Here is a 288,358-nt window from a genome sequence, read left to right on the forward strand (position 1 = left end):
TTTTGCAGAATTCAAATCCAATATGCATTCTGCTGGGCAGATGGAATATACTCACGAGCAGCACAGAGTCAGAAGCACAACTGGCAGCGACGGACCCTAAAAGGGTCGGCATAGCAAAACACCGTAATCACTTTGCCTGGACGCTTCCTAAAAATAAACTAGTTAGAAGAAGGAACAACCCTTTAAAAGGGCATTCTCCTGCATATTTGCGAACTTCCAGGAGGGAAGGAGAATTTTTTTTCCTTGATATCAAGGCATAAGCGACTTAAGTTGCTCGTGGGCTTTAATGGGTTAATTTTACATGTTAGTCAAACTTGCTTTGATTGATTGATCTCTGAGAGAATTAAAATCTTATTCAAAATGCTTGTCTCTTGGGAAAGATGCAATTCTCCAAATTGCATTGCTCACAATATTCAAAGCAGGCTTTGAGCACCCTTGAAAAAATTTATTTTCTGAATAAGGGCTCCTGTGAACTTTGCTAACTACTAGGGCAATGTGCTTCTGTTCTTCTTTTATTAGGGAGAGATGTCAACCGTCTGGGTTGTGAGGTGGCATTATGCAGTGTTAAATTGTGTTAGGGATCATCATCTGGTGTTCTCCCAGTCGGCAGGTCTCTTGCGTAAACACTGTCTCCATTGCTTCCTGTTTCCGGACATTTCTTTGAAATATCTGAATTTTCCCATCCTTTGATTGTCAATTAACTTCAGCCTTCTCATTCTTCTGATCCCTTCCACCAATCCATCCGAGCCTACCTTCAGAATGCCATTACCTCTCATCACATGTCCCAACCAGTTACTCTTCCTTTTATTTATTTTAGCCATCAATGTCCTTATCTACCTTGTTCAACACTAGCTCATTCCTTACTGGATCAGTCCACCGTATTCCCTCCACCTTTCTCCAAACTCACATCTCGAATGCCCAAATCCTGTCCCCTTCTCTCCTCTTGTGTATTAGGAACAGTACACCAAGAAAGGATTCATTGATACCACACTGGAGGGTAGAAACCAAAGCGGTTTAGTCACTAGGTGTGGGTGATGGTGGTTGAAATAATTCTGTGTGATGAAGTTGGTGGAAAGGCTTCCTCGAAGTTGTGTTATAATTGGTAGAATCTTCTCGGGGTCTCAAACCATGTTTGTTGTGTACAATGACAATAGTTTTGTCTGCGTTCGTATGTGCAAAGAAGACACAGCTTGAAAAATATTATATAACTCCTGAACTGAAGGGAATTCTAGCGTAAGCACCTTAGTGAGTGAAATTCATGGTGGGAAAGGGTATCTACAATTACTTAGTGAACAGAAAACCTGTTTAAAGAAGGGTATCTAATGATGGTCTAGAGATTCTTGGACTAAAAACAGTTTACATATTCTGGATGTATTCCTGGCAAGAATCATACAGATTTTTATATACCTGCCAACCTAAGTAGGTGGGAGTTTGTAATAGTTGCGAAATTTTTTGCAAGGTGTCAAATTTTATCAATGCATCTTATCAGTTGTAGATAATAATGTGGCACTCACATCTGCCTGCATGACAGCCAAGCATAGAGTTGGGCAGGTATCATCCCAAATGAAATTGATCTCTTATGCTTGAATGTTGAATTGAAGTAAAAATACTTCATTAATTAATTTAAGGATGATGTCTTCGGCAAAAGAGATGGGTAAGTTTTCTAATTTTATAAACCGACAGTCATTTTCATCTGAGTAACCCCATCATATGTTGATTTATGCCGAATTTTATTGCTCAGAATTTAAGGTATTTAATGACAGTATTCATGGACACATGGAATTGCATCCTTTATGTGTAAAAATTATTGATACACCTGAGTTTCAGCGGCTAAGGAATATTAAGCAGCTTGGGGTAACATACTTAGTGTTCCCCAGTGCATCACATAATCGTTTTGAGCATAGTCTTGGGTGAGTTTCAATGCTTCATTTTCCACTTATATCTGAAACGGATGCATATTAATTGGTTTTATCAGCTAATTTTTTTATTAATTATTACAGTGTGTGCTATTTGGCTGGGGAGATGGTTGAGGCCTTGAGGAAGAATCAACCTGATCTCAATATTAATGAAGTGGACAAACTATGTGTCCAGATTGCCGGACTTTGCCATGACCTAGGACATGGACCTTTCTCACATCTGTGGGAAGCTTTCCTCAAGCAGAAGGGAGTTGTGTGGCATGTATGTTTTCACATTATTTTTACATTAATTTTGATTTCCCTCTCATTAAGCTACTGGCATACCTTACTTGGGGAAAAAGTAGCGTACATCACGGTATGATGTCTCTTACTTGAATATTGGTTGAGAAATAGCCCAAGGGAATTCTGGGGCAACTAGTGGTCTTCAGCTGGGGCTCATGATTGGGCCCTCCTTATTCCTGAATAGTTTAGGAAATTGCATGCCCGGCAATGAATTTTGATGCTATTCTGGAATTTCATAATTACAAAAAAACTTTGGTTCAAGTAATCAGTCTTTTTTTAGTACACCATTCATATACCCTTCGTACAGAAGCGAGCACTGTGAGGTCCCCATAAGCTCAGGGCCCTTGGTGATTGCCAACCAGCTGACCTGGCCATACCGCCCCTGAAATAGCTTATGAATTTTGGCACATCTTTTTTTCATCTATGCAGTGGTCTGCTGTGATCATAGTGCCTGGACCTGTGATTCAGGCCTCTGCTCCCATCTTATACACAGCTCTCTTTGAACTAAGGTCACTTTTAATTGTGGCAATGTAAAGGCCTTATCTATTTCAACTTCATAGATCATTTTTGTTATAATTACTGCATTTGAAGGGGTGAGAAGCCAAGGGGTACAAGTGATTTGTTTTTACTCAGGAGATTGAAGCACAGAAATTTGGTAAATAAAGCAAACGAGATCAACTATGTACTTAACATTAGGTGTGCATTTGATTTTCCACTAGATGTCAGTACAGAACAGATATGTACTCGTTCCTATCTCTTGGCCACCAAGTTTTTACACATTTCTTACATCAATTTTTGTACCTAACTCTGTTTAGAAGTAAAATCACCAATACTATAATGGTACTTCACAAAAACCTTCAATACTTGGGCTAGGAAATGTCCAGGGTAGGAGTGGGGCCACATCATTCCACGGGTAAGAGGCTAGGAAATTCTAGATGAAGCAGAGGAGAAGAATTATTTTTTCCACATGCAAAGGAACCAATTACAACTTCATTAGATGTAAAATTGTTTTCATCATTGGGAAGTGTAAATAATAATGACCACACATCACCGAGTTAGGTTAGATTACGTAGGTTAGGATAGGAGAAGGGTATCTTCCTCCAGTTCCCTATTTCTGCAGATGATCTGCAACGTGAGTCACCAATTGGGCCCAAATGTTTCGAACATTGACTTTCGGCAAATTATTAGTTATCATGATTGGATTGAAATATTTGTATTTTATGCAAAATTCAAGAGAAAATGAGACAAAACACGATTTCTTTTTGGCATTTTTAAGCATGCTAAGCAAGGAAGTTGTTACCATGTGAAAAATTAAAAATGGAAGTGAAATGGGGAGTTGGAAGGGATAGAGCTCGGAGTGCCTTAGCTGGAGAAAAGTTCACCGGCATGGAGCAAATGTTTCAGGTTACCTGAGAATAATGGGAAGTGGTTTATTTGGAGAGTCTCCTTTGCACCTCCCCTTCTCACCAGTTCCCCTCTTTCCATGCAACCTGCTTTCCTGGTCCCCAATTTTTTAAGCAAGCTGATAGCATGAGTCATCTACTTTGTTCTTAGGTGTCAACCAATAACTTCAACTCATATAAGGTCTTTGAAATTATTTTCTCATGTTTCTGATTGTTTTTTTTTGTCTTCATCTAACAGGTTTGACATTATTTTCATTTTTTTTATCTAAAATAAACAAAACCTGTCAAAATGAGAATTCATATCATTTCAAATATGTAAGCTGTTTGCAATAATGATTTCTACCATTTACGCAGTTGCTTTTTTGTGGATCATTGTGTGTGCATACAATTTTTTTGCTCATTGTCATAGTTGTAGTTATTTTGATTTTTCAGCATGAAAAGCAGTCAGTTGAGATGTTTAACCATTTGCTTGAAAAAAATGATCTCATTGGTGAATTTGAAAAATATGGACTGCATGAACGTGAGAGAAGGTTCATCAAAGATCTAATATTAGGGAAAGGAGATTCATGTGATCAAGGAAAGCAGTTCCTTTTTCAGGTAGGTGCGTTTTAGTATTTCTTTGGCGACCCTTTACCAGAGATTAGCCAGATGCCTTTTCCATTCAAATGCATGGGTGCATAAATACCATTGCGAGGAGTACTTTTTGATCTCTAGTCGAGTATAGATATTACACGACTTTCCTTTTCTGAAACCAATCTGATCTTGGCCCAAATACTGGTTAGCCTTCACCTCCATTTGTCTGCTTACTATCCTCATTGCCACTTTTGCTGCATGCAATATTAGGCTAATCTATAAAAGTATATGTATGTACTCTTATAATCTCCCCATTCTACAGCTTTCTTCTTTTTCGGTAGTGGAATTAGAACCGTTTTCACGAAATACTCCTTAATAATAATAATAATCTTTATTGGCCCCGTTGGTTTGGATTACAAACATAAGGCAGGCCAAATTATAAATTAAGATACATACATTCAAAGGTAAAATTGGGTTCATAATCATGTATAAATTTACAGAAAAAAAATAAATAACACGGGTTTTGTACAAAATGGATTAAGGAGATAGTTTACTTACAATAAATATTCTTCTAAAGAGTAGTAGGGGTGTTTCAATAGGTGTTTTTTTACTCTAATTTTGAAAATGTTTAAATTGTTAATATTTTTTAAATCTGATGGCAATTTGTTATAAATGGACATGATTGTATGGTATGGACTATGATCTGAAAGATAGAGGTTATTTCATTTGTAGTGTATATCAGTGTTTTGACGGGTGTAATGATTATGCTCTTGATTATTAAGGGTAAATAGTTTAGGATGTGATTTAGCAAACGTGGCAGATTCTAAAATTAATATACAGGAAAAAGTCAATATTTTAAATTTCTTAAAGTATGGTTTGCAGGAGGTTTTGTTAGAAACTCTGGCTATAGTTCTAACTGCCCTTTTTTGCAGCTTAAAGATTCTGTCACTGTGACAAGATGTCCCCCCAAAATAGAATGCCGTACTTTATCCTTGAATATATATATGCATTATATACTACTAGTAAAATATTGGGAGATACTGTTTAACATAGATTTTTTTAATAAGTAAATGTGTGAATGCAACTGTTTGGATAGGGTTTCGACATGATTTGACCAGTCAAGGATTTCTGTTATGGTTAAACCAAGGAATTTTATCTATTTGCTGTGTCTGATCTGTGAATTATTTAACTGGATTGATGGATATTCCACCCTTTTTTGATAAGGATGGAAAATTACGTACGAAGTTTTAGTGAGATTGAGTAGAAGGTTGAATCCTTCCTCATGGATCCTGCTTACGAATTGGAAACACCATTTCTCACCATCACTCTCTAGATTCTTCAGAAGTTCACATGGGATATTGTCCTCCCCCACTGCTTTACTGGCCTTCATGTCACGAATGGCTCTCTTGATTTCCATGTGTAAGATCCCCAACACAAGATTTTCCTTCTCCACTGCACTTTCATCCAATACATAATTCTGGCCTGATCCTTCCGTCATACAGATCCTCCACTTATTCCTTCCATTACTCTGTACCTCATCTCGCTTGGTAAACACCCCTCCATCTTTAGCCTTAATTTTTTATATGCCTTGCCCTCTTTTGTTGCCTGATAGTGACGTAACCTTGGCGTACAATGTGCCTACCTCTGTTTCCTTCTAAAACTTACCCATTTCCTCACATTGTCTTTTCCACCACAGCCTGAGAGCAAAGCCCAAACTTTGACCACACAGTGGCGGTTGCTCTTGACTGATTTAAGTTTACCAGGACTAGCCGTGGTGTTTACTTTTACGGAGTCACCCTCAATGCACAAATTGTGCAAATAATCCACTGAGAAAAAAATCATTTGCATTGACCAGGATTCAATCTTGGATCCCCCAATTTCCGATGGTTGATTTTTTTGCACAATTTGTGCATTGCGGGTGACTCTGTAAAAGTTTCTCTGTGGTTTGTCCTGGTATACTTAAATCAGTCAAGAGCCACTGCCTCTATGTGGTCAAAGTTCAGTCTCGGACTGTGGTACTGTGAGCATGATTTGGACTGCTTGTGGCATCACATGCTCAGACATCCATACCATCTTGTCTGGTATTGTTCTCAAATTTCCACAGGGGAAAATAATGCCTCGGTAGCTTAACTGGCTAAAGCACTCGACTGGAAATCCGTGGATCCTGGTTTGAATCCGTGTCAAGGCAAATTTTTTTCTAAGTGGATTTTTTGCACAACTTCCACATTGCAGGAGAAAGACTACATAAAAGTCATCAACGAGGCTAGTCCCTGTATACTTAAATTTATTGATTTTTGTTTCAGATTGTTTGCAATGAAGAAAATGGCATTGATGTTGACAAGTGGGACTACTTCCTGCGAGATGGGCTTCACCTAAACATGAATATTATCTTTGATTACCGGCGTATACTCAAATTTTGCCGAGTGAACGAAATATGCGATGAAGAAGGAAACAAGATGCTTCACATTGTATTTAGGGGCAAAGAGGCTTACAATCTATATGAGATGTTTCTTGTCCGCTCCACACTTCATTACAAGGCCTACCAACATCGAGTTGTCCTGTTGTTAGATCAAATGTAAGTAACTTTAGTTATTCTGTCAGAATTTGCATGGGCTGCCAGGAGTTGAAAATTCTTTAATAACACCAATATCTATATGTATAAAAGAAAGTCGAAAATCGTGTTAGTTGGAACGCTCATAACTTGAGAACGGCTGCACCGATTTTAATGATATTATAATAATACCTATAGGTTCTTTGGATTCGTCTCAGCCCCGGATAACATATAGGACATTAAAAAAAGCATAATTAAAAAAAAATTCATCTCTTTCTTAGTGATATGTTTTTAGGAGTTAGTAACGCAACAACAATTGGTAAGTCGGTCAAAACTACAAATTAAATTATATGTTTTGTTTTTACCAATTTAATAACTGAACTTCGTGACAATATATTATTTTAATTATGTACTTAATATATTCAAAATATTGAAATTGTATTTAAAAAATTTAATTCTAGCTAATTGTAAGCCCAGCTCGAGTTGACTCTTCACTACCATGTTTGTAAACAAATCTCCAAGCAATAGGGTGGTTTCCTATTATTTTTTTATTGCCTAAATCGAAAGATTATTACTCCTAGAGTACGTATTTCACGATTTTAGATTTTTAAACGACGATATCTATTTTTCGCGATTAAATGAAAAGTGATAATTTTCAAGCACGCGAAAACGCGACGCGTAAGTAGGAATGATGGGAAAAAGTCTGTGCGACGCATTTCTGGTTCCCCCTCCCGCCTTGTGAGGTGACCTTCATCGAGGCTCTGAGCGCTGATAGGATGCAGGATGCTAGCGGGTAGCTGAGTACCTTGCTGGCTGGTAGCGCTTGGCTTAAAAAAGGTTTATTAATACCTTATCAAACGAAGAAAACTTTCTGACCTTAGCGAGTTTTAATAGGTGATTATTAAGACATGTTTCCCTGAGCTCTATGCCTCATGCATGCATTGGTAACCTCAGACGATGTATAACTCCTATCCTCTCGTGTAGAAACAAGATCCCTGTGACGTCACGTGGAGCGGAATCGCATGGGCGCCAATCTGGCCTTTTTCAAATGAGGATAAAATTTGACCCTTGCCATTCGTCTAAACCGGTATTTCAAAAACCAAATAATTTGTGTATAATGAATACACTAATGGTGGGTAACGAATCGCAATCAATGCCTTTCGTTTTCTTTGATGAAGGAATAAACTACCCTATTGTTGACAAACGGTAATGTCCGTGTTCCTGTCGAGAAATCAAGAAGTTTGATTTATTTTCCTCGGAATATTTGCAAATTAGTTTCATCGGAAGGTATGAGTTCATCAACAAAGTGTTTCAGAATATGATTGATCACCACAAAAATCAAAAATGGTTGATTGAGCGAACAATTTTGACGGCCTAGAACGAAGATGTGGATGACTAAAACGAGGTAAATAAGGATCAAATAGCTGGTACTCTGTATGAATTCAAATCAATTAACTGTGTAACAAACGAAGATGAAATCACCAACTATCTATTTAAATATTTTAAGTCCTTGGACGTACCTGGCTTACAAAGGCATGATTTACAGCTATATGTAGGCTCTGTGTTCATAATCTTTCGAAAGCTAAACCAACCAAAACTATCCTATGGAACGCATTTGGTGATTTAAAAAAATTGATAATGAATGTGATTCACGCAACTTTACTCAAAGGAAAATTCGAAGATGACGAAGTTCTCATTCTGAAGATTCCATGATCTCAACTTATATGCCCTTTTGAGCTTAAACGTATTCAGTTTCCAATTCATGTTGCATTTGTGATAACGATTAACAAATCGCATGGTCAGTCTTTCAGTTTTTGTGATGTTTGTGCTCATGTGCTAATGAAAACCCATGATTTTCTCATGGTCAATTAAACGTGGTATGTTTACTAGTCGGTAAAGCATCTGCTGTATTTCTTCCTTCGCTTTAAGGGCGCAGCTAGGAGCTGCTAATACTACGGGTCTGTAGGATATAGAAAACTTGCTAAGGTAAGCGAGAGGTGTGGGGGCCCTCCCCCAGACATTTTTTAAGATAAATGCTTCAAAATAGTGGGTTTTGCGGCTATGTGAATAGTAAAATATTTTTTGTTTGTTACTTAGCCGTTCCCCTAATATTAGTAACAAAAGTTTTTATAAAAAAATTCTCTGAGCTCTCGGGGGGGATTTAGCCCCCAAAAACCTTTTACTATATTTATTTAGCTTCATCCGCTTTATCTTGCGCCCGATAACGAAACACATACTGTCTTTTATCAGAAGGTGCTTGATGCAAGACATTAAACCCGAATGTGTAGGGCACACCGTGGTGCGTTTACGCATGCAGCACGTTTACGCAGTGCATTTTTTCCAAACAGAGATACTATGACTGGCGCAATTAAAGTCATTTGATACGAACACTGCTTAATTGGGGCTTTTCTTATACGATTTTGAGCATCAGTCAAGCGTCGGTCTGGCGTTGTGTTAACCTGCCCCGTGAACGGGCCAAGTTTATGCAACAGACTTGGGCCTAAAAACATTTTTTTACGGTTAATAATACAAATAGCCAACAGCTGAATTCATATAATTTTTATTTAATTAATTGCTTTATAAAACCACAATGCCCAAAATTTCTTAAGCTAAAATGTAAGAAAATTCATTGAAAAAAATCCACGTAAACAGCTCCGATCCACCCTATGTTGATTCAATAAAGAAAATGTCTTTCTGACAAGCAATTTTGATACTCATTTACGTAGTTTGATTGAATTTGTAACCTTATTTTATTATAATAAATTAAATATGACTAAAAATGATACAGCCGCTCTTGATTTATTAATGGTGTAATTATTATGGTACTGAACTGTAAGTTCATTGATTCTTAGGCGGTACGAAGTTCGCCGGGTCAGCTAGTAATAATATAATATGTAACATATAAATCCTTTCATTCAATGATAGCACTACAAATAATCAACTTCTTGTGGTTGTTATTTCCACTTTCGTTTGGGAAAGAATCTTGTAGTGGTGGAAAGGGGATCTTTATCCAAGATAAGATTAACAGGTGGGATTAATTCCCTCAATGAAGACTAAACGATTGTAAATTTTGAAATTCATGTAAATTTTGGTGTAAAAATTGGACGCAAAATCATTGGAATTACTGCATTAATGCAAGGATACATCAGACTTATTATTTCCGTTAGAATCCTCTTCCTAAAACGGAAGCGATAGCTGCATTTTACGGGAGCACCGTGATCCTATTTTCCAAGCCTCACAGTGTGCGACCTCGCTCCGTGATCACAGATACACGCGGTACAGATGTGCAAGATGCGACTACATGGTGTGGTGCCTGACAGTGTAGCTTCCGACGTCAAGCAGTGGTTTTGGACCATTTTTTTGGGCAAACCACTTTTCTGGATTTTGGGATGGGGAAAGGCTGGATTGTTTTTTTATTAAGTGCCAATATAATGCTTTGCTTTATAGGTTTGTGGAGGCATTTATGGAAGCAGATAAGCATTTTACCCTAAAGAAGTTGGATGGGAGTGGAGAGTAAGTAATCCGATAGACATATGTATTTATATTATAGAGATAAATATCTATCATTTAATGTAGTTAAACCGTAACTTAAGGTGTTAGAAGCTCCATATGAGATAATCAATGTCTGTCAGCCAACAACACCTAGTGCTAAGCATACACCGTCGGGAGAGCTACAGACAGGTGATTTGGAGTAAGATAACGAAAAATGCTAGTAGGATTGATTTGCAAGGGAAGAATGCATTTAATATTGACTAAAAATAGCCTGACATATGGGGTATTTCAAAGGGAATTTGGATAGTTCAGGAGTTGGTAGGGGAGATAATTTTAAGCATTTTTTTTCTGTAAACATGGGGTTGCAACTCCTTAGTTACTGAGCTATTACAACGCAAACATTTTTTAAATGCACTTTGCAGTTACCATGAAAACTGCTTTTCTTGGGTATCAAGCCTTTTCGGTGTTTTATTTATTGCTATCTGAATTTTTTAGGACATTAGATAAATTAGGTTGGATGAAATTGTGTTATTATAATTGTCTGAAACAATCTCAAAATGGCACATATTACGCAATTATATTTTTGATACTTCCTCAAAGCAAAGCAAACTAGTCTGTGCTTCTATTGTTATCCTAAAATTACCTTATGTTTATATATTTATGACCCTAGGTTTAGTTTTTTTACAAGTAACACTTATGAGTGAATTTTATCTCAGTATGATCTCTGCGAATGTAGATGTCATGCTAAGTACTTTTGGCTTGTTAGTTTGTTTTTAATGTGCCATATTATTTAATTAAATCAAATCTTTACAGGATTAAGCTATCAGAAGCTCATAAATACCCAGAGACATGGACCAACTTAACAGATAATATATTTTATGATATTGTCGGAAGTCACTTGAATGGTCTTGATAATGCTAAAGATATTTGTAAAAAAATTCTCAGCAGAAAATTTCATCATTTTATAGTGAAATCAAAATATTGTTTTCCTGTAAGTAATATGTGAAATATTTAGAATATATTTACTTCTTGAAAATGCTTTTGGTTTACATATTCGACAAACAATATAATTTCTCACATCCCCTTTTTTATAGGAAGATGTTGAAGAAAAGAAAGCTAAAGAAGAACTTAAGAAGAAAGCTAAGGAAATTGAGAAGAAACTGGATTCTAAACACAGCAGTAGATACTTGGTGTTATTTTCACACATTCAATTCGGAGGAAGTTGTCCTGATCCTTTCGAAAATATTTATTTTTTCTCTAAAGAGAATCCATCGAGGAGTGAAAAAGTAGACTTGAAAGAAATTGGTCTCTTTCCCATTAGCCTGTAAGATTTTGTCATTCTCGTCCTTGCATTTATTCATTTCTGATTTATTAACTTCTTTCAGCATTTAAGCCTATCATAAAAAGTTGTGGAAAAAATATACATACGTAGCTAAAAAGATGATAAAGAGAAACGTTCATTTCAAGTAAAGATATAATTAAAATACTTAGTGAGGTACGGTTAGTCGAAGGAAATTTTTTTTGTTAATATACATATTGATATATTCCACTTCACGTAAAGTATTGATTTCACGGATATAATGTAATGCAATTAATTTCATGCTATAATACTTTACCTAATACATGTATTATCTGTAATTATGATGGTGATAATTAATTTTTAATTTTACATGTTTCAGGGAATCTGCTCGCCATGCTGAGTTTTTCCTTTTTGACAAAAATAAAGATGGGAAAAAAGAAGAAAGAGATGAGGCCAAGTCATTGTTCTTGAGATATCTGGATAACAAGAATTAAGTCTCATGCAGGGTACAATGGGTGTGGAAAGTGTGGGGAGTGTGGTGAGTTAGCCACTCGTGTTGTCTTTCCCCAGAGGGACTGTGTGAAGTCCCTCTGGGGAAGGAATGGTAAGTCCTTTAAGTTGAGGGCTGATGAAGACCATCATTTGGATGGAGACAGAAGTATTTTGGAGGAAGTGCCCGGCCTAAAAATGGTTGAGCGCTTTCCATTTGAATTCATGCACCTTGCATGTTTGGGGGTTTATGAAGAAGCTGTTGCTCCTATGGTTGCGTGGCAGTTTATTCCATCAAAATTATTACAGAGGCTTCTGCGGTGAGTTGTTTGGTTTGTTTTTCGGGATTGGTGACAGTTTCGGGCGCGTTCCTGGGACCCGAAGACGGGAGCTGGAGCGCGCCCGAAATGTTCATCCGCAAAATGTGAGTCAACGCGGAATGAACCCGAAAAACAATCACCAGTTTATCCCAAGCGTATGGATAAGGAAGGTGAGAGGGCAAAGTTCTGGAGCTTAAATCAGTTGGACATATGTTTATCATGTAAAATTGTCAGTCTCTGAACTCTTTTAAAGCACTTTTTAATTCTTAGGAATTGTTACATTTTCAGTCAATTCAGATAGTAGTGGAGAGAGTGACGATGAAAGAAGAACCCAGCATTAAAGACAGGGCAGTAAAGACGTACGGCAAGAGAGATGTAGTGGAGTATAAGGGATTGAACGAACTACGGCCGTTAAACAGTTGAAAGAATGAACATTGTTGAACATTTCTTTCAATTGTAGTGGAGTTATTAAGTTAGCTTGGCCTGAGCCTACCATCCAGTTCACTGTGCAGCAAGGGAGTAGCAGTTCCACTTCGTGAGGGAGGGAGGGAATACCCAAATGCTGCAGCAGCACTGTGGCAGGGCAGTAAAGACATTCGTAAAGAGAGATGCAGTGGAGTTATAAAGTTGGCCTGGCCTGAGCCAACTGTCCAGTTCAGCGTCAGTGGAGCACACATGCAGCATGGGAGAAGCAGTTCAAATGCAATGGACTTGCAAGGGAGAATGGAATGAGAGTTTCAGTTGAGTGCCCTTTTTCTTGTTGAGGACAAGGCAGTGAAGTGCAGTGACAAGGTTGTTTCAAGACAGTTTTCAAACATTCAGTGGAGTTTCAACCCAGAATCAGTTCTGTTTCAAGGGAAAAATTTTCACTTGATATATGTCCCAATTTAGTCCATGGCTTTTTTCTTCACATTTTCTTCGAAACTTCTTTTCATCAAATTTGGGGGTTGGGATTAATTAAAAAATGTGGTTGGTAACTTTTATTTGTGATTTTTAAAGATTAGCAGTGTTGACACTGCTTGTCAGGTTATACAGGATGTCCCATTTATCTTGACCACCCGAAATAACTTTTTGTCATGATGCAAATTCAAAAATGTGTCAACCATGTGTTCATTAGCCGTCAGGGGGACATTAATCAGCATGATTGCCTTCCTTGTAGCTTTGTTATTGACAGCTAATGAACATTTGCTTGACACATTTTTGAATTCGCATCATGACAAAAAGTTATTTCGGGTGGTCATGATAAATGGGACACCCTGTATAATGTATGTAGAAAAGCCATTTTGTGGCCCCATTGTGTTAGCTGTGAATGTAAAATAACTGGATAAATATTGACTATGATTTGAATGGTATATAAACTCCTTGTACTCCTTCACAAGGATACAAAAGCTGTTAAGCTAATGAAAATGTAAAAAATTTGATAAAATTTTGATTTTTGGTGAAAACTTACAAAAACCCCTGTGGCCCCCTCCCCTGAATCTGCCACTAAAATAAATAGTATATTTCGTACAGTAATTGCGCACTGTTTTTAATCTCAAATATGAGAAGAAGGTTTACCTGTCAGACCCTTGTGCCCCCCCAGAAAAAAATCCTGGATCCGCCCTTGCGTAGGTGAACTGCGGCATTTTGATGAGTTCACTTCATATTAAGGAGAGGCCAGTAAGCTGACCTGCATTCATGGCTGTTCTTTCAACTAGTGGAATGCTCCATTCCTATTTTCATTTTTTCAATTTTGTCATGCTGATTAGCATCATGAAGGGAGGTTGAATTGAAATCGATTAATCATAGTATTTCAGTACCCATGAGAAGCCAATTGTGAAAGTTGTGAAAATTCCTCTGAGGAAAAATCATTCCACTTCACCCTGGGATTCAAAGCCAGGTCTCCTGAATTCACGCCAGGTGTTCTACCCCCAGAAGTATTGAGGCATCTAATCCCTAGAGTTGGTTATTTGGGAAGCAGGAGGAGTAATGACTCTGGCCCATTGGGTTCTGAGCCCGTGAGGATTTTTGTGACCGAATGGGTGTATCAAGTGCGGTGCCAAATAAATGTTCATGGGGGCGGTGCAACCTTAGGGCCCTGGATTATCAGGGGAAGGGAGTTTCTAAAGAAAAAATAGGCAAACTCAACTTGAAGTCCCCGTGGGGTACCTATGGTCCGAAATCCATATTGGGGATACATAGGCTGCTGCCTACTTGGTACTCCGTACTCATGTCAGTGCATAATGATTTGGCAATCAAATACCTATGTATAATTAACCTGTCAACGCCCACGGGTGCCATATGGCACCCAGTGCATTGCTGAGCCAATACTCCTGCAATGCATTTAGCATGTGAATTTTAGTGTACATTTCGGTGCACATACTTAGTAGAAGGTTCCTCTTTTTCCTCTAATGTTTCTTTATTCACAGTCACAGCTCAGCTCATTTTAGGGATATCCTCCTCGTCTGTCCCCTTTTCAGATGGTTTCTATCTTTCTATTTAGATTACATAGAAGAAGAAATGTGGTTTATCATTTGAACCCCTTGTTGACCATCTTATTTTTGGATATCACCCAGTTTTGCGATTCCTCAACACTGTTTCTGTTAACAGCATTTATTAATTTCTTTACTCCATTCCATGGATAAAGCAGTGTTGTTGGTCCTGGTGTCGACCCAGGTCTTTCATTATTTGGTTTTTAAAAAATTCATAGTGGAATATGTGTATGGTATTGAATATGTTCAACCGTACCATAATAAGAAGTTTGTATCTATCCCTGGAATGAAGTGTCTAGCAAGGGATACGAAGCTGGTGGCTAAGGCACAAAAACCAGGGAGGAGGCTAAAAGAATGATTCATTTTTTCAATATACTCTTCAATTCCCAAAGCTCCCATGTTCTTGGGTTTTTAAGCATCTAAAAGTGAGTAACACTATAATTAAGTTCAGGCACTACAAGCAAGCAAAATAACTTTTTTTAATTCTTCTTATGTTTAGGGTACATATAGTTATTTTATATAATTTTACATTTTATTTTTATATTGTCCTCAGAATTCCTGAACAGCTTCACCGAAAATAGATGGCATTGAGTTGATCATTCTTCTTGTTTTGATTATAGTTTCTGTAGTCTTGCAAAAATATATTAATATTTTATTGTGCAACTTCGTTTGAATTATTGACTTTAACTGTTACTGCCCCATCATCGTTTAACTACCCCTGAGGGTGAAAAGGGAAATTGTAGTTACCTCAATTTCTCTCTCGCCCCTTAGGTATTTCTTTTAGGTATATCTTATCCATCTAGCATGAGTACCTACAATACCTCAATTTATCTCCTGATCATTTACCATTCTGTACCACATGTGTCTATCTTCCATGCGGTGATGTTTAGCCATGCATTGATAGCTTAAGTTATTAATGCAAAGGTGTGTTTTTCTTTCTGCAATCAGGATAACTACCCTGTTTTGAACCAGATAAACCCAATCATTCACAGACTTCTATCTGTGAGTCTTTTGTTTATTTTGTGATCCTTGGGCTGATTACATGATTCTCCATTTGTGCCCTGTTGGAAAGGCGGTACTCCTCGTGATCATAGATCAAGGTTAGTTAGTGTTCTGTCATCAGCTACTTGATTGACTAGGTGGTGTGTCGTTCTTTAGTTGCTGGGAAATTATTCATGACGATACGGTTTTTATGTGGCTCTACATATTCAAAGGGTGGCTAGTCCTAGTGATCAGTCTTAAAGGTTTGCAAACAATCACTCATTTGGTTACATGGCATCTTGGACAGAATCTTTTGCCGTATAGTTTTCTTGGCTCTTAAGCTTCAAAGGATGGTTATTCCTCAAGATCATAGGTTAAGTTATGATAACCGTCATGCATTAAGTGTTAATTTTGTAAAGTAGCACTTCTGAAATAAGTCTCTTGGAAGCTCATCTCTACCACACGGTCTTCCTGTGGCTCCTTAACGTGGATCTCTGGAGGCAGCCGCGCTGCAAGTATACCGGCATCACTGAGGTATCCCTGGTCCTCTGGCAGTGGGGCGGGCCGCAATCCTTGACGCGAACTTGTTCTGCCTGATCCACTCCACGATTCACGGCGATCAAGTCGCTGAAGTTCCACAAGGCCTCATCCTGGGACATACCTTTATGAGAAAGGGAAGATATGTTTAATCTGGAGCAGGTTTAGAAGAGAAAGAGGGTGTATCCAGCACCCTGGCCATGTGTGTCTATACTACTCTTTTCAACGAGCTTGTTTTTCGATGGTAGCAATTTTCGCGTGATGTTGCACCATTGGTAGACGTCCCTATCTTCTTCGCTAAAGGTGACAAGTGCATCGTCTAAATTCAGGACCAAGGGAAGAAAAGGTGGTCCTAGAACACGTCATCTTGGATTTAGCCATTGTATTGCACTGCCATATTGGCCAAATTGGAGCGAAATGACAGAGAACACATGGGTTAAACTCAGGCAACTCAGAACGGACACCCCTGATATTTTACATTTAAATGTAAACAATGCATTATATATCTGATTTGTCGTGCATGCTCTCGCATATGAATCATTAACACTAAATAAGGCTACAGTATGTACATTGTTTATTATTTCCCTCATTCCCCCCATTCACGGCCCTGTTTCATCATTATCACACGCTGCTATGTCCATATCCTTAATTCTGGTTTACAAGTCCAAGTTGGCTGCTGTAGCAAAGCTCAAAAATGACATCTTGCAACAATTTTTATTACATAGATGCCCCATGAGCGTCAAATACGCTTCGTGATGGTAGGCGTAGAAAAAGAAGAAATTATGGAGGCGAGTGGGAAATAATGCCATCCCTTTGCCTTTGCGAGATAATCAAATTAAATGTTGGCTTGGTATTAATCCGTTATTCGCTGCAATAGGTATATTGTAAAAATAAAGTTGTTGCTAAATTCATTGCATGTGTTGTTAAATCAAGGTTTTCCGCTATCGATATTTCTAAAATAATCGGTTTCAACAAGGGGCGCAGCTAGGAATTAAGGCTAGGAGGGTTATAGGCGCAAATAGACCTGGGGTGTGTGGTATAACCAACAGGATAAGCGGGAGGTGTGAGGGCCCTCCCCCAGAAATGTTTTTAGATAAATGGTTCAAAATGTTGAGTTTTATGGCTTTCTGAGGGATATTTAATTCATCCTTACACTCTCCTATAAGTATATTAATCAAATGAAGTAAAATGGATTAAACTTAAAAGTTTCTCTGAGCTCTGGAGGGAGGTTTATCCCCCAAGCCCACCCCCCGCCCCCTCGCTGCGCCATGGTTTCAACTACATTCAAAGTTGAACTTCTTCCACTACGCTAAAAGATAGAATCAAGATCGACGACGTCCTTTATCAGTCATGCGTCAATGAATTATTCCCCAGAGCTTCGCAGCCACTGTCCGCACGCACGAGGAGAGCTGAACAGTCGACTGCTATATTGCAGTCAAATGGGACATATAATCAAAGTTTTGAATGTGGTAAGTTCCAATGTGTCCTCGCAGGGCTTGTTTCTTTGTACAGTCACTTTCAAAAGTCGGTCCCCACGGCCAGAGGCGCAGCCAGGAATTAAGGCTGGGGTGGGAGGAGCTTAGGTGCAACTGATACCGGGGTGTGTGGTGGTATGGAATACCCACCAGGATAAGCGGTAGGTGCGAGATTATTAAATTGCGGAATTTTAAGATAAACGGTTCAAAATGGTGAGTTTTACGGCTTTCTGAGGGATATTTCATTAATCCTTATACTATTCTATTTGTAATATCAATACAATTAAGTAAAATGGATTAAACTTAAATATTTCTCTGAGCTCTGGAGGGGATTTTAACCCCCAAAACCGCCCCCTCGCTGCGCCACTGCCCACGGCCAGCGCGAGCAACTACGTTTTCCGCTGAGCTCGAACTTCGGATATTGCCGATGCCTTCAGTGCCTTGAAAGGGCCAGTTTGACTTACTCTCACCATCCGCGTAAGTCCTACCGAGGCATTCTTCAATATTCCTAAATTCTTCGCGACTTCCCCGACTCCCAGTGCCTGAACCCAAGGGGAAGCCCAAGTTCTCATTGTCAGTCTCGCGATTTTCACTCTAATAGTATTCCGAGTAGTCTGGCTTTTACACAAAAATACCGAGCCGTATCTGCATTGTAATGCGGAAATTATCTCGGAGGCCACTTTCAGTTAAACAACTTTAGTCGTTTAAAAATTCGGTACTAACTTTTCCTTGAGTCATCTGCATAGAATATGTTGATTTTCAGGATGTCTCTTTTAAAAAGTGAAAAAAGTAGGTATAATAAATTAGGATTCGAATCCTCCAAAACTTGACCGCAACTACCGCGTACATTATAGACCGACTCGGCCAAGGACACATGTTGATGAGAGAGAAACGGTGAGTGCAAATATGAATATAAACATAGGAAAAACCTCGCCACGGAGCCCAAAAGAAAACACTCCGATGGCCCAACGTGAGTGTGGACGTGAGTTGCCTCAGTACATTCCATTCGCTGATCTTAATTCTAATTGGGTTTATGCTCCTGGAGTTTGACTCCAGCGACTCCAGCTTCGGTGGCTAGGTCGCGTCTGCCTCCGTCTTCGTCGGCTCTTGGTGGAATACGAGTGAGGGATGCAGGTCGCTTGTGAGCCAACCTCGCAAGTTTTTACGGACCCGGCCCCATAAGTTAAGTGGGACCCTGGGGTGTCTACATACTTTTGAAAACGATAGTACATAATAAATTGATTAATGAAACATGTGAGATGACACGCCCGTCATGCGCTAGGTTCTAGCCATCAGGGCGACCTTGATCCAGTCCCTTCTACTGTTAAGGATTGGAATGATCGCATCCTAGCGACTAGGGCTGAGTAAATGTTCGTCGAGCAGCGTAATATGAAAGACTGAATTATTTAGTCTAATGATTTTTTATCGATATATGATTTAATGAACTATTCTGAATTTAATGAACGATTCCGGCACCTATCGTTTGGGCTACGATTGGGTAAGTGAATTAATCAGTTATTTAACCGAACCGTTTGGGATAGAATTTGGAGGCGATACAAGGCTGAAACTTTACTAATGTTATAGAATAAAAATATTAGGAAATACGATATCTGCAAAGTATCTAAGTAACGAATATTTTAAGGAAGTTATAATGACTAAGAGGATTAAGTGTGAGTCTACGACTCCCAGCAAGAAGCAATTTAAATTACCAAAATCTGTCTGAGGAATTATGCCTCCTGATTCAGCCTCGCAGCAAGGCGGGAAAGATTCCAATAGTTGCGAAGTTAGTCACATTTTTCATCCAAAATGCCATGCCTTTAAGTAATAGTTTCAGTTTCTTGGATATGAACCATGTGTGGGATAGGGTTTCCCGTTATAAGTCAAGAAAACGTCAATATACTGCCAATTACTTGCCTGGTGCTATGTAATCACTCCGGTAAATTGTAGTCTCCGACGGCCTCCTCCTAATTGGTACCTTCTTCTTATCTTCGCGTTGTTTCCTCTGCAGTAAAAAAGAGAATTGAATCGCCATTCATTAGCATCAATTACGAGTCGTCACTTTTAGGTTGTAGATGCTATCATACCTAGACTTTCCCTTGCGCTAAAACCATGTTGCGGCAGAAAGGTGTCCAAATACCGCCGCACAGTGTACAAGTACAAGCATGCACAAATATAGGAGGATTAATATCATTACACCAACTTAAAATTTTTATTTTATTCCATTGTTTCTGAACTATGCAAAGAATTATTACATTTAAGTTTCTCCTTCACACAAACATGACTTTACACCGGCAACGATAAAAATGCGACAATTTAAATTTCTCTAGTTAACTGGCTGGTAAGGTTGAGTTTTGGACTCGTCGGTACAGCTTCTGAAACGCACCTCAGGCGCGGACATTGCGGTGAGCCTCATATAGGAGGGCAAATCTTCTGAATATTCATGCTCTGGGGACATTTTTGTTAGCTTTTCCCGTACAATGTCATCGCCTTGAAATAAAAACCTGATTCTGTTGCGTATTTACTCCTAAATCCGTTTCGTTTGTTAATCCGTTAAATTTAACTCCAATCCATCTGGTGACTCCACGAAAAAATCCCGCGCCCAAGCAGTGAATGATTCATTGATTAATTATCTATTATTTACTAATCCCGTGGAAACCCTGGAAGCATAGTCCAGTTTTTTGACAATTCAATTGCATAACTTCGAGGGTGAGTCAATAAATAAATCGCAAACGTGTATGTGCCTTCTATCGCTTGAAATTACGCACGTATCTTCTGCCAGCAGATCCATCCGGCGTACAGTCCTGATTTGTCCCCAGCAGTAGCGGATACAGAAAAAAAACTAGAGGGGGAGGGTCGCAAAAGATATCTGGAGTTACCTTTACTTTTATCCTAACAAAAAATAATTAAGTCACATGCAGAGATTTAGAAAGTTTTAGTTAAATTTATTACACACATATACAAGTCAATGCCATTTTATGATATAAAAAAGTTATAATTGTGGTTGTGTAATGTTTGGCAATACGGGCGGGCCCGTAAGGGGGGGGGGGGCGACAGCAGCCAAAGGACTTCTTTGCTGTTGGCTTTCAAGGACATGTAAAGGGGTGGGATAAGTGCCTGAATGTACAGAATGGCTATGTGGGAAAGTGAAATATATATATCAGAAAGTTAATTTGATCATTTTTGCCACAATTGAGTTTTGCGAGTTATTCATTGATTCACCCTCGTATTTTAAAAGGGAGGCAAAGGCATACCTACCTTTGCCACTTCACATATCGATGGCTAAGGTCTAACAACACGTCTCTGAAATTCGGCCGGTTTGAGACGGGTATCTTAAACAAAGTGTAATAGCATTAAAAAATAAAATACAAGCAAAAAATAACTCATCCCATGATTGGATGCTGAATCCGACCTAGTGAGAAAGTATGGAAGATTCGCGGAATGCTCAACGTAAACTTACTTTAACCTTAAATGTACATTTAAAAATATGCACTTCTCGAGCAGCGGACGATATCCATCGGGTATCTAATCGAGGTTGATATATTCAAGCACGTTGTTATTACACGATGGATATTTTTACAACGTTACATAGATACCGTATTTGTAACATCCACGACTTAGTCGTAATTAAATTTATTTGCAAACGAATGCTTCTTTTTCAGTTTTAAGAACTTTTGGATTTTAATTTCAGTGTTCAAGTAAAAGAAATTAATCGTTTTTTTGCTCTCCTAAAAAGTTGCTATTGTTAAGATACGTGTTGTTAGAACTTAGCCATCGATATGGGGTTCTCATCGCCATCGGATGCATGAATGGTTGATAAGCATTTCTTTGCTCTTTGTAGAAAAATTTGTGACTTCGAATGACACTAGAAATTTTATTCCTTATGGAATTTTTGAAATGATTTAGTAAAAGTGACAATAAAATGATGGTGAAGAGTTTGAATAAACCGCGTAATAAGGTATAATGTAAGGCAAGTGGGGACGGGGCAGGACTTTAATTGAATTTATAAGTAGGATGAAAGGGAATAGGGCTTACTGAGAATTGAATATCGAAGCTCAATATGAGAATGGGAAGTATGCAGGAGCGGATTTAATGGTGGATTACAAGGGTCATGACCCCCCAAAATTTTAGCAAAAATTGTTTATTTTATTAATTTAATAGTTTCTGTGTCCCTTAAAAAAGTAAATGGAGTGTATATGCAAATGCAGGGCAACAAGTCCGAAACGTGAGAGAAGTTTGAGTTGTATTCATAGTAGAGCGTAGTACTCCCTACTGTAATAAAGCCCCTATCTCCCGGAGGGATATTCCACACTCCCCGGACAAAGGTAATGGCCCCCATCCCATGATTGAATGCTGAATCCGACCTAGGGGGAAATTATGGAAGATTCACGGTATGCTCAACGTAAACTTACTTTAACCTTAAATGTACATTTAAAAATATGCACTTCTCGAGCAGCGGACGATATCCATCGGGTATCTTATAGAGGTTGATATATTCAAGCACGTTGTTATTACACGATGGATATTTTTACAACGTTACATAGATACCGTATTTGTAACATCCACGACTTAGTTGTGAAATAACGTTAAGTAGATATCCAAGTTGTGGTATCCGTGATATTCGGTGCGTACCGGGGTACTTAAATGTAGAAGAACGACGTAATTGAGTAGTGGTGCTGAGATTGAGAGTATGTGCAAATGTGGGGAAACTGCCTTTGGTTTAAACATGCTTAAAAAGCTGATGTTTAAAATGCAAATTTAAGTAATCAAACGTTGCGATACTTCCGTTCATAATGAGTTGCAAACAATGACTGAAAAATTGCTACCAAAAGCATATACTATGCATGCTTTAAAACTGTTTTAGTTGACGCGACCAAATGACGAGTCTTCGTCATCCGCATGGAATGTTCGGGAAAAAAATTACGAGAATAGGGTGGTTTCCTATTATTTTTTTATTGCCTGAAACGAAAGATTATTACTCCTGGAGTACGCATTACACGCTTTTAGATTTTTAAATGACGATATCTATTTTTCGCGATTAAGTGAAAACTGAAAATTTTCAAGCGCGCGAAAACGCGACGCCTAGGTATGAATGCTGGGAAAAGCCCGTGTGACGTATTTCTGGTTCCCGCTGCCGCCGTGTGAGGCCACCTTGGTGCGAGGCTATGAGCACCGCTACGATGCAGGCTGCTAGCAGGTAGCAGAGTAACCAGCTAGCAGGTAGCGCTTGGCTTAATTAAGGATTATTAATGCCCTATCAAACGAAGGAAACTTTCCGACCTTAAGCAATTTTAATAGGTGATTATTAAGAAATGTTTCCCTGAGCTCTGTGCCTCATACATGCATTGGTAATCTCAGACGATGTAAAACTCCTATCCAGTGGCGTAACTAGGAATATGCTTTGGGGGGGGGGGGGGGGGGGGGGGGGGGGGGAAGGGAGGAACGAGATGGCCTGAGGTGGCCCCCAAGCGACACAATTTCTGGGAAAACTTTTGAAACATGACTTACCTAGAAATACATTTTACATCATTTTGTCACTTAAAATTTAACTTAAAGCAGATGCAGTTATTATATGTCAAAACAATATCTTTAAACGTTTTTCATAAATTTTCTCGGACCCCGGGGGGGAATTGCTCGGGGGGGAGGGGAGTAAGGAGTCACCTCCTACGCCCCTCATCTCCCCCAAACATATTCCTAGTTACGCCACTGATAGGTAGCATGTGTTCTGAAGAGAATTGAAGGGCAAGTATGTATTTTTTGTATGCCTGGGGATTAGCAAAAACTATAATAAGCACACTCATTATTATCTACTCATTAGATGTTGTGAAGATATCTAATTGTAAGAGATGTTGCCATCAGGGGTGGTCTGGGCAGGTCAGCCGGTCGGCGACCGGCGAGTGCCCCGAGCTTAGGGAGGCCCCGACAACGCTCACGTCTATCGTGAAGCGAATATGAAAGGAGCGAAAAATAGACTCAGATTAGTTGAACCAAAGTTTTTTTTTTTTGAAAGTATTAAATTCTACTTTGTCATTTGTTGCTTTATTTACAACATACTCAGTATAAAAAGATGATATAAAAAATAAAGGTATCGGAGGATTAAAAAACAACGATGCTTTTTTTTGAAAGGGTTATTCGAAAAGATTGTTTTCGAGAATTTTAAGATTTCGGCGAAGCTTCAAGGAAAATATTCTCCAAATACATAATAGAACCATCAAGGGAGCACCCAGGATCAAAACTATGAAAGTGGGAGCCATGGTTGTTCGAGTTGAAGGTAAGATTTAAGCATGGAAAAGGTGAATGAAATCAACATTTTAAGGAAACTGTAACAGCTCTTTATAATTTTTAAAAATTATTTGCTTAAAAAATATTATTTTCGTAGAAGATATTTGCGATTTTTGATTCTAGGAGGGGGCAGCTTCCCCCTCTTGCCCCTCGCTGGGTACGCTCATGAGAACTATGAGTCATATTTATTGTATAAGATGTCAAATTCTCACTATTTATAATATTTTTCTTATGAAACTACTATTTTTTACTAACTTTTGTCTGGTTTTTAAGAGCTAGAATATCGTCAAAATCCATTTCCGGGCATGCAATTTCCTTAAATTTTCCGGTGGGTGGAGAAGGGGGCGCGAATCCTCCGCTGAGGGGGGGGCATCATGAGCCCCAGCCGAGGGCCCCCAATCAACCCAGACCGCCCCTGATTGCAAAATTGACCTCAATGTCCACTGTTTGATATCGCTGGAATGTTTTTTGGCGGGTCCTATGGATAGCTGACAGATATCCATGCAAGGTTAATTGGATTAACATGGATATGGCAAGGATGTCATATTTTAACGCCGACAATGTTTTCTTGATGTTGTTGAGACATTGATTGACGCTTGGCTTAATGACAAATATAATTGAGTATTTTTTTTCAAAAAGAGAAAAGAGAAGGTTTTTTGCCTGTTAGAACGACACACACACACGCACTCACAAACGGATTCAGCGGAAGATGAATGTTCTCGTGATTCACGAGAGGAAATTGATTTTCTTACGTGATGTTTCGTGACTTCTCACTACAGGTGGATTAAACTGTTCATTTTGATGAACCGTTCACTTTGAACCTGTTCAGTAAAAATAACAGTTCAAAATATCTGCTCATGGCGAACAGACACGGTCATTAAAGTATCAAATACTCTTTTTGGGATGTTTAGAGCAAATGAAAGCTTAGTGTGATATCATATGGTTTGTGCAGCTTGTCATAGTAATTTGAGGTAAATTCTGTCCCGGGCCTTTACTTGGTTATCCGTGTGCAGGACAATATCTGCTGTCCACTGGTAGATTAAGTCAGAATTAATATTTATCAACCCAACGCCTGATATTATTAGCGTATTTAGCCGCTTTTAGGTGTATTTATGTGCAATGAAACTAAGTGGTCACAATATAGTTCATAAAATATCGCGACGTGAAAAAACTTTGTCATCAAATGAAATCGCCGAAGAAAACATATTTTTTTCATTCCTTCGAAAATGATGCATATATGCCTCCTTAGACTCCCTCCGGAAGAGTATGAAGTCCATCCCCTTCAATGTCTAATTACACTACAAACAAGTAATTTGAGGAAAGTTGAAGCCAAATTGTAGTTTCCAAAAATCATCAGTTCAGACCTCTTAAAGCAACGCGTTGCAACGCAGGGAAAAATAGAGATTAACCCAATTAAAGGTTGATTCTATTACGAGTAATTTAATAGCAAAATATAAAATGGATATGACATAGTTAAACAATTTATGTTTAACTTTTCCGTTTGCTGAAATAGATTTTTGCATTAATATAACTAATCAAAATAAAGTTTAAATGTTTAAATTAAATTTGAAACATAGCACAAATTACAAACAGATAACCGACCCGTAAATTGACCGCAAACCAGAACTATCGCATCCTGTTCATCGAATGCAAGTGTTCAAATGAACAAGAAGTCAAAATGAACGCGAGACCCCAAATGAACAGTCAGAGGAAACGAACGCGCTCCAAAAAAAGAACGCCCTCCGTAGAATGAATACCCTCCGAAAAAGAACGCCATCCGAAAAAGAACGCCCTCCAAGAAAAGAATACCCTCCGCAATAAGAACGCCGTTGGGAAAAGAACGGTCTCCGCAAGATGAATACCCTGAGAAAAAGAACGGCTATAACGAACCTAATATTTTGAACACCCATTCGAACCGTTCAGCAATTATCCTGTTCTTTTTCGTGGACGGAGGCGAGAAAGAAGAGGAGGGGCTCGGTCGTCTATTGGCCTTGGATGGTCTACATCTTACCCACCATCTGTTGTAGCCAGCACGCACTTGATAGATTAATCTGCTGTTAAAAATACCTCACGCACTTGATGGAGTAAGCTGCAGTTCAAAATACCTCGCATACCTGGTGTACCGAATACGCCGCACGAGTGCAGTGCAGTCATGAACAGTGAACTGGGTGTTTTAGGGAACTGTTCATTTTATAACCAGTTCATAACAGTGAACAGTTCGTTTTGGCAGTTTGGTTCTTTTTTACCCATCTCTACTTCTCACCTCATCCGTCATCACCTGCGAGGAGGAAATTCCACCGTGAAACGGAGGATATGAATACGTGAATTATAATGCCATTCAGTAGTCCACTCAGAGTGGTCACAGTCTCTTAACAATACTTTTCAGAGCTATTATGCCCAACACTTCGACTTTACATCATGAATTGCCCCAGAATGAAATTTTACAAAATGCAATATCCATTCAACGAGAAAATAAGTAACTACGGCTTTAGCAGTCCTTTAATAGCATGGGAAATGTACATATCAAATTATTACTTGGTGGAATTGTACTGTATTGGAATAATTGGGTTAAAATGTAACTGTCTTAAAAATGCCTAAATATGCTTCATTATTTGAAAATCATGCAGACTGGAGATGAAAAAAATTAAGCTTTGCGTGCTATACTTTCCTGAAATTACGTTTGAGAATCGAAAGCTCCAGCAGGGCTTTTAAGTATATGTGTATCCAACGAAACTTGTAACGATCAGTGTTGGGGTGCGTTCGAGGAGCTCGCTCTCGCACTATCAACGCTACACGCTACTCCTTGCGGTGAAAGAGAAATAGTTACTCTCTTTGCTATCGTTCTTCGCTCGCAATCGATGATTACTTTACCAATTTGACAGGTTTACCGAGGCCAGCTGATAACTTCGAATTCCCGAGTACCATAATTTGCTTGTTTAGGTTCAACCATCCTTATGTTTAAGCTTACTTATAATGGATTAATTAATATGACTCCGCTTGTGTTGTTACAGCAATCGTAATTGTATGTATCGCAAGTGAAATTGCAATTAGCAATTTATATGCCTCAATTCACGTTATGCATTTTACGGCACCATTCAACAGTTCCCAGGTGGTCTCTAGAATGGACGGTATTACAAGAAGTAATTGGAAATGTAGCTGTAATTTTACTGATTAATGTAATTAAAGATGTAATTACTTTTTAAAATCTGTAATCTGTTCTCGTAGTTGATTACTTTTTATGCGAAGTAACTGTAATTGAGCCCAGTTACTTTTTCTCAGTATTTTTACCAACACTGGTAACGACAAAGTATATGTTTTGTATGGGTTGCTAGATATCACCGCCAAGTCCTCGAATAAGAAATTTTATGCCTCAATAGAGCTTGATACTTGGAGAGAAATACCTACTGTTATGATGTAACGAAGACCAGGGGCGCACCTAGGAATCAAGGCTGGGGGGGTTTAGGTGCAACTAATACCGGTGTGTGTGGAGGTATGGCATACCCACCAGGATAAGCGGTAGTTGCGAGATTAATAAATTGCGGAATTTTAAGATAAATGGTTCAAAATGGTGAGTTTTACGGCTTTCTGAGGGATATTTTATTGATCCTTGTACTATTCTATTAGTAATGTCAATCCAATTAAGTAAAATGGATTAAACTTAAGAATTTCTCTGAGCTCTGGGGGGGTTTCATCCCCCACACCCCCTCTCGCTGCGCCACTGACGAAGACAGCAGCTTTTTCCTTCCGTATTTTTTAAAAGTTTTCGAGAGCTTTCCACCGCCACTCATCACGCAATCATTTTCAAGACTGGCCATCAACATCACGCTCACAGAATTGCCTCGAGCACTCTCTCCATCGCTGTTGATTATTGGGGAAACCGTCGAATTAAAAATTATCCTCGGTGAATTACTTTGATTAATTGCTCCATAAAATCAAACATTCCGTCGCTCTATGTAGAGTTTAAGTCTTCTAATTGCGTGTTTAACAACAAGATTGAGCTTACTAAATTATCAATGGCTTTTTTTGTGGTTTAGTTTAAAATTGAATGCGCTATTTCTGAAACTGAAAAATCTCATGGCGCCCTTGTGCTATTTTTCGATTGGTAATGTAAATATATTTTTTTCGTATTCGAATCAAACCTGATAATGTATGCTGAATTGCATATCCATGCCTACGAGGTAACTGTGCCCTCTATTTTGAAGCGTATCGTATTTGAAGATTGTCCACGAATTGTGTTGCTGGCTAATTGATCTAAGGAAATGAGTGAATTACATGCTAAGAATCTGAAATAGTCGACAAAATTTGGAAAGCGTTGAACTATTCGTAGCATTTATGAAGTAAAATTATCGTTTCTCTCATTATTTTTTGGTGAACTTTTTTATGATGACAAATTTATGCTCTAAGTCTCGCAATGGACCTTCTTTCGTGAAAGCGGGCAGGTATGATGAGATAAGAACTTATGATCAAAAAATAATGCTCGTAACGCGGCCTCCGGAAATTTTTTGTACGTTTTGTGGTATAGACGCAGGTATATAATCGGGAACATGAAAACAACATGCAGTAATTATTAGTTTAATTTGGATTCTATTCGTTACATTTTATCATCTCTTCGAGGAGTGGTAACTCTTGTCAAGAAATGAAAAAAATATAATATACACGGTCATAATACAACCAGTTCTCTTGTATGGGGCGGAGATATCGACACTAAAAACACAGACCCAGAAGAAGTTAGATGGAATTGGGAGGGAAAATTGGGCTAATATTTGAGTAAGGATAATGAAGAATACTGAAAAACAGAGAGCTCAGAAACCAGTGCAGCATGGGCGTACCTAGGAACAAAACTAGGGGGAGGGCAAGCCTTGGTCGTTCAAGTTGTAATATTTTAGCAAAGAAAAGGTTCAAGAGCGAAATAAGAACAAAATTTTAAGAAATTTATATCAACGCATTATTAGTTTATAAAGTCATGTGCTTGAAAACAATAATGATTTTTATTTTAGTTACATGTCCTTCTGCTGATATAATTTTTATCTGATGCTGATATTTTTTCTCAGGGAGAGCAGCTGCTCCCTCCTACCCCCCCACTGGGTACGTCCATGCTGTAAAGAAGACCAGATATTGTGGCTGTGATAAGAAGCAGGAGAATTAAGTGACTTGGTCATGGGAAGGAGGAGATGCGATGCAATACATGCAATGATAAAGGCTGTTTTAGACGGGGCACGGAATAGCGCAGGTTAGAACTGCATTAATTAGAACAGGGGCTATTCTCACTCCCACGCATTCTCGCATATGTTCTAGCAATTCACCGTTTTACACGAGGCAATTTTGACTGCGCCTTCGGTAACACTTCAGATTTTGCAAGTACGTACCCCGTGTAAAACGGCTTTAAGAAGTGTAAGGAGAGGTCATCCAGAAGAAAGGCGGCCTCGGGGAAGACCAAGACTAAGATGGAATGACCAAGTGGTCGAAAGCATTAGAATACTTGGGGGAGAGGTTGACATGGCGGAGGACAGAGGAATCTGGAGGCTACTTATTGGCTAGGTCAACAGTCTGCTTCGATTTGAGTGGCCACAGTAAGTAAGTAAGTAAGTTAGAAGAGTGGTATGGGGTAAAAAAACGAAGGAAGGAGAATCGATCCTGGAATCTTGATACGCTGAACGATAAAACCTGATAATTTTCCTTTCAGTTTCATTTTGCCAACCGGTTTCCATACTCTACATGTATTATCTTCAGATTTAATCCCACAAGTCTGGCATTTAGTTTAGCGAGATAAGCTCTGATTGCAGTGTGTATGTTTGTTTAACCTTTGATAATAATGTGTACATGCTGCCGCTTGCGGATATTTTTAGGAGGTTGCTTGGTCCGTTCTCGGTTGCTTTAGTGCAGTGGGCTTTGTGGTGCGTCGTTTTGTCACTTTTTCCTTGGGGCGAATCACGATGCCCAGAAAAAGTTGCCAATCTGAATCCATGTTAAAGATGCGGTTTTTCCCAGCCGCGTTCTATGTCTTTCATCAAAGCTCTTGCCTCGAAATAAAATACGCAATTGCAGCAAAATCATAAGTTATTTCCACCGACCAGTGAGGCCATATTGTTTGGTAAAGAGACGATTATGTTATACTTATGGTGATTTCTGACTGTAAAGCTTCAATATTTGGGGTTTCATTGTGCAGTGTAGTTTGCATAGAAGTTGTGCTTGATAATGACGTAGATCAAGTTGAAACAGGTTTGACGAGTATTAAAAGCAATGTGGGAAGTACACTGTGCCTTTTATTATTACTATGCATAACTTCCACAAAGTGGATTCACAACATAGTCATCAACTTCATTACAGAGTTCCCCATGACAAGGTTCTTTGGATGGTCATTCTCAACACTAATGCCACGCCAAGTCTATAAGGCAACCTAGAAGACTCCTCCTCAAAATGTGGGCCGATTAATACCGCTTGTTATCTAAGAGCAGGGGTATCAAACGACCTTTCCCCTATTATTATATTGGTTAGGCAACACGCAAATCATAATCGAATTTGAAATAACTCTGCAGTAACTAACCAAATAAAGGATTGTTTTCATGGGCGTACCCAGCGAGGGGCAGGAGGGGCAGGAGGGGCCAGCTACCCCCTCCTGCCCTAAAATCGCAAATGTCTTTAAGGAAAATAATATTTTTTCAAGCTAATAATTAAACTAATAAAGAGCTGTTACAGTTTCCTTAAAATGTTGATTTCATTCATCTTTTCCATGCTTCAATGTTACCTACTACTTGAACAACCATGGCTTTCCCCCTCCCTCTAGTTTTGATCCTGGGTACGCCCTTGATTGTTTTTCTGTTGATAGGGTGAGGTCATTGCAAGGAATTGCTGAGATAACTAGTCAAAGTGGCGGTAAATTTAATTGATGATGGGATAGCTGGGCATGAAATGAGAGGGAGTATAAAACTATAGGTAAGATTTAGCAATTATTTTATCGGCCGTGAGTCACCAGTTCGTTACACCCACTCTCTGATGCTGTCAGTAACCTCCTTTCGCTCTCAGTAATGTTCTTGCTAAACTCAGAGGTGCTTATTCTACGAATAAATACATCCAATCAAAAGCTTTCGTTCTCTTCATTCTCAGAATAATGGCGCGATTCGTTAAAAACAAACATAGGCCATGGCTTGCCTCCCCCTAGACCATTGCTTGCCCCCCCTCCCCCCTAGATCATGGCTTGCCCCCCCTTAGTTATGATCCTGGGTACGCCCTTGTCGCACAAAAATGTACAAACATGGCTAAGTGAATGAGGATGTTGGCGGAAGGTGGGAGTGTAAGCAGAGGGCGGAGAATGGTTGCTAGATGGCGCTGAGCCACGACCTCCGAGAGAATGGCGCCCAGTTTAAAAAAGGAAGTTCTGTTGCCGCACCTTTTATTAAAGAGATGCCTGTCCGCTATACGTTTCCATAGGGCTGCACGGATTGGAAGTGAGGACATAGTCTCTCTCGGTGGTCGTGGCTGAGCGCACTTGCGTGGTTCGGTAATGAGAAAACGATCCAAAGGACGCGTCGGACGCCATCGAAAGTAGCACTACGGGGTTCGCGAGCATGAGATGCACCTACGAGGGTTGTACCAAAAGTAAGGTTCCCATATTTTTTACAAATACAAAACTAATTATATTGATATTGATTTTCACATCATTAAAAAGCTTACACTTTTGCCTATTTTTCCACGTAGTCTCCATTTTTTCGACACACTTTTAAAGACAGTGCTCCAGCTTTTTTATCCCAACTTGAAGAAGTCTCCCGCCAACCCGTTGAGGAAGTGTGTGACCTCTTCTCGGACTTCATCGTCGCTCTTGAAGCATTTGCCACCTAACAGTTTTGTTTTGAGGATATAATGAAATACCCACGCTTCATCTCCGGTGACATTAGAGACCAACAACGTCTCCTTGTTGCCCCCATCTAAAAAGTTGTTGAAGAAATTTGCGAGCAGTGTCAAGACGTTGCTCCATGAGTCCGTCAGTCAGCATCCGGGGGGACCCAGCAAGCACAAATCTTGCGATAACCCAGTTTGTACAACTCGTTTGTAACACTCGTTTTTCCTCAGTTTCAATCCGTGCAGCCTAATGGAAACCCATAGCGGACAGACAAACAGACATCCTCTTAAATAAAGGGTGCGGAAACAGAACTTCCTTTTTTAAACTGGGCGCCATTTTGTCGTTGATGTATTACTGGAGCGCTTGTGATCTCTTTCGAGAGGCGTGACTTTAAAGTTTTGTTTCTGCAAAATTTAGTCGCTATCATGCGTCGCACAGTGGGCTGAAATCGAAAAAAGCTGGCCGAAAATGATGGTGGTATTGGAATAGTTCGCCCTCGACCATCAATAAAGCATCTCAATTAGGTGATCTTTCTTAAAATTTTTGGGAACCCTAATTGCCCCAAGCGGCGATTCCAAAAGTTTAATGTTCCAGTAGCATTTGCAAGTTTTTACTAATAATAATTCAAGAATGTATCATAAGTAGATCCTTTTCTACTTCTGTGTGTTATGTGTTTTTTGAATGATTTTAGAATGAATAATGAGCGTGCTTTGGTACTGTTTTCTTATTAAGATCCATTTATTTTTTGGTTAATCGATCTCTTGGTTAAAATATCGATTTTTGTTCAAAAGACGAGATTTTCATTTCGATTAAAAATCGATTGATCGAGAAATCGATTTCGAGCGACAGTTCTCTATCACTACTTTCGTGAGGCGGGTTGTGCTGTATATTCTTGAATATTACGGAAGAGGATCCTTATGACGGCCTCTAAGTGTGATGTCACACACCGCGCATTAGAATGGGTTCAACAAAGTCACCACTCGCGTCGCTGACGCACAAAGTGATCCGAATCCCACGAGGAAATAACGTCTATTAGGGTTTTTAACCGAAATTTATGTACATGATACTGTGATCTATCAAATTCATAACTTTCCAATGCTATTCCTCGCAATTACAAACATAATACTAACTTTTTTTAAACAAGTGGATCGCATTGAACCCAACACCGCTCTGCGAACATTTTTGAAAGCCGATTAAAATGCAACCGAAGTGGCAACAGAAATCAACCTTCAATGATTGGAATTGGTCCTCCTTCTTATGGTTCCCTTGTGTATATTAATGACTGGCCTGGATATTTTCGATTGTTCGATTTTTTCGGTATAATTTTCGATTTTTGTTCGAGAGTAGACCTTTTCATTTCGATTACATTTCGATTTCGACCGACATTTTTCCATCATGCCTCGTTCAGATTACGATTGTCCGAGCGATCGTCCTAACGATTGTTGGCCGAACTAGCAGTGTGAATGCATGTCCTGACAATATTTCACGTAGTTCCGAACGTTGCCACTTTACGACCATAGAGGTTACTGGAGTGGGCGCGAGCTAAACTCTGTAACGGCGGGGAGTGAAGCCAGGGGGGCGTGGTCAAATTGCGCATTCAACCATGTTACCGGGCCTCGCTAGTCTTACGAGGCAACGACCAATTTTTGCTCTTTACTCATAAAATAACGACTTAGGGCATTTTTAGCGAAAGGTGCGATGAAATTAAATAGTAATACATGCCCAAGGAATTAATTCATGCTGGATTAGAGCCGTTGTGACCCGCAGGAAGATAATTAACAACGGACAATGAGGTGTTCAGTCAAACATATTTGACTCAAAGTTACTCGGAAAACAATGGTTGGCAATTCGAAAATTGTATTATTTCAACTTTCTGAATCTCAACCCGGAAATGAAAGATCGATTTAACATGTTGCTATGCAGCTGTCGTGAGCACTTAGATGTGAGCACTAGAGGGCAGCACAGGTTTTAACCATCGATGTGTGAATGCTCGATAGTTCCAACGATTACCGACACAATCGTAATCTCAACGAGGCATAACTACTTACGTGGGAGTGGGTTTTACTGTGTACAGGGGCGGTCTGGGGTGATTGGGGCACTCGGCTAGGGCTCAAGACCCCCTCAGCGGAGGAATCGCGCCCCCTTCTCCACCCACCGGAAAATTTTAGGAAATTGCACGCCTGGAAATGCATTTTAACGCTATTCTAGATCTTAAAAACCAGATAGAAATTAATAAAAAATAGTAATTTCAAAGAAAAATATTATAAATAGTGAGAATTTCCCATTTTATACAATTAAATATGCCTCATGGTTCTCATGGGCGTACCTAGCGAGGGGCTGGAGGGGGCAGGGTCCCCCCTCTAGAAGCAAAAATCCCAATGTCTTTAAGGAAAATAATATTTTCTTAAGCAAATAATTTTTAAAACTTATAAAGAGCTGACGATTTTCAAAGCACTTAAGGAACAAGTGACTTTGTACGCAGTCACGCGCACGGGTGCAAAGTTAAATACACCAAAGGATGAAGTTCGCCATGAAAAAATATTTGACCTGACCGGAAATCGGGAGATCCGGGTTCGAATCCCGGCTAAGTCAAATATTTTTTCATGGCGAACTTCATCCTTTGGTGTATTTATAAATAGCTGTTACAGTTTCCTTAAAATGTTGATTTCATTCATCTTTTCCATGCTTAAATCTTACCTTAAACTCGAACAACCATGGCTTGCCCCCCCCCCTCATACTTTTGATCCTGGATACGCCCTTGATGGTTCTATTATCTATTTAGTGAATATTTTCCTTGAAACTGCTCCGAAATCTTAAAATCCTCTAAAATAATCTTTTCGAATAAATCTTTCAAAAAAGCATCGGGTTTTTTGCATCCTATGATACCATTATTTTTTATATCATCTTTTTCTACTGAGTATGTTGTAAACAAAGCAACTAATCACAACGCAAAATTTTATACTTTCAAAAAAAAAAACTTTGGTGCAACTAATCTGAGCCTTTTCTCGCTCCTTTCATATTTGCTTCACGATAGACGCGAGCGTTGTCGGGGCCCCCCTAAGCTCGGGGCCCTCGGCGGTTGCCGACCGGCCGACCTGGCCAGACCGCCCCTTACTGTGTATTATTTGACTGGCCTGGATCATGAGCGCCATCAGTTTGGCGTCGGCAATGCGTTCCCTCTCTCGGGAGGTGCAGGCCCCTTCGCAGTCCTTGCGCCTCGGATACCGGCTCAGCTCCTCCGCCTGCCGCAGCCACTCCGAGCCCACCTCAGCCTCGTGGTCGCCCGTCCAAGCCGCCGAGCAAACGCCCTCCGCCTTCTCCCACGTCTCCATGGCGGCGCGAGAGGACGCCGGGTCCGGTGGAGGTCTTGGCCTTCAAGCAGGTCCGACCGAGAAAAGAAGGAACCCTCAAATAATTGGTTGGTTTTAGCGATAAGGGCGCATTCATTAATTACGTGAGGTGCTCAGGGGGTGAGGGGTCAAGCCAATTCTCACCCAGGCTCACTTGAGTGAGAGGGGGTTCTAGCAAGTGTCACATTTTTTTTTTTCGCAAGAAACAGCAATTGCGATCTTAGTAATCTTATATACTTGCATTAACTAATCTTCAATAAAATCAATTGAAGAAATTGTAACGGACACAGTAGCAAGGACACCAGGAAGCGAATTGCACTGGCAAAGGAGGCGTTCATGAACAGGACGGATCTTCTGAGAGGCTCGTAATGAAAGACTTTAAAGGAAAGGTTAGTGGAGAGTTTGATCTGGATTGCAGCTCTCTACCGTGCGGAAACGTGGACACTGAGGAAAGGAGACGAGGGAAGATCGAAGAGAAGGCATTCGAGATGTGGGTATGGAGAAGAATGGAGAAGGTGAAATGGACGGAGAGGGAAAGGAACGACGAAGTGATGGATATGGTTGGCGAGGAGAGGCAGCTTTTAGATGAGATACGGAGGAGACAGAAGGTATGGATGGGAGGAGTACTTAGCGGGGAGGGAATGTTAAAAATGGTGTTAGAGGGTAGAATGTAAGGGAAACGAGGGAGGGGAAGGAAAAGATAAGGATTTTTAGATAGATAGAATGGGAGTAGGCCTTACAGTGAATTGAAGAAGGCAGTGCTGGGAGGAAAGGGAGGATCCCAGATCACTTCTTTAGAAATCCATAGAAACCAACCTTAATCGGTAGAATACTATAATAATAGCAATAAAAAGAAATTATTTTTATATAAATCCAACCCAATCAAGCATAGATTACCGTATTTACACTGAAAATTCGCATTTTGAACAATCCAAGACGAGAATAGAGGGGGGAGTCGAACTATATCTCACTAAGGGGGTCGGGGAGGGTCCAAAATTCGCCAAAGTCGCCACATGTCAATGGACGCTCCCTTACCAGGGCCGGTTCAAGACGACGTTCATCTCGTGCAAGCATTCCACCCCCCCTCTCAAAAAAGACCTTCGAGGTAGTTGGGATTCTCTCTGGAGACATTTTAAAATGAATACAAATAATTTAGGAATAGGGTTTGAGACTCAAATATCAGCGTAGGTAAGCTTTAATTCAACGCAAGTAGACTTTCAAGTAATAAATAGACCCTAGTAGGTAGTGGAGTAAATAAACCCTCAACCTTTAGTATCCTTGATTTATTTGCACTGAGCATGAATGAGCACTTAGGCGTCGCTTTTTGTTTGGCACCCTACGGAGCCACATACTTTGCATACCGCTTAAATCGGCCTAGGCCATAACCATGTGAAAATCTATGAAATATAAAATATGTACCTGCGGTTGCTCTTCTCAATTACATTACATTTTCCATTGAATAGTCTGCAGAAATGGAGGGCCTAACGTCGGTAGTCCGAGTCGGAAGTTGGTTTTAGGAATCCCAGTTTAGACGAATGTTAACGGTCAATTTTAACCTCATTTGAAAAAGGCCAATTTGGCGCCCATGCGATGCCAATCCACGTGACGTCATAGGGTTCTAGATGCTATGCGAGTAGTCGAGAGTTTTACATCGTCTGAGATTACCAATTACCAATTACGCATGAGGCACAGAGCTCAGGGAAACATCTTTTAATAATCACCTATTAAAATTGCCCATGGTCGGAAAGTTTCCTTCGTTTGATAGGGTATTAATAATCCTAATTTAAGCCCAGCGCTACATGCTAGCAGGGTACTCTATGCTACCGCCATGCTCGGAAGCAAGCAGCCTGCATCGTAGTGGCGTTCCTTGCTTCGCAACCAGGTGGCCTCACACAGCAGAAGCCAGACGTCGCATGGGCTTTTCCCAGCATTCATACTCAGGCGTCGCGTTTTCGCGCGCTTGAAATTTTTCACTTTTCATTTAATCGCGAAAAATAAACATCGTCATTTAAAAATCTAAAAGCGTGAAATACGTGCTCCAGGGGTAATAATCTTTCGATTTTGGCAAAAAAAAATAAAAAGAAACCACCCTATCAAATCGATCGATTCGGTTTTTAAGTGGCGAAAATGAATGCTGAATGAAGGTGCACAAACCTTTTAAATTTTCACAGATTTTTATTGGGTACGACGCGTTTCGACGCTAAGGCGTCATTTTTCAGGCTGTGTAACGCAGAACTTGATGGTCATGGAGGTGTGACGCATGACCTCTACACATGGCATCCTCCTCCATAACCGCTAACCTCTCAACTGTCGTGTGCTGTGAATCTTTTTGGTGCTAATGCACCGTCACAAGAGTCATATGAAAATAGGTCAGAGGTGAATCGGGGGTCTTAAAATTCATGGCTCTGGTTTATGATTCATTTCCTCGTCCGGTGGCTCAGAACACGCAATACTTGCATGTCTAAATTCATGCACACAGCCCTCCGTAATTAATGAAAACGTAAAAATTTTTGAAAAAAAGCGTCCATTATTAATTTTCTGTGTCCCATAAATGAGAAAAAGCATCTAAAATATACACTTTCATCTTTTTTTTACCTTCATGCGGACGACACGCACGCCGTTCTCTCCAGCATTCTGCATGCGGGCCATTTAAAGGGTGCACTTACCTGCGGCCCGAAACTACTAGATAATGTTCAAACATATTAGTTAATTAAAAACAAATGATGCGTTCTAAAAATACGCTAAAGCCATTTTATTTATATTAACTTTATCTTTTATTTACTTAACTTAATGCTTGCAACTTATTGTGGAAGATGAATACTTTTACTTTATAAAGTTGACGTACTACGTAATACTTTTCCTTTTTCAAAGTTGAGTTACGAAGTTCATGAAGTTGACAAAACGGCCAATGTTACGGTGCCCGGAGTTATTTATTGCTCCGGCGTGTCTATATTTTTTTGAACTTTTGGTAAAACAAAAAAATCCGAATTTAGAGTAGGTAATATTTTCTTTAAAATGACGTATTATTCATTACTACAGCATGCACTTAAGCCCAGACATAAATTTGCAAAGTGCAGCGGCGCATCATTTTGACGCCGACGGGGCACTTGCGCCGGGCGGCCGATTTCGGAGAAAAGGTCAATTATATATGCACACACGAACATAATTATAAACAGAAACAAAGAGACAGATACATAAACACAGGGCGATGACACAGCGTGGCGTGGAGATGGAATGAAAGTCGGAAACACATGGAAAAATTTCACCTCGACCGGGAATCGAACCACGGACGGACCTTTTGCTTTCCGGACAGATGCTCAGACCACCGAGCTATCCAGGCTACTCAAAGGGTGGGGGCGGATCAGTGTAAGCCGAAGTGGCAAACTGATCTTTGCCTCCCTGACAAAATACCTTGTTCCGGCCCCGACTTACCCTATAGTATCTTACATATTGGATTTGGTTTCATTTGGCATTTCAAGAGAATGCGTGTTTTATTTTCTACGTTTAGGATACACGGATTATAACCTTTTATTGTTATTACAGTATTCTACCGATTAAGGTAGGTTTCCATGGAGTACTAAAGAAGTGGTCTGGGATCCTCCCTTTCCTTCCAGCGCTACCTTTTTCAATTCACTATAAGGTCTCCTCCCTTTCAATCTATCTAATAATCCTATTCTTTTCCTTCCTCTCCCTCGTTTCCCTTACATTCTACCCTCTGACACCATTTTCAACATCCCCTCCCCGCTAAGGATTCGCTCCATCCATACATTCTGTCTCCGCCGTACCTCATCTAAAAGCTAGATTAGGACCTTAGAAAGGAAAAAGTAAGTCTTCTTAAATTTTAGCCGATTAACTGCCGAATATCCCTTGTAATCAATGGGGAACTTGCATGAATTTTTTTTATTTCACAGGCGGACAGAAAATTATTTTCTGAATACAACAAAGAAAACCGCATGTTTATCTGAGTTTTCCTTCGCGAGATATTTAATGATAAATATTACGAATTTTAAAGCGCGGGAAAAACTACCTCACCCCCCAAGCCACTGCCGACGAAGCCTCGATGACGTCAAAGGTGCCTAAACATCACGCGAAGCTATTGTTGTGATTGTTTGTAATAGTTGCCAGCAGTTGTGAAAGCTTCGATTGTTAGACGTGTTGATTATTTTATATTTAAAGATAAATATCCGACGATAGAGGCTTGGAAGCCCTCATATTTTGCATTATTTATAATATTAATATCTGAGTACGGGCATAAAATATAAAACTGGTGCAGTTAAACCAAAAATTATATAATACCTAAATAACATCGTTGTAGGAGTCTGAGCCACGGCCATTGGAAGGGGGATACGTTAATTGTAAGTTGATGTTATCGACGGTATATCATTCATTTAAGTATGCAATTAGAACGATTTTGATGTTTACTGATGTCCGCTTAGCTTTTATATACAATAACTTCATCCGTTTATTCGTAGGTACCGGAGAATTCGTCGTTTAGGACTGTCTGTGCTTGTATTATGGGGTGAATTCCAGTCAATGCAACTTTTGCTCGCTGATTGGAGATCTCTAGGAACATTTTTGTGCCAAAATAGTATTATTTTCAACGTGACGTCTCCCGTTAAACTACTGCTAATAATCACAGTGTCAGTGGTTGAAATGCACAAAGTTTGACAAGGTTGAAAAATATCGGCCAAGAGTTGTCAGTGTTCCATCGTGATTGAATTGTAAAAAGTGCTATTACGCTATCGATAAATGTCTAACAGTAGTGTAAAAGTTGTCAGTGGCGTGCTAATCTCCGTTGTCACAGTAGATATGACATTTCACGATCACGCTATTGAAATAAAAACTGTGTGTGAAGTTTGTTATTCCATTATTTCAACGAATAGTAGTGAGAAATGTCACCTGTGTCACTTGTGTGGGCTAATTTAAGGGTGAATCAGTGAATAAATAGTTGTATTCATCATAACGAGTTCTGTTATTGTAAGTTGTATGTGATGAATATAAGAATGTGTCAGTGACATCCAGTTTTTGATAAGAGTATTTGCCTATTTCCCGCTATATTTTTATGGTATATGCTAGTATATTGTTTATGGATTTACCTATATTATTGAAATAGGTTGTAGCTTGTGTGTGTGTTGGCAGCGGAACCGATCGCGATATCACATGTGGATTGTGTGCAGACTGTTTTGCTGTGAATTCGTACCGTAGGACGGATAGGACTACCTTCTCCGCTAATCGGGCGTTGCCAAATTCAACAGCACAGCTTACGATCGTTATCCTCCAGTATTACAAGTTTCTTTTACAACTCGATTTGCCGCCAACGTATAGCAATAATTTGTCTTAGCAAATTCCATGAGGGTCATGGCATCAATTTTTGGTGTCCTAAAAAAAGGCTGGTGTCCTAACATCCCATGCCACACGCCTTAAAGGCGGCTTGCGGGGTATTATGTAGACGTAGATGAATTTCAGGTGTACTATTCGAACGAGTGGCAACGTTATCATCCATTTTTCTGATAACTAAAACACACGAAGTGAAACGCTTGTACTTCATCATCCCGATGCCGCGTTATTAATATCCCAAGTAATAATCTAGGCACAATAGCAATAGGAAAACTTGCCCAAGAATAACAGAACAAAATAAAGTGATGATGAGCGGCTAAATACTCCCTCAAAACAAATTTTACACCAAGCGCTTAGCGTATTTTCCAACTCCCTGCGGTTGTTTAGGCACCTATGACGTCACGCCTGGCCTCGGCAACGCTCGGGTGTCTTCGCGCAGTGGTCGGCTCAGAGAAATTTTTCTCGATTTTAAATGCAATTTTTTTATTTCTTTTGATGTTGAATGGAGAAACTGAAGGTATTTTTGCGAGCTAATGTATCCATTTGACCTATTCAAAATAGTTTTTAGAGCAATCTACGACCCATGCAAGTTCCTCATTGAAAATTTTTCTTTCAAACGAGTACCAAAATTTCAAGATCCTAGCATGGGCGTACCCAGGATCAAAAATTTCACAGCAGTAAGGGCATCAGGAAGATAATTATGCTTGCAAAGAAGGCGTTCATGTACAGGAAGGAGCTTTTTAAAAGGCTGCTATGCAAGAATATAACGAAAAAGATAGAGAAGACTCTGCTCTGGAGGGTAGCGCTTTCATCATCACTGGTCAACAATCCTAGGATTGGTTTTACGCAGCTCTCCACTCTATTCTCCTATCAGCTAATCTTTTCACACCTACGTAATTCTTCTCTTTCACATCTCTCTTTACTTGTTCCATATATTTTGTTCGAGGTCTTCCTTTTCCATTCTTGCCTTCCACTTGTCCTTCGACGATTGTCTTCATCAGGCCATCATGTCTCAAGATGTGGCCTATAAGGTTGTCCCGTCTTCTTATTAAGGTTTTCATGAGGCTTCTCTTCTCTTCTACCCTTCTTAGGACTTTCTCGTTACTAACTCGGTCGATCCATTTGATTTTCGTCATTCTTCTGTAGCACCACATTTCAAAGGCCTCTATCCTTGCTTTCTCCGCTGCGGTCATTGTCCATGCCTCACTTCCGTATAGGAGCATACTCTAGATATAGGTTCTTATAAATTGTTTCTTTACTTCCATATTTAAGTTTCCCGCTGTAAGCAGGTCTCTCTTTTGGTGGAATGCTCTCTTCGCCTGGGCTATTCTGCTGATAATTCCTTTCTTGCTTCTCCCGTCACTAGTTATCTTGCTTCCCAAATAACAGAATTCATCCACCTCTATCACTTTTTGCTTCCCTATTTTAATGTTAGTCTTGACTTCTTCTCTTCTGCATACTAAGATCTTGGTTTTCTTCGTGCTTATTTTCAGTTGATATCTACCCATTACCCTACCCATATTTACCAGAATATTTTTCAAATCCGTCTCTCTTTCTGCTATAACGGCTATGTCATCGGAAAATCTTAGCATGCTAAATTTTTCTCCATGGATATTCACTCCCAATGCCTTTGATTTCATTAATGGCTTTCTCAATGTAAACGTTGAAAATTACGGTTGACAATGTACAGCCTTGTCGCACTCCTTTCTTAATTCTTGCTTCTACACAGCTGGGCCCTGATTTTATCACGGCTACTTGGTTTTTGTACAAACTGTGGATGATTCTTCTGTCATTATAAAGAACCCCAATTTCTTTTAGGATTCCAAGCATTGTGCTCCAATCCACGTTGTCAAATGCTTTCTCTAGGTCCACAAACGCAACGAACGTTGGCTTGTTCTTTTCCATTCTATTCTCTATGAGCAGTCTTAGGGCCAATATTGCTTCTCTTGTGCCTTTATTTTCTCTGAATCCAAATTGGTCCTCATCCAAGTACTCTTCTGCTTTTCGTTCTATTCTTCTATAGATGATCCTTGTCAGTATCTTCGACGCATATGTAGTAAGACTTATGGTCCTAAAATCTTCGCAGTTCTCCGCTCTTTTCTTCTTAGGAATAGGGATTATAATGTTCCCCTCGAAGTCCTTTAGTATCTCACCTGTCGAATACATTTCACTAATGATTTTGTACAGCTGGTTCAACGTCTTCTCTCCTGAATTTTTTATTAGTTCTGCAGGAATGTCATCAATGCCAGACGCTTTATTTATCCTGAGGTCTCTTACAGCTGCATCAAATTCCGATCTTAAAATTGGGGCTCCCATGTCATAGGCATCTACTTCCCTCTCGTTTTCGATAGCATTCGTTTTGAGGCGACTTCCTTTGTACAAATCTTCCAGATATTCCTTCCATCTCTTCCCTTTTTCTTCGTTTTCAGTCATTAGTTCTCCGTTTTTGTCCCTAAGGGTATTACATCTTACGCCCCTTTCCTTAAAGTGGTTCCTCACTATCCTATAAGCGGCCTCCACTTTTCCATGTTTAAGATTTTTTCGCACGTCTTCACAAATACTTCTCATCCACGTTTCTCTAACCTTCCGCGCTTTACGACATATTTCGTTCCTTATTCTCTTGTAACGATTCTGTCCTTCCTCTGTTTTCGCAGCCTTGTATTTTCTTCTTTCTTCAATGAGATCTAATACTTCCTGCGTGATCCATGGCTTTTTCATAACGACTCCTCTTTTACCAAGAACTTCCTCAGCGTCTGCCTGCAGACCACTTCTGATGGTTTTCCAACTCTCTTCCATTGGTTTGTTGGTCGTATCCTCTCCCATTTTATTTTCTACAGCCTCTTTAAAAGCCAGCTGATGCTGAGCCTCCCTCAATTTTTCAACCTGCCGTTTGTTTTTCACGGCCTTCTTCAACCTTTTAAATTTAAGGTGGCATTTCATCATAACTAAATTATGGTCACTATCGATATCTGCCCCTGGATAACTTTTGCAGTCCTTGACCTGGTTCCTGAATCTTTGTTTCACTAGAATGTAGTCGATTTGGAATCTTCTAAGGTCTCCTGGCATCTTCCACGTGCATCTTCTCCGCAGGGGATTTTTGAATAAAGTGTTGGCAACCACTAGCCTGTGCTCCGTGCAGAATTCAAGTAGCCTTTCTCCTCTTCCATTTCGGTTACCTAACCCATATTTCCCAATTAATATTCCGTCTTGACCTTCGCCGACGACGGCGTTCCAGTCACCTAAAATAATAAGATTTTCTTCCCCTCTTACCTGCTTGATAACTTCCGCTATATCTTGGTAGACATCTTCTACTTCTTCATCTTCATAATCTGACGTAGGCATGTAAATCTGTACCACTACAGTAGCTACGGGTTTAGTATCTATCTTCACCATTACTAACCTTTCATTAAACTGCAGGTAGCTTTTAACACGCATCCCGGCGCTCTTTCTGAGCATTATGCCTACTCCAGCATTACCATTTAGCGATCCTGTGTGTATCATTCTATAGCTTCCACTCCAAAAGTCTCCTTCCTGGGGCCACTTCATTTCGCCGATGCCTAATACGTCGAGTTTCATTCTTCGCATCTCCACCTTCAAGTTCTCTAGCTTACCGCAGGTACGAAGTGATCTGACGTTCCATGTTCCTATCTGTAACATTCTATTACCTTTGACTGATGTACCCTATCGAGTAGTCCCCGCCCGGAGATCCGAATGGGGGACTAATTTACCTCCGGAATATTTTACCCGAGAGAATTCTATCATGTTATTATATAAATTGAGTGGAGTAGCTACGACTCCTCGGGATGATAATGTGGTGGTTTCCCCTTGCCTTCCACATCGCAGAACTACAGCCATTAAAGTAAATGTTACCACGCCCGTAGTGGAATGTGTGTCGCTGTACCGACCAGTATGGTCTCCACCTTCGCACATGTGAAGTAGAGCTGCTGCCCTCTCCCCCGGGTGATGAGAGGAATAATTGTTGGCGGCCCCTAGTCGCCAAGTCTTCACGGTATCTTCACAGGTTTTGGTATCATTTAAATGGCCTACCTTACCTAAGGGTAGCCCAATACCCCCTCAGAACACCGCCGCTTTTTGTTCACGACTGCTTATTCCACGAGAGAACTCGCTTATCTCGCAGCTAACCTCTATATCTAAAGGTCGACTCACCATCCGCAACCCAGTGGACGCACTCGGTGGTTTAAGCTCAGCCGCGAGGGTAGCGCTTTATGGAGCGGAAACATAGACACTTAAGGAGGAGGACGAGAAAAACCAGAGGAAAGAAAATGACACAGCACCAAGGACATCAGGAATATAATTATGCTTGCAAACAAGGCGTTCATGAACAGGAAGGATCTTATTAAAAGGTTGCTATGCAAGAATATAACGAAAAAGATAGAGAAGTGTCTGATCTGGAGGGTAGCGCTTCGTGAAGTGGAAACATGGACACTTTGGAAGGAGGGCGAGAAAAACCAGAGGAAAGAAAATGGCACAGTAGTAAGGGCATCAGGAAGATAATTATGCTCGCAAAGAGGGCGTTCATGTACATGATTATTAGCTTATTACATGTAGCTTATTAAATGTTGCTATGTAAGAATTAAACGAAAAGGATAGAGAAGTGTCTGATCTGGAGGGTAGCGCTTTATGGAGCGGAAACATGGACACTTGGTAAGGAGGACGAGAGAAGATGGGAGGCTTTCGAGATGTGGGTAAGGCGCGGAACTGGGAAGGTGAAGTGGAAGGAGGGAAAGAGGAACGATGAAGTGCTGCGCATGGTGAGCGAGGAAAGGAAACTATGTATCGATGGTCAAGTTCTAAAAACACGTATCTAAAAATTTGGCCGCTCACACACAGGTATCTTAAACAAAGTGTGATGACATTAAAATATAAAATTCAAGCAAAAAAACAACTCTCTTTGGCAAGTGTGTGATTCCTTTTCCGTTTTATGAATTTTTGGTCTTTAATTTTTGCGTATAATTAGAAAAAATTAATCGTATTTTTGCTCTCCTGGAAAGTTTCTATTTTTGAGATACGTGTTGTTAGAACTTAGCCATCGATATGTCTATATGGGGTCCTTGGGAGACAGAGGGTTTGGATGGAGCAACTAATGAGCGGAAAGGGGATGATAAAACCGTGTTGGGAGGGAGGAATTAGGAAGAGGAGCTGGAAAAAAGAAAGGATGTCAGCTGGTCCTTCTGCTATGCGTTTCCATACGGCTGCAACGGATTGCAGCCATAGTTTGGCCTCGAGTTTTCCCTGTTGCCGGATGCGTTGGATACATCACGATCTCCGGCAGGCAAAGATTTAGAAGTCATGAGTCGTCCAGACCAACCGGCAACAGAGCAAACTCGTGGCCAATCGGAGCGTTTGGCTCAGTATCTGTAGATAGTCTAAAAATTGTGCGTTTTCGGCTTGAACATCTGAAGTAACTTCTGACTCCTACTAGCATCAGCTATCCAGGGTTAAAATATCGTGACACAATTTTTCTCCAACCTGTATATAGCGGACCAATACTGACATCGGTAGCGTCAGCCCTGAAGATGTTGGGAAAGTCTCCCAACGAAACGTCGGCCTACAACACGCAGATCCTAACCCGATTTAAAACCCGAAAAGAGTTCATTCCCGTCTCTCACTGGGAAAAACTCTGATTCTTCGTCACTGTGAAGAAGCTTACTGAAGAAGCCGTACCATGTACTTCCATTACGATAAAACATACTTGAGGCTTTCTCCACAAATTTCAGAGGAGATAATTTTTCTATGATGTTCCTTACCCTCTGACCAGTCTCCTTCCAGTCGCCGGCCACATGTAATATTGCCTGTAGATCGTGAGGAAGTCGTCCATTGCGGAGGTCAGTCGGTATCACCTATGATGAAAGAAGTTGGCTTTAGGGCCAGTGCGATGGTAGAAATAATATGGGAGCAGAGGTTTCCGAACAGAACTCATACGAACGTTATGATTCCTTTCACTGCTTGAGGTAGGGCTCAAGTCACCGCAGAAGACATTGAAATCTAGTATCCATATTTTATTTTTAGTTTCATCGAATCGGGGGGAGGACCTTTTCGACCAACTATTGTGGACTCTCGTTGTCACCTGTAATTTGTAAAATGGGAATCGAGTTTTAAACTTATCTGCAATAGATGGTTTACGAAGATAAAATACGTAATAATTAATTTATCTCCATGGGGCTGGTACAGTTGTGTGAAGTCGCACCCAAAGGCCTGTTCACACGGTACAATAACACGCACAAGTTAATGCGTGAATGCATTTACGATTTTGGCGGACTGGAACGGAACATATACGAATGCATGAACCAAATTAGAACAGGTTCTATTTTCTGTCCATGCGTTGGTACAAGTTGTATGGTCACGCAGCGCAATTTCGTGTTAATTCACGCGTTCATGCATTTAGAATTTAACTCGTACGCGTTAATGGACGTATAACCGACCAAAGGGGAACACAATTCAAAACAGATTTTTTCAAAATTTCTCTCTTAAGTCATTGAAAATCAGTAGTCGTAAGGGCGGATTCCAGCCCACCCAATAAAAACTTGATTTATGCTGCAAATTCACTCGCTCTTTAATATGTTTTCAAAAATATCCACAGGGCGGCGATATGCGTAGTGCGATCCATTTATGACAATTTCTTGCAGTGGTGTGTTTACACTCGCGAGAAATATCATTGAAAAGTTATGAATTCGATTAATTACACCATCCCGTATATGGGAATTAATATCTCTAATTATATCTCACTTTCCAGTGATATTTCGGATCGCTCAGTCGTTGTCGCGCTGCGAGAAGCGACGTTGGTAAAGCCGATAAAATCTGCGTTGAGTGACAGCACACCCCCACCTCCGCAGAAGACATCAACATTCAACAGTTCCGTCTCACTCTTAGAGAGTGGTGGGTCACCCGACCGAAATGTCTGAAAAACATTTTGTAAGCGCCCCTTTTTCTGTATTTACCACAGAAATTTTCACGGGGGGAATGATGCCTCAGTAGCTTAATAGGATAAACGAATCGAATTAGACACGGGGGATCCGAGCTCGAATCCCGGACAAGGCGAATAATTTTTCTCTGTGGAATTTTCGAACATTTCTCAAAGTTCTCAGGAGACGTTGTACCATTGTAATATTTTACATAAACACCCCAGGGTAAGGGATTTGGGTACGGAACGGTATATAAGGGTTTGGGAAAGACTGGCAAGGGAGGCCATTGAAATTCGTCTCAACACCATCATGAACCGTGACACTGGCTACACTCTGAGCGCCTCGTTCAAACCAGTGCTGAGGAGCATTCTTGAGGAACGAGAAAAAAGGCGGGAAGCTGTCGACCAATCACACAACACCTGCCCCGGTTGATACCGCCGTCATCCATATATAAGGAGGACGATTTTCAAGTTCATCAGCGACCACCTTCACCTATTCCTGCCCGACGTCAAACTGCCTCCGTCGTCATCCATTTTACCAGTGATCCCCGCCCCCGCGACGATGACCATCATACCAGGGCTCCCTCTGTGACCCAAGAAACGGAGGCAAAAGAAGCAGAAGACCAAACCGCCGAACCCCCATCCCTACGAGGACGATACCGTCCTACAGCCCCCACTCCCCCCCGTGATCCCCCAGTGATACCAGTGCGACCAAACCAGTGACAGAGTAGAGACAATCTACCTCTCTATTTATTTATTTATTTATTAAATATTTATTATTATTTATTTGGACATCCAGTGAAATCAGACCAAAGACTATTTGTTAAACATGTATATATTCTATTATTGTTATCATATTGGCGTATTTTATCCTTGGCACGTTAATGATTCATAGTTTTTTTGTACCGTGGTGGCCTGACGGCGGTTTTACGGGTTTCCCGCCGTCCTTAGGGCAAATGCCGGGCCGATACCACTCCCGTACCAGTGTTCAACCCCAGTAGTGCTGAAGAGGCGTGAGCCTAAACAGCTCCACGAGATATTGTTGTATATATTATTACTGTTATTGTTATTGTTCATATTTTATGTATGTTGTCTCGTGGAATAAACTTTGTTGAACTGAACTGAACAAGACTCGACATGCTCAGAAGACGATGGACAACTCGCCCATCGAAACGTCGGCCGAGATGGAGTCGGAGAACCTGACCCGGTGGAAATCCCGTGTAACCTTCCACAACCCCAGGGTAGTCTAGATATGTTTTCGTCTGGCAATTAATTTAAGTTTTCCCAATGTTTTCAAGCTGGCCTTGAATCTCAATCTTCCGCGCCCTCTGAATACTCCCTTAATTCATGATCGTCACCCTTTCTCTGCATCCATGTCGTAGTAGATCTTCCCCGTACATTTCTCCGTTCCGCCCACTTCACCATTTTAATTCCATTTCCTAATCCACGCCAGAGGCGGTCGGAAACATATTGGCTCCCTGGGCTGATGAACACCCCTGGAGCGCGTCCCCCTACGAAGAATTTCTTCCTCATCAATTCTTGGAGGACATTCAGCCCCGAAAGTTTCTCTTTCCGCGTGACTCCATGAGAGGTCCATGCTCCTGATCGTTTGTGATCAATACAAGTTCCTATTACAATTGATTTGTGCCTGCTGGTTCCCAATGTCGCTTATGATCCTATCCATCTTTCATCATCTAGTTTCAGTCGTTCCAATTGAGTCATTTGGGCGAACGTTTGTGATTGAGATGCCTTAAGTTTTCTGCAGTGGTCTTATTTTCTTCTTGTTTTCGCCAAAGTCCCTTAAAAAGGTCATGTATGCTGGCGACTTAATTGATCCCTTGTCACTTGAATTTTTGCCACTACAAATATAACCTGAGTAAAATTTTAAAGATAAACGCAATGAGAATAGGAGATAATTCGGCAATTCGATAATTTTACGTGCATTCCTTATTAGCTTCGCGGTGTCTCCATCTGAAACGATATAACTAACGAAATACTTCGTCGAGACGGCCGTGGCATGATATATTAATAAATGTTGCTAGTATACGTTGATTTATATCGATGAAGTAACTTGAGTTACTTACGATACTTTGAAGAGCATTTTAAAATCGACTGTATATTTTAGGTTTGGAAATAGAATAGCAAATGAGTCGGCACAAACTAACGGAAAATGAAAATATTTGCTTTGAAAACATTTCCCTAAGTATTCGTATCCTATACTGTTTATATTAATTTTTTCGTAAAGATTTCATAAAATTTCATGATGACTTTATTCAAAACCATTGATGATTAACCAGAGGGAGGAAAAGAAGAAAATACCTCTGCCTCAATCCAGGATATGAAGTTTCTTTTTATGAAGGCAATGATTCAAAACTTTAAAACCGAATATCACTTATGTATAACTCAACAGATTTATAACAGGTCTCAAAATAAGCAACCAGGATAAAATATTAACTTGTCCAGCCAGCAGTTCTAAAATACTAATTTGCTGCTTATGTGAGTTTACTAATTTCAAAATTAACTGTGTTCAAAATCTGGGCATTCATATCCTTCTGAGTACACTAGATGATTATTTACTTCTCATTTCCTGTTGCCGTATAATACAAATTTTACTCGAAGTATGGAATACATTTGAATCGTAAGTCAAAGTAAATATGAGTGCAACAAAATCAAATCAATTTTTATACGTAAATCTGAAAGAATATTTTCCTGTAAAAATGTTCCGAAATAGAAGTTAAAACGAACATACCTATCAAAAGAAGATAAGGGAGACTGCGAAAAGATTATTAGAGTCATAATGTTTTTCTGTTAGAGAAATCCGTACTCAAGTCATCCTTTAGATCAGTATAATTATAAAAAGCTTACTAACCTTATAAAACAGCCAAAGCCATCAAACTGCAGTGCGGTACTAATTACTTGTTAATTTTCATTTTGGACTAAATAATTTCCCTCCAATCTCTCGCGAAAGATCTTCAATTTTTATTTACAAAATAAATAAACAATGATGATGACGTCGCACCCTGGTAGCACTACGATACCCCCCCGGGCGGTGATGACATCGACATTATCTTCGGTTCCTTCAGTAATCTGCTATCGGGATTCATATCTTTACCTCCACTTTTTGGGGAAAGTATGGTTGGGGAAGCTTGGGAGTGCTCGGTACTTTGTCGATCTAGGACTTCATATCAAAATCCCTTCGTTTAAAGACAACCACACAATATTACACACAAATTTGAAAATGAAAGTACTTGATGCATCGGCTGATGGTATTTGTGTAGGAATATACCGCAGTTTGGTCCCCGAACATTCAATACAAACTGAAAGGCCTATGAAAAATTCTTAGTTGGTTATCAAGGTGACTTTAAGGACCTACGAGAACTGGCTTACAAAATAGACGGATGTTTGGTGTCATTATGTAGTTATGAGTTAGTCATACTTTAGGGCCAGATTATACTGTTGATAAATCACTCTCCATAGGAGTGGATGGAGAAAAAAATAACTTATGGGCCTCTATGGAACAACTCGAACAAGTTTATGTGAGAAGTAGCTAAAGCCATTCCATTAATAATTTTTTTGGCTTCGTAATTGGTTACAAATTATGAAAAGAAATTGTGACTCAGTCCCGTAATTTTATTTTACGAATTAACCCAAACTTGCTTATCATTCAATGGATTTCGGTTAGTGGAGCTGTTTTTGAGCATAATTAATATAATTTGAGCATAATAATAGCTTTTTTCAGTCCAGAAAAATTTTCAGTTAGATATTTTTTCTCTTAATATCCTTCATCTTTAAAACTCTGGATTTTTTAAGCATCCATATGATTCCAGTCCCTCACCCACACTCGAGTATCTCATCGTTTTAGCGCCAGATCCTTATCTTCTGAGAAATCGTTTGCCACGCCAGTGAAAGGAGTAACAAAACCATTTACCAACCAACCCCCGTGGAACTGGCCGCTTCTTCCCGCAGCGGTCACGCATCGTGCGCTTTTTATAAACATATTTCCTCTTCGCCCGGTTCAAAAAAAAACAGAAAGGAGAAAAAAATGTCAACACTAGGGTAGGGCTTTGTAGTCGGTCCTGCTGGCCGCACCGCAGCGCTACTCTCGCCCGAGCGGGCAGCGGACGCGACTCTTTGTGAGACCGGTCTGGCACACCTCTGGGTTTGTGGTCGCTGCTCGGTTGGGATACCTTACGCCAGGCCAGGACAAGGTGTAGCTCGTCGTTGCAAACTCGGAAGAGCATCTTCTCAAGTTTGAAAGGTCAGAATTTTTAAATAATTCCTCCTCCTTTTGTATTTGCGCTCTCGTTCAACAAACCCTTTCTGGTGTCTGACGATCTATTATGGTTCCCGAAGGCTTCGAATCCTTCTTTAAGTTTTTTATTTTGTTCTATTAGATTTACATCGTGATCATCAAGTAGCCTCATCTTGCCCGCTAGACTGGACATATTTTGTCTCTCTTGCTGAACTAACCCTTGTTTAACACATAAGCTGTTTATACTTGTATTCCTGGATATAAACAATTACTACTTGTATTTTATAAGTAATTGTTTTATGTCCAGGAATACTTATAATGGAATACCACAAAGTAAAGCGAGAGTCAGTGAATTTTGTTTATACTTGCTTAACACATATTTAGGGATTTGGTCGAAGAGGGTACATTTTTTAGTCTCAACCTCGCCCGAATAAAGACATCTGTTTTTATTATTACGCTATCACCAGTGGCGGCTTGCCCATAAGGACTCTCGGACGCCGCCCCTCCCAAATATTTGAAAAAGTAAAAAAAATAAATATCCATTAATTTATAATTAAACATCTAATTAATCAAAGTGTTTTTTCAGTCCCATACATCGAAAGTATTGGAAAAACACGAAAAGAAATGGCGCGAGAAGTTCGTATTTGTAGCCGTGGGGCGCTGGCCAGAACGTCCCAATCCATCCCCATGCAGTTATATGGAGAGTGGTAGTGGTGGGGGCCGCTGGTGCTATGACGCGTCTAACGTTGTGTCTTATGGAGGTCTTGGGACGTCGTCCGAGAATGCGCAGAGCGACGTGTGAGTTGATATCGCTGCGCAGGCCGGCGGGCGTATAAACTGGCGTCTACTTGGTGCTGCCACAGAAAAGGGACGTACGGAATCAGAATGGTCACTGTACTGGGTGTAGTTATACGATTTTAATTTTTAATTACTGATAAGTATTGATACAGAAAATAAATTATCTCATTATACTTGCGTTTTTGGGTGTTTGAATTCCGGAACACATAAAATCCAACCAGTTAAAGGCCGTATTGACGTAGGAAAACTATTCTCGAGTATTTGCCACAGTTCTGTTATGATTACGAATTTCAAGAACCTTGGGGAAACTAATGTTATAATGTTTAGGCCTGAACAATGTATTCATATCTTCCCGATGATTAGAAATGCGGTACCTATTTTTCAGATAAATTTATCAAAAGACCTGCAGTATTAGGAAAAATCAGTTAACATTCCCCACTGATTTATAATTTAAGAAATAGGTGCGTGCGTGATAGGGTGAAGGATTAAACATGATTTAACCCGTAAAACGTGACTTTAAATAGAGTCATTCAATGAATGTCAAGAAGTTTCGCGTACAATGCACCTTTTGTGTGTAGGTTCATCATTTTTCTAGCCGTCCTTGTTGTATTAGTTCATGTTCACCTAATTCCTCAGTGGCAGAGCGGTAGCTGTCTGACGGAAAATGTCCACTTGGGTCTGATTTAAGTGGCTTCGAAGAGTTCATATCAGTGCGGAGATCCTTACAGCTCTTATTTGTGGTTCAGAGCCGTCTTCTTTTACGATCTAGAATTTATTTTCTATTATATCATGGCAATGATTTCGAAGACATGGTTATTCCAAGTGCGACCCGTTGGCGTTTCGTGTGTTTGCCACATATGAATCTTAGACTCAAGGAGATGGTGCGTGACGTCTTTTGTTTGCTTGAGTGCCTTTGCTGACCTTAAATTCGTCCCTCAGCTGAATCATCATTTGTGGACCACGACTTCTATCTCCCTTGAGTCTTCCTTATAGTAACGCAAGACTCTCCTTAAGAACGGAGTGAAATGAGTTCAGACATCATTTTTGAGGAGTTAACTGTGCTTAATTGCCGATTAAGAAGTTTCTTAGTGCTAAGTGTACATTCAAGAAGACAATTTTGAATTAATCAACAGTGCTCGTTTTTGTTTTAGGGAAATATAGGGAAAAATTGTCCCCAAATCTGTGTCCTGGCACCTTGTTCTTTTTGGTCGTATTTTTCGTCGGCTCATTTTGTGTCGTCCCTTGTTTATTTATAGACTAGCGCCCTTGCTATGTGTTCAATCGGAAAGAAATGGTTGTCCGGCGCTGATTTCAACGAACGTGTAATTGATCACTTTGCTGGACAAAAGGAAAGAAGGATGGACTTGTGCAATATAACTAAAGGCATGTGAGTATTTCAGATTTTGTTAAAAATGTGTGAGAAATATTTAATTATTGATTTTAAATCATACTGTATTCAAGAAGCAACGCGAACACCGCAATCAAAGTTTACATCTACAATAGCAAAGCGCGCGCATTCTAGTAGTGTTTGTTGCCTAGTGGAAGTCAGTGACACTCCCCTCCCTCCTCAGGTGTTACAAGTGTCATTGCTACCTAAATCTTTGCAAATGTCGAATAGATTTGACAAATAACGCATTATGATTGCAAAACGAACAACATAAGTGTATTGCGGGCATATCCGCACGAAGAATGTAGGCGCTAAAACCTAAAGTTACGTATTTTCGTTTGTATTTGCAAAATATCGCAGCAATTATATTTTTATTCTTCAAGATCATTGATCAGTATAATCGAGAGTCCGGACTAAGCGGATCCGCATGAACGAGAGTCTACCGCATTTAGTATTTATTAATCAAGCTTTATTAGGAAAACTAGGTATTTTTGTTGAAAAAAACGGAACATATGGCATTACTAAATTTTATTCCTAGATTGCCGTAAAAACTTAATAAAATACACGAAATATTAAAAAAGTGGAGTGGTGCCCGGTGGAGTGCGCCCCCCCAGGCATTTGACTCACGAGCCGCCACTGGCTATCACAATGAAATTTTCAGCAAATGTGTCCAGTGAACCCTTTTCAAGATTTACCTTTTTCTCAATTATAAAATGTATACCTGTGAGAAAACACTGAGATAAACGGTTCATGTTTAGGATGTAGGCAAATGTTAACAAGGGCATTGTGTGGGTGAAATATGGTGATAATAGCTTGAGTTTCCAGACAGGGAGAAGGGCCGATTGAGGGGAATTGATACGTTCTCTCAACACGTTGAAAAATCAAACATTGGAAGGTGGTCCATTACGGTGGTGCTTACCTTGCTTCTGCTGAGGGAATGTTTTTTTGTGACCAGAAAATATTTCATGCGATGGTATCCGAAATGAATTTTGTGCAGAGTGTATTGTGGAGTAAATCTAATTGTGTTCAGAAATAGTTCTTGGTTTTCCCACGGGCTAATGGGTACATGGTCCCAACGTTTCAAGGAACGACTGCCATCGTCGTTAGGGATGGAATCTACCTGAAGACGATGTCAGACTTGGCTGTTGAAACATTAAGACCATCTCCCCGAAGCAATAACCGGTGGGAAATCCGAGAACTAATTTCTGAAGATCATACGCCAGGTAAAACTTAAAGTTTTCACCTAACTGTGTAATTCTGAATATCTTTACCGCTTAAAAAGAGATTGTTATTTCTGAGGAGCACCTACTTTCTTTGGGACGGATAATTTTACAAACAAAAGGATGGAGCAGCTATGGGGACCCCCCTCTCGCCTGTTGTTGCCAACTTATACATGGAGCATTTTGAAGAAGACGCCTTGGCCTCGAGCAAGCTTCGACCATCTTGCTGGATTAGATATGTCGACGACACGTTTGTCATATGGCCACATGGAAAAGACACGCGAAAAGAATTCGCCGATAATCTAAACAGCATCCACCCATCCATCCAATTCACCATGGAGATAGAGATGAATGGAGAACTACCCTTTTTAGACGTACTGGTGCAGAGAGGCAATGAACGAATCGCTGAGACACGCGGTGTACAGAAAAGCAACACACACGGACCGTTACCTCCACGCGCATTCCCACCATCATCCTCAACAGAAAGCATCGGTCATGAAAACACTCCTTCATAGGGCCAGAGTGCTTTCTGACGATGGCGCTCTGAAGAAAGAAGAGGATCGCGAGAAAGAAGAAAGCGTGAAGATGAATATTCTGTCTGAAGGTTTCTTTCACGCGAATTTCACGCGATCGCTATTCCAGGATTTTATTTATCAAAATACTACCATGTGTGGCTCCACTAGTCATCAGGAAATAAAATAAGGAGTGAATTTGCATCAAGTCTAGCATGGTACCTACGAGCATACGAAATTAGTGGACGTGAGGGAAGAATGTTCGTTATGTGATCGATGCGAACCATTTTTCTATATCGACGCCTATTGAGGCTGCTCTTGGGGTAGTATATATATATTAGGGGTAGTATATAAGCTCGAATTCAAAAAGCCTTTATGGATAGTTATCGTTCTATTGTCGTTAAAGTACTCTTGCTTGCTCGCAAGGGATTTCTTTTGTCTTATTTGTTCCCAATTCACAGACTTACATCTGTCTTTTGGGTGATTCTGCACTGATGGTTTCTGTCAAACAATTACGGTTATGCCACGATACAGTATCAGGTAGGTATTATGGGGAAAGCATATGGCTGGGGCAATTTTTGCAACCTTGTGTTTATGGATTGGTTTTGGGTCATAGTTTCAGAGATTAGGGAGCATTTCATCGCAGGCTTTAGCGAATGATTTTGCGAATTTATAAATTCCGCATTTAAGATTGTGCAAAAGTGGAGTTTGCTTATGTTTTTTTTCAAATTTGCTTATTTCTAACAGACTACGATTCTCCGAGGTTTGTCTGTTATGATAATTTACTACTCTTATATCAAATCACTGTGGTATAGAGATTCTCATTTCGGGGGGAGGGTGTGGGAAGGGTTTGGTCTCTTCCCTTATACTCTGTCATGAGAAGACTTCCATAAGCAACTCAGAACGTAGGTTTTCCCCAAATTCAGAGCTTAGCATCGGTGACGAGAGGCGAACGCGTTTATCAAGACAACCCTTTGCGGTCCAATATTTAAAATCAAAATAGTCCGCTCCAAATTATATTTTAGGAAAGAAGAAATAATAAACTGGATCGATTGTTGACTTTTTAATTGTTCTTATTTTATTATTTGTATGTATAAATTAAAAATCCGTTGGTTGTAATATTATGCATGTTCAGTCAAAGATTTTATTCTTTGAAAAGTTTCAATGTGCCATATCTCCTAGAACATTGCCCTCGTATTATCGCAGCGCCTTGACATGTTGAGCTCAATTCGACGATGGACGGCAAAGGGCTCAAGAATATCCATCATATTCCTTTTGAGGAATCAGCGGCCAACTCATCTGGTTCAAATACCTAGAAATATAAGCGATCGTCGCTAGATCTGGCAAAGCGCCAGATGTTGCATTAAAAATTGATTTAAAGATACATAAAGAGAACTCACTCATGATAACAACGATGTATTGTCCTTTAGCACACCTTACAAAGGTCAAAATGTACCATGCATATTGATTCCTGAAAAATCCGTTCGACACAACGTTATCGTTAGGCAATTTGATTAATTTTGTACTGCCGGTGTTGAAATTAGAAAAATTTCTATGGAAAAATTGCCATATACCGGAATCGAACTGAGTGCCTTTGAATTCTTGAGCCACTGTGCATACCAGTAAGATAATATGGTTCATTCATTTTCTCTACAATCAACCAAATTTTGTCATTAAAGTAGTAATTCAATCGTGGTCCATCAAGGATGGGAATGCAAGGGAGAAAGAAATTATGGTTGTTTCACAATGAATAGCGGGGTTTTAACGCTTTATAAAATTTATTACTTTTCTGCTTTTACTTTATTTACTTTTACTACTACTTAATTACTCAACATACAGTTATAATCATTCATCAAGTGTTTGTGCACGCAATGCTTCCGCCGCCATTCGTTAGAGAGCGCTAGTAGCGAATACGGCGGCTAGTGAACAGAAAGCTTTATTATGTTTTACAGTTTACAAAGACGGAATCTCAAGGAACTTTGCTGAAACGTAAAGCTTAAAAGTCCCCGGTTCTATTTCCGATAAAGGGAAAAAATTTCGCAAGCCAATTAATGCGAGGAACTCGTAATTCTTACAGAATCATCGTTTCCACCTTAAGCGTGCCTGGGTCTATTTCTGAAGTGTGTCCGACATGGCGATTATTGTTATAATTTAATTATTGCTAGTAGGCCATTGGCCTAGTGGTAACATGAAAATACGAGTAAAACAATTGACAACTTCATAACAAACTCGTGAAGCCTCATTCTTTCACCGATTGGTGAAAATACACAACTTTTTCGGGAAGGGCTCAAGTATTTTTGTTTGTACGTCGTTCCAGTTCTGTACTAGAAGGAGAACCGCCTTAGTTTGTCCTTTGTGATTGGGAAATAATTCCCGAGGGGTCACACATTCTCGTTGCTCTCTCCATCACATTATAGTCACAGCCACGTTGAGTTCCGAGAAATAAAAAAATAAATAAAAAACAAAACTGGTGAGGCCGAGCGTGCGAACACACAAATACCATCTCGGAGATGCTATAGGGATGATGAAATTCCTCCCTCCTCGCGACACCTCACCTCTAGCAGTGTATCCGTTGGCTGATACTTACTCTTGCCCGGAAACTTGTTTATACCACGTTGTCATGGCTTCTCCAAGGTCGAGGTGAGAGGCTCCATCCGCGAATTATCTCGGGAAGGTATGCGAAATCTCTCAACGGGCGAGAGCCTCCATCCGTTCTGGAAGAGGTGGTGTCCATTATTTCCTGTGGGAAAACACTGGCGGTTTGTGTTATTATACTATGGTTATAGTATTCTACCTACGTATTGAAAGTATTGAAAAGTAAGGTCTCCTATTTTTTTAAAATGGAAACTAAATTTATTCTCAACTTTGCGTATATCATTGAAAAGGCTGTAATTTTGCTATATTTCTACATAGACGCCTTGATGATCAATTACTTTTTGTATCCTTTTAACTAGCTTTTAATACCGGCGTCGTACCATTCTCCCGCCGCGTCTCGCAGCCAACTGTCGACTGCGTCTTGTATATCCTCGTCTGACTTGAATCTCTGTCCTCCAAGGAGTTTTTTGAAAGCGGAATAAAGGTATTAGTCACTCGGGGCAACGTTTGGGCTGTAAGGAGTGCGATCGATGATATCCCAGCCAAATGCATTGAGTATGGCGATTGTTTGATGTGACACATGTGGACGTACTTTTTCTTGTGTTCATCGGTGAGCTGCTTAGGGAGCCACCTGGCAGACACTATGTTGTAACGGAGGACCTCCGACACAATATTCTGCATGGAGAAGTTGCCACACCCTTCATTAAGACCTTCCTTTATCTCATGAAGGGTTATTTTTCGGTTATTGTGCATCATCTCGTTAATGCGAGCCGAAGTTGATTCCGGCAAACTCCTTCTCCCCGAACGCTGCTCATCATGGACGTTTTCCCGCCCATCAGAAAACTCCCGACACCATTTCCGCACGTTTTTGATGCCCCTACACTTCTCGTCATATACTTCAACTAACTAGTGACGAATTTCTATCGAAAAACACTTTTTCTCATTCAAAATTCGAATGACTTATCGTAGTTCGCACCTGGCCGGCACACTTAGCCTGGTCCTATTAGCCCAAAAAATAGGGGTACCCTTGCATAAAATGCCAACAAGCTGAAAATTTGCATGAACCTCAAGGATACCACTCTAATGAAATCCTGAAAAATCCCCATCGATCCCGTGTGTGCAAAAAATTTTATTCAAGGTCAAAGGTCACAAAAATGAGTTTTTTGCATTTTTTGGCCAAACGGTTAGTTTTATGATAAAAATTGCTCCAACCAAATTTGTAGATCAGAAATTTATCTACAAAATTGTCATTTCATTTTTTCTCTAAGATTTACCGTTTCTGAGAAAAAGCCATTCCAATGTATGCGATTTACGCGTCCAATAATGTTCGGAGAGCGCAACAATATAGTCATGCATATTACGAAGAATACAGCTCCAGCCTACATCCGAATGGCTTTTTCTCAGAAACGGTAAATCTTAGAGAAAAAAGTGAAATGACAATTTTGTAGATAATTTTCTGATCTACAAATTTTGTTAGAGCAATTTTTGTCATAAAACTAACCGTTTGGCCAAAAAATGCAAAAAACTCATTTTTGTGACCTTTGACCTTGAATAAAATTTTTTGCACACACGGGATCGATGGGGATTTTTCAGGATTTCATTAGAGTGGTATCCTTGAGGTTCATGCAGATTTTCAGCTTGTTGGAAATTCATGCAGGGGTCAATGTCTATTTTGACCGGGCTATAAGCGGGAGCTTCATCCTTTATGACTACTACACGGCGACTAAGGTAACGCGAGTGGTTCCAAATTTTATCGTGGGAACCAGAGAATGCAATGCTGTAGTCAAATTTCGCCAAGCGGCTCGCGTTCGGAAATGGCGTCGTTGGAGACCTTACTTTTCAATACAACCTCGTATTAAGGTAGGTATCCATGGGGTAGGTAGGCATTCTGGCAGCCTTCCCTTTCTTCATGCGCTTCCCTCTTCAATTCACAATTAGGCCTGCTCCTTTATATCTATCTAAAAACCATATTCTATTCCTTCTTCTTCCTCGTTTACCCAACAATCTACCCTCTAGCACTGTTTTCAACATTCTCTCCCCGCTAAGTACTCGCTCCATCCATACCTTCTGTCTCCTCCGTATCTTATCTAGAAGCTGCGTGTTAATATATATTAAAGGGAATGAGGTTGCTATGGTAGCTTATTTGTTGTTTTCTCAACCCGTTGGCCTGGGTTCAAATCCAGATCCAACAAGGCGTCTTCGAATGATTTTGTGAGATAATCCGACCCCAGCCCCACTGCTTTGTGAAGGAGGTTACAAGTGCAACACTGGTGCGGGTACCCGGGTTCCTCTACATCTTTCATTCCGTAACCATCCATATGGTGCAAATGGCTTAAGCTTTCCGTCGCCTCCTCCGAATAGGTACTTACCCACCTACCTGATTTATGAAATCTCAAGTTCTTGTCTTCGGCTTGTAAAACGCTTATGTCGAAGTGTTGGCACTGTGTCGAATTTTCGCGTTTTTTTAAACTATTTGCATGGCCTAGAATTTATCGTGACATTATGACGGTCGACATTTTTCGTTGAAAACACTGTACTGTTAAAGCCAGCCAATCATACCAAATCCAATCGCTATTGGCTCGATTATTAATTGGTCCAGCCTGAGACTTTGAATGAAATTTTTTTCAGATAGGTTTTTGATGGATATGATCCATATCTGTGCATGGTTTGAATCCCAAATTGTTTTTTTCGTTAGACTTTTGAATTTTGAAATCGGCAACACTATCAATAACTCGAGAAGTATTCAGTAGTAATCGAAATACTCTGGGAAATGGTTCGCATCGCATCTCAGATGAGAAAAAACGTGCTAAGTACGGAATTCTCCGTTGTCGGCGTTTGAATAGCATATTTCAATGTGTTTGCCTCAGAGCTTGCTGATTTTCATGTGTTAAATGCCGGATAAAACAAGCCTATCATTTTAATTACTTTTGATGACTTTTATCCTGTCTAAAACTTTGGTTAAAATGATGTTCAGTTACGTTTTTGGTCGCCGCCATGGGATTCATAGGCGGGTTTACGGGTGGAGCACAGGGGAACGTGCCCCCCAGACGCTTAAAAAAAAGACAAAATTTTTGATACGGTTATCAATATCTTCGCTTTGTTTTGTGTATTACGGAGTCTCAATCTCGTAGTACAATTATAATAACTTTCATATTAAAATAAAGAGAATATTTGGTACAGTAATTGTTGTATCTTGTCTTAAATCTCAAGTATGAGAAGATCGTTTGCCTGTCAGACCCTTTCCTCCCCCAGAAAAATCCTGGATCCGACCCTGATTAAATTTGTAGGGCCAGTGAGAATACAAATTGTATTTTCATTAAAAGTATTTGTTTTGAAACCTTAAAATAGATTCTGAAAAACCAGGTTCACGGCGTCGTTCATCCAGCCTAAGACTTTGACTACATTTCCAATCCCTCCACCAGCTCTTCACGGAGTTGAATTGTTCACCCTGGGTCCAGAGCTCCATTTTTTTGCTAAGACAAATGTTGCCGATTCTGCTTGCCATGAGTTCACTTTCTCCTTCGTTCCTTCTCTAATTCCGTTCCCTCGTTCCTTAGTACCTTCGACCAATGTTTTTCCCTAACCTTCATTGAAGTTTTGCCAGAGAGGGCTACTATCATCGAGGTGAGGACGAGGGAGATGGCCCACATCTGGGTTGAAAAGGCGTTTGAAACGCCCGGGCTAAACATCGCCCACTAAAAGCCAAAACAAACCCTACCCTCCCTTTTCCCCCCCTCTCCCCTTCCCCTTCTTCCACCCCCACTACCTCACCAAGGAGGGCGACTGGAGGAACTTACCCTGCCTGCAGCAGTTCACCTTCAGCATTGAGGATAGCGGATCAATCCGCTGAAACGTCTGAACGTTTTTTTGTGAGTGTCCCTTTTTTTACGTGTGTCTATGTTTTAGTAGTACAATTTTTGTTCGTTCGCCTCGATCGGCCACATATTTATATTATCGCTTAGTGCGCTTTCATCAAGATTTTATATAAAATCTTGATGAAAGCGCACTAAGCGATAATATAAATATGTGGCCGATCGAGGCGAACGAACAAAAATTGTACTACTAAAACATAGACACACGTAAAAAAAGGGACACACAAATAAACGTTCAGACGTTTCAGCGGATTGATCCGCTATCCTCAATGCTGAAGGTGAACTGCTGCAGGCAGGGTAAGTTCCTCCAGTCGCCCTCCTTGGTGAGGTAGTGGGGGTGGAAGAAGGGGAAGGGGAGAGGGGGGTATATATATATATATATATATACCCCCCTATATATATATATATATATATATAAATGCCATGATAGGCCACAAAAAACATAGACACAAATAAAAGAGAACTCACACGTTAGTTTCAAATTTTCGACCCCTTAGGGTCTTCGTCGGGAAGGAGCCAAGGAGAGACTGAGGACTGTAGTGATGGGTCGGTCATGAACGATCGAATCATGTGACCAGGGTCATCTCCGAGATTGATCGGTGAACGGGATCATTCAGATGACCGAGAGGGTCATTTTCTCCCGTCAGTCGTTCGTGACCGTGGACGTTCTCCATCAGTCGCGATCGTCGGTCACTCATGATTGTTCTAGACGCAGGTCATTCGTGATCGTGGTCGTTCTCCGTCAATCGCCAGCCATTAGGTCATTCGTGATTGTTCATTGCATAGGTCATTCTCAAACACAATCCAATCGCTATCATTCTTCGAAGATGTCGCGGTTGATGAACGTCACTCGCGACCTGAATTGAACGTTTTTGACTGCTCTTTCACTCGTGGTGATGAATGGCATGGTATTGTAATCACTTTTAGAGACAATGTTCGTAATAATTGTAAAGTTTTCTATAATCGACCATTCAGGGTACCTATGGCCTTCATATCTCAGGTGATATGCCGAAAATCTTCAGAGAGCCCAGTTTCTCTTTTGCCTTTCAATCAGGTCCATTATTTATATTGACTTTCCATAATAAAATATTGATCACTAACCCTATGCGTCACGAATGATTGGAAATTATCGTTGATTCTGTATCTTGAAAAACAATAAAAGGAGTGTAATAAACAACATTTAAGGCACATTCTGTATTTGTAAATGTTTTGGAAGTAATTAAGATAAACATTAACTAGTTTCTGGTTTTATCAAATGAAAAAACTTTATATAATATATTAATAATAATAACAACTCATCTCTCGTTTAACAAGCTACATTGATATTGCCCTTAAGTAGAGAGCGATCAGCGGGTCATGATTGACAACAGGGTAGTGAATGCCTCCTCGGTCGTGATTGTCCATGCGGTCGTGATTGCCTACGCGGTCGTGATTGCCTACTCGGTCGTGATTGCCTACTCGGTCGTGATTGCCGTCCACTTTCCACAATCATGACCCATTCAATCATGACCTCCCGTTCATGACAGAGTCACTCAAATGAATGGTCACCGTGATTGGGATCACGAGAATGACCGACTAAGTCCATCCCTACTGAGGAGGACAGAGGATGCCCAAAGGCTGAGGGGATCAGGATAAGATAGGGGAAGGGAGAGGGTGGGGAATGGGGGATGGGAAAGAGGAGAAGGCTATAGAGATCAGTGGGCCCTGTTGAGGCCAGGCGGGTTGAATGCTTGGTGTAGCCAAATGGAAGACTGCTCAAAGAGATTTCAATCTAGCGGTGAGGCGGAGGGTGGGAGAGAGGCAAGTATTCCTATGTGAAAGCAATCATCATATTCTAAATTGTGGGAAAAGGCGTGGGTAGGGACAGGAAGCGAAGCAGATTGGGAAGTGGGTTTACAAGAAGCTCGATGGTTGTTAATCCGTAGGTTGAGTGAGGTGGTGGTTAAACCAATGTAGAAGGCGGGGCAGGAATTGCGTAAAAGGATATAAATTACATTACTAGTTGTATAGGTGGGGGATGGAGTGGAAGGAAGCGGAAAAGTGAGAAATTTGTTAGGAAGTGACTGGGTAATGAGGATAGCACACGTTTTGCACCGGGGTCGTTGGCAAGGGATAGGTAAAGAGCTAGTACGGGTGGTGAACCTTGAGAGTGGTTTAGTCGTTTTGAAAATGGAAGATAGATTTGGCGGCCGACGGAAGGATAAGGATGGACAGCTAGAGAAGATTTTTCCAGTAGTGACATTGTTAGAAAGAATCGGAAAAAGGCTTTTGATGATTCTGTTCAAAGCCTGCACGCCCGGGAAGTATGTGGTGGAAAGGGAGAGATGTGTGGGTTGTTTCTTGGTATGAATTTTGGGTTTGTAAGTATTGCGTAGGATTTTCTTACGCAGGAGGTTCTCAGGATATCCTCTACGAAGAAGGGAGTGGTGAAGATTATTAAGAAAAATGTCCAAGGATTCGGGATTATTGCAAATTCTGTGGCCTCTTACTGAGAGAGAGTAAGGAAGGGATTGTTTAGTATGTGAGGGGTGACAGCTGTTGAAGTGAAGATATTGTTGTTTGTTAGTAGGTTTAATGTGGACTGAAGTGATGAAACTTTTATTTTCTAGGGAAATGGTAACATCGAGAAAAGTTATTCGGGAGGGGGAGTGGTTAGAGGTAAAGGATAGCTCGGAGAATTCATTGAGTGCTGAAATGAAAGAGCTCAGTGAGTCTTCTCCATGAGGCCAGAGAAGGAAAATATCATCTATATAGCGAAGCCAAAGTGAGGGTTGAAGTGGGTAGGATGATAGGAAGGATTCTTCAAGGAGACCAAGAAATAAATTTGCGTATGAAGGGCTGAATCTGCTTCCCATGGCGCAACCTTTGATCTGCAGATAATGTTTATCGTTGAAGGAGAAGACGTTTTTAGTGAGGATTAGGTGAAAGAGATCGACTAAAAAGTCAGTGCTGGGTATCTGAGGTGTAGGTCGATTGTCAAGAAAGTGTCGAAGGGAGGCAAGGCCTTCTACATGAGGTATAGAGGTGTATAGTGAGGTCACGTCGATAGTGACCATAATGATGTCTTTATCAACCGGGAGAAAGGTAGAATGGAGGCGATTGAGGAAATCGTACGTATCTTTAATGTAGGAAGGAAGGGAGTGTACACTGTACAAGAGGCTGAAGATAATAGTCAACAAAGGAAGAGATTCGTTCTGTGGGGGAATTTAAAGAGGAGACGATTGGGCGACCAGGATTGTTGGCCTTGTGAATTTTCGGTAGAATGTAGAAGTGAGGGGTTCGCGGATGGGGTGGAGATAATAAAGAAATGTCACCACTAGAAAGGCCCTCTTTTGGTGCTTTCCTTTTTAAAAAGGATTGGATGTTTCGGTGAAAGGCAGGGTTGAGATCATGCGAGGTATGTGTGTAGGAAGAGGTGTCAGAGAGTTGTCTTTGGGCTTCGGTTAGATAGTCGGTGGAGTTGAGCACAACAATAGTAGATCCTTTGTCTGAGGAAGTAACGATAATATCAGAATTTTTTCTCAGATTGCTAAGTGCTCTTTTTTCGGTAGTGGAGAGGTTTGTTGGAGGATGAAGAGAGTTAAGAAGAGCGGGGTCCGAAACTTTGGAAAGAAGAAGATTGGTGAATATTTCTACAGGGTGATTGGCGGGAAGAGGTTTCGGTTCGTGAGGCGAAGGAGGTTTGAATTTAGCTAGTTTTTCAAAAGGGCTGTCTCCTCATAAAAATTTTTTGGACGGGGATTGAGATTTAGTAATTCTCTTAAGGCGGTTCGATAGAACATGATTGTGGCATCCATGTCCCTCCGCCACTCATATGTTGAGCGTCGTAAAAAGGATTTAATCTTTGGTTTAAAAGTAAATTCCCACCAGGTTAGAGCATCGGTGCCCGGACGACGCATGGAGATAAGATCCGCCACCCGTCGCCGGACAGCGCAACGAAAATCCTCGTCTTGAAAGGGTCTAGTGTCCATCCTCCACATGGTTGTTTCAGGGCGGTGGGAGTGAGGGCCGGAAGGGAGCGAGAGGTCAAGAAGGAGGGCACAATGATCAGAAGGAGAAACCGGTATGGTATGAGTGGTGTAAGGGATTTGTTTAAGTGATCGGGAGAGAAATATAAAGTCAATGCGTGTTCTAGAACTTGGACCAACACGCGTGAAAGGGGCGGGGCCCAAAGTGCTGCGTAAAACAGCGTCAGTTGCACAAAGCGCATCAATTAGAAAAGATAAGGCTCGGCTCGGTCGGTATGAAATTCTTTGATTGTTGGATTCCGAGTCCTCCCTTCTATAAATTGCATTGAAATCTTCTCAAAGTTAAAATTGCTTTCCCAGTGAAAGAAGTCACGTAAGGTAAAACAGTTTCCGAATAAAATGTTTCCCTGTCTACTCTATTTCTCTCACCCGGCGGCGCATATATGTTGATAATATTAATTTCGCCATAAATAGTTAGGCTAGTTATCCTACCTGAGGCGTGAAATCGTACATTACGCACGCACGCAACGAGTTTCTTTTTGGTTTTGGCGCCTAGTTCCCAGCTGGCGTGCTGTCTACCAGGAGTTTCAACTTGAGGTTTTTTCTACTGTGAAGTATTTAAGAAGTCATGGCACTGACGGTATCAAATCAGGGGGAAGGGATGTGGGAGGAATTTAAGGCGGTTTTGGGTTGTTTGTGACGGAGGTTAGTGTAATCATAGTCCCAGATTTTGTCGAGCATTTCATTATTTAAATTGCCAAGCGTTTTCGAGAATTTAATTATTTGCGATTTCAGGTCGGTTAATATTGGGCAGATTTTTAGGTCTTTCCTGATGCTGGCGTTACTCAAGAACCATGGTGCGCCGATGATCCTTCTGATTATTTTGTTTTCGGCCGTTTGTATCTTCTTTAGATGACTTGGCGCTGCATGAAGCCATGCCGGAGATGCGTAGCTTAGGAGCGGTTTGATGGTGCTATTGTATAGAAGTAATTTTGTCTTCAATGATAGCGGGGCCGATGGCCGAAGTAAAGGATTTAAGGCAGCTGCAACGCCTTTTGCTTTGTTGATGGTAGAAGTGATGTGGTGTGACCATGTTAGACGCTTATCGAGTTCCACGCCGAGGTATTTTGCAACTTCTTGCTTCGGAATGGTTTTGTTTTTGAAGTAAATTCGTGGTCCTTCACCGGCTCTTGGGCGTCTGGAAAATACCACATGTAAGCATTTGTTCGGATTTATGGAGAGTTTCCAATCTTGCGACCAGTCTTCATATTCATCAATGTGTTCTTGAAGGCGATCCGCTGTAGATTCCGGGTCTGAACCCTGAGCCAGAATCGTGGTGTCGTCTGCGTAAAGGAGAAGGTGGGTTTCGGGATTGGTTGGAGTATCGTTAACATAAATATTAAATAGGGTAGGGGAGAGGATGGCTCCTTGGGGAACACCAGAGGTTATTGGGCGGAAAAAGGATTGAGCGGAATTAACTTGGACGAAGAATGTACGGTCGGATGCAAAGGACTGGATTATTTTGAGTAGGTATGATGGAGTTCCGATAGCAGACAGTTTGTAGATTAGGCCCAGGGTCCAGACACGGTCGAACGCCGCTTCCAGGTCTAAGAAAACGCAGTGGGTGATCCATTTGCTATTGAATCCGGAAGTGATGGCTTCGGTCAGGCGTACAATTTGGTGCGTAGTGGATATTTTCTGCCGGAATCCTGCTTGCTCTGGTCGCAGAACGTCGTTTTTTCTGACGAATTCTTTCAGCCGGCGGTGAATGAGAATTTCGAAAAGTTTGCCAAGAGTGTCTAGAAGACTGATTGGCCTATAGGAGGAGGAATTGGTTGGAGGTTTGTGTGGTTTCGGGATCATAATGATCTTGGCTTTCTTCCAGGAAGTGGGAAAGTAGGAAATTTGCAAAAGGAAGTTGAATAGTTTGGTTAAGAGGTTTATGGTGGGTGAAGGTAAATTTTTAAGGAGACGGTTGGGAATGTTATCAGGGCCGGGAGCAGATTTGGGTTTTAGGGTTCGGATTATTGATGTTATTTCGGAAGAGGATATAGGCGAAGGTTCAGAGATTGGGTAGTAGTTTAGGGCTAGCCAGGATGTGGTACAGTCTTCCTCTAACTCGGATGGCAAGTCGTTTGAAAAACGTTTTTCAAGCATTTCGCTGAAAATTTCAGCTTTTTGATGATCCGTGGTTGCCCGGCCGTTGACGGTTTTCAATGAAGGAATGTCTCGGCGCGGTTTGCGTAGAGCTTTCGACACTGGCCAGATGCTGCCGTGATGTAATTCAATATTCTTCAATTTATCGTGCCAGGATTTCTTACGATGATTTGCAAGAAGTCGTTGTACGCGATTTCTCAGCGCGTTGAATTTCATGCGATCTTCTCGCAGTCTTGATTGCTGCCACGCCTTCCTGGCTGAATTCCTGTGCCGGATAGTTGTCAGAATTTCAATAGGAATTGCGTCAGGATGCGATGTCGGAGGAGGAATGAATTTCGCCTGTGCAGCAGAATCGTTGATCAGGTCCGTGAGTTTTCCTATGAAAACGTCTGCATCAGACCGGGTTTGCAGCGGAAGATCTTCAAGCTTGAATGAATTATCTCCGATGAGTCTTGTGAATTTGTTGTAATTAATTCTGGGCTTTGAGGGATTGATTCGGTCGGAGGGTGAGCAAGGAATGGTGTACAGGATGGGAAGATGATCAGAGGCGGATGAGTCTAGGATAATGGGTTGATTTGGCAAAGGGATATTGTAGGTTAAAACGATATCCAGTATGTCGCTGGAACCGCGGGAAGAAAAGTGAGTAGGAGATAAGGGAGCCAGAATCTCGAAGTTCTTCTCTTGCTGCAAGCGGTGGAGTAAGATGCCAGGACGATTAGTTGCGTTGCATCCCCAGGTTGTATTTTTAGCGTTGAAGTCGCCTCCTAAAACGGCCATTCCGTGCAGAAGTGCTGCAATTGCTGCAAATTCTTCTTTTTTAGGGCAGTTGTTTGGTGGCCGGTAGATGGACCAGATGGCAACGTTTCCAATCCTTGTTCTAATCGATGCGCCAACAGCTTCAACAGAAGAAGATTGATTATAAGGGAGTCTTGACGCTGCAATCGAATTTTTGACAAGTAGTAAGACTCCTCCGCCAGTTTCCTCGCGATCTTGCCGGAAGCGTTGATAGCCCGGGATGAAGATATTCTTTTCTGGCTTTAATTTGGTTTCTTGAATTAAGGCAATGTCAACAAGTTGTTCATTGAGGAGATGACGTAGTTCTTCTTGTTTATGTTGCAGTCCACAGATATTCCACTGCAGGATCCGTAACTGAGTAATGTTCTGATTAGCCATCGGACAGCAGACTAAGAGCTCCTTGGATTATGGCATTAAAAAGGATTTCGGATTTGGGAGTGGTAGAGGGAGTAATTAGTTGCCTGACTAAGTTAGAAATCCAGGAAGTGATTTTTTGCCGAAGGGATGGGGTGAATAAGGTTGATAGGAAGGATTGTAGATCGGAGGCAGGAGAAGGTTGTTGACTGGCGGAATCTGCAGTGGAATTGGTACGTGCGTCTGATAGTGGAGGATAATGCTCGTTGTTGTTTTCAGGGACGGTGCTTGTAGCAGTTCGTCCAGCTCGCATTTTTTCTGCAAAAGTCTTGTAATGAGGGCACTGCTTGTAGTTAGCTGGGTGCGGTCCTTGGCAGTTTGCACACTTAGCAGGTTCTGGGCGGAATACTGTGCAATCGGTATGAGAGTGTTGGCCTCCGCATCGAACACATCTTGCTTGCAATCCACAGGATTTGTGAGTGTGACCAAATCGCTGACACTTGACGCATTGAGGTGGCCCTGGTGAGGGACGAAATGGTTCTATTTTGACGCCGAGTCCACAGAGATTGGTGATTTTTTCAAACTTTTCCTTATCCGCTGCGGATGACAGCTTTAGTTGAAAAAGCGGTAGCAAGCGTGTAGGCAGAGGTGCTAATGCTGCGCCTGGATCATCGGCAAGAATACGCTCTCGGCGTTCGCGTTCAGATTTCAGGGGACGAGTAGTCCGAAGCTGTACAATGTCGTCCACGTTCAGTCCAATGGCTTCTAGTCCTTCCTGAATTTCTTCGATGGTAGTGTCAGCCTGCAAGCCGCGGAGGAGAAGAAATATCTTCTTATCTTCTTGAAGCTGGTACGTGAAATATTCCCAATTTCTTTCTTTAAACAGGCGAATAATAGAGCGAAAATCGTCGGAATTGTGGCATTGGATGCGAATGTTGGATCCAGTGGAGTGGCAGACTGGTGGGTTGCTAGTTGCAGCAACGATTGCTCTGTTTTTAGTTGACCATTGGCTGCCGTCTTTCAGGAAAATTGGTGGTATTTTGACTCTTGGTGGATTAACGCGAGCGTTCGAAGGTCCTGCTGCCGTGGATGATGACGCGGCGTCCACTGGGCGGACTACCTGTGGTCTGGGAGGCGTAGCGGCGCTAGTACTTTGATGAGGGTCCTTAAGAGGGCCGTTGCTTGAAGCAGAGCTGGAGTGCTTGTGGTTAAGGCCCTTAAGAGGACCATTGCTGGTGTGCTTGTGGCTAAGGTCCTGAAGAGGGCCAAAATGGTCCTCATTAGGGCCGTTTTCAGAGTCTACACTGGCAAATACATCAAAACGGTTGCTGGTAACGATTGGAGGTGGTGACATCGGAGGCGAAGATGACATACGCTGTCGTTTGCGATATAAGGTGAAGGCACTATCGCCGGATTGAGTGACGTTAGGCGTCAGCGGCGGAAGGCCGAGTAAATCGCGAACACTTGGATCGTTAAGCTTGGCTTTAGGCAAAGAAATGCTAATGAATGTTTCATCGGAGACACTGGGATCACTATGATTAACACTAGGGGGAGGGTCAGTGCCATGACTCACCGAGTCTCGAACGGGGATGGCCGACGGAGACTGGTTGGCTGCTGTCTCGGATGATTCCTCAGGAACGGGGCTGACTGATGGCCGCCGGAGAGGCTGGCGTGATGCTTTCTCAAATTCCCATGCAATCTCCGGATTCGGAGACTCTGGGGACTCGAGATCCATGGCGCCCAAAGGCGCGCAGATGCTGGAGAGCTCCTTGTTGTCAGTTGTCGTGATAACGAAGCACAATAATAATAATACTGGCGCAAGGCGCAAGAAGATCAGCCGCACTTGAATAAACTGCCTGCAGGGAACAGCTACTCCGTGTCCGACGGGGCGAGAATCAATCGTACATTAGGGACTGGGATGCCTTTCTTTACGAGTATAGTGGTGCCCGCACGCGACCCTCCGCAATTTGCAAAGGCTCGATAAATAGAAGTAGGCCAAATGATTCCCTCTGTTGTTTCTTGAAGGCAGACGACATCTGCCCCGTAATTTCTAAAAAGTGCCAAAAATAGGTTAATCTTAAGTGGGCTAGAAGACCCGGCAATATTTAAAGAAAACAGGATCATAATTGAAGTAGTGGGATAGGGCTTAACTTGAGTCTTTCCTCTTGCATGCTCCACCGTGGCTCTTCTTCCTGTGTCCGCCCCTTTGTTTACCCGATCGACTGCCCCGGCGTTGAGACCCCCGGACTGCCATGACCGGTTGCCAGTCGTCGTCTTTGGCGTCCAAATGGCTGGAATGGTTATCAGATGACTCTCCGTCTTCGTCACTCTCTGATTGTGGAATCGATAAGGTGAAGGTGCTGGGGATTACCTCCATGAGGCGAGGGGAGGGAGGGGAGAGTGTTTCAGGGGAAACTTTTGACTCGGAGACGGACGGAGTGATGTTTCTTTGACGTCGCAGGTAGGAGGTTTCGGAGTCAGGGAGGGGATAAGTGCGAGGGCCTCGGGGGGCAAACACTCCGTATCCATAGCCGCAGAAACATCCCCTTCCCCGAATTCACTCTCGTCTTCGCCAGTCAAAATAGCTCTCGTTTCCTCTCTCTTTCCCTGCTTAGGCGTCACCTCCTCTCGCCTTCGCTGATTTTCTATCTCCTCTGCGACCTTCACTATGGGATTCTCCATGTCCTCGGTGCTTCCGGCGATGAAAGTGTCTACTGCAGTTCTCTCAGCCTTTCCTTTTTTCTTAGGAGTTTCCTCTTCTCCACTAGAATGGCGGCGTGCTTTCTCTTGATGGCCAAGGGTGTTTGGTAGAGTTGGGAGGGGTGGGGATGATGGCGGGGGCGGTGGTCGGGGGATGGTAGGGGAGGTTCCGGGGTATACCCCTCCCAGGGAAATATGCTGCTCAGGGGCGGTCGCGGACTGCGTGGTTCCTTCGAGTCCAAGAGGAGTGAGGCCACACTCCTCATCCACGGCCTCGCTCAATTCGACTGTTTCTACTGAGGTCGCCTGGGCGTAACTCCTACCAGCGTAATTACGTGGGCACAAACGTCTTTCATGACCCTCCTCTCCACAACGGGCACAGGTTCTTCGTTGTCCGTCATAAATAACAACGGCCCTATTCCCTGCTATATTTACATAGCTAGGTATATTTTTCTCAACCACCATTCGGGCAATTCTCGTGCCGGTTAGTACGCCGAACAACTGATCTCCTGACCACTTGTCGTCTGACATTCTTATAACTTTCCCATAGCGGGATAAATGATCACGGATGTCCTCTTTACTAACCTCAGGTGGTAGACATGAAATTTTCACATTCATAGGGGAGCCGGAGGTCCTTTCTAAAGTTATGTATCCCCTTTTCGTGTCCTCAGATGGGAAGGGGAGACGTTTCGGGTGTTTCTCGATAATTTTTTCCACAAGGCTTTCATGCGTCAGCTTCACGAAGATGTCCTTCCGGTTCAAGCCAAACTGAATGGCAACGACATCCTCTGCCGCGAGGCCCAACAATCCAATAAACGAGTGGACTTCGAGCGGCGTTGCGTTTTTCACTTCTTCTTCTAGTTGAATCAGTAGGGTATTAATCCTTTGCACCGCCATTTTAGGTGAACGGTAAGATCAATACAAAAGGATGGAGATATAGGAGCCAGGGGTCACTTTGTTCTCGGAACCGCCTACAGACCACTAAATAAACACCGGTGGAACAGCTAAAAAAGTAAATTAACGGCCGCATAGTGGCCGCTAACTAAGTCAGACAACTAGAAAACTGCCTCTCCACCTGTGCAAGATTTCACTTCACATACACGAAAAATAAACACGGGACTCCGTCGTCCCAACTCCCGGCAAGGAGAGGCTTCTCCGGCCGGCAACAATTCAGCCTTGGGGCTCACTCGCAGTGATCGAGAAACACGTCCGCCCAGTTAAGCTACCGAGGCGTCATTCTTCCCTGTGGAAATTTGTGGACTATACCGGACATGGTGGTATGGACTTCCGAGCATATTATGCGACTAGCAGTCCAGGTCGTGCGCATTGCGCCACAGCCGGAGAGTAAAGCCCGAACTTTGAACACATAGAGGTGTTCTCTCTTGACGAGTCCACATCAAGTCGAGAAAATATAAAATATGAGTTTCTTATATATAAATATTTTCATGAACTATCTGAAATAGAAAACTTCCAATGTGTGTGGACTGATTAGCAGGAAATTTTCTACTGTTTTATTTTACCAAATGCTTATTTGATTTTAAGATTTACTCTCAGCTTGGCCTTGGATTGAATTCGTATTCGTATTTTCTTATTTATGTAGTCGTTGAGTAAGTATTAATTTGATGACTGTGTATACGCTACATTATACTAAAAAATAGACTTGATATTTGTAAGTAATAACGATGAGCTGCGTCAATGACTTGGTTCGAGTTCTTCCCAGCGTAGAGAGGTGCATTTAAAAACTTCCACTGGGTGGATTGAGCACATGGATCTAACTCAATAGTAAGCTATTTCTTTTAATTGTGACTTGGATGATACCCACGTCGTCTAAACGTGATGTTGAAGTACATTGAACTGGTTTTTATCTTCATGCCGGCTCGGAAATCTGCGGCGGCTCCTAAAGCGAAGGAAAGCCATACGCTTTGCGCATTTTAGCGGCGAAGGAAATGAAGCAAGGCAGACATGAGGATTAAGGCTGCAGTTCCGTATTTATAAAAATTGTGTTTTTCGAGAGTGAGAACGCAAGCGAAATGGCGTTTTATGCTGTGAATGCATCGAAGGATACGACTTCACGACGTGATTTGGGCCACATGTCTCGTACGCTACCTGAATTTGAGATCCAACGAGGATGAACTGAAATTCGTGAATTGAATCAAATGCAAAAGAAAATCTCGCGTTTTGCAAGAAACCTATTCTTGTTCGTGGAAAGCTTTTCGCGACATCTGTCTTAGGGCACTCCAAGGTTGCTCAATAGATGATCAGGTTGCCCGAAAAAATTAGATCAGCTTACTGGCAACTTAGCAAAAAATTCTAGCTTCTTAGTATACATGCAGGCCTGATGAGCGTGACTGAATAAGGAAAACAGAATGACGTGCCTGTTCTACATTTTTTCTTCTCTAGCACAATTAAAATGGAGATAGAGCAAAAACTGATGCATCGTAGAACGCGTTGGCTGTTTTTTTGCCATCCGTGGCTCCATTTTCCCAGTGTCACAAATGTTCATGGACGGTAATCCCCGGTGGTTCCATTTTTGTTGGTATCCTTCTTGTACTTGAGAGGTTTGAGGTAGTTTTTAGTACCATTGGTATTGTTCTAGATGAGAGGATTTCATCAAAACCGGGAAATGAACAAAGAAGAAAACAGGTTTGGTGGAGTTCGGTATGCATCGTCCCTTTACGTCAAAGACTGACCCTCGGTGAAGGCCTAGATAAGCGTAAGGAATGGCCCCGATTGTATTTTCCTGACCCTTTTAATCCTTATCCACTACTACTAAACTTGAATTAACTTGAAGTTATCATGGAGAGGAAAAACGTGAGTAACTTAATCACGTGACTGTTTTTTTTTTCTCAGCCTCTGTTTTTATCTCGCATAACTCGGATGAAATTGCCACTCAAAATATTAATTACTATGATCGCATACGACAGCTTTTTCACCAGAAAATTCACGATCCTTACTTTCAGTTTCTGCGCACTCACCCTTTTAAAATAAATGGTTAAAGGGCATGTTTGGAAGTCTGGCACTGGCGTCAGGCTGGCTCTAACTGATCTAAGACCAGATCAAATGAAGTCGTGAAGTTCTTCGTTATTTGAATTAAACACGCCAGCCGTTATTAGGCAATAGTTTATTGCTACAAACCAACATATCATAGCAAGAAATAACGAAATGTAATGTAATTAAATTTATGCGGTTGAAATTTTACAAGATGAGCGCCATTGTTCATCATAATGTCAGCCTTGGTGGCGAAGGGGTAACGTCCTCACCTGTGAAACAAGAGGTCGCGGGTTCGAGTCCCGCGTGGGTTGGTTTCCTCGGTCCAGGGCGTGATTGTTCGTGTACGTTTACTTGTTATATATGTTGAATTAAAAATGGCCAATATGAGCTGTATTCGGTGGTTTGAAAATAAAATAAAAATTATCTGGCATGAAAAATGATTTATTCGGTGGTAATGTTCCATTTAGGCATTTGATACTTCAACATTAAAACATACGAAGGGATCCTGAACTTGACAGCGAGTGTCTTCATAAATTAATCCCTATTAATGTCGATGAATAAAAAATACGTCAAAAAATATCTGAAAAAATATGATTTGTCCGAGTTTAAAATTATCTTTGAGATAAAGTAGCAGTTCATTTTTTAAATGTAGCTCTCACGTTTTTTCCTTCAGCTTCATGTTATTATCCATTCTCTTGATATTTCATGGCTTAGCACTGAGTTATTTCTTTTCCTCGTAATAATGCATTTTTTAGTTCTCAATTTTATTACTAATGACGTCTACGGGTACGTTTCAAATAAATTTCTTTGTACGTAGGACGCTGCAATTGAGTCAATCGCTAAAATTTTTAAATCTTTGAAATATTCATAATCTGTTCACTCCGTCGCTCCTTGATGTGATAGTCGTTCTTTGGCGGCTAGATCAAGAGCATTATCAGATGAAGGTCATTTACATAATAAGAAACTGTGGAAATAAAAATGGGTATGATGCCTCGTGGTGGATTTTAAGTCACAAAGTAATTTGACAAATTGCGTAAAAATTGGGTGGAGAATACCCGTCATTGAGTGCTTATTGGGTATTATTTATTTAAAAAATGAACCTTCATCGTGACTGACTCATTCTTTCTCAGGAGCCTGACACTTTTGGAGTGATGGATTATACGTGGTGTTTCTAAGGCTAGGATTCTTCTCATGTGACCGAATAGCTCATCGTAGCGCTGAGTTGCGTGCTTTTGGATTGCTTCGCTGGTAAGGGGAGGTAAAACTTAATACAGGGATGGTTATTGGGTAAGAAAGGGAAGAGAGGGAAGGACAACAATATAATATGGACATAAAGAAGAGTAATTGGTCTCAAGCGAAACTGAACATGGATATTGAACGTGGGAGGGAGAAATTTTCTGGGTGATTGGTAATATGTTCCATGTAAGCCTACGTTCTATTCCACGCAGATACTGAAAATAAAAAAAAGGCTAGCTTATTCCTCGATGTTAATAAGAGTCACCACTTCAGTTCTAAGTTCCTTTTGGTTACGTATTTATCGTTAAGACCTTATGCCATTATCTCGAAAATTTTCAGTTTATTGAGTTAACTCTTTTCAAACTTTTTCTTAATCTAAAATTTGAAAATTTTACATACGTATTTCCTAGTATTTAAAATTGTTATATTTGAGATAGAGGAAAATTTCACAGTCGGCGATGAGATTTCCTTAATTCATTATTTTAAAGCCTTTACGCTTTTACGCCTTCATTTGTTTCACCCCAGGTTGTCTTTTTAGTAACGATGCGAGTTCCGTAGATCGATGGCCTAGAACAATAAATAATGAATGTTTAGACCTTGTTATAGCTAACGAATGCCGAAAATTTTTCCTTATCCGCAATTAGGCGTTCTTATTTTCTATTCGTTATGGCTTTCGGCTTTCAAGGATGAAACTGGCTATCGCGAAAAATATGTATCGCTGATTTCACAACGTATCATGTGCGCTTGATTTGAAAAATTTGTCATTTTTGAAAAATTGATTTTTTTGTCTCCCTAATTGCCCCAAAAATAAAGGAATGGAGGCAGCTGGATACACTGAAATAAATAAAAAAATTAGGGTTTCGACAAGTTTTGCTTGATTTTCAGATGATTTTAGATGAGGTCGTTTCTATGTCTTTTTGTTGTATCTCGTCGCGTTCACCCCTAAACATTTTTATGAATCTATTAGTAAGCGGTTGAAAGTGGGTTCTATAGTATTTGGACGAGTTCCGGGAAATAGCCTTAGCCGGTTATGGCTTTGGGTAAATGCGGAGAGAGGGTTCCAGCACCTTATCGGATATGATGGCATTGGAAAGAAATCCCATGCTCACTCGAGCCTCGGTGTTTGTTCGCATGACAATGTTGACCTCTTCAACGAATTCGATACGCAATTTCGCACCATCACCAGCGGATAGGATAGGGTTGTGCCCCATGTACTTTTTGTACTCACGAAAACTTACAAATATCTTCCTTGATTGTCCTGATTCCCTTCGAAAAAGTGACCAGCAACGGCCACGAAACGTCGGGAAACAAACTCAATAAGTACGTGGGGCGCCCCCGAAAAACGTAACCAACAGCTTAGATCGCTGTGTTGGGCAGCTAACGGCGAAAAAGAGTTGTCCCAGGACCTAGAATCGCTGATTCGTTTTGTTGCGTATTGTGCGCACTTTTCAAAAGCTTAGATAATGATCTGTGGATAACCTAGAATTACGGGGCACACGGTTTACAAACAAGTCATTCTTGAAAAACAAATTATAGCACTGATGTTTGAGACTTTGTTAGTTTAAAATTTAGGAACAATTAGGGGAAAACATTTATCGCTGATTAATTTAGGGCAAATGATTTATCGCTCTTCAATTATTTAAAAAATGGCTTTTAAATATCAATGTCCTTAATGCTCTTTGCCGAGGAATCCATATGGTGTCGCTCAGGACCTAATGGAAATATTCGCTTACAATTAGTAGAAATTCTATGGTGAAAATGCACCAAAGAAAGCAAAAGAATTACATTCTAATTTTACAGAAACTTTCACGACAAAAATATTTGCATGGTACTTCCAGTGAACTACGTTAACTAAATTTCCCATTTTTTTTCTGCAGCCATGGGGGACCATCACGTGCCTCCCTCTGTGAACTGGAGGCGGCGGGCCGCGGCCGCGCTCCTGATGATCTTGGCTTCGTCGACAATCGCGCTCGCCTCTCCCCGTCCGGGGGACACTCCCTGCCCAGCCTGGATGAGGTTGGACGTTCCCCTGCTCGAGCCCATGATCAACGGCAGCGCCTGGGACCCAAAGAATAGAGTTCTGTGGCCCCGAGAGGCTTACTTCGAGGTCGAGGGCGAGACGGTGCTCAAGGAGGACTCTCCGCAGGCCTACGTCGTGTGCCCCTGCAACGCGGCCGGCCCTGGTTCCCGGCCCTGCCTCCGAAAGTGTTGTCCCTTGCACCAGGCGATAAGCCGGTCGAGCCGGGGGTGCGTCTCGCACAAGGCGGAGCCGGGGAAGCCGTGGCTGCTGCCGGTCAAGCGCGACATCGGCGAAGGCGTCCAGAAGCCCTTCTTCATCTTTCACGGAGCAGAGGACAAGTGTGAGAGTGGGTGAGAAAAATTACTTACGGGGCACACTAGATCACCAGAGAGTTTTAAACTCGAAAAGTAACAGTAGCTTACGCTGTTATTTTCTCTCGTGCTGTTTTCAAGTATTGAAATAAATACTTGCGATTTTCCACAATTATAGAATTCATTAGAACGTAGTTTGCACTGTTTCTACATCATCAACTTCAAGGATGTAGTAACGTTAAAACCCAGGTCGTAATAAAATTTATAATCGTGGAAAATTGCAGGAATTAATTGCAATAAGGAAAACTTCCGCTCCATCATGCTTGAATATTCGGTTTTTATTCTATTTTTAAGCTTTTTACTGTTTATGGTATATTTTCCTCCATACATTCAAGTAGCAAAGGAATCTTTCAGATTAAGAATGCACATTATGTACCAAACATTCTCTTAGGCGGATTACAATCATTTCCTGCCAAACTGAAGGCCGCGGGTTCTAGTCCCGCCTGAATGTTACCTCAATCTAGAGAAAAGAAGTAAATGATTGTCTATTGTTATTTGTGCAAGCCGTCGATGCATAGGAACATTTTTGTTGTTTTTGGGGTCATGAATGCAAGTAAACGAGAAAAAAATCACTATTTAATGTAAAAAATACAAAGTATGCCCAGAAAGCTGCGGAAGCTCTCCTGCGCCTCCCTGACCCCCATTTGTTTCTTCTAGCCTCCATAGACTAGAGCACCGCCCCCAGGGGTCGGTATTGTCCACTTTGGGAACCACTGTCATTGAATTATCGGAAAAGGAACAACAGCTCAAACGCTTTCCGCCCCTACTGTGTTTTTAATTTTCCAACACAGTGCATTGAATGGCTCTAGTTCTGCAGGGTGCCTGTTGAGCGTTTACCACCCTCTATGGCGGGGCTTGGCTGCGTTATCACATCGGCGCCAACTCAGGACAAAAGTATTTTTCTAAAATACGAGTGTACATTTTTTTAATTGATAGGCATCTCCGCTAGAGCACATATTTAAAGCCATTTTTAGGGCATCTGAATTGTATATTTCTTTGAAGCAATGTATTCCAATCTTCCTAGGAGAAGAGCATAAACAGCCCTATTATGCGCAGCCTGATGCACTCAAAAAAGAGCTGTATTGCCATATTGCGGCCAGGTTTGGGGATTTTTTCCTTCTCCGTGTGTGCTTAAGAGCACACAATATCGGTGAGTCTACTCCCTTATGTTTGTCTATCACAGACTAATTTCTAGACCTGGAGCGCCGATTTGTGCGATAGCCATTTTTGAAAACACTGACGGTTACTTATCCCGATGAGAAGTCTTCAATACCGAATACCATCAGTTCATTATTCTTTAGTCATACTATCGAGGAAATAACCCATTTAGCGCGTGTGAAGAGACTACTTGTTTGCTTTTTACATCATAGCCATCGAAAGCCTTGTTTGCCGCAGCACTCTCAACCTGACCGATTGTTTAAAAGGTCGTCTTCTAGGCGCTCATCAGTTGGATGGTCAATCTTTTTTGAGTGCATTCCTCTGAGGCCTTGCCAGTGAAGGGCAACCCTGAGCGAACAACGCTTTCTTTTGTATCCACCCTGAAAAGTTCTCACTCCACGGACGCAATTCTATTTACTTACTTAATCGGAAAGGGAACGCCTTTAGAAGGTTAAATGTCACAGTAGTGCGTTTCAGTGGCGTAGCCAGGGGGAGATCCGCGGGGTCCGGACCCACCCCCAGAAATATAAAAATACAGTTACTCCACATCGTAAAAGTAAACAAAATATTGAAAATTCGTGAATTTACAAAAGATTCCTTTGAAAAATGATTTTCAAGTTTTTTGAAAGTTTGAAGATATCGATAAAAACTTTGAAAAGTTTTTATCGATTATGATAAGCGTTAAAATTAGTTTAAAACCCATTTCTTCGTACCCTGTTTTTCAAACATTTGGTTTTGGACGAAATTCTCGAAATTCCTGGATACGCCACTGATGCGTTTCCGTTTCAATTCCCGTCGGGCATTCTAGCTTGAAAATGACATAGTGCACGTCGAAACCGGTCGCTAAATATTACAAAATTGTGTGAAAAGTACAAAGTGATTTTATTTTATTTTATCAAAGGAAGTCTCTATAGTGCAAGGAGGTTGTAAATATCTGGAGGCACTGTTTCCGAGTTTTTAGCGTGGTCAAAGTTCCTCCATCTTGGTTTGACAACTTTTGGACTTAGTCTCCGACTGATTGTTTGAGGTGGCTAAGTTTTGTCCTGAAAATGCTATGTAAGTATTTAGTGAAAAAAGCTAACGTAATCTCTTAGCGTTTCGCCGGTGATTATCAACGGATTTTTCCAATAATTCGCAATACTTCTATTAATGAATGAATTCTGTGTCTGTTAGCCACTTTACTGGTGGGGATATCCTTGAAAACATACTTTTGTACTGTAATTGTTAGATTTCCATTGGCTGTAATAAAATTAAATACCAGTATAAGCGCAGGGAAATGGTTAGTTTATTCTCGTAAAATTTTATTTTCAGTTGAGCTGGTTGTAGAACGTAACCGTGGTGATTGATAATAATTTTTTCTTGGGAAAAGATGTTTGAGACGTAACTTCGCGAAGCCTACCCGTGAAGTAAGAAAAAAAGATTTACAGTGTGTGTTCCATAGTTTATTTTAAAGGAATGACGAGTTAAGACCAAAATTTCACCAAATAGTAAGCATCGACCCTTACGTGATCGTCAATGTTTTGGTCATAGTGGGCGTGGCTAATTCTACCCAAGCTCCCCCATTCGTGCCACACTGCGCTCCACGCTCGGAAGCATTGGTGCTCCCTCCAGTATATTTCCAACCTCCTGGCTCCAGTGTTACCACCAGATGTCGTTCAAATTTAGCTAGGTGATGGGAAATGGATAGCCATAAGGTGTTGTTTTTGTTTCAGCCGCCAACGCTCAACACGTCTAGATATTGGTGACGGAAAGTAACAGGAAAATGCCTAAATTCATGCAACCCAAATATATGCAGCGCAACCACACTCCTTTCTACTCCGTTTCTTGCAAAACGAATAAAAACGTTCCCGCACTCTAATTTTAAGTTATAAATTATTTTTCACGCATGTACAAGAATGTTTATACGAAGACCCTTCAAAATTGATGATTCGATCAATCTTTTGCCGGAGATTTCAATGGGTGAATAGAAGGGTGGGCCGAAAATATCTTTTTTTCGAGATTTAATATGGCCTGCGCGGAAGTTGTCGGTCCTATATGCGAATTTTTTTTCAAAACCGGACTGTATTAACCCATTATAACCCAATGTTGTCCTTAGCAGCATCAAAAATGTATACATTTTCAGCTCTACTAGGGAAATATCTAAACTACGCATTATTTTGTGTCGTAAATTTTAATAAAAAATGTTTAGCTGCCACGATTATTATGATTGAGCGCAAAATTTTCACGCTTTCGAAATGAAAAATCGTGAAATTTGATTTCTGCCAGAAGTAGGTCTAGGTTAGAAAGGGTTGACCACTGCCGCCATAACTCTTAACTTCAGGAGATATTGGCATCTGCGGTCTATATCCTTGATTGGGGATCCCGCCCACTGGAACCCAAACAGAAATAATATTCGCGGTGGCTAAATTTTGTTCTGAAAATGCACTGTATTAAGAGAAAAATACTATCACAATCTCCAGTGTTTCGCCGGTGATTGTCAGCAGATTTTTCCTATCATTCGCGATACTTCTACTAATGAATAAATTTTGTCTTACTCCTTTATGTTTTACCACCAGGTATCATTTAAGCTTGGCTAGGTGATAGGAAATAGATAGCCAAGAGGTGTAATATTTGTTTCACCCGCAATCCCTCAATAATTCTCGAGATGCTTACGACGGAAAGTAACATAAAATGCCTAAATGTTGCAACCCATATGTATGCAGCGAAATAACACCCCCTTACACTGTCTTGATAGGATAAAGAGCACCGGCTGTGAATTATTTTGCTGTGGATTGCATATATTTAAGCGTTTTCCTGTTATTTTCCGTCGCCAATATCTCGAAAAATATTGAGAGGGAGAGAGAATTATGATAGGACATTGGTAGTACATCTCACTCCAAACTGCATACTTGTGCCTCAGCACCCATTTCCCCTTGATTGCCAAGGAGTAAGTATTCCTCCGCCGTACTACCTATATAAGTCTTGATCTCCAGGTATGGCTGGTTTGGTTGGCTGGTTCGGTTGGCTGATTCGGTTGGCAGATTCGGTTGGCAGATTTCGGAGCGCAGAGTTTCGGTGACAAGAGTTCCGAGACTTAGAGTCTCCAAGCTTTTGAGTCGAAGGGCCTTTGCGCGAAAAACCTTAGCGCGAAAAGTCCTTAGCGGGTGAAGTTCTGCGGATAAGTTCGGAGAAAGTTCGGAGGAATTTCTGGGGGGGTACACTAAAAAATGCCACACTTTATTAAAATTCTTTATTGTCCACGAAGATACAAAATTCATGCTCTCATCCTCTCGGTAAAGTATCAGTCTTATTTTATTGTTTCTGGCGTAACAGCCTGGAACATGGACATAAAGAGCAATTCTGTAAGATGCTCACCTCTGTGTCACTCTGACATTTAAATAGCCGCAGAAAACTTTAAAATGAATGAAAACTATGGATTCCAAAATATATCTACTTATTTGGGATGTGAAAATATACTTACTAATTAGAGTAAATAAATAGGTGGTTGATACATGTCCTGTGTTGTTTTAGCTAGGAAACGATGTTATTCTATTCCTCTTAAGATCGGAGATATCTTTTGCCGTCCTCAAGTTTCAATACTTCCGATTCAGTAATTAAGGATGCGATGAATATTGAAATGCTTGCAATTCATTGAAAATAAGGATAGAGAAGGTAAAAAAATGAAACAATAGGGAGTTTGAAACAAGAAAGTTTGAAACGAGTGTTTTGTGTTGGTCAGCACGGACCGATGGTTCGACGGAGAGGCACAAGTGAAACCCCTCTTACCTCAAAAAACCCCATCCCTTGTGCATCATTCCCCTCCACATGAGTATAAATCCGCGGAGAGAGAGAGCCTAAAGGCGAGAAATCCTAGCCCGGTCGACGGGGAGAGAACGAGAGTGGTGACGTGCCTGATGGTCGTCATTTCTGGGGGTGACCAGAGAGTGCTGTTAGAGGACGAGATTGTTCTACGGAGATAGCCAGAAGCGGAGCGAGATTGCAGACGAGCGACAGACGGGACCAACGGCCAGAGGTCGGGAGGAAGACAGCCCTCGATCCCGCGGACACTTGGGTCCAACTCGTCGCATCATTGACGGCTCCTACTACTCAGGCTCCGATGAAACCGTAAGAACGTCGCAGTTAGCGACCCGTCCTCGTGCTTGTTCGCCCAGACCCGAATTACTTCCCAAATTGTTTAGCCAGGATATTGGTTCTCTCTCTCTGTCCCGGTGCGCCGTATCTATCAACAAACTGTTGACTCATTGTCAGAAATCTGATTCAGTGTGATCACGAAAGCAGCCTAAAGACTTGATTTGGGCATATTGTAAACTCAGCCCACATATTCTATAAATCACGAATTGTTCTTTTTGTTTTTGGAGGGGGGGTAATTGAATCATATCATATTGTGCATTTTTCGTTCACCTCATCTTCATCAGGGTAATTAATTTCGATAAATGCGTGTGTATGTTATGCAAGTGGAAAATATATTTTTTTGTGTCTCAAAGTAATCAACAATGGTTCGATCATTCCGTACTCGGGACTATTGATGCCCTCACCACCCTATAAAATATGTGGCGTTTCATGTTCCGTCACAATATATATTTTGTATATTCCTTAAAGGCCGTTTTACACGGTACACGGAATTGCGCAGTCTGACGTACGTGTGAAGGCGCAATCAAAATTGCATCGTGTAAAGCGGTGAATTGCTAGAACACATGCGAGAATTCGTGGATGCGAGACGGCAAAATAGCCCCTGTTCTAATTTCGTTCATGCATTCGCGCAATTCCACGCCATTTTAGAAATTAGTTCAACTCTAACCTGCGCAATTCCGTGTACCGTATAAAACGGCCTTTAGAGCTAGCATATCGCCAGTAGAGCATCCATGAGTTATCGAAGCAAAGATGATGAGTTCGTGGCGAAAATAATAAATGAGGTGACAACAACCATTCTCTCTAGAGCGCGGCGAGTGTTATCAAAATGGAGAGCCAAGGATGTGAGGCAAAGTAAAATCTCCCAGGAAGAAGCCCTTTCCATGATTGTTTCTGGTAATTTCACGAAACATCGGTACTTGCTCCTCCGACGGACATCTAAAGAAGCTACCCTTCCTATTGTCCACTTGTCCGAGGAGGCAATGGAGGCGAGGAATAAGGACATAAGAAGATTCAGGGAGCACCATGCAAGGAAATTTTCCTGGATAGCAACGAATGAAGACCTGTTTAAAAGATTACTCCTAACTTCAAATGCAATGATATCAAGTATTTCTAAGGCTCAAAGAAGGAAATTAGTTCAATTACCAGTCGAGGTAAAGAGTTTATTAATCCTGGAAGAATTGAGTGGATGACGACAGTGATGAGGATTTGTCGGATAGTGATTATGAATGTATTTAAACTTTTTTCGTAACAATGACTGAGAAAGATAAGGAGAAATGTTAACTTATTTTTTTGATAGTTAAAAAAGGCCAAATGAATGGAAAATCTCATTTAATTTTTCGTACCAAATCCTGTGGTCGTTAAATTGATGCCTCACTGCGTAAAGAGCTTATTGCAAGCGTATCAATAAATTTGGCGTTTAGCTTGAGTTATAGGAGTTATGAAATATTGTTTATAACATTTCAATGATTGTGATAATGCCTCCGTTGAAACTTGTGAAATAAGGAACCCCGTTTAAAATTGATTCCAAATCCATTGGCACGTTACAAGGAACTATAAAATGTCTACTTAATTAGAATTAATTATTATAATTTTTAAAAAATTAATGCAGTACAATAATATTAATAAAATACTTATAATATAAATTTCCAATTAATATTAACTTATTTTTCGTATCAAATACGATCAAACATATGAGAAAGTAGAAAATGTTCTCTTGGTTCATTCAAAGTCAGTTGTTCAAAGATTGTCCAAAAATAAACAATGCAGTCATTTTATATGCATATATGTATGTTTTAAATAACTAATTCAGTTTTATGATATGTATATAATTTTTTATTTACTATCACAAGTATAATCTCAAATTCCAATGTTAAAAAAATTAATTGTTTAGATAAAATGTGAAATAACAATAAAATTATAGCAAATACATAAAAAATAGTTATAAATTTAGAATAAGCGGATCAAAAACAGTAAGAATAGACCTTTAGGTGAAATATATACATAATAACATCGGCGTAATTAATTTTGGCCAGTTTTTTTCGATTTGGGACCACAGTGCAGCCCCGGTAGGATGTGTTATGAAGTGATGGCCTTGTATCCGTTGTTTCACTGACAACAGTGGCGCAGCGAGGGGGGAGGGGTTAGGGGGATGAAACCCCCTCCCAGAGGTCAGAGAAATTTTTAAGTTTAACCTATTTTACTTAATTGGATTGATATTGCTAATAAAATAGTGTAAAGATTGATGAAGTATCCCTCATAAAGCCGTAAAGATCGCCATTTTGAACCATTTATCTTAAAATTCCGCATTTATTAATCTCGCACCTACCGATTATCCTGGTGGGTATACCATACCACACATCCCGGTGGCACTAATAATAATTTGTTGCCCCTGACTGACAGTGCCTACTTAACTCCGTTTTTGCTCATGACTACAAATTGATTAATATATATCCTCTATTTCTTACACATTTAGCAGAAGAATACTTCTCGAAGATTTCTTTTTGAGTTCCGAAAATGCATCCCTTTTAACTAAGAACGGCACCAAGATGGACAAACCGGGAAGCTTCTGCATTGATTACTTCATCGACAAGGACAAGTATATCCCGATACTTTGCGACGTGAAGGAGACTGTGGATGCTGCTGTAGACGGGGGGACGATGGATCCGACGGTGCGTACAATTCTCCCCAAATATTTATGTCCCAAAGCATATACATATATACAAATTATATGTATGTGCATAAGCATAAGGAGCGAGCCAATGAAAAAAAGAGTAAATTAAAAGTTCATACTCATTGTCAGTGGCGGTTTTGGATGATTCGTATGATCGGGCCCCTCTTCTGGGGCTTATGAAGGGACCCATGTTACCAGGAGGTTCAGGAATAATTTAGGAAATTGCAGGACCGGAATTGGTTTTTCCACTATTCTGGCTCTTAAAACCTATGTAAAATTTAATTAAAAAACAGCAATTTTGCAAGAAAAAAATACTACGAAAAATAAGAATTGCACAGCTTATAAAAGTTCTGGTTATATTATGGTTCTATTACATATTTAGTGAATTTTTTCTTTGAAACTGCGCTGAAATAATAAAAAAAACCTCTAAAATAACCTTGTTGAATAACTTTTCAAAAAAGTATCAGGTTCTCTTATTTCCAGGCACCTTTATTTTAGTTATTTTTTATATAATCTTTTTTACGCTCAGTATGATGTGATTAAATCAAATTAATGAAAATGTAGTATTTTATAATAGCAAAAAAACTTTGGTCCAAGTAATGTGAAATACAACTCAAACCATTCTCACGTTTGAAACTTGTTGCCATGCATTTGCATATATATTCCATTGACTCCCTTACAAGGATAAAAAAAACTTTGATAAAATCTTCTTGGGTTTCAACCAGGTTAACTCAGTCATATAGGCTAATGTTTTGGAAGACGAATTGTCTCCAATTTTTCTCCCATTAGACTTTCATTGAGTAACACGCCTTGAAAATGGGAGACAAGTCGTCTTCCAAAACGTCGGCTTATACGACTGAGTTAACCTGGATGAGAACCCGAGTAGAATTCATCAATACAATTCACCAGAAGAAATTAAGATCATTTATAAAAATAAACTGTTTAAAAAATAAAAATCATAATTTTTTATAAAATAATGGGAGGGGGGTCATTACCCCTGTGACTCCCTGGCACCTTTATTTTAGTTATTAAAGGGGGAGAGTGAAAACATGTTATCGTGCAGCTTACAGTAGGCACTGTCAGGACAATATATTAGTTTCCGATTCGACGTTGAGGTATACATTAAGTGCAGAGCCAAAGAAGGGATGCGGATGTTCCCGAATATCTCGGCCACTGTTAAGATTTGAACTCTGGATATCAGGATGGGAAATAAAGTTTTAAATTGGCCTGATTTGAATTTTCCTGATCAATTATTCTTGGTGAAGAAAATGATTTGGCTATTTTCTCTCATAATTGGTGATTTTCATGAAAAAAAACTTTCCATTTTAGGTCTTAAATCGAGAATATAGGTAACTCTGATTCATATTTTATTGCTGAATTGCATAATTTGATCCAAATTTGTTTATTCATCAATGGAATATTAAATAAATTCACTCTCTTGATAAAAACATCTGCTATTGTAGCATTGCAATTTCTCTCGTCATTGCCATGGCTTCAGGCCAAGGGTCTCGGGTTCAAACCCCGGGTGAAGCCATCAGACCTCCCAATAAATTATAACCTCGAAGTGCAAGATGGCCCAGGAAAAGGAACTGGCCCTTGTACACGAAAATTTTATTGTGGCTTGGGCCAAGTTGAGCTCTAGCAGTGGCGGATACAGAAAAAACTCATGGGGGGGGGGGGTGCAACATATCTTGAGTTGTCTTTACTTTTATCGTAATAAAAGATGATCAAGTCGCAGGCAAAGTATATGAAAATTGTATTTAAAGTGATTATAAAGATGTAAAAGACAATGCCATCTTATGATATAAAAAAGTTACAATTGTGGTTTTGCAATGTTCGGCAATACAAGCGGACCCGCAAGGGAGGGGCGCGCGCCCCCTGCGCCCCCCATCTGTATCCGCCACTGAGCTCTAGTCTTACATGATATTCACCTGTACTTAGGTTGAACCGTTAAGTGACAATGATGTAAGAAATGGCATTATACAATAATCACCTACCAGCTAATTCTGTGCCAGTTTCGCTACGATTAATCTAACGTCATTTTTTTTTCGTTAGACTTTTCACCTGTTTTTTGGAACTCCAATGAGATCGTGAGACTTTATTCAGGCCTTTTTAATGATGGAATAATTTTCAAAAACCCTGTTGAATCCCCAATTTACTCATTTACTCATGGATAGGTCAGAATAGAGATCAACCTAGACTAAGTCAACAGTTTATGAAAGTTACATTAGATATAAGGTTAGGGATTCTAAGCCACCTTGAAGTTTGAACTGAAGGATTTTTGATGCACTGAATAGTAGAGGCCGTCACGTTGTAGAAATCCATCTTGCTGATTTGTGAATGAAAAACTTTGCAGTTTCTACAATTTGGAACTTTATTTTCCTGACTAGTTTCGATACACTGTATCATATTCATAGGACTAACAGTACAAGTAGCGTCGATGTGGGTTATATACTAAAAAGGGGGAAGAGTGGAAGGGGTAGGGAGGGGAAAGGGGTGGGGAGGGGAAAGGGGTGGAGAGGAGATGTCTGTAGAGCGCTACATTGTTGCGCTTCACGTAGGAGGGGGGGGAGAGGAAAGGGAAAGGAAGCGTACTTAGGGAAGGTGGCGTGGGTTAGCATCATGGGGATTTTTTGGGTGCAAAATTGGGATGTCCGAGAGGGGGGAGTGGAATGGGAAAAGGTGGTCATTAGTGATGGACTCTTTCTTCTTGACTATTCCTAAAATTTCCAGTTGCTCCCTGATGTCCATTTTTGACCCTTTCTTCACACGGTGCAGCAACTCCGGGGTGAAATCCGCCTGATGTCCTTCTTCAAGGAGGTGGGAGGCAAACTGGGACATCCCCGTTTACTTGATGTAGTCTCGTCTGTGTTCTTTACTCCTCCTTTTTTTATTTATTTTTTTATTTTTTCTCCTCAACCACAAATGACAAAGGATCGTGGCGACGCCTCAAGTATGTAGGACAACCCTCTATTAAAATATGAAATTTTCTCAAAGAAATGAACATTCATCCGGCTTACTACAATAAAAGGAATCTAAAAAGCTTGCTTCCACCCATCAAAGACTCCATAAACCCAGCCCTCCATAGTGGGGATTACCAACTAAAATGCAGTGATTGTGACGCCAAATATGTACGTGGGACAAACGGGGAGGAACCTAGCCATTAGAGGCGAAGGACACAGACGAGACTACATCAAGAAAATGGGGATGTACCAGTTTGCCTCCTACCTCCTTGAAGAAGGACATCAGGCGGATTTCACCCCGGAGTTGCTGCTCCGTGTGAAGAAAGGGTCAAAAATGGACATCAGGGAGCAACTGGAAATTTTAAGAATAGTCAAGAAGAAAGAGTCCATCACTAATGACCACCTTTTCCCATTCCACTCCCCCCTCTCGGACATCCCAATTTTGCACCCGAAAAATCCCCATGATGCTAACCCACGCCACCTTCCCTAAGTACGCTTCCTTTCCCTTTCCTCTCCCCCCCCCTCCTACGCGAAGCGCAACAATGTAGGGCTCCACAGACATCTCCTCTCCACCCCTTTCCCCTCCCCACCCCTTTCCCCTCCCTACCCCTTCCACTCTTCCCCCTTTTTAGTATATAACCCACATCGACGCTACTTGTACTGTTAGTCCTATGAATATGATACAGTGTATCGAAACTAGTCAGGAAAATAAAGTTCAAAATTGTAGAAACAGCAAAGTTTTTCATTCACAAATCAATGAAGGATTTTTATTTGGGAGTTTCCAGAAGCTTCTCCTCAGATTTGAATTCAGGACCCTTTGATTTCTAGCTACTTATATTAGTTTTTCTTCCATGTTAACATTGCCTTGCACCAGAGGATGAGTCAGTGAATTGAAAAATGTTTTGTGTCAAATAAGTTTGTAAAAACTCCTGGAGTATTTCAATCTTGTTCTTTTGTCTTACCATGCACAGGCTGTGACAGGGGCAACAAACTCATCAGCAGAGCAAGAGAAGGACACGTGCAAGGAAGTAATGTACATCCTGTATCCGATGGGGATGATCATAAGCATAATTTTTCTCTCAATCTCCCTCTTCGTCCATGCCTACATCCGTGAGTTGAGGAACCTCCACGGCAAATGCCTCATGTGCCACATATCCAGTCTTCTCATAGCCTATGTCTTCCTCTCAACCGTGCAGATTTTCGGGAACTACTTCGGTGAAAAGTTCTGCACAGCCGCAGGTGAGTTGGTGCAGTATCTACTACACTGGCTGACCAGAGAAATATATTGGACTCTTTTTGCATAGCTTCCAAGAGTGCTAAAGAGTTCCCTCCACGCTCTCAATAAATTAATCTCTTTTATGAGCAATTCTGATGCAAGTGTGCCAATTAATATCAATGAACCCATTTTTCCTGTTGTTTTTCTTCAGTCAAACCTTTTATCACTACCTTATCTTCGGTTTTCAAGCTTATAGTTTTATTTAAATTTGAGCTTGTTTGGGTTTAGAAGGTTTTTGCAACCATTGGAGATCATGTGTGAGTGCCGAAACACCCACTGTAGATTTACCTGTGCGGCTAAAACAACATTTGTTGCATGCAACATAATAAGCATTTCACATGCATTCTGCTTTCTAGAAACTAATATTATATTGAAAAGTTGCCTCCGCATCATATTTTTGTGTAAGTATGTCCTTTTAAGTATTAAACACTTTGAAAAGGAATTCTTAAGTGACCCAAAAGCTATTTCTGCCACTTTAATAGAAGTTCAGCAAAAAAGATTTAGAATTTATATACTGAGGCCAATGGGATCGTTCAACAACATGAGGCTGTTGCTAGTAACAAGCTGATTTTTGTTGGAACAAGGTTAGCTTTTAGGTTTATTCAGATATTCATACAACAAAAAAGTTCCATTATCAAAGTGAATACACGATATAATAATTCCTGTTTAAGCCAGCATAATTTTTAACTATTAATGGCTAGCCTACATCATAAAACTTGTGCCAGCGTAATTATGGGTGTTCTTGAGAATCCGTGTAAAAACTGATCCTTTACTCATTTGTTTCCAGGATTAATTGTGTACTTCTCATTTCTCTCCACGTTCTTGTGGCTGAACATCATGTGTATTGACATGTATATTACATTCAGGTAAGTGACTGGAATTCTTTGGGAAGGACTTTAAAATTTCTTGATAACTACAAACTATGCATTATGAATAATATCTCGATTTTCCACATTCACATCAATGCTTTTAACTAGGTCATGGTGTAACAACCTTTTCTCTGTGAATGACCTCAAGGGCATTTACTCAGTTATGTAATTCTAAACTATGCATATATGGAATGGCTTTAATTCAAAGAGATCTTTTAATAATATTTGCAAATATTTTTAAGATCTTGTCATCATTGGATTGTGGCAGTGTATATTTTTTGTATGTATTGTAAAAACTAAATGAGTGAACATTGGAGCTATAGGCATTTCACTATCGCCTGAATGCATCTCCATGTCTTTGATCCACTCACTCAGATAATTGAATTATACCAATTGTAATTAAATTTCTCAGTGTCTTTGCACATCATGCATGAGGTTGTTTTTAATATGCTGTTCACTTATGTATTGAGATTCTTTTTGGATACTGGGTAAATGAATTGCTTTAAAAGAAGGCAGGCAGTGAACTTCATTAGTGGAAAGAGAAAGGAATTGCTGGAAGGTATTTCTTCATTAAAATTTTTGAGGGTGCCTGCCATGGTATATGGTTAAAAACTTTATGGGCTATGTTGTCATGTCAATGTTCGGGTGGCCCCAACTTTCCCGAGTGATGCTGATTGTTTTATTAAGGGAATCTGATGAAGTAGGAAATTTTATTTATGTAATACATGGGAATATTTGTCAAGGCATGGGGAGATAGGGAACCTCCTATATTCTCTTTCATCAGATTCCCATGATAAAGTAACACACATCAGTCGGGAAACATTGGGACCACCCGAACTTCCACACCACAACATAGCCCAAAAAGTTTTTACCTACCATAATAGTTATATTCTACTTACACATGCTGGTTCAGTGGTGGATACATATGGGGGGCGCACGCCCTCCCCTTAGCGGGGCCATCTGCATTGTCTAACTCTTCACAACAACAATTGTAACTTTTTTAAATCATAAGATGGGATTGTCTTGTATATGTGTATTATAAATTTAAGTAAAAAGATCTTGCACTTAGCATGTGACTCAATTATTAGCCATTACGACGAAAGTAAAGGTAGTTCAAGATATATTTTGTGCCCCCCCCCCCCCTTGAGTTTTTTCTGCATCTGCTACTATGTTGGTTTGCATAGTAAATGTTGTTAATCACCCCAGCCTGTCCCCCTTCAGAAAAGTTCGCAGGATTATTCCAAAAATGAAGACCAAGTGACGAAAATTTATAGATAAATAGTTGAACATTTTGACACTGGCATAATCCCCTCTCCCTGATGCTGGTACATAACTACCAGTCCACCCACATTGCCTAACATTGCAGAACCATAGTTTTACCTTTTTTATATCATTATGTGACACTGTCTTGTACATGCATCTATGGAAAATCGTAGAAATTTTCTTCCTCATAGGAAAGTTTTTCCTTTCTATAGAAGCATTGATTTATGGTTTCGCTAGCAGTAGGACCCGCCCGCCTCTGTGATAGTGTGGGATTCCTCTTCACTTCCCTTCTAACCCTATCCTATCCCAGGAAGCGTAGTCGGGCTCTCATCACGGTGGCGCTTCCTTCCTTTCTCCTTCCTTGTCCTCCCCCTTCTGCGGTGCAGAGGTGAAAAGCGAAGGCTTATAGTCCCTCCCCCGGGAGTGTAACCCCGTGAGCCTGCCCTTGAGTCTCGTTTCACTTGTCATGTACATTCGTATTACCAGTTTTAATGAAACTTTCTTAAACTTTGTGTGTGACTTAATTATTTGTCATTACCAGTGGCGCCGACTCCATGGGGCCTGAGGGGGCCCGAGCCCCCTCAAAGAATCGTTTGGGGGGGCGGAGCCCCCTCAATATTTCAAGAAAATAATTAAGTTATATTATGCTTTGTAAAATCACAAAAATATATTGGTAATTATTATTTCCCATGTTTGACGATAGTTACCTTTTAAAATAAATTCAACAATGTGTTAAAACAAATAATTATAAGGTGAGGCAGGTTGACTGAATCAGGTGGTGTGAATCATGATAGTGTTTCGGTGCTGCGACACACTTTGAATTTAACCTCTTCCCGGGGCAAGACCTCGGATATGGGCACCCCCAATATTTTTTATAAGTCGGCGCCCCTGGTCATTACGACAAAATTAAAGGTAGTGCAAGACAGGGGCACAGCTAGGAATTTAGGCTAGGGGGGTTTTAGGCACAACTAATACTTACGGGTGTGGGGGTATTGCATACCTACCAGGGTATGCAGGAGTTGTGGGGGCCCCTCCTCCAGAAAAATTTGAAGGATAATGGTTCAAAATGGCGAGTTTTATGGCTTTCTGATGGATATTTGATAAATCCTAACACTATTCTATAATTAATACTGATCCAAATAAGTAAAATGGATTAAACTTAAAACTTTCTCTGAGCTCTGGGGGGGAGGGGTTTATCCCCCAAAACCCCCCCTCCCTGCGCCACTGGTGCAAGATATCTTTTACACCCTGAGTTTTATCTGTATCCGCTACTGGTGATTTCCCCCTTTCTACAAAATTTTCTCCTTATGTGCATGGAAGAAACAATAAAGAATCGTATTGCTCATTCAATAATTAAAAATATCCCTCAAAGATGTTTTTCTGGTGAAAATTTTGATGCCCTTTGTTTTTTTAACTCGCTTCTTTGCCTCAACAGTGGTATGCGGTCTATGGCTGGCAGCAACCAGGAGACAGAAAATAGAAAGTTTGCCATGTATGCTGTGTACTCCTGGGGTATCCCATCCATCATCTTGATGATCACCTGCATTATGGAGTTTGGTCCCGTTCCAGATTACTTCCTGAAGCCAGAATTCAAACACGACTGCTGGGTTAAAAGTGAGTTTCCTTGCACTGTAAATGCGTCATGATGACAACATTCTTTAAAGAGGAAACTGAAGGTCCTTACACAAATCATAGCTAAACAAGTAGAATTAGGAGATAGTCTCTGCTAAAGGTGGAAAAAGAAGTGCCTCACACCACCGTCATACAGAACAAAGCACTTGCTGCAATTGGTGTCTACCACAGATTAGTGTCCAAGAATATATTTTAAATTGAACCAAAATAAACACCATAAGTCAAGTATTATTTGCAATGAAAGTTATGTGTGCTATAATTCATTTAGGTTAGCAGGTTATGATAGCAAGAAGACTTGACTTTGATTATCAAATAAATCACATGGTGTGAGGCAGTAACTCCAGATGTGCTTTATAGAGTGTGGGGGAGAAGTTCGATGACATGTAGCTGGACATCATTCCTGTAGCTCATATAGGAAATATTGACCATTTATGATTAAAAAAATGAAATTTGAGAATGTACAGATAATTTTTTGAAGTTATATTGCTCCTTTGCTGGAACTTTTTGTGAAATGCAGGTATTTTTAACTGACGTATCCTTACATAATCACCCAGTACTTAGAGAACTTTTTCATTACATGTATTTGTCAATTTTATGAAAATTGATTTTCCTTCCATTACATATTATATCAGGTGGCAGCAGCTTAATTGTCTACTTCGTTGCCCCTGTGGGTTTAATTATTGCCTGCAACATTCTTCTATTCATGCTGACGGCCCGCAAAATCTATATTCTGAAGCGTGACACAACGGTGCTCAAGAAAGGTGAAAGCAGACGACATCAGTCAGATGGAGATGACAGCAATCAAAGGTATGAGAAATGGTATTTATGTAGGTACTCATTTTTCAATGAATATCTTGCAGCTGGAGGAAACTTGCTCATGATTAAATACAATTATTCTCTATTTCAGAGGAAAGAACAATTAAAAACAAAATTTCATTTGCTTCAGCTTAAAGGGTTTGTGATTAGATATTCTAAAATTCAAGTTTGGTTTTTTCTACCCATCCATACAAGATGGACAAATTTCAGAAGTCCAAAGTTAAATTTTATTTTATAAAATTATATATATATATATATATTGCATATATATAATTTTATAAAATAAAATTAATATATATATATATATATAATACACACACACAAAATATATATATATACAATATATATATATATTTTGTGACGGAACATGAAACACCACATATTTTATAGGGTGGTGAGGGCATCAATAGTCCCGAGTACGGAATTATCGAACCATTGTTGATTACTTTGACAAGGGGAGACCACGAAAGTTGCTCCGCCTTTTTCGATGCCGTATTTTTTATGGCCTTCGGAATGGTGAACACATCCCTGATCTAGTAGTGGTTCCGTTGAATGGGCCTTAGTTTGGCTGTAATTAATTAATTTTCATGCGGTACTTTTCACAATCCGGAAATAGTCCCATGATATCACGTACATTACAAGCGGGTCGGGTGGGGTAGTGGTTAGCATTTACGGCTACCACCCCGGGGGACCAGGGTTCAAGGCTCCGGCTTTTTATTTTCTTGCCTCCATTGTGATCATACGGCGTCAACTTTTTTATTAATTTTAATTGCAACAAGCATAGACATGAGACTATTTTTTTATCACCATAATGGCGTTAGGTATTTAAGCAGTGTCATTTCAAACACGGAGATACGACGACTACACTAGCATGGGGTTGGTGTGCGCCAAATTGTTAATTTTTTCATTGCTTATACTGATCAACTTCCACATTAAAAATGGAAACCACTCTTGCTAGAGCACATGCCATTAAAGGCTCGCTGCGACCAACAACATCCGTACAGACATAATTAATAAGAACAAAAAACGATTATAAAATGCCATATTTCTCGAACACTTGTAATTCACTTTACTCCAAAGGGAGTTTACTTACACAGTACCTATGTGCTAAAATAACCATTCCGAAATATAATTTCCATTAATAAATAGGATGAAATAAAAGTTTATGACCCTGGACCGGACGTGGTAGCGTATAAAATACGTCAATCTTCGAAAGCCAAGGATTTCAACATCGTACGTACATTCTGGGCTAGAATGGTCTCGTGTATTCCTACAATGTACTTTGACTGTCTATATTGCGAGTTTTCAAAGTTCGAGGTATTGTAGCTAATTTTTTTTAGATCAGCAAGAGGAACCCGTCACACGTGGAGTATAAATTACGCCGGGAGACCGGCCGTATACCACCTCTGTACCTTTATATCTGTATCACCTATAAATGTACAAGATTTTACTAATTTCTACAAGTAAATATTAATTTTAACAAAAATCGAGTATTATCATATATGCACATAACATAGGCAAAGTACGCCATTCGCCCGGTTGTGAAGCAATAACAATCGCGCCCGATAGAGGGTTAAAAGCAACAATTACACCAAATGTGTCTTGTGCTCGCCGCTTCCCAAAATCTTCCGTAGCCCTTCCAATATAATAACAAGATATGCACCAACAAATGTCATTTCTACCAAAAAAAGCCACTGTTTTAGCCCCCCGTTAATCTTTCGTTATGTTTTTGAGTAGAAAGTGGAGCCTTCACTTCTCCGCGTTGAAAATGACACTGCTTAAATACCTAAACGTCATTATGGTGATAAAAAAATAGTCTCATGTCAATGCTTGTCGCAATTAATATTAATAAAAAAGTTGACGCCGTATGATCACAATGGAGGCAAGAAAATAAAAAGCCATTACGGAGCCTTGAACCCTGGTCTCCCGGGTGGCAACCGTAAACGCTAACCACTACCCCTCCCGACCCGCTTGAGATGTACGCGATATCATGGGACTATATGCGGATTGTGAAAAGTACCGCATGAAAATTAATTAGTTACAGCGAAACTAAGGCCCATTCAACGGAACCACTACTAGTTCAGGGATGTGTTCACCATTCCAAAGGCCATAAAAAATACGGCATTGAAAAAGGCGGAGCAACTTTCGTGGTCTCCCCTTGTGAGACACAAAAAAATATATTTTCCACTTGCATAACATACACACACATTTATCGAAATTAATTACCCTGATGAAGATGAGGTGAACGAAAAATGCACAATAAGATATGATTCAATTACCCCCCCTCCAAAAACAAAAAGAACAATTCGTGATTTATAGAATATGTGGGCTGAGTTTACAATATGCCCAAATCAAGTCTTTAGGCTGCTTTCGTGATCACACTGAATCAGATTTCTGACAATGAGTCAACAGTTTGTTGATAGATACGGCGCACCGGGACAGAGAGAGAGAACCAATATCCTGGCTACACAATTTGGGAAGTAATTCGGGTCTGGGCGAACAAGCACGAGGACGGGTCGCTAACTGCGACGTTCTTACGGTTTCGTCGGAGCCTGAGTAGTAGGAGCCGTCAATGATGCGACGAGTTGGACCCAAGTGTCCGCGGGATCGAGGGCTGTCTTCCTCCCGACCTCTGGCCGTTGGTCCCGTCTGTCGCTCGTCTGCAATCTCGCTCCGCTTCTGGCTATCTCCGTAGAACAATCTCGTCCTCTAACAGCACTCTCTGGTCACCCCCAGAAATGACGACCATCAGGCACGTCACCACTCTCGTTCTCTCCCCGTCGACCGGGCTAGGATTTCTCGCCTTTAGGCTCTCTCTCTCCGCGGATTTATACTCATGTGGAGGGGAATGATGCACAAGGGATGGGGTTTTTTGAGGTAAGAGGGGTTTCACTTGTGCCTCTCCGTCGAACCATCGGTCAGTGCTGACCAACACAAAACACTCGTGAATCACATATACCTCATGCCCGGGGCATGACAATCTATCCACACACACACAGTCATAGGCACGCTCACCCACACATATGCGATCATCCCCTGCTCGGGTTATAGCTCAGCGAAAGAAATACTGGACATATGGTCGGTATGTCACAATATATATATTTATATAAATAGGTATGTGGCCGATCGAGGAGAACGGACAAAAATGACAGTTAGAAAAACACAGAAACACAGCGGGTCCACTCGCTGAAACGTCTGCAAAGTTTTTTGTGAGTGTCTTTCTTTATGTATTTCTGTGTTTTTCTAAGTGTCATTTTTGTCCATTCTCCTCGATCGGCCACATACTTATATTATCGCTTAGTGCGCTTTCCTCAAGACTTTATATTCATATAAATAAATATATATATATATTATTTTATTGATACATAGTACAGTTATAGGCTTATGGAAAACCACTCTGTTAATTTGCTAAACAATTTTGTATTGCCCATATTAACTTTGCAAAATAAAACAAATATGTACAATTGAAGTGGATTTTGTGATGACGAAAGCCTACCCATTTTATAATCTGGCCCACCAACGTTACACATGCTAAAGCTATTGCTGGTCAAATGGAAAGTATTCCTATTTTTAAATATGTGATTCCTTTACAGGTGCATGCTTTATCTGAAACTCTTCATCGTCATGGGCGTAAACTGGGCCTTAGAGATCATTTCCTCTCTTGTCGGCGGTGAGTGCATCTGGCTTCCATTTGATCTCCTGAACACCTTGCAGGGAGTTTTTGTGTTCTACATCTTCGTATGGAAGATTAAAATACTCCGGAAGCTCACCAAGACTTTGTGTCCCAGGTTGGCAGCCAAGCTGAAGTTCGTGGTGCCAAATACCACCCTCAACTTGGACCCTGGCACATCTGCCTCCAATGTCTCTTCTAACTTGGTCAGCTCATGTATTGATGACAGCAAATTCAAGCTGGACACTGTGTCTTCTAGGGTTTCTGAGACGGCACCGTCGGGAGAGGTGACCACAGTCACTTGAGCCTCAGTTTTGGTGGACAGCCTGGAAAATTGAGTCCTGCCACTCAGGTGGCCTTTCTGTGTACAATCCTTTGGGATGGGTGACATATCCTCCCAATATATGTATTTTTTGTGGCCAAAAGATACTTCAGTCAACAGAATGAGTCTGTCAGCCCTGAAGGACCATAATTTGCATTCACCGCATTTAATTTTCCCATGACCTTGGTCAAGAAATATTCTAGCTAAATCTTTGAGTCTAGCAAGAATCTTGAAAGTTGTGTATGGCTCAAGTGGATGGAAATTTGTCTTGCTAGTTATATTGTGGGGTTCATTGTGGTGGCAATATTTTTAAATTTACTCTTCCTTTTAGTTTCTAAAGGGGGGATGATTCTAGAGCCTGTAAATCATTGCACCATTGGAACTGTCTGAAAGGTAGCTGAAATGAGGGCAGCTTCATAACTGGGGAGGATCAGATTGCATTGCTCTTCTAGTTTTCTAAACTGTAAAATTTCTATGGTGAATATTTGAATGAAAAATGTCAGCTTGTTTCTTCAGTATCTCAGGTAATTTATTGTTTCATTAATAACATTTGTTTCAAGCAAAACTGAAAATTGTTTTCATGCTTTCACATCAGCTTCACTCATCAGATTGTGTTAACAGTGATCCCTTTCTTGACGGTTGCTGAAGTGAAACTCAGCAATGGCTGCTTTTAACTATGTAATTCTGGACTTCTTATAACATTCCATCCTGATTCTGGTGGAAGCTGATGTTCATGCATCATGTCTTTCATCTGACAAACAATCCACTTGTAATGTTGAACACTGTGCCTGTTGAAGGTGGTTAGCATTTCAGAGGGGTTAGTGATGAGCAAGTGCCTGGGAAACCTCCTGTTGTAGGTTTAAGTCCTTTCAGCTTAGAAGGTGTTTCCTGTTTATATATTGTGATAAGTGAATAATGAATTCAGTATTTTTTATTGTATTGACAATGTTATACCAAGAATATCTTAATCACTGCTTGCCAGTAAAATTCTTGTATACATCACTCCTCCCCAACACACACAAAAAAAAGCTTTTTTTCCTGGATTTGGCTGGTCATCCTCCCTTGAAGTCCATGGGATCAAATGTCTCCTAAGTAGCCCATGGGTCCTATTAGTGACATGAGAGAGCAGAATGGAGAACCCATAAGTACACATTTTTTTCCCACAAATAATAAAAAAAACTGCTTAATAGTCCAATATGTCACTGAAATAGTAGGATTAAAAATGTCAGCATAGATTAAAAGGACAGAAAAAAAACAAATGAAAGGGAAAAAAGTGAGAACTGGCAGGAGACAGGAGGGGAAGAATAGGAGGAAGCACATTTCACTTTTCTTTTTTTTTTGTTCTCTCTGGAGCACTATTGAACTTCACAAATTCAGTCGCTCCAGTGGCTTTCGTTGTCTCCCACTCCTCCTGTACACCAGGGTTGGCTGCTGGGCTTGCAATAGGGAAGTCTCATTTGCCCGGTTCGGTTGCTCGTCTGGTAGTTCTCCTGACCTGCTCAAATTTGGAGTGGGTGTGGGATCTGGTTCAGGACAGGGGGATGGGCACCAAAAGGGCGCGGGGTCACTTGAAACCCCATATGGTAATCTATGAACCCTATACAGACCAAATATAGTGTTCACCACCAATGCCCCCTTACACTCTTCCGATAGTGGGAGCTGCATAAATGCCCTGCTGAGGTCAAGAGTTACAAACACTCTCCCCCCTGAGAGCCCACTTAGTATGTCATCCAATCGTGGGAGTGGGTACTGATCCCTTTCGATCACAGTGTTAATGGTACTCTTGTAACCGATGCACAGTCGGAGTTCCCCATTTTTCTTTGGGACAACAACTAGGGGGCTTGCCCATTCAGAGTGTCTTACAGGCTCAAAGATCCCACATTCTACCAGCTTATCTAATTCCTGCTTTACCCGATCCCTAATTTTAAAAGGCACATCATACGCTTTTAGAAAAATTGGGGTCGCATTGGGCTTCAAAACTATGTGTGCCTTAAAATAGTTAATCTTTGCCTGCCTGTTGCCATCAAATACATTTGGGTAGCAGACTGCCAGTTTGGAAGCCGACGCATCCAATTGATTGATTGACAAGAGGTTTTTCCAATTTGGCTTTAATACATCTAGCCATGCCCTGCCTAAAAGTGGGAATCTTAGGTCTGAATCAATAACTATTAACGTTAACTGGACCCGGTTTTCAGTCCCCTTATTATCAGAGATACGTTTGACGGAAACAATCGTCTGACCCTTGATACCCAGTGCAGATCCCGAAGCTGACTTCAGTCTTAATGCACACCTCCTTAGCGTTAATCCCCGGAGGAGCCGTTCAAATTGCTTTACGCCCATGACTGTTACAGATGCTCCGCTATCGATTTCGAAAGTTATTTCAGTTCCCTCCACGTCAAGAGTGCATTTACAAACCTCTGGGCCCAAAAACTCACCCACTTCACCAGCCGAATGTATACCATGGCACCGTTCATACTCGGGGTGCACGCTGGCGGCTGCTGCTGCTTCTTCATCCAGGTTGACGACGCCCTCGACCTCATGAATTTGTGCGTGTCCTCCTGGTCTGCACTGTTTGGCGATGTGGCCCCTCTTCCCGCAACGGCGACATTCCCAAGTCCGCACCGCACATGTATCAGGGCTGTGTGCTCGGCCGCAGCGCCAGCAGCGGGGTATGGTCCGTGGTCCGCCTGATCTTGGTGGTCGGCTCCTTCCCGAATTTGGACCATGGTCCAGCTTACAAATGCCCTCATTAAGCGCAGAGGCGCCCGTGATTGCAGGGCGCAACAACGCTGCCTGGCTTTCCGCCTGCACCAACTCTTGTCCTAGGGAGCAAGCTCTCTCGAAAGTCAGCTGTGGTTCCATAATGAGCCTTCGTTGCACTAGCTCGGACGACAATCCACATATGAGCCTATCTCTAAGCGCCTCATCCAGAAAAGTTTTAAACTCACACGTTGATGCCAACCTCCTCAGCTCCACGATGTACGATGAGAGGGGATCGTTTGGCAATTGATTCCTCTTGTAGAACCTTACGCGCTCAGCAATCACCAGTCTTTTTGGGCTAAAGTGTTCTGAGAGCGTAGATATTAGTACCGAGAGGGATTTACTCACAGGTTTGACCGGGTCGAGTAAGCTTTTCAACACCGCGTACGTGTCTGACCCGATCAGCGTAATAAATAGTGGCACTTTTTTTTCCTCCCCGATATCGTTCACAATGAAAAACTGCTCTAGTCTTTCAACATAGGCCCCAAACTCTTCCTTCGCGGGGTTGAATTCGGTAACGTGGCCGATCATTTCGGTGGCGCGCGAATTCACGAAAACACTTATACTTGTCTGCCAATGTTTTCCTCGTCGCCAGATTTGTAGTAACTTTGCGGCACAATAAAACAAGTACAAACGGGACAGAGACGTTTATTGATGGCTAGGAGTGTACACGGCCTTCACGGATTTAAAACACTTTCCAGCACAGTCCCGTTTCCGTCCATCTTCACCATGTGCTCGACTCTCACTCCCCGGGTACCCCCATCCCCTCAAGGTCTCCGATCCACCCGGTTCGATATAATCGATATTGGTGGATCATGGCGGGCCTTCAAAATAGTTCCCTCACATCAAGTTTAGCGAGATAAGCTCTGATTTCAGTGTGTATGTTTGTTTAACCTTTGATAATAATTAGTGTTGCCGCGAGACTCGAGACTTTCTCGTCTCGTCTCGAGTCTCGTCTCGTTTTCGAGACGAGACTCGAGACGAGACCGTAGGGTAGAATTCGAGACGAGACTCGAGACGAGACCACCTTTTGACGAGACGAGACGATACCACTTCCACGAGACTCTCGAAAGTCTCGAAATTTAGATGGACGTCCTCAATTGATATTTGGTATAGTTTTATGCCTATAGGTTTATAGGTTTATGCTTAAAACTATATCCTTCAGTTAGGACGAAACACATTTTACGTTATTCTTAAGCATTATATTTTAAATACAGCTGAATAATAACTTTTCGATAGATGATCAAATTATAAACTAGAATATTTGCTGAAAAACCAATTTCTGAATGCATGAGCCAAGTAAGGGAGTGTTAATGGCTGACTACTTTTCCTTGTTTCCTGGGATAATTAATTTGGAAAATTGGAGCCTTATTTTAATGTAAAAAAGTTCTAGCTAAACTTTCGAGAGCCACAGCATTGTGTTACAAAAATGTGTTACGTTGGGTGGTCAGCCCCTCGCTCGGTATCTTTTGCTTTGGGTATTTCCTGCATTTATTTCCTCTTGATTTCTTCAGGGTTCCAAGGTCTTTCTTCATTCTGCACTTGTGAAAGCATCGAAGTATCGTAAACAAAAGACTGCATTATACAAATATAAAATTAGGACGCATGACGAGACTTATTCCGCGTCGGTAAGCAATACTGTACAACATAATAGATCGTTACGAGAACGCCAGAAATCGTGTATGACTTTCGCAAATTGCTGTTTCCTTTTTCTTTCTACCGTTTTTTTTAGCAATCCATCAGAAAATTCACGTTAATATTACTTCAGTAATACATATTACTGCGCCCTTCATTTCTAAATTTTTCCTAAAATGGCAACGACAATATAATTTTTATTGCAGCTGAGAGGAATTCTAAATTACCTCTATTTCGATCGCTTCAACTCCATTGGTGAAAGGTTTTCACACGCCGTGCTAACTCCAAGTTATGCATTGAGTAAGAAAAATATATTAAAATTCTAAAATTTTTACAATTAGTGAATTTCATGAGAGACATAAACGTGTTTATAATTATATTCATTAAAATTCATATATAGTTATTCAAGCTGAACTCCTCTGAGATCCTGCCAACTTCATTTTTTTCTTAACTATGAAGTCTGTGGTGCTGTCATCGGCACTAAAATCTCAGTAAGCTGAAGAGTCATGGTATCCTCAATTTTTCATCTCACTCATTTGAAGATACTCGGAGAAAATGAAAGTCGTGCCTCAGCATTTTATCTTTTCTGGGAGAAAAAATTCGAATCGGTTCATAATTGGTAGAGGGTATTTCGAGGTGGTATTAGTATCTTCGTGTATTGCTATCTCATTACCCTATTGTAGTCCCATCTCTAAGGCCATGTCCGGAAACATTTGATCCGCATGTAATTGCAAAACAATGTGGCTAGCGCGGCTGTTAGCTAATAATTATTTCAATGTATTGCATATTGTAAGGACTTATGGAGAGAAAGTCGTACTTAAATTTTTTACAATTTTAATAAATTTTTAAAATTGGCGGTGGAAAAATGTGTCGTACACAGTTATGCCACACTTGCCGGGAAAAGCCTGTGGCGGGGGGCAGGAGGCTGCTGTTGGCCGCGCCGCGATGTACAGGGATAAATATAGTATCAATTATAAATGAAAATATTCGAATTAAATATGACTTGCAAAGTAATTTTACGGGAATTTCAGCCAAATATCCTGTTCAAAATTATTACGTGTTTTGACTATGGCAACATGCTTGACTCTTAATCACTATGGCCATAAAAGATTTTTTTAGCCACAGACGGCAAGAAAATCAATGTTATTGAACCGTACAATGTATATATATTTTTCTAACCTAAATAGAAATGTGACCTACACATCTAATTTTATTCGATCGCAGTATTTTAGGCATAACTAATTCCGATTCTAGAAATGTAAAAACTACTATGTCTTTACATGAGACAAGTGTAAAAATATTTTTACACACATAAATACAGCAGAAATTAAAATGACAAAAGCTTTCTCGGGCACCAAGTGAGTGGTTGTTGTATAAGTAGCCAAAGTTTGTGTCGGATTGCCACCGTCGGGTGTTTGAATAAGAAGACGTTCTGCTGACAGTGTCTTTTTCTTGTCTGAGAGATCTTCAAATTTATCATTCGCTAGGAAAACACCAAAAATTAAAACGTATGCCCCGAAATCGTTTGTATGACGTTGCCTTTGACAACTATATCGTTATCACCGATCAACAATTCAATAATTGAGCCTCTGATGAAGTTTTCCGTTGGGTTTTCGTATAAATGCCTGTGAATGACTTATTCAGTGTAATTGTCCTGTATAATAATCTAATTTTCGGAAACACCGGATAATTTTAATAGATTAATACGAACGTTTATTTTCAACTTATTAACAAATTTTATAAATTATGAATGTACCAGTATACAGGTATTTTTTCGCCGGTACAAACGAGGGAGTACTATTATTGCTATTTAACCCCTCAAGCGTGACTTTAAATTCCCGTGGTCGTTCCCTTGCGTGGTCGTTCCTAAGCGTGAAAGACACACTGTATGAGTTTGAAAGTTTCATTAGGTATTCCTATCTCTTAATCTTCCATATATGTACTTTCAGTGAGTATATATGTGAGACATATCTGTCTGATTTCGTTCTGTGCCTCTTAATTGCCTCTGTTTGTGTGGTCGACTTTTTTAGAATATTTTTTCCAGCTGATGCCAGGATGCTTCCTCTAGGAGCGGCGACTGGTGGACGCCCATGGAAGATAATCTACCACTTACGCTCCGATTTATGTGCTTTCTTAGCGATTGTATGTTCAATGTGGGGACGCTGAATGCCTTCCTCTGTGGTTCATTATCATCTCATCTTCTGTCTCATCTTTTCCTTTCTCTTTCATCGTGGCAATGATAGTGAAGGCTTGGACCGTCCAGGCATTGTCACTCAATAGTTCTCGGAACCTCGAAGACCTGCCAGCATCTGGTATCTTATTTATGACGTTGGAAGCTGAGGGTTGGAGTTTTTTTCGCGCTTGCGTTTGCTTTGGTGGTTTTATTTTTTTCGGCCTTGGGCCCCTTCCGTATCTGAACCCCTTCTTAGTTGACCATGCCTTCTAGCTGTCGTGAGTGGTGCGATCACAGTGTGCTTGACTTTCTGGAATAAAAGAGTGCAGAATGTTCTGATACGATTTCGTAAATTACAATTGGATACTCCCTTGAGTCCAGGTTCGAAGATTTATAGCATCTAATTTTTCCGTGAAATTTCAAGAAAATAATTGGGAAGAGATCGGCCGTGAAGACGCGCCTCTAACCTTTGCGTGTGATTTAGTTGAAAAGAAATATCGCCTATTCGTGTAAAAAGGATCCTTGGAATTGGAGTTATTTTTCGATGATGAAATAATTACAATTATAGTGACTGAGACAAACCGCTACGTGGCATAGTTTCTTTAAAATTTACAAAGAAAATTCCAAAAAAATGCGCTTTCACTATAACCTTTCGCCCATTAGTGAATATTTGAATCTTAGTGAACAAAATTATAGCAGGACAGAATTTAGAACAGCACAAAGGACGGTTCTAGAATATCGATACGGAATGTGCTCGATCGACCAGACGGCATATTTTGTTCAACAAAACCCATAAATTGAAACATATAGGGTTGAAAGAAGAAAGTGTGCAGTGAGTGACATAAACATAAAGAGATACGAGACAAGATACAGATGTAAAACTGCCCAGGAACCTGTGTTTTGAGAAACCCCACAGACTTTTGAACTACTAGACACGGCATACAGGGAGCAGGCAAAAGTAAACGGCGCTGAAAATTGTAAGTACGTATTAATAATATTCAAGTTCAAACAATGTTTAAGATAATATAATTTTTTGAATTTTTTTCGGTGATCGATTAGGATTATGTCTACATTCCATTTTTAGACATTTTTCGTTTTATGTTATTATTTTATTCATTGATTATCAATAAAATCAATGATTTTAGCACCAGTTTGATGCAATTGGTGTCCGGATAAATATGTGCTTGCAATTTATATTAATGGCTCTCCTATTTTTAAGACTATCGATTAAGCGATTCAGCACGCTTACGCATGGAAACGACGCTAAATTTAGTGTGGGGGAAACGAGACGAGACGAGAGTCTCGTCCGAGACTCGAGACCGAGACGAGACTAGGGTTCACGAGACAAGACTCGAGACGATACCAGAGGTCAGGAAACGAGACTGAGACGAGACTGGCGAAAGTCTCGTCTCGTCTCGTCTCGCGGCAACACTAATAATAATGTGTACATACTGCCGTTTGCGGATATTTTTAGGAGGCTGCTTGGTCCGTTCTCGGTTGCTTTAGTGCAGTGGGCTTTGCGGTGCGTCGTTTTGTCACTTCTTCCTTGGGGCGAATCACGATGCCCAGAAAAAGTTGCCAATCTGAATCCATGCTAATGATGCGGTTTTTCCCAGCCGCTTGCTATGTCTTTCATCAAAGCTTTTGCCTCGAAATAAAAGACGCAATTGCAGCAAAATCATAAGTTATTTCCATCGACCAGTGAGTCCATATTGTTCGGTAAAGAGACAATATGTTATAGTTATGGTGTTATCTGACTTTAAAGCTTCAATATTTGTGGTTTCATTGTGCAGTGTAGTTTGCATAGAAGTTGTGCTTGATAATGACGTAGAGTAAGTTGAAACAGGTTTGCCGAGTATTAAAAGCAATGTGGAAAGTACACTGTGCCTTTTATTATTGCTATGCATAACTTCCACAAAGTGAATTCACAACATAGTCATCAACTTCATTACAGAGTTCCCCAAGACAAGGTTCTTTGGATGGTCATTCTCAGCACTAATGGCACGCCAAGCGTATAAGGCAACCTAGAAGACTCCTCCCCAAAATATGGGCCGATTAATACCGCTTGTTATCTAAGAGCAGGGGTATCAAACGACCTTTCCCCTATTATGATATTGGTTAGGAAACACGCAAATCATAATCGAATTTGAAATAACTGCAGTAACTAACCAAATAAAGGATTGTTTTCATGGGCGTACCCAGCGAGGGGCAGGAGGAAGCAAAAATCGTAAATTTCTATAGGAAAATAATATTTTTTCAAGCAAATAATTTAAAAAAACTAATAAAGAGCTGTCACAGTTTCCTTAAAATGTTGATTTCATTCATCTTTTCCATGCTTAAATGTTACCTACTACTTGAATAACCATGGCTAGCATTTGATCCTGGGTACGCCCTTGATTGTTTTTCTGTTGATCCAGTGAGGTTATTGTAAGGAATTGCTGAGATAACTAATCAAAGTGACGTAAACTTTAATTGATGATGGGATAGCTGGGCCCGAAATGAGGGGGAGTATAAAACTATCGGTGAGATTTTGCAATACAGTATTGTATAGGCCGTGAGTCACCAGTTTGTTACACGCACTCTCTGATGCTGTCAGTAACCTCCTTTCACTCTCAGTAATGTTCTTGCTAAACTCAGAGGTGCTTTATCCACGAATAAGCACCTCTGAGTTTTCAAAAGCTTTCGTTCTCTTCATTCTCAAAATATTGGCGCCATTCGTTAAAAACAAACCTACACAATGGCTTGACCCCCCTAGTTATGATCCTGGGTACGCCCTTGTCGCACAAAGATGTACAAACATGGCAAAGTGAATGAGGATGTTGTCGGAAGGTGGGAATGTAAGCAGAGGGCGGAGAATGGTTGCTAGATGGCGCTGAGCCACGACCACCGAGAGAATGGCGCCCAGTTTAAAAAAGGAAGTTCTGTTGTCGCTCCCTTTATTAAAAGATGTCTGTTTGTCTATCCGCTGTGATTTGATCGATGGATTTTTCTTCCTCATAGGAAAATCCTCTAAAATCGCCGGCATATTAATGGCTTTGCCTGGTTTCGCTAATTAGTAGGGCCCTCTTCGCTTTTATAGCGTTGGGGTGTTTTTCCCTCTCCCGTCCCTTCCGCACCTTTACTCTCCCAGAGGCGTCGTCGGGCTCCTATCGCGGCGGCTCCTTTTTACTTTTCCCTTCCCCTCCTCCCCCTCCCCGAGTGATCGGGCGTATAAGCCACTAGCTAGGTTCCCGACCCCGTTGTGTTGTATCCTCGAAGGGCTCCCCTTGAGCCCTCATTCTCTCTGTCTATCCGCTATTCGTTTCCATAAGGCTGCACGGATTGAAAGTGAGGACACAGTGTCTCTCGGTGACTGAGCGCACTTGCGGGGTTCGGTAATAAGAAAACGATCCAAAGGACTCGTCGGACCCAATCGAAAGTAGCACTACGGGGTTCGCGAGCATCGGATGCACCTATGCCCTCACTTTCAATCCGTGCAGCCTTATGGAAACCCATAGCGGACAGACAAACAGGCATCCTCTTAAATAAAGGGTGCGGCAACAGAACTTCCTTTTTTAAACTGGGCGCCATTCTGTCGGTTGATGTAGTAGCGTAGCGCTTGTGATCTCTTTCGAGAGGCGTGACTTTAAAGTTTTGTTTCTGCAAAATTTAGTCGCTATCATTCGTCGCAGAGTGGGCTGAAATCGAAAAAAGCTGGCCGAAAATGATTTTTTTCATTTTTAAATTTGGACAAATAGATCAGTGACCAAAATACTACAATAATTTCATTTCAAATTGTTAGTAATTTTTTGAACAAGGAGACGTCTGTCAATTTAACATAAGATAATGTCAAAAATCTTTTCCCATATTAAAATAAGTAAATTTAATGATAAACTCCTTACTTTTTTAACTGCTAAATATTATTTTCAATGAATGGCTCTACCTATACTGAAGCGGTCCGAATAGTCGATTTTTGGATTTGTTCAGTCTCCGCGAATTTGTTAAAAAAAACTCCCGAGGTCAAATTTTCGGCAAATGTCATTAGATTCATGTTTATACAGCGAAAACAAAAATAGTTGGAAATATTTCATCGAGCTGCTTATAAAAATATGGAAGATATGATTATTGGCCAGCTTTTTTTCGATTTCACCCCACTGTGCGTCGTTCAGTCGGCGTAATACTCTTCAAAAGCATAGATGGCTGTTTCAAAGGAACACTTCCCCGAGTGCTTCATCTCAACTAGGGTCGATTTGAAGTGGCCGCCCCTCTCTCCTGATTTGGCCCCTTTTGATTTTTTCTATGGGATTTTTTTGATATCTCATGTTTGTGCGTACAGTCCAAGGACTCTGCAAGCTTTGAGTACCAAAATCCTGGATGAATTTGCCAGCATAACCTCTGATATGCTGGTAACAGCCATGACTAACGCCAGAAAACGGTTTCCTTAGCGCCTGGAGAATGGGGGACGTCATCTACATTGATTGGTTCTTGGTCCCCTTCCCCACCCACTGGAAAATTTTAGGAAGTTGCATCCCCGGAATTTGATTTTGACGCTATTCGGGGTCTTAAAAGCCAGATATAATAAAAAAAATAGTAATTTCATCAGAAAAAATATTATAAAAAGTGAGAAATTCACATATTATAGAATTACATATGTCTCATGGTTCTCATGGGCGTACCCAGCGAGGTGCAGGAGGGGGCAGCTGCCCTCTCTAGAAGCAAAAATCGCAAATATCTTTAAGGAAAATAATATTTTTTTAAGCAAATAATTTTTAAAACTTATAAAGCTGTTGCTGTTTCCTTAAAATGTTGAAGCATTCATCTTTTCTATGCTTAAATCTCACCTTCAACTTGAACATCCATGACTCCCACCCCCGTAGTTTTGATCCAGGGTACTCTCTTGATGGTTCTATTATGTATTTAGGGAATATTTTCCTTAAAACTGCGCCGAAATCTTAAAATCCTCGAAAACAATCTTTTCGAATGAACCTTTCAAAAAAGCATCGGTTTTTTTATCCTCCGATACCTTTATTTTTTATATCATCTTTTTATACTAAGTATGTAGTAAATAAAGCAACTAATGAAGACGTGGAATTTTATACTCTCAAAAAAACTTTGGTTCAACTAATCTGAGTCTTTTTTTCACACCTTTTATGCATGCTTCACAATAGTCGCGGGCGTTGTGGCCCTCGGCAGTTGCCGACCGGCCGACCTGGCCAGACCGCCCCTTACTGTGTATTATTTGACTGGCCTGGATCATGAGCGCCATCAGTTTGGCGTCGGCAATGCGTTCCCTCTCTCGGGAGGTGCAGGCCCCTTCGCAGTCCTTGCGCCTCGGATACCGGCTCAGCTCCTCCGCCTGCCGCAGCCACTCCGAGCCCACCTCAGCCTCGTGGTCGCCCGTCCAAGCCGCCGAGCAAACGCCCTCCGCCTTCTCCCACGTCTCCATGGCTGCGCGAGAGGACGCCGGGTCCGGTGGAGGTCTTGGCCTTCAAGCAGGTCCGACCGAGAAAAGAAGGAACCCTCAAATAATTGGTTGGTTTCAGCGATAAGGGTGCATTCATTAATTACGTGAGGTGCTCAGGGGGTGAGGGGTCAAGCCAATTCTCACCCAGGCTCACTTGAGGGAGAGGGGGTTCTGGCAAGTGTCACATAATTTTTTTTCGCAAGAAACAGCAATTGCGATCTTAGTAGTCTTATATGCTTGCATTTACTAATCTTCAATAAAATTAATTAAAGAAATTGTAACGGACACAGTAGTAAGGACACAAGGAAGCGAATTGCACTGGCAAAGGAGGCGTTCATGAACAGGACGGATCTTCTGAGAGGCTCGTTATGTAAGAGTTTATAGGAAAGGTCAGTGAAGAGTTTGATCTGGAGTGTAGCTCCCTACGGTGCGGATAATGAGGAAAGAAGACGAGAGAAGATCGAAGAGAAGGCATTCGAGAAGTGGGTATGGAGAAGAATGGAGAAGGTGAAATGGACGGATAGGAAAAGGAACGACGAAGTCCTGGATATGGTTGGCGAGGCAGCTTTTAGATGAGGTACAGAGGAGACAGAAGGTAGGGATGGGAGGAGTACTTATCGGGGAGGGAATGTTGAAAATGGTGTTAGAGGGTAGAATGTAAGGGAAACGAGGGAGGGGAAGGAAAAGAATAGGATTTTTAGATGGATTGAAAGGGAGTAGGCCTTACAGTGAATTGAAGAAGGCAGTGCTGGGAGGAAAGTGAGCATCCCAGATCACTTCTTTAGAAATCCATAGAAACCAACCTTAATCGGTAGAATACTATAATAATAGCAATTAAAAGAAATTGTTTTTTATATAAATCCAACCCAATGAAGCATAGATTACCGTATTTTCACTGAAAATTCGCATTTTGAACAATCCAAGGCAAGAATAGAGGGGGAGTCGAACTATATCTCGCTATGGGGGTCGGGGAGGGTCCGAAATTCGCCAAAGTCGCCACATATCAATGGAAGCTCCCTAACCAGGTCCGGTTCAAGACATTCATCTCGTGCAAGCACTCCATCCCCCCCTCTCAAAAAAGACCTGCGAGGTAGTTGGGATTCTCTCTGGTGACATTTTAAAATGAATACAAATAATTTAGGAATAGGGTTTGAGACTCAAATATCAGCATAGGTAAGCTTTAATTCAACGCAAGTAGACTTTCAAGTAATAAATAAACCCTAGTAGGTAGTGGAGTAAATAAACCCTCAACCTTTAGTATCCTTGATTTATTAGCACTGAGCATGCACTGAGCGCTTAGGCGTCGCTTTTTGTTTGGCACCCTACGGAGCCACATACTTTGCATGCCGCTTAAATCGGCCTAGGCCATAACCATGTGAAAATCTATGAAATATAAAATATGTACCTTCGGTTGCTCTTCTCAATTACATTACATTTTCCATAGAATAGTCTGCAGAAATGGAGGGCCTAACGTCGGTAGTCCGAGTCGGAAGTTGGTTTTAGGAATCCCAGTTTAGACGAATGTTAACGGTCAATTTTAACCTCATTTGAAAAAGGCCAGATTGACGCCCATGCGATGCCAATCCACGTGACGTCATAGGGTTCTAGATGCTATGCGAGTAGTCGAGAGTTTTACATCGTCTGAGATTACCAATGCATGCATGAGGCACAGAGCTCAGGGAAACATCTTTTAATAATCACCTATTAAAATTGCCCATGGTCGGAAAGTTTCCGTCGTTTGATAGGGTATTAATAATCCTAATTTAAGCCCAGCGCTACATGCTAGCAGAGTACTCTATGCTACCGCCATGCTCGGAAGCAAGCAGCCTGCATCGTAGTGGCGTTCCTAGCTCCGCAACCAGGTGGCCTCACACAGCAGAAGCCAGACGTCGCATGGGCTTTTCCCAGCATTCATACTCAGGCGTCGCGTTTTCGCGCGCTTGAAAATTTTCACTTTTCATTTAATCGCGAAAAATAAACATCGTCATTTAAAAATCTAAAAGCGTGAAATACGTGCTCCAGGGGTAATAATCTTTCGATTTAGGTAAAAAAAATAAAAGGAAACCACCCTATCAAATCGATCGATTCGGTTTTTAAGTGGCGAAAATGTATGCTGAATGAAGGTGCACAAACCTTTTAAATTTCAACAGATTTTTATTGGGTAAGACGCGTTTCGACGTTAAGGCGTAATTTTTCAGCTTGTGTAACGCAGAACTTGATGGTCATGGAGATGTGACGCATGACCTCTACCCATGGCACCCTCCTCCATAACCGCTAACCTCTCAACTGTCGTGTGCTGTGAATCTTTTTGGTGCTAATGCACCGTCACAAGAGTCATATGAAAATAGGTCAGAGGTGACTCGGGGGTCTTAAAATTCATGGCTCTGGTTTATGATTCATTGCCTCGTCCTGTGGCTCAGAACACGCAATACTTGCATGTCTAATTTCATGCACACAGCTGTCCGTAATTAATGAAAACGTAAAAATTTTTGAAAAAAAGCGTCCATTATTAATTTTCTGTGTCCCATAAATGAGAAAAAGCATCTAAAATATACACTTTCATCTTTTTTTACCTTCGTGCGGACGACACGCACGTCGCTCTCTCCAGAATTCTGCATGAGGGTCATTTAAAGGGTGCACTTACCTGCGGCCCGAAACAACTAGACAATGTTTAAACATATTAGTTAATTTAAAAAAATTATGCGTTCTAAAAATACGCCAAAGCCATTTTATTTACATTAGCTTTATCTTTTATTTATTTAACTAAATGCTTGCAACTTATTGTGGAAGATGAATACTTTTCCTTTACAAAGTTGACGGACCACGTAATACTTTTCCTTTTTCAAAGTTGGATTACGAAGTTCATGAAGTTGACAAAACGGCTAATGTTACGGTGCGCGGAGTTATTTATTGCTCCGGCGTGTCTATATTTTTTTGAACTTTTCGTAAAACAAAAAAATCCGAATTTAGAGTAATATTGTCTTTAAAATGACGTATTGTTCATTACTACAGCATGCACTTAAGGCCAGACATAAATTTGCAAAGTGCAGCGGCGCATCATTTTGACGCCGACAGTAGGACAGGGCACTTGCACCGGGCGGCCGATTTCGGAGAAAAAGTCAATTATATATGTACACGCAAACATAATTATAAATAGAAACAAAGAGACGAATAAATAAACACAGGGCGATGACACAGCGTGGCGTGGAGATGGAATGAAAGTCGGAAACACATGGAAAAATTTCACCTCGACCGGGAATCGAACCACGGACGGACCTTTTGCTTTCCGGACAGATGCTCAGACCACCGAGCTATCCAGGCTACTCAAAGGGTGGGGGCGGATCAGTGTAAGCCGAAGTGGCAAACTGATCTTTGCCTCCATGACAAAATACCTTGTTCCGGCCCCGACTTACCCTATAGTATCTTACATATTGGATTTGTTTTCATTTGGCATTTCAAGAGAATGCGTGTTTTATTTTCTACGTTTAGGATACACGGATTATGACCTTTTATTATTATTACAGTATTCTACCGATTAATGTAGGTATCCATGGAGTACTAAAGAAGTAATCTGGGAGCCTTCCAATGCTTCCAGCACTGCTTTCTTCAATTCACTTTAAGTACTGCTCCCTTTTAATCTGTCTAAAAATCCTATTCTCTTCCTTCCCCTCCCTCAATTGCCTAACATTCTACCCTCTAACACCATTTTCAACATCCCCTACCCGCTAAGGATTCGCTCCATCCATACATTCTGTCTCCGCCGTACCTCATCTAAAAGCTACATTAGCACTTAAAAAGGAAAAAGTAAGTCTTCTTAAATTTTAGCCGATTAACTGCCGAATATCCCTTGTAATCAATTGAAAATTTTTCTTTCAAACGAGTACCAAAATTTCAAGATCCTAGCATTGGCGTACCCAGGATCAAAACTGGGGGGGGGGGGAGGGCAATCCATGGTTGTTCAGTAAGTTATCGGTAAGATTTAAGCATCGAAAAGGTGATTGAAACCAACATTTTAAGGGAACTCTACCAGCTCTTTATTAGTTTTGAAAATTATTTGCTTGAAGAAAATAATGTTTTCCTTAAAGACATCTGCGATTTTCGCTTCTAAGGGGGGGAAATGGGAGGGCAGCTGCCCCTCGCTGGGTACGCCAATGGATCCTAGAGATTATTTTACGAGCCATTTAGCCGCCCCGAAATTTTCATGATTTCAAGGAATGCGTTTTTATTGATTTATATTTTCCCACATATCTACATGTTTTTGGCGAGTGTAACATTATAACGTCAACGTTGACACTTCATACGGTTATTGATGAATTAAAGACTGCCGTATGTTACGGTTTGTTTAGGCCCAAGCTTACCCACATTACTACACTTTTTATAGTTTGTAATAATAAACGTCTCTAATTAAACTATCCGGACGTTGGTTAATGCTCGCTGTGTCTCGCTTAGAGTAATACACTTCTAAACTGCCTGTTTCCAATCATTTTAGCTTCACTCAAATATGAAAATCCTATGATCGCGAAAGAGTACTACTTAAGAGGGGTGTTCTGGTCCATACAGTTACCTTTTTTACTATTCCATATTACTTACTATTTTTACTGAACTTAAAAAGTTTTTTCATTTTAAACATGATATATTTGAATTGAACCGATGTTTCGATGACGAGGTATGTCATCGTCATACTTGATGCACTCAGAAGATGGTTGAATGGCCATTTTTAGATAACAGTCTTCAGCTCCCTTCGTCCTCTCTGTACTATCGAGTATAGATAGGATAAGTACCGTTTCAAAAGTTTCAGTGAGTTTTGTACAATTACAATACAATTTTTTTCATCTTGTAGTTACGAGTGATAGTGCCTAATTTCTGGGTTATGATTCAATGATATCCTCCAGTGGTTATTAGCACGCAATACTTGCACAACTCACTTCATACACTCAGCTCTCTGAATTTATGAAAACGTAGAAATTTGGTAAAAAAGCGTCAATTATTAATTTTTTATGTCTACTCTTACATTCCGTCAATTCGGTTAACCAGTAAAATTTACAATTTTGAAAGGAAGACTGTGCTCTTAAAGTTATTTTCCTAAAAACATTTTGAAAAATAACCTAGTCGAGTAAATTCATTGTATATTAATTGCGGATAACTTCCTCATAAAAATTTTAGCTCGCTAACGAAGCTGTTTAAGTGTACAGAAAGTATCGTTGACTTCCAAAAACAATGAGTGGATAACAGATATATGAGAGACAGCTATTATTGTACTTGATTTCAGAAAATGTATCAATAACTTGTGAAATTACCCTCAATCTAAACTTCAATTGTAACTCTGTTTCCTTTACACGATTAGGTACTCCCTAGCGCTAGTCTTAATCTGTGTCCAAAAGTCGGCTTTAATCCGTTCCATTCATATAAATGTAATTTCAAATCAAATAAGAGACTGATTTGAAGAAATAATAAAAGAATTGTCAAATTAGGTCACTTATACCATGAGGGCTGTCTTGTTTCATGTCAAAGGAAACTTTTAGACTGCGCATTCTCTCTGCGCACTTTCGTGACCGGTTTTCATTAATGCTGTGAATATAAACCAGGATCCTTACATCGTGATTCAATTAGTAAATGTGCCGAGTGAATGACCAACCTCACTCAGCTGATGGCATTCCCGAAAACTTCCATTGCCTTCACTCCAGCACTGAATGATAAAATCGGTCGATCAACGCCTGGGGAATGTCCATTTTTGTGTACTTATCCTTCGTTTAAATTGATAAAGGCCTTTGTATTTCTAGTACTGGTTAAATTACGTTCCCGGGTTCGTCGACGGCTCCATTTATTTTTCACCTCTCTATTCTTCAAGTAAAGACTGATGAAGCGTCTTACTTGGATAATAACGCTTTACGGTAGAGGTTGAGGAAGGAGGACGAGAAAAACCAGAGGAAAGAAAATGACACAGCACCAAGGACATCAAGAAGATAATTATGCTCGAAAAGAAGGCGTTCATGTACATGAAGGAGCTTATTAAAAGGTTGCTACGTAGGAGTTAAACGAAAAGGATAGAGAAGTGTCTGATCTGGAGGGTAACGCGCTATGGAGCGGAAACATGGACACTTAGGAAGGAGGACGAGAAAAAACAGAGGAAAGAAAATTTCACAACAGTAAGGGCATCAGGAATATAATTATGCTTGCAAAGAATGCGTTCATGTAGAGGAAGGAGCTTATGAAAAGATTGCTATGCAAGAATATAACAAAAAAGATAGAGAGGACTCTGCTCTAGAGGGTAGCGCTTTATGGAGCGGAAACATGGACACTTGGGAAGGAGAACGAGAGAAGACAGGAGGCGTTCGAGATGTGGGTAAGGCGATGAACTGGGAAGGCGAAGTGGAAGGAGGGAAAGAGGAACGATGAAGTGCTGCGCATGGTGAGCGAGGAAAAAGAATTATACATCGATGGTTAAGTTCTAGCAACACGCATTTCAAAATTTGGCCGGTCTCACACAGGTACCTTAAACAAAGTGTAATGACATTAAAAAATAAAATTCAAGCAAAAAAAACAACTCTCTTTGGCAAGTGTGTGCTTTCTTTTCCGTTTTATGGATTTTTGGTCTTTAATTTTAGCGTAAAATTAGAAAAAATTAATAGTTTTTTGCTCCTGGAAATTTTCTATTTTTGAGATACGTGTTGTTGGAACTTAGCTATCAATATGTCTATATGAGGTACTTGGGAGACAGAGGGTTTGGATGGAGGAACTAATGAGCGGAGAGGGGATGATAAAACCGTGTTGGGAGGGATGAACTAGGAAGAGGAGCTGGAAAAAGGAAAGGATGTCAGTTTGTCTGTCCACTATGCGTTTCCATACGGCTGCAACGGATTGCAACCATAGTTTGGCCTCGAGTTTTACCTGTTGCCGGATGAGTTAGATACATCTCGATCTCCGGCAGGCTTAGCATTCGAAGTCATGAGTCGTCCAGAGGAACCGGAAACAGGGCAAACCCGCGGCCAGTCGGAGCGTTTGGCTCAGTTTCTATAGGTAGTCTAAAAATTGTGCGTTTTCGGCTTAAACATCTATAGTAATTTTTGCTCCTACTAGCATCAGCTATCCAGGGTTAAAATATCGTGACACAAATTTTCTCCACCCTGTATATAGCGGACCAATACTGATATCGGTAGCGTCAGCCCTGAAGATGTTGGTAAAGTCTCCCAACGAAACGTCGGCCTACAACATGCAGACCCTAACCCGATTTAAAACCCGAGAAGAATTCATTCCCGTCTGTCACTGGGAAAAACTCAGATTCTTCATCACTGTGAAGAAGCTTACTGGAGAAGCCGTATCATGTTCTTCCATCGCGATAAAACATAATTGAGGCTTTCTCCACAAATTTCAGAAGAGATAATTTTTCTGTCTCCTTCCAGTCGCCGGCCACATGTAATTATGCCTGTAGATCGTGAGGAAGTCGTCCATTGCGGAGGTCAGTCGGTATCACCTATGATGAATGAAGTTGGCTTTAGGGCCAGTGTGATGGTGGAAATAATATGGGAGCAGAGGTTTCCAAACAGAACTCATACGAAAGTTATGATTCCTTTCACTGCTTGAGGTACGGCTCAAGTCACCGCAGAAGACATTGAAATCTAGTATCCATCTTCCATTTTTGGTTTCATCCAATCGGAGGGAGGACCTTTTCGACCAACTATTGTGGACTCTCGTTGCCACCTGTAATTTGGAAAATGGGAATCGAGTTTTAAACTTATCTGCAATAGATGTTATACGAAGATAAAATACGTAATAATTAATTTATCTCCATGGGGCTGGTACAGTTGTGTGAAGTCGCACCCAAAGGCCTGTTCACAAGGTACAATAACACGCACGAGTTAATGCGTGAATGCATTTACGATTTTGGCAGACTGGAATGGAACATATACGAATGCATGAACCAAATTAGCACAGGTTCTATTTTCTGTCCATGCGTTGGTACAAGTTGCATAGCCACGCAGCGCAATTTCGTGTTAATTCACGCGTTCATGCATTTAGACATTAACTCGTACGGGTTAATATACCTTGTAACCGACATAAGGGAACACAATGCAATACATTTTTTTTCAATTTCTCTCTTAAGTAATTGAAAATCAGTAATCGTAAGGGCGGATTCCAGTCCACCCAATAAAAACTTGATTTATGCTGCTAATTCACTCGCTCTTTAATATGTATTCAAAAATGTCCACAGGGCGGCGATGTGCGTAGTGCGATCAATTTATGACTATTGTTTGCAGTGGTGTGTTTGCACTCGCGAGAAATATCATTGAAAAGTTATGAATTCGATTAATTACACCATCCCGCTTTTGGGAATTAATATCTCTAATTATATCTCACTTTCCAGTGATATTCGGATCGCTCAGTCGTCGTCGCGCTGCGAGAGGCGACTTTGGTAAAGCCGATAAAATCTGCGTTGAGTGACAGCACACCCCCACCTCCGCAGAAGACATCAACATTCAACAGTTCCGTCTCACTCTTTGAGAGTTGTGGGTCACCCCACCGAAACGTCTGAGAAACATTTTGTAAGTGTCCCTTTTTCTGTGTTTACCACAGAAATAATCACAGGGGGAATGATGCCTCTGTAGCTTAACAGGATAAACGAATCGACCTAGACACGGGGGATCCGAGCTCGAATTCCAGTCAAGGCGAATAATTTTTCTATGTGGAATTTATGAGCATTTCTCAAAGTTCTCAGGAGATGATATACCATTGTAATACTTTACATAAACACCCCAGGGTCGTCTAGAAATGTTTTCGTCTAGAATTAATTTAAGTTTTCCCAATTTTTTAAAACTGGCCTTGAATCTCAAATTTCCGCGCCCACTGAAAACTCCCTTAATTCATGTTCATCACCCCTTCTCTGCATCCATGTCGTAGTAGATCTTCCCCGTACATTTCTCCGTTCCGCCCACTTAACCATCTTAATTCCATCTCCTAATCCACGCAAGAGGCGGTCGGAAACATATTGGCTCCCAGGGCTAATGAACACCCCTGGAGCGCGTCCCCCTACGAAGAATTTCTTCCTCATCAACTCTTTAGGACATTTGGCCCCAAAAGTTTCTCTTTCCGCGTGACTCCTGATCGTTTGTGATCAATAAAAGTTCCTATTACAATTGATTTGTGCCTGCTGGTTCCCAATATCGCTTATGATCCTTTCCTTCTTTCATCGTCTAGTGTCAGTCGTTCCAATTGAGTAATTTCGGCGAACGTTTGTGATTGAGATGCCTAAAGTTTTTCTGCAGTGATCTTATTTTCTTCTTGTTTTCGCCAAAGTCCCTTAAAAAGGTCATGTATGCTGGCGACTTAATTGATCCCTTGTCACTTGAATGTTTTCTACTACAAATATAACCTGAGTAAAATTTTAATGATAAACGCAATGAGATTAGGAGATAATTCGGCTATTTGATAATTTTACGTGCAATCCTTATTAGCTTCGTGGTGGCTCCATCTGAAACGAGACAACTAACGAAATACTTCGTCGAGACGGCCGTGGCATTATATATTAATTTAATGTTGCTATTAAACGTTGATTTATATCTATGAAGTAACTTGAGCTACTCACGATACTTTGACGAGCATTTTAAAATCGACTGTATATTTTAGGTTTGGAAATAGAATAGCAAATGAGTCGGCACAAACTAACGGAAAATGAAAATATTTGCTTTGAAAACATTTCCCTAAGTATTCGTATCCTGTACTGTTTATATTAATTTTTTCGTAAAGATTTCATAAAATTTCATGATGACTTTATTCAAAACCATTGATGATTAACCAGAGGGAGGAAAAGAAGAAAATCCCTATGCCTCAATCCAGGATATGAAGTTTCTTTTTATGAAGCCAATGTTTTAAAACTTTAAAACCGAATATCACTTATGTATGACTCAACAGATTTATAACAGGTCTCAAAATAAGCAACCAGGATAAAATATGTAACTTGTCCAGCCAGCAGTTCTAAAATACTAATTTGCTGCTTATGTGAGTTTACTAATTTAAAAATTAACTGTATTCAAAATCTGGGCATTCATATCCTTCTGAGTACACTAGATGATTATTTACTTCTCATTTCCTGTTGCCGTATAATACAAATTTTACTCGAAGTATGGAATACATTTGAATCGTAAGTCAAAGTAAATATGAGTGCAACAAAATCAAATCAATTTTTGTAAGTAAATCTGAAATAATATTTTCCTGTAAAAATGTTCCGAAATAGAAGTTAAAACGAACATACCTATTAGAAAGAAGGTAAGGGAGGCTGCGAAAAGATTATTAGAGTCATAATGTTTTTCTGTCAGGGAAATCCGTACTCAAGTTATCCTTTAGATCAGTATAATTATAAAAAGCTTACTAACCTTTGAAAACAGCCAAAGCCATCAAACTGCAGTGCTGTACCAATTACTTGTTAATTTTCATTTTGGACTAAATAATTTCCCTCCAATCTCTCGCGAAAGATCTTCAATTTTTATTTACAAAATAAATAAACAATGATGATGACGTCACTACGATACCCCCCCAGGCGGTGATGACATCGACATTATCTTCAGTTCCTTCAGTAATCTCCAATCGGGCTTCATATCTTTACCTCCACTTTTTGGGGAAAGTATGGTTGGGGAAGCTTGGGAGTGCTCGGTACTTTGTCGATCTAGGACTTCATATTCAAAATCCCTTCCTTGAAAGACAACCACACAAAATTACACACAAAATTGAAAATGAAAGTACTTGATGCATCGGCTGATGGTATTTTTGTAGGAATATACCGCGGTTTGGCCCCCGAACATTCAATACAAACTGAAAGGCCTATGAAAAATTCTTAGTTGGTTATCAAGGTGACTTTAAGGACCTACGAGAACTGGCTTACAAAATAGACGGATGTTTGGTGTCATTATGTAGTTATGTGTTAGTCATACTTTAGGGCCAGATTATACTGTTGATAATTCACTCTCCATAGGAGTGGATGGAGAAAAAAATAACTTATTGGGCCTCTTTGGAACAACTCGAACAAGTTTATGTGAGAAGTAGCTGAAGCCATTCCATTAATAACTTTTTTTGGCTTTGTAATTGGTGACGAAAAGAAAATGTGACTCAGTCCCGTATTTTTTTTTACAAATTAACCCATATTTGCTTATCATTCAATAGATTTCGGTTAGTGGAGCTGTTTTTGAGCATAATTATAGCTTTTTTCAGTCCTGAAAAATTTTCAGTCATATTTTTTCTCTTAATTTCCTCCATCTTTAAAACTCTGGATTTTTTAAGCAGCCATATGATACCAGTCCCTCACCCACACTCGAGTATCTCATCATTTTAGCGCCAGATCCTTATCTTCTGAAATCGTTTGCCACGCCAGTGAAAGGAGGGCCATTTCATCTCAAATCAGGGAGATAGTGCAAAATCATGTCAGGTGACCATCACCGATTTCTCTGAAATTTATTTATGTGAAAGCAGTATCCTTATGATGAATAACGATGATTTTATCTCTGCTCAGAACTGAACCGTCATAAAGTTACCGCCCCTTGAACATTGCAGTGTCAGGCCTCAGAGTAAAAAATGAAAAATCACATAAATGCTGATTACTAGGGAACCATGGCCCATAAAGCAGTGGTTTCTGTTTCATTTTGAAGAGAATTTATAAATGCACATTATGGCATAACTTACAAGTCATTTGAAGCAATAACAAACAAATAGGACTTGTTTAAACAATAAAAATTAGTCATTATTTAACAATTTATTACTAAAAAAGGCCACCTTTTATTTTCTTTAAAATTTCTCAGCGGCTATTTTAAATGTTCAGCTTCCAATTAAAAAAAGAAAAAAAGGTAGTATTTTTATACTTTTTGTTTTAAGGCATGTCAAAGTTAGGCATGTTTACGACTATTTTACACCAATATTGCATACCTTCAAGGGGGGGAAAAATGCTGTTTCATTCTACTTAGCATTCATAACAGTGAAAAGTTCATATCTGAATGATTGGTTACATCTATTGACTGAAAGCAAGTCCAATCTTGTTTACTTCCATGGCATCCCATGTGTGCAAACACCCACTGCTACTGTGAGATTACATGGTGAGAACTACATGGTGAGATTTTGAGTACTGTACGTCATTATATCTGAATTTGTTAGTGTCACAGCCTGTTTGATTGTGTGGATTACAGAGCGAGCTTTAGTTGTCCCGTGTCTGTTAACTACCAAGCATGAAACTGTTGATGCCATGTATAGGTGCACCTTTCACCCAATCATTTTTTTTGTCTACATAGGGTGGTTTCCTATTATTGTTCATTGCCTAAATCGAAAGATTATTACTCCTGGAGAACATATATCTCGCTTTTAGATTTTGAAATGATGATATCTGTTATTTGTGATTAAATGATAAGTGAAATTTTTCAAGCGTACGAAAACGCGACGGCTAAGTATGAATGCTGCGAGAAGCCCGTGTGACCTCTGGCTGCTTGCTGCCGAGCATGGCGGTAGTGTAGAGTTCCTTGCTAGCAGGTAGTGCTTGGTTTAAATAAGGATTATTAATACCCTATCAAACAAAGAAAATTCTCTGACCAAAGGCAATTTTAAGGGGGGATTATTAAGGGATGTTTCCCGGAGCTCTGTGCCTCATGTATACATTGGTAATCTCAGGTGATGTAAAACTTCTATCTACTCGTATAGCATGTAGGTCCCTGTGACGTCATGTGGAGTGGGATCGCATCGTTGCCAATCTATCCTTTTTCAAATGAGGTTAAAATTGACCATTAACATTCGTCTAAACAGGGATTTCTAAAAATCAAATAATTTGTATATTATGAACACACTGAAGGTGGGTAACGAATCGCAATCAATGCCTTTCGTTTTCTTTGATGAAAGAAAATGAGAGGAATGAACCCTATTTGGCTAGTTTAACATGTGTAAAATGCAAAAGTTTGATATTAGGCAAGGATATACTCACATGTTGTACAAAGGACTTGTTTGAATTTACTTGCCACAATTGAAATATCTCAGGTTTCAGTTTGTGTCATAATTTTTGACCAATTCTTGCAACTCTATCATATGGACCCTATTCATATCCTGTTTCATTGAACAACCACCAATGACTTTCTTCCTGTTTAAGACTTTTCTCCAAGTCAAATATCTGAAATGTTTTTTTAATCAGCGGCTGACTTTACTAAAATATATGATTTATTTCTCCATATGATATCTTTTTACTCTATTGTTCTTCTATTTGATTCATCCTAAGAAAGGCATGTGCAGTGTCCTGTGAGAAATCATATGTAGTGCCTGCATACCTTAGCTATTATATTCCACACAGGTTAATATTGATATCTGTACTTTTTGCCAGTCATACGGTTGTACTTAATCTGGAAGAATCACACTCCAATTCTCGGAAAAGTTGAAATGAAGCACCAACTCCACACCAATTAGTGTTACCAACTTCTCTTTTTGAATAGCTTCCCTTTCTTTTTTCCAGATATGGTGATGATAAACACCTTTCTTGGTTCAATCCTAAACTTCAGCAATGAATTTCTCTGAATGAATGTTTTGTCTGAATGATTCTCAATGGCAGTGAACACATCTTGCTGATTAGGAGTTACACAAGAAAAATCTTTATCATCATCCAAGTAAAATGAAAGCACAATGTTGATTGATCCCGCATCGAACTAAGTCATAAGTGATTGAAATTTACACGTTCAGGCTAGTTGACCAATTCCATACCCTGGACTACCTTGCTTTTCGAAGATGTTTGTTTGTGGCGTACAAGTTTCCCTTGGAATAATCTAACTCTCATTCATCCTGAATGTGGCATTGATAGTAATGGCAATGTTTGCATTAAAAAAGAAAATCCAGGCGTGAGAGTGCAGTTAAAAATTACTAAACTACGGATTATTAACTGCCAATCGTAGTGAAATAATTTCAGTGCATGATTCGTTGATCCATAAGTATAGAAACATTAAAAATTTTAGTTGTAAAAATATTAACGTCGTTTACCTTCATAAAAGTTTGCTGTTGATTCCGTATTGTTGCCATAATTTTTATGTATACATTATATTAGGTATAATAAATTTGAAGTAGAGCTTTACCTGTGCTCCTTAACAATTTCACTACCAATGATTTGAACGTAGATTAATTTCATGCTGTAAGATGGAGTAAAAACCTTCCTATCAACAAAGAAAAGCTGTATTTTAATATTTCGACTGATTTCCACCCTTTTTGTCGATTTCATAGCAGCTGATTATACACTTCTTTCAAAAAACATTTGCTTCACCATAGCTCGGTAATTAGAATGTTGAGACCCCACACTTATTCAAAAATAAAATGCATTATATCTTCTGTTTATCAGCAATAAGGAGTAAAAATTAATTTGACTCAACCTAAATTTCTTTTGCTTCCACGCACTGCTTAAATACAACTTACGAATCTACTACCCTTTCAAATATTTTGAAGCCCAAACAGCCACTTAAAAATTACAACTCTCTCAGCAGTGAGTAACAAAACCATTTACCAACCAACCCATGTGGAACTGGCCGCTTCTTCCCGCAGCGGTCACGCATCATGCGCTTTTTATAAACATATTTCCTCTTCGCCCGGTTCAAAAAAAAAACAGAAAGGAGAAAAAAATGTTAACACTAGGGTAGGGCTTTGTAGTCGGTCCTGCTGGCCGCACCGCAGCGCTACTCTCGCCCGAGCGGGCAGCGGACGCGACACTTTGTGAGACCGGTCTGGCACACCTCTGGGTTTGTGGTCGCTGCTCGGTTGGGATACCTTACGCCAGGCCAGGACAAGGTGTAGCTCGTCGTTGCAAACTCGGAAGAGCATCTTCTCAAGTTTGAAAGGTCAGAATTTTGAAAGAATTCCTCCTCCTTTTGTATTTGCGCTCTCGTTCAACAAACCCTTTATGGTGTCTGACGATCCATTATGGTTCCCTGAGGCTTCGAATCCTTCTTTAAGTTTTTTATTTTGTTCTATTAGATTTACATCGTGATCATCAAGTAGCCTCATCTTGCCCGCTAGACTGGACATATTTTGTCTCTCTTGCTGAACTAACCCTTGTTTAACACATAAGCAGTTTATACTCGTATTCCTGGATATAAACAATTACTACTTGTATTTTATAAGTAATTGTTTTATGTCCAGGAATACTTATAATGGAATATCACAAAGTAAAGCAATAGGGAAGTGCACTAATTTTTTTTATTGCTGAATATGAAAGTTTAGCCTAAAAAAGAAACATTAGTATAGTCACTTTTATTTTCTGCATCTGGGGTATGCACTTTAAAACGTTTTGAAAGTCGGAAAATTTCATGTTGCACTGAAACACAGTGCCTCCATCTTGATTGAGATGTGACGTCACAAGGCAGTAGTCACAAGTGGAGTATCGCTGTATTCCGTCGCCTTCTTTAGCGCGGCGAGAGTTTCCGGGAATCGGTGGAGTTTGCGTCCTAAAAATGTCGTCTTGTACCGAAAACATGAATTCAAAATAGAATTATAAATGATTTTTTGTTCCAAATTTCATCTCGACGTCGAAACAAAAGCCTGGAGAAGATATTCATTCCCGTGCCTTAAGCACAAGCTATACGGAATAAATGGTTCAAGGCTGCTCCTGACTCTTACCTATAGATGATATTCTGTTTTGAAGATCATTTGAAGGTATTGTAAGATCAAATTGATATTTATATTATAATAATTTACTTAATAGGTACCTCAGTCATATCAGAAAGTGTGTTGAGTCAAAATATAGCATCTTCCGCGTAGACCTACGTAATTTATAAACTGAAAGTAGTTTGGTTAAAGAATTTTGGCGCGTCTGTTTTTTTACACGACCGGGCAAAATGCGTACTTTGCCCATGATATGTGCATATATGATAACAAACGATTTTTGTTAAAGTTAATCTTTATTTGTTGAAATTAGTACATTTATAGGTGATACAGATATAAAGGTACACGGCAGGTCGCGCGGCGTAATTTGTACTCCACTGGTGACGGGTTCATCTTGCTGATCTAAAAAATTCGCTACAATACCTCGAACTTTGAAAACTCGCAATATAGGCAGTCAAAGTACATTGTAAGAATACACGAGACCATTGTAGCCCAGAATGTACGTACAATGTCGAAATCCTTGGTTTTCAAAGATTGACGTATTTTATATGCCAGCGCGCCCGGTCCAGGGTTATCAACTTTTATTTCATCCTATTTGTAAGTTGAAATTATATTTCAGAATGGTTCTTTTAGCAATGCTACTGAGGTAAACTGGTAGGTACTGAGTACAAGGTACTGAGGTATGTACTGAGTAAGTAAACTCCCTTTGGAGTAATGTGAATGACAAGTGTTCGAGATATATGGCATTTTATATTCGCTTTGTGTTCTTATTAATTATGCCTGTACGCATATTGTTGCTTGCCGCGAGCCTTTAATGGTATGTGCTCTTGCAAGAGTGGTTTTCATTTTTAATGTGGAAGTTGGTCAGTATAAGCAAAGAAAAAATTAACATTTTAGCGCACACCAACCCTTGTAGTCATCGTATCTCTGCGTTTGTAATGACACTGCTAAAATACCTAAACGCCATTATGATGATAAAAAAATTGTCTCATGTCAATGATTACTGCAATTATAATTAATGACTCGCTTTGCTCGCTGGGGGGGCTCTGCCCCCCCTAGGCCCCCCCGAAAAAGGTATACGGCCTGTTATGCTCACTATGGGAGGTCTTACACTTTTTGTTTGCTACTTATTACTTAAGGATCGTTTACTTTTAAGCTGGCTAGCTTAGGTATAAGCAATATTTCCACTTTCACGTAAAACGAGCGCATGGTACGTAGGCTACAATATGAATGTAAATATTTATAAAGAGAAACGTTTTTCTGAGGGGCTAAAAAAGTAAAATGAATTTCTACGAGTTTCTCTAGCTTATTCAGTTCAAATACAAAAAACGTTGAGACCACGTTCCACTGTAACACCCAATGCATACGTAATATCATAACATAACGACTTTACGTATTGCAATGAAAAACACTATTAATTATTTTCCACACAACTCAACCAAATTCTTGATATACGAATAAGATGTAACAGCTGTTCCCCTTCGTAAGCGAATTGCGTAGGGACTGAATATCAATATCTAGAACAAATGTGCCTTAGCATGAATTGGGGCTAGTATGACGAATTTTATCGAAATATAGTTCATCCTGATCGCGAATGATTTCCCTTCAGAAATACCTCTATTTAAAGTTTTAATGAATCGGGATACACAAATATCTCAGCTTTAGTATCCAACGCAATGCGCAATAAATCTGGTTAGTAACGGATCACAGCCTTTGGTGTACAAGACATTGTGAATGTCAAGATTTCGATAATTTTCACAGTTGAATAACTTAGTCACTCAAGGAAACGTGATTTTCGCAAGACAAATAATTGAATAAGAAATACCTTTATTTGCACTTATCTTCCATATTGTATTATTCACTGCCTATTCACTCCTGCAGGGCTATTCTACTAAACGGGGCCATACGTATGGCCGGCCGTAACTTTCTTATGGTCTGACCCGAAATTACGGCCTAAACCGATTCCACTCTCGAGGGGCCATATCGTATGGCCCGGCCAAAAGTCTTAACGCCCTTTCTGCAGGCGAGTATGAGAATTATAATTGGTACTATAAGTTTGGTTCACTTTTTTATATACTAGTCTTTTTTTTGAGAAGGAAGTTTGTTCCAACGTGAATAAAATATTAATTATATGTTACTTAACCGAAATGGACTCTTATTAAAGGATAAATTTGGATTTTCTTTAAACACTAATCTAGCGGCAGACGCTGAAGATCTTTTAAACAAGTGAAGAACGAAAATCACGGGCGAGAAGAAGCAGAAGAAATTTTTACCGTGCAGTATTATAATATTCGTGAATTGTGCATGTAATGGATATAGTTAGAACATGACATCCTATTGTAGTTCTAACCCCCTTCCTCTCCTTCCAATGGTGTAACTATTGTCTCATGGCTGCAATCATATGCCCCCAAAAGCCTTATAAATCCAGCCAATGCACGAAATCTAAAGATGAAATTGAAACTTTAAGTTTCATTACTTTTATTATCAGAGGCTTATGTTTCGGTAGCTGTGTGAAGTTAAAACATCAATATGAGACTATCATTCTTTCCTTGATTTGTGGACGACATTTGTCCTTTACGCATCGACTTACTGAAGATTGCCTTACAGCAAAAAAAAATTTCTTGCCATATGTTTCTTAGATATCCTCCCTCATGAACCGTTATGCTACGAGAATCTTAAAATATAAAACATTTAATAGCGGATATTTCAAACTACCTACAGCTTTTCGAAACAAGTAAGGAATCTGCTAGCAAATGTAGCACAGAAAGCAAATAAAAGCCGGCTCCGGGAAGAGGAACGGGCCCGTTCCTCCGTTCACTTTAGCAGAGCATCCGTTAAAAGTATTCCTAACTTTTTAACTACAAGCGAACTTTTAGCTCATCCGCTATATCTACTTAAAAATTAAGTAACAACTTTTGACGCACGGAAATAGTTAATGAAAATATCGTCATCGTATGCGAACGGATTACCTACACGTATCCCGTATCCTCCTTATGATATCGACGTCTTTTTTAAATATATCTAGCCAATGCCCGTTGAATCCGTATGTGCTCACCCACAATATTCATATATTTCTTGAAAGAATCGCTATGTAATCGATGACACTTCGTAAGTTTCTTTTATAACACCTTAGGCGAGCAATGTTATTTCGTATGGCCCGTGTTATGACCGCCTCCTAGGCAGGCCATAATATTACGGCCTTTAGGCCATAGCTACCGCCCGACTTATGGCCTTTCGCTCAGAGTAGAATCGCTCGAAGCCATACGTATGTCTCGAGGCCGTAGTTATGGTCGATTTCGACTTATGGCCCGGCCATACGATTAGTGGAATAACCCTGCTGGAGCTCACGGATAATATTGTACATTAAAAAGGACATTAACGGAAAAAAGAACGTAAACAAAAATAAAAAGTTATCACCATCACAAAAAATGAAAATATAATCATTTTTACCTACCTATATTATGTAAGACTTGTTTAAAAGTCTTTCTACTACAATCGTGTATCGCCAACAAGATACGAATTATAGTCAACAGCACGAATCATATTTCTAAAATGGCATTTAGTGCACTTGTTAACTTTGAAATTAATAACCACCACACTTTCTATGTAATATGCCAAAAACAACAACTAATTTCCTACCTTATATTTCTCCGCTTTCATTTGAATGCGCTTTGATTTGAAAGATGTTTGTTCTTGCGGAAAGAAGACGCAAAGAAATAGACACTTCAAATATTATTTTCCTTATTTCCTTCCTTATATTTATCAGTTTTTCATTTTAATTCCTTTATCTTCTTTCCCAATTTAGCTCCTCTTGTTTGCATAAACAAATATGTTGCTATGATTGTTCGTTTGTATGACTGCCGCGCCGCCATTGGAATTTGGTGGCCATTTTTTGAACTAATCCCCATACTCAATTTTATATGAATAGACAGATAAATAATTGTAAATTTAGTGTTTTCATAATTTTTCCTGGGGTTTCAGACAATTTTAGAGGGGGTCTTCATTAGACTTTTTGCCGTATCTCGTGTCGTTCACCCCAAACATTTGTATGAGTGAGTGAATGAATGAATGAATGAATGAGTGAGTGAGTGAGTGGTCGTTAGGGGACTTTATAGAATATAGATAAACTTGATGCCGTATGATCACAATGAAGACAACAAAAAATAATGCCATGACGTAGTCTTGAACCACGGTCCTTCGGGTGAGATAATTCCTTTAGTATCGTGCACACTACCACTACCCCAACCGACGCATTGTGGATATTAGGATATTTTGGATTTATATATATAACTTGTAAAAAGTAACGCATGAAAATGAATTAATTACAGTCTAACTAACGCCCTAATTGAAAAAGATGCAGCAAGTTACGCGGTCTCCCCTTGTTAGCCTTAACGTCTCGCATTTCTATGGAGCGTTGACCCTGTCCTCCTTTTTCAAAAATTCAGTTACAATAAATACATCAAAGTTTGGTATACCATTTATAAATCGTTGGAATTTACCTTCTCCCAACCAAGATTATCTTTTCTTGAACCCATCCTGGACAGCGAACCATTGCAACAACCAGCCAGCTCGGAAATAAGGCTAACATCCCATGATTCTAGTTGCGAAGGGCGAACGTTCTGGCCGGCGCGGCGTGAATACATACGCAACGAATAAGTCTTGCAGGAAACGTCTGAAATAGGTTTATTAGTTTGACTCGGTTCTTACAAAAAAAGTTTTGGCATGATAAACGGCATTGTGCCAAAATATACCCAGCGAAAAATAAATGCCATCATGCATTTATTAAAGATTCAATGTGCTATTCGTACTACTCTTTCCAAACTTGAAGTTGACACGTAAATGAATATTAATATATTACGCAATGATGAAGTCGTTTACTCTAAAGAGAAACAGCCTCATATATATTCTGAAGATATTTTATGACAGCAAAAAACGGATACCCTCAAATTCTGTAATTTTTCTATGCAATAATAGTGGTAGAACTAAACGGTGTAGAAGCTGCCTTCTGCTACTGCCTTGTGACGTCACGGCCAATATTCAACATGGACACCCGTTTTAGCGGCCTTTGAATTTTTCCATATTTCAGACGGTCATCTCGAATCAAGTATTCACTATTAGGATTTAAACTGTGGTTTTACGACATTATGTTATTCTGAACTCTAATTTAAAAAATGTGTTTGGTGCATTTGAAACACTAGTGCACTTCCCTATAGTCAGTGAATTTTGTTTATACTTGCTTAACACATATTTAGGGATTTGGTCGAAGAGGGGACATTTTTTAGTCTCAACCTCGCCCGAATAAAGACATCTGTTTTTATTATTACGCTATCACAATGAAATTTTCAGCAAATGTGTCCAGTGAACCCTTTTCAAGATTTACCTGTTTCTCAATTATAAAATTTATACCTGTGAGAAAATACTGAGATAAACGGTTCATGTTTAGTATGCAGGCAAATGTTAACAAGGGCATTGTGTCGGTGAAATATCGTGATAATAGCTTGAGTTTCTAGACAGGGAGAAAGGCCGATTGAGGGGAAATGATACGTTCTCTCAACACGTGGAAAAATCAAACATTGGAAGGTGGTCCATTACGGTGGTGCTTACCTTGCTTCTGCTGAGGGACTGGTTTTTTGTGACCAGAAAATATTTCATGCGATGGTATCCGAAATGAATTTTGTGCAGAGTGTATTGTGGAGTAAATCTAATTTTGTTCAGAAATAGTTCTTGGTTTTCCCACGGGCTAATGGGTACATGGTCCCAACGTTTCAAGGGACGACTGCCATCGTCGTCAGGGATGGAATCTACCTGAAGACATCATACGCCAGGTAAAACTTAAAGTTTTCACCTAACTGTGTAATTCTGAATATCTTTACCGCTTAAAAAGAAATTGTTATTTCTGAGGAGCACCTACTTTCTTTGGGATGGAGAATTTTACAAACAAAAGGATGGAGCAGCTATGGGGAGCCCCCTCTCGCCTGTTGTTGCCAACTTATACATGGAGCATTTTGAAGAAGACGCCTTGGCCTCGAGCAAGCTTCGACCATCTTGCTGGATTAGATATGTCGACGACACGTTTGTCATATGGCCACATGGAAAAGACACGCGAAAAGAATTCGCCGATAATCTAAACAGCATCCACCCATCCATCCAATTCACCATGGAGATAGAGATGAATGGAGAACTACCCTTTTTAGACGTACTGGTGCAGAGAGGCATGAACGGATCGCTGAGACACGCGGTGTACAGAAAAGCAACACACACGGACCGTTACCTCCACGCGCACTCCCACCATCATCCTCAACAGAAAGCATCGGTCATGAAAACACTCCTTCATAGGGCCAGAGTGGTTTCTGACGATGGCGCTCTGAAGAAAGAAGAGGATCGCGTGAAAGAAACCTTCAGACAGAATGGATATTCTGTCTGAAGGTTTCTTTCACGCGAATTTCACGCGATCGCTATTCCAGGATTTTATTTATCAAAATACTACCATGTGTGGCTCCACTAGTCATCAGGAAATAAAATAAGGAGTGAATTTGCATCAAGTCTAGCATGGTACCTACGAGCAGACGAAATTAGTGGACGTGTGGGAAGAATGTTCGTTATGTGATCGATGCGAACCATTTTTCTATATCGACGCCTATTGAGGCTGCTCTTGGGGTAGTATATATATATTAGGGGTAGTATATAAGCTCGAATTCAAAAAGCCTTTATGGATAGTTATCGTTCTATTGTCGCTAAATTACTCTTGCTTGCTCGCAAGGGATTTATTTTGTCTTATTTGTTCCCAATTCACAGACTTACAGCTGTCTTTTGGGTGATTCTGCACTGATGGTTTCTGTCCAACAATTACGGTTATGCCACGATACAGTATCAGGTAGAGGTATTATGGGGAAAGCATATGGCTGGGGCAATTTTTGGAACCTTGTGTTTATGGTTTGGTTTGAGGTCATAGTCTCAGAGATTAGAGAGCATTTCATCGCCGGTTTTAGCGTATGATTTTGCGAATTTTTAATTCCGCATTTAAGATGGTGCAAAAGTGGAGTTAGCTCTGTTTTTTTTTCAAATTTGCCTATTTCTGACAGACTACGATTCTCCGAGGTTTATTCTGTTATGATAATTTACTACTCTTATATCAAATCACTGTGGTATAGAGATTCTCATTTCGGGGGGAGGGTGTGGGAAGGGTTTGGTCTCTTCCCTTATACTCTGTCATGAGAAGACTTCCATAAGCAACTCAGAATGTAGGTTTTTCCCAAATTCAGAGCTTAGCATCGGTGACGAGAGGCGAACGCGTTTATCAAGACAACCCTTTGCGGTCCAATATTTAAAATCAAAATAGTCCGCTCCAAATTATATTGTAGGGAAGAAGAAATAATAAACTGGATCGATTGTTGACTTTTTAATTGTTCTTATTTTATTATTTGTATGTATAAAGTAAAAATCCGTTGGTTGTAATATTATGCATGTTCAGTCAAAGATTTTATTCTTTGAAAAGTTTCAATGTGCCATATCTCCTAGAACATTTCCCTCGTATTATTGCAGCGCCTTGATGTGTCGAGCTCAATTCGACGATGGACGGCAAAGGGCTCAAGAATATCCATCATATTCCTTTTGTACTAGAAGGAGAACCGCCTTACGTTTGTCCTTTGTGATTGGGAAATAATTCCAGATGGGTCACACATTCTATTTGCTCTCTCCATCACATTATAGCCACAGCCACGTTGAGTTCCGAGAAATAAAAAAATAAATAAAAAACAAAACTGGTGAGGCCGAGCGTGCGAACACACAAATACCCTCTCGGAGATGCTATAGGGATGATGAAGTTCCTCCCTCCTCCCGACACCTCACCTCTATCAGTGTATCCGTTGGCTGATACTTACTCTTACCCGGAAACTTGTTTATACCACGTTGTCATGGCTGCTCCAAGGTCGATGTGAGAGGCTCCATCCGCAAATCATCTCGGGAAGGTATGCGATAATCTCTCAACGGGCGAGAGCCCACCATCCATCGTTCTGGAGGAGGTGGTGTCCATTATTTCCTGTGGGAAAACACTGGCGGTTCGTGTTATTATACTATGGTTATAGTCTTCTACCTACGTAATGAAAGTATTGAAAAGTAAGGTCTCCTATTTTTTTTTAATGGAAACTAAATTTATTCTCAACTTTGCGTATATCATTGAAAAGGCTAGCATTTTGCTATATTTCTACATAGACGCCTTGATGATCAATTACTTTTTGTATTCTCTTAACTAGCTTTTTCATACCGGCGTCGTACCATTCTCCCGCCGCGTCTGGAAGCTGGAGCTGCGCTCTCCGAACATTATTGGACGCGTAACTCGCATACATTCGAATGGCTTTTTCTCAGAAACGGTAAATCTTAGAGAAAAAATGAAATGACAATTTTGTAGATAATTTTCTGATCTATAAATTTGGTTCGAGCAATTTTTATCATAAAACTAACCGTTTGGCCAAAAAATGCAAAAAACTCATTTTTGTGACCTTTGACCTTGAATAAAATTTTTTGCACACACGGGATCGATGGGGACTTTTCAAGATTTCATTAGAGTGGTATCCTTGAGGTTCATGCAAATTTTCAGCTTGTTGGCAATTTATGCAGGGGTCAATGTCTATTTTGACCGGGCTATAAGCGGGAGCTTCATCCTTTATGACTACTACACGGCGACTAAGGTAACGTGAGTGGTTCCAAATTTTATCGTGGGAACCAAAGAATGCAATGCTGTAGTCAAATTTCGCCAAGCGGCTCGCGTTCGGAAATGGCGTCGTTGGAGACCTTACTTTTCAATACAACCTCGTATTAAGGTAGGTATCCATGGAGTAGGTAGGCAGCCTCCCCTTCCTTCATGCGCTTCCCTCTTCAATTCACAATTAGGCCTACTCCTTTATATCTATCTAAAAACCATATTCTATTCCTTCCTCTTCCTCGTTTACCCAACAATCTACTCTCTAGCACTGTTTTCAACATTCTCTCCCCGCTAAGTACTCGCTCCATCCATACCTTCTGTCTCCTCCGTATCTTATCTAGAAGCTGCGTGTTAATATATATTAAAGGGAATGGGGTTGCTATGGTAGCTTATTTGTTGTTTTCTCAACCCGTTGGCCTGGGATCAAATCCAGATCCAACAAGGCGTCTTCGAATGATTTTGTGAGATATTCCGACCCCAGCCCCACTGCTTTGTGAAGGAGGTTACAAGTGCAACACTGGTGCGGCATTAGCCTGATGGAGCAGGCTAATGCCGTACCCGGGTTCCTCTACATCTTTCATTCCGTAACCATCCATATGGTGCAAATGGCTTAAGCTTTCCGTCGCCTCCTCCGAATAGGTACTTATCCACCTACCTGATTTATGAAATCTCAAGTTCTTGTCTTCGGCTTGTAAAACGCTTATGTCGAAGTGTTGGCACTGTGTCGAATTTTCGCCTTTTTTAAACTATTTGCATGGCCTAAAATTATCGTGACATTATGACGGTCGACATTTTTCGTTGAAAACACTGTACTGTTAAAACCAGCCAATCATACCAAATCCAATCGCTATTGGCTCGATTATTAATTGGTCCAGCCAGAGACTTTGAATGAAATTTTTTCAGATAGGTTTTTGATGGATATGATCCATATCTGTGCATGGTTTGAATCCCAAATTGTTTTTTTCGTTAGACTTTTGAATTTTGAAATCGGCTACACTATCAATAACTCGAGAAGTATTCAGTAGGAATCGAAATACTCTGGGAAATGGTTCGCATCGCATCTCAGATGAGAAAAAACGTGCCAAGTTCGGAATTCTCCGGTGTCGGCGTTTAAATAGCATATTTCAATGTGTTTGCCTCAGAGCTTGCTGATTTTCATGTATTAAATGCCGGATAAAACTAGCCTTTCATTCCAATTACTTTTGATGACTTATATCCTTTCTATAACTTTGGTTAAAATGTTGTTCAGTTACGTTTTTGGTCGCCGCCATGGGATTCATAGGCGGGTTTACGGGTGGAGCACTGGGGAACGTGCCCCCCAGACGCTTAAAAAAAAGACAAAATTTTTGATACGGTTATCAATATCTTCGTTTTGTTTTGTGTATTACGGAGCCTCAATCTTGTAATATAATTATAATAACTTTCATATTAAAATAAAGAGAATATTTCGTACAGTAATTGTTGTATCTTGTCTTAAATCTCAAGTATGAGAAGGTCGTTTGCCTGTCAGACCCTTTTCCCCCCAGGAAAATCCTGGATCCGACTCTGATTAAATTTGTAGGGCAAGTGAGAATACAAATTGAATTTAATTAAACTTATTTGCTTTGAAACCCTAAAATAGATTCTGAAAAACCATGTTCACGGCGTCGTTCATCCAGCCTAAGACTTTGACTAAATTTCCTACTCCTCCACCAGCTCTTCACGGAGTTGAGTCGTTCACCCTGGGTCCAGAGCTCTATTTTTTTGCTAAGACAAATGCTGCCGATTCTGCTTGCCATGAGTTCACTTTCTCCTTCGTTCCATCTCTAATTCCGTTCCCTGGTACATATTTCATTCCCTCAATTCCGCTCTTCCTGAGGGTTGTACCAATCATTTTCTTTTAGGGTCTTAAGGCCTGTTTACTCGATAAATAACTCGTACGTTTTGATGTATCGTGTGAACAGGCCTTTAGACCCTTAAAGAAAATGTTTGGTACATTAACACGTACGAGTTAATGTCTGTTTGCATGAAAGGTTTGAATGATAATGAATGAAAAAATCTGGCATCTATCGATGAGCCGTTTTATTTTTCCGCGATACATTAGTAAAGCACCAATGTCACAATCTAAGTAAGATTTTTTTTAGTCGACTCAACAACGAGAAATTTTCTTAGCAATGAAAATAGCTTTTAAGCACGTTTTCTCGACCGAAAATAGGTAATTACCTTTCTTTTCTGATGAAGGAACCCGGAATAAAGAGACGGAGTTGTCATAGAATGGGAGGAACTGAATATTGTCTTTAATTTCATAAAGTTTCTTCGTGTATTGCCAGGTGGATTTCAAGCAATTTGCAAGTATTTGGATGACTCGATCTATTTTTACGCCAGAGATATTTCGGCAGATCGAGGGGAAGTGATTTGATGCATGATGTTATTATTATTTAGTATTTGGTTTTACGGAAGTCACCCGCATACGTCATTAAATTGTGCGAAAAATCCACAGAGAAAAAATCATTCGCCTTGACCGGGATTCGAACCCGGATCCCTCGATTTCCGGCCGAGTGCTTTAGCCAATTAAGCTACGTTTAAAAAGCATTTATTGCTTACTTTGGCACAGTACAATATATAAAAATTTACATATTTACATATTTTTTAAATATGCTTTAAAATCACTTACAGTTATACAAATATTTAGAATAGTTATATGGCACACCTTTATACATGCATTTTTATAAATATTTATATAAAAAAGAGAGTGAAGATATACATAGTCAGCACTATATAATAAGAAAAAGAAAGAGAGAAATGAGCCAAAGCAGAGATCACTTACTTTTTTTTTTAATTAAAAAACATTTTGCAACCACTCCTTCTGTTCCTTTGTAATATTTACAGTTTTGTTTAGAAATCTCACTTTTTCAATTAAACTATACCTGATGTCTCCTCTATAGTGTTTGCTAAAAACATAAGCAGCCACAAGTTCAGTTAAAATCTTTTTCTTCGTGCATGGGAAGAGTTGGAAATTCAATTTTAATAGATCCTCATCGTTAATTCTTCCCGTGCCGAAAGCATCGAATTCTTTATATACCGTATTTTCCGGCGTATAAGACGACTGGGCGTATAAGACGACCCCCAACTTTTTTGTTAAAATATATAATTCGTGCTATACTCTCCGTATAAGACTACCCCTTTTCCAACGCACACTACCGGTAAATAAAAAACATCAGATTTGATTTCAATATAGAAATTTTTAATTAATATGCTTATGACATCATGGCATGACATGATAGCATGAAAACGGTCACTAATAAACATAAGTCAGTTCCTCATAAAACATATAAAACTAAAACAGTGCAAGTGGATTAAACTTTTCCTAAAGCAGTCTGATACAAGGAAGTTAACAAACGATAGAGAGAGCTCGCAAGTCACTGCGAGTCAGCAACGCAGTTACCATTTAAAAACCTTTAAAATCCTCCTGTTCGTCATTTGATATCATCAGTACATCAATAACGTCTTGTTCTACATTTGTAAGGCAATCATCATATGGATCAAATTCCGTATCAGATGGTGTGGTCTCAGCTTCGACTTCCTCTTCATTTTGCCACAAGTAGTCGTCCTCCATACCATCTAACGAATTTGATATGCCACACTTTTTGAAAGACTTGATTACTGTTTTTGCATCAATGTCATTCCAGGCTTTTATAACAAATTTGCACAAAACATCCAACTGTGGAGCACGCATGTTTCCTCCTTTTGTGAATGACTTCTCACCGCTAACCATCCACTCATTCCACTGTTCTCGAATGCGATCTTTAAACGGCTTGTTTAGGCACACATCCAGTGGCTGTACCAATGATGTCAATCCTGCAGGAATAACTGCTGAATCTGTATTTAGTCTCGCAAGCCTTTCCTTGGTGCTGGGAGTTAAATGAGCCCTGAACATATCCCACACCAGTAGGCTACGTTTTTTAATAAGCCCACCTGGTCGCCTGCTCCATACGTTATCAAGCCATAGCTTTACCCCTTCTTCATCCATCCAGCCTTTTTCATTCACATGTACAAAACAACCAACAGGGAACTTGAGTTTCGGCATTGTTTTTCTTTTAAAAATAACCATTGGTCTCAGTTTGGCGCCATCAGCTGTGCAAGCTAGTACCACTGTAAAACTGGACTTCTCATGTCCTGTTGTTTTAATTAAAATAGTTTTTTCACCTTTTAGATGGAACAACTGTCCTCTGCTGATTGTGTTGAAGTGCCTCCGACCGTTGGTTTAATTGTCTTGCTTGGTTCTCCCTTGGCCTCCTTTTAACATGGAAGTTCACAAAGCCTGGTATATTAGATCTCAGCACTGGGTTAGGGTTAGGGTTCTGCAAATGTGTGAAGTGTTTGTTCAGTGCGGCCACCCCTCCTCCTTGCTGCCACATTCCCGGCGTATAAGACGACCCCGACTTTTTAAAAAAGATTTTAGGTGCTAGAAAGTCGTCTTATACGCCGGAAAATACGGTATGTTTTTCAACGTTTGCCAAAATACATCGTGCTTTTCTTGACAACCAAGAACAGTGTGCGGTATGTCGTCATGCCTCCCACAATCCGGACACTCGTCCTCTGCTCGTAGACCTAGTCTCTTTCTCATGGCATTAGTCACCAGGCAGTCCGAACATATGCTGAACATTATGCCCGCCTCCCTCGCACCACTTCCCAGCCTGGAGTAATTTTCCCAGGTTCTGCTTGACCTTGTGTAAGGAGTCGCTTCCAGCTCCTCCTTTAGCACGCGCTCGTATATTTGTTTAGTGGACTGCAGAGTATTGTTAAATGCATATTTGTCCCCGAAATTATTTGCTTCGTGCACGATTTTCTTAAAGTACCTCAGCCCCCTTGTTTTTTCCATGGAGTTAACCAATAAACGTTTTCTTTCGTTATCATCTGCGTGTAAGATCTAAGCGATATTTTTAATAGCTATTATCCGTGCCTTTATTGCTGTGTTGATTAGGTTTAGACCACCCAGTTTTGGGGGCGCGTATAGCCTTTTCCTTGCAACTTTTTGAAGGAAGCCGCTCCAAATAAATTTGTTCGTCATATTTATAACGCTAGCGTTTACTCTTTCAGGCATTGGCCAGACGTGAGCCACATACCATAGGTTTGGGAATAGAACTTCGTTGAGTAGTTTTATTTTTGATGTAATCTGCGTGTTGTATTCCGCATAGCCAAATATGGTTTTCCGAATTTTTGCGGTTGCCATGTCCCAATTTTTATTAATGGTGGCGGCAAGGTCTTTCTCCCACCATAGCCCTAATATATTTTGGCCATCGACTTTGTTCCAACCTTTTGTATCAGAAAATTCTATCCCTTTAACATGGATGAGAGCGGATTTGGACATGTTAATTCTCATGCCTATTGAGGTGTATTTTTTCATTATTCCACTTATTCTGTCTAGTTCTAAATTATTTTTTACAAAGACAGTGATATCATCGGCATATATACAGGATGCGTAACTTTTTCCACACCTCCTGATTCCGATGCTGTGTTTCAAGTCTATTATAAGTGGCTCCATTGCCAAAGAAAACGGCAACATAGACAACGGACACCCCTGCCGGACTGAGTTTTTAATCATAAAATGATCGGATAATTTGTTTCCTATTTTAATTTGAGATGTAATCTCATGATAAAGCGTTTTAATCATGCTTATAATTCCTTCTGGAAAATGTTTTTCTCTCATAATCTTAAAAATCCATTCTGTTCTGATGTTGTCAAAAGCCTTTTCTAGGTCAATAGTTAAAATATATAGTGAGTTTTCCTCTTCTGGCATGCTTCTTAGAATAATGTCCCGGATTAAAATACAAGCGTCAATTGAGGATTTCCCTTCTCCCACTCCAAACTGATTCTCTAGGCCTGCGCCATTCATTATCATGGTCATTTTTTGGACGACAATATGGGCTAATATCTTATAGTCTGTATTTAACAGAGAGATTGGCCGAAATTCAGTAAGGTGCTTCGCGTTTCTCTTTTTGGGAACCAGTGTGATTAATGCATTTTTCATCCGCTCACACATTTCCCCATTTTTTAAGATGGCGTTAAAGACTGCACATAGAATAGGTTTCATTTGTTCCCACAATGTGAGATAGAACTCATTAGGCAGACCGTCCTCCCCTGGAGCCTTTCCCTTTTTCATCTTTAGCTTCACATCGTCTATTTCGTTTACTGTGATCGTTGCCTCGAAGCTCTTCGTGTTTTCGGGGTTGAGCTTGGGGATAGGCGGCCCATCTCCGTCTTCCCATACCCCGTACTGATTATAAAGTCGACTGTAAAAGCTCGTCGCCTCCTCGAGCCGCTTTTCGGAGTCAACTAGCCCTCCCACTTCACCTCCACTCGCATTTTTGATTAATATCCGTATTTGTTCCAAAGTCAGAGCTTCTGATTCACTCGTATCGTACCCTCTCTCCCATTCCCTCGGGGCAAGCTTTTCCACCTCCCGTCTGTAAATTTCTTTTTTTAGTTCTTTAATTTCGAAATTTACACTGGGTGTCCTGCAATTTGAATCTATCAGCTGTTGAAGCACCTCTCTATAAAATGCTATTCCTTCATTTTTCTCTCTATAATAATCACTAGTTAGTATTTTAAGTTTTTTTATAATACCTGCTTTAAATATCTGTTCCCACCAGGTTAAAATGTCTTTTTCGCTAAGAGCGTGGTTTGAGAGCCTTAATATTTCATATTCAACCTTTTTACAGAATGTTACATCTTTTAGTAAGTTGGTATTTACGCGCCAAATTTGTTCCTTCTTATTGTATGTCCTCTGTGTAACAAGGTCCAGTTTAATTTTAATGTGAATTGCGTGGTGATCTGAAATGGCAATAGGGGTCGTACTATATTGAATTAAATCATTTTTTAGTTTCTTTGATATAAATATGTAGTCGATACTGGTTTTCGAGTGTGTACCTATTCTGGTAAATTGTAATCTGTTTTGAGCTGTATTTTTACCGGTGTCTATTGCGTCCATATTGCTGACTAGAATTTTAAATGTCTTGTTTATTGGGTATCGTATTTGCGTATTGTTTGCCGAGCTGTCCTCCCTCCTATATATAGCGTTGAAATCTCCCCCCATTATAGCCTTGTCCTTGAAAAGGCATGCGTAAGGCAGAATTTCGCTTGCCAGGAACTCTCGCATGTCCTTCCACATCCCACCTCCTGCAGGGGCATATACGTTAATAAAGTGCGTGTCCCCGATTTGCAGTGCAGTTATCCTCCCGGAGGCATGACGACGCACATTCGTTACCTCTAAAGACTTTTTAGTTAAAATTGCTGTACCTAGAGAGGAGCCATCAGTATTGCCAAATATACAGTAATGTTTGCTCTGCCAAGCAGTCGATTCTTTGTATTCTTGGATGAAGATGACGTCTGCTTTTAGATCATTGTACATAAAATTCTTAATAACATTGATTTTTAAGTTATTCGTAATACTGGCCACATTCAGTGACGCCACCGTTATCTCTCGTTTACTTGGAGAGGTACTCATTGTTGTATTTGAAAAAAGTTCTTTCTAATGTTGGGGAAACAAATAGAAACCGTTTGCATGACAGCTTCGGTATTTAAAGAAAAATATTCAAGAGAAAAAAATGTTCAAATTTATAAAGTAAGGAATGAAAGTAAAGTCTGGCCCTCGGCATGGTTCATATAAAACAACTCTGATTATCAAAGCAAGGGTTATTTGACAATTTACATGCATAGTTATAATCAAAGCAAAGCAAGAGCTATTTAAATTAATTAACGTTAGATTTACAAAGACTTTGGAGGAATTATTATCCATAATGTTTTATTTTTTTTTTATTGGACGATTTTTTTTTATTCCTTTTTGTGCTCACCACCCTGGATTCTGATGCCTCGTTTTCTAAGCCTGTCATTCCACTTCTTTTTCTTTTTCTGTGTGAGGTCCTTCCCAAATAGTTTTTTCGCGACTGCGGCTGCAGTTCTATTCGTTTCGTCATCCTCTGAGGGGGTGAGGGCCGCGTTATCACTAGAGCCCATCTCCTCGTCGTCTCGCTGCGACCACAGCCTGCTTGGACCTGGTTGTGTAAGAAAGGAAGAAAACACTCCCTCCCCTCCCACCCCCCCAACGGGCGAGGACGTTTTTTCTTCTTCCAGCACTTTCATATTGTCATCACAACCTCCCTCCCTCAAATCCATGATTTCGGTCGAAACCACAGTGCCTGAGGCATTCATTAAAACATTTCCTCCCTCCCCTTCACTTATGATTTCCACAATTTTACTATCGGGTTTTCCCCCCTTCACTACAACATTTCTCTCCAACACTACTGCTTCTTCCGTGTCCGTCTCGGTTGAGGAAACAAGCACATTGCTGTCGTAGTTTATGCCGTTGGATATATTTTTCTTACGTTGCCTATTTCTCTTTTTCTCCTTTTTCTTCACTTCCACCCCCTCTGTTGCACTCACAGCACTTTCGCCGTTATTTTGCGAAACATTGCCCCCACTTTCAACCGATTTGGGCGTCTCCTCCGCCACTTGTACTACCCCCCCGTCTTCTACTGGGATGTCCATCCTCACCTCGTCGTTCTCATCTTCTCCCCCCCCAGAATTTTTAAGTGCATTAGCGTATGACGGTCCCGCCTTCGTTTTGGGGAACTGTAGCCTCAAATGATCTTCACTCCCGCATCTTGAGCACGTTAACTTTTGCCCGTCGTAATGAATGACAGCGCGTTCACCTTCAATACTAATGACACTTGGTATATTTTCAGTGAGGGACATCTTAACGGTCCTAGTGCCCGTCAAAGTGCCCTGGTGTAACCCATCGCCGGCCCACCTATTTTCCACATACGCGAATATTTTTCCATATTTGGACAATGCAGCTTCCACTTGCTCACGTGACACCTCGAAGGGTAGTTGACACACTTTAACGTATGTTTATCTCTCGGAAATAGACTCGCACCACCAAGAGAACCTTTGGGGGCCCTTGGTCGGGAACTGGAATTTTGCACCCGCTTTCACCATAATCCTTTCGAAGGTAGTCTCTTGCTTGACTTTAACGAAGATCGACTTCCTTGCCGGACCCAGCCTGATTCCGTATATTTCCTCTGTCTTCAGCCCGAGGTCTCCACCGAGCAGTTGGTGGACCTCAAGGACTGATGGCGCCTCACTCACACTCTCTATGTTGACACGGAGAGTGTTCTTCTTCTCAACTGGCATTGTGACGGCTCGCTCTGCGTACACCGACACGAAACACTGTCCGCATACCCCTGGTACAGGGGTGCGAACCCACAAAAAACAAAGCTTTTGCCTTCAACCGAAAGGCAAACCACTCCACCGGGAACGCAAAAACCACGTTCCCGGCGATCAAGGGCTCGATCGCCGGGAAAAAAAACCTCGGTCGCTGACTCACAGATAGCTCCGAAACACGTCCACTCCGTCCGAGCTACCGAGGCGTCATTCTTCCCTGTGGAAATTTGTGGACTATACCGGACATGGTGGTATGGACTTCCGAGCATATTATGCGACTAGCAGTCCAGGTCGTGCGCATTGCGCCACAGCCGGAGAGTAAAGCCCGAACTTTGAACACATAGAGGTGTTCTCTCTTGACGAGTCCACATCAAGTCGAGAAAATATAAAATATGAGTTTCTTATATATAAATATTTTCATGAACTATCTGAAATAGAAAACTTCCAATGTGTGTGGACTGATTAGCAGGAAATTTTCTACTGTTTTATTTTACCAAATGCTTATTTGATTTTAAGATTTACTCTCAGCTTGGCCTTGGATTGAATTCGTATTCGTATTTTCTTATTTATGTAGTCGTTGAGTAAGTATTAATTTGATGACTGTGTATACGCTAAATTTTACTAAAAAATAGACTTGATATTTGTAAGTAATAACGATGAGCTGCGTCAATGACTTGGTTCGAGTTCTTCCCAGCGTAGAGAGGTGCATTTAAAAACTTCCACTGGGTGGATTGAGCACATGGATCTAACTCAATAGTAAGCTATGTATTTCTTTTAATTGTGACTTGGCTGATACCCACGTTGTCTAAACGTGATGCTGAAGCACGTTGAACTGATTTTTATCTCCATCTCGCCGGCTCGGAAATCTGCGGCGACTCCTAAAGCGAAGGAAAACCATACGCTTTGCGCATTTTAGCGGCAAAGGAAATGAAGCAAGGCAGACATGAGGATTAAGGCTGCAGTTCAGTATTTATAAAAATTGTGTTTTTCGAGAGTGAGAACGCAAGCGAAATGGCGTTTTATGCTGTGAATGCATCGAAGGATACGACTTCACGACGTGATTTGGGCCACATGTCTCGTACGCTACCTGAATTTGAGATCCAACGAGGATGAACTGAAATTCGTGAATTGAATCAAATGCAAAAGAAAATCTCGCGTTTTGCAAGAAACCTATCCTTGTTCGTGGAAAGCTTTTCGCGACATCTGTCTTAGGGCACTCCAAGGTTGCTCAATAGATGATCAGGTTGCCGGAAAAAATTAGATCAGCTTACTGGCAACTTAGCAAAAAATTCTAGCTTCTTAGTATACATGCAGGCCTGATGAGCGTGACTGAATAAGGAAAACAGAATGACGTGCCTGTTCTACATTTTTTCTTCTCTAGCACAATTAAAATGGAGATAGAGCAAAAACTGATGCATCGTAGAACGCGGTGGCTGGTTTTCTTCTATCCGTGGCTCCATTTTCCCAGGTTCACAAATATTCATGGACGGTAATCCGCTGTGGCTCCATTTTTGTTGGTGTCCTTCTTGTACTTGAGAGGTTTGAGGTAGTTTTTAGTACCATTGGCATTGTTCTAGATGAGAGGATTTCATCAAAAGCGGGAAAAGAACAAAGATGAAAGCAGGTTTGGTGGAGTTCGGTATGCATCGTCCCTATACGTCAAAGACTGACCCTCGGTGAAGGCCTAGATAAGCGTAAGGAATGGCCCCGATTGTATTTTCCTAACCCTTTAAATCCTTATCCACTACTACTAAACTTGAAGTTATCATGGAGAGGAAAAACGTGAGTAACTTAATCACGTGACTGTTTTTTTTTTCAGCCTCTGTTTTTATCTCGCACAACTCGGATGAGATTGCCACTCGAAATATTAATTACTATGATCGCATAGGTCATCTTTTTCACCACAGAATTCACGATCCTTACTTTCAGTTTCTGCGCACTCACCCTTTTAAAATACATGGTTAAACGGCATGTTTGGAAGTCTGGCACTGGCGTCAGGCTGGCTCTAACTGATCTAAGACGTGATCAAATGAAGTCGTGAAGTTCTTCGTTATTTGAATGAAACTCGCCAGCCGTTATTAGGCAATAGTTTATTGCTACAAACCAACATATCATAGCAAGAAATAACGAAATGTAATGTAATTAAATTTATGCGGTTGAAATTTTACAAGATGAGCGCCATTGTACATCATAATGTCAGCCTAGGTGGCGAAGGGGTAACGTCCTCGCCTGTGAAACAAGAGGTCGCGGGTTCGAGTCCCGCCTGGGTAGGTTTCCTCGGTCCAGGGCGTGATTGTTCGTCTACGTTTACTTATTAAAGAGGTTGAATTTAAAATGGCCAATATGAGCTGTATTCGGTGGTTTGAAAATAAAATAAAAATAAAAATTATCTGGCATGAAAAATGATTTATTCGGTGGTAATGTTCCATTTAGGCATTTTATATATCAACATTAAAACATACGAAGGGATCCTGAGCTTGACAGCGGGTGTCTTCATAAATTAATCCCTATTAATGTTGATGAATAAAACATACGTAAAAAAATATCGGAAAAAATATGATTTGTCCGAGTTTAAAATTATCTTTGAGATAACGTAGCAGTTCATTTTTTAAATGTAGCTCTCACGTTTTTTCCTTCAGCTTCACTACATTATCTTTTCTCTTGATATTTCATGGCTTAGCACTGAGTAATTCTTTTCCTCGTAATAATGCATTATTTAGTTCTCAATTTTATTACTAATGACGTCTACGGGTACGTTTCAAATAAATTTCTTTGTACGTACGACGCTGCAATTGAGTCGATCGCTAAAAATTTTAAATCTTTGAAATATTCATAATCTGTTCACTCCGTCGCTCCTTGATGTGATAGTCGTTCTTTGGCGGCTAGATCAAGACCATTATCAGTTGAAGGTCATTTACGTAATAAGAAACTGTGGAAATAAAAATGGGTATGATGCCTTGTGGTGGATTTTAGGTCACAAAGTAATTTGACAAATTTCGTAAAAATTGGGTGGAGAATACCCGTCATTGAGTGCTTATTGGGTATTATTTATTTTAAAAATGAACCTTAATCGTGACTGACTCATTCTTTCTCAGGGGCCTGACACTTTTGGCGTGATGGATTATACGTGGCGTTTCTAAGGCTAGGATTCTCCTCATGGGACCAAATAGCTCATCGTAGCACTGAGTTGCGTGCTTTTGGATTGCTTCGCTGGTAAGGAGAGGTATAACTTAATACAGGGATGGTTATTGGGTAAGAAAGGGAAGAGAGGGAAGGACAACAATATAATATGGACATAAAGAAGAGTAATCGGTCTCAAGCGAAACTGAACATGGATATTGAACGTGGGAGGGAGAAATTTGCTGGGTGATTGGTTATATGTTCCATGTAAGCCTACGTTCTATTCCACGCAGTGACTGAAAATAAAAAAAGGCTAGCTTATTCCTCGATGTTAATAAGAGTTACCGCTTCAGTTCTAAGTTCCTTTTGGTTACGTATTTATCGTTAAGACCTTATGCCATTATCTCGAAAATTTTCAGTTTATTGAGTTAACTCTTTTCAAACTTTTTCTTAATCTAAAATTTGAAAATTTTACATCCGTATTTCCTAGTATTTAAAATTGTTATATTTGAGATAGAGGAAAATTTCACAGTCGGCGATGAGATTTCCCTAATTCATTATTTTAAAGACTTTACGCTTTTACGCCTTCATTTGTTTCACCCCAGGTTGTCTTTTTAGTAACGATGCGAGTTCCGTAGATCGATGGCCTAGAACAATAAATATATTCTCGTCAGCCTTAAATCTGCGTGTTGCAGATTGGTATACATTTCGGCACGGGATCATTTACAAGTGCGATCATTTACATCCTATTTAGTCGATTTTATTTCGAAGTGCTTGCACAGCTATTCAAATTCTACCATTTCCACTGAATGTTTAGACCTTGTTATAGCTAACGCATGCCAAAAAATTTTCCTTATCCGCAATTAGGTGTTCTTATTTTCTATTCGTTATGGCTTACGTCTTTCAAGGATGAAACTGGCTATCGCGGAAAATATGTATCGCTGATTTCACAACGTATCATGTGCGCTTGATTTGAAAAATGTCATTTTTGAAAAATTGATTTTTTGACTCCCTAATTGCCCCAAAAATAAAGGAATGGAGGCAGCTGGAAACACTGAAATAAATAAAAAATTTAGGGTTTCGACAAGTTTTGCTTGATTTTCAGACGATTTTAGATGAGGTCGTTTCTATGTCTTTTTGTTGTATCTCGTCGCGTTCACCCCTAAACATTTTTATGAATCTATTAGTAAGCGGTTGAAAGTGGGTTCTATAGTTTCCCGGTCGAGTTCCGGGAAATAGACATAGCTGGTTGTGGCTTTGGGTAACTGCGGAGAGAGGGTTCCAGCACCTTATCGGACATGATGACATTGGAAAGAAATCCCATGCTCACTCGAGCCTCGGTGTTTGTTCGCATGACAATGTTGACCTCTTCAACGAATTCGATACGCAATTTCGCACCATCACCAGCGGATAGGAATCTCGAATGTTCGCTTTCCCCTACTGTATATTTTTCCCCTCATTCGTTCTTCCTTGCTTTTCATTGATTGATCGATGCATTGATTTCAATTGACGTTTCCCTCAGAGTTTTACCCGTGATTTTTCTTTTATTTCATACAGTGATCTTATTTTGAGCTTCACCCTGACAGCCACCCTAATGGGATGTTAGACTGATGTATTTCTTCGTTGAGGTCTTCGCGAGTCATTGCAGCTGTTGATAATGTTGTTCGGTTGTGCCCCATGTACTTTCTGTACTCACGAAACCTTACAAATATATTCCTTGATTGTCCTGATTCCTTTCGAAAAAGTGACCACCAACGGCCACGAAACGTCGTGAAACAAACTCAATAAGTACGTGGGGCGCCCCCGAAAAACGTAACCAACAGCTTAGATCGCTGTGTTGGGCAGCTAACGGCGAAAAAGAGTTGTCCCAGGACCTAGAATCGCTGATTCGTTTTGTTGCGTATTGTGCGCACTTTTCAAAAGCTTAGATAATGATCTGTGGATAACCTAGAATTACGGGGCACACGGTTTACAAACAAGTCATTCTTGAAAAACAAATTATAGCACTGATGTTAGAGACTTAGTTAGTTTAAAATCTAGGAACAATTAGGGGAAAACATTTATCGCTGATTAATTTAGGGCAAATGATTTATCGCTCTTCAATTATTTAAAAAATGCCTTTTAAACATCAATGTCCTTAATGCTCTTTGCCGAGGAATCCCTATGGTGTCGCTCAGGACCTAATGGAAATATTCGCTTACAATTAGTAGAAATTCGATGGTGAAAATGCACCAAAGAAAGCAAAAGAATTACATTCTAATTTTACAGAAACTTTCACGACAAAAATATTTGCATAGTACTTCCAGTGAACTACGTTAACTAAATTTTCCAATTTTTTTCTGCAGCCATGGGGGACCATCACGTGCCTCCCTCTGTACACTGGAGGCGGCGGGCCGCGGTCGCGCTCCTGATGATCTTGGCTTCGTCGACAATCGCGCTCGCCTCTCCCCGTCCGGGGGACACTCCCTGCCCAGCCTGGATGAGGTTGGACGTTCCCCTGCTCGAGCCCATGATCAACGGCAGCGCCTGGGACCCAAAGAATAGAGTTCTGTGGCCCCGAGAGGCTTACTTCGAGGTCGAGGGCGAGACGGTGCTCAAGGAGGACTCTCCGCAGGCCTACGTCGTGTGCCCCTGCAACGCGGCCGGCCCTGGTTCCCAGCCCTGCCTCCGAAAGTGCTGTCCATTGCACCAAGCGATGAGCAGGTCGAGCCGGGGGTGCGTCTCGCACAAGGCGGAGCCGGGGGAGCCGTGGCTGCTGCCGGTCAAGCGCGACATCGGCGAAGGCGTCCAGAAGCCCTTCTTCATCTTTCACGGAGCAGAGGACAAGTGTGAGAGTGGGTGAGAAAAATTACTTACGGGGCACACTAGATCACCAGAGAGTTTTAAACTCGAAAAGTAACAGTAGCTTACGCTGTTATTTTCTCTCGTGCTGTTTTCAAGTATTGAAATAAATACTTGCGATTTTCCACAATTATAGAATTCATTAGGACGTAGTTTGCACTGTTTCTACATCATCAACTTCAAGGATGTAGTAACGTTAAAGCCCAGGTCGTAATAAAATTTATAATCGTGGAAAATTGCAAGTATTTATTGCAGTAAGGAAAACTTCCGCTCCATCATGCTTGAATATTCGGTTTTTATTCTATTTTTAAGCTTTTTACTGTCTTTTTTGTATATTTTCCTCCATATATTCAAGTAGCAAAGGAATCTTTCAGATTAAGAATGCACATAATGTACCAAACATTCTCTTAGGCGGATTACAATCATTTCCTTCCAAACTGAAGGCCGCGGGTTCGAGTCCCGCCTGAATGTTACCTCAATCTAGAGAAAAGAAGTAAATGATTGTCTATGGTTATTTGTGCAAGCCCGCGATGCATAGGAAAATTTTTGTTGTGTTTTGGGGTCATGAATGCAAGTAAACGAGAAAAAAATCACTATTTAATGTAAAAAATACAAAGTATGCCCAGAAAGCTGCGGAAGCTCTCCTGCGCCTCCCTGACCCCCATTTGTTTCTTCTAGCCTCCATAGACTAGAGCACCGCCCCCAGGGGTCGGTATTGTCCACTTTGGGAATCACTGTCATTGAATTATCGGAAAAGGAACTTCGCTTCGCAAATTCCACTCTCCACCACCTCCATACCATGGCTCTGACCCCCTTTGAATTGCTTGAATGCTAGTGAATTAGAGAAGAAGGTTAATGATTGCTAAGCTATGCATTCAATTGGTCAAAAAATGGCTGATTGGGAGTATTGTGTCCCCTTGAGACCAGGGTATGGAAATCGACGCCGCCGACAGTAGAAATTACACAGGGGAGACGCGCAGGGAGCTTACTCTGAAGAAACCAGGCCAAAAATCTTTGTAGCCGTATTCATGGGTAAATGATTTCAACTATTAACGCAATATCTATGTTAAAAATGCCGGGATACTTATTAAGGGCGGACTGAGGAATGAAACCAAAATTAGAGCTGAAAATATGAAACAAGTATGGGGGTTATTTAGATCTCAGGGGAATTATTTTTTCTGACTGGAAAATCGGTGTAAAGATACGATTACTTACATTAATTGAAAGAGGAAAAATGAAAATTAAGAAAAACAACTCGGTGTGCCTGTATGTAAATCCACTTTTAGAAGATTCGACTTTTTTTCCGCGCCCATCGCCGTAAATCCCGAATGGTTGAAATTGGAACGGACGAAGAATTATGAAAAATATTCAGCGCGGCTCGGAGTCATGTGAATGCTGAAGTTTAAACGTATTTTAATTCGATGAATTCTAGGTATTTCCGGTATGTAAAATCTCATCTCATAATTGCCATCGACATTAACAGTTCTACTGGCGAAACTCATGTCTGATTGACGCAAGGGGTAAAATCGAATTGTCAAAAAATGCTGCAAAAATACTGACTCTGATGACGTATAACTAGTTTTAGAATGCATCTTCGTCTTATTCGGATTTGTAATGGAAATATAAAGTCGATAGTTAATCGGGAAGAGGGTTACATTTGAATAGCAAGATGCAACGTGGGCTTTTACTTTTTAATCTATTGTAGTTTTATTTCTAAACTCGATTTTATGCATTCGTTTAGCATCGAATAGCTGGAAGACAGTGGAAGGTTACTCGGGAATTCCACCGGGTGAGGTTCTTCAACTCCATCTCGGCCTACGTTTCGATGTACGAGTTGTATATCGTAATCAGGGCATGATGGACGACTCATACATCGAAACGTCGGTTGAGATGGAGTTGGAAAACCTGACCCGGTGGAGTTTCCGAGTAACCTTCCTCGATTCTCTACGCCGGGAAGCCTGCCATCATTCTTCAGCTTGGAGACAGTTATGAATCATTGCAATGTATATGGTTAAAATCCTGGTCCGCGCTTAGCAAGCATCAAATGGAACATTATAGGTTGGATAGAACCAAAACCAAAGGACGATGTTCCTTTTCATTCTGCAGAGGCTTGCTTTGAGTGTTAGTAGCTAGCTGTTGCAAGGGCGTTCCCAGGATCATAACTAGGGGGAGGGGCAAGCCATGGTCTAGGGAGGGGCAAGCCCAGTTGTGATATTTTAGCATGGAAAAGGTGGCTGGAAATTTTTCTTTCGAATAGGTTTACAAATTATTTTAAATTCATTTTCGCATTATTTTTATTATATTATTTAAATTTACTTCGAATATTATTTTCGAATAGGTTTTTCAACATTACTTTAATTTTTTTCTGTGAAGGCTAAAAGATGGAATTTTTTGGTTATTTCAAGTGATTATTAATTCTTATTCCCTACAAGTACAATAATAAAAAATATTGGGTTTTATACCGCAAACTGAATAATGGCTTTTATGTGGAAGGTCATTGATGGGAAACTCACAGTAAATTCCCTGGAATTCAAAGTTTTCAGAGCGTCTGCATCATTACGGGATTGCAGAATTGCTGCGGGATGGTAAATTGTATAATTTACACATGTACAAGAATGTTTCTACAAAGCCCCTTCAAAATTGATGAATCGACGAAACATTTTGCCGGAGATTTCAATGGGTGAGTAGTAGGGTGGCCGAAAATATCTTTTTCTCGAGATTAAATATGGCCAATGCAGAAAGTTGTCGACTAATGTCAACGTTCTGTATCCGAATTTTTTTCAAAACCCGATTGTACTAACCACTGCCGCCAGAACATTGAACGTCTGGAGAAATTGGCATCCGCGATAAAAAAATTCCTTCATTTGGATTCTCGCCTGGTGGAATCCGAACAGAAATATTATTTGCAACAGTGCCGTGATGTAGCAGAAATCGCCAAATTGATAGCCCTATTTTTATAATCATTTAGGAACTCGGGAACTATTCACAAATTACAATTTATTTGCGTCTTGACGTGAATAAATTATTTACGCCACTGATTATATAACATGCAAGAGAGCGCGCGGCTGGAAATTTACCTTCCGAACTTGAAAACGGCTGTCCCTGAAACAGCAACTCAACAGCTCAAACGCTTTCCGCCCCTCGTGTGTTTTTAATTTTCCAACACAGTGCATTGAATGGCTCTAGTTCTGCAGGGTGCCTTTTGAGCGTTTACCACCCTCTATGGCGGGGCTTGGCTGCGTTATCACAGCCAAGCCCCGCCATAGAGGGTGCCGACCGATTTCACGCAACTGTGATTTTTACGGTGAATGCTCCATGTTTGACGGATCACTGCAGCCGCTCTGATGAACAAAAATACTAAACTTAGTAGTGTACTTTATAGACCATATCCTGTAGAATCCGAATATAAGGTCCAAAAATTCCTTGAAAAAATTCGAAGAAACGACTTTTGGCCAGCTTTTTTCGATTGGGGACCACTGTGGGCCATTTACATGTAAGGGGTGCGAAGCCCCTTTTCCCCATAATGAGAAATTAAGAGTAATATCAAGTATTGTTATCTGAGTTAGTTTTTGAATCGTGCGCGAGGGCATGGCTTTATCAGGCAATGATACTCAGTTACGTGTATCGTATTTACAACGCACAATTTTATTTATTTTATTACGTATATGCATGTATACGTAAAGTATTTCGGGGTTTATTAACTTTAAATAACTTTGCTTAACCTTACATTGGTCTCACCCCTCCTAATACATTATTGACCCACCTTCTTAAGCTGTAGCTAACCACTATTAGCTAGAATCCCCCGGGAGAGATATGTAGAGGAAAACCTGAACGACCAAATCGCCTGATGGAATTAGACCACTATTCCTCAAGTGGTCAGACAGTCGAGATCGCCTCTCGTCACCGAGGTTACGCTCTTCATCTGTAGCCAAACATATGTTTGTAGTTTAATAATAAGGGGTGAATGTAAGCAAGAGGAGCCGCCGCCATCCGAAATTTATATACGCCACTTCTTCCTGACTCGGAACTCTGATAAGGGCTGAGAGAGAAAAAAGATATTTGGAAAAGTGGTAAAGGAAGGCAAGATGCCTTCGAGATAAAGCGTTAGGAAGGGATTATGCCGAACTAAGAATAAAAATATTACATATGGAAGTGATGCAAGGGTCCACTAAAAACTGGTGCATGGTGGATACGCCGAAAATTCGGGAGATGATTGAAAACATATCTAAAGCCAAATAAAAATCTGTATTAATCAGCCGAAAAATAAACCCGCCAAGTCTTTGAACAAAAGTGTCTTAAAATGGGAAGGTAGGTTAGCTTTACTTCAATTAGTCTTTCTCTCGGTGAAAGTTGTGCTGCTTTTCCTATTTGCGTTCGGCTTATTTCATTCTCTTGTTTCAAACTCCCTATTTTTTCTTTTTTTTACCTTCTCTATCCTTATTTTCAATGAATTGCAAGCATTTCAATATTCATCGCATCCTTAATTACTGAATCGGAAGTATTGAAACTTGAGGACGGCAAAAGATATCTCCGGTCTTAAGAGGAATAGAATGAAATCATTTCCTAACTAAAACAACACAGGACATGTATCACCCACCTATTTATTTACTACAATTAGTAAGTATATTTTCACATCCGAAATAAGTAGATATATTTTGGAATCCATAGTTTTCATTCATTTTAAAGATTTCTGCGGCTATTTAAATGTCAGAGTGACACAGAGGTGAGCATCTTACAGAATTACTCTTTATGTCCATGTTCCATGCTGTTACGCCAGAAACAATAAAATAAGACTGATACTTTACCGAGAGGATGAGAGCATGAATTTTGTATCTTCGTGGACAATAAAGAATTTTAATAAAGTGTGGCATTTTTAGTGTACCCCCCAGAAATTCCTCCGAACTTTCTCCGAACTTATCCGCAGAACTTCACCCGCTAAGTACTTTTCGCGCTAAGGTTTTTCGCGCAAAGGCCCTTCGACTCAAAAGCTTGGAGACTCTAAGTCTCGGAACTCTTGTCTCCGAAACTCTGCGCTCCGAAATCTGCCAACCGAATCTGCCAACCGAATTAGCCAGCCGAACCAGCCAACCAAACCAGCCATACCTGGAGATTAAGACTTATATAGGTAGTACGGCGGAGGAATACTTACTCCTTGGCAATCAAGGGGAAATGGGTGCTGAGGCACAAGTATGCATTTTGGAGTGAGAAGTACTACCATTTTCCTATCACAATTCTCTCTCCCTCTCAATATTTTTCAAGATATTGGCGACGGAAAATAACAGGAAAACGCTTAAATATATGCAATCCACAGCAAAATAATTCACAGCCGGTGCTCTTTATGCTATCAAGACAGTTTAAGGGGGTGTTATTGCGCTGCATACATATGGGTTGCATACATTTAGGCATTTTATGTTACTTTCCGTCGTAAGCATCTCGAGAATTATTGAGGGTTTGCGGGTGAAACAAAAATTACACCTCTTGGCTATCTATTTCCTATCACCTAGCCAAGCTTAAATGATATCTGGTGGTAAAACATAAAAGAGTAAGACAAAATTTATTCATTAGTAGAAGTATCGCGAATGATGATAAAATATGCTGACTATCACCGGCGAAACACTCGAGATTGTGATAGTATTTTTCACTTAATACAGTGCATTTTCAGAACAAAATTTAGCCACCGCGAATTTTATTTCTGTTTGGGTTCCAGCAGACGGGAGCTCAAATCAAGGATATTTACCGCAGATGCCATCATCTCCAGAAGTTCAGAGTTATGGCGGCAGTGGTTAACCCTTTCTAACCTGCAGCTACTTCTGGGAGAAATCAAATTTCACGATTTTTCATTTTGAAAGCGTGAAACCAATACTTATTGGATTGCTGGAGCAACAAGTTAGAGTTAGATGAGGACGTTAATTCAAAAGTTATCCTTAAAAATTGCAGAGAAGTGTTTTTTTCTCAAATTATCTTCGCCGGTGGAAGAAAAGCAAAAGAAATGACAGTTTTTTTAGAAGAAAGTTTGCTGATTGCCTAAATGAAAAGTTGAAATTTCCTCCGCCTTTATTTAAACGTCAGCCCATTACATCCAATAAGTATTTAATGTGGAATTTGTGATGAATTTAGAGTGATATTCATTCTACATAATTCAATATGTTAGTCAAAATTGCTACTTTTGAAGGTTCATCAGGTTTATTGAAATTGGTCGACCAAAGAAAAACAATTTGAGAAGTCCAGTGAAAGGGCCTAGAGAAGGAAAACTGAGGAGCTTAGAGCTAGCACATCGCCAGTAGAGCATCCATAAGTTATCGAAGCAAAGGTGATGAGTTCGTGGCGAAAATAATAAATGAGGTGACAACAACCACTCTCTCAAGAGCGCGGCGAATGTTATCAAAATGGAGAGCCAAGGATGTGAGGCAACGTAAAATCTCCCAGGAAGAAGCCCTTTCCATGATCGTTTCTGGTAATTTCACGAAACATCAGTACTTGCTCCTCCGACCGACATCTAAAGAAGCTGCCTTTCCTTTTGTCCACTTGTCCGAGGAGGCAATGGAGGCGAGGAATAAGGACATAAGAAGATTCAGGGAGCACCATGAAAGGAAATTTTCCTGGATAGCAACGAATGAAGACCTGTTTAAAAGATTACTCCTAACTTCAGATGCAACGATATCAAGTATTTCTAAGGCTCAAAGAAGGAAATTACTTCAATTACCAGTCGAGGTAAAGAGTTTATTAATCCTGGAAGAATTTAGTGGATGACGACAGTGATGAGGATTTGTCGGAAAGTGATTATGAATGTATTTAAATTTTTTTTCGTAACAGTGACTGAGAAAGATAAGGAGAAATGATAACTTCTTTTTTTGATAATTAAAAAAGCCCAAATGAATGGAAAATCTCATTTAATTTTTCGTACCAAATCCTGTACTCGTTAAATTGATGCCTCACTGCGTAGAGAGCTTATTGCAAGCGTATCAATAAATTTGGCGTTTAACTTGAGTTATAGGAGTTATGAAATATTGTTAATAACATTTCAATGATTGTAATAATGCCTCCGTTGAAACTTGTGAAATAAGGAACCTTGTTTAAAATTGCTTCCAAAAATAGTTATAAATTCATAATAAGCGGATCAAAAACAATAAAAATGGACCTTTAGGTCAAATATATACATAATACCAACGGCGTAATTTATTTTGTCCAGCTTTCTCCGATTTGGGACCACTGTGCGGCCCCGGTAGGATGTGTTATGAAGTGATGGCCTTGTATCCGCTGTTTCACGGACAACAGTGGCGCAGCGAGGGGGGAGGGGTTAGGGGGATGAAACTCCCTCCTAGAGGTCAGAGAAATTTTTAAGTTTAAACTATTTTACTTAATTGGATTGATATTACTAATAAAATAGTGTAAAGATTAATGAAGTATCCCTCATAAAGCCGTAAAAATCACTATTTTGAACCATTAATCTTAAAATCCTGCATTCATTAATCTCCCACCTACCGCTTATCCTGGTGGGTTTTCCATACCCCCACACACCCCGGTATTAGTTGCAACAAACCCTCCCCCCTCCCAACCTTAATTTCTAGCTGCGCCCGTGACTGACAGTGCCTACTTTACTACGTTTTTTGCTCAAGAATACAAATTGATTAATATATCCTCTATTTCTTACACATTTAGCGGAAAAATACTTCTCAAAGATGAAGATTTCATTTTGAGGTTCAGAGATGGATCCCTTTTTACTGAGAACGGCACCAAAATGCACAAACCGGGAAGCTTCTGCCTTGATTACTTCGTCGACGAGGACAGGTATCGCCCGATACTTTGCCACGTGGAGGATGTTGTGACTCTAGTCGACGTGAGTACAGTCTTTCTTACTTCGCAGGGAATACAATCCTTATTTGTGCAATGAAACAGCAGTTTTCATCTGCGCCATGTTCTTTTACTACTAAAAGGGAGAGGGACAAGTGACAAACACATGTACTTGCAAGGCAAGCCACTCAAGGCGCTGGCGTGCGTGGCGGTAAACATAAAATACATACAAACATACAACACTCCCCCTTGATTTTCTAACCATAGACAAATCATAAATCATACATGGTTAAGGTGAAACAATGAAGTGGGTCTCCCCCTGGAATAAACAATAGTACATAGTCAATTATAGTATATCATCAACTTCGTGAACTTTCCTTAAGCCAATCATCACACACAACTGCTGTGTTTTAGCTCCAGGGAAACTTTTAGTTAGTAAATCAGCAATGTTCATATTGGATGACACATATTCAATGGTAATCTTTCTCCTTTTGACAACATCTTTTATAAAATGATATTTCACATCAATAGCTTTAGATCTGTCATCAATAATGTCATCTTTGGCAAGAGTGATAGCTGCCATATTGTCAGCACGGATAACAATAGGAAATTCACACAGATTTTGTACATTCAGTTCCTTCAACAAGTTTTGTAACCAAATTCCTTCCTTTGCAGCAATAGCCATGGCAATATACTCAGACTCCTGAGTAGAGGTGGCAACAATAGTTTGCTTTTTACACTGCCATTGGATAGCAGCTCCAGCCGTGATCACAGCCATGCCACTAAATGATTTCCTATCCACTCTATTGCTGGCAAAATCAGCATCACTGAAGATTACAGGTTCTTTGTCACACTTAGAGTACACTAATCTATAATCAATGGTAGATCTCAAATAGCGGAGTACATGTTTAGTAGCGGCCCAATGTTTTCTGGTAGGGTTAGTGCAAAATTGACTAAGGTAAGAAACAACAAAGGATAAATCAGGCCTAGTCCCATTAGCTATGTACAACAGCATACCAATTACCCGTCTGTATAGCTTCTCATCAATGGGGGCATCAGGTTCAGCACTGTTCTTGTTCAATGAAGAACTAACAGGGCTGGCTTCATACTTAACACTGTCAGCAAGATTGAATTCAGTCAAGATTTGGTTAATGTAAGCACTTTGATCAACACAGACGGTATTTGCATCTAGTCTTTGTACATGTAGGGATAAAAAATCACTAATACTCCCCAGCGTTCTCACATCAAAATGCTTTGAGATTTGGTTTTTGAACCAGTCCACTGTTTCGTGACTTCCCCATATAGCCATATCATCTACATACAATGCAATGTATGCCCTTTGCTTACAGTGGGAAAAAAACAAGGGTCACCAGCAGTTGGTTTGAATCCCATACCAATAAGAATATGTTTTATCATAGAATACCATTCTTTCCCAGATTGTTTTAAACCATACAAGCACTTATTTAATTTACACACAGTTTCACGTTTGTTTCCTATAACAAAATGTTCAGGCTGCTCAATGTAAATGTCCTCTAATATGGGGCTGTTAAGGTATGCAGAGGTGACATCAATATGCTCACCAGCTAATCCTAGTTCAACAGAAAGGGCTAGCATTAACCTCACAGTTTTCCATTTCACAACTGGGCTATAGGTGTCAAAATAGTCATGTCCATACCTTTGGGTAAACCCTTGGGCTACTAACCTGGCGCGGAACTTGATGTTCCTATCACTATCTACCTTCACTTTGAACTTCCAGGCAGATCCGACAACTGACTGGTTTGTTGGTCTGGGGGTCAGGTCCCAAGTGTTCATCTCTCTCCGGCGTTTCAGCTCAGTTTCCATAGCGGCTTCCCACTCGACACGGTGGGGTCCTTGCAGGGCCTCCTTCACAGAGAGCGGCTCGAAAGGGGGTTGAATCTCGTGTTGGATACTTACATCTCTCCTTCCCAAGGTAGTAGAAGTGAAACAGGCAGGGCAAGAACACTTGGCTGGCTTAGGGGCTCGGGCTGAGCGCCTGGGTAGCTGTGGCTCCTGCTCCTCCACACTGGCTGGCTGCTCATCATCTGGTAATGAACCTGGGTCGTTGAAGTCATCGTCTGCGTCTGGATCTGGCATGGGCTGAGGGTCGACCTCCCACTCGTTGTCCTCTCCCTCAATGGTCGGATCATCAGGGAACAAATTGAAGTTGTCACAGGATGCCTTACTTGATGCGGCAGGACGTTGTATTTTGAATGGGAATGTGCTCTCATGGAATACAGCGTCTCTCCTAATGATTGTTCTCTTGGTTCGCAGATTAAATAGTCTGTAGCCATCCTTGGTTCCTTTCTCGTAGCCTAGGAAGATGCACTCTTCGGTCTTACTGTCGAGTTTTCCCCTTTCCTCAGCATAGGCTTGAGCTCGGCATCCAAATGGTTTCATTAGGTTTAGCTCTTGCATAGTCATCTCTTTGTGTGTTAGCAATGTCAGGGGAATCTGATTGTTGATCGCTCGACTTGGGCAACGATTTCTGATGTAAGCTGCAGTATTGAGGGCTTCTGCCCATAATTCCTTCGGTGCACCTGATTCCAACATCATGCATCTTGTCATGTTCATCAGTGTGTAGTTTTGCCTCTCAGCTCTACCATTTTGTTGCTGTGTGTAAGGTACACTCTTCTGGTGCGTAATTCCACATTTCGTTAGAACATTCTCGAATTCCTCTCCACTGTACTCACCGCCGCCATCTGTCCTAAGAGTTTTCAGCATTTCACCAGTAAGTTCATGCATCATTGTAACATATCTCAGAAGATTGTTTGCAACTTCATTCTTGTGCTTCATTGGCATGACAGTCACATGTCTGGAAAAATCATCTGTGAACACCAATGCGTAATGGGCTCCACCTCTTGATGGTGGTTCAAACTTGCCCATAACGTCGGATTGAACCAGTTCTAGCGGCTTGCATGCACGGGACTCACTTTTCCTCGGTACTGGTTTCCTCGTTAGTTTCCCTGCTACGCAGGTGTCACAAATTCCAAGATCGTCACCTTTCAGGTTGTTCAGGGCAGGGATCATGTTCATGGCTCCTTCATGAATATGACCTAATGTACGGTGCCACTCTTCCTTTGTTCTGGTAACACTGACGGGTAAGGCGGTGATGTGACCATCGTTGCTCTTCGTATTTTGGAAGTCTAGAGCATATAGGTTTCCTCGTCTACGACCACAGAATAATTTCTTGTTATCCTTCTTGGCTTCCACATGGTCCTTAGAAAATGAGACCGTTACTCCCTTGTCTGCCAAGCGAGCCACCGATATTAGTGGGGAATGTAGCTCGGGGACATAAAGTACTTCTTCAAAATTAAGGGTTCTCTTCTTGCTGTCCATGGAAGCTTTTACGGATATAGAGCCCTTGCCACTTATTTTAACTTCATTTCCATCGCCAATCTTGACAGTTCCTCCATCAAACAGGTGGATCTCAGTGAATATGGTCTTATCGGGGCACATATGGTCTGTCGCTCCGGAGTCCAGAAGCCAGGTTTCTCGGGGGTGGTCCGGTGAGGTGCTCAAGGAACACGCCACTAGTCCTATACTGCCATCGCTTTCTTCTGCGCTTTTCTCAGCGTAGCTGACGGACGAATCCTGCTTCTGATTTCCACGTTGAGAGAGCTGACTTTGTTTGAAGGCTCGCCAGATGGGGCAGTCCTTCGCCAAATGACCAAAGTCGTCGCAAGTATAGCACTTCATACTTAATAAGGGTTTTTCCCGATCCTGTTGGCCTTTCCTCTGATCTTGGGCTCCGGTTTTATGCCTCGTTCCTCTTTTATTCTTCTGCCTTCCGTCGTCCTTCACGTTCCAGGCTTGTAGCGCGATAGCATCACTCTCTTTTTTCTTCACTTGAAGACGCTTATCCTCCAAAAGTAGCTTCGATTTCACAATGTGGGCAGTGATGTTGTCCTCATCCTCTTCCAGCGATCGGACTAAATTATCATATTTGGCGGGTAGACCCATTAGCAAAAAAAATACGAACAGCTTGTCAGGGATCTGGAGACCTCCTTTACGTATCTTTTGCACTAACTCTTGCATTTCACTGATGTACTCTTGCATATTGGCACTCTCTTTCTTCTCCGTGGTGCACAAATTCTTGAGGAATACCACAGTGTGCATCAGCGAGTACGTACCGCACATGGATTCCAGCGTTTCCCAGCATTTCTTGGCTAATTAATGCTCACCAATATCGTGTAGGAGTGTGTCGTGTACTGCGTTGAATATGATGGACCTCGCCTTCCTGTTTAGCCGTGCCTGCTCCGGATTAAGTAGCGCAATAGCTGCTTCTTCGTCTGAATCGTCATGGATCGCAGCCCCAAAACCCGGGTTGATTGCTGTCCAACAATTCCGGTCGACTAGTAATGATTCAGTCCTCTTCGACCATGCATAATAATTACTACCGTCGGCCCGTAGTACTGGGTGCCTGGGTTGCTCGTCCTCTCTCGCACATGCGGTCGCCATACTTATTGCGTCGCAATGGGATTCTTACTTACGACGAACGGGTGCAACTTGCCGGCGCATACCACTATTACAATACACAAAATGGATCTGTTCTGGACCCGTAACCTGTTGTGACTCTAGTCGACGTGAGTAGAGTCTTTCTTACTTCGCAGGGAATACAATCCTTATTTGTGCAATGAAACAGCAGTTTTCATCTGCGCCATGTTCTTTTACTACTAAAAGGGAGAGGGACAAGTGACAAACACATGTACTTGCAAGGCAAGCCACTCAAGGCGCTGGCGTGCGTGGCGGTAAACATAAAATACATACAAACATACAACAGAGGAGACTGTGGATGCTGCTGTAGACGGGGAAACAATGGCTCCAACGGTGCGTACAATTCTCCCCAAATATTTATATCCCAAAGCATCTATATACAACATTTTTATGTGCATATGCATAAGGTGCGGGACAATGAAAAAAAGAGTAAATTAAAAGTTCATACTCATTGTCAGTGGCGGTTTTGGATGATTCGGATGATAGGGCCCCTCTTCTGGGGCTTATGAAGGGACCCATGTTACCAGGTGGTTCAGGAAAATTTTAGGAAATTGAAGGACCGGAATTGGTTTTTCTACTATTCTGGCTCTTAAAACCTACGTAAAATTTAATTGAAAAACAGCAATTTTTCAAGACAAAATACTACGAAAAATAAGAATAGGGTGGTTTCCTATTATTTATTTATTGCCTAAATCAAAAGATTATTACTCCTGGAGTACGTATTTCACGCTTTTAGTTTTTTAAATGACGATATCTATTTTTCGCGATTAAATGAAAAGTGAAAATTTTAAATCGCGCGAAAACGCGACGGGTAAGTATGAATGCCCGGAAATCTACGTATTTCTGGTTCCCGCTGCCGCCCTGTGAGGTGACCTTGAGGCAGGCTTAGCGCTGATACGACGCAGGCTGCTAGCGGGTAGCTGAGTACCTTGCTGGCTGGTAACGGTTGGCTTAAATAAGGATTATTAATACCTTATCAAACGAAGAAAACTTTCCGACCTTAGCCAGTTTTAATAGGTGATTATTAAGACATGTTTCCCTGAGCTCTGCGCCTCATGCATGCATTGGTAATCTCAGACGATGTATAACTCCTATCTTCTCGTATAGAAACTAGGTCCCTGTGACATCACGTGGAGTGGCATTACATGGGCGCCAATCTGGCCCTTTTCAAATGTGGATAAAAATGGACCATTGCCATTCGTCTAAACCGGAATTTCTAAAACGAAATAATTTGTATATTATGAATACACTAATGGTGGGTAACGAATCGCAATCAATGCCTTTCGTTTTCTTTGATGAAGGAAACTACCCTATTGCACAGCTTATAAAAGTTCTGGTTATATAATGGTTCTATTACATATTAAGTGAATTTTTTTCTTTGAAACTACACTGAAATAATAAAAAACCTCTCTTAAATAACCTTGTTGAATAACTTTTCAAAAAAGTATTAGGTTCTCTTATTTCCAGGCACCTTTATTTTAGTTATTTTTTATATAATCTTTTTTACGCTCAGTATGATGTGATTAAAGCAAATTAAAGAAAATGTAGAATTTTATAATAGCAAAAAGACTTTGGTCCAAGTAATGTGAATCTTTTTTATTACATTTTCCATGTACCCTTCATGGCAGTCGCAAGCATTATGAGGGCCTCTAAGTTTGGGGCCCTTGGTGATCGCCGATCAGCCGACCTGGTCAGATCGACCCTGCTCACGCATATGTTTCATGACAGTGGTGTAACTATGGGGGGATGAGGGGTAGATCCCCCCCTAAAGCATCAGAAAAATAAAAAAGTTATTGCCTAGTTTTGAAATATAATAACCGCATCTGCATAAATTGAAATTTTCAGTGCCAAAATGATGTAAAATGTACATCCAGGCATGCCATTTTTCAAAAATTTTTCCCATTCCACGCCATCCCATCCCCCCCAAAGCATATTCCTAGTGATGCCACCGTTTCACGAAGTAAAGGGTAGTAATTAGAAGAGACAGACAGGTGATTAGGATAGAGAAGGCAGGGCCGGAATCAGCATTTAATTTGTGGGGGGGGGATCATGACCTAGGTCCTGGGAGTATGGAATACCCTGCTTTTACAGTACGGAGTGCAACGCTCTACGATAAATACAACTCAAACCATTCCCACATTTGAAACTTGTTGCCATGCATTTGCATATATATTTCATTGACTCCCTTACAAGGATAAAAAAAACTTTGATTATATCTTGTTGAGTTTCAACCAGGTTAACTCAGTCATATAGGCTAATGTTTCGGAAGACGAATTGTCTCCAATTTTTCTCCCATTGGACTTTCATTGAGTAACACGCCTTGAGAATGGGAGACTAGTCGTCTTCCAAAACATCGGTCTATACGACTGAGTTGACCTGGTTGAGAACCCAAGTAGAATTCATCAATACAATTCACCAGGAGAAATTAAGATCGTTTATAAAAATAAAATGTTAAAAAAATAAAAATCATAATTTTTTTATAAAATTTTGGGAGGGGGGGGGGTCATGACCCCTGTGACTCCCTGGCACCTTTATTTTAGTTATTAAAGGGGGAGAGTGAAAACATGTTATCGTGCAGTTTACAGTAGGCACTGTCAGGACAATATATTAATTTCCGATTCGACGTTGAGGTATACATTAAGTGCAGAGCCAAAGAAGGGATGCGGACGTTCCCGAATATCTCGGCCACTGTCAAGATTTGAGCCCTGGATATCAGGATGGGAAATAAAGTTTTAAATTGGCCTGATTTGAATTTTCCTGATCAATTATTCTTGGTGAACAAAATGATTTGGCAATTTTCTCTCATAATTGGTGATTTTTATGAAAAAAAAACTTTCCATTTTAGGTGTTAAATCGAGAATATAGGTAACTCTGATTCATATTTTATTGCTGAATTGCATAATTTGATCCAAATTTGTTTATTCTTCAATGGAATAATAAATAAATTCACTCTTTCAATAAAAACACCCACTATTTAAGAAATGCCATTTCTCTCATCGTTGCCATGGCTTCAGGCCAAGGGTCTCGGGTTCAAATCCCGGGTGAAGCCATCAGACCTCCCAATAAATCATAACCTCGAAGCGCAAGGTGGCCCAGGAAAAGGAACTGGCCCTTGGACACCAAAATTTTACTGTGGCTTGGACCAAGTTGAGCTCTAGCCTTACATACTATTCACCAGTATTTATGTTGAACCATTACGTGACAATGATGTAAGAAATGGCATAACAACAATCACCTATCAGCTAATTCTGTGCCAGTTTTGCTAAGATTACCCTAACATCAGTTTTTTTTCGTCAGACTTTTCACCTGTTTTTTGGAACTCCAATGAGATCGTGAGACTTTATTCAAGTCTTTTTAATGATGGAATGATTTTCAAAAACCCTGTTGAATCCCCAATTTACTCATTTACTCATGGATAGGCCAGAATAGAGATCAACCTAGACTAAGTCAACAGTTTATGAAAGTTACATTAGATATAAGGTTAGGGATTCTAAGCCACCTTGAAGTTTGAACTGAAGGATTTTTATTTGGGAGTGTCCAGAAGCTTCTCCTGAGATTTGAATTCAGGAGCCTTTGATCTTTGCCTACTTATATTAGTTTTTCTTCCATGTTAACATTGCCTAGCACTAGAGGGTGAGTCAGTGAATGAAAAATGTTTTTTGACAAATAAGTTTGTAAAAACTGCTGGAGTATTTCAATCTTGTTCTTTTGTCTTTCCATGCACAGGCTGTGACAAGGGCAACAAACTCATCAGCAGAGCTTTACAAGGACAGATGCGAGGAAGCACAGGAAATCCTGTATCCGATGGGGTTGATCATAAGTATCATTTTGCTCTCAATCTCCCTCTTCGTCCATGCCTACATCCGTGATTTGAGGAACCTCCGCGGCAAATGCCTCATGTGCCACATATCCAGTCTCCTCACAACCTACATCTTCATCTCAATCGTGCTGAATTTCGAGGTCTATGGTGACGACTCCTGCATAGCCGCAGGTGAGTTGGTGCAGTATCTAGTACACTGGCTGACCATAGAAATATATTCGACTCTTTTTGCATAGCTTCCGAGAGTGCTAATGAGTTCCCTCCACGCTCTCAATAAATTAATCTCTTTTATGAGCAATTCTGAAGCAAGTGTGCCAATTAGTATCAATGAACCCATTTTTCCTGTTGTTTTTCTTCAGTCAAACCTTTTATCACTACCTTATCTCAGGGGCGGATACAGGGATACAGAAAAAACTTAAGGGGGGGGGGCGCTAAAGATATCTTGACCAACTTTTACTTTCAACGTAATAAAAAAAAGGAAATCAAGTGAAATTTAGAGTTTAAGAAAGCTTAATTTTCACGTGCGTAATATCCACGTACACTATGCCAATTATTGGTTATGAAAAGTTACAATTGTGGTTCTATACCTACCTTAAATAATGAAGTCTCTGCGCCTATTCTTCCTGGCAAATTCGGTAATTACATCGTCAATAGGACAATCGATGTCAGGGTGAGTGTTCATCAGAGCTAAACCATTAAGTCGATCCTCCTTTATTGTCGTCGTCAGCCATGTCTTCGTACGCCGCAATGCAGAAAAACTTCTCTCTACTGTAGAGATAGACACAGGTAGGCACGCAAATATTTTGTACAGCGTGTGCAAAGTGGGATAATCCGATGTAGGACAAACAGACAACGCTTGCATAACAGAATCAAGGTCATTTAAGGCGTTTATGCTCGTTTGCTTGTACTGAATAATCTCTCCCATTAGTCTCTTTTTAATCACATAGGGTGATTCTTTTTCAAAAAACGGTAGATCAGTTAAGCACTGATTCGATTTGTATGCCAGATCATTACCGGTATGTTTCAGTAGTTGCGAGGTCAAAAGTATGTTAAATTTTTCTTCAGCAAAACGTTCTTTCATATCAGTCACAATATGGTCCAGCGTTGGAATAAAAACAGTTCTTTTCCAATACGTCGTAGCATCATCATTATGATCACAGTTTTCCCTGTGTCTTTGTCTACCTGCAAGACGAGGAACACTCATCTCTGCGTCTAATTCTTCCATAACTGGCTTCGCCTCTTCAACAATACTAGCGAAGTGGCTATCAGCATTAGCTCTCATGCCATCATACGCCTTAAGCGTCAAATCTAATTTTGCTTTTGCCATCGCGACGTCCATGCTATAGAGCGTTCCACATTTAGTTGACAGTACGGGCCTTATGGATAACAGTGTTGCCAAGCTTCCGCTCCGCCGGCAGTCATCCTAACAGCATATGCAACCACACATAATAGAGCGCCAAAATGGTTTAGTTCAAAAAGGAGTTAGAGGTCGCACGAAAGACGGCGTAAATTAAGGATTTTTTTAGCGTAAATTACAACACATTTGCTGCAATATAAAAGGAAAAGTCTTTTGTTATTTTATGTATGTACTTATTCACTGCACAAGCTGAATAATGAATAATCTGTAATGTAAAAAATAACAATAAAAAGAAGGATAATAAAAATTATCGCCACTCCTGAATGAGACAAAATTTCTATTGCTTCCATATTATGCAATATTTTTTGGCTCTGGCTAGTATTACATGAAAGGCGATGTTGTATAAGACATCATCAATCTTTAATTTTTCAAAATTTTCCCGTACTTCGTTTATTGTAAATTAAAGATCTCTTTTCAAGCTGACATCTTCAAAGCTAATTTCCTTAATGTTCTCTTTCCTCCACCTTGTAGTAGGCAAGGATTCAAATTTCCTTGAGAAATAAGAGGCATTATCTACCACTATAATTGATCCTTCGGGTAAGTTTGCAAGAAGTGAGTGCTCAAACCATCTCTCGTAACACTCGCCACCCACTTCTTCATGCTCATCCATTGAGTGCTTTTTGTACAAAAACACATGCGATGCTCCTTTTATGAACCCATTTTCCGTTCCTGCGTGTATAATTGCAAATCGTCCTCCTCGGGAAGTGGGGGCCAAGCCTAGTATTTGGTCCAGCAAGGAAAGCTTGACGCGGATTTTCTAATTGTATGTTTCGCAAACTAATGTTCACTATTTGTCCAACATAAATCCAACTTTCGCCTGTGAATACATTCGTCCTGTGTTCACGATGATATTTTTTTAGCTGCCTTAAATAATAGATTGTGCAACCAACGAATAATATCATCCCTTTCGATAAGGATGATTCTTTTCCCTCTGCGTTCGTACACGAAGTATATGTCCAAAAGAAGACGATATAGTGTTGTCCTTCTGTAATCTGGGAGAATACTATCCATATTTACAAGTTTAAGATGGATTTTAAAGTCGGAGGAATATTTTTCACGAAGGCTTCATGTACCTTCCTCCTAATTCCCGATCTCACAAAATCGTCGAAAATCACTGCTCTCGAATTTTTGTAAGGCTGTCTAATTTCTTTAGTTTTTGAATGAGTTACCAATGGACCACGGGAGCTTTCCTTTCTCACTCGGTAAACAGTGGACTCCTAGCACCCAGTAGCCTTCGAAGCTTCTCGGCAGGCTCACTAATGCTGAGAGATTTCCTTAAGTACGAGAAGACTTTGAGCACCAACTGTCTTTCGCGGCTTATGAGCTTCTCACCTTTTCTCATCTTCTTCGTATCGGACATATTGATTGGACGTGTTACAGCAGAGATAGGTGTAAAACACACTTCAGAATTCTCAAATTCAGCAGACCACACAACACTTGTTCACTCCAAAAAATGCAATGACAAACTGAACGCCTTCGTAAATTCTTCCCACGGCCCCTTCGGCTAGGGTTGATTCTGGTGCAGGTTTTATTGTACCCTATGAAAGGAATTCAGAAAAAACCCAAGCCCCCTTTTGTAAAAGGCTTGCACTGGATGGGGTAGTGTTTCGCACAGATTATGAGATATTCTCTTTCTTGGTTTCCGCGATGGGACCGAAACACCCTAGGCGAAAGCGTCTTATTTCCAAGCCGCTTGCTTACTTTCGTGTATCAATGTATTCAGATAAAAACACTGCTGTTACGACGTATGAGTATTCTCTGTTTAGGTTATCAAACGAATAGATAAATACATTTCATAGTATGCATTGACAAAAACTCCTTTTCCGTCCGAGAATTTTCCTTCTGCGCGCAAGAAAAACCAAGAAGCCCGGCCCAGCGGCGGCGTAATATTTTTTCTTAAGATCAAAACCTTGTAACTCGCCTCTGAATTGATGTAAGTTAATGATTTTTTTACCAGAAATAACTTTGTAGTTTTTGTCACATTTGATATGCAGAATATAGGGACCTACGATGTAAGAAACGTAAGTTAGTAAGCGACTACTTTTTACCTTGCAAAAATCAAAATTTTCTTGTCCTAAAGGGTGTTACGTCGGTATAACAACATTTAACTCAATATTTGGACAATTGGTGAAGACCTTCAAAGAGAAAATAGTGTGAAGAATTTTGTGCAGAAGATTCAATTCAATACAGACAACGGTCAGGCAGAAATTGCGAGAAGAAAATCAAGTAAAAAAATACACGTTTCTGACGGAAATTCAAGGAAATATTTTTTATAGACTTTGTTATAATCTTTATCGAAAAACTATTGGCACCAATGAATGCAACATCTCTTTCTACATCAGAATGCAATTTTTAATTATTGCATAACGCAACATTAATTTCCGTGCTGTTATTGACAACACCGCGCTCCTGGCCTTATGGAGATTAACATGGGAAACGATTCTCCATAAGAGCCCATACTGTCAACTAAATGTGGAACGCTCTATAGGGTCTTGTAAGATTTTGCTGACTGGATATGTTATGCTCATAATATCACTCAGTGTAAACAGAGAAATAATAAACTCGCAATTAGAGAGAGCTCGAATGAGAATATTAGCTTTAGCAGCTGTTGTTCTATCCCTCCAACACTGAATTTCTTTAAGAACTTTGCATACTGTTCCGAGATCAGCTGCGAATTGCATAACAGCATCATGTCGCTCAACCCATCTCGTTTGACAATGTGGCTGCAGTGAGTGTTTTAGGTGTCTCCTCAATGTTGCGAACCGCTTGCTAGACGCCGCAAAGAACGATACCACTTCTTCAATAGTACCAAGTGAGTTTCTCACACTAGTAACTTGGCAACTGCGAGAGACAGCGAGGTTGAGCTGATGATTTCGACACGGTGCTACTTGGACGTTGATAGCTTTCTTTTTTATTGTAGCCACAGCTCCTTTCAATTCCGACATGTTAACTGAGCAGCCATCACATCCTATACCCACACAGTTCTCCAGTGGTAGAGAAAGGCTTTCCATTCTTCTTAGAATCGTAGCACCCAATACTTCACCAGTAATGCTAGGCTCTTGACTCTCTTGAGGTTCATGGTCAATATTTATACTACAATCAATGTCTTTACGGATGTCAACGAAACCCAAAAATCTTTTGAGTAATTTGCCGTCACTATTGACATATCTTGCAGCTAAACACAATTGGGCGACGTGAGCTATGTCCGTAGTCTCATCGAAGATGATGCTGTAGTAACGAGAATCTTTGATTTCCTTCGGTATTCTCGATAACATCACCGTTTCACAGCATGAAATAAGTTTGTTACACGTTGTTTTACTGATGTAAGCGGCGTTCGCTTTAGTGGTCTCAAGGTGATGTTTTAGTTGCAAGTCTCCAGCGTCAATTCTAAATCTTAGAAGAGCTCTAAAGTTGCCCTCGTTACTCACTATACTTTCGCAATCATTTTCTTCTTTTAATAGATTCCCATCATCTCTATGCCCTCGTAAAGGAATATTTTGCTTTCCGTGAAATATGATTGTTTTTACTATAGGTACAAGACGGTCTCTACTTTCTCTAATGATATCCATTCTATGGCTTGACAATTGATTTATGACATGAAGTTCGTGGTTGTCTCGTGTCGCCAAAAATAATTTTGCATTTGCTGACGCTTCAACGTGATACTTCAGCCGACAGTGGGTCTCAAGGTCACCATCTTTACCAGTAAGTTTGGCAAACTTTGTGAGTGGTTCAGTCACAAGTTTCTTGGCGATAATACAGTTATTTCCTCCAACCATATTATTATTCTCAAAAATAGAACACTTAATGCAAAATAGTCCCTTTTTAACTTGTGATAACAATAGCCATGGATAATGTTCAAAATGATTAAAGTGCACTTGCCTGCGATCAACTCGTCCCCTCTTATTGTGCTCGGATGTAGGAAAGATGTAGCCTTTTTCAGGTTTCCTTGGAGCGGTGAGTAGCTGGTATTTCATATCATCACTAATATTTTCTTACGCTAACATATCCAAATAATTTCCTATATCCACGGGGTTGTAGGAATCAGGCGATGAACTTTGTTGTGGAAGTTTCAACGACGTGCAGGACTCTGCCTATACATTTAATGGCGCTTTTGGAGATATATGGTGACCGTAATCTTCAGAAGTTTCTACTTTTCTTTTTCTTATTACATAACGGTCCATTTTATTATATTTTTACGACGTAGCGTAGGTTAATTTGATGCCAATTATTCTCGAACAAACACTTTTTATTCGAACTAATAAATGGAACACTAATGCACTCAATAATACCACTCACACAATCACACACTTTGTATTTCTAAAATCATTAATTAAGCACAAGACTGAATGAGGTCCGTGGTAATAGCCAACAATCGCAGTTGTTCACTTTTTATCACTTCCAAGTTATCGCGGTGATTGTAGCTTTCAACAGTAGAATATTCGCAACTTTTCTCGAACAAGTGCCAGACAGAATAAAGTATCGAGATCAATAGAATGGCGACGACGCGACGTTTCTCGAAGGTGAGCTATCTTTTTGCCAGACAGAAGCTTGAAGTTTGATTGAAACGGAAATTCGTTGACGCGGACGCACGCGCGCGATACAGACAGAAGTACAACTGAGCCTCGACTGATGAAAGAAACGAAAGAATTGTCACGGAAGGAAATCAAGGTGGCAGCACTAAATTAGGTGTAATGGCGAGGGATGATATGAGGATGAAGGGGGTGTTGGATGGGAGGCGTGACAAAGTTTCTCTCGCTATCAGGTTACATGAGAGCAATAGGAAGTGGATATCTTTCAGAGCATCGCATTTCTCCGACCATTTCCCACGCCTCCCTTTCCAAGAAGCCGGCTGGTAGTATGAGTCACCTACTGGGCTATAGCATGATAAAAAATAACTTATCGCAGTTTATGTTGTACCTCGATAGATATATAAGATTCATTGCATGCAGAAAATTTGAGAAATATTAAGTCCAAACACGACGCATTTCTGACCATATTTAAAAAAGTTAGATGCATAAATTAGAAGTCCGGTGCTTTTAGTGCCTTTCCGTTTTATCATTTCTGAAATTGAAACTGAAAGTGATGGAAGACGTTAATGTACTTGGTAGTATTTTTCCTGCACTTGAATAGCCAATGCATTGTTAAAGAGAACGATTGCGTCGGAATTAAAATTTCCATTAAGTAATGAATCTGCACGGTTACCATTGGAATCAGGCAAAAAAAATATAACGGCAAATTTGACTCATTCCACCAGCTATTCCACTTGCTCGTATATAACCTCAAACATAGCCGATCTAATACATCTCTTTAAATACTAGAAGTAAGCCTATAACGATCGGGAACACACTATTATCAAAATATTTTGATTTTTGACGGGTTTTTAGTAGAGATGTGCGAATAGTGTCCGCGAATACTCGAATACTAGAAAGTGTTCGATATTCGAGGTCTCGTATACTTATACTAAAGGTACTATCTCGAATTCCTCGAATATTTTGAATTTCTCGTCATACACTGTCGCACGCACGTCGTTGGTAGTTGACTCGGAAAAATGTAGAGAACTCTCGTCTTTTAGCAGTGGCGCCGACTCCATGGGGCCTGAGGGGGCCCGGGCCCCCTCAAAGATTCGTTTGGGGGGTGGGGGGGCGGAGCCCCCTCAATAATTCAAGAAAATAATTTAGTTATAGGGTAGAAAGCCCTATTGTTGGCACCCCCCCAGTTGTTTGCACTCTGTAATTAACAGTGTGATATTAAGAGACAGAGATGCATTGTATTTTTGATGTTTCTGTATTTAGAAGCAAAGGAGTTTTACTTAATATATATCAGCGTTTCCGTCCACCTTACACCATTTGAGAAGTGACCGCGGGCCATATAACCAAGTGCTGCATTTTCTTTGGAGAAATTGGAGATTTCCTTAGCGGAAAATTAAGAATATAACTTCATTTGGATGCGTTTTTTATCAATATCAACCCATTGAATAGTATGAAACTTAGATATTTGTAATGATAGTAATACCTCAATGAGGTTGTTTTTTACTTAGAGCCTGTTACCGTAATTAAAATTGATTTTTATGGGGTGCCAATCACTGGTATGTAAATATTGTTAATTTCCAGCGATTGGCACTGGGTGCCAAGTATTGGAAATTTCATCAACTACAGCTATATATTTATTTTGTTCGCCAAATGTATTGTACTGCTAGTATAAATGCGTATTTTATATTTTTGCTCATAGAAATGAGTGCAACCAGTACTTGGCATGGGTGCCAATAACTAGAAAAATGGGTGCCTAGGATTGGATATAGTCAAATTAATAATTTCAAAGAATTGCAAGCAAAACAATTGATAAGTGATAATGTCAAAGAATTCGAGCAAAATAATCGTGGAAATCCTTTTAAGGGCAATACTCCCGAAAATAAGAGGTTTTTACGCAGATACCCTGAAATTTCTTACCGTTAATTTGAAGGAGTAACTGATGCAAGAGCATGCGTGAGCGATATCCTCTATATATCAGAGGCTGGTTTAAACCTGTGGAGGACATTCTCAAAGAACAAAACAAGTTTGATACCCTCTCTGATCTGAATAGCTTGTTAATTGGCGACTAAACTAATTTCATGTCATGCCCTGAAAAGAACTTAGTGCTTGCCCCTCTGGATCAAAAAATGTATATGAAGTTACCCCCACCGTCACGTGAAAGCAATGCTGACCGTCATAAGAACTTTTCATCCTCAGGAAATACGTGTCCTCCGATGATCATCTACCATCTACAGAGGATCCCTAATAAAATAGTCCGAAAGGTTCCTAAAAAATGGGGGATAGGGTGCAGTGACAATGGGTGGATGAGGTCAGAAGTGTTTTTTTAATTTATTGGGAATGTTTTTAGTCTTTATCTCTTGGAAAATAAAATCCCATTACCAGTAGTGTTGTTTGTAGATGGCCACAAAACCCATCTGCTATGCCACCGAAGTTCGCTATGCAAAGAATTTCAAATTATTCTAATTGTTCTGTACCAAAATTCCACAAAAATATTGCAACCCGCTGATGTGGCTGCCTTTAGGCCAATAAAGACTAAGCGGAAGGATGCCGTACTCGAATAGACCAAAAACCCAAACGCCGACAAAAAAGAGGATTTTGTTCCCATTCTTTCAGCCATATTGAACAACATTGACTTGTCTAGAATAGTTAAGAATGGTTTCAGGGCACTAGGTCTATATCCATGGAATGCCAAGGTAAGTGTGGCAAAATTCTAAGTGCCTAGGAAAGCGTTCATCCAAAGTCAGTGTGAATATCTCAGCTTGTAAGATGAATCCACTTCCATAACATGATTTTTCTTTGATGGTTGGGGAAGAGCAAAGTGAAAATTTTAAAAGTATTCAACAAAATTTGGGAAAAGGAGAGGAATTCAGAGTTCTACATAGATTGTGGGAGCGCTATCAAATTACAATGCAAATTGATGGAGAATGAGGAAGAAGGAACGGGTGAGAAAGTAATTGTCCTTGTACATAACCAGCATAACACAGAAGATACGACTACCGATAGATTTCTGTAGAGACTGAGGCAGCATTATCTGAAATTCCTGCTGTGCCACACATACACAGGTCAGACCTAACAGAGGGTTCATGCCACGATGAAGGACCATATAGTGTAACCCCAATGAATATCATTCTTTTTTGGTCTGAAACACGAAAAAGAAAGGAAAAAAGAAGTACCGAAAGGGTACCATTGGTACAAGACGTAAATTAACCCCAGAAAAATGGAAATAATGCCATGACAAGAAAAAAAGAATGAAATAAGAAACTCAAACAGAAAAGGAACTAAGAAAGGAGGAAAGGGAAGAGAAAAAACTGCAGAAGCAAACAACAAAAAAAGACTTAAGAAGAAGAAAAGGCAATTAAATGACCATTCAAAAGAGAGCCAAAGAGAATGCTAAAGGCAGCTAAAACGTTGATATTAGTAAATGAGCAGGAATAGCTACCATCCCAAAGTACTTTTAGTACAGCTTTACCACAAAAACAATAGGCGATTCAAAAGGAGTAAAAGAGTCCATCCAGCTCTGCGAAGGGTCCCAGGTTACCTTAGCGAGGTCCGACAGCCTTGCGAAGGTGTCAATTCGGGGGTGTGTGCTTGTGTCTGTGGTAGTCGCGTGGAAGTAATTCCCGTAAACTGCAACAGGAGGGCATTCTGGTGAAGTGTTTTTTGCTTATTCCTCTGACGAGTGTTGTCAAATTTTACGACCATTTGAGAACCCCCTTTTGAATCCTCTATTAAAGAGGCCGTAGAGCTCACTTCCCCCATGCACCAACTATCATCTATCACAAAAACAATGTCTGAGGTCTTTCGCCGTTGAATCTCATCGTTCACTGGCATTGGAAGAAAATTCGTACTCACACCTGTCAGTGGAAGGAATTTACCAATGGTATGTGTAACTCCACTGTGGGGCAAAAGAAGGTAGAAATTGAATGCAGCAGTTGCAAGAAGTTGTATCACCTAAATTGAGTCCCAAAAACACACCAAATGCATCTTCCAGATGATACTGTCTTTAATCTATTTGTTTGTCATGAATGGTATGAGTTTCCAGAGGACAGTACTTTCCAAAGTGATCTATAGATATTTTGAAGAGACAAAACAAATATTAATCTAAATACATAATAAACATGTAAAGTTTTACTTTTTCGGTCCAAAAATAATTTGTTTTTGCGTAAAATCATTAAAACGTAAAATTTTAAATTTAAATCATTGGATTTTCATTTAAAGATATTTTACCGCCTCTCACTGTTTTAATATACTTACAGCTAAGATAATGATCGATTCAGTAGCTGAAAAAGGCTATATTTCTTTAATATATTATAACTTAAAAGAAAATGTGCTAAGCATTGCATGAAAATCTGGTGTGCCAATAACTGGAATACAGTGTGCCAATAGCTGGGATTATTGGACTTTTTAAACAATAATTTTTAGTAAATAGTTGTATGTATAATATAAATCGCTCACATGGGAATCCTAAGGCAACATGTCTCTCAGATCTAAGTCAAGTAATAAATAAACTGAAGTTGTGGTACAACGGTCACAAGAGTTGATTTTCTTCGTCAAGGTCCTTAAAGTGCCAATAACTGGGTAGTTTACCCTATTATGCTTTGTGAAATCACAAAAACATATTGGTATTTTTTATTTCCGATGCTTGACGATAGTTACCTTTTAAAATAAGTTCAGCAATGTGTTAAAACAAATACATTAGGTAGTAAGCAGGTTAACTGAAAACAAATGGTGTGAATCATGATAGTGTTTCGGGGCTGCGACACATTTAACCTCTCCCCGGGCCCCTCCGATATGGGCCCCCCCAATATTTTTTATAAGTCGGTGCGCCTGTCTTTTAGTGCATGCAGTGCCGTTTTAGGCAAGTTCACGAGCTACATAAAATTCGCTGGTTAGAGCGGTGAGAAGAGTTCGACGTGGGGAACCGAAATTGATCGGGTGAAAAAAATCCGAAAATCCCAGGTGTCCCACATCAGCAGAACCTCAGTGCCGTGGGATAGCAACATTGGCGCATTTCCCACGATCCGCTATCCCCCTCCATTCAGCATTTGCCTCACCCACTCTGACGATTTCCTCTTCTCCAAAATCATAAAAGAAATCCCAGCTCCCGCAGGGATCCTATTACGACGACCTAAGCTTCGGAAAAAAATATCAAGTTACCGGAAAATAATAGAATCGCATTTCGCCCTTTCCTCTTTCTCCCACTGACCATTCCCCCCCCGCATCTACCGTGGGATGGTAATGTTGGCGCATTTCCCACGATCTGCTATCCCCTCCATTCAGCATTCGCCTCACCCACTCTGAAGATTTACTCTTCTCCGAAATAAAAAAAGGTCCCAGCTCGCGCAGGGATCGTATTTCGAAGACTTGGCTTCGAAAAAAATATCAAGTTACACGAGAACAATAAAAACGTGTCTCGCGTCCCCCCTATACTCACCCACTGACCCTTTTCTGCTTATCTGATCCGAAGTTCCCCATTTCTGGAGGTCAACTGCTGCATGAGTCATCTACTAGCCCAAAAGTTGTCTAACAATGACTTTCGGCAATTGATATTACACTTTTATTGGATTGAATAATTAGTAATGTGCACGTAATTAAAAAAAGAATAAGACCAAACACGACATATTTCTGACTTTATGTAAGCAATTTACACAAGAAAATAAATGTCGTAAAGATGAAGAAATACGACGGAGACTTAGCATTTTGGCGAAATGCCCAAATTGTTTCCATAAAATTTAAATATTACATTAATAAGCTAAATTCCTGTTTGAATCATTTAAAGGAAATAACAATTACTCGCCAAAATCTTGGGTTTCCTGCTGCTTAGGCAACCTAGTCAAACATTCCCGCATTCATCGTTTAGTATTCGCGGTATTCGAAATTCGAGCAATAGGGTAGTTTCCTTCATCAAAGAAAACGAAAGGCATTGATTGCGATTCGTTACCCACCATTAGTGTATTCATAGTACACAAATTATTTGGTTTTTGAAATACGGGTTTAGACGAATGGCAAGGGTCAAATTTTATCCTCATTTGAAAAAGGCCAGATTGGCGCCCATGCGATTCCACTCCACGTGACGTCACAGGGACCTAGTTTCTACACGAGAGGATAGGAGTTATACATCGTCTGAGGTTACCAATGCATGCATGAGGCATAGAGCTCAGGGAAACATGTCTTAATAATCACCAATTAAAACTGGCTTAGTTCGGAAAGTTTTCTTCGTTTGATAAGGTATTAATAAACCTTTTTTAAACCAGGCACTACCAGCCAGCAAGGTACTCAGCTACCCGCTAGCATCCTGCGTCCTATCAGCGCTCAGAGCCTCGATCAAGGTCACCTCCATGGTCACCTCACAAGGCGGGAGGGGGAACCAGAAATGCGTCGCACGGACCTTTTCCCATCATTCCTACTTACGCGTCGCGTTTTCGCGCGCTTGAAAATTTTCACCTTTCATTTAATCGCGAAAAATAGGTATAGTCATTTAAAAATCTAAAAGCATGAAATACGTACTCCAGGAGTAATAATCTTTCGTTTTAGGCAATAAAAAATAATAGGAAACCACCCTATTATTTAATACTCGAATTCGATAATCGAGTTCAAGAAATCTGCTATTCGAACCATCTCTAGTAAAAAATCTTTGCGCTACATCGTACCTTACGATACCCAACAATGAGGAGTTGAGGAATGTCCGTCATTTTTAATTTTTTGCAGGTGGATCGATTCAACCATTGAGAAAATGTTTACGATTTCTAACGTCAAATGCAGTATTCTTTGTACTTAAATGCCTAAAGGAATTCGGCTGGCTCCTATTGTGTTTGTAAGGGAGGAAAATTCGCTTCATAAAATACGGATATCACTCCTATGTCGTTTACCGCCACGCTCAAGCACGAGTTATTGACCGGCCGACCATCTCCATCTCATATCTCAAATTGGCCACCATATATTAGCTTTTTATTTTCAGAATAGATTATACTTTGATTCCTATTCCCTTAGACCATAAAAGCGCATAGTCTACTAAACATAGACAGTACATAAACTACGTAGTTTTTATGGTCTAAGCCTCTTGCGATGTGCGTGGCGTGCGGCGCGTCGGCAATGCAGGGGGGGGCGCGCGCCCCCCCGCGCCCCCATCTGTATCCGCCACTGCCTTATCTTCGGTTTTCAAGCTTATAGTTTTATTTAAATTTGAGATTGTTTGGGTTTAGAAGGTTTTTGCAAACATTGGAGATCATGTGTGAGTGCCGAAACACCCACTGTAGATTTACCGGTGCGGCTAAAACAACATTTGTAGCATGCAACATGATAAGCATTTCACATGCATTCTGCTTTCTAGAAACTAATATTATATTGAAAAGTTGCCTCCACATCATATTTTTGTGTAAGTATGTCTTTTTAAGCATTAAACACTATGAAAAGGAATTCTTAAGTGACCCAAAAGCTATTTCTGCCACTTTAATAGAAGTTCAGCATAAAAGATTTAGAATTTATATACTGAGGCCAATGGGATCGTTCAACAGCATGAGGCTGTTTCTAGTAACAAGCTGATTTTTGTTGGTACAAGGTTAGCTTTTAGGTTTATTCAGATATTAATACAACAAAAAATTTCCATTATCAAAGTGAATACACGATATAATAATTCCTGTTTAAGCCAGCATAATTTTTAACTATGAATGGCTAGCCTACATCATAAAATTTGTGCCAGTAATTATGGGTGTTCTTGAGAATCCGTATAAAACCTTATCCTTTACTCATTTGTTTCCAGGATTTATTATCTACTTCTCACTTCTCTCCGCGATCTTGTGGCTGAACAGCATGTGTATTGACATGTATATTACATTTAGGTAAGTGACTGGAATTCTTTGGGAAGGACTTTAAAATTTCTTGATAACTACAAACTATGCATTATGGATTATATCTCGATTTTCCTCATTCACATCAATGCTTTTAACTAGGTCATGGTGTAAGAACCTTTTCTCTATGAATGACCTCAAGGGCATTAACTCAGTTATGTAATTCTAAACTATGCATATATGGAATGGCTTTAATTCAAAGAGATCTTTTAATAATATATGCAAATATTTTTAAGATCTTGTCATCATTGGATTGTGACAGTGTATATTTTTTGTATGTATTGTAAAAACTAAATGTGTAAACATTGGAGCTATAGGCATTTCACTATCGTCTAAATGCATCTCCATGTCTTTGATCCACTCACTCAGATAATTGAATTATACCAATTGTAATTAAATTTCTCAGTCTTTGCACATCATGCATGAGGTTGTTTTTAATATGCTGTTCACTCATGTATTGAGATTCTTTTTGGATACTGGGTAAATGAATTGCTTTAAAAGAAGGCAGGCAGTGAACTTCATAAGTGGAAAGAGAAAGGAATTGCCGGAAGGTATTTCTTCATTAAAATTTTTGTGGGTGCCTGTCATGGTATATGGTTAAAAACTTTATGGGCTATGTTGTCATGTCAATGTTCGGATGGCCCCAACTTTCCCGAGTGATGCTGATTGTTTTATTAAGGGAATCTAATGAAGTAGGAAATTTTATTTATGTAATATATGGGAATCTTTGTCAAGGCATGGGGAGATAGGGAACCTCCTATATCCTCTTTCATCAGATTCCCATGATAAAGTAACACACATCAGTCGGGAAACATTGGGGCCACCCGAACTTCCACACCACAACATAGCCCAAAAAGGTTTTACCTACCATAATAGTTATATTCTACTTACACATGTTGGTTCAGTGGTGGATACATATTGGGGGCACACGCCCTCCCCTTAGCGGGGCCATCCGCATTGTCTAACTCTTCACAACCACAATTGTAACTTTTTTAAATCATAAGATGGGATTGTGTTATAAATTTAAGTAAAAAGATCTTACACTTGCGTGTGACTTAATTATTTGCCATTACGACAAAAGTAAAGGTAGCTCAAGATATATTTTGTGCCCCCCCCCCTTGAGTTTTTTCTGCATCTGCTACTATGTTGGTTTGCATAGTAAATGTTGTTAATCACCCCAGCCTGTCCCCCTTCAGAAATATTTGCAGGATTATTTCAAAAATGAAGACCAATTGACGAAAATTTATAGATAAATAGTTGAACATTTTGACACTGGCATAATCCCCTCTCCCTGATGCTGGTACATAACTACCAGTCCACCCACATTGCTTAACATTGCAGAACCACAGTTGTACCTTTTTTATATCATTATGTGACACTGTCTTGTACATGCATCTATGGAAAATCAAGGAAATTTTCTTCCTCATAGGAAATTTTTCCTTTCTGTAGAAACATTTAATTATGGTTTCGCTAGCAGTAGGACCCGCCCGCCTCTGTGATAGCGTGGGATTCCTCTTCACTTCCCTTCTAACCCTATCCTATCCCAGGAAGTGTAGTCGGGCTCTCATCACGGTGGCGCTTCCTTCCTTTCTCCTTCCTTGTCCTCCCCCTTCCGCGGTGCAGAGGTGAAAAGCGAAGGCTTATAGACCCTCCCCTGGGAGTGTAACCCCGTGAGCCTGCCCTGGAGTCTCGTTTTACTTGTCATGTACATTCGTATTACCAGTTTTAATGAAACTTTCTTAAACTTTGTGTGTGACTTAATTATTTGTCATTACGACAAAATTAAAGGTAGTGCAAGACAGGGGCACAGCTAGGAATTTAGGCTAGGGGGGTTTTAGGCGCAACTAATACTTACGGGTGTGGGGGTATTGCATACCTACCAGGGTATGCAGGAGTTGTGGGGGCCCCTCCTCCAGAAAAATTTGAAGGATAATGGATCAAAATGGCGAGTTTTACGGCTTTCTGAGGGATTTTTGATAAATCCTAACACTATTCTATAATTAATTCTGATCCAAATAAGTAAAATGGATTAAACTTAAAAGTTTCTCTGAGCTCGGGGGGGTGGGGGGGTTTATCCACCAAAACCCCCCTCGCTGCGCCACTGGTGCAGGATATCTTTTACACCCTGAGTTTTTTTTGTATCCGCTACTGGTGATTCCCCCCTATCTACACAATTTTCTACGTATGTGCATGGAAGAAACAATAAAGAATCGTATTGCTCATTCAATAATTAAAAATATCCCTCAAAGATGATTTTCTGGTGAAAATTTTGATGCCCTTTGTTTTTTTAGCTCGCTTCTTTGCCTCACCAATGGTATGCGGTCTATGGCTGGCAGCAACCAGGAGGCAGAAAATAGAAAGTTTGTCATGTATGCTCTGTACTCCTGGGGTATCCCATCCATCATCTTGATGATCACCTGCATTATGGAGTTTGGTCCCGTTCCAGATTACTTCCTGAAGCCCGTATTCGAATTCAGCTGCTGGTTTGAAAGTGAGTTTCCTTGCACTGTAAATGCGTCATGATAACAACATTCTTTAAATAGGAAACTGAAGGTCCTTACACAAATCATAGCTAAACAAGTAGAATATGGAGATGGTCTCTGCTAAAGGTGGAGAAAGAAGTGCCTCACACCACCGTCATGCAGAACAAAGCACTTGCTGCAATTGGTGTCTACCACAGATTAGTGTCCAAGAATATATTTTAAATTGAACCAAAATAACCACCATAAGTCAAGTATTATTTGTAATGAAAGTTATGTGTGCTAGAATTCATTTAGGTTAGCAGGTTATGATAGCAAGAAGACTTGACTTTGATTATCAAATAAATCACATGGTGTGAGGCAGTAACTCCAAATGTGCTTTATAGTGTGTGGGAGAAGTTTGATGACATGTAACTGGACATCATTCCTGTAGCTCATATAGGAAATATTGACCATTTATGATTAAAAAAATGAAATTTGAGAATATACAGATAATTTTTTGAAGTTATATTGCTCCTTTGCTGGAACTTTTTGTGAAATACAGGTATTTTTAACCGACGTATCCTTATATAATCACCCGCCAGTACTTAGAGAACTTTTTCATTACATGTATTTGTCAATTTTATGAAAATTGATTTTCCTTTCATTACATATTATATCAGATAACAGCAGTGAAATTGTCTACTTCATTGCCCCTGTGGGTTTAATTATTGCCTGCAACATTCTTCTATTCATCCTGACGGCCCGCAAAATCTATACTCTGAAGCGTGACACAAGGGTGCTCCAGAAAGGTGAAAGCAAACGACATCAGTCAGATGGAGATGACAGCAATCAAAGGTATGAGAAATGGTATTTATGTAGGTACTCATTTTTCAATGAATATCTTGCAGCTGGAGGAAACTTGCTCATGATTAAATACAATTACCTAATTCTCTGTTTCAGAGGAAAGTACAATTAAAAACAAAATGTCATTTGCTTCACTTTAAGAGTGTTTGTGATTAGCTATTCTAAAATTCAAGTTTGGTCTTATCTACCCATCCATACAAGATGGACAAATTTCAGAAATCCAAAGTTAAATTTTATTTTATAAAATTATATATATATTTATATAAATAGGTATGTGGCCGATCGAGGAGAATGGACAAAAATGACTCTTAGAAAAATACAGAAACTCATAAAGAAAGACACTCACAAAAAACTTTGCAGACGTTTCAGCGGGTTGACCCATTATCTTCGGCACCAAAGATAGCGGGTCAACCCGCTTAAACATATGCAAAGTTTTTTGTGAGTGTCTTTCTTTATGTGTTTCTGTGTTTTTCTAGGTGTCATTTTTGTCCTTTCTCCTCGATTGGCCACATACTTATTTATTTATTTATTATGTTTAATGTTCGCCCAACATGTACATATTTATAGGGCGAACAATACATGATTATAACTACAAAAAATAGAAAATAAATTGGTCACAGCCACAAAAAAGTAACAATCATGATAACAAATGGTAAAAATATTAACTAAATACTATCACAGTCGCGAAACATATTCTTAACATCTTTTAAAAAGCAGTTTTTCTTTTGATACAGGTCTAAATCATTGAAGTTTTTGTTATATAGTACACAGATCCTTCGTATTGGCGTATTGGAACAATAATTTGTTTTAACCTTAGATATGTAAAATGTTCTTTTGAACCGGCTATTAACATTTGGTACTATTATTTTTATTTCCTTAAGCAATTCATAACATAGGCCCTTATTAATGACATCATGCAGAAATAGCAGGTCGTTTATGGTTCTTCTATTTTGCAGGGTATGGAGACCAAACACTCTTAACAAATCACTATAACAAACATAATTCTCGATAAGCGGATACACATGATATAATACAAAATATAGAAATCTTAAAAATCTCTTTTGAACTTGCTCTAGCAGTACAATATGTTTCTTTAAATAGGGATTCCAAATAACTGACCCATATTCCAACTCACTTCTTGCATAAGAGTAATACAATGTCTTAAGTACCATCTCAGAGTCAAAATATTTTGACATACGGTGTATAAAGCCCAAAAGTTTACATGCAGTTATGCTAATATTCAATATATGTGTGGTGAAATACATTTTGCTATCAAAGGTGACCCCTAGATCCTTCCATTCATTAGTCCTATTCAATTTGGATTCTTCCATATGGTAATTGCATTTGATTACATTTTTTCTCCGTGAAAAAGATAAAACAAAACACTTATCAACATTAAAAAATAAACCATTTTCATGAGACCAGGGGCCTAAGTCCGTAACTTGGATTCTCCTTTCTCCGGAGAAAGTGTACTCTCCCGTAGTTTTCTCCCGACTGTAGTCCGTAACTTGGCGGAGAAAACATCAGTTCCTGGCCGCTACCGGAGAAAACTCTAATTCTCGGTATCGGATAGGAAGAGCAGATAGGTATGAAAAATATTGAATCCGAAGCCGGCGATACCGTGAAGAACCAATAGAAAAGCTTTGTTTCAAATAAAAAAACGAGAGGGAAATCAAACGATTCTCACCTGTAATAAGGGCTACTCGTTCATCATTAGAGTTAAACTTTCAAATAAAAGAAATTGATGCATCGAAATTATAATTGATAGTGGATAAATCGATTTAAATCCATCGCAGATATATTTGTTCATTAGTACACACAAAAGAGTATATTATACCATTGAAAAAGGAGAGACTAATGCGTAACACCAAAGCATTTTTATGTTTTAGATGTAGGTAATCTTGTATACAAACGGCCGCTGTATTCATTGATGATATATATGGCATATTTTTTTGCACTTCGGATGCTTACTTTCATTGGTGAATGCATGATGAGTATGGAAAAACATAACTATCAACGTCAGTATTACATGCATTTATCCTCGAAAAGCTGAAATACACAATGTGGGAGTGGAAAAAGAAAATTGAAAAACTTTACTATGCAGAAAAGAATCGTAAAGAAAATAACGTTAAGATAAATGTGTGAATGGTACATATTTATTCTTGCAAATACCTACGTGCCAGCAATTAGTAACATATGTTACAATCTCCCAAAATGTTATAGTTTAGGAAACACAACAACCTGCCTCGCTACTTTTAAAAATTTCAAATACTGACAGCGTAGAATAGCGAAAACATGGGGAAAATGGTTTACTAGAGGTATATATAGAGAAAACAAAGCAAAATTACCCTTACTTGTACATATTTATTGCTCATCATATCACATACAGCACTACAACGCACACATTTATATCTTTTTAATACTTATATTCATTATATTCGGAATCAAATGTTTCAATAAATATCTTGGCTCACAATAAATATAAAACACTATTATGTAACACTAATAAAACATGATAATCGGTTTTCCAATCACTTTGCACACACTAAAAGAATTTTCTCTCCTTGAAGTTCGAAAGGATTCTTTACACCTCACTTCCTACTCATCACTAACGACTTAGAATCAGATTACGTTATTTCACATTAACATTGCGAAGACAATTAAATGAATAGGTTGAAACAAATTGCTAAACCAGTTATTGTAACACCAACTAACTTCGAATTTCACTATCACTCTCACCGTAACATGACCAAAACAAAAACAAACAACAACACAACGAAATGCGTGAAATGTAAACATTGCCAAAACCTCACATCTCACAACGGGAATTGGAAATAGATGCAATACGTAATAAAGTCAAACAGAACTTAGAAGCGAACAAACGAATGAAAATTAACAGGCGTTCGATGTATCCCTAAAGTAAGACTAGTTCAAATATGAAACATATCCCCTTCGCAATACATAGTTAGATACCTTTCATCGTAATGTATACAGTTGATTCGTAGCCTAAATTATATACGTGCGAAATAATTTCGTCGAAGATGTTGCATTCACAACACACTTCACTCTTTACTTCATCGTCTATGTGCAATCAATTCACTAAGGGGTACACTAAGGACACAAATTTTGTTCACTTATACTAGAGGAACAATGAAAGTTCGAGGCACAATGAAAGTTCACTGCACGTAGTTTCCTTGCAAATGCAGCCATACAAAAATTTCTATTCTTGTCACAAATTACACTACATAAGTTGCCTGTCTAACTTGAAGAATGCATTTTCGTGTTCTATTTTGTCACAAATACGTAAAAAACCATATTAGAATACAATTAGAACCGCAGTACGATCGCCCACAACGGTCCGCCATTGGTATTTTCCTCGTTCCTCCTATGGAGAAAATGAATCGCCGGGTCCCGGGCGGGTGACTCCGAAGCTCCCGTCCAGGGCGCGTCAGTTTCTCCAAATCGCGTTACGGACTTCAGTCGGGAGAAAGATACTCTCCAGGAGAGTCAGTTTCTCCGTTACTGGGAGAAAGTTTTCTCCGTTACCGGGAGAAACGAGTTACAGACTTCAGTTGGATAAAACTGGTGCTTCACGAGTCTCTTTTCTCCCAACTCGGGAGAAAACGAAGTTACAGACTTAGGCCCCAGGTGACCAGACTGTTTAAATCTGACTGTATCTGGAGACAATGTTGTAAGTTGTTCACCTTTCTATATATTTTAACATCATCTGCAAACATTAGACATCTTGAATGATGGATACATTGTGGCAAGTCATTAACAAATATCAAAAACAGAAGTGGACCCAGGTTCGAGCCTTGAGGCACACCAGATACAACAGAGTATTTGTCAGACACCACGTTTCGATACACTACGTATTGTTTTCTTTCATTTAGAAATGAACTCAAAAGAGTTAACAAAGAGCCTGCAATGCCAATACTTTTCAGTTTGCTTAGCAATATGTTATGTTGTACAGTATCAAAGGCTTTTTTAAAGTCTAGGTAGACTGCATCCACCTGAGAACCGCTATCCATGGAATTCATAACATAATCAGTTAAGATAGCTAGGTTGGTCGTTACTGACCTATTAGCTATAAAGCCGTGTTGTGTAACACTTATCCGATTTTTTAATAGAAAGTTAATACGCTAACATAAAATACCCTCAAATATTTTTGAAAAAACAGACAATATACTTATAGGCCTATAATTTTTTATGTCGTTTCGTTCTCCCTTTTTAAAAATAGGACACACCTTGGCAGTTTTCCATTTTGTGGGAAATACTCCACTTTTTAAAGAGTTATTAAACAACTGACATAAAGGTTAAGCTAAGATCTCTTTACAGCCTTTCACAACATACGTAGGGATATTGTCAGGACCAATAGATTTTTTGGTATCTAAACTTTGGATTGCTTCAAGCACTTCATCCATGCTAATACTAATAATGATTATATTATCATTGTTTTGGGCAAGGGTTTCATTAGCATACTTTATCTTAGAGGGATCTACTTGAGTAACATAAACAGACATAAAATATTCTTTAAATGCATTAACTATTTCTCTTGGTGAGGCAAATTCACAACCATTTAGTGTAAGCACTTCAGGGATATGACCACTAGCCTCATTTTTTCTCACAAATTTCCAAAAACTACTATAGTTCCCGTTGACAACTTCATATTTGATATTTTCCAAGTGAACACTTAAAGCTTTATTAATATCTTCTCTAACTTCTATTCTCAAAGTATTGTATTTTGATTTGTGATAACTTGACCCAGTTTTCTTGAACAGTAGTCTATGTCTATCTTTCTTCTTTATTTTTTTAATTACCTCGTAATTGTACCACGAAGGATACTTGTACTTTAATATTTTACATTTTGGAATAGATATATCAATCGCTTCATTTAGGTAACTGTAAAACATTTCCAAACCAATATTGACATCATTAGTAGATGAAATTGCGTTCCAATCTTTACTCCGCAGCTCCTCATATAATTTCAAGTAGTTACCTCTTTTAAAGTTATATGAATTGGCAAAATCATCTTTTGTTTTTTTTTGTAATACCACAGACATAATGAGCCGTTACTGCTGGGTGATAGTGATCTTCTTTAATCACTGGCAACGTACAGCGAATCGCCTCAATATTACTCTCGACCACATTAGTAAGAACAAGATCAAGAAATATTCCGTAACTGTTTTCCACATTGTTCTTCTGTTTCAGACCCAATAAGTTCATGAACATCAACAACTCAATACATAATGGCGTTTTCGTCTCAATAGATGACATGAATGAGGGGCAATTAAAGTCACCAAGGATAAATATTTCATTATTAATAATTTCACTATAGGTCAATTTGTCAAAAAAGTTAGTATATACTTCAAGCATAGCATTTGGAGGGAAATAGACAACACATAAATACACCCATTTATTATTTTTCACCTGCACCTTGATCCAAATATTTTCATCACATGTCTCTAATTCTCTTAACCTCATTGACTTATACGTATCCTTCACCATTACCATTACTCCACCACCTAGTTTTTTTCCAGTCAAAGTCTCATTTCTGTCTTTCCGATGTAATTTGTATCTGCCACTCATGCATACTTCTGAATCACTTATGTAATTATTTAACCATGTCTCACTTATACATATTATATCATGGTCAAGATCACCTAACGAGATGTTGAACATTTTTAACTTACTTCTCAAACCTCTCACATTCTGATAATAGATCGAAAGTTGTTGATTCAATGCACAAATTGTTCCATTCCGATCTTCCGTCCCTGGTAAACAAGGATCGCTTCCTCATTGTAAGGTTTCTATATCAGAATCACTTCGAATGCTTATCCTCTTCGGTCCCGAAAAAAACCTGGCTCTCAGAAAAATGTTTCCTTGCTAATATTTAGCACATATGAGACTACTGACATTGTGTGTGGAAGTATTTTTGAAATTGTTTCTATAATTGTTAAAATATTCTATGTCCACATATGTGGACATGAGGATCATATATGCAGATTGTGAAATATACTTTTCTGTTTTTTATTGCGATATATATGTACTTTTTTTACTTAATTGATCAAATACTATTATTGCATGCGAAAAAATTGTACCACGAATAAAAATATAAAAGTTTATCAACAAAATGAAGAATAAATAATTTTTTTAGTAATTTTTATTTTTTAATATTTCTCAAATAAACAGTTATGTCAAGTATGAATTACAATGACATTAAAATAAAGGCACATAAGTAATTAAAATCTTAGTACAAATCAAATAGTTCAATTATTATGATACATAATACAATCTTAAAAAAATAAAAAACAATTGTTTTCTTTCAGCATGTTTAGTGCCTTGTATGAAATTTTTGAAAACAGCCATTGAGGCTCACACATAAGTATACATCACACTTTTGGCATTTAATCCTAGTTCTTGATGAACAGCCAGAGTGTCTGCATCGTGATGCATTTTTGTCATTGCTAAAAATAGGCCAATGATTTATCCTGTCAAATCTGACGTCATTGACAGGGTGTATGATTCTTCGACGTTTTTGCTGGGTTTGATCCTCGTGGTCAATTTGCTGATCTTCAATGCCTGTTTCTTCATTTACACATATTTTAGAACTCTCATGAGGGCCTGGACTAATTGAACTACATTTTGATGGCCTGCCTCTTTTTTTTTGGATCTCCTCCCTGATTTCAACCCTTCCAGATTCAAAGTGAATCATTGCATTGCCTAATCGAGTTCTAAATTGCAAAAGTGAGGCAATTTCTCTTTTTGGTACATCTGCCTTCACACAATTTCGGCGGTACATTACCCAGGAATTTACTATAGCCAAATCAACAAAGTGCGTAAATACCCGTAAAGGCCATTTTTTGGTACGCATTGAAGAAGAGTAATATGCTAGAAGTCGATCACAAAGATCAATTCCTCCCATACATTGGTTGTATTTTTTTATAACTAGAGGCTGGTTGACTTCACGTTTCCTCTTCTCTGTTTTGTCCCATCTCAAGCAAGATGAGTGGGGTTCACTACCTATGCAAGTAGATAGCATAGTGACTGCCTTACTATCCTGCCACTTGACACAACACATTTTTTTATCACTGCGCAGAACCTCGTCATAATCACCCCGTTTTAATTCTTTGTCGGATTTCAAAATACTAAGTGCACCACCTACTCTGTTTTTCATGACAGTACCACAGAGGTTAAAATTATTTGCCACTAGGTAATCACCTAGTTTTTCACTAGTGAAGAAGCGGTCGCAGTAGATGATGGAATGGCTGATCGTCCTCGTTAGCAACTTCACAATTCCTGCGCCCAGACCAAGCTCCCTCATGTCCTTATCAGGAATGGTTCCTTTTCCAACATAGATATGAAAATCAAGAACAAGACCATCTCTTTCTGCAAGAACAAAATTTTTTAGTCCTACTGGATGTGGCTTATTCGGTACATACTGTCGATTAGGACATCTACCAGTGAAAGAAATCATTTGTTCATCTACAGATTGTTCATTCGATCTAGGTAGCATGTGACATTTTTTCAAAAAGGCATCAAGTATCGGTCTTACTTTTTGTAACTTGTCATCGCTATCGCTAGTAACAAATTTGTCAACGAAATGTAAATGATTCCTTAACTCGAAAAATCTGTCCCGTGACATGACTTTTTGAATGAGAGGAACGGCCAAATCCCTACTCCAATACAGCCTTGTTTGCGGATAATTTAGTGAACCCATCAAAATGGACACGCCAACAAATCTGATGATTTCATCGTAGGTCATATTAATGGAGCGATGATCTCTTACTTGTACTGAATACAGGTTGCTTTGTTCTACCACACTTTTCCAAAAGCTGGGAGGAAAATACTCGAAAAACATATCGAGGAAATTTTGACTCCCTTCCTCATTTTCACAAAAGAGATCTTCTACGTCGTGTACATATGGTGGCATCCTGTAAGTTGTACAATTTTTTGCAGATTACTTATTTATTATTATCACCAATGTATTCATAAGTGCATGCAGTATCATTCAATGCACTTTAACTCACTTGTCACGTGTCCATTTTTTATTCTTCGGAGTGCCTTTTTCTGAATTCGGTGAACGGAGTGATGCTAGTGGAACATCATCTTCACTTGAATATTCTTCTAAATATTCATTAAAATCACGTTCTTCATCTTCACCACTAGATATTTCCCCTGGAATATCCACATCACTATCTCCTAACATTTCCAAAATGTCATCAGCAGAGAGGCCTATAGCATGTTAAACAGCAAAGTTAAACCCGATGTCCACATATGTGTACATTTGTTAATTGAAGGATAGAAAAATAATTGGTGGTCGCACGAAAAACAACAGACTACCATCATAAGTATAAATAATGATTACATTAAAAGAAAAAAATTCAACATGAACCAGTGAAAATTAGCCGAAATATAGTTTACTTACTTCCCATGTGCTTATTTGTGGCCGCCATTTTGATTTCTGGAAAACAAATGCTGAAATAAATAGCTTCTAGTATGTAGAATTGGCGCTGTCAAGGCGGAAAATTCAAAAAAAGGTATGTCCACAGATGCGTACAAGAGTACAATATTCTACTGGAAGAAACTAGCCTGTGAATTAATAATAAACCGGCCGTCCACATATGTGGACAAGGGGACCGAAGAGGTTATTCTATCCCCGCCTTCACTTTTGCGAACCAATATACGACCTCCGCACACCCATAAGTACTTTACCTTACCATTTCTTTTAAGGTCTCTTGCTAGGGCATACAACCTTTTGTTTGTTTGTGTTAAAGCTTCATTTACAAAAATTGGGCTAGCCGAGTTAACATTCCCTGTGTTCAGGTGGAGGTCCGAGAGTGAAAGATTTCTCTTCACCCTCACATTTGTTCGATCGAACAAATTCTTCCGCTATGCTTGACTGGGCAGAACGTACAACTAGTGGCGGATGCTTAGACCAGGTGGAATGCTTCTTCCCTACCCTATACCACCCTATACGCAGCTTCAATATCACTCCCATCGAGTTTAATACCCAAGGCAAGACCTGTTTTACACACGATTGCTGAAGGAGCATCGTCATTTGACATCGGAACACCATGTATTTCGATAGTATTCCTGAGTGACTCTTGCTCCAAAGTATTCAACTTGTCCTCAAGGTCACAAACTCGTTTACTCAAGGCAACGTTTTCCCCAAATAATTTATCTAATCTATCACTCACTTTACTAAGGTTACATTGGACTGCTTCTATAGCTTTTGTTTGCTCACTTAGCGTCTTCGTGTGATCACGAATGACGCTATTCCTCGAATTAATTAATTGTTTTAACTCACTCTGCTCATTCTGCATCACCGATATCTTCTCCAACAGTTCACACAGCAGGAGCACTGATGAATCCTCTGAAGTGATGCAAGATGCCATCTGTTGTGTAGCTTCATTCGCCACGCAATCTGGACGATTCCTCAGAGCCTCAGGATCGCAATTGTGACAAATCCACCGCTGTTGTCGGCCATCCTCGAGCAACTTCAATACATCTTTCGACACTGATTGGCACACTGCATGAAAACTCTTGTTACACTCATTGCAGAGAACCGACGTCGGGCCACGTTTTATTACATTTCCGCAGGAATCGCACTGAGATGGCATTTTACGACGAGAAGAAACGAGCGAACAGTGTATAACAGCGAGCTGTGCTCAGACACTTCCGTTCACAACGACTGCTCGACTGCGACTTATATTATCGCTGAGTGCGCTTTCCTCAAGACTTTACATTTATATAAATAAATATATATTTATTTAATTTTATAGGTACATAGTACAGTTATAGGCATATGGAAAACCACTCTGTTAATTCGCTAAACAATTTTGTATTGCCCATATTAACTTTGCAAAATAAAACAAATATGTACAATTGAAGTGGATTTTATGATGACGAAAGCGTACCCATTTTATAATCTGGCCCACCAATGTTACACATGCTAAAGCTATTGCTGGTCAAATGGAAAGTATTCCTATTTTTAAATATGTGCTTCCTTTACAGGTTCATGCTTTATCTGAAACTCTTCATCGCCATGGGCGTAAACTGGAGCGTCATGTTGATCATTAACATGTTTATCGACAATAAGTGCATCTTGATTCCATTTGATTTCCTGTTCACCTTGCAAGGAGTTTTTGTGTTCTACATCTTCGTATGGAAGAATAAAATATGCCGGAAGCTCACCAAGACTTTGTGTCGAAGGTTGGCAGCCAAGCTGAAGTTCATGGTGCCAAATACCACCCTCAACTTGGACTGTGGCACATCTTCCTCCACTGTCTCTTCTAACTTGGTCAGCTCATGCATTGATGACAGCAAATTCAAGCTGGACACGGTGTCTTCCAGGGTTTCTGAGACAACATCGTCGGGAGAGGTGACCACAGTCACTTGAGCCTGTTTTGGTCCATAATTTGCATTCACCGCATTTAATTTTCCCATGACCTTGGTCAAGAAATATTCTAGCTAAATTTTTGAGTCTAGGATGAATCTTGAAAGTTGTGTATGGCTCAAAAGGATGGAAATTTGTCTTGCCAGTTATATTGTGGGGTTCATTGTGGTGACAATATTTTTAAATTTACTCTTCCTTTTAGTTTCTAAAGGGATGATGATTCTAGAGCCTGTAAATCATTGCACCATTGGAACTGTCTGAAAGGTAGCTGAAATGAGGGCAGCTTCGTAACTGGGGAGGATCAGATTGTATATTGTTCTTCTAGTTTTCTAAACTGTAAAATTTCTATGGTGAATATTTGAATGAAAATTTTCAGCTTGTTTCTGCAGTATCTCAGGTCATTTATTGTTTCATCAATAATATTTGATTCAAGCAAAACTGAAAATTGTTTTCATGCTTTCACATCAGCTTCACTCATTAGATTGTGTTAACAGTGATCCCTTTCTTGACAGTTGCTAAAGTGAAAGTCAGCAATGGCTGCTTTTAACTATGTAATTCTGGACTTCTTATAACATTCCATCCTGATTCTGGTGGAAGCTGATGATCATGCACCATTTCCTTCATCTGACCAACAATCCACTTGTAATATTGAACACTGTGCCTGTTGAAGGTGGTTAGCATTTCAGAGGGGTTAGTGATGAGCAAGTGCCTGGAAAACCTCCTGTTGTAGGTTTCAGTCCTTTCAGCTTAGAAGGTGTTTCCTGTTTATATATTGTGATAAGTGAATAATGAATTCAGTATTTTTATTTTTTATTGTATTGACAATGTTATACCAAGAATATCTTAATCACTGCTTCCCAGTAAAATTCTTGTATATCCCAAATAAAACCTTATATGTACTTTATTTTTCATTGGCTGTGTATGTTAACATATTCTAGATTCTAATATTGTACGTCATGACTCTATTTCATGCAAAAAAACCAACCTGTAGGTTAAGGAAGTACCAATATCTGAAAACAAAATAGTTTACGCCTTGGAAGTAGTGTACTAAGACCTTTCAAAAGGCCAAGGCATGTTGTGGTATCATCCAGATTGAGTACCTAAGAGGAGGTATTTAGTAGAACTTTCATTACTTCTCTATACATCAGCATGTCATCTCTGTTATGTCCTGTGGATACACTTGAGTTCCTGATCCCATGCCCTTTTCACATCTTTGTGTTACTATAGCATTCTTTTAATGATTTTTATTCAGTCTTGTTGAGTTACAGTGGACAGTCCCAGCAAAAGGTTATGTAGATAAGTAATCTAAGGTTATGTTATGTAGGAATGTAAAAGGAATGTGCTGTGCAGTGGACGATTCTGCTACTGAAAGAGTCAACTAATTTTCTAAAAACATGATCCCTCGATCCCGGAACAGTCGTTTGAATGGGTGAGGGTAGAGCTCATCCCAGACTTAGCCTTAGCCATGTGAAAATGTGTACATTCAGAGTAGGAGGACCAGTCCTTAGCCACTTCGTTCTTTGAGGAGCTTTAGTTGAGATGCCTTCAAAGGCTTGACCCAGGATTTGAAATGAGACCATTGATCAAAAACCCAATACTCTAACCGCTGGGTCACCCACACCAAAATCTTGCTTTTCCTCATATTTTTCCTCTTCATCCTCTACACCTTATCTATACCCACATTTCAAATGCCTTCACTCTTTCCTCATCTACTTCCTCTGTACACATGTTTCTACTCCGCATATCATCTTGCTCAGTGGTGGGCTCAGTAGCAGACACAGAAAACACTCAAGGGAGAGGTGCAAAAGATATTTTGAGCTACCTACCCATACTTTTATCACTGAAGGGGGTTAGGGTGTGCGATATTAACCTCGCCTCAATTAATACACGAAAGTATATTCGACCACGTTTATTCCGTTTTGGATCGATACAGATCTCTCGACACGCCCAGCTGATGTCTGAACGGCGGGCGGTACCCATCCGCACCTTCAACTCGAATTCCCTCTTGGCTGCTTCGAGCTTATCCGAGGCCAGGCGTCGGGGTTTACAGCATATGGGCTGGCCGGGAGTGGTGCGTATGAAGTGCACGGTTGAATGTTTTGTCTTCCCGGGGGTTCCTGTCGGGCGAGTAATCTCCGGGAAACGGGACAAAAGGGTGTGGAAACGGGACTCACCAACAACCGCTTTTATTTGGTCCCCGGAGTGGACTCCGATGTTACCGATGGCATGCAGTGAGGTGGTGCCATCGATGAGTTTGGCGTTTCTCACGTCCACCAAAAGTCCAAAATGAGTTAAAAAGTCGATGCCAATGATTGGCTTCGATACGTCGGCAACCACAAAACGCCAATTGAAGTCACGACGAAGGTTAAAATTCAAATTTAAAGTTTCCCAGCCGTAAGTGTGAATAATTGAGTCGTTCGCGGCGAACAATTGATAATCTGTCCGCGTCCGTGGTCCTTTTACATATGAGCGCGGATACACTGATAGGTCCGCGCCCGGTGTCCACCAGGAATTGCACCTTGGTGCACACGTCGGTCATAAAAAGGCGGCTGGAAGTGGGGCAAGGGTCGGCAGCCGCATTTACAACCTGCCCGGGATGTTTTCCGGAGTGTAGGAGCAGGGGGGGGGGACGCACTTGTGAGTGTCCTTGCCGAAGCGCCAGTGGTACCAGCAGACATTAGGGTCGCGAGGGCCTGGTGACGTAGGGCGTGAGGCACTTTTTCGGGAGCGGGAACGGGATCTGTGACGGCGATAAGGATGGTGCCCCGAGACGGAGAGTGCGCCTACCTTCCGGGTGAGGCTCGTCCATTCTGGCGATGAGGGAGGCCATTATCTGCGAACAACCTGCGGCACAGGTTTGGGAGGTGGGGGCAACTTCACTTACACTGAGGGAAGGGGGAGCCGTTGCACGGGGGACCACTTCGTTTATGCGGTCCCAAGGGCGTTGAGGTCTGGGGCATCGTGCGCCGCTAAAATAGCGTGCAAATGGCTCGGTAGACGTGAAAGCCACAGCGATCTTAGGAAATCGTCCGTGACGGAGTTACCCGCTAAATCCCGCAAATGTCTCAAAAACTGGGATGGTTTCCTATCCCCCATCTCCTCATGCTCCAAGAGGAGTTTTAATTTATGCTCCTGCGATGCGGAGAGTCTTTTAATTAATTCACTTTTTAAAGTATTGTAATTATCAGAGGTAGGAGGGCACGATATTATGTCTTTTACCTCCTACGCGTAGCGGTGATCTAGCTGCGAAACCACGAACCAAAATTTGGTTTCGTCCTCCTTGACGCCAGTAAGATAAAAGTGTCCTTCTAGCTGGGAAAACCAAAGAGAAGGCTCCTCCGGACAAAAGGGTGGTGCTCGAACGGCGATGCGGTCCGCGCCGGGTTGCGATGCTGGTGGATCGGACATCTTCACAAACACAATATAATAAACACAATATAAGGAAAACTATTTACACACGCACATAGCACAGGATCACAATAAAAATATTAACTTAGAGACTTGATGGCCAAGGATTCGCGCGATGTCGGCGGCATGGCTAACGGAACTCGGCGTGGTCGCGCACATGGTTCGAAAAAAATCGTTTTTTTTCGCGAAAATAACTCGCGTCGGGAGTCTCCACTTGAAGGTGGTTAGGGTGTGCGATATTAACCTCGCCTCAATTAATTCACGAAAGTATATTCGACCACGTTTATTCCGTTTTTGAGCGATACAGATCTCTCGACACGCGGAAAGTCCTTCTCTCTCGCTTTCTCGTCAGCGTCTCTCTCTCTCTCGCGGCGCCTTGCTGGCGCTCTCTTCCGCGTACCCTGGCGGCAGCGGCAGGGACCTCAGGGTCCCAGGGCAATGACCTTAACCAGGTGGCTGACCTTGGTGACGGCGCTCGTAACGAAGGGCTCCACCACAATCATAATAAAAAATAATCAAGTTATATGTAGAGTTTAAGAAAGTTTTATTTGAACTGATTACACACATATGCAAGACTTAAAATCTTATGACATAAAAAGTTACAATTGTGGTTCTGCAATTTTTGGCAATAAAGGCAACCCCTGCGCCCCCCATATGTATCCACAACTGGGTGGCCTCTTTCACAAGTTTTTAATTACAACCTTAATGCTGTGCTCCTGTCATAAGGGTGGCAGCTCAAGTTGAAACATGGTGTCACAGGAGCATTCACAGCTAGAAGTGGTTGGGCTAATATTTACAATTTTCATCAGCAACTTTGAAATTTATCATAATCCTTCAATGTGTTACGTTTCCACCTGTGGTAGGTTCATTAGAATAAACACGCAGATGTCTCGGGATTTAATTATTTATTCTACAGCACACGATCACATACAAACGGCCCATGTGGCCACACAACGCTTCCCCATCACTCCCACCAGGGGATGCCACATCACTCAATAGACAATAGACTGTCGAAATACCAATACACCACATATCCTACCCTACTAGAATCCAAACCCCTCTTGCATCACAAGTCAAGCCGCTGAGGTGCCTTGGATGGTCTGTTGGAGCGGCGAAGTTCTGGACCTGTATTCCTAGAGGATTGGTTAGCAGTGGGTATCACCATTTCAGCAGTTGGGACAGAGGCAGGATAGGATGGGCTGGATCGAGGGGAAATGGTCAAGGGAGTCTGCACCATTGACCATAGAGGTGCTGCATCCACAGCCGAGTCATCAGGATCTGCTAACAAGTGGAAAGGGAAAACATTTGGCTTAGGAATAATTTTTGTAGGTGGCAAGCGTTTCAATTGGTTCATGTGCACATACCGACATTGGCTTCCAATGTACACCCTGTAAGTAACCACACTGACCCTCTTCCCAATTACACCTTTTACAGGCACCATGCCTGGTCTAATTTTTACCAAAACAACTTCCCCCACCTTGTATTCTGGGTATCTAGAGCTTGGAAAGGTGAGACTATTAGGGGGTGGTTTAATTAATGACAAGAGGGTGCGAGGTTTATACTTGAACATCTTTTCTAAAGGGCTTATCTCACCTGTTGCCAAAGGTGTAGTACGGTAGGCAAGTAAAATTTTGCCAAGGAATGAGTGAATGTTTTTGTCACTAAGGGCACCTGGTGTTGTATTCAACTCCTTGGCAAGTAACCTTTTAATGGTTTGAACAGCTCTCTCTGCAATACCATTTGATTGGGGATGGTACGCTGGGGACTTTAATACCTCAATGCCTCTATGGGAGCAGAAATCAACAAACAGCTTTGAGTTGAATGGGGGGCCATTATCAGAGACTATCTGTGATGGATAACCAAAAGTACTAAATAATGTACTCAGGTTTTCACATACTTTCCTAGCATCAGTTCCATTTGCCATAGGGTACACTTCAATCCACTTACTCTCACTATCAACAATAACCAGGAAATATTTCTTTTGCATAACAAAAAAATCAACATGCAATCTGCCCCAATTATCAACCCTGGGCCATGATGCCCTTTGCGAACAGTCTGGTTGAAAATTTACAATTTGGCATGCTTCACAATTTTTCACCTTCTCCTCAATATCCCTGTTAACATTTGGCAACTAGCATAATGAACCAGCAAGGGACTTCATTCTCACAATTCCTGGGTGTGACCCATGCAATAAATTCAGCATGTCGTTCTGCAATTTGAGAGGTATGATCACCTTTGGCCCCATTTACAAACATCCATTTTCCAGGGAGATATCATACCTTTGCCTGAAAAATGGGACAATTGCTGGCTCTCTGACAAAATTTGGTCATCCGTGCTTTGTAAAATTCATTACCTTACACAACACCACATCCTTTTAAGTTTCCATGGCCACCTACACATAAGTCAAGGGAAACTTTGCAGGCAAAACACTAAATACATTTTCCACTACATTCTCCTCGGGTACTGGAAATCGCGATAATGCATCTGCAGGACATAACAGGGTTGACTTACGGTATTCAATTTTATACATATATGCTGATAGTACAATGGACCATCTCTGCAACCTAGCCACAGAACAGTAGACGTCCCTTTGTCTGGTGCAAAAATGTAGGGGTTGGTGGTCACTCACTAGGGTAAAGGATTGCCCATACAAATATTTATGGAAATGCTTCACAGCAAAAATCAATGCCAATGCCTCTCTGTCTAACTGGGAGTAATTTTGTTGAGCACTGGATAATGTACTGGATGCAAAAATCACTGGTTTCTCAACACCATTAATCAGGTGACTCAGCACGGCACCAACACCATATGGTGATGCATCTGCTGATACCACTATGGGATACTTAGGGTTGTAATGCACCAACAATGGATGGCCCAATAAGAGTTCTTTACATTTACCAAAGGCTTGGTTACATTCAAAAGTCCACTCCCAAGTTGCATCTTTTTTTACAAGATCATATAGAGGTTTTAGTAGGCTTTAAAGGTTAGGCAGGAAGCGATGATAAAAATTTAACATTCCCACAAAGGATCTCACTTATGATACATCTTGGGGAACCTTAGCCTCCAGAATGGCCTTCATTTTGTGTGATATTGTACAAACACCTTTTGCACTTATTGTATGACCCAAATAATCCACAGACTCACAAAACCATTTATATTTATTCATATTAACCCTCACATTATATTCATTTAGCCTGTTCAGCACCATTTCCACCCTTTTTGGCAATCTTTTAAATCTATCCCTGAAATTAATAAGTCATCCAAATAACATGTAACCATGGGCAAACCCTTGACAATTTCCTGCATTACAGACTGAAAAATGCCTGGAGCACTAGAGATACCAAAGGGTAGGCGGGTAAATTGATAAAGTCCATCATCAGTGTTGATAGTAAGGTACTTCTGAGATTCTAGTCCAACACCTAACTGCAAATATGCATTTTGGAGGTCCAGCGTACAAAATACAGTCCCCCCGGCCAATGGTGCAAACACATCATCTAATTTGGGCAAGGGATAGAAATCTATGACCAAAACCCTATTTTAGGTCATTTTAAAGTCAACACAAATCCTAACACCTCCGTCTGCTTTTGGAACACACACTATTGGGGATGCCCATTCTGAGTGTCTCACAGGTCTTAGAACCCCACTGGTTACCATTTCTTCCAATTGCTTACGAACTTCCCCTTTTAAGGCAAAAGGTACTGAGTATGGCCTATGAAAAATTGGGATAGCATTCTCCCTGATCACAAGATTTGCCTTAGACTGCTTGATCATGTTTGAATTTTTCATACTGAAAACATTTGGATATTTGCCTGCATAACTGGATAGCAATTTGCTGTCCTTCAACAGCGATTTATAACAATTGTCTTCCAACGTTTTATTTGACTCAAACTTGAAAATATTGTTATCATCCACATCAAGGTACCCCTCATTTGAAACACAACAAGAAAGTAGCCTCTTTCTCCATTCTGGGGACAAAATATCCAGCCAGGAACGACCCATGAGAGGCCTTACTCGCGCAGTGGAAGACACAACCACTAATTCTAAAGGCGGCTTTACACGGTGAATGATCTTTCAAAAGATCATTCGAATGACCATCATTCAGGCCGTGTAGAATTGCGCAGTCTGACGTACGTGTGAAGGCGCAATCAAAATTCCGTCGTGTAAAGCGGTGAATTGCTAGAACACATGCGAGAATGCGTGGATGCGAGACGGCAAAATAGCCCCGTTCTAATTTCGTTCATGCATTCGCAGCAATTCCACGCCATTTTAGAAATTATTGCAGCTCTAACCTGCGCAATTCCGTGTACCGTGTAAAACGGCCTTTAACTGCGTAGGCCACTGCCTACGTTTTCCGCTGAGCTCGATCTTTGAATATTGCCGATGCCTTCTGTGCCTTGAAAGGGCCAGTTTGACCCACTCTCACCATCCGCGTAAGTCCTACCAAGGCATTCTTCAATATTCCTAAATTCTTCGCGACTTCCCCGACTCCCAGTGCCTGAACCCAAGGCGAAGCCCAAGTTCTCATTGTCAGTCTCGCGATTTTCACACTAATAGTATTCCGAGTAGTCTGGCTTTTACACAAAAATACCGAGCCGTAATTGCATCGTATTGCGGAAATTATCTCGGAGGCCACTTTTAGTTAAACAACTTTAGTCGTTTAAAAATTCGGTACTAACTTTTCCTTGAGTCATCTGCATAGAATATGTTGATTTTCAGGATGTCTCTTTTAAAAAGTGAAAAAAGTAGGTATAATAAATTAGGATTCGAATCCTCCAAAACTTGACCGCAACTACCGCGTACATTATAGCCCGACTCGGCCAAGGACACATGTTGGTGAAAGAGAAACGGTGAGTGCAAATATGAATATAAACATAGGAAAAACCTCGCCACGGAGCCCAAAAGAAAACACTCCGATGGCCCAACGTGAGTGTGGACGTGAGTTGCCTCAGTACATTCCATTCGCTGATCTTAATTCTACGAATTAGTAATTGGTTTATGCTCCTGGAGTTTGACTCCAGCGACTCCAGCTTCGGTGGCTAGGTCGCGTCTGCCTCCGTCTTCGTCGGCTCTTGGTGACATACAAGTGAGGGATGCAGATCGCTTCTGTGCCAACCTCGCAATTTAAGGATTGGAATGATCGCATCCTGGCGACTAGGGCTGAGCAGGGATCATCGTCGAGCAGCGTAATATGAAAGACTGAACTATTTAGCCTAATGATATTGTCGCGGCTCCAGCGACATTCTCGGTTGTGAGGGAGACCTGGGATCGGGTGATCATGGTGCTGAGGAAAAGAAAGGCCGGGATGGGAATGTTAAAACACCCGGGGTGTGTTTATTGCGTTCAGAAAGTTACAGGGGGTGCCGGTAAGGGCGGGCGAGGTCCGCGGCTGCTGCTTCCGCGTGGCTGGGTCCGGCTCTGTCCGGAACTGCCTCTCTGGGAATCTCCGTGGATCCGCGACAGCTCTGGCGGGGGTTCCGGCGTTGGCGGCGGCTCCAGGCGCTACGGCGGGTTCGTGGGCCTCGTGCTCCGTCTGCTTCCGCGGGCGATTACCTCAGGCGGGCGGCGGTGTCCGGGGAGAGGACCCTCGGGGACTGCGTGCTCGCTCCTCTCGGGGACAGAGCGAGCCAGGGCAGCGCCGGTCCACCCGCAGTTTACGGGGCATCCGGCTGATTGAGGGCCTGTGGTAGGGAGTAGTCCTAGCTTCGGCCTCCTCAACCCCAAGTGCCTTCCACGGTCCGGGCAGCGTCTTTTATATCCAACCCTGGCCTCCCTCCGTCCAATGAGGGTGCTCCGCTTGGTCACGAGGTGACGCGTTCGCTGAGGAGGTGGGATGGGAACAGGTGCACGATTGTGTGCCGGTGTGCGGTCGGGGTGTGAGGGCAGGAGCGCAATTAAAAGCGGGAGTGGGGAAATCACGTGGTGTGAGGGGAAGGCAGCCGGCTGGAGTGGGGAAGGTGAGGAGATGAGGAGAGCGTTCCGGTGGAGTGGGGAGGGTCACGTGGTGACGCGTTCTTCACCGGGGGCGCGTGTTTCAAGTGGATTTTGCCCGTGTTCCAATGCAGCACAACAATTTTTTATCGATATATGATTTAATGAACTATTCTGATTTAATGAATGATTCCGGCACCTATCGTTTGGGCTACGATTGGATAAGTGAATTACCCAGTTATTTAACCGAACCGTTTGGGATAGAATTTGGAGGCGATACAAAGCTGAAACTTAACTAATGTTATAGAATAAAAATATTAGGAAATACGATATCTGCAAAGTATCTAAGCAACGAATATTTTAAGGAAGTTATAATGACTAAGAGGATTGAGTGTGAGTCTACGACTCCCAGCAAGAAGCAATTCAAATTACCAAAATCTGTCTGAGGAATTATGCCTCCTGATTCAGCCTCGCAGCAAGGCGGGAAAGATGCCAATAGTTGCGAAGTTAGTCTCATTTTCCATCCAAAATGCCATGCCTTTAAGTAATAGTTTCAGTTTCTTGGATATGAACCATGTGTGGGATAGGGTTTGCCGTTATAAGTCAAGAAAACGTTAATATACTGCCAATTACTTGCCTGGTGCTATGTAATCACTCCGGTAGATGGTAGTCTCCGACGGCCTCCTCCTAATTGGTACCTTATTCTTATCTTCGCGTTGTTTCCTCTGCAGTAAAAAAGAGAATTGAATCGCCATTCATTAGCATCAATTACGAGTCGTCACTTTTAGGTTGTAGATGCTATCATACCTAGACTTTCCCTTGCGCTAAAACCATGTTGCGGCAGAAAGGTGTCCAAATACCTCCGCACAGTGTACAAGTACAAGCATGCACAAATTAATTAATATCATTACACCAACTTAAAATTTTTATTTTATTCCATTGTTTCTGAACTATGTAAAGAATTATTACATTTAAGTTTCTCCTTCACACAAACATGACTTTACACCGGTAACGATAAAAATGCGACAATTTATCTTTCTCTAGTTAACTGGCTGGTAAGGGTGAGTTTTGGACTCGTCGGTACAGCTTCTGAAACGCACCTCAGGCGCGGACATTGCGGTGAGCCTCATATAGGAGGGCAAATCTTCTGAATATTCATGCTTTGGGGACATTTTTGTTAGCTTTTCCCGTACAATGTCATCGCCTTGAAATAAAAACCTGATTCTGTTGCGTATTTACTCCTAAATCCGTTTCGTTTGTTAATCCATTAAATTTAACTCCAATCCATCTGGTGACTCCACGAAAAAATCCCGCGCCCAAGCAGTGAATGTTCATTTATTAATTATCTATTATTTACTTATGCAGTGGAAACCCTGGAAGCATAGTCCAGTTTTTTGACAATTCAACTGCATAACTTCGAGGGTGAGTAAATAAATAAATCGCAAACGTGTGTGTGCCTTCTACCGCTTGAAATTACGCACGTATCTTCTGCCAGCAGATCCATCCGGCGTACAGTCCTGATTTGTCCCCAGCAGTAGCGGATACAGAAAAAAACTAGAAGGGGAGGGTCGCAAAAGATATCTGGAGTTACCTTTACTTTTATCCTAACAAAAAATAATTAAGTCACATGCAGAGATTTAGAAAGTTTTAGTTAAATTTATTACACACATATACAAGACAATGCCATTTTATGATATTAAAAAGTTATAATTGTGGTTCTGTAATGTTTGGCAATACGGGCGGGCCCGTAAGGGGGGGGGGCGACAGCAGCCAAATGACTTCTTTGCTGTTGGCTTTCAAGGACATGTAAAGGGGTGGGATAAGTGCCTGAATGTACAGAATGGCTATGTGGGAAAGTGAAAATGAAAGGGAATAGGGCTTACTGAGAATTGAATAGCGAAGCTCAATATGAGGATGGGAAGCATGCAGGAGCGGATTTAATGGTGGATTACAAGGGTCATGACCCCCCAAGATTTCAGCAAAAATTGTTTATTTTATTAATTTAATAGTTTCTGTGTCCTTTAAAAAAGTAAATGGAGTGTATATGCAAATGCAGGGCAACAAGTCCGAAACGTGAGAGAAGTTTGAGTTGTATTCATAGTAGAGCGTAGTGCTCCCTACTGTAATAAAGCCCCTATCTCCCCGAGGGATATTCCATACTCCCCGGACAAAGGTAATGGCCCCCATCCCATGATTTGATGCTGAATCCGACCTAGAGGGAAAGTATGGAAGATTCACGGTATGCTCAACGTAAACTTACTTTAACCTTAAATATACATTTAAAAATGTGCATTTCTCAAGCAGCGGATGATATCCATCGGGTATCTAATTGAGGTTGATATATTCAAGCACGTTGTTATTACACGATGGATATTTTTACAACGTTACATAGATACCGTATTTGTAACATCCACGACTTAGTTGTGAAATAACGTCAAGTAGATATCCAAGTTGTAGTATCCGTGATATTCGGTGCGTACCGGGGTACTTAAATATAGAAGAACGATGTAATTGAGTAGTGGTTCTGAGATTGAGAATATGTGCAAATGTGGGGAAACTGCCTTTGGTTTAAACATGCTTAAAAAGCTGATGTTTAAAATGCAAATTTAAGTAATCAAACATTGCGATACTTCCGTTCATAATGAGTTGCAAACAATGACTGAAAACTTGCTACCAAATGCATATACTATGCTTTAAAACTGTTTTAGTTGACGCGACCAAATGACGAGTCTTCGTCATCCGCATGGAATGTTCGGGAAAAAAATTACGAGAATAGGGTGGTTTCCTATTATTTTTTATTGCCTAAATCGAAAGATTATTATTCCTGGAGTACGCATTACACGCTTTTAGGTTTTAAAATGACGATATCTATTTTTCGCAATTGAATGAAAACTGAAAATTTTCAAGCGTGCGAAAACGCGACGTCTGTATGAATGCTAAGAAAAGTCTGTGTGACGTATTTCTGGTTCCCGCTGCCGCCGTGTGAGGGCATCTTGGTGCAAGGCTATGAGCACCGCTACGATGCAGGCTGCTAGCAGGTAGCAGAGTAACCAGCTAGCAGGTAGCGCTTGGCTTAATTGAGGATTATTAATACCCTATCAAACGAAGGAAGCTTTCCGACCTTAAGCAATTTTAATAGGTGATTATTAAGAGATGTTTCCCTGAACTCTGTGCGTCATGCATGCATTGGTAATCTGAGAAGATGTAAAACTCCTATCCAGTGGCGTAACTAGGACTATGCTTTGAAGGGGGGGGGGGGCAGAGGTGGCGAACCCACTCGCCCCCAAGCGATACAATTTCTGGGAAAATTTCTGAAAAATGACTTGCCTGGAAATACATTTTACATCATTTAGTCACTTAAAATTTAACTTAAAGCAGATGCAGTTATTATGTGTCAAAACAATATCTTTAAACGTTTTTCATAAATTTTCTCGGACCCCGGGGGGGAATTGCTCGGGGGGGAGGGGAGGGGAGTAAGGAGTCACCTCCTACGCCCCTCATCTCCCCCAAACATATTCCTAGTTACGCCACTGATGGGTAGCATGTGTTCTGAAGAGAATTGAAGGGCAAGTATGTATTTTTGTATGCCTGGGGATTAGCAAAAACTATAATAAGCACACTCATTATCTACTCATTAGATGTTGTGAAGATATCTAAGAGATGTTGCATTAAGGGGTGTTGTCTGGCCAGGTCAGCCGGTCGGCAATCGCCGAGGGCCCCGAGCTTAGGGCTCCCCGCCACAACGCCCGCGTCTATTGTGAACCACACATAAAAGGTGTGAAAAAAAGACTGATTAAATGAACCAAAGTTTTTTTTTAATTATAAAATTCTACGTCGCCATTAGTTGCTTTATTTAAAACATACTCAACATAAAAAGATGATATAAAAAATAAAGGTATCGGAGGATTTAAAAAAACCGATGCTTTTTTGAAAGGTTCATTCGAAAAGATTGTTTTCGAGGATTTTAAGATTTCGGCGCAGCTTCAAGGAAAATATTTTCTAAATATATAATAGAACCATCAAGGGCGTACCCAGGATCAAAACTATGGGGGTGGGAGCCATGGTTGTTCAAGTTGAAGGTAAGATTTGCGCATGGAAAAGTTGAATGAAATCAACATTTTGAGGAAACTGCAACAGCTCTTTATAAGTTTTAAAAATTATTTGCTTAAAAAATATTATTTTCCTTGAAGATATTTGCAATTTTTGCTTCTAGGAGGGGGCAGCTGCCCCCTCCTGCCCCTCGCTGGGTACGCCCATGAGAACTATAAGTCTTATTTATTGTACAAGATGTCAAATTCTCACTTTTTATAATATTTTTCTTATGAAATTACTATTTTTTATTAACTTTTATCTGATTTTTAAGAGCTAGAATATCGTCAAAATCCATTACCGGGCATGCAATTTCCTTAAATTTTCCGGTGGGTGGAGAAGGGGCGCGAATCCTCCGGTGAGGGGGGGCCCATCATGAGCCCCAGCCGAGGCCCCCCAATCAACCCAGACCGCCTCTGGTTGCAAAATAGACCTCAATATCCACTGTTTGACATCGCTGGAATGTTTTTTGGCGGGTCCTATGGATAGTTGACAGATATCCATGCAAGGTTAATTGGATTAACATGGATATGGCAAGGATGTCATATTTTAACGCCGACAATGTTGTCTTGATGTTGTTGAGACATTGATTGACGCTTGGCTTAATGACAAATATAATTGAGTTTTTTCTTTCAAAAAGAGAAAAGAGAAGGTTTGTTGCCTGTTAGAACGACACACACACAAACGGATTCTCCGGATTCAGCGGTAGATGAAAGTTCTCGTGATTCACGAGAGGAAATTGATTTCCTTCGTGATTGATGCTTCGTGACTTCTCAATAGAGGTGGGTTAAAATGTTTTTTTTTATGAACCGTTCACTTTGAACCCGTTCAGTAAAAATAACAGTTCAAAATATCTGCTCATGGCGAACAGACACGGTCATTAAAGTATCAAATACTCTTTTTCGGATGTTTAGAGCAAATGAAAGCTTAGTGTGATATCATATGGTTTGTGCAGCTTGTCATAGTAATTTGAAGTAAATTTTGTCCCGGGCCATTACTTGGTTATCCGTGTGCAGGACAATATCTGCTGTCCACTGGTAGATTAAGCCAGAATTAATATTTATCAACCCAACGCCTGATATTATTAGCGTATTTAGCCGCTTTTAGGTGTATTTATGTGCAATGAAACTAAGTGGTCACAATATAGTTCATAAAATATCGCGACGTGAAAAAACTTTGTCATCAAATGAAATCGCCGAAGAAAACATATTTTTTTCATTCCTTCGAAAATGATGCATATATGCCTCCTTAGACTCCCTCCGGAAGAGTATGAAGTCCATCCCCTTCAATGTCTAATTACACTACAAACAAGTAATTTGAGGAAAGTTGAAGCCAAATTTTAGTTTCCAAAAATCATCAGTTCAGACCTCTAAAAGCAACGCGTTGCAACGCAGGGAAAAATACAGATTAACCCAATTAAAGGTTGATTCTATTACGAGTAATTTAATAGCAAAATATTAAATGGATATAACATAGTCAAACAATTTATGTTTAACTTTTCCGTTTGCTGAAATAGATTTTTGCATTAATATAACTAATCAAAATAAAGTTTTAACCTAATGTTTAAATTAAATTTGAAACATAGCACAAATTACGAACAGATAACCGACCCGTAAATTGACCGCAAACCAGAACTATCGCATCCTGTTCATCGAATGCAAGTGTTCAAATGAACAAGAAGTCAAAATGAACGCGAGACCCCAAATGATCAGTCAGAGGAAACGAACGCGCTCCAAAAAAAGAACGCCCTCCGTAGAATGAATACCCTCCGAAAAAGAACGCCATCCGAAAAAGAACCCCCTCCAAGAAAAGAATACCCTCCGCAATAAGAACGCCGTTGGGAAAAGAACGGTCTCCGCAAGATGAATACCCTGAGAAAAAGAACGGCTATAACGAACCTAATATTTTGAACACCCATTCGAACCGTTCAGCAACTATCCTGTTCTTTTTCGTGGACGGAGGCGAGAAAGGAGGGGCTCGGTCGTCTATTGGCCTTGGATGGTCTACATCTTACCCACCATCTGTTGTAGCCAGCACGCACTTGATAGATTAATCTGCTGTTAAAAATACCTCACGCACTTGATGGAGTAAGCTGCAGTTCAAAATACCTCGCATACCTGGTGTACCGAATACGCCGCACGAGTGCAGTGCAGTCATGAACAGTGAACTGGGTGTTTTAGGGAACTGTTCATTTTATAACCAGTTCATAACAGTGAACAGTTCGTTTTGGCAGTTCGGTTCTTTTTTACCCATCTCTACTTCTCACCTCATCCGTCATCACCTGCGAGGAGGAAATTCCACCGTGAAACGGAGGATATGAATACGTGAATTATATTGCCATTCAGTAGTCCACTCAGAGTGGTCACAGTCTCTTAACAATACTTTTCAGAGCTATTATGCCCAACACTTCGACTTTACATCATGAATTGCCCCAGAATGAAATTTTACAAAATGCAATATCCATTCAACGAGAAAATAAGTAACTACGGCTTTAGCAGTCCTTTAATAGCATGGGAAATGTACATATCAAATTATTACTTGGTGGAATTGTACTGTATTGGAATAATTGGGTTAAAATGTAACTGTCTTAAAAATGCCTAAATATGTATCATTATTTGAAAATCATGCAGACTGGAGATGAAAAAAATTAAGCTTTGCGTGCTATACTTTCCTGAAATTACGTTTGAGAATCGAAAGCTCCACCAGGGATTTTAAGTATATGTGTATCCAACGAAACTTGTAACGATCAGTGTTGGGGTGCGTTCGGGGAGCTCGCTCTCGCACTATCAACGCTACACGCTACTCCTTGCGGTGAAAGAGAAATAGTTACTCTCTTTGTTATCGTTCTTCGCTCGCAATCGATGATTATTTTACCAATTTGACAGGTTTACCGAGGCCAGCTGATAACTTCGAATTCCCGAGTACCATAATTTGCTTGTTTAGGTTCAACCATCCTTATGTTTAAGCTTACTTATAATGGATTAATTAATATGACTCCGCTTGTGTTGTTACAGCAATCGTAATTGTATGTATCGCAAGTGAAATTGCAATTAGCAATTTATATGCCTCAATTCACGTTATGCATTTTACGGCACCATTCAACAGTTCCCAGGTGGTCTCTAGAATGGACGGTATTACAAGAAGTAATTGGAAATGTAGCTGTAATTTTACTGATTAATGTAATTAAAGATGTAATTACTTTTTAAAATCTGTAATCTGTTCTCGTAGTTGATTACTTTTTATGCGAAGTAACTGTAATTGAGCCCAGTTACTTTTTCTCAGTATTTTTACCAACACTGGTAACGACAAAGTATATGTTTTGTATGGGTTGCTAGATATCACCGCCAAGTCCTCGAATAAGAAATTTTATGCCTCAATAGAGCTTGATACTTGGAGAGAAATACCTACTGTTATGATGTAACGAAGACCAGGGGCGCAACTAGGAATCAAGGCTGGGGGGGTTTAGGTGCAACTAATACCGGTGTGTGTGGAGGTATGGCATACCCACCAGGATAAGCGGTAGTTGCGAGATTAATAAATTGCGGAAGTTTAAAGATAAATGGTTCAAAATGGTGAGTTTTACGGCTTTCTGAGGGATATTTTATTGATCCTTGTACTATTCTATTAGTAATGTCAATCCAATTAAGTAAAATGGATTAAACTTAAGAATTTCTCTGAGCTCTGGGGGGGTTTCATCCCCCACACCCCCTCTCGCTGCGCCACTGACGAAGACAGCAGCTTTTTTCTTCCGTATTTTTTAAATGTTTTCGAGAGCTTTCCACCGCCACTCATCACGCAATCATTTTCAAGACTGGCCATCAACATCACGCTCACAGAATTGCCTCGAGCACTCTCTCCATCGCTGTTGATTATTGGGGAAACCGTCGAATTAAAAATTATCCTCGGTGAATTACTTTGATTAATTGCTCCATAAAATCAAACATTCCGTCGCTCTATGTAGAGTTTAAGTCTTCTAATTGCGTGTTTAACAACAAGATTGAGCATACTAAATTATCAATGGCTTTTTTTGTGGTTTAGTTTAAAATTGAATGCGCTATTTCTGAAACTGAAAAATCTCATGGCGCCCTTGTGCCATTTTTCGATTAGTAATGTAAATATATTTTTTTCGTATTCGAATCAAACCTGATAATGTATGCTGAATTGCATATCCATGCCTACGAGGTAACTGTGCCCTCTATTTTGAAGCGTATCGTATTTGAAGATTGTCCACGAATTGTGTTGCTGGCTAATTCATCTACGGAAATGAGTAAATTACATGCTAAGAATCTGAAATGGTCGACAAAATTTGGAAAGCGTTGAACTATTCGTAGTATTTATGAAGTAAAATTATCGTTTCTCTCATTATTTTTTGGTTAACTTTTTTATGATGACAACTTAATGCTTTAAGTCTCGCAATGGACCTTCTTTCGTGAAAGAGGGCAGGTATGATGAGGTAAGACCTTATGATCAAAAAATAATGTTCGTAACGCGGCCACCGGAAATTTTTTGTAAGTTTTGTGGTAAAGACGCAGATATATAATCGGGAAAATGAAAACAACGTGCAGTAATTATTAGTATAATTTGGATTCTATTCGTTACATATTATCATCTCTTGGAGGAGTGGTAACTCTTGTCAAGAAATGAAAAAAATTTAATATACACGGTCATAATACAACCAGTTCTCTTGTATGGGGCGGAGGTATCGACACTAAAAACACATACCCAGAAGAAGTAAGAGGGAATTGGGAGGGAAAATTGGGCTAATATTTGAGTAAGGATAATGAAGAATACTGAAAAACAGAGAGCTCAGAAACCAGTGCAGCATGGGTGTACCTAGGAACAAAACTAGGGGGAGGGCAAGCCTTGGTCGTTCAAGTTGTAATATTTTAGCAAAGAAAAGGTTTAAGAGCGACATAAGAACAAAATTTTAAGAAATTTATAACAACGCATTATTAGTTTATAAAGTCATGTGCTTGAAAACAATAATGATTATTATTTTAGTTCCATGCCTTCTGCTGATATCATTTTTCTTTAAAAGAAAATTTGTTCAAAAGCATTCGTATCGAGCTAAGTTTATTTTCGCTCAGGGAGAGCAGCTGCTCCCTCCTTCCCCCCCACTGGGTACGTCCATGCTGTAAAGATGACCAGATATTGTGGCTGTGATAAGAAGCAGGAGAATTAAGTGACTTGGTCATGGGAAGGAGGAGATGCAATGCAATACATGCAATGATAAAGGCTGTTTTACACGGGGCACGGAATTGCGCAGGTTAGAACTGCATTAATTAGAACAGGGGCTATCCTCACGCCCAAGCATTCTCGCATGTGTTTTAGCAATTCACCGTTTTACACGATGCCATTTTGACTGCGCCTTCGTACACACTTCAGATTTTGCAAGTACGTACCCCGTGTAAAACGGCTTTAAGAAGTGTAAGGAGAGGTCATCCAGAAGAAAGGCGGCCTCGGGGAAGACCAAGACTAAGATGGAATGACCAAGTGGTCGAAGGCATTAGAATACTTGGGGGAGAGGTTGACATGGCGGAGGACAGAGGAATCTGGAGGCTACTTATTGGCTAGGTCAACAATCTGCTTAGATTTGAGTGGTCACAGTAAGTAAGTAAGTTAGAAGAGTGGTATAGGGTTAAAAAAAACGAAGGAAGGAGAATCGATTCTGGAATCTTGATACGCTGAACGATAAAACCTGATAATTTTCCTTTTAGTTTCATTTTGCCAACCGGTTTCCATACTCTACATGTATTATCTTCAGATTTAATCCCACAAGTCTGGCATTTAGTTTAGCCAGATAAGCTCTGATTGCAGTGTGTATGTTTGTTTAACCTTTGATAATAATGTGTACATGCTGCCGCTTGCGGATATTTTTAGGAGGCTGCTTGGTCCGTTCTCGGTTGCTTTAGTGCAGTGGGCTTTGTGGTGCGTCGTTTTGTCACTTCTTCCTTGGGGCGAATCACGATGCCCAGAAAAAGTTGCCAATCTGAATCCATGCTAAAGATGCGGTTTTTCCCAGCCGCGTTCTATGTCTTTCATCAAAGCTCTTGCCTCGAAATAAAATACGCAATTGCAGCAAAATCATAAGTTATTTCCATCGACCAGTGAGTCCATATTGTTCGGTAAAGAGACGATTATGTTATAGTTTCGGTGATTTCTGACTGTAAAGCGTCAATATTTGGGGTTTCATTGTGCAGTGAAGTTTGCATAGAAATTGTGCTTGATAATGACGTAGAGTAAGTTGAAACAGGTTTGCCGAGTATTAAAAGCAATGTAGAAAGTACACTGTGCCTTTTGTTATTACTATGCATAACTTCCACAAAGTGAATTCACAACATAGTCATCAACTTCAATACAGAGTTCCACATGACAAAGTTCTTTGGATGGTCATTCTCAGCACTAATGGCACGCCAAGTCTATAAGGCAACCTAGAAGACTCCTCCTCAAAATATAGGCCGATTAATACCGCTTGTTATCTAAGAGCAGGGGTATCAAACGACCTTTCCCCTATTTTTATATTGGTTAGGCAACACGCAAATCATAATCGAATTTGAAATAACTCTGCAGTAACTAACCAAATAAAGGATTGTTTTCATGGGCGTACCCAGCGAGGGGCAGGAGGGGCCAGCTACCCCCTCCTGCCCCAAAATCGCAAATGTCTTTAAGGAAAATAATATTTTTCAAGCAAATAATTTAAAAAAACTAATAAAGAGCTTTTACAGTTTCCTTAAAATGTTGATTTCATTAATCTTTTCCATGCTTAAATGTTACCTACTACTTGAATAGCCATGGCTATCATTTGATCCTGGGTACGCCCTTGATTGTTTTTCTGTTGATCCAGTGAGGTTATTGCAAGGAATTGCTGAGATAACTAATCAAAGTGGCGGTAAATTTAATTGATGATGGGATAGCTGGGCCCGAAATGAGGGGGAGTATAAAACTATCGGTGAGATTTTGCAATACAGTATTGTATAGGCCGTGAGTCTCCAGTTCGTTACACCCACTCTTTGATGCTGTCAGTAACCTCCTTTCACTCTCAGTAATGTTCTTGCTAAACTCAGAGGTGCTTATTCCACGAAGAAGTACATTCAATCAAAAGCTTTCGTTCTCTTCATTCTCAGAATAATGGCGCGATTCGTTAAAAACAAACATAGGCCATGGCTTGCCTCCCCCTAGACCATTGCTTGCCCCCCCCCCTAGATCATGGCTTGCCCCCCCTAGTTATGATCCTTGGTACGCCCTTGTCGCACAAAGATGTACAAACATGGCTAAGTGAATGAGGATGTTGTCGGAAGATGGAAAAGTAAGCAAAGGGTGGGGAATGGTTGCTAGGTGGCGCTGAGCCATGACCTCCGAGAGAATGGCGCCCAGTTTAAAAAAGGAAGTTCTGTTGCCGCACCTTTTATTAAAGAGATGCCTGTCCGCTATACGTTTCCATAGGGCTGCACGGATTGACAGTGAGGACATACTCTCTCTCGGTGGTCGTGGCTGAGCGCACTTCCGGGGTTCGGTAATGTGAAAACGATCCAAAGGACGCGTCGCACGCCATCCAAAGTAGCACTACGGGGTTCGCGAGCATGAGATGCACCTACGAGGGTTGTACCAAAAGTAAGGTTCCCATATTTTTTACAAATACAAAACTGTTTTTATTGATATTGATTTTCACATCGTTGAAAAGCTTACACTTTTGCCTATTTTTCAACGTAGTCTCCATTTTTTCGACACACTTTTAAAGACAGTGCTCCAGCTTTTTTATCCCTAACTTGAAGAAGTCTCCCGCCAACCCGTTGAGGAAGTGTGTGACCTCTTCTCGGACTTCATCGTCGCTCTTGAAGCGTTTGCCACCTAAGAGTTTTGTTTCGAGGATACAATGAAATACCCACGCTTCATCTCGGGTGACATTAGAGACCAACAACTTCTCCTTGTGGCCCCCATTTAAAAAGTTGTTGAAGAAATTTGCGAGCAGTGTCAAGACGTTGCTCCATGAGTCCGTCAGTCAGCATCCGGGGGGACCCAGCAAGCACAAATCTTGCGATAACCCAGTTTGTACAACTCGTTTGTAACACTCGTTTTTCCTCAGTTTCAATCCGTGCAGCCTTATGAAAACCCATAGCGGACAGACAAACAGACATCCTCTTAAATAAAGGGTGCGGAAACAGAACTTCCTTTTTTAAACTGGGCGCCATTTTGTCGTTGATGTATTACTGGAGCGCTTGTGATCTCTTTCGAGAGGCGTGACTTTAAAGTTTTGTTTCTGCAAAATTTAGTCGCTATTATGCGTCGCATAGTGGGCTGAAATCGAAAAATGCTGGCCGAAAATGATGGTGATATTGGAATAGTACGCCCTCGACCATCAATAAAGCATCTCAATTAGGTGATCTTTCTTAAAATTTTTGGGAATCCTAATTGCCCCAAGCGGTGATTCCAAAAGTTTAATGTTCCAGTAGCATTTGCAAGTTTTTACTAATAATAATTCAAGAATGTATTATAAGTAGATCCTTTTCTACTTCTCCAATGTGTTTTTTGAGTGATTTTAGAATGAATAATGAGCGTGCTTTGGTACTGTTTTCTTATTAAGATCCATTTATTTTTTGGTTAATCGATCTCTTGGTTAAAATATCGATTTTGGTTCAAAAGACGAGCTTTTCATTTCGATTAAAAATCGATTGATCGAGAAATCGATTTCGAGCGACAGTTCTCTATCACTACTTTCGTGAGGCGGGTTGTACTGTATATTCATGAATATTACAGAAGAGGATCCTAATGACGGCCTCTAAGTGTGTTGTCACACACCGCGCATTAGAATGGGTTTACCAAAGTCACCACTCGCGTCGCTGACGCACAAAGTGATCCGAATCCCACGAGGAAATAACGTCTATTAGGGTTGTTAACCGAAATTTATGTACATGATTCTGTGATCTATCAAATTCATAACTTTCCAATGCTATTCCTCGCAATTACAAACATAATACTATTTTTTTTAAACAAGTGGATCGCATTGAACCCATCACCGCTCTGCGAACATTTTTGAAAGCCGATTAAAATGCAACCGAAGTGGCAACAGAAATCAACCTTCAATGATTGGAATTGGTCCTCCTTCTTATGGTTCCCTTGTGTGTATTAATGACTGGCCTGGATATTTTCGATTGTTCGATTTTTTCGGTATAATTTTCGATTTTTGTTCGAGAGTAGACCTTTTCATTTCGATTACATTTCGATTTCGACCGACATTTTTCCATCATGCCTCGTTCAGATTACGATTGTCCGATCGATCGTCCTAACGATAGTTGGCCGAACTAGCAGTGTGAATGCATGTCCTGACAATAGTTCACGTAGTTCCGAACGTTGCCACTTTAAGACCATAGAGGTTACTGGAGTGGGCGCGAGCTATACTCTGTAACGGCGGGGAGTGAAGCCAGGGGGCGTGGCCAAATTGCGCATTGAACCATGTTACCGGGCCTCGCTAGTCTTACGAGGCCACGACCAATTTTTGCTCTTTACTCATAAAATAACGACTCTGGGCATTTTCAGCGAAAGTTGCGATGAACTTAAATAGTAATACATGCCCAAGGAATTAATTTATGCTGGATTAGAGCCGATGTGACCCGCAGGAAGATAATTAACAACGGATAATGAGGTGTTCAGTCAAACATATTTGACTCACAATCAATGTTACTCGGAAAACAATGGTTGGCAATTCGAAAATTGCATTATTTCAACTTTCTGAATCTTGACGCGGAAATGAAAGATCGATTTAACATGTTGCTATGCAACCGTCGTTTCTTCTGCGGACATAATTCGAATTCGATCGTCACCACCTCTATGTTTACGATGGTTAGGCGCTGCGTGACCGGAAGAGGAAGCGACAAGAGAAAGACGAAAAGATCGTAAAGCTCCCTTCGCTCTATTTCTTTCATGGATTTGTCCAAAAAAGGAAGAATATGGGCGGAAGAAAAATTATTCGTTAAGTACACGTTGAACACAGTAATATCTTGGCCCTGCATACCTCAACAGCTTTGCTAACCGTCAATTTTTCGTTCACTTTAGATGTGAGCACTAGAGGGCAGCACAGGTTTTAACCATCGATGTGTGAATGCTCGATAGTTCCAACGATTGCCGAAACAATCGTAATCTGAACGAGGCATAACTACTTACGTGGGAGTGGGTTTTACTGTGTACAGGGGCGGTCTGGGGTGATTGGGGCCCTCGGCTAGGGCTCATGACCCCCCCCCCCGCAGCTTTGGAATCGCGCCCCCTTCTCCACCCACCGGAAAATTTTAGGAAATTGCACGCCTGGAAATGCATTTTAACGCTATTCTAGATCTTAAAAACCAGATAAAAATTAATAAAAAATAGCAATTTCAAAGAAAAAATATTATAAATAGTGAGAATTTCACATTTTATACAATTAAATATGCCTCATGGTTCTCATGGGCGTACCTAGCGAGGGGCTGGAGGGGGCAGGGTCCCCCCTCTAGAAGCAAAAATCCCAATGTCTTTAAGGAAAATAATATTTTCTTAAGCAACTAATTTTTAAAACTTATAAAGAGCTGACTATTTTCAAAGCACTGAAGGAACAAGTGACTTTGTACGCAGTCACGCGCACGGGTGCAAAGTTAAATACACCAAAGGATGAAGTTCGCCATGAAAAAATATTTGACCTGACCGGCAATCGGGAGATCCGGGTTCGAATCCCGGCTAAGTCAAATATTTTTTCATGGCGAACTTCATCCTTTGGTGTATTTATAAATAGCTGTTACAGTTTCCTTAAAATGTTGATTTCATTCATCTTTTCCATGCTTAAATCTTACCTTCAACTCGAACAACCATGGCTTGCCCCCCCCCCCTCATACTTTTGATCCTGGATACGCCCTTGATGGTTCTATTATCTATTTAGTGAATATTTTCCTTGAAACTGCTCCGAAATCTTAAAATCCTCTAAAATAATCTTTTCGAATAAATCTTTCAAAAAAGCATCGGGTTTTTTGCATCCTGTGATACCATTATTTTTTATATCATCTTTTTCTACTGAGTATGTTGTAAACAAAGCAACTAATCACAACGCAAAATTTTATACTTTCAAAAAAAAAAACTTTGGTGCAACTAATCTGAGCCTTTTCTCGCTCCTTTCATATTTGCTTCACGATAGACGCGAGCGTTGTCGGTGCCCCCCTAAGCTCGGGGCCCTCGGCGGTTATCGACCGGCCGACCTGGCCAGACCGCCCCTTACTGTGTATTATTTGACTGGCCTGGATCATGAGCGCCATCAGTTTGGCGTCGGCAATGCGTTCCCTCTCTCGGGAGGTGCAGGCCCCTTCGCAGTCCTTGCGCCTCGGATACCGGCTCAGCTCCTCCGCCTGCCGCAGCCACTCCGAGCCCACCTCAGCCTCGTGGTCGCCCGTCCAAGCCGCCGAGCAAACGCCCTCCGCCTTCTCCCACGTCTCCATGGCTGCGCGAGAGGACGCCGGGTCCGGTGGAGGTCTTGGCCTTCAAGCAGGTCCGACCGAGAAAAGAAGAAACCCTCAAATAATTGGTTGGTTTTAGCGATAAGGGTGCATTCATTAATCACGTGAGGTGCTCAGGGGGTGAGGGGTCAAGCCAATTCTCACCCAGGCTCACTTGAGGGAGGGGGTTCTGGCAAGTGTCACATAATTTTTTTTCGCAAGAAACAGCAATTGCGATCTTAGTAATCTTATATACTTGCATTAACTAATCTTCAATAAAATTAATTGAAGAAATTGTAACGGACACAGTAGCAAGGACACCAGGAAGCGAATTGCACTGGCAAAGGAGGCGTTCATGAACAGGACGGATCTTCTGAGAGGCTCGTAATGAAAGACTTTAAAGGAAAGGTTAGTGGAGAGTTTGATCTGGATTGCAGCTCTCTACCGTGCGGAAACGTGGACACTGAGGAAATGAGACGAGGGAAGATCGAAGAGAAGGCATTCGAGATGTGGGTATGGAGAAGAATGGAGAAGGTGAAATGGACGGAGAGGGAAAGGAACGACGAAGTGATGGATATGGTTGGCGAGGAGAGGCAGCTTTTAGATGAGATACGGAGGAGACAGAAGGTATGGATGGGAGGAGTACTTAGCGGGGAGGGAATGTTGAAAATGGTGTTTGAGGGTAGAATGTAAGGGAAACGAGGGAGGGGAAGGAAAAGAATAGGATTTTTAGATGTATAGAAAGGGAGTAGGCCTTACAGTGAATGAAGAAGGCAGTGCTGGGAGGAAAGGGAGGATCCCAGATCACTTCTTTAGAAATCCATAGAAACCAACCTTGATCGGTAGATTACTATAATAATAGCAATAAAAAGAAATTATTTTTATATAAATCCAACCCAATCAAGCATAGATTACCGTATTTACACTGAAAATTCGCATTTTGAACAATCCAAGACGAGAATAGAGGGGGGAGTCGAACTATATCTCACTAAGGGGGTCGGGGAGGGTCCAAAATTCGCCAAAGTCGCCACATGTCAATGGACGCTCCCTTACCAGGGCCGGTTCAAGACGACGTTCATCTCGTGCAAGCATTCCACCCCCTCTCAAAAAAGACCTTCGAGGTAGTTGGGATTCTCTCTGGAGACATTTTAAAATGAATACAAATAATTTAGGAATAGGGTTTGAGACTCAAATATCAGCGTAGGTAAGCTTTAATTCAACGCAAGTTGACATTCTATGAAATATAAAATATGTACCTGCGGTTGCTCTTCTCAATTACATTACATTTTCCATAGAATAGTCTGCAGAAATGGAGGGCCTAACCTGGTCGAAAGTCCGAGGCGGAGATTGGTTTTAGGAATCCCAGTTTAGACGAATGTTAATGGTCAATTTTATCCTCATTTGAAAAAGGCCAGATTGGCGCCCATGCGATTCCAATCCACGTGACGTCATAGGGTTCTAGATGCTATGCGAGTAGTCGAGAGTTTTACATCGTCTGAGATTACCAATGCATGCATGAGGCACAGAGCTCAGGGAAACATCTTTTAATAATCACCTATTAAAATTGCCCATGGTCGGAAAGTTTCCCTCGTTTGATAAGGAATTAATAATCCTTATTTAAGCCAAGCGCTACCTGCTCGTAGGGTACTCTACGCTACCGCCATGCTCGGAAGCAAGCAGCCTGCATTGTAGTGGCGTTCCTAGCTTCGCAACCAGGTGGCCTCACACAGCAGAAGCCAGACGTCGCATGGGCTTTTCCCAGCATTCATACTCAGACGTCGCGTTTCCGCGCGCTTGAAATTTTCCACTTTTCATTTAATCGCGAAAAATAAACATCGTCATTTAATAATCTAAAAGCGTGAAATACGCGCTCCAGGGGTAATAATCTTTCGATTTAGGCAAAATAAATAATAGGAAACCATCCTTTCAAATCGATCGATTCGGTTTTTAAGTGGCGAAAATGTATGCTGAATGAAGGTGCACAAACATTTTAAATTTTCACAGATTTTTATTGGGTACGACGCGTTTCGTCGCTAAGGCGTCATTTTTCAGCCTGTGTAACGCAGAACTTGATGGTCATGGAGGTGTGACTCATGGCCTCTACACATGGCATCCTCCTCCATAACCGCTAACCTCTCAACTGTCGTGTGCTGTGCATTTTTTGGTGCTAATGCACCGTCACAAGAGTCATATGAAAATAGGCCAGAGGTGACTCGGGGGTCTTAAAATTCATGGCTCTGGTTTATGATTCATTGCCTTCTCCAGTGGCTCATAACTCGCAATACTTGCATGTCTAAATTCATGCACACAGCCCTCCGTAATTAATGAAAACGTAAAAAAATTCTGAAAAAAATAGCGTCAATTATTAATTTTCTGTGTCCCATTAATGAGAAAAAGCATCTATAATATACACTTTCATCTTTTTTTACCTTCGTGCGGACGACACGCACGCCGTTCTCTCCAGCATTCTGCATGAGGGTCATTTAAAGGGTGCACTTACCTGCGGCCCGAAACTACTAGATAATGTTTAAACATATTAGTTAATTAAAAACAAATTATGCGTTCTAAAAATACGCCAAAGCCATTTTATTGATATTAAATGTATCTTGTATTTATTTAACTTAATGCTTGCAACTTATTTTGGAAGATGAATAATTTTCCTTTACAAAGTTGACGTACTACGTAAAACTTTTCATTTTTCAAAGTTGATTTACGAAGTTCATGAAGCTGACAAAACGGCTAATGTTACGGTGCGCGGAGTTATTTATTGCTCCGGCGTGTCTATATTTTTTTGAACTTTTGGTAAAACAAAAAAATCCGATTTTAGAGCAGGTAATATCTTCTTTGAAATTATGTATTATTCATTACTACAGCATGCACTTAAGCCCAGACATGAATTTGCAAAGTACAGCGGCGCATCATTTTGACGCCGACAGTAGGACGGGGCACTTGCACCGGGCGGCCGATTTCGGAGAAAAAGTCAATTATATATGTACACACAAACATAATTATAAATAGAAACAAAGAGACAGATACATAAACACAGGGCGATGGCACAGCGTGGCGTGGCGATGGAATGAAAGTCGGAAACACATGGAAAAATTTCACCTCGACCGGGAATCGAACCACGGACGGACCTTTTGCTTTCCGGACAGATGCTCAGACCACCGAGCTATCCAGGCTACTCAAAGGGTGGGGGCGGATCAGTGTAAGCGGAAGTGGTAAACTGATCTTTGCCTCCCTGACAAAGTACCTAGTTCCGGCCCCGACTTATCCTATAGTATATTTACATATTGGATTTGGTTTCATGTGGCATTTCAAGAGAATGCGTGTTTTTTTCTACGTTTAGAATACACGGATATTGACCTTTTATTATTATTACAGTATTCTACCGATTAAGGTAGGTTTCCATGGAGTACTAAAGAAGTGATCTGGGAGCCTCCCTTTCCTTCCAGCGCTACCTTTTTCAATTCACTGTAAGGCCTACTCCCTTTCAATCTATCTAAAAAACCTATTCTTTTCCTTCCCCTCCCTCGTTTCCCTAACATTCTACCCTCTAACACCATTTTCAACATCCCCTCCCCGCTAAGGATTCGCTCCATCCATACATTCTGTCTCCGCCGTACCTCATCTAAAAGCTAGATTAGGACCTTGGAAAGGAAAAATAAGTCTTCTTAAATTTCAGCCGATTAACTGCCGAAAATCCCTTGTAATCAATTGAAAAATTTTCTTTGAAACGAGTACCAAAATTTCAAGATCTTATCATGGGCGTACCCAGGATCAAAACTAGGGGGACGGGGGCAATCCATGGTTGTTCAGTAAGTTATCGGTAAGATTTAAGCATGGAAAAGGTGATTGAAACCAACATTTAAGGAAACTCTAACAACTCTTTATTAGTTTTGAAAATTATTTGCTTGAAAAAAACTAATGTTTTCCTTAAAGACATCTTAAGGGGGAGCGGGGAAGGGCAGCTGCCCCTCGCTCAGTACGCCAATGGATCCTAGAGATTATTTTACGAGCCATTTAGCCGCCCCAAAATTTTCATGATTTCAAGAAATGCGTTTTTATTGATTTATATTTTCCCACATATCTACATGTTTTTGGCGAGTGTAACATTATAACGTCAACGTTGACACTTCATACGGTTATTGATGAATTAAAGACTGCCGTCTGTTACGGTTTGTTTAGGCCCAAGCTTACCCACATTACTACACTTTTTATAGTTTGTAATAATAAACGTCTCTAATTAAACTATCCGGACGTTGGTTAATGTTCGCTGTGTCTCTATTAGAATAATACACTTCTTAACTGCCTGTTTCCAATAATTTTCAGCTTCACTCAAATATGAAAATCCTATGATCGCGACAGAGTATTGATTAAGAGAAGTGTTCTGGTCCATACAGTTACCTTTTTTACTATTCCAAATTACTTACTATTTTTACTGAACTTAATAAGTTTTTTTCATTTTAACCATGATACATTTGAATTGAACCGATGTTTCGATGACAAGGTATGTCATTGTCAGACTTGATGCACTTAGAAGGTGCTTGAATGGCCTTTTTTAGATACTTAACAGCCTTCAGCTCCCTTCGTCCTCTCTGTACGATCGAGTGTAGATAGTATAAGTACCGTTTCAAAAGTTTCAATGAGTTTTGTCCAATTACAATACAATTTTTTTCATCTTGTAGTTACGAGTGATAGTGCCTAATTTCTGGGTTATGATTAATGATATCCTCAAGTGGTTACCAGCACGCAATACTTGCACGACTCACTTCATACACTCAGCTCTCTGAATTTATGAAAACGTAGAAATTTGGTAAAAGAGCGTCAATTATTAATTTTTGTGTCTACTCTTGCATCCCGTCAATTCGGTTAACCAGTAAAATTTACAATTTTGAAAGGAAGACTATGCTCTTAAAGTTATTTTCCTTAAAAAACTTTCCAAAAATGACCTAGTCGAGTAAAGTCATTGTATATTAATTGCGGATAACTTCCTCATAAATTTTTTAGCTCGCGAACGAAGCGGTTTAAGTGTACAGAAAATATCTTTGACTTACAAAAACAATGAGTGGATAACAGATATATGAGAGACAGCTATTATTGTACTTGATTTCAGAAAATGTATCAATAACTTGTGAAATAACCCTCAATCTAAACTTCAATTGTAACTCTGTTTCCTTTACACGATTAGGTACTCCCTAGCGCTAGTCTTAATCTGTGTCCAAAAGTCGGGTTTAATCCGTTCCATTCATATAAATGTAATTTCAAATCAAATAAGAGACTGATTCGAAGAAATAATAAAAGAATTGTCAAATTAGGTCACTTATACCATGAGGACTGTCTTGTTTCATGTCAAAGGAAACTTTTAGACTGCGCATTCTCTCTGCGCACTTTCGTGACCGTTTTTCATTAGTGCTGTGAATATAAACCAGGATCCTTATATCGTGATTCAATTAGTAAATGTGCCGAGTGAATGACCAACCTCACATTGCTGATGGCATTCCCGAAAACTTCCATTGCCTTCACTCCAGCACTGAATGATAAAATCGGTCGATCAATGCCTGGGAATGTCCATTTATGTGTACTTATCCTTCGTTTAAATTGATAAAGCCTATTGCCTTTTGTATTTCTAGTACTAGTTAAAATACGTTCCCGGGTTCGTCGACGGCTCCATTTATTTTTCACCTCTCTATTCTTCAAATAAAGGCTGATGAAGTGTCTTACTTGGATAATAACGCTTTACGGTAGACGTTGAGGAAGGAGGACGAGAAAAACCAGAGGAAAGAAAATGACACAGCACCAAGGACATCAGGAAGATAATTATGCTCGCAAAGAAGGCGTTCATGTACATGAAGGAGCTTATTAAAAGGTTGCTATGCAAGAATATAACGAAAAAGATAGAGAAGACTCTGCTCTGGAGAGTAGCGCTTTATGGAGCGGAAACATGGACACTTGGGAAGGAGAACGAGAGAAGATAGGAGGCGTTCGAGATGTGGGTAAGGCGAAGAACTGGGAGGGTGAAGTGGAAGGAGGGAAAGAGGAACGATGAAGTGCTGCACATGGTGAGCGAGGAAAGGAAACTATATATCGATGGTTAAGTTCTAAAAACACGTAAGTATCTCAAAATTTGGCCGGTCTCACACAGGTAACTTAAACGAAGTGTAATGACATTAAAAAATAAAATTCATGCAGAAAACAACTCTCTTTGGCAAATGTGTGCTTCCTTTTCCTTTATGCATTTTTGGTCTTTAATTTTAGCGTACAATTAGAAAAAAAATAATAGTTTTTTTGCTCCTGGAAAGTTTCTATTTTTGAGATAGGTACGTGTTGTTAGAACTTAGCCATCGAAATGTCTATATGGGGTACTTGGGAGACATAGGGTTTGGAAGGAGCAACTAATGAGCGGAAAAGGGATGATAAAACCGCGTTGGGGGGAGGAATTAGGAAGAGGAGCTGGAAAAAAGAAAGGATGTCAGCTTGTCCTTCCGCTATGCGTTTCCATACGGTTACAAACCATAGTTTGACCGCGAATTTTCCCCGTTGCCGGATGCGTTGGATACATCACGATCTCCGGCAGGCAAAGATTTAGAAGTCATGAGTCATCCAGACCAACCGGCAACAGAGCAAACTCGTGGCCAATCGGAGCGTTTGGCTCAGTTTCTGTAGATAGTCTAAAAATTGAGCGTTTTCGGCTTGAACATCTGAAGTAACTTTGACTCCTACGAGCATCAGCTATCCAGGGTTAAAATATCGTGACACAATTTTTCTCCACCCTGTATATAGCGGACCAATACTGACATCGGTAGCGTCAGCCCTGAAGATGTTGGTAAAGTCTCCCAACGAAACGTCGGCCTACAACATGCAGACCCTAACCCGATTTAAAACCCGAGAAGATTTCATTCCCGTCAGTCACTGGGAAAAACTCAGATTCTTCATCACTGTGAAGAAGCTTACTGAAAAAGCCGTATCATGTTCTTCCATTGCGATAAAACATAATTGAGGCTTTCTCCACTAATTTCAGAGGAGATAATTTTTCTATGAAGGTCCTTACCCTCTGACCAGTCTCCTTCCAGTCGCCGGCCACATGTAATATTGCCTGTAGATCGTGAGAAAGTCGTCCATTGCGGAGGTCAGTCGGTATCACCTATGATGAAAGAAGTTGGCTTTAGGGCCAGTGCGATGGTAGAAATAATATGGGAGCAGAGGTTTCCAAACAGAACTCATACGAACGTTATGATTCCTTTCACTGCTTGAGGTAGGGCTCAAGTCACCGCAGAAGACATTGAAATCTAGTATCCATATTCCATTTTGTTTTCATCCAATCGGAGGGAGGACCTTTTCGACCAACTATTGTGGACTCTCGTTGTCACCTGTAATTTGTAAAATGGGAATCGAGTTTTAAACTTATCTGCAATAGATAGTTTACGAAGATAAAGTACGTAATAATTAATTTATCTCCATGGGGCTGGTACAGTTGTGTGAAGTCGCACCCAAAGGCCTGTTCACACGGTACAATATCGCGCACAAGTTAATGCGTGAATGCATTTACGATTTTGGCAGACTATAACGGAACATATACGAATGCATGAACCAAATTACAACAGGTTCTATTTTCTGTCCATGCGTTGGTACAATTTGTATGGTCACGCGTTGCATTTTGTGTTCATTCACGCGTTCGTGCATTTAGACATTAACTCGTACGCGTTAATGGACCGTGTAACTGACCTAAGGGAACACAATTCAATACAGATTTTTTCAAAATTTCTCTCTTAAGTCATTGAAAATCAGTAATCGTAAGGGCAGATTCCAGTCCACCCAATAAAAACTAGATTTATGCTGCAAATTCACTCGCTCTTTAATATGTTTTCAGAAATTACCACAGGGCGGCGATGTGCGTAGTGCGATCCATTTATGACTATTGTTAGCAGTGGTGTGTTTGCACTCGCGAGAAATAGCATTGAAAAGTTATGAATTCGATTAATAACACCATCCCGCATGTGGGAATTAATAGCTCTAATTAAAGCTCACTTTCCAGTGACATTCGGATCGCTCAGTCGTCGTCGCGCTGCGAGAGGCGACTTTGGTAAAGCCGATAAAATCTGCGTTGAGTGACAGCACACCCCCACCTCCGCAGAAGACATCAATATTCAAAAGTTCCGTCTCACTCTTGGAGAGTTGTGGGTCACCCCACCGAAACGTCTGAGAAGCATTTTGTAAGTGTCCCTTTTTCTGTGTTTACCACAGAAATTTTCACAGAGGGAATGATGCCTCTGTAGCTTAACAGGATAAACGAATCGACCTAGACACGGGGGATCCGAGCTCGAATCCCAGTCAAGGCGAATAATTTTTCTATGTGGAATTTATGAGCATTTCTCAAAGTTCTCAGGAGATGATGTACCATTGTAATACTTTACATAAACACTCCAGGGTCGTCTAGAAATGTTTTCGTCTAGCAATTAATTTAAGTTTTCCCAATTTTTTAAAACTGGCCCTGAATCTCAAATTTCCCCGCCCACTGAATACTCCCTTAATTCATGTTCATCACCCCTTCTCTGCATCCATGTCGTAGTAGATCTTCCCCGTACATTTCTCCGTTCCGCCCACTTAACCATCTTAATTCCATCTCCTAATCCACGCAAGAGGCGGTCGGAAACATATTGGCTCCCAGGGCTAATGAACACCCCTGGAGCGCAAGACCTACTACGAAGAATTTCTTCCTCATCAAACCTTGGAGGACATTTGGCCCCAAAAGTTTCTCTTTCCGCGTGACTACTGATCGTTTGTGATCAATAAAAGTTCCTATTACAATTGATTTGTGCCTGCTGGTTCCCAATATCGCTTATGATCCTTTCCTTCTTTCATCGTCTAGTGTCAGTCGTTCCAATTGAGTAATTTGGGCGAACGTTTGTGATTGAGATGCCTAAAGTTTTTCTGCAGTGGCCTTATTTTCTTCTTGATTTCGCCAAAGTCCCTTAAAAAGATAATGTATGCTGACGACTTAATTGATCCCTGGTCACTTGAATTTTTGCCACTACAAATATAACCTGAGTAAAATTTTAAAGATAAACGCAATGAGAATAGGAGATAATTCGGCTATTCGATAATTTTACGTGCATTCCTTATTAGCTTCGCGGTGGCTCCATCTGAAACGATACAACTAACGAAATACTTCGTCGAGACGGCCGTGGCATTATATATTAATTTAATGTAGCTATTAAACGTTGATTTATATCTATGAAGTAACTTGAGCTACTCACGATACTTTGAAGAGCATTTTAAAATCGACTGTATATTTTAGGTTTGGAAACAGAATAGCAAATGAGTCGGCACAAACTAACGGAAAATGAAAATATTTTCTTTGAAAACATTTCCCTAAGTATTCGTATCCTGTACTGTTTATATTAATTTTTTCGTAAAGATTTCATAAAATTTCATGATGAATTTATTCAAAACCATTGATGATTAACCAGAGGGAGGAAAAGAAGAAAATCCCTATGCCTCAATCTGGGAGATGAAGTTTCTTTTTATGAAGCCAATGATTTAAAACTTTAAAACCGAATATCACTTATGTATGACTCAACAGATTTATAACAGGTCTCAAAATAAGCAACCAGGATAAAATATTAACTTGTCCAGCCAGCAGTTCTAAAACACTAATTTGCTGCTTATGTGAGTTTACTATTTAAAAATTAACTGTGTTCAAAATCTGGGCATTCATATCCTTCTGAGTACACTAGATGATTATTTACTTCTCATTTCCTGTTGACGTATAATACAAATTTTACTCGAAGTATGGAATACATTTGAATCGTAAGTCAAAGTAAATATGAGTGCAACAAAATCAAATCAATGTTTGTAAGTATATCTGAAATAATATTTTCCTGTAAAAATGTTCCGAAATAGAAGTTAAAACGAACATACCTATCAGAAAGAAGATAAGGGAGGCTGCGAAAAGATTATTAGAGTCATAATGTTTTTCTGTTAGGGAAATCCGTACTCAAGTTATCCTTTAGATCAGTATAATTATAAAAAGCTTACTAACCTTTGAAAACAGCCAAAGCCATCAAACTGCAGTGCGGTACCAATTACTTGTTAATTTTCATTTTGGACTAAATAATTTCCCTCCAATCTCTCGCGAAAGATCTTCAATTTTTATTTACAAAATAAATAAACAATGATGATGACGTCGCACCCTGGTAGCACTACGATACCCCCCCGGGCGGTGATGACATCGACATTATCTTCAGTTCCTTCAGTAATCTCCAATCGGGCTTCGTATCTTTACCTCCACTTTTTGGGGAAAGTATGGTTGGGGAAGCTTGGGAGTGCTCGGTACTTTGTCGATCTAGGACTTCATATTCAAAACGCCTTCCTTGAAAGACAACCACACAAAATTACACACAAAATTGAAAATGAAAGTACTTGATGCATCGGCTGATGGTATTTTTGTAGGAATATAACGCAGTTTGGCCCCCGAACATTCAATACAAACTGAAAGGCCTATGAAAAATTCTTAGTTGGTTATCAAGATAACTTTAAGGACCTACGAGAACTGGCTTACAAAATAGACGGATGTTTGGTGTCATTATGTAGTTATGAGTTAGTCATACTTTAGGGCCAGATTATACTGTTGATAAATCACTCTCCATAGAAGTGGATGGAGAAAAAAATAACTTATTGGGCCTCTTTGGAACAACTCGAACAAGTTTATGTGAGAAGTAGCTGAAGCCATTCCATTAATAACTTTTTTTGGCTTCGCAATTGGTTACAAATTATGAAAAGAAATTGTGACTCAGTCCCGTAATTTTATTTTACGAATTAACCCATACTTGCTTATCATTCAATGGATTTCGGTTAGTGGAGCTGTTTTTGAGCATAATTATAGCTTTTTTCAGTCCTGAAAATTTTTCAGTCATATTTTTTCTCTTAATTTCCTTCATCTTTAAAACTGGATTTTTTAAGCAGCCATATGATTCCAGTCCCTCACCCACACTCGAGTATCTCATAATTTTAGCCCCAGATCCTTATCTTCTGAGAAATTGTTTGCCACGCCAGTGAAAGGAGTAACAAAACCATTTACCAACCAACCCCCGTGGAAGTGGCCGCTTCTTCCATAGAAGGCATGGAGGTAACCTCTATGGCTTCTTCCCGTAGCGGTCACGCATCATGCGCTTTTTATAAACATATTTCCTCTTCGCCCGGTTAAAAAAAAAACACAGAAAGGAGAAAAAAATGTCAACACTAGGGTAGGGCTCTGTAGTCGGTCCTGCTGGCCGCACCGCAGCGCTACTCTCGCCCGAGCGGGCAGCGGACGCGACTCTTTGTGAGACCGGTCTGGCACACCTCTGGGTTTGTGGTCGCTGCTCGGTTGGGATACCTTACGCCAGGCCAGGACAAGGTGTAGCTCGTCGTTGCAAACTCGGAAGAGCATCTTCTCAAGTTTGAAAGGTCAGAATTTTGAAAGAATTCCTCCTCCTTTTGTATTTGCGCTCTCGTTCAACAAACCCTTTATGGTGTCTGACGATCCATTATGGTTCCCTGAGGCTTCGAATCCTTCTTTAAGTTTTTTATTTTGTTCTATTAGATTTACATCGTGATCATCAAGTAGCCTCATCTTGCCCGCTAGACTGGACATATTTTTTCTCTCTTGCTGAACTAACCCTTGTTTAACACATAAGCTGTTTATACTCGTATTCCTGGATATAAACAATTACTACTTGTATTTTATAAGTAATTGTTTTATGTCCAGGAATACTTATAATGGAATATCACAAAGTAAAGCAATAGTCAGTGAATTTTGTTTATACTTGCTTAACACATATTTAGGGATTTGGTCGAAGAGGGGACATTTTTTAGTCTCAACCTCGCCCGAATAAAGACATCTGTTTTTATTATTACGCTATCACAATGAAATTTTCAGCAAATGTGTCCAGTGAACCCTTTTCAAGATTTACCTGTTTCTCAATTATAAAATTTATACCTGTGAGAAAATACTGAGATAAACGGTTCATGTTTAGGATGCAGGCAAATGTTGACAAGGGCATTGTGTCGGTGAAATATCGTGATAATAGCTTGAGTTTCCAGGCAGGGAGAAAGGCCGATTGAGGGGAAATGATACGTTCTCTCAACACGTGGAAAAATCAAACATTGGAAGGTGGTTCATTACGGTGGTGCTTACCTTGCTTCTGCTGAGGGAATGGTTTTTTGTGACCAGAAAATATTTCATGCGATGGTATCCGAAATGAATTTTGTGCAGAGTGTATTGTGGAGTAAATATAATTTTGTTCAGAAATAGTTCTTGGTTTTCCCACGGGCTAATGGGTACATGGTCCCAACGTTTCAAGGGACGACTGCCATCGTCGTCAGGGATGAAATCTACCTGAAGACGATATCAGACTTGGCTGTTGAAACATTAAGACCATCTTCCCGAAGCAATAACCGGTGGGAAACCCGAGAACTAATTTCTGCAGATCATACGCCAGGTAAAACTTAAAGTTTTCACCTAACTGTGTAATTCTGAATATCTTTACCGCTTAAAAAGAAATTGTTATTTCTGAGGAGCACCTACTTTCTTTGGGACGGAGAATTTTACAAACAAAAGGATGGAGCAGCTATGGGGAGCCCCCTCTCGCCTGTTGTTGCCAACTTATACATGGAGCATTTTGAAGAAGACGCCTTGGCCTCGAGCAAGCTTCGACCATCTTGCTGGATTAGATATGTCGACGACACGTTTGTCATATGGCCACATGGAAAAGACACGCGAAAAGAATTCGCCGATAATCTAAACAGCATCCACCCATCCATCCAATTCACCATGGAGATAGAGATGAATGGAGAACTACCCTTTTTAGACGTACTGGTGCAGAGAGGTAATGAACGAATCGCTGAGACACGCGGTGTACAGAAAAGCAACACACACGGACCGTTACCTCCACGCGCATTCCCACCATCATCCTCAACAGAAAGCATCGGTCATGAAAACACTCCTTCATAGGGCCAGAGTGGTTTCTGACGATGGCGCTCTGAAGAAAGAAGAGGATCGCGTGAATATGCATTCTCTCTGAAGGTTTCTTTCACGCGAATTTCACGCGATCGCTATTCCAGGATTTTATTTATCAAAATACTACCATGTGCCGCTTCACTAGTCATCAGGAAATAAAATAGGGAGTGAATTTGCATCAAGTCTAGCATGGTACCTACGAGCAGACGAAATTAGTGGACGTGAGGGAAGAATGTTCGTGATATGATCGTATGTTCGGTTCGTATGTGATCGATGCGAACCATTTTTCTATATCGACGCCTATAGAGGCCGCTCTTGGGGTAGTATATATATACATTAGGGGTAGTATATAAGCTCGAATTCAAAAAGCCTTTATGGATAGTTATCGTTCTATTGTCGTTAAATTACTCTTGCTTGCTCGCAAGGGATTTATTTTGTCTTATTAGTTCCCAATTCACCGACTTACATCTGTCTTTTGGGTGATTCTGCACTGATGGTTTCTGTCAAACAATTACGGTTATGCCACGATACAGTATCAGGTAGAGGTATTATGGGGAAAGCATATGGCTGGGGCAATTTTTGGAGCCTTGTGTTGATGGTTTGGTTTGGGGTCATAGTCTCAGAGATTAGAGAGCATTTCATTGCCGGTTTTAGCGAATGATTTTGCGAATTTGTAAAGTCCGCATTTAAGATGGTGCAAAAGTGGAGTTAGCTTTATGTTTTTTTTTCAAATTTGCCTATTTCTAATATACTACGGTACTCCGAGGTTTGTTTGTTATTATAATTTACTACTCTTATATCAAATCACTGTGGTATAGAGATCCTCATTTCGGGGGGAGGGTCTGGGGAGGGTTCGGTCTCTTCCCTTATACTCTGTCTTGAGAAGACTTCCATAAGAAACTCAGAATGTAGGTTTTTCCCAAATGCAGAGCTTAGCATCGGTGACGAGAGGCGAACGCGTCTATCAAGACAACCCTCTGCGGTCCAATATTTAAAATCAAAATAGTCCGCTCCAAATTATATTTTAGGAAAGAAGAAAGAATTAACAAGATTGATTGTTGACTTTTTCATTGTTCTTATTTTATTATTTGTATGTATAAATTAAAAATCCGTTGGTTGTAATATTATGCATGTTCAGTCAAAGATTTTATTCTTTGAAAAGTTTCAATGTGCCATATCTCCTAGAACATTGCCCTCGTATTATCGCAGCGCCTTGACATGTCGAGCTCAATTCGACGATGGACGGAAAAGGGCTCAAGAATATCCATCATATTCCTTTTGAGGAATCAGCGGCCAACTCATCTGGTTCAAATACCTAGAAATATAAGCGATCGTCGCTAGCCCTGGCAAAGCGCCAGATGTTGCATTAAAAATTGATTTAAAGATACATAAAGAGAACTCACTCATGATAACAACGATGTATTGTCCTTAAGCACACCTAACAAAGGTCAAAATGTACCATGCATATTGATTCCTGAAAAATCCGTTCGACACAACGTTATCGTTACGCAATTTGATTAATTTTGTACTGCCGGTGTTGAAATTAGAAAAATTTCTATGGAAAAATTGCCATATACCGGAATCGAACTGAGTGCCATTGAATTCTTGAGCCACTGTGCATACCAGTAAGATAATATGGTTCATTCATTTTCTCTACAATCAACCAAATTTTGTCATTAAAGTAGTAATTCAATCGTGGTCCATCAAGGATGGGAATGCAAGGGAGAAAGAAATTATGGTTGTTTCACAATGAATAGCGGGGTTTTAACGCTTTATAAAATTTATTACTTTTCTGCTTTTACTTTATTTACTTTTACTACTACTTAATTACTCAACATACAGTTATAATCATTCATCAAGTGTTTGTGCACGCAATGCTTCCGCCGCCATTCGATAGAGAGCACTAGTAGCGAATACGGCGGCTAGTAAACAGAAAGCTTTATTGTGTTTTACAGTTTACGAAGACGGAATCTCTTGGAACTACGCTGAAACGGAAAGCTTAAAAGTCCACGGTTCGATTTCCGATAAAGGGCAAAAATTTCGCCAGCCAATTAATTCAAGGAACTCGTAATTCTTACAGAATCATCGTTTCCACCTTAAGTGTGCCTGGGTCTATTTCTGAAGTGTGTCCGGCATGGCGATTATTGTTATAATTTAATTATTGCTAGTATGCCATTTGCCTAGTGGTAACATGAAAATACGAGTAAAACAATTGAAAACTTCATAACAAACTCGTGAAGCCTCATTTTTTGACCGATTGTTGAAAATACATAACTTTTTCGGGCAGGGCTCAAATATTTTTGTTTGTACGTCGTTCCAGTTCTGTACTAGAAAGAGAACCGCCTTAGTTTGTCCTTTGTGATTGGGAAATAATTCCAGATGGGTCACACATTCTCTTTGCTCTCTCCATCACATTATAGTCACAGCCACGTTGAGTTCCGAGAAATAAAAAAATAAATAAAAAACAAAACTGGTGAGGCCTAGCGTGCGAACACACAAATACCATCTCGGAGATGCTATAGGGATGATGAAATTCCTCCCTCCTCCCGACACCTCACCTCTAGCAGTGTATCCGTTGGCTGATACTTACTCTTGCCCGGAAACTTGTTTATACCACGTTGTCATGGCTTCTCCAAGGTCGAGGTGAGAGGCTCCATCCGCGAATTATCTCGGGAAGGTATGCGAAATCTCTCAGCGGGCGAGAGCCTACCATCCGTTCTGGAGGAGGTGGTGTCCATTATTTCCTGTGGGAAAACACTGGCGGTTTGTGTTATTATACTTTGATTAAAGTATTCTACCTACGTATTGAAAGTATTGAAAAGTAAGGTCTCCTATTTTTTTTAAATGGAAACTAAATTTATTCTCAACTTTGCGTGCATCATTGAAAAGGCTAGAATTTTGCTATATTTCTACATAGACGCCTTGATGATCAATTACTTTTTGTATCCTTTTAACTAGCTTTTTAATACCGGCGTCGTACCATTCTCCCGCCGCGTCTCGCAGCCAACTGTCGACTGCGTCTTGTATTTCCTCGTCTGACTTGAATCTCTGTCCTCCAAGGAGTTTTTTGAAAGCGGAAAAAAGGTATTAGTCACTCGGGGCAACTTTTGGGCTGTAAGGAGTGCGATCGATGATATCCCAGCCAAATGCATTGAGTATGGCGATTGTTTGATGTGACACATGTGGACGTACTTTTTCTTGTGTTCATCGGTGAGCTGCTTAGGGAGCCACCTGGCAGACACTATGTTGTAACGGAGGACCTCCGACACAATATTCTGCATGGAGAAGTTGCCACACCCTTCATTAAGACCTTCCTTTATCTCATGAAGGGTTATTTTTCGGTTATTGTGCATCATCTCGTTAATTCGAGCCGAAGTTGATTCCGGCAAACTCCTCCCCGAACGCTGCTCATCATGGACGTTTTCCCGCCCATCAGAAAACTCCCGACACCATTTCCGCACGTTTTTGATGCCCCTACACTTCTCGTCATATACTTCAACTAACTAGTGACGAATTTCTATCGAAAAACACTTTTTCTCATTCAAAATTCGAATGACTTATCGTAGTTCGCACCTGGCCGGCGCACTTAGCCCGGTCAAATTAGCCCAAAAAATAGGGGTACCCTTGCATAAATTGCCAACAAGCTGAAAATTTGCATGAATCTCAAGGATACCACTCTAATGAAATCCTGAAAAATCCCCATCGATCCCGTGTGTGCAAAAAATTTTATTCAAGGTCTAAGGTCACAAAAATGAGTTTTTTGCATTTTTTGGCCAAACGGTTAGTTTTATGATAAAAATTGCTCTAACCAAATTTGTAGATCAGAAATTTATCTACAAAATTGTCATTTCATTTTTTCTCTAAGATTTACCGTTTCTGAGAAAAAGCCATTCGAATGTATGCGATTTACGCGTCCAATAATGTTCGGAGAGCGCAACAATATAGTCATGCATATTACGAAGAATACAGCTCCAGCCTACATCCGAATGGCTTTTTCTCAGAAACGGTAAATCTTAGAGAAAAAATGAAATGACAATTTTGTAGATAATTTTCTGATCTACAAATTTTGTTTGAGCAATTTTTGTCATAAAACTAACCGTTTGGCCAAAAAATGCAAAAAACTCATTTTTGTGACCTTTGACCTTGAATAAAATTCTTTGCACACACGGGATCGATGGGGATTTTTCAGGATTTCATTAGAGTGGTATCCTTGAGGTTCATGCAAATTTTCAGCTTGTTGGCAATTCATGCAGGGGTCAATGTCTATTTTGACCGGGCTATAAGCGGGAGCTTCATCCTTTATGACTACTACACGGCGACTAAGGTAACGTGAGTGGTTCCAAATTTTATCGTGGGAACCAGAGAATGCAATGCTGTAGTCAAATTTCGCCAAGCGGCTCGCGTTCGGAAATGGCGTCGTTGGAGACCTTGCTTTTCAATACAACCTCGTATTAAGGTAGGTATCCATGGGGTAGGTAGGCATTCTGGCAGCCTTCCCTTTCTTCATGCGCTTCCCTCTTCAATTCACAATTAGGCCTGCTCCTTTATATCTATCTAAAAACCATATTTTATTCCTTCTTCTTCCTCGTTTACCCAACAATCTACCCTCTAGCACTGTTTTCAACATTCTCTCCCCGCTAAGTACTCGCTCCATCCATACCTTCTGTCTCCTCCGTATCTTATCTAGAAGCTGCGTGTTAATATATATTAAAGGGAATGAGGTTGCTATGGTAGCTTATTTGTTGTTTTCTCAACCCGTTGGCCTGGGTTCAAATCCAGATCCAACAAGGCGTCTTCGAATGATTTTGTGAGATATGCCGACCCCAGCCCCACTGCTTTGTGAAGGAGGTTACAAGTGCAACACTGGTGCGGGTACCCGGGTTCCTCTACATCTTTCATTCCGTAACCATCCATATGGTGCAAATGGCTTAAGCTTTCCGTCGCCTCCTCCGAATAGGTACTTACCCACCTACCTGATTTATGAAATCTCAAGTTCTTGTCTTCGGCTTGTAAAACGCTTATGTCGAAGTGTTGGCACTGTGTCGAATTTTCGCGTTTTTTTAACTATTTGCATGGCCTAGAATTTATCGTGACATTATGACGGTCGACATTTTTCGTTGAAAACACTGTACTGTTAAAGCCAGCCAATCATACCAAATCCAATCGCTATTGGCTCGATTATTAATTGGTCCAGCCTGAGACTTTGAATGAAATTTTTTTCAGACAGGTTTTTGATGGATATGATCCATATCTGTGCATGGTTTGAATACCAAATTGTTTTTTTCGTTAGACTTTTGAATTTTGAAATCGGCAACACTATCAATAACTCGAGAAGTATTCAGTAGGAATCGAAATACTCTGGGAAATGGTTCGCATCGCATCTCAGATGAGAAAAAACGTGCTAAGTACGGAATTCTCCGTTGTCGGCGTTTGAATAGCATATTTCAGTGTGTTTGCCTCAGAGCTTGCTGATTTTCATGTTTTAAATGCCGGATAAAACAAGCCTATCATTCCAATTACTTTTGATGACTTTTATCCTTTCTAAAACTTTGGTTAAAATGTTGTTCAGTTACGTTTTTGGTCGCCGCCATGGGATTCATAGGCGGGTTTACGGGTGGAGCACAGGGGAACGTGCCCCCCAGACGCTTAAAAAAAAGACAAAATTTTTGACACGGTTATCAATATCTTCGCTTTGTTTTGTGTATTACGGAGTCTCAATCTCGTTGTACAATCATAATAACTTTCATATTAAAATAAAGAGAATATTTGGTACATTAATTGTTGTATCTTGTCTTAAATCTCAAGTATGAAAAGATCGTTTGCCTGTCAGACCATTGTCCCCCCCAGAAAAATCCTGGATCCGACCCTGATTAAATTTGTAGGGCAAGTGAGAATACAAATTGTATTTTCATTAAAATTATTTATTTTGAAACCCTAAAATAGATTCTGAAAAACCAGGTTCACGGCGTCGTTCATCTAGCCTAAGACTTTGACTACATTTCCAACACCTCCACCAGCTCTTCACGGAGTTGAATTATTCACCCTGGGTCCAGAGCTCCATTTTTTTGCTAAGACAAATGTTGCCGATTCTGCTTGACATGAGTTCACTTTCTCCTTCGTTCCTTCTCTAATTCCGTTCCCTCGTTCCTTCTCTAATTCCGTTCCCTCGTACATATTTCAGTCCCTCAATTGCGCTCGTCCTGAGGGCTGTACCAAACATTTTCTTTAAGGGTCTAAAGGCCTGTTTACACGATACATTAACACGTGCGAGTTAATGTTTGTTTGCATGAATGGTTTTTGTGGACCGGAACGGAACATGTGCGAATGCATGAACCGAATTAGAACAGGTTCTATTTTCCGTTCATGCGTTCGCACAAGTTGAGTGGTTACAAGGTGCATTTTCGTGTTCAGGCCACAAAAAAACATAGACACAAATAAAAGAGAACTCACGCGTTAGTTTCAAATTTTCGACCCCTTTGGGTCTTCGTCGGGAAGGAGCCAAGGAGAGACCGAGGAGTAGTGATGGGTCGGTCATGAACGATCGAATCATGTGACCAGGGTCATCTCCGAGATTGATCGGTGAACGGGATCATTCAGATGACCGAGAGGGTCATTTCCTCACGTCGGTCGTTCGTGACCGTGGACGTTCTCCATCAGTCGCGATCGTCGGTCACTCATGATTGTTCTAGACGCAGGTCATTCGTGATCGTGGTCGTTCTCCGTCAATCGCCAGCCATTAGGTCATTCGTGATTGTTCATTGCATAAGTCGTTCTCAAACACAGTCCAATCGCTATCATTCTTCGAAGGTGGGTGATCGTCACTCGCGACCTGAATTGACCGCTTTTGACTGCTTTTTCACTCGTGGTGATGAATGGCATGGCATTGCAATCACTTTAGGGGGCAATTTTCGTAATAATTGTACATTTTTCTATAATCGACATTTCAGAGTACCTATGGCCTTCATATCTCAGGCGATATGCCGAAAATCTAGAGAGAGCCCAGTTTTCTCTCATGCCTTTCAATCAGTTCCATTATTTATATTGACTTTCCATAATAAAATATTGATCAGTAACCCTATGCCCCACGAATGATTGGAAATTATCGTTGATTCTGTATCTTGAAAAACAATAAAATGAGTGTAATAAACAACATTTAAGGCACATTCTGTATTTTTAAATGTTTTGGAAGTAATTAAGATAAACATTAACTAGTTTCTGGTTTTATCAAATGAAAAAACTTTATATATTAATAATAATAACAACTCATCTCTCGTTTAACAAGCTACATAGATATTGCCCTTAAGAAGAAAGCGATAAGAGGGTCATGATTGACCACAGGGTAGTGACTGGCCCCTCGGTCGTGATTGTCTATGCGGTCGTGATTGCCGTCCACTTTCCAAAATCATGACCCATTCAGTCATGACCTACCGTTCATGACAGAGTCACTCAAAGGAATGGTCACCGTGATTGGGATCACGAGAATGACCGACTAAGTCCATCACTACTGAGGAGGAGGACAGAGGATGCCCAAAGGCTGAGGGGATCAGGATAAGATAGGGGAAGGGAGAGGGTGGGGAATGGGGGATGGGAAAGAGGAGAAGGCTATAGAGATCAGTGGGCTAGAGGTGGGATTTTCGGTTCATTTCCGTGATTCGATTCATTCGGTTCTATTCATGTGAATGAACCGTTCCTTCATGTCGTTCATAAAGAATCACATGAACCAAATGAACACCGCGAATCAAATGAACGCTGAGAACCAAATGAACAACGTGAACTACATGAACTCTGCGAACTAAATGAACAACATGAACTAAATGAACTCTGCGAACTAAATGAACAGTGTGAATCAAATGATTGCAATGAAGCGAAATAATCCAGAGTTCAGTGAAAACATTGAAAGCTGTACGCATGGACTTACATAATTATATATGTTATTATTAGTAAGCATATCTTCATATAAAAAATTTAAGGTAATAATTAATAAATACGACTAAAATGTTTCCTTCCTTTTCGGTGATTCATTATTAAATTAGATTCTATAAATTAGCATTACACCCTAAAGGAACTTTCCCAAAAAACAGACAGATTTATCGGGAGCACAGTGGTCATGAAATTATTCCGGGTAACCCACGCAACACCTCTGACTCAGCGGTGTTAGCAATATAGGCCCTTACATTAAATTTAATAGTACAGAATTCACTTACTGAGGTTAGGGACCTCCAAACAAGAGGGAAGAGTGTTGTTGAATATTTTAAAAGGAGATCTTCAGCCAACATAAAATTTAAAAAAATACAGGGTCAAGGAAACTACCCAACACTGAAACAAGAAGTTCCTACGAGGTGGAATTCTACATTCCTCATGTTCCAGTCAGTAATAAAAAATAAAGAACCACTACTAGCAGCTCTTGCACTAACACACTGTAAAGTTATTCTTCACGCAATAGATTATACATTCATGGAGAAAATATGCAAATTACTTCTGCCATTCTATGAGGTAACTAAGGAAATTAGCTCAGAGAAGCAAGTTACAGCTTCAAAAATTAGACCTTTTAGTCTAGGTATCAGAAAATATTTTGAAGGTACGTTAACTGAAAAAGAGGGTCTCAATGATGAGGCTCAGCAGATATTAGGAAAAATTCAAAGCGAAATTGAAAAATGATTTTTAAAAATTGAGGAAAATTCAACTATCGCAGAAGCAACTTTGCTGGACCCATGATTTAAGAAAGTCGGATTAGACGATGTTGTTGCTACAGAAAAAACGAAGAAAAATTTTATTGCAAAGGCAGCAGCTCACTACATGCAAGACCACAAAGACACTCAACATCTAGGGACACTATTCAGCGAGAGGAAGATTCCACTGAGTCACCTTCATCTGGCAGCGTTTGGAAAAATTTTGATTCAATGGTCAAAACCAGAATATGTGTCCCTTCTCCAACAACTGCAGCCATTATCGAGATGGACAAGTTCTCAGCAGAACCACACCTTGAGAGGCATGGAGATCCTCTCAAGTGGTGGTGGAGGAATCGAGACATTTATCCTCGACTCTTTTCAGTGATGATGAAAAGATTGTGTGTCGTTGGCTCATCGGTGCCATGTGATAGAGTATTTTCTAAGGCAGGGGCAATTTTATCGGAGAGGAGACAAGGCCTTAAACCAAAGAGGTTGACAAAACTGTTTTTTTAAATTACAATCTTCACAGTTAATTTTTTTATTTCTGCACTTCTTTGCATTAAAATTATTAATATTATCAGAACCCATGTACCCGCATGTTCCCTAATATTTGCAATGTAGCTATTTTTGAATTATTAGAATGGTTGGTCAAACATTTACAAAAAGGTCATGCTGGTTTCTCGAAGGAGTATATCGGTATTATATATATAGTATATATTAAACTTAAATGTTCTGGACAGGCAATTTTGCCATTATATTGTACAAGAAAATCAACTCATAAGTGAGATGTGTAAATGGTTGTTTATCAAGTTCATCAGAAATGCTGTGTAATATTCAAGCTTAAACCAATATTAAAATTTTTTTAAGACCATCTTTATATATTTACATGTACCTACATCATAATAAGGGTCCTATATATCCAGTGGATTCATTATCCAAATGGGGTCTCACTAATGAATAATACATAATGCCAAAATTTCAATTGACGTAGAATTTAATCAATTAATTGATATACTGGATTGAACATACGGAACCTTAAGGTAATAATTATAAGTAAGATAAATGAAAATGAGGAATTCTTAAAGGAAATGGGTAGCGGTTTGAAAAAAACATGAAGGAAGAAGAATGAATTTGAAAAGTGTTTGGAAAAATTATTAGCCATAGTTACACCATCAGTTGCTTCCTCAGTTCCCACATTACATTTAATAAGGAATATTAGAACTCTTTTCTCAAAGAATTTAAGTAATTCATAAATGATTTCTTATTCATCAACTCTCGGAGGAAGAAGAACGTTAAGTTCCATATAATAAGCGAGAAATTCATGGAATATTCACTCTTAACCAGTGCAGGCGGATTCAAAATTGTGACAAGAAGGGGGCTAGGTGGGAGTAAACCTTCCCCGACAACTGAACAAAATTACCATTTTCTTTAACTCTAAATATAATGGTGTATTAAAAAAATCTAGATATAATGATAATAAATGTAATTAGGTTATTAATAGTGGCTCTCTGGATCCGCCACTGTTCTTAATTGACTAGAAAACCCACTGTCATCCGCGGCCCGTGAAGTAATTCAAGACCTTACTTCTAATACTCCGACGATTGTTGAAATGATTCTTCGATTCTTACATGATTCTTCAATTCTTAAATGATTCTTCGGTTCTTAAATGATTCTTCGATTCTTAAATGATTCTTCGATTCTAAATGATTCTTCGATTCTAAATGATTCTTCGATTCTTCATGAACCACACGAACGGCATGAACCGCACGGATCGACTTGATTCATAATGAACCGTTTGAACGAGGAGCGTATTTCGATTCATTCGGTTCATACCAATTAACCGTTCAAAATGAACGATTCATTCATGAACGACACAGCTCTACAGTGGGACCAGGCGGGTTGAAAGCTTGGTATAGCCATATGGAAGACTGCTCAAAGAGTTTTCAATCTAGCGGTGAGGCGGAGGGTGGGAGAGAGGCAAGTATTCCTATGTGAAAGCAATCATCATATTCTAAATTGTGGGAAAAGGCGTGGGTAGGGACAGGAAGCGAAGCAGATTGGGAAGTGGGTTTACAAGAAGCTCGATGGTTGTTAATCCGTAGGTCGAGTGAGGTGGTGGTTAAACCAATGTAGAAGGCGGGGCAGGAATTGCGTAAAAGGATATAAATTACATTACTAGTTGTACAGGTGGGGGATGGAGTGGAAGGAAGCGGAAAAGTGAGAAATTTGTTAGGAAGTGACTGGGTAATGAGGATAGCACACGTTTTGCACCGGGGTCGTTGGCAAGGGATAGGTAAAGAGCTAGTACGGGTGGTGAACCTTGAGAGTGGTTTAGTCGTTTTGAAAATGGAAGATAGATTTGGCGGCCGACGGAAGGATAAGGATGGACAACTAGAGAAGATTTTTCCAGTAGTGACATTGTTAGAAAGACTCGGAAAAAGGCTTTTGATGATTCTGTTCAAAGCCTGCACGCCCGGGAAGTATGTGGTGGAAAGGGAGAGATGTGTGGGTTGTTTCTTGGTACGCATTTTGGGTTTGCAAGTATTGCGTAGGATTTTCTTACGCAGGAGGTTCTCAGGATATCCTCTACGAAGAAGGGAGTGGTGAAGATTATTAAGAAAAATGTCCAAGGATTCGGGATTATTGCAAATTCTGTGGCCTCGTACTGAGAGAGAGTAAGGAAGGGATTGTTTAGTATGTGAGGGGTGACAGCTGTTGAAGTGAAGATATTGTTGTTTGTTAGTAGGTTTTATGTGGACTGAAGTGATGAAACTTTTATTTTCTAGGGAAATGGTAACATCGAGAAATGTTATTCGGGAGGGGGAGTGGTTAGAGGTAAAGGATAGTTCGGAGAATTCATTGAGTGCTGAAATGAAAGAGCTCAGTGAGTCTTCTCCATGAGGCCAGAGAAGGAAAATATCATCTATATAGCGAAGCCAAAGTGAGGGTTGAAGTGGGTAGGATGATAGGAAGGATTCTTCAAGGAGACCAAGAAATAAATTTGCGTATGAAGGGCTGAATCTGCTTCCCATGGCGCAACCTTTGATCTGCAAATAATGTTTATCGTTGAAGGAGAAGGCGTTTTTAGTGAGGATTAGGTGAGAGAGATCGACTAAAAAGTCAGTGCTGGGTATCTGAGGTGTAGGTCGACTGTCAAGAAAGTGTCGAAGGGAGGCAAGGCCTTCTACATGAGGTATAGAGGTGTATAGTGAGGTCACGTCGATAGTGACCATAATGATGTCTTTATCAACCGGGAGAGAGGTAGAATGGAGGCGATTGAGGAAATCGTACGTATCTTTAATGTAGGAAGGAAGGGAGTGTACAAGAGGCTGAAATAATAGTCAACAAAGGAAGAGATTCGTTCTGTGGGGGAATTTAAAGAGGAGACGAATGGGCGACCAGGATTGTTGGCCTTGTGAATTTTCGGTAGAATGTAGAAGTGAGGGGTTCGCGGATGGGGTGGAGATAATAAAGAAATGCCACCACTAGAAAGGCCCTCTTTTGGTGCTTTCCTTTTTAAAAAGGATTGGATATTTCGGTGAAAGGCAGGGTTGAGATCATGCGAGGTAGGTGTGTAGGAAGAGGTGTCAGAGAGTTGTCTTTGGGCTTCGGTTAGATAGTCGGTGGAGTTGAGCACAACAATAGTAGATCCTTTGTCTGAGGAAGTAACGACAATATCAGAATTTTTTCTCAGATTGCTCAGTGCTCTTTTTTCGGTAGTGGAGAGGTTTGTTGGAGGATGAAGAGAGTTAAGAAAAGCGGGGTCCGATACTTTGGAAAGAAGAAGATTGGTGAATATTTCTACAGGGTGATTGGCGGGAAGAGGTTTCGGTTCGTGAGGCGAAGGAGGTTTGAATTTAGCTAGAGAGTAGAGGTGGGATTTTCGGTTCATTTCCGTGATTCCATTGGTTCGGTTCTATTCATGTGAATGAACTGTTCTTTCATGTCGTTCATAAAGAATCACATGAACCAAATGAACACCGCGAACCTAATGAAAAAATTGAACTAAAGGAACTCTGCAAACCGAATGAACAACGTGAACTAAAAGAACTCTTCGAACTACATGAACAACGTGAACTAAATGAACTCTGCGAACTTAATGAACAACGTGAACTAAATGAACTCTGCGAACTAAATGAACAACGTGAAGTAAATGAAATCTGCGAACTAAATGAACAACGTGAACTAAATGAACTCTGCGTACCGAATGAACAACTTGAACTAAATGAACTCTGCGAACCGAATGAAGAACGTGAACTAAATGAACTCTGCGAACCGAATGAACAACGTCAACTAAATGAAATCTGCGAACTAAATGAACAACGTGAAATAATGAACTCTGCGAACTAAAAGAACAACGTGAACTAAATGAACTCTGCGAACCGAATGAACAACGTGAACTAAATGAACTCTACGAACCGAAGGAACAACTTGAACTAAATGAATTCTGCGAACCGAATGAACATCGTCAACTGAATGAACTCTGCGAGTTAAACGAAGAATGTGAATCAAATGATTGCAATGAAGCGAAATAATCCAGAGTTCACCGCACACATTGAAGGCTGTACGCATGAACTTACATAATTATTGTTATTACTTGTTATTATTAGTAATAATATCTTCATGAATAAATGCATTTAAAATTTTAAGGTAATAATCGAGAAATACGATTAAACATGTTTCCTTCGTATTCTGTGATTCATTATTAAATTAGATTCTATTAATTGGCGTTAAACCATAAAGAAATTTTCCCTAAAAACGGACAGACTTATCGGGAGCAAAGTGGTCACGAAATTATTACGGGTAACTCACGCTACACCTGTGACAGCGGTGTTAGCAATATTGTTAGGCATCATGGCGCACGAGACCTCTACAACATACGGGTAAAACGGCATAACATTTGTCATATTAACTCTAGGAAAAGTGTGATTTTATGAAAATTCGTCGACGAACCTTAAGCTGCTCAAAGAAAGAATTAAAGCCCGAGCCACCTGACATCATGCGTCAGTCTCTCAGAGGGCTTTTAACCTTTTAGCATCAAAAGAGAATGATCATGATGCTACCGCAATGAAATCAATAATGCTACAAAAAGGTAGTAAATGAAACCATAGTGACATAGAAAATAAAATAAATGGTTCACGAAGTAATTCATGAAGAGGCAATTAAGATTTAACCTCTCAAGCGAGTATATATATACGTCCTAGATATTCCGTTCTTATACAAAACATTTAATAAGGAATATTGCTATTCTTGTCTCATTGAATTTAAGTAATTCCTATTTTTCAGTATATTCCTATTTATGTGTTTTCTTATTTATCAACTGTCGGAGGACGAAGAACGTTAAGTTCCATAGGATCCATATAATAAGCGAGAAATTCATGGAATATTCACTCTCAACCAGTGCAGGTGGATTCAAGATTGTGACAAGGTACCTGGGGTAACCTAGGTAACGTGGGGGGGATTGGGAGTAAACCTTCCCCGACAACTGAAGAAAATTATTATTTTCTTTAACTCTAAATATAATGGTGCATTAAAAAACTCAAGATATAATGGTAATATTTAGAGGCTCTCTGGATCCGCCACTGCTCTTAAATGACTAGAAAGACCTACTGTCATCCGCGGCCCGCGAAGTAATTCAAGACCTTTATACTTGTACTACTCTGACGATTGTTCAAATGATTTCTTCGATTCTTACATGATTCTTCAATTCTTATGATTCTTCGGTTCTTAAACGAATCTGCGATACTTAAATGATTCTTCGATTCTAAATGATTCTTCGATTCTAAATGGTTCTTTGATTCTTCATGAACCACACGATTCTTTATGAACCCTTTGAACGAGGAGCGTATTTCGATTCATTCGATTCATACCAATGAACCGTTCAAAATGAACGATTCATTCATGAACGACACAGCTCTACTAGAGAGGGATGAGAGCTAGGAGTTTGAACAGCGGCCGGAGCCGTTGGAGAGGACTGAGCGTCCCAAAAGAATTTCCATTTCAACCGTCGGCAAAACTTGATAGTGTCGCTTACGAGCATCACAGGATCGACTTTGGGTGTGGGTGAGAAAGATAATCCCTTATCTAGCACGGATATTTCGTCTGGAGTGAGGGAATAGGAAGATAAGTTGACCACCGTATGCTCCGGAGACTGATTATCACCAGAAAGGGGAGAGGAGGAGTGGGGGGAGGAGAGAAAACACGCTGCGGGATCCTCTGTGGAGGAGGCCGGGAGGCTGGGGCAGGAGGGGGAGCAGGGAGATTGAGAAGAAGTGCAAGGTCAGGTTTATAGAGGTGTAGAGGTGGACTGGCAGATGGGGGATTTGCAGTGATTAGTGGTAAAGATAGTCCGTTTTGAAAAAAGGAATGGCAGAGGGAAGACAGTTTCTTCAGGGCTTTTTGACGCCTCATAGTGAGGGAATCATGAGCAGAAGTAAGAATATTGTGGATAATTGAGAGTGACTGTGGGCTGCAGAGATTGATTATATTAATTAGAGATTCAATGTAAGATGTGTATTGAGAAACCAGGGTTTTGTATTGGAAAAGGACACAGTAGCATATGTTGAATGGTAGTTGGAATTTAAGAGAATGGAAGAAGGAGTGAATACTAGGAGGTAGCCCTGATAGGGGTAGCCTAATTGTGAGTCCATTGGGCACAATGCCTAAGGAAAGACAGGAGGATAAAAATTCCACGTGAAAGTATATTGAGCAAGCTTAAGCGAGTACTTTCTAATGTTACGGATCCAAATGGCTACATGATCAAGGGCAGGCATGTCGGGAAAGTTGGGTCAGAAAAAATATATTATTACCACGATATGACTAGGTATATGGACAGTTTTATATAGACAGTAGCATGACGAACGATCGGAAAAAACTGACGACAATCAAGAAGTAATTTTTGCATTTTCATTTTGTAAATCAGAGGCGATATAAGGAATAGAATACTTGATTATATACGTACTCTAAGTACTGCTTGTCCTTTTTTGAGAATTATTTATCTTCTTTTAAAATTTCTACATGGCTACATTTTAACCTTGAATTTATTGTAATTATACGGTCACATGGACCGCTATCCCCATGATGATAATTTATTTATTCGAATCTAAGACCCGTTATGAGGCGAAGTCAAGAATTTTTGATAAGTTGGTGACTTATCAAAATTTATTGACTTCGACTGAATTCACCTGAAATGATACAGTATCTTAGGCAGTCTATCATAAAGCCAGGTAGATTTTGTCGAGTCCAACAACCTTGAGTTTGGTCGCTGAGAAACATTTGGACGTTAAGGTGTTGTAAGAAATAAAACTACTTATTCAGTTTCAAGCTGCAGAAATGGAGCGTTTGTCTGTCTTTTACTAGAAATGACAGACATATCAGTATCATCATAGTCATCTTGTATCTGAAAATATCTTGTCCACAGATCCGTGGACTCGCGTAAATTAAAAACTCCTGCGCTTTTAGTTGAATATAACATATCTTCTGCCGTAATTTGTCTATCCACCTTATGTAAGTGTGCCAACTAGAGTTGAGAAATTTTGTCTCCGTGCCATTTCCTGTATCTTCTTCCCAAACTCGCTAATATCCATTTCCGTTTTTATCGTTAATTATCCATTTTTTGCGCGTGTTGTTTTATGAGGCTTTCACTTTTCTCCACTTTTTGGCGAAAGAAAAAGGATGGAGGTAAAAATTTGGCATCTATCGATGAGCCGTTTTATTTTTCCGCGATACATTAGTAAAGCACCGATGTCACATTCAAAGTAAGTTTTTTTTAGTCGACTCAAGAACGAGAAATTTTCTTAGCAATGAAAATAGCTTTTAAGCACATTTTATCGACCGAAAATAGGTAATTACCTTTTTTATGAAGGAACCCGGAATAAAGAGACGGAGTTGGCATAGAATGGGAGGAACTGAATATTATGTTTACTTTCATAAAGTTTTTTCATTATTGCCTGGTGGATTTCAAGCAATTTGCAAGTATTCGGATGACTCGATCTATTTTTACGCCAGAGATATTTCGACAGATCGAGGGGAAGTGATTTGATGCATGATGTTATTATTATTTAGTTTTTGGTTTTGCAGCCATACCTTACTAGCAGTGAATTTGTATTTAGGATTCAATGACATATCTGGATGAATTTAAGTATACCGGGACTAGCCACGGTGATAACTTTACGGGAGTCACCCGCATATGTCATCAAATTGTGCGAAAAATCCACAGAGAAAAAAATCATTCGCCTTGACCGGGATTCGAACCCGGATCCCTCGATTTCCGGCCGAGTGCTTTAGCCAGTTAGGTAAATATACATTTATTTCAACTTTCAAAACATCAAGTACAATTCTCCACAACACACATCAATATCTTTCTTTTAACACAAATCAGTGTCCAGTGGTTCTATCACAAATCAGTGTCCACTGGTTCTTGTAACACAAATCAGTGTCCAGAAGTTCTTTAACACAAATCAGTTTCCAGAAGCAAGCTCCTCTCCCGCCAGTGACGACGACGATATATCACCCGCACCATCCTCCGCCAATGCTTTGCGGAAGACAGAAGCGAGGAAAGAGCGCACCTCGGCTGGCGCTCCATGCACCGAAATGCTATCAGTAAAGCAGAGTAGTCCTTTCCCTACTGCCTTATGTTTTAATTTCAAAAAAATGTACTGTGATATTAATGAGGAAAGAATTAAATTCTTAAAATTGGGAAATAGCTTAAAATTTAATATAATCAAATTTTCATTTGTGATGGATCCACTACCAAAGGCATCCCAGGTACGATAAATCTTTCTTATGGCTCCCCACACTCTCCCACCATCATCACAGCCGAGAATGTAATGAGGAGCGGAGTCAACCCGACCGCATGCGACGCAAGCAGAAGAATCGGCAAGCCTCATTCTCGACATCACCTCGCGCGTAGGGAGGAGGCGAGCAATAGTGTCAAACATGGCGCTCGCCGCCCCCGCGTCCCCCCGGCACGCAGCCCAGTTCCTCCTTGGGTTAATGATAGAAGTGGGAGGATACTTCTCCCTCTCGATGAGCCTCCGGTAAACAATCTTTACTACAAATGTTTCTCCTGTTCGCAGGCATTCCGTTATTTTACGGCATTCCTGAATGCATCTCCTAAACGGCGTACTTTGAAAGCTGGCTTCCGTCCACGCGGAGTGGAGGAGACCCCGCCTGGCCTCATCAACCCCCCCCTCCCCAAAATTTTGGTCGATACTTTCGAGAAAATAACATTGGCTTTTAAAGCAATATTTGTTAAGTTCAAACCACTTCTTGTCGGAGGGTTGTAAAGCTGTTGCCTTGGAGCCTTTCTCAAATAGCCATACCAGAGGAAAGAATTAGTGTCCCTAACCATCTTTGCATGCACTTCTTTTGGCAAAGGCCATACATGAGCGAGGTACCAAATTTTTGGGAATATTACCTGATCGAGGAGGCGGACCCGAGCGGTGAGAGGGAGGGAGGGGAGCTTGTAGCGACCCGAACCCCCCGATACTCCGCCCCTAACCTCCCCCCAGTTCTTCTCAAGAGACTGTTTCACATCGGAGCCCCACCATAATCCTAGAATTTTTACAGGTGGGTTGCCTAATTCCCACACGTTAGAGGCTATATCACCCTTTATAACTCTCAATTTTGATTTAGATTTATTCACTTCTAAACCACCGGGAGCATAGGATTGAATTGAGTCACTGGCCAAGAGTAGTTGGCTTGGATGCCCAATGAATAAAGTCAAATCGCCAGCGTACACAATATTTGAATAAGTAATTCCTTGTCTAGCTATGCCAACTCCGGCAGCTTCAAGTGCCCTTGTAGGAGGGTCCATTGCAACGGCAAATAGAGCCATAGATAGGGGACATCCTTGCCGTACAGAATTCTTGATAAGAAATTCATGCGAAGTTTTCCAACCTATCCTTATGCATGATTTTGCTTCATTGTATAGATTTTGAATTGCCCGAAGAAAGATGAGGGGGAAAGCCATTTTTTTAAGAATATATAAAATATATTCAATACGAATATAATCAAACGCTTTTGTAAAATCTACGGGTAAAATGGCAAAAAAATCTTCAGGAGGAGGAGACGGAGCCAAAAAAAGATCCCGTAATAATACTGAAGCGTCTAGAATATTTCGTTTTTTCGAAACCGCGTACTGTGTTACAAATAATAAGGATTACAGAGAATCCGTAAAACGAGATTTTAATATACGCGTAAAAATTTTATAGTCTGAATTCAATAATGCAATAGGCCTGAAATCATTTAAGGACTGAGGCCGATTTACCTTTGGTAAAAGCGAGATAATTGCGGTATATTGACTTGAAGTCAGTGCCTCACCTTGGCAGAAAATCTGGTTGAAAATAGCTAATAAAGTCAGGGTCAGAATATCACCACAAGTGGAGTAAAATTCATAAGATATACCATCCCTGACCCTGGGGCCTTGCTTTTGGGAGGAGGCGAAGAATTTCCTCTACCTCCTCTCCCCTTATCTCACCAGCAAGCAATTCAGCGTCTTGTGGCGAGAGGGTGGGTAAATTAGGAAACGGAGGGAGATCGTCTTCGTTCCAGACCCCGTATCGAGCAAATATTCTCTGAAAATGCCGTGAAGCAGTATCAAGGAGATCACCATCAGCGCCTTCTGCCGGCGGTAAAGTGGTTGACATGTCTTTGCGGAGTCTGTTCACCCTCCGGAGCTCAGAGAGTGTGAAAGGGCCCCACGTGTCAGGATTCAGTTCTCTCTGCCACCGACTTGGAGCGTAACGCTTCATTTCATGCATTAAAATGGTGTTTTTCAAAAGGGCTGTCTCCTAATAAAAATTTTTTGGACGGGGATTGAGATTTAGTAATTCTCTTAAGGCGGTTCGATAGAACATGATTGTGGCATCCATGTCCCTCCGCCACTCATATGTTGAGCGTCGTAAAAAGGATTTAATCTTTGGTTGAAAAGTAAATTCCCACCAGGTTAGAGCATCGGTGCCCGGATGACGCATGGAGATAAGATCCGCCACCCGTCGCCGGACAGCGCAACGAAAATCCTCGTCTTGAAAGGGTCTGGTGTCCATCCTCCACATGGTTGTTTATGGGCGGTGGGAGTGAGGGGTGGAAGGGAGCGAGAGGTCAAGAAGGAGGGCACAATGATCAGAAAGAGAAACCGGTATGGTATGAGTGGTGTAAGGGATTTGTTTAAGTAATCGGGAGAGAAATATAAAGTCAATGCGTGTTCTAGAACTTGGACCAACACGCGTGAAAGGGGCGGGGCCCAAAGTGCTGCGTAAAACAGCGTCAGTTGCACAAAGCGCATCAATTAGAAAAGATAAGGCTCGGCTCGGTCGGTATGAAATTCTTTGATTGTTGGATTCCGAGTCCTCCCTTCTATAAATTGCATTGAAATCTCCAGTTAAAATTGCTTTCCCAGTGAAAGAAGTCACGTAAGGTAAAACAGTTTCCGAATAAAATGTTTCCCTGTCTACTCTATTTCTCTCACCCGGCGGCGCATATATGTTGATAATATTAATTTCGCCATAAATGGTTAGGCTAGTTATCCTACCTGAGGCGTGAAATCGTACATTAGAGACTGGGATGCCTTTATTTACGAGTATAGTGGTGCCCGCACGCGACCCTCCGCAATTTGCAAAGGCTCGATAAATAGAATTAGGCCAAATGATTCCCTCTGTTGTTTATTGAAGGCAGACGACATCTGCCCCGTAATTTCTAAAAAGTGCCAAAAATAGGTTAATCTTAAGTGGGCTAGAAGACGCGGCAATATTTAAAGAAAACAGGATCATAATTGAAGTAGTGGGATAGGGCTTAACTTGAGTCTTACCTCTTGGATGCTCCACCGTGGCTCTTCTTCCTGTGTCCGCCCCTTTGTTTACCCGGTCGACTGCCCCGGCGTTGAGACCCCCGGAATGCCATGACCGGTTGCCAGTCGTCGTCCTTGGCGTCCAAATGGCTGGAATGGTTATCAGATGACTCTCCGTCTTCGTCACACTCTGATTGTGGAAGCGATAAGGTGAAGGTGCTGGGGATTACCTCCATGAGGCGAGGGGAGGGAGGGGAGAGTGTTTCAGGGGAAACTTTTGACTCGGAGACGGACCCAGCCGTCAGCAGTGATGTTTCTTTGACGTCGCAGGTGGAAGGTTTCGGAGTCAGGGCGGGGATAAGTGCGAGGGCCTCGGGGGGTAAACACTCCGTATCCATAGCCGCAGAAACATCCCCTTCCCCTTCCCCGAATTCACTCTCGTCTTCGCCAGTCAAAATAGCTCTCGTTTCCTCTCTCTTTCCCTGCTTAGGCGTCACCTCCTCTCGCCTTCGCTGATTTTCTATCTCCTCTGCGACCTTCACTATGGGATTCTCCATGTCCTCGGTGCTTCCGGCGATGAAAGTGTCTACTGCAGTTCTCTCAGTCTTTCCTTTTTTCTTAGGAGTTTCTAAGGGAGTTTCCTCTTCTCCACTCGAATGGCGGCTTTTCTCTTGATGGCCAAGGGTGTTTGGTAGAGTTGGGAGGGGTGGGGATGATGGCGGGGGCGGTGGTCGGGGGATGGTAGGGGAGGCTCCGGGGTATACCCCTCCCAGGGAAATATGCTGCTCAGGGGCGGTCGCGGACTGCGTGGTTCCTTCGAGTCCAAGAGGAGTGAGGCCACACTCCTCATCCACGGCCTCGCTCAATTCGACTGTTTCTCCTGAGGTCGCCTGGGCGTAACTCCTACCAGCGTAATTACGTGGGCACAAACGTCTTTCATGACCCTCCTCTCCACAACGGGCACAGGTTCTTCGTTGTCCGTCATAGATAACAATGGCCCTATTCCCTGCAATATTCACATAGCTAGGTATATTTTTCTCAACCACCATTCGGGCAATTCTCGTGCCGGTTAGTACGCCGAACAACTGATCTCCTGACCACTTGTCGTCTGACATTCTTATAACTTTCCCATAGCGGGATAAATGATCACGGATGTCCTCTTTACTAACCTCAGGTGGTAGACATGAAATTTTCACATTCGCAGGGGAGCCGGAGGTCCTTTCTAAAGTTATGTATCCCCTTTTCGTGTCCTCAGATGGGAAGGGGAGACGTTTCGGGTGTTTCTCGATAATTTTTTCCACAAGGCTTTCATTCGTCAGCTTCACGAAGATGTCCTTCCGGTTCAAGCCAAACTGAATGGCAACGACATCCTCTCCCGCGAGGCCCAACAATCGAATAAACGAGTGGACTTCGAGCAGCGTTGCGTTTTTCACTTCTTCTTCTAGTTGAATCAGTAGGGTATTAATCCTTTGCACCGCCATTTTAGGTGAACGGTAAGATCAATGCAAAGGGATGGAGATATAGGGGTCAGGGGTCACTTAGTTCTCGGAACCGCCTACAGACCACTAAATAAACACCGGTGGAACAGCTAAAAAAGTAAATTAACGGCCGCATAGTGGCCGCTAACTAAGTCAGACAACTAGAAAACTGCCTCTCCACCTGTGCAAGATTTCACTTCACATACACGAAAAATAAACACGGGACTCCGTCGTCCCAACTCCCGGCAAGGAGAGGCTTCTCCGGCCGGCAAAAATTCAGCCTTGGGGCTCACTCGCAGCGATCGAGAAACACGTCCGCCCAGTTAAGCTACCGAGGCGTCATTCTTCCCTGTGGAAATTTGTGGACTATACCGGACATGGTGGTATGGACTGCCGAGCATATTATGCGACTAGCAGTCCAGGTCGTGCGCATTGCGCCACAGCCGGAGAGTAAAGCCCGAACTTTGAACACATAGAGGTGTTCTCTCTTGACGAGTCCACATCAAGTCGAGAAAATATAAAATATGAGTTTCTTATATATAAATAATTTCATGAACTATCTGAAATAGAAAACTTCCAATGTGTGTGGACTGATTAGCAGGAAATTTTCTACTGTTTTATTTTACCAAATGCTTATTTGATTTTAAGATTTACTCTCACCTTGGCCTTGGATTGAATTCGTATTCGTATTTTCTTATTTATGTAGTCGATGAGTAAGTATTAATTTGATGACTGTGTATACGCTACATTATACTAAAAAATAGACTTGATATTTGTAAGTAATAACGATGAGCTGCGTCAATGACTTGGTTCGAGTTCTTCCAAGCGTAGAGAGGTGCATTTAAAAACTTCCACTGGGTGGATTGAGCACATGGATCTAACTCAATAGTAAGCTATTTCTTTTAATTGTGACTTGGATGATACCCACGTCGTCTAAACGTGATGTTGAAGTACATTGAACTGGTTTTTATCTTCATGCCGGCTCGGAAATCTGCGGCGGCTCCTAAAGCGAAGAAAAGCCATACGCTTTGCGCATTTTAGCGGCAAAGGAAATGAAGCAAGGCAGACATGAGGATTAAGGCTGCTATTATGGATAAGCGTTGCAAAAAATAGCATACGCTATTCTGCGGGTCATTATAGCAACGACCCCGTATTATGAATGAAGCGTAGTAATAATTTTGTTCGGAATAGCAGCATGCTATTTCTTGCGCGAGCTATTTGGAAGCTCCGCCTCTTCCCGTATGAAAAACTTTCTGAACAGTTTGCGTAACCAATGAGGGAGAAGATATTTTATATATTTTTCTGTATTTTACGGAATATTGACTTGAAATTATAAATAATTGCTTTATTTACATTTAAAAATTATATTAAACCTTGGAAATATATAATACGCTTTGAAAATCTCATTTAAGAAATCAGCTGTTTGTTGTGGTTGTGATAATTTCCCAATGGCTTCAGACAGGTGGGTTAGGTCATAATTTCGTTGTTATAATGATGATTTATCGGACATAAATATTCAATGATTTACCTATATCCGATCGGTCCTTTACCGTTAGATATATGCTATACGAAATAATCATTGAAAGCTAAATATGTTTGATTTTCTTCGTAAATGTGTTAGGCTTCGAAGTCTGTTTGTTGCATATCAGAATTAATATGTATCAACTTTTATTGTATTGCTCGTGACGATATCGTTTTACTGTATGAACTAGAAGCTTTCGTTTCTAATGTTATCTATATATTATATGACTCCCTAATTTCAGTGTTCATTCTCTGTTTAGGAAATGAAGTAGGTGGCAACGTCACAGCTGTGCTTTCATGTATTATGATGGAATAGTATCGATATTTCAGCTGCATATTTGGAAAAAGCAGAGGGAGGTGATGGTGAATTTGAGGATGGATGGAACAGCTGTGAAAAAGTGAAACTAGCAATAGTGAATCGTGTGGAAAGTGCTGTTGTGTCAGTTATCATTGTTTTCGTATCAGCTGATTTTATTATGTGCTCACTGAAATTTTTGATAGACCCTGAACTGTGCCGATAAACTGAAACTTAATTGTGTGAATAACTTACTTGTCTATAGAGGAAACAATTTGTATTCAATTCCACATGATATATATTGCATTAATGATGTAGTGCATGGATATTCCATTAAACGTTTGTGGTGAATCATATTTGTTCGGAAACTTTATTGGTGTTCGGAGAAATCCTTTGTTTTCAAGCAAGTAATTCAAGTCGACTGCCCGTGTTTATAATTTAGTAAATTTTTAGTTTTAATTGTAGAAGGCAGCGAATAGTGGGGAAAACAATTTCGACTCGTTGCATGTATTTGTATATACTGTCCAATTGAGGAAATGAACGGCTGATCAAAGTATATGGTATTATTATGGTAATATATGGTTTTCATTGAAAGCTATAACTATTAATATATTTGGCGAGTTAGTGTGTTAACACAAGCTTGAAATTTTTCAAGAATCGACCTGATAGCCTACATTGAGGATATTTTTAGTAGCAAGTCAAGTGATGAAATAAAATTATGAATTGTAAATATGAATAAAACACGTAAAATTTGGGCTAATGGTAGTAATTCTTTGCATTAATTGTTATTGTTTTCGTACTGTCGATGAAGCAAGCTTGTGCTTCATATATTAAGCTCGAATGTTAATTCCTAACCAAATCACTTAACTAGTTAAATATTCATCACTTATGCTACTATTATTTAATTAAAATAAAGCTGATATCATTTTATTTTTGGCTATTATTCCATTTTTCAATGCTTGATTAGGTTACTTAAACCTCAGAAAAACAATTCGACATCGCAATGCGCACGTTTTCTGGTTGCAATACCGAATTGCTCGGCATCGAAGACCGCGTAATATTATAGCAAGCCTACCGGTTGCAATTCCCCGTTCATAATAGTAAATAGCAACGGGCCTATGCTATTCTGAGAATTACGTCTTCCGGTGTAGTAAAAACACGAATTGCAACCGTTCGTAATACCAAATAGCATAGGCGTTGCAATACGCTATATTATAGCAACATCGGTTGCAATAATGAAGAATAGCATGATGCTATTCCATCCATAATAGCAGCCTAAGGCTGCAGTTCCGTACTTATAAAAATTGTGTTTTTCGAGAGTGAGAACGCAAGCGAAATGGCGTTTTATGCTGTGAATGCATCGAAGGATACGGCTTCACGACGTGATTTGGGCCACATGTCTCGTACGCTTCCTGAATTTGAGATCCAACGAGGAAGAACTGAAATTCGTGAATTGAATCAAATGCAAAAGAAAATCTCGCGTTTTGCAAGAAACCTATCCTTGTTCGTGGAAAGCTTTTCGCGACATCTGTCTTAGGGCACTCCAAGGTTGCTCAATAGATGATCAGGTTGCCGGAAAAAATTAGATCAGCTTACTGGCAACTTAGCAAAAAATTCTAGCTTCTTAGTATACATGCAGGCCTGATGAGCGTGACTGAATAAGGAAAACAGAATGACGTGCCTGTTCTACATTTTTTCTTCTCTAGCACAATTAAAATGGAGATAGAGCAAAAACTGATGCATCGTAGAACGCGTTGGCTGTTTTTTTGCCATCCGTGGCTCCATTTTCCCAGTGTCACAAATGTTCATGGACGGTAATCCCCGGTGGTTCCATTTTTGTTGGTGTCCTTCTTTTACTTGAGATGTTTGAGGTAGTTTTTAGTACCATTGGCATTGTTCTAGATGAGAGGATTTCATCAAAACCGGGAAAAGAACAGAGAAGAAAACGGGTTTGGTGGAGTTCGGTATGCATCGCCCCTATACGTCAAAGACTGACCCTCGGTGAAGGCCTAGATAAGCGTAAGGAATGGCCCCGATTGTATTTTCCTGACCCTTTTAATCCTTATCCACTACTACTAAACTTGAATTAACTTGAAGTTATCATGGAGAGGAAAAACGTGAGTAACTTAATCACGTGACTGGTTTTTTTTTTCTCAGCCTCTGTTTTTATCTCGCATAACTCGGATGAAATTGCCACTCAAAATATTAATTACTATGATCGCATACGACAGCTTTTTCACCAGAAAATTCACGATCCTTACTTTCAGTTTCTGCGCACTCACCCTTTTAAAATAAATGGTTAAAGGGCATGTTTGGAAGTCTGGCACTGGCGTCAGGCTGGCTCTAACTGATCTAAGACCTGATCAAATGAAGTCGTGAAGTTCCTCGTTATTTGAATTAAACACGCCAGCCGTTATTAGGCAATAGTTTATTGCTACAAACCAACATATCATAGCAAGAAATAACGAAATGTAATGTAATTAAATTTATGCGGTTGAAATTTTACAAGATGAGCGCCATTGTACGTCATAATGTCAGCCTAGGTGGCGAAGGGGTAACGTCCTCGCCTGTGAAACAAGAGGTCGCGGGTTCGAGTCCCGCCTGGGTAGGTTTCCTCGGTCCAGGGCGTGATTGTTCGTGTACGTTTACTTTTTAAATATGTTGAATTTAAAATGGCCAATATGAGCTGTATTCGGTCGTTTGAAAATAAAATAAAAATTATCTGGCATGAAAAATGATTTAATCGGTGGTAATGTTCCATTTAGGCATTTTATATATCAACATTAAAACATACGAAAGGATCCTGAGCTTGACAGCGGGTGTCTTCATAAATTAATCCCTATTAATGTTGATGAATAAAAAATACGTCAAAAAATATCGGAAAAAATATGATTTGTCCGAGTTTAAAATTATCTTTGAGATAACGTAGCAGTTCATTTTTTAAATGTAGCTCTCACGTTTTTTCCTTCAGCTTCACTATATTATCTTTTCTCTTCATATTTCATGGCTTAGCACTGAGTTATTTCTTTTCCTCGTAATAATGCGTTTTTTAGTTCTCAATTTTATTACTGATGACGTCTACGGGTACATTTCAAATACATTTCTTTGTACGTAGGACGCTGCAATTGAGTCAATCGCTAAAAATTTTAAATCTTTGAAATATTCATAATCTGTTCACTCCGTCGCTCCTTGATGTGATAGTCGTTCTTTGGCGGTTAGGTCAAGACCATTATCAGATGAAGGTCATTTACATAATAAGAAACTGTGGAAATAAAAATGGGTATGATACCTCGTGGTGGATTTTAGGTCACAAAGTAATTTGACAAATTGCGTAAAAATTGGGTGGAGAATACCCGTCATTGAGTGCTTATTGGGTATTATTTAATTTAAAAAAAAATGAACCTTCATCGTGACTGACTCATTCTTTCTCAGGGGCCTGACACTTTTGGAGTGATGGATTATGCGTGGCGTTTCTATTTTACATACGTATTTCCTAGTATTTAAAATTGTTATATTTGAGATAGAGGAAAATTTCACAGTCGGCGATGAGATTTCCTTAATTCATTATTTTAAAGCCTTTACGCTTTTACGCCTTCATTTGTTTCACCCCTGGTTGTCTTTTTAGTAACGATGCGAGTTCCGTAGATCGATGGCCTAGAACAATAAATAATGAATGTTTAGACCTTGTTATAGCTAACGAATGCCGAAAATTTTTCCTTATCCGCAATTAGGCGTTCTTATTTTCTATTCCTTATGGCTTTCGGCTTTCAAGGATGAAACTGGCTATCGCGAAAAATATGTATCGCTGATTTCACAACGTATCATGTGCGCTTGATTACAAAAATGTCATTTTTGAAAAATTGATTTTTTGACTCCCTAATTGCCCCAAAAATAAAGGAATGGAGGCAGCTGGAAACACTGAAATAAAAAAATAGTATTTCGACAAGTTTTGCTTGATTTTCAGACGATTTTAGATGAGGTCGCTTCCATGTCTTTTTGTTGTATCTCGTCGCGTTCACCCCTAAACATTTTTATGAATCTATCAGTAAGCGGTTGAAAGTGGGTTCTATAGTATTTGGACGAGTTCCGGGAAATAGCCTTAGCCGGTTATGGCTTTGGGTAAATGCGGAGAGAGGGTTCCAGCACCTTATCGGATATGATGGCATTGGAAAGAAATCCCATGCTCACTCGAGCCTCGGTGTTTGTTCGCATGACAATGTTGACCTCTTCAACGAATTCGATACGCAATTTCGCACCATCACCAGCGGATAGGAATCTAGAATGTTCGCTTTCCCCTACTGGATATTTTTCCCCTCACTCTTTCTTCCTTGCTTTTCATTGATTGATCGATGTATTGATTTCAATTGACGTTTCCCTCAGAGTTTTACCCATGATTTTTCTTTTATTTCATACAGTGATCTTATTTTGAGCTTCACCCTGACAGCCACCCTAATGGGATGTTAGACTGATGTATTTCTTCGTTGTGGTCTTCGCAAGTCATTGCAGCTGTTGATAATGTTGTTCGGTTGTGCCCCATGTACTTTTTGTACTCACGAAAACTTACAAATATCTTCCTTGATTGTCCTGATTCCCTTCGAAAAAGTGACCAGCAACGGCCACGAAACGCGGGAAACAAACTCAATAAGTACGTGGGGCGCCCCCGAAAAACGTAACCAACAGCTTAGATCGCTGTGTTGGGCAGCTGACGGCGAAAAAGAGTTGTCCCAGGACCTAGAATCGCTGATTCGTTTTGTTGCGTATTGTGCGCACTTTTCAAAAGCTTAGATAATGGTCTGTGGATAACCTAGAATTACGGGGCACACGATTTTCAAACAAGTCATTCTTGAAAAACAAATTATAGCACTGATGTTTGAGACTTTGTTAGTTTAAAATTTAGGAACAATTAGGGGAAAACATTTATCGCTGATTAATTTAGGGCAAATGATTTATCGCTCTTCAATTATTTAAAAAATGGCTTTTAAATATCAATGTCCTTAATGCTCTTTGCCGAGGAATCCATATGGTGTCGCTCAGGACCTAATGGAAATATTCGCTTACAATTAGTAGAAATTCTATGGTGAAAATGCACCAAAGAAAGCAAAAGAATTACATTCTAATTTTACAGAAACTTTCACGACAAAAATATTTGCATGGTACTTCCAGTGAACTACGTTAACTAAATTTCCCATTTTTTTTCTACAGCCATGGGGGACCATCACGTGCCTCCCTCTGTGAACTGGAGGCGGCGGGCCGCGGCCGCGCTCCTGATGATCTTGGCTTCGTCGACAATCGCGCTCGCCTCTCCCCGTCCGGGGGACACTCCCTGCCCAGCCTGGATGAGGTTGGACGTTCCCCTGCTCGAGCCCATGATCAACGGCAGCGCCTGGGACCCAAAGAATAGAGTTCTGTGGCCCCGAGAGGCTTACTTCGAGGTCGAGGGCGAGACGGTGCTCAAGGAGGACTCTCCGCAGGCCTACGTCGTGTGCCCCTGCAACGCGGCCGGCCCTGGTTCCCGGCCCTGCCTCCGAAAGTGTTGTCCCTTGCACCAGGCGATAAGCCGGTCGAGCCGGGGGTGCGTCTCGCACAAGGCGGAGCCGGGGAAGCCGTGGCTGCTGCCGGTCAAGCGCGACATCAGCGAAGGCGTCCAGAAGCCCTTCTTCATCTTTCACGGAGCAGAGGAAAAGTGTGAGAGTGGGTGAGAAAAATTACTTACGGGGCACACTAGATCACCAGAGAGTTTTAAACTCGAAAAGTAACAGTAGCTTACGCTGTTATTTTCTCTCGTGCTGTTTTCAAGTATTGAAATAAATACTTGCGATTTTCCACAATTATAGAATTCATTAGGACGTAGTTTGCACTGTTTCTACATCATCAACTTCAAGGATGTAGTAACGTTAAAACCCAGGTCGTAATAAAATTTATAATCGTGGAAAATTGCAGGAATTAATTGCAATAAGGAAAACTTCCGCTCCATCATGCTTGAATATTCGGTTTTTATTCTATTTTTAAGCTTTTTACTGTTTATGGTATATTTTCCTCCATACATTCAAGTAGCAAAGGAATCTTTCAGATTAAGAATGCACATTATGTACTAAACATTCTCTTAGGCGGATTACAATCATTTCCTTCCAAACTGAAGGCCGCGGGTTCGAGTCCCGCCTGAATGTTACCTCAATCTAGAGAAAAGAAGTAAATGATTGTCTATTGTTATTTGTGCAAGCCGTCGATGCATAGGAACATTTTTGTTGTTTTTGGGGTCATGAATGCAAGTAAACGAGAAAAAATCACTATTTAATGTAAAAAATACAAAGTATGCCCAGAAAGCTGCGGAAGCTCTCCTGCGCCTCCCTGACCCCCATTTGTTTCTTCTAGCCTCCATAGACTAGAGCACCGCCCCCAGGGGTCGGTATTGTCCACTTTGGGAACCACTGTCATTGAATTATCGGAAAAGGAACAACAGCTCAAACGCTTTCCGCCCCTACTGTGTTTTTAATTTTCCAACACAGTGCATTGAATGGCTCTAGTTCTGCAGGGTGCCTGTTGAGCGTTTACCACCCTCTATGGCGGGGCTTGGCTCCGTTATCACATCGGCGCCAACTCAGGACAAAAGTATTTTTCTAAAATACGAGTGTACATTTTTTTAATTGATAGGCATCTCCGCTACAGCACATGTTTAAAGCCATTTTTAGGGCATCTGAATTGTATATTTCTTTGAAGCAATGTATTCCAATCTTCCTAGGAGAAGAGCATAAACAGCCCTATTATGCGCAGCCTGATGCACTCAAAAAAGAGCTGTATTGCCATATTGCGGCCAGGTTTGGGGATTTTTTCCTTCTCCGTGTGTGCTTAAGAGCACACAATATCGGTGAGTCTACTCCCTTATGTTTGTCTATCACAGACTAATTTCTAGACCTGGAGCGCCGATTTGTGCGATAGCCATTTTTAAAAACACTGACGGTGACTTATCCCGATGAGAAGTCTTCAATACCGTATACCATCAGTTCATTATTCTTTAGTCATACTATCGGGGAAATAACCCATTTAGCGCGTGTGAAGAGACTACTTGTTTGCTTTTTACATCATAGCCATCGAAAGCCTTGTTTGCCGCAGCACTCTCAACCTGACCGATTGTTTAAAAGGTCGTCTTCTAGGCGCTCATCAGTTGGATGGTCAATCTTTTTTGAGTGCATTCCTCTGAGGCCTTGCCAGTGAAGGGCAACCCTGAGCGAACAACGCTTTCTTTTGTATCCACCCTGAAAAGTTCTCACTCCACGGACGCAATTCTATTTACTTACTTAATCGGAAAGGGAACGCCATTAGAAGGTTAAATGTCACAGTAGTGCGTTTCAGTGGCGTAGCCAGGGGGAGATCCGCGGGGTCCGGACCCACCCCCAGAAATATAAAAATACAGTTACTCCACATCGTAAAAGTAAACAAAATATTGAAAATTCGTGAATTTACAAAAGATTCCTTTGAAAAATGATTTTCAAGTTTTTTGAAAGTTTGAAGATATCGATAAAAACTTTGAAAAGTTTTTATCGATTATGATAAGCGTTAAAATTAGTTTAAAACCCATTTCTTCGTACCCTGTTTTTCAAACATTTGGTTTTGGACGAAATTCTCGAAATTCCTGGATACGCCACTGATGCGTTTCCGTTTCAATTCCCGTCGGGCATTCTAACTTGAAAATGACATAGTGCACGTCGAAACCGGTCGCTAAATATTACAAAATTGTGTGAAAAGTACAAAGTGATTTTATTTTATTTTATCAAAGGAAGTCTCTATAGTGCAAGGAGGTTGTAAATATCTGGAGGCACTGTTTCCGAGTTTTTAGCGTGGTCAAAGTTCCTCCATCTTGGTTTGACAACTTTTGGACTTAGTCTCCGACTGATTGTTTGAGGTGGCTAAGTTTTGTCCTGAAAATGCTATGTAAGTATTTAGTGAAAAAAGCTAACGTAATCTCTTAGCGTTTCGCCGGTGATTATCAACGGATTTTTCCAATAATTCGCAATACTTCTATTAATGAATGAATTCTGTGTCTGTTAGCCACTTTACTGGTGGGGATATCCTTGAAAACATACTTTTGTACTGTAATTGTTAGATTTCCATTGGCTGTAATAAAATTAAATACCAGTATAAGCGCAAGGAAATGGTTAGTTTATTCTCGTAAAATTTTATTTTCAGTTGAGCTGGTTGTAGAACGTAACCGTGGGGATTGATAATAATTTTTTCTTGGGAAAAGATGTTTGAGACGTAACTTCGCGAAGCCTACCCGTGAAGTAAGAAAAAAAGATTTACAGTGTGTGTTCCATAGTTTATTTTAAAGGAATGACGAGTTAAGACCAAAATTTCACCAAATAGTAAGCATCGACCCTTACGTGATCGTCAATGTTTTCGTCATAGTGGGCGTGGCTAATTCTACCCAAGCTCCCCCATTCGTGCCACACTGCGCTCCACGCTCGGAAGCATTGGTGCTCCCTCCAGTATATTTCCAACCTCCTGGCTCCAGTGTTACCACCAGATGTCGTTCAAATTTAGCTAGGTGATGGGAAATGGATAGCCATAAGGTGTAGTTTTTGTTTCAGCCGCCAACGCTCAACACGTCTAGATATTGGTGACGGAAAGTAACAGGAAAATGCCTAAATTCATGCAACCCAAATATATGCAGCGCAACCACACTCCTTTCTACTCCGTTTCTTGCAAAACGAATAAAAACGTTCCCGCACTCTAATTTTAAGTTATAAATTATTTTTCACGCATGTACAAGAATGTTTATACGAAGACCCTTCAAAATTGATGATTCGATCAATCTTTTGCCGGAGATTTCAATGGGTGAATAGAAGGGTGGGCCGAAAATATCTTTTTTTCGAGATTTAATATGGCCTGCGCGGAAGTTGTCGGTCCTATATGCGAATTTTTTTTCAAAACCGGACTGTATTAACCCATTATAACCCAATGTTGTCCTTAGCAGCATCAAAAATGTATACATTTTCGGCTCTACTTAGGAAATATCTAAACTACGCATTATTTTGTGTCGTAAATTTTAATAAAAAATGTTTAGCTGCCACGATAATTATGATTGAGCGCAAAATTTTCACGCTTTCGAAATGAAAAATCGTGAAATTTGATTTCTGCCAGAAGTAGCTCTAGGTTAGAAAGGGTTGACCACTGCCGCCATAACTCTTAACTTCAGGAGATATTGGCATCTGCGGTCTATATCCTTGATTGGGGATCCCGCCCACTGGAACCCAAACAGAAATAATATTCGCGGTGGCTAAATTTTGTTCTGAAAATGCACTGTATTAAGAGAAAAATACTATCACAATCTCCAGTGTTTCGCCGGTGATTGTCAGCAGATTTTTCCTATCATTCGCGATACTTCTACTAATGAATAAATTTTGTCTTACTCCTTTATGTTTTACCACCAGGTATCATTTAAGCTTGGCTAGGTGATAGGAAATAGATAGCCAAGAGGTGTAATATTTGTTTCACCCGCAATCCCTCAATAATTCTCGAGATGCTTACGACGGAAAGTAACATAAAATGCCTAAATGTTGCAACCCATATGTATGCAGCGAAATAACACCCCCTTACACTGTCTTGATAGGATAAAGAGCACCGGCTGTGAATTATTTTGCTGTGGATTGCATATATTTAAGCGTTTTCCTGTTATTTTCCTTCGCCAATATCTCGAAAAATATTGAGAGGGAGAGAGAATTATGATAGGACATTGGTAGTACATCTCACTCCAAACTGCATACTTGTGCCTCAGCACCCATTTCCCCTTGATTGCCAAGGAGTAAGTATTCCTCCGCCGTACTACCTATATAAGTCTTAATCTCCAGGTATGGCTGGTTTGGTTGGCTGGTTCGGTTGGCTGATTCGGTTGGCAGATTCGGTTGGCAGATTTCGGAGCGCAGAGTTTCGGAGACAAGAGTTCCGAGACTTAGAGTCTCCAAGCTTTTGAGTCGAAGGGCCTTTGCGCGAAAAACCTTAGCGCGAAAAGTCCTTAGCGGGTGAAGTTCTGCGGATAAGTTCGGAGAAAGTTCGGAGGAATTTCTGGGGGGGTACACTAAAAAATGCCACACTTTATTAAAATTCTTTATTGTCCACGAAGATACAAAATTCATGCTCTCATCCTCTCGGTAAAGTATCAGTCTTATTTTATTGTTTCTGGCGTAACAGCCTGGAACATGGACATAAAGAGCAATTCTGTAAGATGCTCACCTCTGTGTCACTCTGACATTTAAATAGCCGCAGAAAACTTTAAAATGAATGAAAACTATGGATTCCAAAATATATCTACTTATTTGGGATGTGAAAATATACTTACTAATTAGAGTAAATAAATAGGTGTTTGATACATGTCCTGTGTTGTTTTAGCTAGGAAACGATGTTATTCTATTCCTCTTAAGATCGGAGATATCTTTTGCCGTCCTCAAGTTTCAATACTTCCGATTCAGTAATTAAGGATGCGATGAATATTGAAATGCTTGCAATTCATTGAAAATAAGGATAGAGAAGGTAAAAAAAAGAAAAAATAGGGAGTTTGAAACAAGAAAGTTTGAAACGAGTGTTTTGTGTTGGTCAGCACGGACCGATGGTTCGACGGAGAGGCACAAGTGAAACCCCTCTTACCTCAAAAAACCCCATCCCTTGTGCATCATTCCCCTCCACATGAGTATAAATCCGCGGAGAGAGAGAGCCTAAAGGCGAGAAATCCTAGCTCGGTCGACGGGGAGAGAACGAGAGTGGTGACGTGCCTGATGGTCGTCATTTCTGGGGGTGACCAGAGAGTGCTGTTGGAGGACGAGATTGTTCTACGGAGATAGCCAGAAGCGGAGCGAGATTGCAGACGAGCGACAGACGGGACCAACGGCCAGAGGTCGGGAGGAAGACAGCCCTCGATCCCGCGGACACTTGGGTCCAACTCGTCGCATCATTGACGGCTCCTACTACTCAGGCTCCGATGAAACCGTAAGAACGTCGCAGTTAGCGACCCGTCCTCGTGCTTGTTCGCCCAGACCCGAATTACTTCCCAAATTGTTTAGCCAGGATATTGGTTCTCTCTCTCTGTCCCGGTGCGCCGTATCTATCAACAAACTGTTGACTCATTGTCAGAAATCTGATTCAGTGTGATCACGAAAGCAGCCTAAAGACTTGATTTGGGCATATTGTTAACTCAGCCCACATATTCTATAAATCACGAATTGTTCTTTTTGTTTTTGGAGGGGGGGTAATTGAATCATATCATATTGTGCATTTTTCGTTCACCTCATCTTCATCAGGGTAATTAATTTCGATAAATGCGTGTGTATGTTATGCAAGTGGAAAATATATTTTTTTGTGTCTCAAAGTAATCAACAATGGTTCGATCATTCCGTACTCGGGACTATTGATGCCCTCACCACCCTATAAAATATGTGGTGTTTCATGTTCCGTCACAATATATATTTTGTATATTCCTTAAAGGCCGTTTTACACGGTACACGGAATTGCGCAGTCTGACGTACGTGTGAAGGCGCAATCAAAATTGCATCGTGTAAAGCGGTGAATTGCTAGAACACATGCGAGAATTCGTGGATGCGAGACGGCAAAATAGCCCCTGTTCTAATTTCGTTCATGCATTCGCGCAATTTCACGCCATTTTAGAAATTAGTTCAGCTCTAACCTGCGCAATTCCGTGTACCGTATAAAACGGCCTTTAGAGCTAGCATATCGCCAGTAGAGCATCCATGAGTAATCGAAGCAAAGGTGATGAGTTCGTGGCGAAAATAATAAATGAGGTGACAACAACCATTCTCTCTAGAGCGCGGCGAGTGTTATCAAAATGGAGAGCCAAGGATGTGAGGCAAAGTAAAATCTCCCACGAAGAAGCCCTTTCCATGATTGTTTCTGGTAATTTCACGAAACATCGGTACTTGCTCCTCCGACGGACATCTAAAGAAGCTACCCTTCCTATTGTCCACTTGTCCGAGGAGGCAATGGAGGCGAGGAATAAGGACATAAGAAGATTCAGGGAGCACCATGCAAGGAAATTTTCCTGGATAGCAACGAATGAAGACCTGTTTAAAAGATTACTCCTAACTTCAAATGCAATGATATCAAGTATTTCTAAGGCTCAAAGAAGGAAATTAGTTCAATTACCAGTCGAGGTAAAGAGTTCATTAATCCTGGAAGAATTGAGTGGATGACGACAGTGATGAGGATTTGTCGGATAGTGATTATGAATGTATTTAAACTTTTTTCGTAACAATGACTGAGAAAGATAAGGAGAAATGTTAACTTATTTTTTTGATAGTTAAAAAAGGCCAAATGAATGGAAAATCTCATTTAATTTTTCGTACCAAATCCTGTGGTCGTTAAATTGATGCCTCACTGCGTAAAGAGGTTATTGCAAGCGTATCAATAAATTTGGCGTTTAGCTTGAGTTATAGGAGTTATGAAATATTGTTTATAACATTTCAATGACTGTGATAATGCCTCCGTTGAAACTTGTGAAATAAGGAACCCCGTTCAAAATTGATTCCAAATCCATTGGCACGTTACAAGGAACTATAAAATGTCTACTTAATTAGAATTAATTATTATAATTAATATGAGAAAGTAGAAAATGTTCTCTTGGTTCATTCAAAGTCAGTTGTTCAAAGATTGTCCAAAAATAAACAATGCAGTCATTTTATATGCATATATGTATGTTTTAAATAACTAATTCAGTTTTATGATATGTATATAATTTTTATTTACTATCACAAGTATAATCTCAAATTCCAATGTTAAAAAAATTAATTGTTTAGATAAAATGTGAAATAACAATAAAATTATTGCAAATACATAAAAAATAGTTATAAATTTAGAATAAGCGGATCAAAAACAGTAAGAATAGACCTTTAGGTGAAATATATACATAATAACATCGGCGTAATTAATTTTGGCCAGTTTTTTTCGATTTGGGACCACAGTGCAGCCCCGGTAGGATGTGTTATGAAGTGATGGCCTTGTATCCGTTGTTTCACTGACAACAGTGGCGCAGCGAGGGGGGGAGGGGTTAGGGGGATGAAACCCCCTCCCAGAGGTCAGAGAAATTTTTAAGTTTAACCTATTTTACTTAATTGGATTGATATTGCTAATAAAATAGTGTAAAGATTAATGAAGTATCCCTCATAAAGCCGTAAAAATCGCCATTTTGAACCATTTATCTTAAAATTCCGCATTTATTAATCTCGCACCTACCGATTATCCTGGTGGGTATACCATACCACACATCCCGGTTGCACTAATAAAAATTTGTTGCCCCTGACTGACAGTGCCTACTTAACTCCGTTTTTGCTCATGACTACAAATTGATTAATATATATCCTCTATTTCTTACACATTTAGCGGAAGAATACTTCTCGAAGATTTCTTTTTGAGTTCCGAAAATGCATCCCTTTTAACTAAGAACGGCACCAAGATGGACAAACCGGGAAGCTTCTGCATTGATTACTTCATCGACAAGGACAAGTATATCCCGATACTTTGCGACGTGAAGGAGACTGTGGATGCTGCTGTAGACGGGGGGACGATGGATCCGACGGTGCGTACAATTCTCCCCAAATATTTATGTCCCAAAGCATTTACAGGCGGTCCTCGACTTTCGTACAATTCACACTTTCGTACGTTCAAAATTGACACCTTTTACTTGACTTCCGTACGCTAAATTCGGACTATCGGACGTTGGTCTGTATTTTTTTAAAATTCCCGCGATGTTTATTGCGCATCCCAACATTCAATTGTTTCAAATGACAGTATATGCGAACAATACGAACGTTTACAATGAAGGGAATTGTTTTTAGTTGACTCAAATCTAGGTGACTTATTTGGGAGAACGACTGCCTGCTTTAGGCTCCTTCATCAAGAGAAGAAGAAAGCCTTCATTGGAGAGATTTTTCAAAAAAGTTGACTAGACATCATCAAATAGCTTTCAATAAAACTAGTAGGATCTTATTTCGAATTGTGTTTTTTCATTTGAGGGCTGTTTAATTCAAGTACACCTTCAGCAACGATATTGCGTATTGCACGAAATATCACCCAAATTCCGTTAGTCTTTTGTCTTTTTTGAATGGCATGCGAGATATACGCAATCACGAATGTCACCTGCCGGATGTCGAATTTTGGTGTGAAAATTAAAAGGCATCCCGAGTGCGGGTTCAACAATTACATTTGGTTATGCTTCTTGATATGTCTTTTCATTTATAATGGACGTAACAAGTGGAATGTCAGTTTAAACGGCAAGAGGAAGTTTCACTCGATAGCCAACGGAGTTCTTGTTTTTTTTTTTAACTTTTATTTACAGTTTCCGGAAACAGCGGCCGCGTATTTTCGAAATAAATCAGATGATTTGAGGAATATTATTAACATATTATTAAAATTTAGTGAATTGAAATTAAATCCGTGGAAAAAAATGTTTTAGTGCATATATATTCCGCTCTTATGTAACGTAACCCCAAATTAGTATTGAAGTCAATGGTTCGACTTTCGTACATTCGACTTTCGTACAAGTTCTCGGGAACGCATTGTGTACGAAAGTCGGGGACTGCCTGTATATACAAATTATATGTATGTGCATAAGCATAAGGAGCGAGCCAATGAAAAAAAGAGTAAATTAAAAGTTCATACTCATTGTCAGTGGCGGTTTTGGATGATTCGTATGATCGGGCCCCTCTTCTGGGGCTTATGAAGGGACCCATGTTACCAGGAGGTTCAGGAATAATTTAGGAAATTGCAGGACCGGAATTGGTTTTTCCACTATTCTGGCTCTTAAAACCTATGTAAAATTTAATTAAAAAACAGCAATTTTGCAAGAAAAAATACTACGAAAAATAAGAATTGCACAGCTTATAAAGGTTCTGGTTATATTATGGTTCTATTACATATTTAGTGAATTTTTTCTTTGAAACTGCGCTGAATTAATAAAAAAACCTCTAAAATAACCTTGTTGAATAACTTTTCAAAAAAATATCAGGTTCTCTTATTTCCAGGCACCTTTATTTTAGTTATTTTTTATATAATCTTTTTTACGCTCAGTATGATGTGATTAAATCAAATTAATGAAAATGTAGTATTTTATAATAGCAAAAAAACTCTGGTCCAAGTAATGTGAAATACAACTCAAACCATTCTCACGTTTGAAACTTGTTGCCATGCATTTGCATATATATTCCATTGACTCCCTTACAAGGATAAAAAAAACTTTGATAAAATCTTCTTGGGTTTCAACCAGGTTAACTCAGTCATATAGGCTAATGTTTTGGAAGACGAATTGTCTCCAATTTTTCTCCCATTAGACTTTCATTGAGTAACACGCCTTGAAAATGGGAGACAAGTCGTCTTCCAAAACGTCGGCTTATACGACTGAGTTAACCTGGATGAGAACCCGAGTAGAATTCATCAATACAATTCACCAGAAGAAATTAAGATCATTTATAAAAATAAACTGTTTAAAAAATAAATATCATAATTTTTTTATAAAATAATGGGAGGGGGGTCATTACCCCTGTGACTCCCTGGCACCTTTATTTTAGTTATTAAAGGGGGAGAGTGAAAACATGTTATCGTGAAGCTTACAGTAGGCACTGTCAGGACAATATATTAGTTTCCGATTCGACGTTGAGGTATACATTAAGTGCAGAGCCAAAGAAGGGATGCGGATGTTCCCGAATATCTCGGCCACTGTTAAGATTTGAACTCTGGATATCAGGATGGGAAATAAAGTTTTAAATTGGCCTGATTTGAATTTTCCTGATCAATTATTCTTGGTGAAGAAAATGATTTGGCTATTTTCTCTCATAATTGGTGATTTTCATGAAAAAAAACTTTCCATTTTAGGTCTTAAATCGAGAATATAGGTAACTCTGATTCATATTTTATTGCTGAATTGCATAATTTGATCCAAATTTGTTTATTCATCAATGGAATATTAAATAAATTCACTCTCTTGATAAAAACATCTGCTATTGTAGCATTGCAATTTCTCTCGTCATTGCCATGGCTTCAGGCCAAGGGTCTCGGGTTCAAACCCCGGGTGAAGCCATCAGACCTCCCAATAAATTATAACCTCGAAGTGCAAGATGGCCCAGGAAAAGGAACTGGCCCTTGTACACGAAAATTTTATTGTGGCTTGGGCCAAGTTGAGCTCTAGCAGTGGCGGATACAGAAAAAACTCATGGGGGGGGGGGGGCCCAACATATCTTGAGTTGTCTTTACTTTTATCGTAATAAAAGATGATCAAGTCGCAGGCAAAGTATATGAAAATTGTATTTAAAGTGATTATAAAGATGTAAAAGACAATGCCATCTTATGATATAAAAAAGTTACAATTGTGGTTTTGCAATGTTCGGCAATACAAGCGGACCCGCAAGGGAGGGGCGCGCGCCCCCTGCGCCCCCCATCTGTATCCGCCACTGAGCTCTAGTCTTACATGATATTCACCTGTACTTAGGTTGAACCGTTAAGTGACAATGATGTAAGAAATGGCATTATACAATAATCACCTACCAGCTAATTCTGTGCCAGTTTCGCTACGATTAATCTAACGTCATTTTTTTTTCGTTAGACTTTTCACCTGTTTTTTGGAACTCCAATGAGATCGTGAGACTTTATTCAGGCCTTTTTAATGATGGAATAATTTTCAAAAACCCTGTTGAATCCCCAATTTACTCATTTACTCATGGATAGGTCAGAATAGAGATCAACCTAGACTAAGTCAACAGTTTATGAAAGTTACATTAGATATAAGGTTAGGGATTCTAAGCCACCTTGAAGTTTGAACTGAAGGATTTTTGATGCACTGAATAGTAGAGGCCTTCACGTTGTAGAAATCCATCTTGCTGATTTGTGAATGAAAAACTTTGCTGTTTCTACAATTTGGAACTTTATTTTCCTGACTAGTTTCGATACACTGTATCATATTCATAGGACTAACAGTACAAGTAGCGTCGATGTGGGTTATATACTAAAAAGGGGAAGAATGGAAGGGGTGAGGTGGGGAAAGGGGTGGGGAGGGGAAAGGGGTGGAGAGGAGATGTCTGTAGAGCGCTACATTGTTGCGCTTCACGTAGGAGGGGGGGGTGGGAGAGGAAAGGGAAAGGAAGCGTACTTAGGGAAGGTGGCGTGGGTTAGCATCATGGGGATTTTTTGGGTGCAAAATTGGGATGTCCGAGAGGGGGGAGTGGAATGGGAAAAGGTGGTCATTAGTGATGGACTCTTTCTTCTTGACTATTCTTAAAATTTCCAGTTGCTCCCTGATGTCCATTTTTGACCCTTTCTTCACACGGAGCAGCAACTCCGGGGTGAAATCCGCCTGATGTCCTTCTTCAAGGAGGTGGGAGGCAAACTGGGACATCCCCGTTTTCTTGATGTAGTCTCGTCTGTGTTCTTTACTCCTCCTTTTTTTATTTTTTTTTTATTTTTTCTCCTCAACCACAAATGACAAAGGATCGTGGCGACGCCTGAAGTATGTAGGACAACCCTCTATTAAAATATGAAATTTTCTCAAAGAAATGAACATTCATCCGGCTTACTACAATAAAAGGAATCTAAAAAGCTTGCTTCCACCCATCAAAGACTCCATAAACCCAGCCCTCCATAGTGGGGATTACCAACTAAAATGCAGTGATTGTGACGCCAAATATGTACGTGGGACAAACGGGGAGGAACCTAGCCATTAGAGGCGAAGGACACAGACGAGACTACATCAAGAAAATGGGGATGTACCAGTTTGCCTCCTACCTCCTTGAAGAAGGACATCAGGTGGATTTCACCCCGGAGTTGCTGCTCCGTGTGAAGAAAGGGTCAAAAATGGACATCAGGGAGCAACTGGAAATTTTAAGAATAGTCAAGAAGAAAGAGTCCATCACTAATGACCACCTTTTCCCATTCCACTCCCCCCTCTCGGACATCCCAATTTTGCACCCGAAAAATCCCCATGATGCTAACCCACGCCACCTTCCCTAAGTACGCTTCCTTTCCCTTTCCTCTCCCCCCCCTCCTACGCGAAGCGCAACAATGTAGGGCTCCACAGACATCTCCTCTCCACCCCTTTCCCCTCCCCACCCCTTTCCCCACCTCACCCCTTCCATTCTTCCCCCTTTTTGGTATATAACCCACTGCGACGCTACTTGTACTGTTAGTCCTATGAATATGATACAGTGTATCAAAACTAGTCAGGAAAATAAAGTTCAAAATTGTAGAAACAGCAAAGTTTTTCATTCACAAATCAATGAAGGATTTTTATTTGGGAGTTTCCAGAAGCTTCTCCTGAGATTTGAATTCAGGACCCTTTGATTTCTAGCTACTTATATTAGTTTTTCTTCCATGTTAACATTGCCTTGCACCAGAGGATGAGTCAGTGAATTGAAAAATGTTTTGTGTCAAATAAGTTTGTAAAAACTGCTGGAGTATTTCAATCTTGTTCTTTTGTCTTACCATGCACAGGCTGTGACAGGGGCAACAAACTCATCAGCAGAGCAAGAGAAGGACACGTGCAAGGAAGTAATGTACATCCTGTATCCGATGGGGATGATCATAAGTATAATTTTTCTCTCAATCTCCCTCTTCGTCCATGCCTACATCCGTGAGTTGAGGAACCTCCACGGCAAATGCCTCATGTGCCACATATCCAGTCTTCTCATAGCCTATGTCTTCCTCTCAACCGTGCAGATTTTCGGGAACTACTTCGGTGAAAAGTTCTGCACAGCCGCAGGTGAGTTGGTGCAGTATCTACTACACTGGCTGACCAGAGAAATATATTGGACTCTTTTTGCATAGCTTCCAAGAGTGCTAAAGAGTTCCCTCCACGCTCTCAATAAATTAATCTCTTTTATGAGCAATTCTGATGCAAGTGTGCCAATTAATATCAATGAACCCATTTTTCCTGTTGTTTTTCTTCAGTCAAACCTTTTATCACTACCTTATCTTCGGTTTTCAAGCTCATAGTTTTATTTAAAAATTGAGCTTGTTTGGGTTTAGAAGGTTTTTGCAACCATTGGAGATCATGTGTGAGTGCCGAAACACCCACTGTAGATTTACCTGTGCGGCTAAAACAACATTTGTAGCATGCAACATAATAAGCATTTCACATGCATTCTGCTTTCTAGAAACTAATATTATATTGAAAAGTTGCCTCCGCATCATATTTTTGTGTAAGTATGTCCTTTTAAGCATTAAACACAATGAAAAGGAATTCTTAAGTGACCCAAAAGCTATTTCTGCCACTTTAATAGAAGTTCAGCAAAAAAGATTTAGAATTTATATACTGAGGCCAATGGGATCGTTCAACAACATGAGGCTGTTGCTAGTAACAAGCTGATTTTTGTTGGAACAAGGTTAGCTTTTAGGTTTATTCAGATATTCATACAACAAAAAAGTTCCATTATCAAAGTGAATACACGATATAATAATTCCTGTTTAAGCCAGCATAATTTTTAACTATTAATGGCTAGCCTACATCATAAAACTTGTGCCAGCGTAATTATGGGTGTTCTTGAGAATCCGTGTAAAAACTGATCCTTTACTCATTTGTTTCCAGGATTAATTGTGTACTTCTCATTTCTCTCCACGTTCTTGTGGCTGAACATCATGTGTATTGACATGTATATTACATTCAGGTAAGTGACTGGAATTCTTTGGGAAGGACTTTAAAATTTCTTGATAACTACAAACTATGCATTATGAATAATATCTCGATTTTCCACATTCACATCAATGCTTTTAACTAGGTCATGGTGTAACAACCTTTTCTCTGTGAATGACCTCAAGGGCATTAACTCAGTTATGTAATTCTAAACTATGCATATATGGAATGGCTTTAATTCAAAGAGATCTTTTAATAATATTTGCAAATATTTTTAAGATCTTGTCATCATTGGATTGTGGCAGTGTATATTTTTTGTATGTATTGTAAAAACTAAATGAGTGAACATTGGAGCTATAGGCATTTCACTATCGCCTGAATGCATCTCCATGTCTTTGATCCACTCACTCAGATAATTGAATTATACCAATTGTAATTAAATTTCTCAGTGTCCTTGCACATCATGCATGAGGTTGTTTTTAATATGCTGTTCACTTATGTATTGAGATTCTTTTTGGATACTGGGTAAATGAATTGCTTTAAAAGAAGGCAGGCAGTGAACTTCATTAGTGGAAAGAGAAAGGAATTGCTGGAAGGTATTTCTTCATTAAAATTTTTGAGGGTGCCTGTCATGGTATATGGTTAAAAACTTTATGGGCTATGTTGTCATGTCAATGTTCGGGTGGCCCCAACTTTCCCGAGTGATGCTGATTGTTTTATTAAGGGAATCTGATGAAGTAGGAAATTTTATTTATGTAATACATGGGAATATTTGTCAAGGCATGGAGAGATAGGGAACCTCCTATATTCTCTTTCATCAGATTCCCATGATAAAGTAACACACATCAGTCGGGAAACATTGGGACCACCCGAACTTCCACACCACAACATAGCCCAAAAAGTTTTTACCTACCATAATAGTTATATTCTACTTACACATGCTGGTTCAGTGGTGGATACATATGGGGGGCGCACGCCCTCCCCTTAGCGGGGCCATCCGCATTGTCTAACTCTTCACAACAACAATTGTAACTTTTTTAAATCATAAGATGGGATTGTCTTGTATATGTGTATTATAAATTTAAGTAAAAAGATCTTGCACTTAGCATGTGACTCAATTATTAGCCATTACGACGAAAGTAAAGGTAGCTCAAGATATATTTTGTGCCCCCCCCCCCCCTTGAGTTTTTTCTGCATCTGCTACTATGTTGGTTTGCATAGTAAATGTTGTTAATCACCCCAGCCTGTCCCCCTTCAGAAAAATTCGCAGGATTATTCCAAAAATGAAGACCAAGTGACGAAAATTTATAGATAAATAGTTGAACATTTTGACACTGGCATAATCCCCTCTCCCTGATGCTGGTACATAACTACCAGTCCACCCACATTGCCTAACATTGCAGAACCATAGTTTTACCTTTTTTATATCATTATGTGACACTGTCTTGTACATGCATCTATGGAAAATCGTAGAAATTTTCTTCCTCATAGGAAAGTTTTTCCTTTCTATAGAAGCATTGATTTATGGTTTCGCTAGCAGTAGGACCCGCCCGCCTCTGTGATAGTGTGGGATTCCTCTTCACTTCCCTTCTAACCCTATCCTATCCCAGGAAGCGTAGTCGGGCTCTCATCACGGTGGCGCTTCCTTCCTTTCTCCTTCCTTGTCCTCCCCCTTCTGCGGTGCAGAGGTGAAAAGCGAAGGCTTATAGGCCCTCCCCCGGGAGTGTAACCCCGTGAGCCTGCCCTTGAGTCTCGTTTCACTTGTCATGTACATTCGTATTACCAGTTTTAATGAAACTTTCTTAAACTTTGTGTGTGACTTAATTATTTGTCATTACCAGTGGCGCCGACTCCATGGGGCCTGAGGGGGCCCGAGCCCCCTCAAAGATTCGTTTGGGGGGGCGGAGCCCCCTCAATATTTCAAGAAAATAATTAAGTTATATTATGCTTTGTAAAATCACAAAAATATATTGGTAATTATTATTTCCCATGTTTGACGATAGTTACCTTTTAAAATAAATTCAACAATGTGTTAAAACAAATAATTATAAGGTGAGGCAGGTTGACTGAATCAGGTGGTGTGAATCATGATAGTGTTTCGGTGCTGCGACACACTTTGAATTTAACCTCTTCCCGGGGCAAGACCTCGGATATGGGCCCCCCCAATATTTTTTATAAGTCGGCGCCCCTGGTCATTACGACAAAATTAAAGGTAGTGCAAGACAGGGGCACAGCTAGGAATTTAGGCTAGGGGGGTTTTAGGCACAACTAATACTTACGGGTGTGGGGGTATTGCATACCTACCAGGGTACGCAGGAGTTGTGGGGGCCCCTCCTCCAGAAAAATTTGAAGGATAATGGTTCAAAATGGCGAGTTTTATGGCTTTCTGATGGATATTTGATAAATCCTAACACTATTCTATAATTAATACTGATCCAAATAAGTAAAATGGATTAAACTTAAAACTTTCTCTGAGCTCTGGGGGGAGGGTTTTATCCCCCAAAACCCCCCCTCCCTGCGCCACTGGTGCAAGATATCTTTTACACCCTGAGTTTTATCTGTATCCGCTACTGGTGATTTCCCCCTTTCTACAAAATGTTCTCCTTATGTGCATGGAAGAAACAATAAAGAATCGTATTGCTCATTCAATAATTAAAAATATCCCTCAAAGATGTTTTTCTGGTGAAAATTTTGATGCCCTTTGTTTTTTTAACTCGCTTCTTTGCCTCAACAGTGGTATGCGGTCTATGGCTGGCAGCAACCAGGAGACAGAAAATAGAAAGTTTGCCATGTATGCTGTGTACTCCTGGGGTATCCCATCCATCATCTTGATGATCACCTGCATTATGGAGTTTGGTCCCGTTCCAGATTACTTCCTGAAGCCCGAATTCAAACACGACTGCTGGGTTAAAAGTGAGTTTCCTTGCACTGTAAATGCGTCATGATGACAACATTCTTTAAAGAGGAAACTGAAGGTCCTTACACAAATCATAGCTAAACAAGTAGAATTAGGAGATAGTCTCTGCTAAAGGTGGAAAAAGAAGTGCCTCACACCACCGTCATACAGAACAAAGCACTTGCTGCAATTGGTGTCTACCACAGATTAGTGTCCAAGAATATATTTTAAATTGAACCAAAATAAACACCATAAGTCAAGTATTATTTGCAATGAAAGTTATGTGTGCTATAATTCATTTAGGTTAGCAGGTTATGATAGCAAGAAGACTTGACTATGATTATCAAATAAATCACATGGTGTGAGGCAGTAACTCCAGATGTGCTTTGTAGAGTGTGGGAGAAGTTCGATGACATGTAACTGGACATCATTCCTGTAGCTCATATAGGAAATATTGACCATTTATGATTAAAAAAATGAAATTTGAGAATATACAGATAATTTTTTGAAGTTATATTGCTCCTTTGCTGGAACTTTTTGTGAAATGCAAGTATTTTTAACTGACGTATCCTTATATAATCACCCAGTACTTAGAGAACTTTTTCATTACATGTATTTGTCAATTTTATGAAAATTGATTTTCCTTCCATTACATATTATATCAGGTGGCAGCAGCTTAATTGTCTACTTCGTTGCCCCTGTGGGTTTAATTATTGCCTGCAACATTCTTCTATTCATGCTGACGGCCCGCAAAATCTATATTCTGAAGCGTGACACAACGTTGCTCAAGAAAGGTGAAAGCAGACGACATCAGTCAGATGGAGATGACAGCAATCAAAGGTATGAGAAATGGTACTTATGTAGGTACTCATTTTTCAATGAATATCTTGCAGCTGGAGGAAACTTGCTCATGATTAAATACAATTATTCTCTATTTCAGAGGAAAGAACAATTAAAAACAAAATGTCATTTGCTTCAGCTTAAACGGAACATGAAACACCACATATTTTATAGGGTGGTGAGGGCATCAATAGTCCCGAGTATGGAATTATCGAACAATTAATGGTTTATTACTTTGAGACACAAAAAAATATATTTTCCACTTGCATAACATACACACACATTTATCGAAATTAATTACCCTGATGAAGATGAGGTGAACGAAAAATGCACAATATGATATGATTCATTTACCCCCCCTCCAAAAACAAAAAGAACAATTCGTGATTTATAGAATATGTGGGCTGAGTTTACAATATGCCCAAATCAAGTCTTTAGGCTACTTTCGTGATCACACTGAATCAGATTTCTGACAATGAGTCAACAGTTTGTTGATAGATACGGCGCACCGGGACAGAGAGAGAGAACCAATATCCTGGCTACACAATTTGGGAAGTAATTCGGGTCTGGGCGAACAAGCACGAGGACGGGTCGCTAACTGCGACGTTCTTACGGTTTCGTCGGAGCCTGAGCAGTAGGAGCCGTCAATGATGCGACGAGTTGGACCCAAGTGTCCGCGGGATCGAGGGCTGTCTTTCTCCCCACCTCTGGGCGTTGGTCCCGTCTGTCGCTCGTCTGCAATCTCGCTCCGCTTCTGGCTATCTCCGTAGAACAATCTTGCCCTCCAACAGCACTCTCTGGTCACCCCCAGAAATGACGACCATCAGGCACGTCACCACTGTTGTTCTCTCCCCGTCGACCGGGCTAGGATTTCTCGCCTTTAGGCTCTCTCTCTCCGCGGATTTATACTCATGTGGAGGGGAATGATGCACAAGGGATGGGGTTTTTTGAGGTAAGAGGGGTTTCACTTGTGCCTCTCCGTCGAACCATCGGTCAGTGCTGACCAACACAAAACACTCGTGAATCACATATACCTCATGCCCGGGGCATGACAATCTATCCACACACACACAGTCATAGGCACGCTCACCCACACATATGCGATCATCCCCTGCTCGGGTTATAGCTCAGCGAAAGAAATACTGGACATATGGTCGGTATGTCACAATATATATATTTATATAAATAGGTATGTGGCCGATCGAGGAGAACGGACAAAAATGACAGTTAGAAAAACACAGAAACACAGCGGGTCCACTCGCTGAAACGTCTGCAAAGTTTTTTGTGAGTGTCTTTCTTTATGTATTTCTGTGTTTTTCTAAGTGTCATTTTTGTCCATTCTCCTCGATCGGCCACATACTTATATTATCGCTTAGTGCGCTTTCCTCAAGACTTTATATTCATATAAATAAATATATATATATATTATTTTATTGATACATAGTACAGTTATAGGCTTATGGAAAACCACTCTGTTAATTTGCTAAACAATTTTGTATTGCCCATATTAACTTTGCAAAATAAAACAAATATGTACAATTGAAGTGGATTTTGTGATGACGAAAGCCTACCCATTTTGTAATCTTGTCCACCAACGTTACACATGCTAAAGCTATTGCTGGTCAAATGGAAAGTATTCCTATTTTTAAATATGTGATTCCTTTACAGGTGCATGCTTTATCTGAAACTCTTCATCGTCATGGGCGTAAACTGGGCCTTAGAGATCATTTCCTCTCTTGTCGGCGGTGAGTGCATCTGGCTTCCATTTGATCTCCTGAACACCTTGCAGGGAGTTTTTGTGTTCTACATCTTCGTATGGAAGATTAAAATACTCCGGAAGCTCACCAAGACTTTGTGTCCCAGGTTGGCAGTCAAGCTGAAGTTCGTGGTGCCAAATACCACCCTCAACTTGGACCCTGGCACATCTGCCTCCAATGTCTCTTCTAACTTGGTCAGCTCATGTATTGATGACAGCAAATTCAAGCTGGACACTGTGTCTTCCACGGTTTCTGAGACGGCACCGTCGGGAGAGGTGACCACAGTCACTTGAGCCTCAGTTTTGGTGGACAGCCTGGAAAATTGAGTCCTGCCACTCAGGTGGCCTTTCTGTGTACAATCCTTTGGGATGGGTGACATATCCTCCCAATATATGTATTTTTTTTTGTGGCCAAAAGATACTTCAGTCAACAGAATGAGTCTGTCAGCCCTGAAGGACCATAATTTGCATTCACCGCATTTAATTTTCCCATGACCTTGGTCAAGAAATATTCTAGCTAAATCTTTGAGTCTGGGAAGAATCTTGAAAGTTGTGTATGGCTCAAGTGGATGGCAATTTGTTTTGCTAGTTATATTGTGGGGTTCATTGTGGTGGCAATATTTTTAAATTTACTCTTCCTTTTAGTTTCTAAAGGGGGGATGATTCTAGAGCCTGTAAATCATTGCACCATTGGAACTGTCTGAAAGGTAGCTGAAATGAGGGCAGCTTCATAACTGGGGAGGATCAGATTGTATTGCTCTTCTAGTTTTCTAAACTGTAAAATTTCTATGGTGAATATTTGAATGAAAAATGTCAGCTTGTTTCTTCAGTATCTCAGGTAATTTATTGTTTCATTAATAACATTTGTTTCAAGCAAAACTGAAAATTGTTTTCATGCTTTCACATCAGCTTCACTCATCAGATTGTGTTAACAGTGATCCCTTTCTTGACGGTTGCTGAAGTGAAACTCAGCAATGGCTGCTTTTAGCTATGTAATTCTGGACTTCTTATAACATTCCATCCTGATTCTGGTGGAAGCTGATGTTCATGCATCATTTCCTTCATCTGACAAACAATCCACTTGTAATGTTGAACACTGTGCCTGTTGAAGGTGGTTAGCATTTCAGAGGGGTTAGTGATGAGCAAGTGCCTGGAAAACCTCCTGTTGTAGGTTTAAGTCCTTTCAGCTTAGAAGGTGTTTCCTGTTTATATATTGTGATAAGTGAATAATGAATTCAGTATTTTTTATTGTATTGACAATGTTATACCAAGAATATCTTAATCACTGCTTGCCAGTAAAATTCTTGTATATCCCAAATAAAACCTTATATCTACTTGATTTTTCATTGGCTGTGTATGTTAACGTATTCTAGATTCTAATATTGTACGTCATGACTCTATTTCATGCAAAAAAAACAACCTGAAGGTTAAGCAAGTACCAATATCTGAAAACAAAATAGTTAACGTCTTGGAAGTAGTGTACTAAGACCTTTCAAAAGGCCAAGGCATGTTGTGGTATCATCCAGATTGAGTACTTAAGAGGAGGTATTTAGTAGAATTTTCATTACTTCTCCATACATCAGCATGTCATCTCTGTTATGTCCTGTGGATACACTTGAGTTCCTGACCCCATGCCCTTGTCACATCTTTGTGTTACTATAGCATTCTTTTAATGATTTTTATTCAGTCTTGTTGAGTTACAGAGGACAGTCCCAGCAAAAGGTTATGTAGGTAAGTAATGTAAGGTTATGTTATGTAGGAATGTAAAAGGTATGTGCTGTGCAGTGGACGATTCTGGTACTGAAATAGTCAACTAATTTTCAAAAAACATGATCCCTCGATCCCGGAAAAGTGGTTTGAATGGGTGAGGGTAGAGCTCATCCAAGACTTAGCCTTAGCCATGTGAAAATGTGTACATTCAGAGTAGGAGGACCAGTCCTTAGCCACTTTTTTTTTGAGGAGCTTTCGTTGAGATGCCTTCAAAGGCTTTACCCAGGATTTGAAATGAGACCATTGATCAAAAACCCAATACTCTAACCGCTGGGTCACCCATACCAAAATCTTGCTTTTCCTAATTTTTTTCCTCTTCATCCTCTACACCTTCCACACCTACACAACAGCTTCCACACCGAACTCCTAATGGCATGCTTACGAGGAAACAATAGGGAAATTGCATACTTTTTATGAACAGTATGCTGATATACTACAGTAAACACTTAGTACCGCAATATACTTTTTTCCGCTTAAAATTCAGTTTATACACTAGAAAATGACTCCCAAAAGTCTCCCGAGTTTCGCGGGCTAAAAAATACCGTCCCCACTAACTTTGGCCGTGACGTCATAGTTCAGTAGGAGTCCAAGATCCAAGCCCAGTAGCTGCAGGTTTGGAAGAGCCACGTTGCGTTTAAAGGAGAACATGGGTGAATTAAGGAAAAATTACAAGTGGTGCATTGTTCCTCTGCGCAATAACAACCCAGAAAAAATTTTCGTCTGCATTCCCACGGAGGAAATTAGAAGAAATACCTCGATGCATGCCGTCTGTCGGGATGAGCGTTACGGAAAATTAAGCGAAACTACACATAGCACACGGGTTTATCATTTCGTTAACGAAATGATAAACCCGTGTGCTATGTGAGCGAAGATAACTTTAATATAAATAATATTTCCATATTTCATTGACTGAATAACTTGAAACTGAGATTTTTCGATCATTCGGCCGTCGTAGAATAAAAACTCAACTTCACAACAAAAATCGAGATAGGTGTTTCTCGATGGTTACGATGGACTCAAATTATTTACGGCACTTGTTCAATTTCAGTTACGGAAGGACATAGAAAATTCCATGATGTTTAAAATCAAGGGAGGACATATGAAAATTTAGAGCAACGTTGCTCTATATTTTAATATTTTGTACGTACGTTGATCCTCATGCATTCGAGTGCCAGCCAAGAAGACAGCGTTTTCTTCTACTGTCGGCGTCAAAATGATGTGCCGCTGTACTTTGCAAATTTATATCCTGGCTTCACTGCATGCTATAGTAATGAACTTTACGTCATTTTAAAGGAAATTTTATCCTAAATTCTGCTTTATTTTATTACAAAAAAATTGAAAACTGTAGACACGGCCAGTGCAATAAATGACTCCGCGCACCGAAAAATTAGCCGTTTTGTCAACTTCATGAACTTTGCAACTCAACCTAAAGAAAACTACTACGTCTACAGCATTCATCTTCCACATTAATTTACACTCATTAGTGCGGATTAATAAAATGGCTTTTGGGTATATTTAGAACTTATATTTTGTTATAAATTAATGATATTATTTAAACTCTTGTCCCATAGTTTACCCCGAAAGATAAAGGAAGTTGTAGATGGAAAAAGAATGGAATCCAGAGGTGGTCATAAAAAATGAATCGCAGCATTCTTTGATTTTATTTTACGCCGGCTTGCTTTTCAGAAAAAGTTGAGTCACAAGAGGAATTTTCAGCGGCCCTAGATTTAGAAACTGTGGAGATAGAGGAAGACGTGTGGATCAGCAATTTCCATTTAGTTGGTTGTCAGGATAAACCAAGGTTGTCAGGCCATCGTCAAAAGATAGGACTGATGCACCACAGGGGAAATGGGGTGTTTGAGGGAAAGTCAAACCCAAAGTTGCCCAAAGAATGCGCAGTTCTATGTTGCTCTTTCCACAGTTAAAACCAAATAAAAATTGGATTGGGATGATATTTTCACCGCGGGTTCCAGTGATAGTGAGAGTGCAGGTGATCATGGGCTGCTATTCTGGATGGAATAGCATTATATGCTATTCTCCGAAATTGCAACCGATGTTGCTATAATATAGCGTATTGCAACGCCTATGCTATTTGGTATTCAGAACGGTTGCAATTCGTGTTTTTACTACACCGGAAGACGTAATTCTCAGAATAGCATAGGCCCGTAGCAATTCACTATTCTGAACGGCGAATTGCAACCGGTAGGCTTGCTATAATATTACGCGGTCTTCGAGGCCGAGCTATTCGGTATTGCAACCCTGAAAACGTGCGCATTGCGATGTCGAATTGTTTTTCTGAGGTTAAAGCGGTTAAAGTAACATAATCAAGTATTGAAAAATGGAATAATAGCCAAAAATAAAATGATATATGCTTTATTTTAATTAAATAATAGTAGCATAAGTGATGAATATTTAACTAGTTAGGTGAATTGGTTAGAAATTAACATTCGAGCTTAATATATGAAGCACGAGCTTGCTTCATCGACAGTACGAAAACAATAACAATTAATGCAAAGAATTACTACGATTAGCCCGAATTTTCCGTGTTTTATTCATATTTACAACTCATAATTTTATTTCGTCACTTGACTTGCTACTAAAAATATCCTCAATGTAGGCTATGAGGTCGATTCTTGAAAAATTTCAAGCTCGTGTTAACACACTAACTCGCCAAATATGATAATAGTTATAGCTTTCAATGAAAACCATATATTACCATAATAAGACCATATACTTTGATCAGCCGTTCATTTCCTCAATTGGACAGTATATACAAATACATGCAACGAGTCGAAATTATTTTCCCCACTATTCGCTACCTTCTACAATTAAAACTTAAAATTTACTAAATTATAACAGGGGCAGTCGACTTGAATTACTTGCTTGAAAACAAAGGATTTCTCCGAACACCAATAAAGTTTCCGAACAAATATGATTCACCACAAACGTTTAATGGAATATTCATGTACATCATAAACGCAATATATATCATGCGGAATTCAATACAAATTGTTTCCTCCATAACCAAGCAAGTTATTCACACAATTAATTTTCAGTATATCGGCTCAGTTCAGGGTCTATAAAAAATTTCAGTGAGCACATTAAAATCAGCTGATACGAAAACAATGATAACTGACACAACAGCACTTTCCACACGATTCACTATTGCTACCCAGACGGCACAGAACCCTCAGTATCTAATTCGTATGTACATAGTACCTACCCATTGACTAAGGGGATACTATGCCGCTCCGTCGCTTTTCGTCAATGGATAATTTCCGTTCGCGGCCTGTCGACGAAGCGCGTACGCAGCATGTGAATGTCCGCTACTAAGCACGTACGATTGGATACGAAGCGCGCAGGAACACGGCACTCAGGCTAATCTCAATCGATTAGGTCGAAATTAGATATATCGTAACTCGCACGATCGAAAAATGTATCGAACGCAACACAATCGATAGCTACCGACCGTAGCGAGAACCTTGATACGAATCATTATGAATTGTAAGTTCTCAATAGGTAAATAACACCATATCATGAATTCCAATTACCATGAAAGACTCACGACCGACAAAGTTTTTGTCGGTTGTGAGTTTTTCATGGTAATTAGAATTCATGATATAGTATTATTTACCCATTGAGAACTTACAAAACTTACTCGGCCACTTAAATAACTCTGCGAAAAATGAGATTCTCACGGCTAATTCACGCACCCCCAGCATCCAGCATTGTTAAGTGGCTCGTACTTACTTGGAAACCTTGAGATGTTAATGAGAGTAAATTCTTATTAATTTTGACACTAAATAAGACATCACATAGCCCACGAGCATTAAAAAGCTTACCCTAAAGCCTGACGAAATAAAATTTTTAAATAAAAATTGCCGATGAAACAGGATTGCTGACACATCTGCTATTAGTATGATCGAATTCATCAAAATGCAAGCAAAAATTAACGTATAGTTCAGTCTCAGCTACTAAAACTTATCCATATCAGGCGCTAAAGTATTTGAAAAATTATTTGGTATGAGTAAAAGTCCCTAGGTCACTGCAGTAAATGTATCAACCTATTAAAAATATGAAAGTCCTGCCAAATCACCAGCATAAACACTTGTAAAATAAAACATGTTATCTCTTAGATCACACCTCCGATTTTATACTTACTTTGCATGAAGTCACCACCGCAAGAAATTTTAAAGAGGCAGGAAAGAAAAACCCACAGAAATACAATACATATATTATGTATTTTCTATTGTCAACCACAATAATATTTCCAATTTTCTCTTCTATCCCACATCTAATTTAGCGAAACAATTACTCTTATTCTCTTTCGAATAGAAAATTATTTAAAAGAGGACTGCTCGATACATACAAACTATCGTCAATACTTTCTCCGATGAACGTCCACTATCACTGCACCAACTTGCACAAATCAAATCCACATATATATGTCACTTCTGCCACAATGTCTGTCTTCTTGGCGACAGGTAACAGTGAAGCAATGGTACCTTCCTCCAATCTGGGCACCTTCAATTCAGCAAGAATTTTCTCCTCGTCTTCTCGTCCAAGGCCACAGATTACTTTCTGATATCACAAGGTGCGATAGGAACCTCACACACCTAAAATTAATAAATAATAAAATACCATGTAACTTATTAGGTCAAATCATTTCCAATTTTTGGTATTTCTGCATGATAAATCAAATTACTATAGGCTCGTAAATATAGTAAATATTTGTATGCCTGATATTTTTATTGTTTTAAACTATAGCATAAGATAATTTGAAATGATGAAAGCCGACGTGTAATACACCATAGGGCAAGCTAAGAAGCAATATTCGATCCTATAAACTTGGCAGCTTATTCCTAGTTTCTCCTTTAACCACACGTTTACCGAATGAATTAATACAAAAAAGACAACTAAAATGCAAGAATTTTCAAAAGAATTGCTGCTACAATATTTTGAATCACCATTTTTAGTACTGAATAGTACTATAGTACTTCAGTACTGAATAGTTCGGGATGTTGATGCATCAACATCCCGAAGCCACTTCTAACTTAAAATTACATCCAAATAATTACAGCGAGAAAGAGTACATACCTCACAGTTTTTCGTAGGGGTGAAATGTTTTCTTCTTATCGCCCAAATGCACTTCTTCTTCAACTCAGGATCTTTTGGAAAGCTAAAAACTTGAGCCATGTCCCGGAGTTTCCATTACATCCCGACATTACACACACGGAA

General features: G+C 40.2%; 7 protein-coding genes and 1 long non-coding RNA gene across 9 annotated transcripts; 4 read left to right on the forward strand and 4 right to left on the reverse strand.

Annotated features, from left to right (window-relative positions):
* The first annotated feature begins 593 nt into the window (after positions 1 to 593).
* Positions 594 to 12,446, forward strand: LOC124158894 (deoxynucleoside triphosphate triphosphohydrolase SAMHD1-like). Its single transcript, XM_046534304.1, has 9 exons — positions 594 to 1,654; positions 1,742 to 1,910; positions 2,001 to 2,178; positions 4,034 to 4,198; positions 6,478 to 6,749; positions 10,173 to 10,238; positions 11,031 to 11,208; positions 11,312 to 11,541; positions 11,897 to 12,446. Exons 1-9 carry the CDS (start codon positions 1,630 to 1,632, stop codon positions 12,009 to 12,011), a joined length of 1,398 nt encoding a protein of 465 aa, XP_046390260.1. The 5' UTR covers positions 594 to 1,629; the 3' UTR covers positions 12,012 to 12,446.
* A 2,693-nt stretch (positions 12,447 to 15,139) lies between these two features.
* On the reverse strand, positions 15,140 to 121,984 carry LOC124158899. 2 transcript variants are annotated; one of them, XM_046534309.1, is made up of 6 exons: positions 121,893 to 121,984; positions 46,541 to 46,681; positions 46,362 to 46,454; positions 35,041 to 35,278; positions 19,705 to 19,792; positions 15,140 to 16,439 (listed from the first exon to the last, which is right to left on the reverse strand). In XM_046534309.1, exons 3-6 carry the CDS (start codon positions 46,430 to 46,432, stop codon positions 16,234 to 16,236), a joined length of 603 nt encoding a protein of 200 aa, XP_046390265.1. In that variant the 5' UTR covers positions 46,433 to 46,454; positions 46,541 to 46,681; positions 121,893 to 121,984; the 3' UTR covers positions 15,140 to 16,233. The 2 variants fall into 2 exon arrangements, with proteins under 2 accessions (XP_046390265.1, XP_046390266.1); XM_046534310.1 differs by lacking the exon at positions 121,893 to 121,984 and adding an exon at positions 50,385 to 50,476.
* Positions 51,672 to 100,637, forward strand: LOC124158898 (probable G-protein coupled receptor Mth-like 3). The gene is made up of 8 exons (XM_046534307.1): positions 51,672 to 51,773; positions 78,230 to 78,722; positions 86,506 to 86,701; positions 90,638 to 90,905; positions 91,730 to 91,808; positions 94,510 to 94,688; positions 95,339 to 95,513; positions 99,116 to 100,637. Exons 2-8 carry the CDS (start codon positions 78,232 to 78,234, stop codon positions 99,495 to 99,497), a joined length of 1,770 nt encoding a protein of 589 aa, XP_046390263.1. The 5' UTR covers positions 51,672 to 51,773; positions 78,230 to 78,231; the 3' UTR covers positions 99,498 to 100,637.
* LOC124159692 (uncharacterized protein K02A2.6-like) lies at positions 100,880 to 102,805 on the reverse strand. The gene has a single exon (XM_046535602.1). The coding sequence runs from the start codon at positions 102,803 to 102,805 to the stop codon at positions 100,880 to 100,882; it is 1,926 nt and encodes a 641-aa protein (XP_046391558.1).
* A 4,241-nt stretch (positions 121,985 to 126,225) lies between the features above and the next one.
* LOC124159693 (probable G-protein coupled receptor Mth-like 3) lies at positions 126,226 to 195,486 on the forward strand. The gene is made up of 8 exons (XM_046535603.1): positions 126,226 to 126,353; positions 150,484 to 150,976; positions 158,639 to 158,816; positions 167,012 to 167,276; positions 180,811 to 180,889; positions 183,154 to 183,389; positions 184,041 to 184,215; positions 194,242 to 195,486. The coding sequence occupies exons 2-8, from the start codon at positions 150,486 to 150,488 to the stop codon at positions 194,624 to 194,626; spliced, it is 1,809 nt and encodes a 602-aa protein (XP_046391559.1). The 5' UTR covers positions 126,226 to 126,353; positions 150,484 to 150,485; the 3' UTR covers positions 194,627 to 195,486.
* A 3,611-nt stretch (positions 195,487 to 199,097) lies between these two features.
* LOC124159694 (uncharacterized protein K02A2.6-like) lies at positions 199,098 to 199,955 on the reverse strand. The gene has a single exon (XM_046535604.1). It carries the CDS (start codon positions 199,953 to 199,955, stop codon positions 199,098 to 199,100), a length of 858 nt encoding a protein of 285 aa, XP_046391560.1.
* Positions 199,956 to 204,608: 4,653 nt separating this feature from the next.
* LOC124158900 lies at positions 204,609 to 229,644 on the reverse strand. The gene is made up of 4 exons (XR_006864883.1): positions 229,538 to 229,644; positions 226,726 to 226,865; positions 226,547 to 226,639; positions 204,609 to 204,684 (listed from the first exon to the last, which is right to left on the reverse strand). It is a non-coding gene; the product is annotated as an uncharacterized LOC124158900 (long non-coding RNA).
* A 1,154-nt stretch (positions 229,645 to 230,798) lies between these two features.
* On the forward strand, positions 230,799 to 282,684 carry LOC124158897 (probable G-protein coupled receptor Mth-like 3). Its single transcript, XM_046534306.1, has 8 exons — positions 230,799 to 230,943; positions 261,449 to 261,941; positions 269,627 to 269,822; positions 274,721 to 274,988; positions 275,814 to 275,892; positions 278,593 to 278,771; positions 279,420 to 279,594; positions 281,263 to 282,684. The coding sequence occupies exons 2-8, from the start codon at positions 261,451 to 261,453 to the stop codon at positions 281,642 to 281,644; spliced, it is 1,770 nt and encodes a 589-aa protein (XP_046390262.1). The 5' UTR covers positions 230,799 to 230,943; positions 261,449 to 261,450; the 3' UTR covers positions 281,645 to 282,684.
* Positions 282,685 to 288,358: the final 5,674 nt, after the last annotated feature.

Source organism: Ischnura elegans, chromosome 5 (genome assembly GCF_921293095.1).
Source record: "Ischnura elegans chromosome 5, ioIscEleg1.1, whole genome shotgun sequence".
Lineage (NCBI taxonomy): Eukaryota > Metazoa > Arthropoda > Insecta > Odonata > Coenagrionidae > Ischnura > Ischnura elegans.

Excerpts from the sequence above, each read along its gene's own strand:
- LOC124158894 (XM_046534304.1), top strand. The coding sequence starts at position 1,630 with ATGATGTCTTCGGCAAAAGAGATGG. Across the intron at positions 1,655-1,741 it reads GTCTTCGGCAAAAGAGATGG|AATTTAAGGTATTTAATGAC; the intron begins GTAAGTTTTCTA and ends TTTATTGCTCAG. Across the intron at positions 2,179-4,033 it reads AGAAGGGAGTTGTGTGGCAT|CATGAAAAGCAGTCAGTTGA; the intron begins GTATGTTTTCAC and ends TTGATTTTTCAG.
- LOC124158899 (XM_046534309.1), bottom strand. The coding sequence starts at position 46,432 with ATGGACGACTTCCTCACGATCTACAGGCAATATTACATGTGGCCGGCG. Across the intron at positions 35,279-46,361 it reads GGAAGGAGACTGGTCAGAGG|GCCAAGACCTCCACCGGACC; the intron begins GTAAGGAACATC and ends ACCTGCTTGAAG. Across the intron at positions 16,440-19,704 it reads GAGTGATTACATAGCACCAG|GTATGTCCCAGGATGAGGCC; the intron begins GCAAGTAATTGG and ends TTTCTCATAAAG.
- LOC124158898 (XM_046534307.1), top strand. The coding sequence starts at position 78,232 with ATGGGGGACCATCACGTGCCTCCCTCTGTGAACTGGAGGCGGCGGGCC. Across the intron at positions 90,906-91,729 it reads AAAGTTCTGCACAGCCGCAG|GATTAATTGTGTACTTCTCA; the intron begins GTGAGTTGGTGC and ends ATTTGTTTCCAG. Across the intron at positions 95,514-99,115 it reads GGAGATGACAGCAATCAAAG|GTGCATGCTTTATCTGAAAC; the intron begins GTATGAGAAATG and ends ATTCCTTTACAG.
- LOC124159692 (XM_046535602.1), bottom strand. The coding sequence starts at position 102,805 with ATGATCGGCCACGTTACCGAATTCAACCCCGCGAAGGAAGAGTTTGGG.
- LOC124159693 (XM_046535603.1), top strand. The coding sequence starts at position 150,486 with ATGGGGGACCATCACGTGCCTCCCTCTGTACACTGGAGGCGGCGGGCC. Across the intron at positions 150,977-158,638 it reads GAGGACAAGTGTGAGAGTGG|CGGAAAAATACTTCTCAAAG; the intron begins GTGAGAAAAATT and ends TTACACATTTAG. Across the intron at positions 184,216-194,241 it reads GGAGATGACAGCAATCAAAG|GTTCATGCTTTATCTGAAAC; the intron begins GTATGAGAAATG and ends CTTCCTTTACAG.
- LOC124159694 (XM_046535604.1), bottom strand. The coding sequence starts at position 199,955 with ATGGCAAATGGAACTGATGCTAGGAAAGTATGTGAAAACCTGAGTACA.
- LOC124158897 (XM_046534306.1), top strand. The coding sequence starts at position 261,451 with ATGGGGGACCATCACGTGCCTCCCTCTGTGAACTGGAGGCGGCGGGCC. Across the intron at positions 269,823-274,720 it reads GGGGGACGATGGATCCGACG|GCTGTGACAGGGGCAACAAA; the intron begins GTGCGTACAATT and ends TACCATGCACAG. Across the intron at positions 274,989-275,813 it reads AAAGTTCTGCACAGCCGCAG|GATTAATTGTGTACTTCTCA; the intron begins GTGAGTTGGTGC and ends ATTTGTTTCCAG.